Raw genomic sequence first — 288,358 nt, 5'->3', positions numbered from 1 at the left:
AAATTGTCCTAAAGCACCGGGCAGTGCTTATTCCCTCTCTTGAAGCTGGGTAATGGTCAAAATAAGTCAACTTGGATTGGCCTCCATGGTCCCCCAACCTCTCTGGTTATCCCCAATTCTGCCTTCCTTTTCTGTTTGTTCGGGTAGTACGCCAGACACATCAGAATCCCTTCATATAATCCTTTATATCTGACCTCATTCCAGGCCACCACCCTTTTTGTTTGATACACTCCCCTGGATGTCCTGCACCATGATAGAACATAGAACATAGAACATTACAACGCAGTACAGGCCCTTCAGCCCTCGATGTTGCGCCGACCTGTGAAACCACTCTAAAGCCCATCTACACTATTCCCTTATCGTCCATATGTCTATCCAATGACCATTTGAATGCCCTTAGTGTTGGCGAGTCCACTACTGTTGCTGGCAGGGCATTCCACGCCCTTACTACTCTCTGAGTAAAGAACCTACCTCTGACATCTGTCCTGTATCTATCTCCCCTCAATTTAAAGCTATGTCCCCTCGTGCTAGACATCACCATCTGAGGAAAAAGGCTCTTACTGTCCACCCTATCTAATCCTCTGATCATCTTGTTTGCCTCAATTAAGTCACCTCTTAACCTTCTTCTCTCTAACAAAAACAGGCTCAAGTCCCTCAGCCTTTCCTCATAAGATCTTCCCTCCATACCAGGCAACATTCTGGTAAATCTCCTCTGCACCCTTTCCAATGCTTCCACATCCTTCCTATAATGCGGCGACCAGAATTGCACGCAATACTCCAAATGCGGCCGCACCAGAGTTTTGTACAGCTGCAACATGACCTCATGGCTCCCAAACTCAATCCCTCTACCAATAAAAGCTAAGTAAGAAGTCTTAGAACACCAGGTTAAAGTCCAACAGGTTTGTTTCAAACACAAGCTTTCGGAACGCAGGTCTTTCCTCAGGTGAATGGAGAGGTATGTTCCAGAAACATTTATACAGACAAAGTCAGAGATGCTGGACAATGCTTGGAATGCGAGCATTTGCAGGTAATCAAATCATTACAGATCCAGGGAGAGGGATAATCACAGGTTAAAGAGGTGTGAATTGCCTCAAGCCAGAACAGTTGGTAGGATTTTGCAAGTCCAGGCCAGATGGTGGGGGGTGGATGTAATGTGACATGAATCCAAGATCCCTGTTGAGGCCACACTCATGCACACGGAACTTAGCTATAAGTTTTTGCTCGGCAATTCTGTGTTGTCGCGTGTCCTGAAAACCGCCTTGGAGAACGCTTACCCGGAGATCAGAGGCTGAACGCCCTTGACTGCTGAAGTGTTCCCCGACTGGAAGGGAACATTCCTGCCTGGTGATTGTCGCACGATGCCCGTTCATTCGTTGTCGCAGTGTCTGCATGGTCTCGCCAATGTACCACGCCTTGGACCATCCTTTCCTGCAGCGTAAGAGATAGACTACATTGGTCGAGTCGCACGAGTATGTGCCGCGTACTTGGTGGGTGGTGTTTCCACGGATAATGGTGGTATCCAAGTCGATGATCTGGCATGTCTTGCAGAGATTGCCCTGGTAGGGTTGTGTGGTGTTGTGGTCGCTGTTCTGAAGGCTGGGTAATTTGATGCAAACAATGGTTTGTTTGAGGTTGCGCAGTTGTTTGAAGGCCAGTAGTGGGGGTGTGGGGATGGCCTTGGCAAGATGTTCATCTTCATTGATGATGTGTTGAAGGCTGCGAAGAAGATGTCATAGTTTCTCCGCTCCAGGAAAGTACTGGACGACGAAGGGTACTCTGTCAGTGGTGTCCCATGGAAAGGATGTCCCGAAGTGTGGTACATTGGCGAGAGCCCGCAACGGCGCTGTTTCGACTTTCCCCCGGGGGGGAAACACAGCCAGAGTGCCCAGCGGCCGGTGGATGGACTGGACTCGCAGTGGAGCGGTCCAGAAGTCGGCATTACCACATAGAAAGGCAAGAGACAGATGGCAGCAGGCAGGGAAGCAGCAGCAGCGTGGCAGCGGTGGGCGCCGGAGCAGCAGGAGCTGCTTCAGCGCTCCTTCAAGGAGCTCAAAGCCGAGATTTTGGAGCCGTTTAAGGACTCGCTGGAACAGCTGGTGGCGACTCAGACGGCTCAGGCCATAGAGATTCGGAAGCTGCGACACAAGGCTTCGGAGAATGAGGATGAGCTTTTGGGCCTGGCAGTGAAAGTGGAGTCGCACGAGGCACTGCACAAGAGACGGCAGGCGAGGATGGAGGAGATGGAGAATCGCTCCCGCCGTAAGAATCTACGGATTTTGGGCCTCTCGGACGGGCTGGAAGGTTCAGATTTGGCAGCCTATGTGGTCCTAATGTTAAACTCGTTGATGGGTGCGGGGTCGTTTTGTGGTCCCCTGGAGCTGGAAGGCGCCCATTGAGTGCAGCAGCGGAAGCCCAGGCTGAACGAACCGCCCAGGGTGCTGCTGGTCCGTTTCCACCGCTTGGTTGACTGGGAGTGCGTGTTGATGTGGGCGAAGAAGGAGAGGAGCAGCAGGTGGGAGAACACGGACGTTCGGACTTTTCAGGACTGGAGCGCGGAGGTGGCGAGGAGAAGGGCTGGCTTCAATCGAGCGAAGGGAGTGCTCCACAGGAAGGGGGTGAAGTTTGGCCTTCTACAGCCGGCTCGCCTCTGGGTCACGTACAAGGACCGCCAGCTCTATTTTGACTCTCCGGGGGAGGCCTGGGCTTTTGTCCAGGCTGAGAACTTGGATTCGGACTGAGGACTGGGGGGAAATGTACTTTGTTTGGAGGCTTTGCCCTCTTAGGTATCCTTTCGCCTATATTGGCTGTGTTTGCTGATGGTTGTTTCCTGTTTGTTTTCGCTGTTTTCGCTATTTTAGTTATGGTTATTTGGGTTCTTTCGGGGTTTCTTTGGGGCTGTTGGTTATTTATTGTGGTGCTTTATTTGTTTTATCCACTGGCGGGTTGGGGAGTAGTTTGGGATCCCAATGGGTAATGTGTCCGTCTTTGTCCCGCGTGTTGGGTCGAGGGGCGGGGCTCGGGTTGGAAGCGCGGGCTTTCTTCCCGCGCCGGAGGAATTGGGGGCGGGGCCGGCATTGGTAGGGAGGGATTGGTTATTGTGTTGCATCCGGGGGGGGTCGTGTCGTGGTTATGGCGGGAGTAGCCGGGGTCAGCAGAAGTCAGCTGACTCACGCAAGCATAATATTGGGGGTAACGCAGCTAGGGGGGGCCCTAGCTTGGGGAGGGTGGGGTGGGTTTGAGGGGGACGAGGAGGGGGGGTGCCGGGTTGTTGCAACGGGGACTGTGAGGGAATGGATGGTGAAGGGGGTTTTGCCACCGTGGGGAGCGGGCTTGGCGGTTTCCCTGGGCACGTGGTGGGTTGAGGAAGGGCTATGGCTGATCGGCGTAGAGGGAACGGGATGACCCCTCGGGTTCGGTTGGTCACATGGAACGTGAGGGGGCTGAATGGTCTGGTGAAGCGATCCCGGGTCTTGGCTCAGTTGACGGGGTTGGGAGCGGATGTGGCTATGCTCCAGGAGATGCACCTCAGGGTTACGGATCAGGTGAGGCTAAGAAAAAGTTGGGTGGGACAGGTGTTTCACTCGGGGCTTGATGCAAAGAACCGTGGGGTGGCAATTTTGGTGGGTAAGAGCCTGTCGTTCGTCACGTCCAAAGTGGTGGCGGATAGTGCAGGTCGATATGTGATGGTGAGTGGGAGACTTCAGGGGGAGCGGGTGGTCTTGGTTAATGTTTATGCCCCCAACTGGGATGATGCGGGTTTCATGCGGCGTATGCTGGGCCTGATCCCCGGAGATAGGGGGATTGATTCTGGGTGGGGACTTTAACACGGTGCTGGATCCGTCTCTGGACCGCTCGAAGTCTCGGACGGGCAGGAGGCCAGCAGCGGCCTCGGTGCTGAGGGGGTTCATGGATCAGATGGGAGGGGTGGACCCTTGGAGGTTTTTCAAGCCGGGGGGTAGGGTATTCTCCTTTTTCTCCCATGTTCATAAGGCGTACTCCCGGATTGACTTTTTCGTGCTTAGCTGATCCCGAGAGTGGTGGGGGCGGAGTATTCGGCGATAGCCATTTCTGCTCATGCTCCACATTTGGTGGACCTGGAGCTGGGGGAGGGGAAGGATCAGCGCCTGCTGAGGAGGTTGGATATGGGGCTTTTGGCAGAGGAGGAAGTGTGCGGGAGGATCCGTAGGGGTATAGAGGGGTATGTGGAAACCAATGACAACAGGGAGGTGCAGGTTGGGATGGTTTGGGAAGCGCTAAAGGCAGTAGTTAGAGGTGAGGTGATATCTATTCAGGCGCACAGGGAAGGGGGGGAGAGGGTCGAGAGGGAGAGGCTGGTAGAGGAGATGGTCAGGGTGGATAGGAGATATGCAGACACCCCGTAGGGGGGGCTTCTGAGGGAACGGCGCAGTCTCCAGGCGGAGTTTGACATTTTAACCACCCGTAAGGCGGAGGCGCAGTGGAGGAGGGCACAGGGGGCGGTGTATGAGTACGGGGAGAAGGCAAGTCGGATGTTGGCTCACCAGCTCCGGAAGCGGGAGGCAGCTAGAGAAATTGGGGGAGCCACGGATGCAGGTGGGAACTTAGTGCGGGGTGGAAAGGACATCAATGAGGTGTTCAGATCCTTTTATGAGGCGCTGTACCGGGCGGTACCCCCCGGGGAAGCAGGCGGGATGGACCGCTTTTGGATAAGCTGGAGTTCGCAAGAGTAGGGGACGAGCGGGTGGAGGGTTTGGGGGCCCCAATTGAGTTGGAGGAGCTGGTGGAGGCGTTGGGAAGCATGCAGACAGGGAAAGCACCGGGGCCTGACAGGTTCCCGGTGGAATTTTACAAGAAATTTTCAGTTTCATTATCATCCATCGCTTCTCCCATTGCACATATTCCCCTGGACAGCTTCAGCATCTCCCTCAATCTTCACTCCTTTTCCTGACAGAGGCCATGGTTACCATCCTGATACTGACTATGCTGGTTCTCCTTAACCAGGCACTGGTATACAACCTTTCGTTTAGCACACTGTTTCTCTGCCTCTTCCACCCTACAGAATTGAATGTGTTGCTTATGGTACGCTATTTCATCTTCACCAGGTTACAGGCAGTTCGCAAGGTGAATGGATGGATGGGAGGGGGGGGGGGGTGTGGGGGGGTGGGGGGGGGGGTTACTTACACCAACAACTTTCCCCCCCTCAAATGACCACTCACTCCACCCAACACCAAATCTTACTCACTTGCCTGACAGACTGGCCATTTCCCTGAACTCCCAAAGTGGTTGGACCTTGAAAAGTACCTGCTTTATTGCAACTACTGCTTCCTTACCTCCGGCTTCCCTGCCCTTGACACATCAGGATCCTGTTGGCACTACATTGTTCTCACCCAGCCTGAGTCAGAAGGTCAGGTGAGAAAGGAGCAGCTTCATTTCCGCATAAGTAAATAGGAGCAGGGTGGAATCCGACTCGGATTTCTACTCCATGGAGTTTACAGGCCAGTATTTCAGGTTTCAAGTGAATATAAAGGTCGTGAAAGGAGAGGGTAGGGAAGAAAAGATGAAAAGGTCTATGGAAGAGTGGAGTTCGGGGGAGATTAATTAATAAAAACAATTGATAATTTGACAAGAAAAGAAACAAAAACAAAAAAATGGGTCTTAATGAGTTGTAAATGAGCTGAGCAGAATCACCGACAGATACTGTGCACAAAATTCAGAGATGTAATGTTGAAGCAAACGTTTCAGACTGGTAATGCCTCAAACCTTAGAAAGAGGGTTTTAATTTATTGTCCCTATTTAAACTTACCCTTCAGACATACTTCAACTTCTGATGCAAGGGAAGCTGAAGACTTAACCTCAGCTTTTGAGCTGCTATGTGTGGAAGTTAATTGGTCCGCCAATTAAAGCTACAGCTTCAAATCAGAAACCAAATCCCCCTGCACCTCCCTTGCCTCCCGCATGTCAACATTCCTGAGTAGCTAAGCCTTTATTCTCAACAAAAAGAAACAATTCGAAGATTAGACGCACTAATATCATCCGAGGGTGTTGCAATGTGAAAATAAGGTGTTGCAATGTGAAATAACAATCTCGCTTCCCCTGCGTCGCTGGTATGGATAAAAAAATGTTGTGGCTAATTCCGCAGCCCTCCCTCTCTGCATGAGACGCCTTTTTGTTTGGGGAGCTTTTGCCAAACGTCCTCGTCATCATTTGTTCCTGTAGCTGTGGACTGTTTTTTAAAATTCAAATTAACCTGCAGAAGCCTGACTATTCACCATATTTGTTAACAACTTTGATATTGGAACAAGATGCCCAATATCTAAATTTGTCAATGATAAAGATAGGCAGCTTTGTGTATATATATATAGATTCAGTGAATAGGCAATAAATCTCAACGTAGGCAAATATGAGATAATCCACTTTGAACCTACAAGGGATGGAACAGGGTCATTTCTAAATGGTGAGAAGTTTCAAAGAGGCTTGGAGGGAAGGGGGAGGGGGGGAGGTGGTGCCTAGATCATTAAAATATCCAGAAAATTAGAAAAGAAAGGCTAATATCTAGAAGGCTAATGCCCAGAAGACTAGAATACAAGTGGATAGAAATTATGCTTCAGCTACACAAAGCCCTGGTTAGACCACACCGAGAGCACTGTGAAGAGTTTACAGCACCACACCTTAGGAGGGATAAACTGGTCTTGGGGACAGTGCAGCCTAAGTTTCACAGAATGATACTTGGGATCCAAGGGTTAAATTATGATGAAAGATTATACAAAATCAGGGCAAAACCCCCTGGAATTGGGAAGGCTAAGGAGTGATTTGATTGAAGTTTTCAAGATATTATGGCGAACAGATAGGGTAGAGAAAAACTGATTTTAATGGTTGGTTAGTCTGGGGCCATAGTCTAAATAATTAGAGTGAGACCTTATTAGGTGTGAAATTAGGAAACATTTTGACACACACTTTTGAAACTCCCTTCCACAAATGGTAATTGATGCTCATTCAATTGTTCAATTTAAATCTGACATTGTAACCATTTGGATGGCAAAAATCTATCAAATCAGGTGAGGAGGGTAGAATGACACCCCTCTTTTCCCAATTCCACATTTGACTCCAACCAATTTTTAAAAAAGGAATGTTCTTTCCAATTCAGTGAGTATTTAATTGTTTATGAAAAAATCACAAACAGACAGGCTTGCTCGTAGGGTTTAAAAAATAAATTACAGAGGTGTTCTTACCCTGGTCTAAGGAGAAAATAATTAAACCTCTCCAACTTTCACACATAAATGCACTGAAGTTGCTGCATGCACGTACATAGAAATACACACACAAGGTATACAGATCTTGCAGCTTGATGACTTGGATATTTCAGGCTGAGTTTGAGGGTCCCTCTAAATTCAGCGTTGAGACAATTTAAATCTGTTGGCCGACAATTTCACTGTTCATATTAAGTCGGCAGTTGCTGGGTTGAATTTTAAAGTGCGTTCTGCGAAAGATAGATGGTCAAACAGCAGACTGGGCTCAAACATGCCGACTGGATGTCTTTTGTGGCCTACAGAAAAACAATTTGTTCAACGCAAAAGAGTGTGAGTTGGCTTGTCACGTAATCCTCTCGCTCTGACAGACCAGGTACCCAAATATGGGTCTTGTCAAAGAGTCATCCAGACTCAAAATGTTAGCTCCCTTCTCTCGCCACAGATGCTGTCAAACTTGCCAGGATTGTCCAGTATTTTCTGTTTTTGTTGACAAAAATATGGTCATAGTTAGTGGATTTTAGGTGCATACTTTCAACATGATTAGATTATGGCTGAAGAGTTCCTCTCTCAGCCAGGGTCCACCGGCTGAAGTGGTTACATTGAATGGATTTGTCTCCACCAATGTTCTCTCTGGACATTCTGTGGATCAGTCAGGAGATGTGGCTCATTCACATTCCTCTCAGGTCTTTTATGGGTTCCTATGACAGGTGGTATATTACTTGTTTGTAATATGTCCTCACTCTTTGCTTTACTTCCAGAATGGTCTGATGGTTCGATTGCAATGAAACTACCAATCTTCAATTCAAAACAAAATAGGTTTAATGCATAATGAATTAAATACTAATAATGTTTGTTCACTCTTACAGAACAATCACTGATGATAAAGAAAATCACAAGATGTATTAACTATATTTGACGATAAGTATTAACTATACTATAACTCTGTCTCTCTAACTGCTGTCTAGTCACTCCTAGTTCAAAGACGATCAAAATCCTTTGAGATCACATATTTATACATGAACCTAGTGATGCCATCTAGTGATTGTTGTACACAATGATGTCGTTGTTAACTCTTTATATACCAGCATATATACATATCACTACAACAGGTTGACTCCACCTTTATGGCTTTGAACTTTGTACAGTACAGTGATGCAAATATTCAGTCACCTTAGTAATTGCTGTCTCAAGTCACTGTTTCACTATTTTAAAACTGGTCAGTAAATTCATACATACATTTCTAATATTAAGAATGGGTTTTTAATGATATTAATGGGTATGATTCATGTGTAGTTTGCTCACAGATCATCTATCTCTCATTCAGTTGTAGGACAGGTCAAAGGACAAAATGGCTTAGTCATATCATAGCATTTCCAGTGCAGAAGGAGGCCATTCGCCCCATTGAGTCTGCACCGGCTCTTGGAAAGAGCACCCTACCCAAGCCCATACCTCCATCCTATCACCATAACCCGGTAGCCCTACCCAACATTAAGGGCATTTTTGGACACTTATGGGCAATTTAGCATGGCTAATCCACCTAACCTGCACATCTTTGTACTGTGGGAGGAATCCGGAGCACCCGGAGGAGGCCCACGCAGACACGGGGAGAACGTGCAGACTCTGCACAGAGTGACAAAGCCGGGATTTGAACCTGGGACCCTGGAGCTGTGAAGCAATTATGCTAACTGATGCACGATCAATTACACAAAGACGAGAGTTGGATGCAATTGAGGCTTTATTACGAAAAGATGTGTGGCCTCCTCCAGCAGCTGGCAAAGTGGCTGCTGTACTGGGAGCACACATCTTTATACTCCGCCTACTGGGCGGAGCCAGAAGGCAGGGAACTATCCCCATACCTGTGGTACAGGGCCTTACCATCAAGCACCTACACTGACATCCTCTCTATACAATATATACAGCAGTGGTGACTACCATATTCACCCCCTATCGAGTCCGGCAGGGGTGGTGGAGAACTATATACAGGTAGACTTTTCAAAGCACAGAGAGCAAAGAAAATTGAGTCCAGCAGGGTGGAGGGGAAAATTATGTACAGAGGGAGTCCAGGTCACATTACAGATTCAGTCGGTCCAGAGCCTTGATCCGTAGTTGGGAGCGCCGCAGTGCTGGTGGTGATTCCGGTGTCGGTTTGGTCTTCGGTGACTCCGGGAGCATGTCAAAATCCTCTTCATCCTCAGGTGTGGGCAAGGGGAGGACGGATTGTCCCGGAGCGGCGGCTGCGGTGGGGTGCGCCGGGGGAGGGGAGGTTAGCGCCGGGTCGGAGGGGGGGGGGAACCAGCTGGTGCCAGGTCCCTGAGGGAGACAGTATCTTGGTGGCCTTCGGGGTACGCTACGTGTGCATACTGTGGGTTGGTGTGAAGTAGCTGTACCTTCTCAACCAAAGGGTCCGCCTTGTGACGTCGGACATGTTTACGGGAGGAGTACGGGTCCTGGAGCTGCGAGCCAAGTCGGGAGCGACACCCTGGAGGTGGACTTCCTAGGGAAGGCAAGGAGACGTTCATGGAGTGTTTCATTAGTTGCAGTGCATAGGAGTGACCGTATAGAGTGCAGGGCGTCGGGTGGGACCTCCTGCCAGCGGGAGGCCAGGAAATTTCTGGACCGTAGGGCCAGCTGAACGGCCCTCCAGACCGTCCCATTCTCCCTCTCCACCTGTCCGTTTCCCCGGGTGTTATAGCTGGTCGTCCTGCTCGAGGCAATGCCCCTGTTGAGCAGGAACTGACACAGCTCATCGCTCATGAATGAGGATCCCCTGTCATAGATAATCATAGAATTTACAGTGCAGAATGAGGCCATTCGGCCCATCGAGTCTGCACCGGCTATTGGAAAGAGCACCCTACCCAAGGTCAACACCTCCACCCTATCCCCATAACCCAGTAACCCCTAAGGCCAATTTTGAACACTAAGGGCAATTTAGCATGGCCAATCCACCTGCCCTGCACATCTTTGGTCTGTGGGAGGAAACTGGAGCACCCGGAGGAAACCCACGCACACACGGGGAGAATGTGCAGACACGGCACAGACAGTGACCCCAGCTGGGAATCAAACTTAGGACCCTGGAGCTGAGAAGCAATTGTGCTAACCACAATGCTACCATGCTGCCCATACGTCACTGTGGACATAGGAGAGAAGCCGAATAGAGCGAACGTGGTGTTGAGGGCTTTGATGACTATGGCAGACGTCATGTCGGGGCATGGGATGGCGAAGGGCAATCTGGAATACTCATCGACTACATTGAGGAAGTACGTGTTACGGCCGATGGAGGGGAGGGGCCCTTTGAAGTCCACGCTGAGGCATTCAAAGGGGCGGGAGGCCTTCACCAGGCGTGCACAGTCTGGCCGGTAGAAGTGTGGTTTGCACTCCACGCAGACCTGGCAGTCTCTGGTGATAGCCTTGACTTCCTCGATGGAGTAGGGCAGATTGCGAGCCTTGATGAAATGGTAAAAAAGTGTGACCCCCGGGTGACAGAGGTTGACGTGCAGAGTCTGGAGTCGGTCCACTTGTGCGCTGACACATGTACCTCGGGATAGGGCATCGGGGGGCTCATTGAGCTTACCAGGGTGATACAAAATCTCGTAGTTGTAGGTGGAGAGCTCGATCCTCCACCTCAAGATTTTATCGTTTTTGATCTTGCCCCGCTGTGTGTTGTTGAACATGAAGGCTACCGACCATTGGTCAGTGAGGAGAGTGACTCTCCTGCCGGCCAGGTAATGCCTGCAATGCCGCACAGCTTCAACGATGGCTTGGGCCTCTTTTTCGACGGAGGAATGCCGAATTTCGGAGGCGTGTAGGGTTCGTGAGAAAACTGCCACGGGCCTGCCTGCCTGGTTGAGGGTGGCGTCTCTAGCAACGTCTGAAGCGTCACTCTCGACTTGAAATGGTAACGTCCCGTCGACTGCGTGCATCGCGGTCTTGGCAATGTCAGCATTAATACGGTTGAAGGCCTGGTGATCCTCGGCAGTCAGGGGAAACAGAGTGGATTGAATGAGTGGATGGGCCTTGTCCGCATAGTATGGAACCCACTGGGCATAATAAGAGAGAACCCCAGGCATCGTTTGAGGGCCTTGGGGCAGTGGGGAAGGGGGAGTTCCATGAGGGGGCGCATGCGGTCAGAATCGGGCACCACAACTCCGTTTTGGACCACATAGCTGAGGATGGCTAAGCGGTTTGTGCTGAACATGCACTTCTCCTTGTTAAAAGTTAGGTTGACGAGAGTGGCAGTGTGGAGAAATTTGGCAAGGTTGGCGTCATGGTCCTGTTGATCGTGGCCGCAGATGATTGACATTGTCCAGGGACTGCAAGGTGGCCTGCAGTCCGTACCGGTCAACCATTCGGTCAATTTCCCGTTGGAAAACCGAGACCCCGTTGGTGACACCAAAGGCAACCCTGAGAAAGTGGTAAAGGCGGCCATCTGCTTCGAAGGCAGTGTATGGGTGGTACACCATCTCCTCCATCATCATCAGTTTCATTATCATCCATCGCTTCTCCCATTGCACATATTCCCCTGGACAGCTTCAGCATCTCCCTCAATCTTCACACCTTTTCCTGACAGAGGCCATGTTTAACATCCTGATACTGACTATGCTGGTTCTCCTTTACCAGGCACTGGTATACAACCTTTCATTCAGCACACTGTTTCTCTGCCACTTCCACCCTACAGAATTGAATGTGTTGCTTATGGTAAACTATTTAATCTTCACCAGGTTACAGGCAGTTCGCAAGGTGGATGGATGGATGGGAGAGGGGTGTTACTTACACCAACAACCTTCCCCCCCTCAAATGACCACTCTATCCCCCCAACCCCAATCGTACTCACTTACCTGATAGACTGGCCTTTTCCCTGGACTCTCAAAGTGGTTGGACCTTGAAATGTACCTTCTTTATTGCAGCTACTGCTTCCTTACCTCCGGCTTCCCTGCCCTTGACACATCAGCATGAGAGAGGGCAGCACGGTAGCATTGTGGATAGCACAATCACTTCACAGCTCCAGGGTCCCAGGTTCCATTCCGGCTTGGGTCACTGTCTGTGCGGAGTCTGCACATCCTCCGCGTGTGCGCGTGGGTTTCCTCCGGGTGCTCCGGTTTCCTCCCACAGTCCAAAGATGTGCAGGTTAGGTGGATTGGCCATGATAAATTGCCCTTAGTGTCCAAAATTGCCCTTAGTGTTGGGTGGGGTTACTGGGTTATGGGGTTATGGGGATAGGGTGGAGGAGTTGACCTTGGGTAGGGTGCTCTTTCCAAGAGCCGGTGCAGACTCGATGGGCCAAATGGCCTCCTCCTGCACTGTAAATTCTATGATTCTATGATTCTATCAGGATCCTGTTGGCACTACATTGTTCTCACCCAGCCTGAGTCAGAAGGTAAGGTGAGAAAGGAGCAGCTTCATTTCCGCATAAGTAAATAGGAGCAGGGTGGAATCCGACTCGGATTTCTACTCCATTGAGTTTACAGCCCAGAATTTCAGGTTTCAAGTGATTATAAAGATCGTGAAAGGAGAGGGTAGGGAAGAAAAGATGAAAAGGTCTATGGAAGAGTGGAGTTCGGGGGAGATTAATTAATAAAAACAAATGATAATTTGACAAGAAAAGAAACAAAAACAAAAAAATGGGTCTTAATGAGTTGGAAATGAGCTGAGCAGAATCACCGACAGATACTGTGCACAAAATTCAGAGTAATGGTTCTGATGTAATGTTGAAGCAAACGTTTCAGACTGGTAATGCCTCAAACCTTAGAAAGAGGGTTTTAATTTATCGTCCCTATTTAAACTTACCCTTCAGACATACTTCAACTTCTGATGCAATGGAAGCTGCAGACTTAACCTCAGCTTTTGAGCTGCTATGTGTGGAAGTTAATTGGTCCGCCAATTAAAGCTAAAGTTTCAAATCAGAAACCAAATACCCCTGCACCTCCCTTGCCTCCCGCATGTCAACATTCCTGATTAGCTAAGCCTTTATTCTCAACAAAAAGAAACAATTCGAAGATTAGACGCACTAATATCATCCGAGGGTGTTGCAATGTGAAAATAAGGTGTTGCAATGTGAAATAACAATCTCGCTTCCCCTGCGTCGCTGGTATGGATAAAAAAATGTTGTGGCTAATTCCGCAGCCCTCCCTCTCTGCAGGAGACGCCATTTTTTTTGGGGAGCTTTTGCCAAACGTCCTCGTCATCATTTGTTCCTGTAGCAGTGGACTGTTTTTTAAAATTCAAATTAACCTGCAGAAGCCTGACTATTCACCATATTTGTGAACAACTTCGATATTGGAACAAGATGCCCAATATCTAAATTTGTCAATGATAAAGATAGGCAGCATTGTGTATATATATATAGATTCAGTGAATAGGCAATACATTTCAACGTAGGCAAATATGAGATAATCCACTTTGAACCTAGAAGGGATAGAACAGGGTCATTTCTAAATGGTGAAAAGTTTCAAAGAGGCTTGGAGGGAAGGGGGAGAGGGGGAGGTGGTGCGCAGGTATATAGATCATTACAATATCCAGAAAATTAGAAAACAAAAGGCTAATGTCTAGAAGGCTAATGCCCAGAAGACTAGAATACAAGTGGATAGAAATTATGCTTCAGCTACACAAAGCCCTGGTTAGACCACACCGATAGCACTGTGAAGAGTTTACAGCATCACACCTTAGGAGGGATAAACTGGTCTTGGGGACAGTGCAGCCTAAGTTTCACAGAATGATACTTGGGATCCAAGGGTTAAATTATGATGAAAGATTATACAAAATCAGGGCAAAACCCCCTGGAATTGGGAAGGCTAAGGAGTGATTTGATTGAAGTTTTCATGATATTATGGGGAACAGATAGGGTAGAGAATAATTGATTTTAATGGTTGGTAAGTCTGGGGCCATAGTCTAAATAATTAGAGTGAGACCTTATTAGGTGTGAAATTAGGAAACATTTTGACACACACTTTTGAAACTCACTTCCACAAATGGTAATTGATGCTCAATCAATTGTTCAATTTAAATCTGAGATTGTAACCATTTGGATGGCAAAAATCTATCAAATCAGGTGAGGAGGGTAGAATGACACCCCTCTTTTCCCAACTCCACATTTGACTCCAACCAATTTTTAAAAAAGGAATGTACTTTCCAATTCAGTGAGTGTTTAATTGTTTATGCAAAAATCACAAACAGACAGGCTTGCTCGGAGGGTTTAAAAAATAAATTACAGAGGTGTTCTTACCCTGGTCTAAGGAGAAAATAATTAAACTTCTCCAACTTTCACACATAAATGCACTGAAGTTGCTGCATGCACGTACATAGAAATACACACACAAGGTATACAGACCTTGCAGCTTGATGACTTGGATATTTCAGGCTGAGTTTGAGGGTCCCTCTAAATTCAGCGTTGAGACAATTTAAATCTGTTGGCCGACAATTTCACTGTTCATTGTTTGACTTCTTAAAAGAATGCTCGAAGTCGTCTCTAGGTTAACTGATGCTTTATTGTGCCCCACAATAAACTACAGTGGTACTTGAAAATATACTGCTTTACTTGTCTGCAACTAGGCCCAAAAGACTTGCATCTCCACAGTTGAGTTCCACCTCTTGTCTCTTCCACCCTCTAGCTCCAACTGGCCGAAGGCGGAGCTCCGGCATTCCTCCTATTTGTCCCCACGCTGCCCCCTGGTGGTACTTGTACACACACAGGCGAGGATCACCACATCCCCCTTTTTCACTCTTTTTTTTTTCTTTTTTTTTTTCTTAGCTGCAGAGCTGTAACAAAACACAAATGTAACAGTTAGGTTTATATACATATATATACAACAGGGCAGGGCCATGCATGTGTCAGTCCATGTTTACAGGTTCAGACGGTCAGGTGCACGTCTGATCCGAGTGGACCTCCTGAGTGGGCATGGAGATCCAGGGTCGTCTGTGTCCATGTGGACATCTGCTGCTGGAGTGTCAGGATGATGCATGACAGCGTCCTGTAGGTCCAGCGTGTCCTGCCGATCCAGAGTCGGAAAGACCCGTGGTCGAGGTGTGACTTTAAGAAGGTCTCTCCGATTTCGTCGAACCATTGTCCCAGCGTCCAACCGAACGATGTAGGACCGCGGCGATGTTTGGCGAAGGACCACGGCCATTTTGGACCATCCTCCAGCTGGGTTTCGCAACCTCACCGTGTCGTTGCTGGCCAACGGCTGCAGTACCTTGGCCTGCTGGTCATAGTGCTGCTTTTGCACTTGACGTTGGTGACGCATTTTATCCAGGACAGGCGAGTGATCAGGATTGGTGAATTGTAGAGCTGGTAATGTTGTCCGTACGTCCCTGTTGAAAAGCATCTGAGCTGGTGATAGTCCCGAGCTCAAAGGTGACGATCGGTACGACAAGAGGGCCAAGTGTACGTCGGATTTCGAGTCCTCAGCCTTGCTGATGAGTTGTTTAACTATGGGGACACCTTTCTCCACCCTGCCATTTGATTGCGGAAAGTGTGGACTCGACGTTATATGCTGGAAATTGTAGTGCTTGGCGAAGTCCGTCCACTCCCAGCTGGCAAAGCAAGGACCATTGTCGGACATGACCGTCCGTGGGATGCCATGCCTGGAGAAAGTTTCTCTGCAGGCCTTGATGACGGCTGCGGCTGTGAGATCCGGGAGTTGCAGAACTTCCGGAAAGTTGGAGTAATAGTCAATGATCAGAACATAGTTGCGGCCCATGGAGTGGAACAAGTCAATGCCCACTTTGTCCCATGGTGACGTGGCCATCTCATGCTGCTGCAGTGGCTCCTTGCATTGCGCCGGTCGATGTCTTTGGCACGTGTCACAAGTGAGCACCATGTTTGTAATGTCCTCGTTAATCCCTGGCCAATAAACAGATTGTCGCGCTCTCCTTTTGCACTTTTCGGCACCAAGGTGCCCCTCATGAATCCTGTGAAGGATGTCCGCCCGGAGAGCCGTAGGAATGACGATCCTGTCGTTTCGTAGTATGATGCCATCGACCACGGATAGTTCAGTCCTAACATTTTGGAACTGTGGGCACCGCCCCTTTGGCCAGCCATGTTGCAGGTTGTGTAAGACTTGGAGGAGGGTAGCATCCTCCTGTGTTGCCTGACGAATTTGCTGTAGCCTTTCGTCCGTTGCCGGGAGTGTCTCTTTGCACCACTGTGCATGAGCTTCCACATCATTGATGGAAGCCGGTGGCGGGTTGTCAGCGTCCATGGCTCGTGATAATGTGTCAGCTATCACAAGGTCCTTGCCAGGGGTGTAGACCAGCGTGAAGTCGTACCTTCGCAACTTCATCATCATGCGTTGTAGGCGCGGTGTCATATCATTTAGGTCCTTGTCGATGATATTGACCAGCGGCCTATGATCCGTTTCCACGAGAAAAGTGGGGAGACCGTACACATAGTGGTGGAACTTGGTCACCCCTGTGATTAGCCCTAGGCACTCCTTTTCTATCTGTGCATACCTGCACTCTGTGACAGTCATTGCCCGTGAGGCGTAAGCCACTGGGACCCAGTCCGACTGGTCGTTCTGTTGTAGGAGCACAGCACCAATTCCATATTGACTGGCGTCAGTGGAGATCTTGGTAGGTTTTGCCGGGTCAAAAAATGCGAGCGTTGGAGCTGCCATCAACTGGTGTCTCAGATCATCCCATTCATCTTGGTGAGCTTGGGTCCAGGCAAACTCCGTGTCCTTCCTTGTCACGTTCCTCAACGCCGTTGTCCGTGCTGCCAAGTTCGATATGAATTTACCAAGGAAGTTGACGAATCCGAGGAACCTTAAAACCGCTTTCTTGTCCTGTGGTCGTTGCATGCCCTGAATCGCAGCGATCTTCTCAGCGTCCGGCGTCACCCCATGCTCGGATATAGTTTCGCCCAGGAAGGTCAGAGAGGACTGTGCGAAAGTGCACTTGGCTTGGTTGAGCTTCAGTCCATACTGGTGGATCCGCTGGAAGACTTGCTTCACCCTCGCAATATGGTCTTCCTCTGTCGTGGACCAGATTATGATGTCATCCACATAGACACGGACGCCTTCGATGCCTTCTACCATCTGCTCCATAACCCTGTGAAATATTTCGGATGCCGATATGATGCCGAAGGGCATCCGATTATAGCAGTACCTTCCAAACGGCGTGTTGAAGGTGCACAGCAGGCGGCTGGACTCATCGAGCTGCATTTGCCAGAACCCCTGTGATGCATCCAGTTTGGTGAAGATTCGAGCTTGTGCCATTTCGCTCGTGATCTCCTCGCGCTTGGGAATAGGGTAGTGTTCCCTGCGAATGTTCTTATTGAGGTCCTTGGGATCTAGACAGATCCAGAGTGCACCCGACGGCTTCTTGACGCACACCAGCGAGCTGACCCAGTCAGTCGGCTGTGTGACGCTTGAGATGACACCTCGAGTTTGGAGACGCTGAAGTTCGGCTTTTAACTTGTCCCGCAATGGAGCCGGCACCCTCCGTGGGGCATGAATGACCGGTATGGCATTCTGTTTGAGCAGGATCTTGTACGTATAGGGCAGTGTGCCGATGCCCGAGAAGACGTCAGGGTAGTCGCTGAGTAGCAGTTGTATGTCCTCGGCAATTCGTGATGCTGCAGCCGTGTTCATGAAAATCCGCTGAATCAGCCGCAAATCCTTGCAGGCTTGAGCACCGAGCAGTGAGGACTTTTTGTCCTCTACAATTTCAAAGCGGAGTTCTGTCATGACTGTTTGGTTGGCAACTCGTAGGTGGCATGATCCCTTTGAGACGATCTGGTTGCCGTTGTAGTCAGTGAGCTTGCATGCTGCAGGTAACACCTCGTGCGTCCCTGGGACGGATGCGAGATCTTTGCTCGTCAGCAAGTTTGCTGAGGCTCCCGTGTCCAGTTTGAAGGTGATGGGGAAGTTATTTACGTGCACCATGGCAGTCCATTCGCTTGCCGAATTGATGGCATGCACGTGACGAGGTTTTGTCGTCAGATCCTGTGGTTCCGCTGTGGCATTAATAATTCCAATGCTGTACTCGTGCTCCCAGGAGTTGAATTCCTCATGGTCGGAATAATTGTCATCGGGTGCCTGAGTGTTCATGACATCAACTGTGCGGACCTTCATGTTCCCGTGCCGTGGCATTGAGGAGTGAAATTTTGCTGTAGACTGACATTGGGAGGCGAAGTGATTCATTTTTAAACACTTTCTGCACTTTTTTCCTTGAGCTGGACATTGCCCTTTTAAGTGGGAGGAGCCGCAACAATAACACGTCATGACGTCATGCGCATGTTGCGTTCGCGCATGCGCAGTGCGGTTTTCATTCCAGGGCCGGTATTGCGAGTAGTGCGCATGCGCATGCCGATCACTTCCGGGATCGCGTCTTTCAGGACGGTGCGCATGCGCAGACGGGCCGGAGAACGGAAGAGACGGCCTGGAGAACGGAAGAGACGACCTGTGAGGAGAAGCCACCATCTTTATATCTGCCTCGTGGTGAGTGTCTTTCAATGAATGCTTTTCAAACAACTCGTGTACCTGCTGCTTTTTCTGCTCATGTAACAAACATTTATCTATGGTAGTTTTGAGTGTTAAATCGCTTTGTAGTAACAGAGAATCTCTCAGATTTGTATCAGCAAGACCAAAGATTAGCTGATCTCTAATGAGTGAGTTTGCCAAATCACCAAAGTTGCAGCCTTGTGCCAGCAAGCGTAGGTCTGTCACAAAGTGGGAGATAGTCTCCCCGTGGTTTTGGAGTCTGCTACGCAGGGTGTACCTTTCAAGGATCTCACTGGATTGAGACTTCCAGTGTTCATCAAATTTCGCAATTACCACGTCATACTTAGTTTTGTCTGCAGCATCAGCATATGTGAAAGAGTTATATGTATTTAACACCTGCTGGCCACCTATTGTGACCAAATGTGCAATTTTTCTGTCATCAGCGGCCGTATGTAAGTCCAGAGCTAACAAATGCATCTCAAACTGTTGTTTAAACATTTTCCAGTTGGAATGTAGATTACCTGTAGTGCGCATTGGCCCTGTAAGTAGCTTGTGTTCCATCATTGCAGAAGGTCGTCTGTAGTTGAGAGGCTGCAGAGTCTGGTGGCCTGCCTGTTGTTGTTGCTTTTTTTTTTCTGTTTGCTGGTTCCTTTTGTTCAGAGAAGCCACTCCTGTACCATGTTTGACTTCTTAAAAGAATGCTCGAAGTCGTCTCTAGGTTAACTGATGCTTTATTGTGCCCCACAATAAACTACAGTGGTACTTGAAAATATACTGCTTTACTTGTCTGCAACTAGGCCCAAAAGACTTGCATCTCCACAGTTGAGTTCCACCTCTTGTCTCTTCCACCCTCTAGCTCCAACTGGCCGAAGGCGGAGCTCCGGCGTTCCTCCTATTTGTCCCCGCGCTGCCCCCTGGTGGTACTTGTACACACACAGGCGAGGATCACCACATTCATATTAAGTCGGCAGTTGCTGGGTTGAATTTTAAAGTGCGTTCTGCGAAAGATAGATGGTCAAACAGCAGACTGGGCTCAAACATGCCGACTGGATGGCTTTTGTGGCCTGCAGAAAAACAATTTGTTCAACACAAAAGAGTGTGAGTTGGCTTGTCACGTAATCCTCTCGCTCTGACAGACCAGGTACCCAAATATGGGTCTTGTCAAAGAGTCATCCAGACTCAAAATGTTAGCTCCCTTCTCTCGCCACAGATGCTGTCAAACTTGCCACGATTGTCCAGTGCTTTCTGTTTTTGTTGACAACAATATGGTCATAGTTAGTGGATTTTAGGTGCATACTTTCTACATGATTAGATTATGGCTGAAGAGTTCCTCTCTCAGCCAGGGTCCACCGGCTGAAGTGGTTACATTGAATGGATTTGTCTCCACCAATGTTCTCTCTGGACATTCTGTGGATCAGTCAGGAGATGTGGCTCATTCACATTCCTCTCAGGTCTTTTATGGGTTCCTATGACAGGTGGTATATTACTTGTTTGTAATATGTCCTCACTCTTTGCTTTACTTCCAGAATGGTCTGATGGTTCGATTGCAATGAAACTACCAATCTTCAATTCAAAACAAAATGGGTTTAATGCATAATGAATTAAATACTAATAATGTTTGTTCACTCTTACAGAATAATCACTGATGATAAAGAAAATCAGAATATGTACGTATTGACTATATTTGACGATAAGTATTAACTATACTATAACTCTGTCTCTCTAACTGCTGTCTAGTCACTCCTAGTTCGAAGACGATCAAAATCCTTTGAGATCACATATTTATACATGAACCTAGTGATGCCATCTAGTGATTGTTGTACACAATGATGTCGTTGTTAACTCTTTATATACCAGCATATATACATATCACTACAACAGGTTGACTCCACCTTTATGGCTTTGAAATTTGTACAGTACAGTGATGCAAATATTCAGTCACCTTACTAATTGCTGTCTCAAGTCACTGTTTCACTATTTTAAAACTGGCCAATAAATTCATACATACATTTCTAATATTAAGAATGGGTTTTTAATGATATTAATGGGTATGATTCATGTGTAGTTTGCTCACAGATCATCTATCTCTCATTCAGTTGTAGGACAGGTCAAAGGAAAAAATGGCTTCATCATATCATAGAATTTACAGTGCAGAAGGAGGCCATTCGACCCATTGAGTCTGCACCGGCTCTTGGAAAGAGCACCCTACCCAAGCCCATACCTCCACCCTATCCCCATAACCCGGTAACCCTACCCAACATTAAGGGCAATTTTGGACACTAAGTACAATTTAGCATGGCTAATCCACCTAACCTGCACATCTTTGTACTGTGGGAGGAAACCGGAGCACCCGGAGGAAGCCCACGCACATGGGTAGAACGTGCAGACTCTGCACAGAGAGTGACCAAGCTGTGAATGCGTCTCTAATTCACTTGTCTCTCAGTCCGGAAGAAACGGTCTCGATCACGTTCGTACTTTAGAATATTCTTTATTGCGATCGGGGCAGCCCTGTAGGTATTCCAAAGGTCCACCTCTGAGAGTGCCAAAGTTTTGTTCAAAACATCTTGTCTTTATATGTTTTTAGTCCCTTACATTCACTTGAGCTTGCCCTCATTACAAAGCATAGCTTGATTTTGCCATAGTTTCGATCCATGATTTTACAGACTTTAAAGTTATCTATTGGCACATGAGTATGTAGCAATTGTAGCAAAAACAGCAGGTGTTTAGCCACAGTATCAACGGCTCCCACTTTTCATATTCCGTCATCCAGCCATCTTCCTTGTTTCTCAAGGCTATTCGGCTTACAGTCATGAGACGGCTCACGAATTCAATAACAACTCCCTTATTTATAACTTTCCACTAATGTGTCCCATCAATTCTGGCTTGTTCTAGCTATTAACCCTTGCTTTACATTCTCATTCCCCCTTTGATCATTCCATGATCACACAGCCCTCAGGGACTTATCCTTGAGAGTCTGAGGAATTCCTCCGGGAAATCATCCTTTGGTCCAATGTCCTCATACACATTTCCGGCATCTACTAAGTCCTGCTTGTCTAACTGAGAAAGCCGCTGTAGCATCTGTGGCATCACAGATCACAGAGGCGCCTAAATAGGAATGAACTTGCAGTCACATGGTGCGTTGTCCGCTTCCTCCTCGTAGGCGGGTGAGTATGGATAGTCTTACATTCAAGAACTCGTGGCTTGCCTTTCCTCGTACACCGGTAGTCCCACCGGCAAGCGTAGCGATCGCAGGTCAGGGATCCGCGGATAGTCAGGAACCGAGGCTTCTGCTCGTCTTGATGAATGATGGTGGTGCAGGTATCTACCGGGGTTGCCGTCCACAAGGTCTCACCTGTGGTCCTGTTGGCACAGCTAAAGGTGTCCTCACGACAAAGGTGCAGAATTCGTCCGCCAGGTCTACACCTCCGGCCGCTAGTGAATGTAAACTGGTGGCGCTGGCAAGGATCACTAGTAAAAAGAGCAGCTTCATCGTGGGGTCCTGCTCCTAGTCCGAGTAAGGTCGTATGTACCTAAAACTTTAAAACGAGAGTTAATAATCACGAAAACTTCACTAGCTTACAGTGGTGGGTGTGAATCCACGCATTGCGTCCTTCAACTTTGACTGCCGTGAGGGTGGTTAGGAGAACTTGGAATGGTCCTTCCCAACGCGGTTCCAACCTCTTCCCTGTCCAATTGCAGATCATCACATGATCTCCTGATTGTACAATATCGGAGCTAGCTAAGGGTGGCACTTCCTCTTGCGTGGCACGTACTCGCAAGTGGAGACTCTTTAATACTTTAGTCAAGGCTATTATATAATTAGCCATTTCTGTAGTCATGTGGTGGAACTGAATGTCTCGGGATGTATGACAGTCCCAGGGGGTGCGAAGGGGTCTTCCGTACAAGATTTCAGCGGGGCTCAATCAAGTCTTTTCTGCTGGGGTGGCTCTTATTTGAAAGTGCAATAGGTAATAGTTTGAGCTAAGTGGCTCCAGTCTCTGCTTGTAATTTAAAAAGCTTAGTCTTTAAAGTCTGGTAAGCTCTTTCCACTATCCCAGCTGCCTGGGGTCTGTAGGCGCAGTGTAACTGCTGTTTAATTCCTAGTTGAGTGCAGAATTCTTTATTGATCTGTCCCACAAAGTGAGGTCCATTATCAGAGCTTAAACGATAGAGAATTCCAAATCTTGGTACAATTTCACGCATAAGAACTTTTACTACAGTTGAAGCCTTATTATCTACAGTAGGATAGGCCTCTATCCATTTACTAAACACATCAACAATCACTAATACATGCTCATAACACTGGCATCTTTCCAACTCCATGTAGTCCAGTTGCAAGGTCTCAAAAGGACCCTCGGGCAATGGTGTTTTCCCCTGCTCGCAGGGGACAGCCTTCCCAGGGTAATACTGCTGACATATCAAGCAGCGACTGCTATCGTTGGGCTATCTCCTGCAGTCTGGGATGCCACCAGGTTTTTAACAATATATCACCTGTAGCACGAGCACCACAGTGAGTTGCAAAGTGTACACATTCGGCCACCCAGGCTGCCAAAGCATCGGGCATACATGTCTGCCCTGCTGGGGCGACCCACAGCTTACTTTCTTTATCATATGTACATTCCAATTCTTCCCATAACTTTTTATCGCTAGCAGGAGCGTCCTCCTGTAGCTGGATTACGTCAGTAATTGTCGGCATAGGTTTTTCAGAGGGAGACTTGTCTTTTGAGCTTTTAGTCTGGCTCATCATTTTAGGCACTACAATGGCTTTTGACTTTGAGGCTTCTTTTGCTTGGTGGTCGGCCTGCCTATTTCCTTCATCTATTGGAGTTTTTCCTTTCGTATGGGCAGTACACTTTATCACTGCTACCTTTTCTGGGAGCATAAGAGCTTGGAGTAACTGGGTCATCAGCTGCTGATGGGAAATTGGGGTGCCAGCGGATGTTAAGAATCCTCTGTTCTTCCATAATTGTCCAAAATCATGTACGACTCCAAAGGCATATCTGGAGTCTGTATAAATATTTACCTTTTGCCTGCTCCTAGTGCGCATGCGCGTATTAGTGCGAACAATTCTGCTTGCTCGGCCGAGAATGGAGTTTCAAATGCTGCTGATTCTACTGTCTCCCCACCCTGGTTGACTATAGCATATCCTGATAACTGCTCCCCCCTTTCACCGATGGAAGCACTTCCATCTCTGAACATGGTCAGGTCTGGGTCGTTCAGAGGGTGAAAATTCAAAACTTTAAGATTTGTAAGTTCCAATTAAAATGCATCTTCAGCTGTGTGGACTGTTCATTACTTTATCAGAATTAAAAGGGCCAGAGCTCAGGCAAACCAGAATGGGAGTGTCAAGACATCTTCTGGATTACACACAAAAGCTTGTTGAAAGGCTTAATTGTCTTGCAGAGACAAAAAGGGGCGTATAGTGGGTGGATAAATTGGAATGATGCCATTCGCATCTCTAAACTTTTAAAAATATTTTTCACTCAAATGGACTGTGAGTAAAAGTTGGAGTGCTGCCAAACTCCTGTTATCAAGTCTTTCAGCAAACACAATATGTAATTGAAACTCTGAGTGAAGAATTTTGCGCTGTATCAGACGAGCATGATCATGGACATATTTCATTTACCCATCTGTTTATAAGTAATTCTGCAATCTCATAATTAAAACATCTGCATTGTGAGACAGGCTAGTTTCACCCTACTGATGATTATTTGTGTCAGGGAAGTTTTAACCCTGAACTAATGAAACACTGGCTTGATCATATTTGTCATATGTATTTCAACTATCCTAACCTCCACTGAACACCATAAAACTAATATTTTCTTATTCTTACATACGTGATTTTGCACCCTGATTAAAATTCCCTGTGTATCAAAATTACCCTGGAAATGCCAATGATAGCGTTTGAAAAGAAAAAATTGTTAACTGTACTCAAACTATAATCTTTAAAGACAATGCATAGACAATTTGAAGCTTTCAGATAATCACAGCTCGTAACAAATCGTTTAAAAGTCAAGGTCTGAAGTCAAAGTCTGAATACAGAGACAGTGAATAGTTCAGAACAAAGTTTAGATGCCTAAAACTCTCTCTCTCTCTGTCTCTCTCTCTACATAACTCTGTCTGTCTCTGGAACTCGTGTCGCTCTTTCTCTTTATCTAACTACCCCTCCCCTTCTCTGTCTCTCCCTGACTCGCTCTCTTTCGCTGTCTCTATCAGTCCCTCTCTTTGTCTCTGGCTCTCTCTCTCTCTAACCCTCTCACTCTTTCTCTAAAATGGAGCTCAATTAAAATACTGAACAAAATTTTTCATTCTCCTTCGAAAACTTTATCTGTGTCATTCCATTTAAGTCAATGTCCACTGATTAATTTTAAAGGCATTAGCTATTCTTAGAGACGTATATTTCTTTGTGCAGATGACCTGCTTGCTGAAATGGTTACATTTTTGTACAGAATCGAAAGTGGTGGAGAACTTGGCATGATGCCATCTCCATTCGCTATGTGACCGTAGACATTACCCATCCTTTCTTTCAATTTTCAATGTTTGTTATTTAACCGGTTTTTGAAAGAGATAGTACGAGATGTTTATTTTTCTTTTATTTCAAATGAGTTGAATTACTGCTGAATTTATCTGGACGGCTTGAAATGATCTGAAGTTATTCTCGACATGTATCCATTGTTAAATTTCTAACCATAATCTTGTATTGATTTTCCTCCCCATTTTTCTGTTTTGGGAGGGGGGATTAGTCATCCTCAGATATTCCTGAACAAAACTAATTGAGTGTTTTAGCCCCTTTCTGATCTTTTGGACTTCACTTAATTTGATTTTTTTCTCTCTCCTTGACAGTCATTAGCCGTAATTGTTGGCAGTTTTGTGATGTCATTTGCTAGTTTGCCGTTATCTGTACTGCCGTATCTTTACGCACTTTATTGACATGCTTAAAGGAGCTCAATTCCTTTAAACCAGCCTGTCTTCCAAATGGTGTGAAGGTTTAATTTATGTCATTTGTACTTCTAACTTTATTTGTCTTATCTTTACTTCTGTGTATCTCACCATTTTCTCTGTTCCACAGAAATCACACCCATCTTTGATCATTGTTTTTTTTTCAGAGTATTTTGCTCTTCAAAAACCCCAAAAAAATTTTAAACTGACTTTTTTATTCATTTGGCCTTGATACCAGACTTATTGGATGTTACCTCACCGTCTGTCCGCCTTGCCAAGTGATTCTAATTTTTGGCAGTCAAAGGTTTGACTACTCGCCTTGTCCACCGGCTTGAGCTGCGTCCAGCTCAGCAAATCCTTCCAGACTTACACTAAATGTTAGGGGTGAAAATATTCACACGAAGGCCTGAATATCAGTAACAAAGCAGTTTACTATGTCAGAATTCTGGGAGATAAGATTTGGGAACTCCGCTTCCCTGACAGCACCTTATCCTACTTAAGCTTAAACTCACATGGATTAATATACAGATTCAAGGCGGATAGCCTAATGACTTGGTTCTTTTCGCATATGCGCATTCCTTTTTTTTTAAGACCTTGGTTGTTTTAACTATTCCTTTCTCTGTCAATTTTATACCCAATTTTAATGCATTAGTTTTCCCCCCAGTGGCCATTTTTCTTCTCCTAAATTTTTATGCAATTCTCCTGGCAATTGTCCCAGTTGCTTGGAATATTCCGGATATTGTTCACACAAGGTTTGAAGCGCACTTCCACTATCAGAGGTTGTATCTAACGTATTACCCATCTCTAACACTATTGGCAGATAATGATCCTTGCGATTATTGTTTATTCGGCGAAATGGTCCTGGACCACTTTATTCAATCAGGAATTTAAACAAAGTTATCCTGCTCCGTTGCCCAATTCAGGCAGGCTCATCCTTGCCTGCAAGCCTATCTAACTACAAGGTTATAGTGGAATTTTTTGAGGACATTACCAGTGCAGTAGATAATGGGGAGCCGATGGATGTGGTATATCTGGATTTCCAGAAAGCCTTTGACAAGGTGCCACACAAAAGGTTGCTGCATAAGATAAAGATGCATGGCATTAAGGGGAAAGTAGTAGCATGGATAGAGGATTAGTTAATTAATAGAAAGCAAAGAGTGGGGATTAATGGGTGTTTCTCTGGTTGGCAATCAGTAGCTAGTGGTGTCCCTCAGGGATCCGTGTTGGGACCACAATTGTTCACAATTTACATAGATGATTTGGAGTTTGGGACCAAGGGCAATGTGTCCAAGTTTGCAGATGACACTAAGATGAATGGTAAAGCAAAAAGTGCAGAGGATACTGGAAGTCTGCAGAAGGATTTGGATAGGTTAAGTGAATGGGCTAGGGTCTGGCAGATGGAATACAATGTTGCCAAATGTGAGGTTATCCATTTTGGTAGGAATAACAGCAAACGGGATTATTATTTAAACTATAAAATATTAAAGCATGCCGCTGTGCAGAGAGACTTGGGTGTGCTAGTGCATGAGTCACAGAAGGTTGGTTTACAGGTGCAACAGGTGATTAAGAAGGCAAATGGAATTTTCTCCTTCATTGCTAGAGGGATGGAGTTTAAGACTAGGGAGGTTATGTTGCAATTGTATAAGGTGTTAGTAAGGCCACACCTGTAGATTTAGGACTGAGTTTAGGAGGAACTTCTTCACCCAAAGGGTTGTGAATCTATGGAATTCCTTGCCCAGTGAAGCAGTTGAGGCTCCTTCATTACATGTTTTTAAGGTAAAGATAGATAGTTTTTTGAAGAATAAAGGGATTAAGGGTTATGGTGTTCGGGCCAGAAAGTGGAGCTGAGTCCACAAAACATCAGCCATGATCTCATTGAATGGCGGAGCAGGCTCGAGGGGCCAGATGGCCTACTCCTGCTCCTAGTTCTTATGTTCTTATGTTATAATGTCTTTGTTATATTTTACCTTAGGGTTGATCACGCACCCTTCTAAAGCCTCTTATCGCGGGGGCACTTTTAAACAGAAGCAAGGATCATGATGATGCCAAAACCTCTTCTGTAGCTATAACTGTAGGGGCTACACACCCTCCCTTAAAGCACTAGTCCCTGACGGTGCCTAGTGACAATTACTGTAGGGGTCACACTCCCTCCCTTAAAGCACTAGTCCCTGACTATGCCGAGTGACTATTACTGTAGGGGTCCCACTCCCTCCCTTAAACGAGTTCGCCGGACTGACCTGGATTTCGTAGGAGTGTCCCTGGGCGCTGACAGCAGGGCCGAATCGTGGACGGTACAGCGGAGGGGAATACCAAAGTGGCAAAAATTTTACTCACAATGGTGGCCCAATTCCTCCTTCGCTCCTGAATGCGACCAGTCGCTTATGCCGCCAGTCTCAGTGGAGACTCTTTGAAATCCCACCGCTGCCACCAAAATGTGAATGCGTCTCTAATTCACTTGTCTCTCAGTCCAGAAGAAACGGTCTCGAACACGTTCGTACTTTAGAATATTCTTTATTGTGATCGGGGCAGCCCTCTAGGTATTCCAAAGGTCCACCTCTGAGTGTGCCAAAGTTTTGCTCAAAACATCTTGTCTTTATATGTTTTTTAAGGGGCTGTCCCTTACATTCACTTGAGCTTGCCCCCATTACAAAGCATAGATTGTTTTTGCCATAGTTTCGATACATGATTTTACAGACTTTAAAGTTATCTATTGTCACATGAGTATATAGCAATTTTAGCAAAAACAGCAGGTGTTTAGCCACAGTATCAATGGCTCCCACATTTCATATTCCGTCATCCAGCCATCTTCCTTGTTTCTCAAGGCTATTCGACTTACAGTCATGAGTCGGCTCACAAACTCAATAACAACTCCCTTATTTGTAACTTTCCACTAATGTGTCCCATTAATTCTGGCTTGTTCTAGCTATTAATCCTTGCTTCACATTCTCAAAGCTGGGAATCAAACCTGGGATCCTGGAGCTGTGAAGCAATTATGCTAACTGATGGACGATCAATTACACAAAGGTGAGAGTTGTTTGCAACTGAGGCTTTATTACAATAAGATGTGTGGCCTCCTACAGCAGCTGGCAAAGTGGCTGCTGTACTGGGAGCACACATATTTATACTCCGCCTACTGGGCGGAGCCAGCAGGCAGGGAACTATCCCCATACCTGTGGTACAGGGCCTTACCATAAAGCACCCACATTGACATCCTCTCTATACAATATATACAGCAGTGGGTGACTACCACATTCACCCCCTGTTAAGATCGAGTCCGGCGGGGGTGGTGGAGAACTATATACAGGCAGACTTTTCAAAGTACAGAGAGCAAAAAAAATTAAGTCGAGCGGGGTGGAGGGGAAAATTATGTAGAGAGGGATGGATGGTGTTTTAAAAGTCCAGGTCATAGAACATAGAACATAGAACATAGAACATAGAACAGTACAGCACAGAACAGGCCCTTCGGCCCTCAATGTTGTGCCGAGCCATGATCACCCTACTCAAACCCACGTATCCACCCTATACCCAACAACTCCCCCCCTTAACCTTACTATAGGACACTACGGGCAATTTAGCATGGCCAATCCACCTAACCCGCACATCTTTGGACTGTGGGAGGAAACCGGAGCACCCGGAGGAAACCCACGCACACAGGGGGAGGACGTGCAGACTCCACACAGACAGTGACCCAGCCGGGGATCGAACCTGGGACCCTGGAGCTGTGAAGCATTTATGCTAACCACCATGCTACCCTGCTGCCCTATCATGTTACGGATTCAGTTGGCCCAGAGCCTTAATCCGCAGTTGGGAGCGCCGCAGTGCTGGTGATGATTCCAGCGTCAATTTGGTCTTCGGTGACTCCAGGAGCAAGTCGAAATTCTCTTCATCCTCAGGTGTGGGCAAGGGGAGGACGGATTGTCCCGGAGCGGGGGCTGCGGTGGGGTCCGCCAGGGGAGGGGAGGGTGGCCCTGGATCGGAGGGGGGGGGGGGTATGTGGGGAACCAGCTGGTGCCAGGTCCCTGAGGGAGACAGTATCTTGGCGGCCGTCAGGGTACGCTATGTATGCATTCTGTGGATTGGTGTGAAGTAGCTGTACCCTCTCAACCAACGGGTCCGCCTTGTGAAGTCGGACATGTTTACGGAGGAGTACGGGTCCTGGAGCTGCGAGCCAAGTTGGGAGCGACACCCTGGAGGTGGACTTCCTAGGGAAGGCAAGAAGACGTTCATGGGGTGTTTCATTAGTCGCGGTGCATAGGAGCGACCGAATGGAGTGAAGTGCGTCGGGAGGGACCTCCTGCCAGCAGGAGGCCGGGAGATTTCTGGACCGTAGAGCCAGCTGAACGGCCCTACAGACCATCCCATTCTCCCTCTCCACCTGTCCGTTTCCCCGGGGTTTATAGCTGGTCGTCCTGCTCGAGGCAATGCCTCCACCACACCTCCACCCTATCCCCATAACCCAGTAACCCCACCCAACACTAAGGGCAATTTTTAGGTCTTGCGGGAGGAAACCGGAGCACACGGAGGAAACCCACGCAGATACGGGGACAACTTGCATACTCCACACAGACACAAGCCAGGAAGTGAACCCGGGTCCCTGGTGCTGCGAAGCAACAGTGCTAACCAATGGGCTATCGTGCCGCCCTGAAATGAATGGGAGGCGGGTTCGCATGATGGACTGGGATGTATTCCTTGCGATCGTGGGCCGAGCAGTGCCTTACCAGGCTGTGATGTTTTCTACGATGCATCTGTAAAAATTGATAAGCGTCAATGTGGTCAAGAAGAAGTTCAGGTGAGAGAGGAGCAGCTTCATTTCCGCATAAGTAAATAGGAGCAGGGTGGAATCCGACTCGTATTTCTACTCCATTGCGATTACAGGCCAGTATTTCAGGTTTCAAGTGATTATAAAGGTCGTGAAAGGAGAGGGTAGGGAAGAAAGGAAACAAAAAAATGGGTCTTAATGTGTTGTAAATGACCTGAGCAGCATCACCGACAGATACTGTGCAAAAATAAGGGAATTCTGAACACTAAGGGCAATTGAGCATGGCCAATCCACCTGCCCTGCACATCTTTGGACTGTGGGAGGAAACTGGAGCACCCGGAGGAAACCCACGCTCACACGGGAAGAATGTGCAGACACGACACAGACAGTGTCCCGAGCTGGGAATCGAACCTGGGACCCTGGAGCTGTGAACCAATTGTGCTAACCACAATGCTACCGTGCTGCCCCTAGGTCGCTGTGGACATAGGAGGGAAGCCGAATAGAGCGAAGATGGTGTTGAGGGCTTTGATGACTGTGGCAGACGTCATGTCGGGGCATGGGATGGCAAAGAGCAATCTGGAATACTCATCGACCACACTGAGGAAGTGCGTGTTACGGTCGATGGAGGGGAGGGGCCCTTTGAAGTCCACGCTGAGGCGTTCAAAGGGGCGGGAGGCCTTCACCAGGCGCGTACGATCTGGCTGGTAGAAGTGCGGTTTGCACTCCGCGCAGACCTGGCAGTCTCTGGTGATAGCCCTGACTTCCTCGATGGAGTAGGGCAGATTGTGAGCCTTGATGAAATTTTAAAAACGTGTGACCCCTGGGTGACAGAAGTTGTCGAGCAGAGTCTGGAGTCGGTCCACTTGTGCGCTGGCATATGTACCTCAGGATAGGGCATCGGGGGGCTCGTTGAGCTTACCAGGGTGATACAAAATCTCGTAGTTGTAAGTGGAGAGCTCGATCCTCCACCTCAAGATTTTATCATTTTTGATCTTGCCCCGCTGTGTGTTGTTGAACATGAAGGCAACCGACCATTGGTCAGTGAGGAGAGTGAATCTCCTGCCGGCCAGGTAATGCCTCCAATGCCGCACAGCTTCAACGATGGCTTGGGCCTCTTTTTCGACGGAGGAATGCCGAATTCCGGAGGCATGTAGGGTTCGTGAGAAACCTGCCACGGGCCTGCCGTCTGGTTGAGTGTGGCGGCTCGAGCGACGTCTGAAGCACCACTCTCGACTTGAAGTGTTAATGTCTCGTCGACCGCATGCATCGCGGCCTTGGCGATGTCAGCCTTAATACGGTTGAAGGCCTGGTGAGCCTCAGCCCTCTGGGGAAACAGAGTGGATTGAATGAGTGGACGGGCCTTGTCCTCATAGTATGGAACCCACTGGGCATAATAAGAGAGAACCCCAGGCATCGTTTGAGGGCCTTGGGGCAGTAGGGAAGGGGGAGTTCCATGAGGGGGTGCATGCGGTCGGAATCGGGAACCACAACTCAGTTTTGGACCACATAGCTGAGGATGGCTAAGCGGTTTGTGCTGAACACGCACTTCTCCTTGTTAAAAGTTAGGTTGAGGAGAGTGGCGGAGAAATTTCGCAAGGTTGGCGTCATGGTCCTGCTGATCGTGGCCGCAGATGATTGACATTGTCCAGGTACGGCAAGGTGGCCTGTAGTCCATACCGGTCAACCATTCAGTCAATTTCCCGTTTGAAAACCGAGACCCCGTTGGTGACGCCAAAATGAACCCTGAGAAAGTGGTAAAGGTGGCCGTCTGCTTTGAAAGCAGTGTATGGGCTGTCCGCCTTATGGATAGGGAGCTGGTGGTAGGCGGATTTCAGGTCCACAGTTGAGAAGACCCAGTACTGTGCCATCTGATTGGCCACATCAGATATGCATGGGAGGGGGTACGCGTCGCGCTGTGTGCACTGTTGATGGTCTGGCTGTAGTCCACGACCATCCTGTGTTTCTCCCCAGTTTTGACCACTGCCACTTGGGCTCTCCAGGGGCTGTTGCTGGCCTCGATAATGCCTTCCCGAAGCAGCCGCTGGACTTCGGACCTGATGAAGGTCCTGTCCTGGGTGCTGTCCCGTCTTCTCCTGGTGGCGATGGGTTTGCAATCCGGAGTTAAGTTTGCAAATAGGGAAGGTGGGTCGACCTTTAGGGTCACGAAGCTGCACACAGTAAAGGGTGGTAGGGGCCCACCGAATTTCAGTGTTGGGCTCTGGAGGTTGCACCGGAGGTCCAGGCTGAGTAGCAGGGCAGCGCAGAGTTTGGGGAGGTTGTCGAGGCGGAAGCCGCTGAACACACCCTGGACAGTGAGTGTGGCTATGCAGTACCCCGGGATCACTACGGAGTGGGACCTGGAGTCCAGGGAGATTCTCTGGTTGGCGGGGTGTACCGCGAGGGAGCAGCGCCTTACCGTATCGGGATGAATGAAGTTCTCAGTTCTCCCAGAGTCCAGCAGACAGGAGATCTTGTGCCCATCGATCTTTACGTTGGTGGAAGCAGTTGACAGGTTGTGTGGGCGGGACTGGTCAATCGTGACCGAGGCGAGACGCGGCTGGCCGTCGATGGTAGCAGGCGATGAGGTGCCCGGTGGGCATGGGTCCTGGTAAGATGGCGGCGCCCACGGGCCGCACGTGTCGTAGGGAAGACAAGATGGCGGCGCCCGATGATGCTGGGGAGAACAAGATGGCGGCGCTCACGGGTCGCACGTGGTGGGAGTCGAACAAGATGACGGCGCCCATAGGCCGCACGTGGTCCGAGGAGGGGAAGGTGGCGGCGCCCACTGGTCGCACGTGGGGGGGAGTCGGAACAATAGCGGCAACTGCGTGGACCTGGCACACCGCAGCAAAGTGTCCCTTTTTGCCACATACCTTGCAAAGGGTGCTCCGGGCCGGGCAGCGCTGTCGGGGTTGTTTAGGCTGCCCACAGAAGTAACATTTGGGACCCCCGGGGTTGATTGGCTGCCCGCGGCACAGGCGTAGGATTGGCTGAGGGAGTCATTGGTGAGGGCACGATGGGGCAGCCGTCTGCGGAGTCCGGGGGTGTAGGCCTGGATGTTGTGCGAAGCGACCGTAAGCGAGAGCGCTAGCTTTTTTGTCTCCGCGAGGTCGAGCGTGGCCCCTTCTAAGAGGCGCTGTCGGATGTAATCGGACCCTATCCCTGTGACAAAAGCGTCTTTCATGAGCAAGTTCGAGTGTTCCGTGGCCATGACGGCCTGGCAGTCACAGTCTCTAACGAGGGGAATCAGGGCACGCCAAAAATCGTCCACTGACTGACCAGGAGGTTGACGACGAGTGGAGACGATGTGCCTGGCCTAGAGCTTAGAACATAGAACATAGAACAGTACAGCACAGAACAGGCCCTTCGGCCCTCAATGTTGTGCCGAGCCATGATCACCCTAGTCAAACCCACGTATCCACCCTATACCCGTAACCCAACAACCCCCCCTTAACCTTACTTTTATTAGGACACTACGGGCAATTTAGCATGGCCAAACCACCTAACCCGCACATCTTTGGACTGTGGGAGGAAACCGGAGCACCCGGAGGAAACCCACGCACACAGGGGGAGGACGTGCAGACTCCACACAGACAGTGACCCAGCCGGGAATCGAACCTGGGACCCTGGAGCTGTGAAGCATTTATGCTAACCACCATGCTACCCTGCTGCCCCCTTGTTAGTTTGTTAGTCCGCTGAGCGTAGTTTTCCTTCAGTAGCGCCATGGCGTCTGCATAGGTTGGTGTGTCCTGGATAAGCGGAAAGACGTTGGAGCTTAGCCGCGTGTAGAGGATCTGAATCTTCTGAGCTTCAGGAATTGGGTCTGGCGTAGACCCGATGTATGCTTCGAAACAGGCTAGCCAATGTTGAAAGTCCTTTTTGGCCTTGTCTGCTTGCAGAGGCAGCTGCAGGCGATATGGCTTGATGCGGAGGTCCATCTTCTGAAAACTTAGTGTAATAAATTGATGCACGAGACGAGAGTTGGATGCTATCAAGGCTTTATCACACTAAGATGTGTGACCTCCTACATCAGCTGGCAAAGTGGCTGTTGTACTGGGAGCACACATATTTATACTCTGCCTACTGGGCGGAGCCAGCAGGCAGGGAACTACCCCCGTACCTGTAGTACAGGGGCCTTACCACAAAACACCTACATCGACATCCTCTTTATACAATATATACAGCAGTGGTGTCTACCACACTAACCACTATGCTACTGTGCTGCCCAACATTCTTTACATTTCAGTGTTTCGCCATTTAAAAGATAACTTTCCGAAACAGAAATATCAAAAACTTATAATGAGAAAATATTAATGGAAGAGAATATTGGGATATATACTGATTAGCCTTTCCTTTTATTCCCTGGTCTTAAATAACACCAAACCCAGGGATTATTAGATAAAATTGACATTTCTTTGGATTCTTTTCAGTCTCGCATATTTTTCCCGAACCGCATGTTAAATGCTATCTCCAGGCTTGCCCTTGAAAACTCAGATCTGCATGCTCACAGAATCAACAGGAGCCAGCTGCTGTTTCAATAAATTCTTTCAGCTAAGAATACAGAACATTAACTCTCTCTGTATTCCACAATGCAGCAGAATGTTTAAAACATTTTTAGAACCACTTTTCTTAAAATTCTCTCTTTGGATTCTTTTAGTGTGTTTTCCGCAGCAGCGGAACTTGTCAAAGTTGCAAATGTGCGTGAAAATTACAATTGGGTGTAACCGCTCCAGTCCTTTTTGATGTTTCTGCAGCATTTTACCTAGTTGACCCCTGCATCCATATACAATATTTATTCCCTGTAATCTATCAGCTGAGGGAGATCATGAAACCGCAAGATTGATTTTAAGATCCTTTAAAGAACAGCTTTCTGGGAAACAATAGGCCAAATGGCCTTCTTGTGCTGTACGCTCAGTGGCCTAGATGGCTGGTTTCTGTTACAGAGTGAGGCCAGCAGCATGGGTTCAATTCCCGCACTGGCTGAGGTTATTCATGAAGGCCCCGCCTTCTCAACCTTGCCCCTTGCCTGTGGTGTGGTGACCGTCTGGCTAAATCACCGCCAGTCAGCTCTCCCCCTCCAAGAGGAAAGCAGCCTCTGGTCATCTGGGACTATGGCGCTTTTACTTTACCTCTGTTAATTTATGATGTTTTTCTGTTAACAGGCAAGAAATCACATGCTATTAAAGTTTAAACAGCTTCCATATCAAAAATATGTGTTGCTGAGCTCATGTGGCATCTGTCATCAACTGCTGGGTTCCAAAGCTTCCTTTGCCTTTTACACAGTTTAGTGCTCAAATCTCACTTTGGCCATGGCATCTGCAGCCACGAAAATCAGTGGGCATGTCCAACAGTGTCTGATACAAGGGTGCGTGTGGAATGAGCATGGGTGGTGTTACTGCCTCTCATGATGACAATACATTTGGATTTGCCCGCTATCCCATCCAATGACAGCAGGAGCCACTTTAATTTTAGGAGCCTAGATCACACGGGAGTAATCCACGGGAGGCAGGAGTTCCGTCACCACACCAATATTTATTTACAATAACGATATTACAGGAGCAGCTACAAACAGTGCTGCTAGCAGTCCAGTCAACTTAAGACTGGCTCACAAAGACTACACAGGTGCTTATATGGCCCCCCTCAATGAGCTATCATTGAGGGAGCTCATACTCCAATTGGCCAACCAATAAAGCCAATTGGAGTTCATTACAACACCTTAACCCGAAGACCAACTTATGAGAACATGTAGAAGTAGTTGAACCCAGATTTGGACAGGGTCACTAAACAGGACGTCCAGTGGCATACTTTTAGAGCAATAATATTGAGGAGCAACTCAGTGCTTTAGTCCCATGTCTTTTATTCGGGTTTCTAGTTTTTCCTGCCTCACAGTCTTACCAGAGAGGGTCTTTCAGCCCATTGATGCTTCCTTGTGCATCAATGCATGTGAGCAATGTTAGCCTCACTTAGACGTGTAATGTTACGCATGTTTATCATTGTCCTTTCCCTCTTATCTGAAGGCTGCAGCATCCTGTTGATCCTTAAGCTCCCCCCTCCCCTTCAACACCCCCATTAGCTTACAGGTGCAGCTTTCATTTTTAGCTTTCAGCTACAGTAAGCATCTCTATTAAAGCTTGACATTATTCCCCATATCGCTATGTCTTGGCATCTTTTATACTATGCCATGTGTTTCTAAGTTTTACTGCTTTATTATACTACAGGAAAGGGCATATAATAGAATCAAATGTTAGTTTCTAATAAAGTTAAATGCTTATAACCTTACCCGTAACCTCAATTTTACATATTTTCCCCCTTTGAGGGGATGATATCCTTTTTTCTCATTTTTTAAAATTTCCTTTTATTGATTACTTTATCAGAGTTACAAAGCCAGAGCTCAGAGTGTGCCCAGTGGTGACCCCCTAATCTAGCTCCTTGCCTGCTCAAAAAACCAATTCAAATTGAATCCAATTCATGGTCCCCACAAGAGAGACATACCAGATCCAAGCATTACACCTGATCCCACGCTCATCTTAGCCAAAAAGCCAAGAAGCGATGAGAGGATGATATCCTTATCGACCCTGTTCTGGCTTACTTAGCTGTTCCTAACAGGTATACAACTTGGGATTCCCATCTTTAATTCACCTCACCCAACAATATTCCTGATATTCCCTCTAAATTATTAGAACATACATACTGTGTGTACAATTCAGGCAACAGATTATGATACATGTAAGAAAAATCAGAATAAACAGTATAAAAGCTACAATTTCTTACATCATCAATAAATCCTGAACATAGAAGGTTGTCCAGTGCTCCCTTTATCCCTATCCGTTGTGTGGATAGTTCTTATTAATTCCTTCATTGTCTCAATACAAATATCATCCTTTTTACTTTAATTTTACTCACTGACAATGACCAGTCTGTTTAATTCTATCCAAATTGTTTCAAAATCTGTTTCTGTATGGTGTATGTATCAATGCTTTATTGATGTAAAAACACTGTCTCATTCTCCTGGCTATTATAACCATTTCATGTCATGCTGTTTATTAAGCAAATATGCATGACTGGGGCCTGTTGATCAATGAAAATTTCTGCATTTCTGCAAGGTAAATGGCTCACATGTAACAGATTACATTTGAACAATCACATTGGTATCCCAATATCATACCACCCATTCTTGACCTTCAGGGGATCTTATCAAAAGAAGTGTCTCTCAGAACATCTTTGGTCACGGTCAAATTGTCAAATATAGTTCTCTTGAAACATTGATACACAAGGACAAGGGGAAACTATCAATTTATTTGCCTTATCTACACTTTTCTGACTTTCATTAAAATGCACATGGATACATTCTATTAAAATACAGTAACCATGAGTTATTCCAAATCCCTGTCTTTTCTTATAATTTCTAAGTCAAGTATTCTATTAATTTTTTTAATTTTAAAAAATAATTTTAGAGTACCCAATTCATTTTTTCCAATTAAGGGGAAATTTAGTGTGGCCAATCCACCAAACCTGCACATCTTTGGGTTGTGGGGGCGAGACCCACGTAGACACGGGGAGAATGTGCAAACTCCACACGGACAGTGACCCAGAGCCAGGATCGAACCTGGGACCGCGGCACCGTGAGGCAGCAATGCTAACCACTGAGCCACAGTGCTGCCCAAAGTTTTCTATTAATGACCGTTTCAACACATTCATGAACCTTGGAGAAATGTTGCTTCCAAAAAAAATTTCCGTCAAATCTTTAAAACGGAAATGAAATATTCCCATTTGATTTCAGTCATTAACATATTTTGTTCGTTTGTTCTTTTAATTTTAAATTACATTTTATTTTTTCAAAAGTAACTCTGTAAATTGTGACCGACTTTCTTTTCATTTCAAAATTATCCAAATTCACAATAGCAGCTGTTGGGCTGACAGATTTAATTAAAATTGGACTGAAGACTTATGTGATGTTTTACGTGGGAAAAATCAGGGTCGCCCCCTTCACCGATGCTGCGACCGGTAAGGAGCTAGCAGCCGCGTCACGTAAAACACCAGGCCTCCATGAAATAAACACTGGAGAACTGCCGGGCCCATGACCGCGCATGTGCACGGCAACGATCTGCAGCGGTCGCCCCATACAACATGGCACTGGCCGTGCGCGTACCTGACCTGCCAGGTAGTGCTCCCCTGGATACCCCCTCGCCTCTCCCTGGCCACCCCCCACCGCTCCCCCCAGCCCTCGTGGAAGCCCACCCAGCCAGCAGCATGGCTACCACCCGACTGTGGCGGCGCTGGACACAGTTCGCAGCTGCCACACCAGGTTCCCGCACGGCTGGGACCACACGTCCCCCTCGCTGTCGTGAATGCAGAACTACGGGGGCGGGCCTTCAGTTGAAGTCCTGAGGCCGTCCCAATGGCGTGCGGCACATGCCACGATGATGCCGTTTCAGAGGGTGTGGAGCATGCAAAACCTGAGTAAAACAGAAGCAGGCCCTCTGACTCCGTCGTAAAAATGGATTCTCCACCCGATCACCAATTATGAGGTAAATGGAAAATCTCGCTGTTGCCTTTCAGAGACTTGGCCTTAACCATTCGGGCCAATCATTATCATCCAGGGCAAACTGCTTGAGAACTGGAGATCTAGGAGTTATGTTTAAACAGCAATGCTGTTGGGTTGACAAATTTCCATTAATATTCTTTTTTTCCCCTTCCAAAATAAACCTTTGCTTTTTTGATAGCCAAAAACCACTTAGACGCTCTATCATTTAAAAAAAAATTAAAATATGATTATTCCAAGAAAATGTTCAATTTGAGTGCATGGAACAGCATCTCTTATCAACGTACTTCATCAATTCCAATTTCAGAGACAATTATACCTTGGCTTGCCGTTTGTAAATGGTGTTTTTATATCAAACACAGATGTGCTTGCAATCAATTTAGAAGTAAATTTCTGTGTCCGGGATTCTCCGACCCCCTGGTCTGAGAATTCCCAGGGGGACCCGGGAATCGCACCCCGCCGCCTTGATTCCGGCTTACTGATTCTCCGGTGCCGATTCTCAGGCCCCTGCGGGATCGCCACCGTGCCAGTCAGAACCGTTGAAAGCGCCCCCCCCCCCCCACCCCCCGGCAATTTTCCGGGCCCCAACGGGCCAAGTCAACGCCGAGTTCGGCCAAATCCCGCCGGCATGGGTTACTCAGGTCCCACACGGCGGGACCTGGAAGGGGTGTCTACGGGGGGGGGGGGGGGGCGTCCTGTAGGTTGGGTGAGGGGATCCAACCCCAGGGGACTGGTTCCGTGGGGGCCTATGTTCCTCCATGCCAGGCCCCTGTAGGGCTCCGCCATATTGCCCAGGGGCTGCTGCAGAGACGGGAACCCACGCGCATGCGCAGAATCACGCCGGCCATTCCGCGCATGCACGGAATCATGCTGGCCATAGCGCTCATGTGCAAACTCGCGCCGGCTGGAGCTGCGGGGACCACTCCGGCACCGACCCAGCCCCCTTGGAAGGGGAGCATTCCTCATTAATAATTATAAATCTTTATTCAGCATTACAGAAGTTGGGTGTTAAATTAGAAGTAAGTTATCAGCAGAAAGGGTTAACTTCTCGTTTTGTTTTACCAGGGGGCAGAGGATACTGCTCACACGCATGCAATTCTGTCACTTTATGCAACCTTCCATCTGAAAAACCTTCCCGATTGAAAAGTAATCAAAATTGTGCTTTTTTCCACATGATCATTTCAAAGGAAGGACACGCTCATCCTGGAAGATGTGGGGGCGCAATTCTCCGCACTCACAACGGGGCGGAGAATAGCGGGGGTCGTAAAATTTTACGGCCACGCTAGTCCGACGCACTCCCGCTATTCTCCCCCCCCCCCCCCCCCCCCCCCCCCCCCCCACGCCCGACTCCCGATACGAATGTGTGGGAGAATCGCGCCCGTGGTTTTAAATTAAACTCCGATCATTTCCAAATTTTCCAGCATTTTTTGGAGGAAGCTTCCAACCCATGATTTGTTTGGTATAACCAGAATGATCGTTAATCAGAATTAACTCAAAATATTCAAATTCACATAACTGACCATTTAAAATTTAAAATACCAACCTTTTTATATGTATGTAGTTTATTATAGTCCTAACCCCTATTGACGACTATCCCAGATCGCACTCCCTCTAATAATCACACTCACTTGAGTTCGAAACAGCCAATTGAGTTCAAAACAACACATCAAAGCAGGCACTTGCTTTAGGTCTGAGTAAGTGAACCATGTTTCCCCAAAGAAGGTAATCATCAAAGGTAGCCATTAAAACATTTTTTTAAATTCATTTACGGGACGTGGATGTCGCTGGTTAGGTCAGCATGTATTGCTCATACCTAGTTGCCCTTCAGAAGGTGGCAGTGAGTTGCTTTCTTGAATCGCTGCAATCCCTGAGGTGTAAGTACACCCACCGTGCTGTTAGGGAATGAGTTCCAGATTTTGATCCAACTAGGTTATAATTACTCCGATATTATTTCATTTTATTTTTTAAAAATTTCCAATTAGGGGACAATTTAGCGTGGCCAATCCATCTACTCTGCACACCTTTGAGCCCCACGCAGACACGAGGAGAATATGAAAGCTCCACATGGGGCCGGGATCGAACCTGGGTCCTCAGCGCCGTGAGGCAGCAGTGCTAACCACTGCACCACCGTGCCACCCTTTACTCAGATATTATAAGGGTCCGGTGTGGGCGGGGTTCTCCAATGCCGGGGATTTGGCAGGGGCGGGAATCGCGCCACGCCGGTCGGCGGCTGCTGGCACAAGCCGCCCCCGGTGATTCTCCGGCCCGCGATGGGCCGCGTGGCCGCCCGTTTTTGGCCGGTCCCGCTGGCGTAAATTAGAGTAGGTCCTTACCGGCGGGACCTGGCTGCGCGGGCGGCCTCCGGGGTCGTTGGGGGGAGGGGGCGCGGGGGTTCTGGCTGCAGGAGGTGCCCCCACAGTGGCCTGGCCCGCGATCGGGGCCCACCAATCAGTGGGCGGGGTTGTGGGGAACTCTATTCTTCCGTGTCGGCTGCTGTGGTCCTCCGCCATAGCCGATGTGGAGATGAACCCCCCCCCCCCCCCGTGCATGCGCTGGGATGACACCAGCACACGCGGGCGCTCCCGCGCATGCGCCAACTCACGCCGGATGGCGGAGGCCCTTTGGCGCCGGTTGGCGTAGCGCCAAAGCCCTTCCCTGCCGGCCGGCGCAGCGGAATCCACTCCGGCGCCGGCCTAGCCCCTGCAGGTGCGGAGGATTCCGCAACTTTGGGGCGGCCCGATGCCGGAGTGGTTCACGTCACTCCTAGGCGCCGGAGTTGCACACCCCACCGATTCCCGCAGAATCCCGCCCATATCTCCCCACTGCAGAAGAGCACATAGAGGGGATTCTGAGGTTGAAGAAAACTACGTGAGACAAGATATTCAACTAACTTCTTTACAAGTTTATTACAGAACTCCTCAACATTCAATATATTTAAAAGTGGATAAGTACGTATAACATTAGGTTTCAGAAAGATGAAGAACATCATCCTCAGCCAGGAGTATACGGCCGGCCCCTTCAAGGCCTGTTTCCCGCTGGCGGATGTGGCACTAAATCTCCACCCAGTTCAACAGGACCATAATATCCTGTCAGGCACGGGGCTAGGGGAGGGGGGTGGAGATCCTGGTTTCAATATAGAATCCACCATAAGAGACTCTTAGAAAATGTTAGAGGCTAAAATCTCTTAGAATATGTATCAAATACTTAAAGCAAAGTATTGCCTTAAATCCCAGCGTAGTTTTAGCTGTCTAAATAACAGAACTCAAAAAGCTGTTTGAGGTGACCATTTCTTTAACAGCTTGAAAAGCATTGGTTTAAGGTTTCCCCTTAATACTTCTGATTTTCTGTGGCACAAAGCCTGCATCTATATACCCCACTGAACTAAATTACATCATCCCTTGCAGCTATAATAATAATCTTTATTAGTGTCACAAGTAGGCTTACATTAACACTGCAATGAAGTTACTGTGAAAGTCCCTGAGTTGCCATGATACTGTGAGTCCCACTACCGGTAATGCGAAACAAGAAGACATCAGCAAATTGGTCGACACGCGTGTTGCTGAATAAGACATCGACAATGTGGCCGACAGGCCAGGAAGTACACGACGCAGCAAAAAGCATTGCGTTAAAAACAAAAGAAGCTGGTGACACAGGCATGGCCAGCAAGAATATCGGTCTTCAGGGTGCATTCCGTCAAAAGGCTAAGGCAAAAAAAAACTTTCATGTAAACCGATTTTCCAGGAATAAAAGAGATGAAGGGCTGATAAGAAACCTGAAGATCAGCAGGGTGATCCTGTCGGAGATGCACAATGCGATGTGTGCCAGGGGCACGTTCATCAGGCATATCATGTTAATTGAAACACAGTTGAATCTGTATGCACATACATAAAGGATAATATAACTCATGTTTTTTATATATAAATGTTAACACCTGCAAAGTAAGGGCGATGTGGTGATATGCCTGTGAATAGTTTTGTACTAGTTAGTAATGTGACCTCCAACCAGCTGGTGGCGTCAGACATGGGTCATGTGATGTGCAAGACTGGCCAGTTGGTAGTAAGGCATAGAATGGGACAGTCCCACATAGAGTAGCTCCAGGAGAGTTCACTGAACTCATTTAGTTACTTTATCTGTCTAGTGATCTGTTTGTTATCTTTCCAAGTGTTCATCACCAAATCATTGTTCCAGTGAAACAACTTGATGTTATGTGAGCATCATTGCAATGGCAAGACCACAGAACACAACAGTTAACCTTAAAAGTCCCAATTTAATTCAAACCAACCTTCAATATTTTGTAAATTGCAAAAAAAGAATAGCAGTTCTTAAAAACAGTTTCTAGTCAAATCAAAGCAAAATGTTTTGAACAGTTCAGATTGGATTTCTGCCGAACATCCTCAAGGTTTCAAGGCTGAAGCTCATCTTTTATGAACAAACTGTTCAGTGATTTTTCCACAATTGCAAAAATAAATTTTAAACAAAAATAATGCCCAAACCAGCAACTTCAAGTTAAAATGCAAAATATTTTTCTTGCCATAACGTTCTTAAATTGAAATAAACAGACTCAGCAATCACATTCATAATTTCGTAATTCTGAGACGCTGAAGAATATTGGTACCTGCAATGGGTTATGAATTCAAACTGCCAATAAATCTCCATTGCATCCCTATTCCCGAGGGTTTGAGCCCCTATTTGTTCTGGGAATGGACGGGCAAAATGTTCAGTCATGAAGCTACTTTAGTGAGATAAAGTCAGAACACGTTTAAGGTCTCAGATAAACTGTAGCAATAAGCTCGGGCAATGATTTACAGCTTGACGCCAATACTTACTTCTCATATTAAGACTGTGCGGTGAGTGTACAATAACTGCTCTCAATGCAATCGTGGTCTTCGGGGTCTTTCTGTTTCTCTCTCTTCTTGTTTCTTATCGTGTTATTTCTAGTTTTTTCCGCTGCATGACCTTCCATGAGAGGATCGTCAGGCTCCCATCGCATTAAAAGCCCTCACTCTGCCCAATCACAGTTCATGTGAGCAATGCCCACCTTACTTCGTCATGTATGGACTCTGGCCTGAAATTCACCTTCTTCACTTCACTCTCACGCACCTTCAAATTATGGCAGTTGTTCTTTCCATCTTATCTGAAGGCTTCTGCATCCTGCGTTCCTTATCTCAAGGCAAGCACCCATATAATATAGATACAATAAACAATTTGGAAGATTAGTAAAGAACCAAGAAGGCAATTCAGAGTTAGTGAGGCCACATTACGTTATTGAGACAAGATAGAAAACACAATCTAATTTCTAGTAAAGAATACAATATTTAAAACCAAATATTGTTATGGTAAATTTTTTAAAAAGGTATCCAATTATTAAAGCCACCTTTACCTTAAATCCACGAGTTAGTAGGAAATGAATAGTTAGCGAGATACCTTGCACCCAGGGAGATCCATCAGCGTCCAGCTCTAATCGTTATGCTTTTACAAGACTAGCTGATGCAAATGCAGCGATTGTGAATAAACAATGTGAGTTTCCAACATTAATACTGTTTGGTGGCTTATTTCCATGTATCCAAACACAAAGCAAGGTTTTCCCCTTTTAGATTCCAAGTAAAAGTTGCTCTCACTTTATTCTCCAAGTATGCCACGTATCTATATGCTGCAAGTGCTTATGTTGGTCAAATGTTTCATAATCCTTCTGTGATTACAAGATATGTACATGAGTGATGATTCTGTTGGCTGCAGTTGTAGTCAGTTTGTCACAATTCAATTGACTATGCTTTTGATCCATCAACACAAAATAAACTCATCAAGAGTAATCCTTCAGTAAGCACTCATGTTGTTGGAAGGTGGGGTTTTCATACAGTATGCTTGGGAAGGTAGAATAAACATTTACTTAGCAGCCTCATTATTGGAAAGGTGAACAAGAGGGTAAAAGGTAATCGGGGGTGGGTCAGAATGTGCGGTTGAGGTTACAATCAAATCAGCCATGATCTTATTGAATGGCAGAGCTGATTATGTGGGCCAAGAAGCATAGCTATTAGAGCTTATGGATCTCCCCGGCTGAAAGGTATCTCGTTAACTATTCATTTACTACTAAATCGTGGATTTAAGGTAAAGGTTGCTTTAATAATTGGATACCTTTTTAAATGTTTTACTGTAACAAATTTGATTTTAAGTATTGGATTCTTTACGAGAAATTAGATTGTGTTTTCTATCTTTTCCCAATAACTTAATGTAGCCTCACTAACTCTGAATTACCTTCTCAGTTCTTTAATAATCTTCCAAAATGTTTATTGTTTCTATATTTTGCATGTTCATATGTGTTATGTATTTAAGTAGTACGTCACTGTTATGTACTTAAGTTGTACATCCCGGCCGATGGAACGTCACATGATCTGTAGTGATTTCAACAGGGTGTTTGCGCAGGCTTTAGACTTGTTTGAGAAACATCTCTTGAATAAGCCTTGCATCATGTTTTGAAGAAAACCCACGTGTGTGGCATTTCCATGCTTTTCTCATTGCAGTTATTTAAAAATATAACAAAGGAGAAAACTGACGGCGTGGATGGAGGTAAGAAAACTGGCAACGAGAATTGAGATGAGAAAACTGGCAACGGGGATTGAGATAAGAAAACTGGCAACGAGGATTGAGGTGAAAAAATCGTCGACAAGAAAAGTGTAAGTGGGCGATAAGAGTGAGTGAGAAGATTCCCGGGAATGGTTCAACGATCAAGGAAAAAGCCGCAGAACGGTTTGAAAAATAAATGAAGTACAACTGTGAGTGAGTCAGAACAAAGGCTTTTTTGAAACCTTGCTTACCGTTCGAAGTTGATAGCTGCAAGGACTGTGCATGTGGCAAAGTAAAACGGGCCGCTGGAATGGGGATTCAAAAGTCTATCTGATTCTGTGCAAGCTACTACTCAAATAAAATAAATTGTAGTCTAGGCGAAAAAAAAATCTTTTGCATTGTGGATTAGTAGGCTTCTTGCTTCATACATGAGAAAAAGGAACAGAAGGAAGGAAGGTTGAAAAAAGTATAGACCCAGGGAACGGGTATCTGAAATGGCAGACAAAGGTGGTGCCATGGAGCCATTTGATGAAGACTGTGTAAACTTGGAACTTGCATGACGAGAGATTTCAACATTATCTCATAGCTAGTCAAATACTGGAGGACCTAAAGGTTGCAACATTTCTCAGTACAATAGGGTGTGAAATGTTTGTGCTACTGCAAAACTTAGTCCATCCAGAAAAGCCAGAGGATAAAACCGACAATGAATTGATGAAGGTTCTAGTAAAAGGCATTTCTCACCAAGATCACTTATAATTGCAGAAAGGTTTTGGTTCCACTGTCCTAGTCAGGAAGAAGGTGAAAGTGTCTGACCATTCATTGCAACCTTAAGAAGCTTAGCTAAATACTGAGAGTTTGGCGACTAGGTGACATCCTTTGTGATAGGCTGGTATGTGGATTCCCCAACGAAGCTATTCAGAGAACGATGCTTACTGAAAGTGCCTTAACTCTTCAATTAGCAGTAGCAATTGCACATCAATAACTTGCAGCAAAAGAGGCTTCGCAGATAGGAGCTGGAGTGAAGATCCACAAGATGGAGACTGCGAAAAACAAGTCTGCAAGAGTATAACTGTGCTATCGATGAGGCCAGAACTGTGCCATACCCCAATATATTAAAAGTTAAAGAAGAACTAGAAAGACTAGTCCAAACTGGCATCATTGAACCAGTTACTAAAGTGATAGGGCTACTCTAATAGTTCCTGTACTAAAACCAAATGGCTAAGTCAGGATTTGTGGAGATTTTAAGACAACAATAAACCCAGTATCGTGCACAGGTCACTACCCACAGCCCCGATTGAAGACTTATTTGCTGGACTTTCGACAGGTCATAAATTCAGTAGAATAGATCTATCACAGGTGTGTTTACAAATGAATGTGACTGCAAAACCACAACTGCTACTCACCAGCGTGAAGCACAAAGATTTATTCCGATACAACAGACTTCCATTTGGGATAACATCTGCTCCTGCTCTATTTCAGAGTTCCATGGATCAAATTCTAGGTGGGCTAAATGGTGTACAACACTATCTAGATGATATTCTCATCACCAGTTCAAGTGGACAAGAACACTTGAAGAACTTGGAAGTTACACTGGAACGTCTACAAAACCATAATCTCTGGATTAAAAAGGAAATGTGTGACCTTTTCAAGACATTCATAAACTATTTGGGATAACATCATTGATAAAGATGGTTTGCATAAAGAACCGAAAAAGAGGATTGAAATCATAGACGCACCACGCCCTCAGAATGTGATGCAACTGAGGTTGTTTCTGGGATTAATAAACTATTATAATAAATTTGTTCCAAATTTAGCAATGCTATTAAAGGCATTACAGACTTTGTTATGTGCCCAACAGGCATGGCACTGGACAGAAGAATGCAAAGGTGTGTATAAAGAGGTAAAATAAGCCTGAAGAAGTCAGAGGTATTTGTTCACTACAATTCCAAGCCAAAGCCACAACTTGGCTGCGGCACATCATCCTATGGGGTTGACCCAGTTGTCTCGCTCATAATGCCCTCAGGAAAGAAATGACTGATAGCATTCGGTCCACGAATTCTTACTAGCAAAGAAAAAAAAACGCTCAGCTAGAAAAAGAAGCTTTGGGTATTATATTCAGAGTAAGAAGGTTTAATCACTACCTCAATGGATGTCATTTTACACTCTAGACTGATCATTGACCTTTGACGATAATCTTCAAGCCCATTAAGATATTCCTTCTTTAGAAGCTTGTAGGTTACACAGATGGTCTTTGATATTATCGGTGCACACCTACAATATTCAATATTGTAAATCAGAGCAACATATGAATGCTGATGCTTTGTCAAGTTTGCCGCTACAAATCAAGCAAGAACCTGAAAACAATTTTGTCAACATCCTATATTTTTCACAAGTGGATAATGTACCTGTGACTTCATCTCAAGTACAGAGACACACAAGAACTGATCCACTGATGGGGAATGTCATTGAAGTGTTCCTAAAAGGAACAATGACAGGTGTACATCATAAAAACCCAAACCTGGGCAGCATGGTGGTGCAGTGGTTAACTTTGCTGCCTCACGGTGCTTGCCCTCCGATCCTTGCTCTGGATCACTGTCCGTGTGGAGTTTGCACATTCTCCCCGTGTTTGCATTGGTTTCGCCCCCACAACCCAAACGATGTGCAGGGTAAGTGGATTGGCCATGCTTAATTGCCCTTTAATTGGAAAACAAAATGAATTGGGTACTCTAAAATTAAAAATTTTTTTTTTTTTAAAAACCCAGACCTCAAACCCTACATCACAAGAAGACTTGAGTTGACAGTCCAGAGTGGGGTTTTACTATGGGGAATCCGAGTTACTTTTCCACCGTGCTTGCATAAGAAAATCCTTGACCAACTACGTGAGGGACATCCTGGTGATGAGGATGAAGGAACTGGCAAGTAGCTATTTCTGGTGGTCAGGGTTAGGTGCTCAAATCAAAAAGAAAGTGGGGCAATGTCAGTCCTCTACAAAACTAAGAAACACTCCCCGGGGCAACCCTTGCATTCGTGGGAATGGCTGAAACAGCCTTGGCAGAGAATACACATAGGGCGCAATTCTCCGCTCCCCAGGCCGGGTGGGAGAATCGCGGGAGGGCCGCTCTGGCACTCCCCGCAATTCTCCCACCCCCTCCCCCAAAATGGCATGTCGCATTTTGTGACATGCCGCTCGGAAAATCGCGGGTCGCCATTTTTCACGGTGACCCGTGATTCTCCGGCCCGAATGGGCCGAGCGGCCTGCTGTTCCCGACCTGTTCACGCCGGCAGCAACCACACCTGTTTGCTGCCAGCGTGAACATGGCGCAAAAGGTGAGTTTGGGGCCTGTGGGGGGGCGGAGAGGGGATCGAGCACCACGGCCGTGCTCGGGAAGGGACTGGCCCGCGATCGGTGCCCACCGATCGTCGGGCCGGCGTGTCCAAGAGACGCACTCTTTCCCCTCCGCCGCCCCGCAAGATCAAGCTGCCACATCTTGCGGGGCAGCGGAGGGGAAGACGGCAACCGCGCATGCGCGGGTTGGAGCGCGGCTGACATCATTAAGCGCCGCCGGCCGCGTTATTCTCGGCGCGCCGCTTTGACGGCCGTTGTGGAGAATTCCGCCTATAGACTACCTGGTCCAGTTGTAGGACTCATGTTCCTAGTGTTGTCAATGCACAATTTTAATGGCTGGAAGTAGTGATTATAAAATCCACGATGCCAGAACAAATTATTAGGAAGTTGGATGAAATATTTGCAAGATTTGGTAGACCAGAGCAGGTCTTAAGTGACAATGGAACACAGTTCATACTTCTGAGGATATCGAAGACTAGAAGGAAATGTTATGCAGCACATAAAATCAGCTCCGTACCAAACTGAAACAAATGGATTGGTTGAGTGATGCATACAGTCGTCATACAGATTCATACTTAAACACTCAATCAAGGTAGCACGGTAGCTAAGTAGTTAGCACAGTTGCTTCACAGCTCCAAGGTCACAGGGTCACAGGTTTGATTCCTCTTTGGGTCACTATCTGTGCGGAGTCTGCACGTTCTCCCTGTTTCTTGCATGGATTTCCTCTGGGTGCTCCGGTTTCCTCCCACAGTCCATAAAGGTGCAGGTTAGGTGGATTGGCCATGTTAAATTGCCCTTAGTGTCTAAGAAAAAAGGTTAGGTGGGGTTACTGGGGTTAGGGTGGAGCTGTGGGCTTAATATGGGTGCCCTTTCCAAAGGCCGGGGCAGATTCGATGGGCTGAATGGCCTCCTTCAGCACTGTAAATTCTATGATCTATGAAGGCATCACAGGATCAAGGTACATTGTATGGACGAGTGAATAGCTTCTTGATATCAGACTGCAACACTGCACATGCCGCACAGAGTTCATGAGCAATGCTGCTTTTTAAAAGAACACTTAGAATAAAGTTTAAGGTTTTGATACCAGCTGATACTTCAGAGATTGTCAAACAACAACAACAAGCATAGATTGTTGGCAGGAAACAAAACTCTAAAAAGATAGTATTTACTCAGGGAGAGCGAGTGCTGGCAAGAATCTACACTACAAATGAGAAATGGGTGCCTGCAGTTATCCTAGCAAAAACTGCAATTGCCCAATTTCATACACCATACAGATGGATGATGGGAGAATTTGCCGATGTCAAACTGACCAACTACTAGCTTCATGAAGTGAAATAGATTAAATTTCCCAGGAAGTATTTCCATCGGAAAATCTGAACAGAGACCAAACACAGAGTCAAATTGAGATTCTGTTTCTGAAGAACCTCCAGCACCAATGGAGACGGACACGGTAATAACTTCAGAGGAAGTATTACCAACAGAAGTAAAAGAAGACACTTCAAAGTTCTCGAGTAGCCAGATTCTAGAACATTAAGTACAACTCAAAGGAAATAGACGTCTGCCTGAAAGACTGTCTTATTAAATTGTATATATGTAAAATAAAGATGCAAAGTAATGTATCTAATGTTCAATTGGGCCTGTTGTTCAAACATTGAGAAAAGCTGTCATTTGGACTGAAGTAAAGGGGAAGATGTGTTTGTTGGGGAGAAAAATACAGCTATCTGGCTATACTTTCCTTAACTCACTCATTCTTGCAAATGGCGGAGATTCTTGGAGTTTTAAACAAGGCCTTTATAATGAGCTCTAGCAAAGGCTCCAACTAGCTACACACCAGAGAGCACCGATTCAAGGATTACACAGACAGTTAGACCTTTGGGTTTGGTTACAATAAATTAGCATATACCAATCAAAGGTTTACATTAACAATCAAAGGTTTACAGGGAGGCACGGTAGCACAGTGATTAGCACTGTTGCTTCACAGCTCCAAGGTCCCAGGTTTGATTCCCAGCTTGGGTCACTGTCTGTGCGGAGTCTGCACGTCCTCCCCGTGTCTGCGTGGGTTTCCTCCAGGTGCTCCGGTTTCCTCCCTCAGTCCAAAGATATGCAGGTTAGGTGGATTGGCCATGCTAAATTACCCTGAGTGTCCAAAAAGGTTAAGTGGGGTTGCTAGGTTACGGGGATAGGGTGGAGGTGTGGGCTTAAGTTGGGTTCTCTTTCCAGGGGCCGGTGCAGACCCGATGGGGCGAATGGCCTCCTTCTGCACTGTAAATTCTATGATTTTATGATTTGTTATTGGTTATCTATGTCCAATCATGTTTATTGATTAGGGTTAGAATATGCATAAGATCTAATCAGTGCAAAGGCTGTCTGGCATAATTTAGCACTGGCTGCAATTATCGGCCTTATTCATATCAATCAACCTCCCTTGACCAGTGCCCTTATGTTTAATGACTACTCTCAAAGGTATAGATGGTTCAAAAGACAAAGAACTAGATATGATTATCGTCTCCCTTCTGTTATCTCCAGACAATTTGGCACCAGCACAAATGGTAAGAGATCCCACATTGTTATTGCAGTCTGTTCCTGAGATCTAATCACTGGCAGTTTGTGACCTTGGGTGTTTCTTCACAGCTGGTAGCTTTGTGTGTCCATCTACCAAACTGAAGGTTTTAACCCTTTCAGTAACTGGTGAAGATGATCAAAATATATGACTTGATCTTTTAAATAATTGTGATATAATTGCTTTATTGATTAAAGATGACATGAAGGCTACATTAAGAAATTATATTGGCACTAAGGGCCAAAATGTTGAATCGATCTGGGTGAAAATAACTCCTTGGTAGTGCTAATTTACAGGTCCCCAAGCAATACTTCCAAGTGGGGCATAGTATAAACCAAGAAATAATGAGAGCTTGTGAGAAGGTACAACAGTAATCTTGGGTGATTTTCATACGCATGTTGATTGGACTAATCAAACTGGTAGCCTTGAGGGAGATTTCATAGAGTGCATGACAGATTGTTTCCTAGAGCAATATGTTATGGAGCCACCCAGGGAGCAGGCTATATTAGATTTAGTATTATGCAACAAAGAAGGGTTAATAAATATTCTTGCCATTAAGGATCGTCTTGGAAGTAGTGGTCACAGCATGCTACAATATCAAATTCAGATTGAGTGAGAGAAGATAAGGCCGATAATTGCAGCCAGTGCTAAATTATGCTAGACAGCATGTGCATGCCTTTGCACTGATTAGATATTATAATCAAGTAGATGCGTACATGTTGTAATTGGTCAATTTTACTCATTTACTATGCATATTGTAAACCTAATCTAGCCATACTAGAGTTTTAGTGTTGGACAGAGGTAACTATACAGCCCTGAGGAAAGAGTTGCCCTAGTAGACTGGGCATAAATAATTGAGAGTAGGGCAGTTGAGGAATAATAGCCGATATTCAGGGAGATATTAAATACCGCACAGATAATAAAGACCTGAGAGAAATGGGAATTGTAAAAGGGAGAAAAATGTTCTGTGGATAAACAAGGAAGTCAAGGAAGACATAAAGGCAAAAACTAGGGCAAACCATACTGCAAAAGCTAGTGGTAAGCTGGATGATTGGGAGAACTTTAAGGTTCAGCAAATGATTGATAAAAATAAAATTGAAACAGCTAAGATGAACTACGAAAGGAAACTAGCAGAAAACAAACACTGATACCAACATTTTCTCTTGAGTATATAAGGACGAAGAGAATAGCTGGAGTAAATATTGGCCCTTTAGAAGGCAAGACCGGGGAGGTAATAATGGGAAACACACAGATGGCAGAGGCACTGAACCAAGACTTTGCCTCTATCTTCATGGTAGAAGATAATAAAACATTTCCAAAAACTACATTAATGCAGAGGAACTTGGTTCAATAGCCATCACTAGGGAGATAGTATTAAATAAACTAATGGGATTAAAGGCAGATAAAGCTCTGGGAGGTGATGGCCCACACCCCTAAGTATTAAGAGAGGTAGCAGCAGAGATGTTGGATGCATTGGTTGAGATATTTCAGAATTCTGGAAGGGTTCTGGTGAATTGGAAACATGCTAACGTGATGACCCTTTTCAAAAATGGAGAGGCAAAATGTAGGAAACTATAGATTGATTAGCTTGATCTCTGTGGTGGGAAAGTTGCTGAAATTAATCAGTAAGGAGGAGATCACTGAACATTTGGAAAGACAAAGCTTAATCCACCAGTGTCAGCATGGTTTTATGAAGGGTAAGTCATGCTTGCCAAATTTGTTGAGTTCTTTGAGGAAGTAACCAGCAAGGTGGATAAGACATCCAGAAGGAGCTTGACAAGGTGCCGCATAAAAGACTAATCCAGAAGATAAGATCACAGGTGATTGGGGGTAGAGGTACTAGATTAGATTGAGGATTGATAGGTTGAACGACAGGAAGCAGAGGGTTGGGATAAATGGATCCTTCTCTGGCTGGTGTGTAGCCACCTGGGATGGCCACTTCCAGAATACAAAATGGACGCTCGCAAAGAATATAGGGAACTGTGGACAATGCTAGGAAACAAGTAGGCACAGAGCCTGAATGTATATTTGGGAATCAGTTCCCAGACGGAATTGAAACTATAGGTCGATTAGCATATTGATGGCCCATCTCCGGGAACAAAGGAATGACACTCAAGTATTATTGCAGACATCCCGGCGCCAGTTCCCCAACCGAAAAGACACAAACAAAGCAAGGCCAACAGTCCCTAAGACACGCCCAGCCATCAGGGCACCCATCCCCTTATTGGACAAGATCGATAACAGTGATCGAGAAGCAGCCCACTTAATTGGGACCAAGTTTAAGGCTTGCCTAAAAGCACGCTAAGCCCCTCCAAGTATAAGAAGGAACCCCCACGAGAGATTCGCTCTCTTGGACTTGGCTCTCAAAGCGGAGAGACCCATCCACCAGCATCACCAGAAGCAAGTAAGTTCAAGGTCAACGCTCGCTACCAGACGGATTACATTAGCTGTTCTCCTGTACCTCTTCGAACCCAACAGCCTCAGATCCAAACAACGGCCACTGTTCCTCTGACTGAGTGGGCACCCAGTTAAGTATAGGCATTAGCGTTAGAGATAGTTTTATTTGTAGTACTGTTGTGCATGAGTAGATCTTACTGTGTGTGTAAATAAATAGTATTGACTTTGAACTAACTAACTAGTTTATTGGCTCTTTGATCAATATTCGGGTGTGAACATTGTGGCGGTATCGAGAGATACCTGGCGACTCTGAAGGAAACATAATTAGGATTAAGGAAGGCGACCATATTAACCGCCATATTTATAACCAGATAAACAGAGCAACATTACTGGCGACTCTGGTGAGACTCGACCTCGAAGTAGCTTTGTCATTCTGCGAGAACCCAAATTTGAATTAGAATCCAATTGGAAAAAAGAAAAACCACAAGCGTAAGACCAATACTGATCAAACCTCCAAGATTCGGAAGTGTGTCATTTGCATGCGCACTAACGAGGATAGAAGGTAAACCGGAGAGATTTTGTGCGTAAAACTGTCGGGGGTTTTGTAGAACGGAAAGTAGCGTAAGCCGTACCCGTGTTTACATCACCACTTTATTCCCCTGTTCCAAATTAGGTAGAAATGCCAGAGATAGCGATAGAAATGGCAATGAAGGCAAGGGAACACCTTATGAACCCCCAGGAATTCAAGGTAGCAGGGACCGGTAGAGTAGGACAGTGTCCCGTATGGGAAGGTGACTTTAGAAAGTACCTCAAAGGGAAAGGATGGCCCCTTTGGAGTGAATTTTGTGCGAATGATGAAACAGGTCCCGGAAGTATAGGGCATACTTAGTGGGAGAACCTGACAGAGATCCATAAGAAGAGCTTAGGGAAAGCTTGCAAACCGATGGCAATCGTGTCCTGCTTGGCACAGAGGAGGTCGTGAGGACGCTCCGCAGAGAGATTGAAGAGAGAGATAAGAATAGTGAAGGAGACGTGAGTGAATATGAGAAAGAAAACAGGGAACTGAGAGAACAATTAGCGGCGAAGGACAAGGAGATGGAGGATGTCAAACAGGCACACCAATCTTGTCTCGCCCATTTAAGCAGCTTTCAGTTGCAATATGATAAGGCCTACCAAGACACGCAATGCGCGGTGTTGGTACGCGAAGAGACAGAACACCAATTCGAGAAATTAAAGAAACAATGTAATGATTTAAAAGCATCCCTATGAGCACTCCACAGTTCTACAACAGAACAAAGGCAGAGCTCGGTAGACCATGCTAAAAGTAAATTGCGGGGCTGCAATCTCGGCGTTCTGTGCAAAACGGATTCCAGAACACGTTTGGATCCTAATTAGACCAAGAAAATGGCCCCGATTGGCAGGAGTTAAATGAGACTGCCTATTGATATGTACATGGAGCATGTACACAGGATAAACCACAGGTAAGGAAAGCAACCCCACCCCCGACCGCACAGGCAGAGCACAACCCTTTGAACCCTGTCACCACACAGCGCAGGGCCACAACAGACGGAGACCCAGATTGTCTGTACACCACCCCAATAACCGTCACTCAATTAAGGGACGCGTGCGATAAGATTACACCGTTCCTACCCACAGTGGACCCACACCATTATTTTGCAAGAGTAAAACAACAGGCGACCATTACAGTCTGGATGAAAAGGAGCAAGTGAGCTCACAGTTTTGAGCCTCGACCCCACAGTCGTAGCAGCCCTTCCTGACCCACAGAATGTAGAAGGAGACACCCTCCAAGAAATGCATGCAGCGATCCTAGATGCGAGCGGCTACAACAAAGAAGACCCCATAGAAGGCCAAAGCAAATGTAGGCAGAAAAAGACAGAGTACCCCACAGCATTTGCTGGACGCCTGTGGATTCATTTCACAGCGGTATTTGGAGAGTTAGCCCGCGCCCATTTGTCCCAGACAATATGGCCAAATGGACTTGCATCCTAGTCTCTCACGCAACAGAAGCAGGACAGAGAGCTTGCGCAAATTACGACCCCTCAGACGAGGCCCACAGTGAGAAATGGGTACTAAAAAGATTATCCTGAGCTTGGGAACAGTCCATCCAGGGAAAAGCAGCTGACGGTAAAGCAGAAGAAGAGCAGGCAGATGCATCCAGTTAGGACGCATCAGAACCCTGTATGGGTAAATGAGGGAAGAAACAGCTCACAGCAAATTACATCCCAAAAATGTTATTGCGCAGTGCAATGCGCCCAGGAACAGCAGCAAAACCAGCACGCAGGCACCCTGAATAAGAATAGGGCCAAGCCAATCCATAGTATTAGCGCCCGTTCCGATAACACAGATATGAACGGCACCGATTGACAGTGTTCGGACTCCCAACTTGGGTCTGCGACACCCTTTGGGACAAATCCGGTTGACCGGTAGTGGCAGGCACAGTCCGGGGACACTCCGTAGAATTTCTTTGGGACACAGGAGGGTCCCGCACCATGCTAAACTCCTCCACAGTGTTTCAGCAAGACACATGGCCCAACACAGACACCATTACTCTCAGCGGTTCTACAGGGCACTTACAGCAGGGACACATCACAGACCCTGTCGTGATTCAGATAGGGAACATTAAACCAAAACACCCCGTAGTTCTAGTCGGTCTACCCCAGACAGCCAAACACATTTTAGGTATCGATTTTATGAGCCCCCACAATCTATCATTCGACTCAGTAAACAAATGTGTGTGGAGAATGGCAAAGGCAGCACAAGCCCCAACCACACTCACAGTTGGAGACTACGAAAACAGAATTAGCGCAGTAGGACACTTTTGGTTCGACCCCCCAGCCATTAGTCAGCATAGAGAAGTTAGGGAAGTTTTGCAACGACACAAAGCAGCTTTGCCCAGCACAAGCACGACTGTGGCAAGATCGCTGGCTTAGTGAACATTACAGGTTCTGACTCCAAACCCCAAAAAGCAGTATGGTTTTCCCCAAGAAGCAGAGGGAGAAATCTCAAAGGTTATCCAGAGTCTGCTTGACCAAGGCGTATTCCGTTCAGTAGCCTCAACAAACAATGCTCCAATTTGGCCCGTCAGGAAAACTGATGGATCATGTCGACTGACCATCGATAAACAGGAACTAAACAAAGTAACCCCATAGCAGCCCCCACCATAGCCACGAGTCCGAGACAATGCTAAAACAGGGACTCCAGTCAAAAAAAATTTTGGTTTTGGACATTAACAATGGCTTTTGGTCCATTCCATTGGATAAAGCGAGCCAATATAAATTCGCTTTCACCTTCCAGGGACAGCAATATACGTGGACGTGCCTTCCACAAGTCTTCCACAACTCCCCCTCCATTTTCCACCGAACGTTGGCGAATGGTTTAGCCAAATTTTCCCAACCCAATTGTCTGGTCCAATATGAAGATGATCTGCTTCTACAGACGTGCACTAAGGGAGAGCACATTACGCTTCTCGCTGAATTATTAGGACTCCTTCAACAAATTGGCTGTAAAGTGAACCCCAAAAAAGGCCCAGATTCTTCAGGAAAAAATGATTTACTTAGGAACAGTGATCACACATGGCAAACGCGAGTTCATGCAGAAACAAAATGACTCGATCATCAAACTACGCCTGCCCCATAATGTCACAGCCCTCTGGTCATTTCTAGGACTGGTTGGCTACTGTAAGAATCACATCAACGGTTTTGCCACAAAGGCAGCGCGCCTCTCCAAACACCTAAAGAACAAGCCCCATGGGAATGGCTTCCACAGCACACGGATGCCGTGGATGCATTAAAATGAGCCCTCAGCACAGCCCCCGCGTTACAGGTCCCAGATCCACTCTTCCCGCATGCAATCGAAGTTGCAACCACCGACTGAACCCTTTCGGCCATGCTCCTCCAAGAAAGACATGATCGATTAGGCCCCGTTGCATACGCCTCACGAGTACTTGATCCAGTTGCGCAAGGATTTTCTGCCTGTGAAAGGCACCTGCTCGCAGTTTTGTGGGCAGTCCAATACTTCGCCTAAATTACAGGACTCAACCCCATCACCATTTTAACTGAGCACACCCCAACACAACTCCTATTTGATGGTAGATTAAAGGACGGCACAGTCAGCCGAATTCGCTCTGCCCGATGGACCCTTCTCTTACAGGGACAGGACATAACAGTAAAGAGGACAAAAACACACACTTTCCTCACCGATAATTCCCCACAGGCACCCCACATGAGTGTGAAATAATAACCACTAGGCACAATACAGGACCCTTTGTACCAAAGTCAGCTCCCCCGAAACCAGGTACTACACCCCAGAGCCCCCAGCCCACAGACATAGGTGCACCCCTTAGGATTTATGTGAATGGCTCCTCCACAGTTTTGAATGGAAAAAGGATTACCGGTTGTGGTATATATGTAGGGGATGCACAGGGACACGCGTTAGAAGAAATATCTTTGAAATTGCCCAGACATTTAGGCTTACAGGCAGCAGAACTAGCAGCCGTAGAGTACATTGTAGAACACCCCCGACTCGTTTCCGACCCCAGCCGACATATATTCCGACAGTTTATATGTCTGTAATAGTTCAACTGAATTCCTGCCCCTGTGGGAATCTAGAGGTTTTGTTTCCGCAGACGGAAAACCCCTACCCTCAGCCCCATTAATCCAGCATATCCTAAAGACAACAAAAGATCGGAAATATGGCATTATTAAAGTCCGTAGTCACCATCGTTCTTCCCCCCCCGGTAACGTTAAGGCAGATGCCCTAGCAAAGGCAGGTTCCAGACACGGTCACTTTTGGAATCCATCAAGAGTCCCCCAGTACACGCGGTTCAGGTCTCACAGACCAACTTTCAGGTTTTAGCACAGGCCCAAAAAGAAGACCCACAGCTCAGGGAAGTTTTAAAAGGCAACTTCCCAGCCCCCTATGATAAATACAAGAACACATTGACAACACATGACGGTGTAATTTTAAAAGAAGGTATTTATGTAGTCCCTAGTCAGGACAGAAACCAAATTATTTGTCAATTCCATGACAACCATGGACATCAGGACATAGAAGCAACCCTCGCCCAGCTCAGACCTCTTTGCTGGTGGCCCGATTTAAAAGCCAACGTAACGCACTACATTGAAAACTGTTTAATCTGCGCCCAGAACAATCCGGACAGATACACAAGAAAAGGTCAGCTTAGTCACACCTGCCCCGTTAATGACCCCTAGACGAATTTGCAAATTGATTATATGGGACCTCTGCAGGAATGGTTTTAAGTATGTGTTGGTGGTCATCGACACCTTCACAAAATGGGTGGAAGCCTTTCCATCCAGAATGAACATGGCTAAAGCAACAGCCAAGATCCTCACTCAGCACATCTTTAGAAGGTGGGGACTTCCCCGCAGCATAGAGTCCGCACAAGGCTCACATTTTACAGGACGAGTGATGCAAAACGTCCTGACAATTTTCGGAATCATACAAAAATGAAGCGGAATAGTAGAAAGAATGAATTGGACTTTAAAAGCAAACCTCAGGAAAATGGTGCAACAGCACAATAGCACCTAGGACACAGTTCTCCCTTTTGCACTGATGTTCATAAGAAACACAGTATCCACGCTGACAGAATACACCCCCCACACCCTCATGACTGGACGACCCATGAAAGGGACAGAATATTTGTTTGGACTGGATTTGGCCAGCCCCGCAGTCACCGCCCTCACCCATGAGAAAGCAGTGCAGCAGAATGCCGAGAATGTAAAAGCAGCCCAGCTTGCAGCAGCTGTTTGGCTTGGCTCACGAAAGAAGCAAAGCAAAGTTTGTTTTGACAAGACAGGACATGCCACAAAATTTGTAGTAGGGCAGCAGGTCATGCTATCCCTATACAACCCCTGTTCATTCCACTCCCCCAAATTTGTAGGACCCTACTCCATCTCAGATAAAGTCAGCCCCTCCGTATATAAAATCACATATCCCAATGGCAAGTCTGCATGGTTCCACATAAACCAGCTTAAGGCTTATGGCTCGCAGAACAACCATTCACATCACATCTCACGAGCAGGAGCAGACAAACATGCCCCACGCATGAACGATCTTTTCCTACCCTTCCCCAACCAGTCCAGCCCATATTCAGACACTACTGCGACTCCGCCTCTCCCTTCCTCCAACCAGCAGTGACAGCGACACCAACAGCAATAGCGACGGCCCCATATCACCGCGACACGATTACACCCCTGCACCAAGCCCCACTCCCAGCGACTCCAAACAAGATTCCAGCGACCCCTTTGAAACCACATACATTAGAGCTGCTGATCCGGACCCACCACCTGACGATTACGGATTCCCCCCTACCACCTCCAACCTCGACACGAAACACTGGCACCGAGACAATTCGTTCAGACTCATCCGGAATGATGAGATGGACCCCAATTTGCCCCAAGCAGCTTTGGCACAGCTACTCCAGTCACGCGTATGGCAACCGGGAGAAGATGATGACTTAGAGTCTGACTCCCACCAGACGAGCCCCTTTGCGACTCTGTCACTAAAGTGAAATGAGGTGTCCAGATAATGGTGAAAAGGAACCGATGGAGAATTACGGCGTCCTTTCTGATGGAACCTGCATGATTTATGTTATGTTTGCGTGTTACGTTAAATGTTTGTTATTGTACATGTTAAATGTTGATTGTCCACTTAAAGTTTCATGGCCCCACACCACCACTTTAACACCCACTGCCAGTTAAAGGAACAAGTTTGTCCGCAGACAACCGATCATAGCTACTCTTCTGATTCAAACGTAATCACGAGAGGCAACATCCAGCGGCGAACACAAATTCTTATCGTTCTTGTCCGGTCGCTCAGGCAGTGGAGAAACGGCACTGGACCCCGCCCTGCCTGAGGACCCCCATCTGGTCAGCTATGCTCAGGTAGTGCACATACGGCACTGGTCACCGTCCTACCCGGGGATTCCACAGATTCTTACCCGCCGCGGCCCATATGCACCCCATTCGGAAATTTTGGTTCAAAACTCTTTTGTTTGTTTTACGGCGACCCTTAGGTTGCTCTCCATATGCTATTTACATCCTAAAACACTGGGATGGTACACTCACCGCAACGATCGCACAGGCTGTGAGATTGCTCGCGCTGTCAGTATTTCTTCTCGGATATCTTGTCCCAAAATATTTGGTTTTTTAAATAAATGAGGGAGTCACATATGGTGACCAATTATAATGGGTAATTAATAATAAAGGACAGACAGACAGGCATACGGGATCTTAAGCAAGATAATAACAGATATTATGCTTGGGTCCACAGAAATCCAGAACCACAGAAGCCACGGAAGAAAGAAGAGAACATGAAAACATCATGATCTACATTTGGATCTTCGCGGGATCCTTACAGTTGGGCGCGGACGCGACCCCCCCTGACCCCTACCCTACAGGCCGTGAATGTTTCCCATCCCTGCCATACATTACACCCAGAGACAGCAACTGATACACAACCTGGTGTGACAAGTTTATCACCTGGTATTCCCTGTCCTATGTTGTAGAAGCATTGTTAGTCATTGCGATACTCTGCAGTGTCATTCAGTCACTGAGACTTAGGAAATGGCGGAGGAAAGCCTCCTGCACCCCGGTATATACCTTCAGACCCCCTATTTTCAGACTTCAGCAAAACTCCATTCTCTTTAAGTGAATTAAAGTGCATCGACTTTTTTTTAAAAAATAATTTGTATTGAAATGTTTACAAAATACAAAATATAAACTTCTTAACTCTATTAACATACAACCGCGGTAACACCCCATGAACAGTACCCCCCCAGCTTCGAGAGCAACTTCAAACAAAAAGAAAGAACAAAAACAAAGAAAAAGAAAGAAGAGAAAAACACAAGAGAAAAAAAAGAGAGAGAGATAGCACCCTCCGCCACCCCACGTGCACATTTCTCCCTCCCCCAATCCTTACCCCCCCCTCCCCCCGGGTTGCTGCTGCTATCGGCCTATTTCCCTACCGTTCCGCCAGGAAGTCCAGAAAAGGCTGCCACTGCCTGAAAACCCCTTGTACTGATCCCCTCAGGGCAAATTTCACCCTCTCCAATTTAATGAACCCCGCCATATCAGAGATCCAGGCCTCCACGCTTGGGGGCCTTGCATCCTTCCATTGGAGCAAGATCCTCCGCCGGGCTACTAGGGACGCAAAGGCCAGAATACCGGCCTCTATCGCCTCCTGCACTCCCAGCCCCACTGCAACCCCAAAACTTGCGAGTCCCCAGCCTGGCTTGACCCTGGATCCCACCACTCTCGACACCGTCTTTGCTACCCCCTTCCAAAACTCCCCCAACGCTGGGCACGCCCAAAACATATGGGCGTGGTTCGCTGGGCTCACCGAGCACCTAGCACACCTGGCCTCTCCCCCGAAAAACCTGCTCATCCTCGTCCCAGTCATGTGGGCCCTATGTAGCACCTTGAACTGTATGAGGCTAAGCATCGCACAGGAAGAGGAGGAATTCACTCTTTCCAGGGCATCCGCCCACGTCCCCTCCTCGATCTCCTCCCCCAGCTCCTCTTCCCATTTCCCCTTCAGTTCCTCCACCGAGGGCTCGTCTACCTCCTGCATTACCCGGTATATGATCTCCCTCCTCCGACCCATACCCCCGAGAGCACCCTATCCCGCACCCCTCGTGGGGGCAGCAAGGGGAACCCCTCCACCTGCTGCCTGGCAAACGCCCTCACCTGCATGTACCTAAACATGTTCCCCGGGAGGAGCCCAAACTTCCCCTCTAACTCCCCCAAGCTCGCGAACCTCCCCTCCACAAACAGGTCCCTCAACCTCCTAACCCCTGCCCTGTGCCAGCCCAGAAATCCGCCATCAATGCTCCCTGGGACGAACCGATGGTTCCCCCGTATCGGGGCCTCCATCGAGCCCCCCATTTCTCCCCTGTGCCGTCTCCATTGCCCCCAAATTTTGAGGGTAGCCGCCACCACCGGGCTTGTGGTATACCTCGTTGGAGGGAGCGGTAGCGGCGCCGTTACTAGCGCTTCCAGGCTTGTGCCCACACACGACGCCGCCTCCATCCTCTTCCACGCTGCCCCCTCCTCGTCCATTACCCACTTATGCACCATCGCTGCGTTGGCCGCCCAGTAGTACCCACAGAGGTTGGGCAACGCCAGCCCCCCCCTATCCCTGCCTCGTTCCAGGAACACTTCGAACCCTCGGAGTCCCATGCGCCCACATAAATCCCGTGATACTGCTGTTGACCCTCCTGAAAAAGGCCTTCGGGATAAGGATGGGGAGGCACTGGAACAGGAACAAAAACCTCGGGAGCACCGTTATCCTGATGGACTGCACCCTCCCCGCCAGTGACAGCGGTAACATATCCCACCTCTTAAACTCCTCCTCCATCTGCTCCACCAATCTTGTGAGGTTGAGCCTGTGCAGGTCCCCCCCAGCTCCCCGCCACCTGGACCCCTAGGTACCTGAAACTCTTCCCTGCCTGCTTCAATGGGAGCCTACCAATCCCCTCCTCTTGATCCCCCGGATGCACCACAAACACCTCACTCTTGCCCAGGTTCAGCTTGTACCCCGAGAAGCCCCCGAATTCCCTAAGAATCCTCATCACCTCCGGCATCCCCCCCACCGGGTCCGCCACATACAGCAACAGGTCGTCCGCGTACAGCGACACGCGATGCTCCTCCCCCCCCCCCCCCCCCCCCCCCGCACCAGGCCCCTCCAGTTCCCTGACTCCCTCAGTGCCATGGCCAGGGGCTCAATCGCCAATGCGAAGAGCAAGGGGGACAGGGGGCACCCCTGTCTCGTCCCCCAATGCAGCCAAAAGTACTCCGACCTCCTCCTATTCGTGGCTACACTTGCCATCGGGGCCTCGTAGAGCAGCCTCACCCACCGGATAAACCCCTTCCCAAACCCAAACCTCTCCAACACCTCCCACAAGTACTCCCACTCAACCCTATCGAAGGCCTTCTCCGCGTCTAACGCCACCACTATCTCCGCCTCCCCTTCCACAGCCGGCATCATAATGACATTGAGGAGCCTTCGCACGTTTGTGTCCAGCTGCCTTCCCTTCACAAACCCGTCTGGTCCTCATGTATGACCCCAGGCACACAATCCTCTATTCTAGTGGCCAGGATCTTTGCCAGCAGCTTAGCATCGGCGTTCAGCAGCGAAATCGGCCTAAATGATCCACACTGCAGAGGGTCCTTGTCCCGCTTCAGGATCAAGGAAATCAGTGCCCGTGACATAGTTGGGGGCAGAGCCCCCCTCCCTTGCCTCGTTAAAGGTCCGGACCAACAGAGGGCCCAGCAGGTTCAAATACTTTTTATAGAATTCAGCCGGGAACCCGTCCGGCCCCGGCGCCTTCCCCGACTGCACGCTCCCCACCCCTTTGACCACCTCCTCCAACTTGATCGGCGCCCCCTAGTCTCTCCACCTGCCCCTCTTCCACCCTCGGGAATCGCAACTTGTCCAGGAATCGCCCCATTCCACCCTCCTCCACCGGGGGTTCAGAGTGGTACAGTTCCCATAGAAGTCCCTGAAGACCCCATTGACATCTACCCGCCTCCTCACCACCTTCCCAGCTCTATCCATCACTCCCCCAATCTCCCTGGCCGCATCTCGCTTCCGGAGCTGGTGCGCCAGCATCCTGCTCGCCTTCTCCCCGTGTTCATACACCGCCCCCTGTGCTTTCCTCCACTGGGCTTCCGCCTTTCTGGTCGTCAGTAGGTCAAATCTGGCCTGAAGGCTACGCCTCTCCCCCAGCAATCCCTCCTCTGGGGCCTCCGCATATCTCCTATCCACCTGCACCATCTCCCCTATCAATCTTTCCCTTTCCATCTGCTCCCCCCTCTCCCTATGGGTTCGGATGGAGATCAATTCCCCCCTCATCACCGCCTTCAATGCCTCCCAGACCGTCCCCACTCGGACCTCCCCATTATCATTGGCCTCAAGGTATCCCTCAATACACCCCCGGACCCTCCCGGCCACCTCCTCATCTGCCAGCAGCCCCACCTCCATGCGCCAGAGCGGACCTTGGTCCCTCTCTTCCCCCAGCCCGAGGTCCATCCAGTGCGGGGCATGATCCGAAATGGCAACGGCGGAGTATTCCACTTCCTCCACCCTTCGACACCAGCCCCCTGCTCAGGACAAAAAAAAAATCAATCCTCGAGTAGGCCTTATGTACATGGGAGAAAAACAAGTATTCCCTGGCCCTTGGCCTCGCAAACCTCCAAGGGTCCACCCCCCCCATCTGGTCCATGAAGCCCCTCAGCACCTTAGCCGCCGCCGACCTCCTACCCGTCCGGGACTTGGATCAATCCAATGGGGGATCCAGTACTGTGTTAAAGTCTCCCCCCATGATTAGGCCCCCCGTCTCCAGGTCCGGAATGCGGCCCAACATACACCGCATGAACCCCGCATCGTCCCAATTTGGGGCATAGACATTCACCAACACCACCGCTCCCCCTGCAGCTTGCCACTCACCATCACGTACCGCCCGCCACTGTCAGCCACCACCTTCAACGCCTCAAACGTCACCTTCTTCCCCATCAGGATCGCCAACCCCTTGCTCTTCTCATCCAGCCCTGAGTGGAATACTTGGCCCACCCACCCCTTTCTCAGCCGGACCTGGTCCACCACTCTCAGGTGTGTCTCCTGGAGCATGGCCACATCCGCCTTCAGTCCCTTCAGGTGCGCAACTACTCAGGCCCTTTTGACCGGCCCATTCAGCCCCCTCACATTCCAGGTTATCAGCCGGATCCGAGGGCTCCCTGCCCCCTTGCCCTGCCGATTAGCCATACCCCATCCCTTGCCCACCCCCGGCCAGTGTCCCATGCTCTGCCAGTTTCCCACGGCTGCACCTCCCCCCCCTCCAGCACCCCCTGCGTCCTCCAGCTCCTTCCTGACCGTTTTAGTAGCAACCCGGTACCCACCCCCCCCCCCCCCCCCCCCCCCCCCAGGCTAGGACCCCTCCTAGCCGCGCCCCCTCCTCTACAGCACTCCCGTGAGCCAGCTATCTTCTGTTGACCCCGGCGGCTCCCGCCCTACTTTCGGCTCCTCCCAACGTGGGACTGCCCCTCCTCCATTGTTCCCATCAACCAGTCCACCCTCCCCCGCTCCTGCGCGGGAAAAGGAAACCCGCCCCCTCCCTCTCCCAGCGCGGGAACTCCGCAGAAAGCCCACGCTTTCGCCCTGCTGGGCCCCGCCTCCTCCAGGGCCACTCCCCTTGTCAGTCCCCCCCACCAGCTCCCCGAACACCCCGTTTACCCCTCAGTCCGAACCCATCCACCCAACCCCTGCTTGAAAACCCATACAAAAAACACCCGTACGACATCACCCCACCCACCCTAAGGCCACCCCACCTCTTACCATAAACCCCGCCAATACAAATACAGTATAAATAACTACAGTATTATACAGCATCCCCCATCTGGGGGACGCTCAGTTTGAGTCCAGCTTCTCGGCTTGCACGAAGGCCCACGCCTCCTCCGGGGACTCAAAGTTGTGGTGTCGATCCTTGTAGGTGACCCACAGACGCGCCGGCTGCAGCATTCCAAACTTCACCTTCCGTCTGTGGAGCACCGCCTTCGTCCGGTTAAACCCGGCCCTCCGCCTCGCCACTTCCGCACTCCAGTCCTGGAAGATCCGCACCTCTGTGTTCTCCCATTTGCTCCTCCGCTCCTTCTTAGCCCACCGGAGCACACACTCACGATCCACAAACCGGTGGAACCTCACCAACACCGCCCGCGGCGGCTCGTTCGGCTTGGGCCTCCTAGCCAGAATTCTGTGGGCCCCCTCCAACTCCAAGGGCCCCTGGAAGGACCTAGCCCCCATCAGCGAGTTCAGCATCATCACCACATAGGCCGCTAGGTCCAACCCCTCCAGCCCCTCCGTGAGGCCCAGGATCCGTAGGTTCTTTCTCCTCGACCGGTTATCCAGCTCCTCGAACCGCTCCTGCCATCTTTTATGGAGCGCCTCGTGCATCTCCACCTTCCCGACCACGGCCGTGACCTCATCCTCCCTTTCGGTGGCCTGCTGCTGCAGCTCCCGGATCGCAGCCCCCTGGGCTGTCTGGGCCTCCATCAGTTCCCTGTTGGTTACCTTGATGGACTCCAGCAGCTCCACCTTCAGCTCCTGGAAGCAGCGCAGCAGAATCGTCTGCTGCTCCTGGACCCACTTCTTCAGCTCCTCGAAGCTTTCTCCGGCCGCCATTTTGTTTTTCGGGTCCTGACTTTTTTTGGGTGTTTCTTCCGTCGTTTCTCTCCCTGCCCCGCTCCTGGTCCGGACCATGGGACCACTGGGGCTACTCCTGGCCCTCTTCCCCCGTCGGGGTTTGCCTCTTCAGCTCCGTTGGGGGCCTTTAAAAAAGCCCCGAAGTCCGTTTATCTCGGGAGCCGCCGAACGTGCGGCTCAGCTGTGCATTGCCGCCACCGGAAGTCGTACATCGACTTTTTTGTTTGTTTGTTCTAAGCTACAGAGACCTGTATTGCTGCTACTGTATAGTTTATAATGTTGTATATGTTTTTCGTTGATTAAGGATAGTTTAGATAAGAATAATTAGAGGTTCCCGTGTTTTTATTTTGTAATGCATGAATGTCATAGCACCCCGTAGAATTTTATAATAATGTGTGTATATGAAGCAATTTAGGTAAAAGTTCCAATTCATAGGATAGAGTAGAGTAGAGCCTGTCCTTGCTTACAGGTGCTCGACTTAGGAAGAGAACAACAATGCAGTAATACGATCTTTCACGCTTCGCGTTGAGGATCACAAGGAAGGAGTGTAGCCACCTGGGATGGCCACTTCCAGAATACAAAATGGACACGCGCAAAGAATATAGGGAACTGTGGACAATGCTAGAAAACAAGCAGGCACAGAGCCTGAATGTATATTTGGGAATCAGCTCCCAGACGGAATTGAAACTATAGGTCAATTAACATATTGATGGCCCATCTCCGGGAACAAAGGAATGACACTCAAGTATTATTGCAGACACCCCGGCGCCAGTTCCCCAAACCGAAAAGACACAAACAAAGCCAGGCCAACGGCCACCTAAGGCACGCCCAGCCATCAGGGCACCCAGTCCTTTATTGGACAAGATCGATAACAGTGATCGAGAAGCGGCCCAATTAATTGGGACCAAGTTTAAGGCCCGCCTAAAAGCGCGCCTAGCCCCTCCAAGTACAAGAAGGAACCCCCATGAGAGATTCGCTCTCTTGGACTTGGCTCTCAAAGCGGAGAGATCCATCCACCAGCATCACCAGAAGCAAGTAAGTTCAAGGTCAACGCTCGCTACCAGACGGACGACCTTAGCTGTTCTCTTGTATACCTTCAAACCCAACAGCCTCAGAACCGAACAACAGCCACTGTTCCTCTGACTAAGTATAGGCATTAGCATTAGAGATAGTTTAGTTTGTAGTCCAGTTGTGCATGAGTAGATCTTACTGTGTGTATAAATAAATAGTATTGACTTTGAACTAACTAACTGGAGTATTGGCTCTTTGATCAGTATTCGGGTTTGAACCTTGTGGCAGTATCGAGAGATACCTGGCGACTCTGAAGTAAACATAATTAGGATTAATAAAGGCGACCATATTAACCGCCATGTTTATAACCAGATAAACAGAGCAACAGGTGAACGTAACTAGAGAGTTGCCGCAGGGGTCTGTCCTCGGTCCTCAACTGTTCACAATCTATATAAATGATCTGCAAACAGGAACAGAGTGCAACCTAGCAAAATTTGCAGTTATTACTAAATTAGGTGGGAAAGCAGGCAGTGAAGAGGAGATAACGATTTTACAGATGGATAATGATAGCCTAGGAGATTGGGCTAAAGTTTGACAGATGGAGTTCAATGTAGATAAGTGTGAGGTTATCCATTTTGGCTGAAAAAATAAAAAGGCAAATTATTATCTCAATGTAAAGCTATTGAAAATGCAACTGGGCAGAGGGATCTGGGTGTCTTTGTTCATGAATCGTGGGAAGTTGGTATGCAGGTACAGCATGTAATTAAAAAGGCAAATGGAATGTTTATGTTTATTGCAAAAGGACTTGAGTATAAAAGTAGAGAAGTGTTGTCGCAATTGTGGTGTTGACGAGACCACATCCAGTTTTGGTTTCCTTATTTGAGGAAGGATGTCATGGCATTGGAGACAGTTCAGAGGAGGTTCACCAGATTGATTCTGGGGATGAAAGGGTTGACATATGACGAGAGATTAAGCTGTTTAGGCTTATTCTCGTTGGAGTTTAGAAAGATGAGAGGCGATCTGATTGAGATGTGTAAAATACTAAAAGGGATTGATGAAGTAAAGGTAGACCAAATGTTCCGCCTTGTGGGGCAATCTAGAATGAGAGGTCACAGAAATAGGTTGAGAGGCGGTAGATTTAGCTCTGAGATGAGGAAACATTTTGCAGAGTGTGGTGAATTTGTGGAACTCACTGCCCCATAGTGCGGTGAAATCGGAGTCATTGAATGGTTTCAAGAAGGAGACAGATATATTAAAAAATGGGTTGAAGGGATATGGGGAATAGGCAGGGAGGTGGATTTGAGACTAGGAAGAGATCAGCCATGATCTGATTGAATGGCAGGGCAGGCTCGAAGGACTGAATTGCCTACATTTGCTCCTAATTCCTATGTTCCTATAATGTATAAAACTCTCTCCCATCAGCTGTTATGTATTTAAGTAATACATTCCTGCTGGTGGAACATCACGTGATCTGCAGTGACATCAGCAGAGTGTTTGCCTGCACTCTAATTCACCATTTTAGTTTTGTATGAGTAATATCTCCTGAATAATCCTTGCGTGTTTAGAAGAAAATCCAAGTGAGGTACCTCCATACATTTCGCAGCAAATTAAAAATATAATAGGATGTAACTCTTTTAACCTTTTAAGCCCTGATCGGGAAATTCATTCTTGTAATCTCTTTCACCCTAATGACGGGATTTATTGACAAGCTAACTTGTATTTATGTGCCTTTGATTTCATAATCTGTTCCTTGGTTCTTGGAAAGTTATCAGAAGAATTTGGACCCCGATCCATGCAAGGCACTAAAAAACTTAGTCACCTAGATAGGTTTTGGGCAGCATCTTAAAGAATGAAAAAGAGTTAGGGAGACAGAAAGGTAGAAAAATGGAAAGGTTTAGGAACAGCATTCCGGAATTTAGGGCGTTTGCGCTGACGCCGCTTTAGTCATCAGACTATATACCTTCCTTCCCAAATCCAATAATGATTAGTATAATGAATTGCCTCAAGGCATTCATGTGTCAACCTACAGAACAACCTAATCCAAGCTTGGAAAGCCAACATGGTACATTCCGAAACAGCCTCATCTTGTGAAAACAGGTTGTTATATGTTCTGAAGGACGTTGATGGGATTGAATTGGGGTATTTTACCTTCAAAAAGGAAGAATTTGGGTTACTTTTACACGCTTTTAAACTTGGTAACTTTAAGTTTTTTTTAAACAAAAGCAACCAAACCATCACATGGAAAAATCACAGAGTCTTTCTATCCCCTCTTCCTTCAATTAGGTCAAGCATACTTCTAGCCCTCCAAACTTGTTAAAAGTGTCATTCCACTATTCTTCATGTCCCACACTGGTGCTCTTCACTTCTCCAGAGCTCATGAGTCCTTCCTTGTCCTGTTTAATCAGTGCCGGCTTTCACAATTCTCCCTTTATCGCCACTCACATCCCAAGGTGCTCGCTCTTAGTTTCCCCCACTCTCCACATAAAGCAGAACTTGCAGCCTCTCTCCTATACCTCCCCAAAACACTCCCTATAGGATCATCAGGTTTGATTGATAACTAAATAAAATCTTGTTTAGGGTTAACTATACAGTTCGAAGCTAAGCAGCAAAGCACTATGTTACCAAATACTTACGACATTACTCACACTGTAGTGCGGGTAATCATCTGAGAAAATCTAGAAGGGGAAGTGAGATTAGATGGTTGAGTTAAGAGTTTTTTTAACCTGGATTGTATGTGAAACAAAAGGTCAAGTGGTATATTTTTTGGTATTTTGATTCTTTTAACTGAATATGTATATTATGTGTAACGGCAAGGCAAACTGATGAAGATTAGCTGAGTGTTAGGATATACAAACGTAAGAAAATATATCTCTACCTGTTAGTATATGGATTAAGAAGGGATCTTGACCTTTGACTGAGTAAATGCTGGAAAATATGTTTTTCCTTTTGTGTTAAGAATAATAGTGTTAGGATTTCCAGTGACAGGGATGTGCTGAGCAGTCGCATGAAAGGTGAGCCGAAAATCGGTCGGTAGGCGAACAAAAATCCCTCCCCCCTCCCAACCCTGAAACATAAAATACCTGAAAAATGCCCTCAAACAAGCAAAGGGGCTGAAAAGACAACAAAACAGTAAGAACCAGGAGAGTGAGATCGAGGCTAGACACGAGGAGCGAGGCAGAACAGGACATGGCGGAATGAGCGGAGTAACCAATGCAACCACCGACCCTCCCACCAACAGGGCAATGTTTGGAGCTGCTGACACGAGAGCTCCTAAAATGTAGGGACCTCATGGCGATGGTGAAGTCGCGGTAGAGGACGCCCTGGCTGGAAATAATTCTCATGCCCTTCCCATTTGTAGGACTACATGTTCTTCTGTGCCCTCTGACAGGTCAGCAATCCTAAGGTTCTGGCAGCGAGACCTGTCCACCTTCCCCTTGAGCGCTCCCTGGGCTACCACCAACCTTGCCACCTCTGCTTCCAGTGCAGTGATCCGATCACTCTGGCTGCCTTCTCTAACTCCCATATCGTTGTCTCCTGTGTCTCCAGTCCACAGTCTGAGAGAGAAGGACCAAGTGAGGGTAAGAAAGAGTTTGATAGGACAGGCATACCAAGCGTGCTTAAAAAAGCAGGGCGAGAGGGGGTGGCCATACTGTTCATAAGAGGACGACATTTACCAGAATGAATACAGTGGCGGACACGGGGGAGGGTATGCAATGATCAATGATGTCCTGGAAGGGGCACCGGTGCTGCTGATGAATAAATTCTTCCCCCAACTGGGACAATGCAGACTTTATCAAAAGGACCATGACAGGAATACCCGACCGCAACTCCCACCAACTCATCATGGGGAGGGGGGGAGACTTCAACTGCGTGCAGGACCCACGGACCGTCAAATCCAGCCCCAAATCGGAGAAGCAATCAGCCATTTTGAGGGAACTGAGCGCATTGGATCAGATGGGGGTGGGGGGGGGGGGGGGGGACGGTGTGGACCCATGGAGGTTCACACATCTGAGGGGGAGGGAGCTTTGCTTCTTCTCCCAGTTCCACAAAGTCTACGCCCAAAATTATTTTTTTGTAGTGGAGAAAGTGGTGCTTCCAGGGGTGGTAGGGGAGGAATACTCCACAATAGTCATCTTCGCTCACACTCCACAATATGTGGATGTGAGGTTGGATACAGGCCAGGCCTGATGCTCCCCCTCATCGAGGCTGGGCATGGCCCTCATCGCCGACAAGGCGTTCTGTGAACGAATGTCAGAAACCATTGACCGGTATGTGTCCTGCAACCAGAATGGCTCTCTCTCTCCACATTCTGAAGGCAGTTATAAGGAGTGCAAATAATTGCATAGGGCTCTCAGGGCCAGGGAGGCGAGGGCGGCTAGGCAGCAGCTGGTCAACTCCACGGCCGGGCTGTGGAACTGCTGACCGAGGGGAAAAAATTACAAATGGAATTTAACCAGCTCTCCACGGGAAAGCAGCGAACCTCCTCCGCCAGACATGGGAGAACTTTTATGAGCATGAGGACAAGGCCAGCCACCTACTGGCACACCAGCTAAGAAAGCAGGCAGCCATGAGGAAAATAGCACAGGTAAATGATGGGGGAGGCAAGCTAGCCACAGCCACCACACGAGATCCTTGAGACCTTTATGAGTTAGTACTGAGATCTGTACACATCCGAGCCCCTGGTGCATGATGAAACGGTTCCTTGACAAGCTCCCAGTTGTGGGTGAGGAAAGAAGCAGGGACTGGAAGCACCACTAAGACTGGGAAGTCCATGCAACTCCATGCAGTCGGGGAAGACACTGGGGCCAGACCGATTCTCAGTGGACTTCTATAAGAACATTTGCAACAGCACTGGCCCCGCACCTGCGGGAGATGTTCAATGACTTACTATTGGGAGGGACTCTGCCGCCCACGCTGGCACAGGCATCGATACCACTAATCCCTAAAAAGGACAAAGACCTGATGGAGCGTGGGTCATACAAACCCATCTCACTCCTAAATGCGGATGGCAATGTTCTGACGAAGGCTCTGGCGAGGTGACTAGAGAGCTGTGTGCCAGAGGAAGTCGCGGAGAACCAGACAGGCTTTGCCAAGGGCAGACAATTAACAGAACATCAGGAGCTGAATTCTCTGCCATCAGGATGCTCTGTTTTGCCGACAGCCCAGGAGTTTCCTGACGGCGTGGGGCTGCCCCACATTGGGAAACCCCATTGAGCAGCCGGCGAAATGGAGAATCCCGATAGCGTGCTGAACCAGACATCTGGCGTGGCGGGATGGAGAAACCCGCCCCACGTGCCTGCTGAATGTTTTCATGACCCCACCCAGAGTGGGGACAGCAGAAGTGATCATCTCCCTCGATGCAGAGAAGGCCTTCGACAGAGTTGAGTGAAGGTACCTTATGAAGGAGAGACAGGGAGCACAGAGTCTCACTCTATGCGGATGTTCTGCTTCTGTATATCTGGATCCCCGAGCCAGTATGGAAGAAATAATGGAACTCCTCAGAGGGTTCGTAACCTTCATAGATTACAAAATTAACCTGAACAAGAGCAGAATAGAACAGTACAACACAGAACAGGCCCTTCGGCCCTCGATGTTGTGCCGAGCATTGTCCAAAATCAAGCTATCCCACTCGCTGTCATTCTGGTGTGCTCCATGTGCCTATCCAATAACCGCTTGAAAGTTCCTAGTGTCCAACTCCACTATCGCAGCAAGCAGTCCATTCAGTCCTAACCACTCTCTGAGTAAAGAACCTACCTCGGATATCCCTCCTATATCTCCCAGCCTGAATCTTATAGTTATGCCCCCTTGTAACAGCTACATCCACCCATCCATCCATCTGAACGTCCACTCTATCTATCCCCCTCATCATCTTATAAACCTCTATTAAGTTGCCTCTCATCCTCCTCCACTCCAAAGAGAAAAGCCCTAGCTCCCTCAACCTTTCCTCATAAGACCTATCCTGCAAACCAGGCAGCATCCTAGTAAATCTCCTTTGCACCCTTTCCAATGCTTCCACATCCTTCCTATAATGAAGTGAACAGTACTGCACACAATACTCCAAATGTGGTCTCACCAGTGTCATGTACAGTTGCAGCATAACCCCGCGGCTCTTAAACTCAAGCCCCCTGTTAATAAACGCTAACACACCATAAGCCTTCTTCATGGCTCTATCCACTTAAGTGGCAACCTTCAGAGATCTGTGGACACGAACCCCAAGATCTCTCTGTTCACATTCCTCAGAACCCTGCCGTTGACCCTGTAATCCGCATTCAAATTTTTTCTACCAAAATGAATCACCTCGCACTCCATCTGCCATTTTTCGGCCCAGCTCTGCATCCTATCAATGTCTCTTTGCAGCCTACAACAGCCCTTCACCTCATCCACTACTCCACCAATCTTGGTGTCATCAGCAAATTTACTGACCCACCCGTCAGCCCCCTCCTCCAAGTCATTGATAAAAATCACAAATAGCAGGGGACCCAGCACTGATCCCTGTGGTACACCGCTGGTAACTGGTCTCCAGTCTGAAAATTTTCCATCCACCACTGAATCCTCCTCATGAACCCGCAGGTGGGGCAGGGGTGGGTGGTAGAGGATCAGAGCTGGTGAAGTTGCCATTCAAGCTGGCCCAAGCCAATTCCGATACCTGGAGATCCAAATAATAACAACCTTTATTAGTGACGCAAGTGCAATAAAGTTACTGCCACATGAAGGCACCTGTTCAGGTACACATAGGGAGAATTCAGAATGTCCAATTCACCTCACAGCACATCTTCCGGGACTTGTAGGAGGAAACCGGTGCACCCGAGGAAACCAACGCAGACACGGGGAGAACGTGAAGACTCCACACAGACTGTGACCCAAGCTGGGAATCGAACCCGGGTTCCTGGTGCTGTGAAGCCACAATGCTAACCACTGGGCTACCGTGCCGCCCGAATAGCCCATGGCTGGATACGGATCCACAAGTTGCGGAGACATGTCAAAGGGGTACTGATGGTAGATACCTGTACGTAGCTGGCCGAGTAGCGGCTCTGGGGGAACTCACGGATAAGCTCCCGCTCCCGAAAGCGAATAAGCTACATTATATACAAATAAGGAACTTCCTCTGAAAGGAAACAGCAACGTTCCCCCAGCTACCAAGACGCTCCCTGCTAGAGAGACTTCTGATAATGGGCAAACTAGGGGATGGTAACTGCATGGACATCTACGGATGGCTAATAGCGGAGATAGTCACTGCAGGAAGTGTTAGGCATAGAAATAGGTGGGAGGACTCTGGATTGAAGCGGGGCGAACTCCACCTCCTCATGCACAGGGCTGAGCCTAACACAGCTAAAGGTGGTGCACAGAGCGCACTTGACCAGAACATGAATGAGCGGGTTCTTCCCGGAGGTGGAAGACAAATGTGAACGGTGCTAGGGAGGCCCAACCAACCACACCCACATGTCCTTGTCTTGCCTGACTAATGGGGTAATGAACAGTCTTTTTCAAGGCCATTTCCAAGGTTGTGGGGTGGGGGTGGAGCCATGCCCACTAGTGGTGGTCTTCGGTGTTTCACGGCCTTTGCCTCCCTTATCACCTGCCGAACAGTCCTGCTCGGCTGGCAATCAGCAGCACCACCCAAGGCCGCAGACTGGCTTTCTGACTTGGCATATTTTCTCAAATTGGAAAAAATAAAATACGCAATTCGGGAATCAGAGACTATTCACCAGCCTATTCCAAGACCTGTACATGACCAGTAATCAGTAAGTAATGGGGGGGGGGGGGGGGGGGGTAGAGGGGACAAAGGGTGAGGGATCACATGGAGCCAACCATGGCAGCGAAGCTATATGGAGCCGACACTAAACACCCTCCCCCGGTTTGCTCGTACCGGTGGCAGCAGGGAAATAAATAAAACAGTACGGCTGTGGCAACCAACTTCCGGAGGCTCAAAAATAGGGGCCCCCATACCTGTACATAGGTTCCTTTTCTTGAATGTGTAAAGCTTTGTTTGTCCTTCATTATTTCCTTTTGTCTACCCATTTTGTAGATACATAGCAGATGTAACTGAATAATTGTGAAACTAATAAAAAATATTTATATTAAAAAAATAATGGTATGAGTTTTGGATTACCTGCAATAAGGGATTGAAAATAGGAAACGACCTCCATGTTGGTCCAAGCTATGCCTATGGACAACTAATCAGGTAGTCTTTGCCCAATTATGATGACCAGAGGCAACTGTAGCGCAATGAGGCATAGGAAGGGTCTCTCAACAGGATAAAAGACATGCACCAAGAGAAACCAAGAGCATGGCCAACAGAACATAACCCAGGAGGCGACGCCCAGTGACTTTGGAGACCAGGAACCAGTGTTTACTGTTACCAATATTTCTGTTGTTAAGTGTCAATTGTGTATGCTGATTGAACTCGAGAAACTCATTCTATTCATCAAAATATTTGGCATCTGTACCTGTTGGGTCAAGGGTTGATCATTTCTCGAGATTGTGGTGATGAGCTGCCTTCTTGAACTGCTGCAGTCTATGTGGTATAGGTATACCGACAGTGCTATTAGTGCGAGAGTTCCAAGGTTTTGAACCAGCGACAGTAAAGGAACAGCGAAAAATTTCCAAGTTAAGATGCTGAGGCTTGGAGGGGATCTTTCAGGTGATGATGTTCCCATGTGTCTGTTACCCTCGTCCTGCTAAATGACAGTGGTTCTGGGTTTGGAAGATGCAGGTTAAGGTGCTTGATGGTGCACATTTCTGCCACTGTGCATCGGTGGTGGACGGAGTGAATGTTTGTGCATTTTCTCCGACCCTTAAAATTAGAAAATATGATTATCATACACAGCAAATTTGAGGCAAGATAAAGTTACATTGGTTTATCTTTTTATACACACACAGTTTTTGCAACATCCTTCCCTTTTGCACTCGTACAATATAAAGAGGGATAAGGGAAAAGAAGGATCTTCAGGGCAGACCATAATAAAACACACATTGAGGGTTTTACATATGTCCAGAGTCCAGATTCAAACGTTTAATGGAATGTCTCTTCAGAGGGGATGTTCACTGTTGCAGGGTGATCAGTCTTTCCAGAAGTGAGACTTCAACCAGGGGAGAAGGCATGTAGAGTTGAGTTAGTCTTGATGGCATAAGTCCCAATAGTTCACAGTTTTGATGAGGGGCCAGAATTCTTTCTGGTGCCACCTGCTTGATGGCAAGATGATAGACAATGCAGGCTGCTCCTGGAGTTTTGTTATCTTCAAAGGTCAACAGGTAACCGAGTATAACTTCCAAAAGCTTGTTATTTAATGGAATTCAAGGGTGACACAGTGGTTAGTACTGCTGCCTCACAACGTGTGGAGTTTGCACATTTTCCCCGTGCCTGTATGTGTCTCACCCCCCACAACCCAAAGATGTGCAGGGTAGGTGGGTTGGCCACGCTAAATTGCCCCCTAATTGGAGGGGGGGGGGGGGGGGGGGAACAGAGTACTCTAAATTTAAAAAAAAAAATTAGTTGAATTTAGATTTAAGTCGCAGAATTAATAGAGTTGAGGCAGTTCAAGTCTCGGTCATGTGACACTTGGTTCAGGTTGCTAAACAAGGCCCAGAAGCCATTTTATGTTGGAACAGGTGACTATTTAGGCCATTAGCCCCAGTTTAAAGACCAGGCTTTGCAACCTTTGTTCATGGCTGCAGTGGAGACGTTTCGCCAACGAGACCATTGTGTTGGCAGGGCTGGAATGTTTATATAATGCCTGGAGTATTACAGTCTCTTGGAGGTGTGAGCCTTTGTTCACTTTCAACTGTTTTGAAAAAGAGAAAATCATTTTATAAAGTAGTCAGAGGGACATTTAGATGTACTTTGTTCCTCTCCTCCGCCCATCATCATCCTCTTTAAAATGGACAGGCTAAATTCTTAAGTTTGAAAAGGCCACAAAATAAGTGCTGTGAAAAAGGAGAAAACAACTATGTGCATGATGACTTGTTAGTGAATATAATGGGCTGTGAGGATCTTCTGTATTACTGTCAATTCGATTTCTACTTCCATTTGCTTGAAGGTGTTGAAAACACTCTATAGAGGGCCAAGTTTTAAACATTTTGAAACTGGAAGTTTATTTATTGCTGGCCACAATGAAACTAGCAATACTGGTGAAATGTGGGAATTCTAATCTAGATACAAACTCACAAATGTAAGAATGGGAGTCTTTAAGGTTGTTCATGGGTTAAAAGCTCGATCTGGAAGCGAAAACATTTGGTGAATAGTTGGGAGTTTATTTTCTAAACTGTTTTGCTCCAGGGCTTCAAATCATTCCATTTTGAATTTGTTAAGGTATACAATGACTACCATATGGTGGCCCTGACATTAATCATAATAAAGTGCTTCGAGAGGTTGGTCATGAAGCACATCACCTCCATACCTACGAGGGAACAAGCGGTCCTAGATCTTGTCCTGTGTAATGAGACAGGATTGATTCATGATCTCATAGTTAGGGATCTTCCCGGAAGGAGCGATCACAATATGGTGGAATTTAAAATACAGATGGAGGGTGAGAAAGTAAAATCAAATACTAGTGTTTTGTGTTTAAACAAAGGAGATTACAAGGGGATGAGAGAAGAACTAGCTAAGGTAGACTGGGAGCTAAGACTTTATGGTGGAACAGTTGAGGAACAGTGGAGAACCTTCCAAGCGATTTTTCACAGTGCTCAGCAAAGGTTTATACCAACAAAAAGGAAGGACGGAAGAAAGAGGGAAAATCGACCGTGGATATCTAAGGAAATAAGGGAGAGTATCAAATTGAAGGAAAAAGCATATAAAGTGGCAAAGATTGCTGGGAGATTAGAGGACTGGGAAATCTTTAGGGGGCAACAGAAAGCTACTAAAAAAGCTATAAAGAAGAGTAAGATAGAGTATGAGAGTAAACTTGCTCAGAATATAAAAACAGACAGTAAAAGGTTTTACAAATATATAAGACAAAAAAAGAGTGGCTAAGGTAAATATTGGTCCTTTAGAGGATGAGAAGGGAGTTTTAATAATGGGAAATGAGGAAATAGCTGAGGAACTGAACAGGTTTTTTGGGTCGGTCTTCACAGTGGAAGACACAAATAACATGCCAGCGACTGATAGAAATGAGGCTATGACAGGTGAGGACCTTGAGAGGATTGTTATCACTAAGGAGGGAGTGATGGGCAAGCTAATGGGGCTAAAGGTAGACAAGTCTCCTGGCCCTGATGGAATGCATCCCAGAGTGCTAAAAGAGATGGCTAGGGAAATTGCAGATGCACTAGTGATAATTTACCGAAATTCACTAGACTCTGGGGTGGTCCCAGTGGATTGGAAATTAGCAAACGTGACGCCACTGTTTAAAAAAGGAGGTAGGCAGAAAGCAGGAAATTATAGGCCAGTGAGCTTAACTTCGGTAGTAGGGAAGATGCTGGAATCTATCATCAAGGAAGAAATTGCGAGGCATCTGGATAGAAATTGTCCCATTGGGCAGACGCAGCATGGGTTCGTAAAGGTCATGCCTAACTAATTTAGTGGAATTTTTGAGGACATTACCAGTGCAGTAGATAACGGGGAGCCGATGGATGTGGTATATCTGGATTTCCAGAAAGCCTTTGACAAGGTGCCACACAAAAGGTTGCTGCATCAGATAAAGATGCATGGCATTAAGGGTAAAGCATGGATAGAGGATTGGTTAATTAATAGAAAGCAAAGAGTTGGGATAAATGGGTGTTTCTCTGGTTGGCAATCAGTAGCTAGTGGTGTCCCTCAGGGATCCGTGTTGGGCCCACAATTGTTCACAATTTACATAGATGATTTGGAGTTGGGGACCAAGGGCAATGTGTCCAAGTTTGCAGATGACACTAAGATGAGTGGTAAAGCGAAAAGTGCAGAGGATACTGGAAGTCTGCAGAGGGATTTGGATAGGTTAAGTGAATGGGCTAGGGTCTGGCAGATGGAATACAATGTTGACAAATGTGAGGTTATCCATTTTGGTAGGAATAACAGCAAACGGGATTATTTTTTAAACGATAAAATATTAAAGCATGCCGCTGTTCAGAGAGACTTGGGTGTGCTAGTGCATGAGTCACAGAAGGTTGGTTTACAAGTGCAACAGGTGATTAAGAAGGCAAATGGAATTTTGTCCTTCATTGCTAGAGGGATGGCGTTTTAAGACTAGGGAGGTTATGTTGCAATTGTATAAGGTGTTAGTGAGGCCACACCTGGAGTATTGTGTTCAGTTTTGGTCTACTTACTTGAGAAAGGATGTACTGGCGCTGGAGGGTGTGCAGAGGAGATTCACTAGGTTAATCCCAGAGCCGAAGGGGTTGGATTATGAGGAGAGGTTGAGTAGACTGGGACTGTACTCGTTGGAATTTAGAAGGATGAGGGGGGATCTTATAGAAACATTTAAAATTATGAAGGGAATAGATAGGATAGATGCGGGCAGGTTGTTTCCACTGGTGGGTGACAGCAGAACTAGGGGACATAGCCTCAAAATAAGGGGAAGTAGATTTAGGACTGAGTTTAGGAGGAACTTCTTCACCCAAAGGGTTGTGAATCTATGGAATTCCTTGCCCAGTGAAGCAGTTGAGGCTCCTTCATTACATGTTTTTAAGGTAAAGATAGATAGTTTTTTGAAGAATAAAGGGATTAAGGGTTATGGTGTTCGGGCCGGAAAGTGGAGCTGAGTCCACAAAAGATCAGCCATGATCTAATCGAATGGCGGAGCAGGCTCGAGGGCCAGATGGCTTACTCCTGCTCCTAGTTCTTATGTTCTTATATACTCCCAGAACACCTTGATCCACTGCAATTCTCATATCGGCGCAACTTGTCCACAGCAGACGCCATTTCCCTGCCCTATACTCATACCTAGAGCATCTCGACAACAAGGACTCCTACATCAGACTCCTACTTATTGACTACAGCTCCGCCTTCAACACCATAATCCCAGCCAAGCTCCTATTAAAGCTCCAAAACCTATGACTTGGTCCCTCACTCTGCAACTGGATCCTCAACTTTCTGACCCATAGACCACAATCAGTAAGAATAAACAACGACACCTCCTCCACGATAGTCCTCAATACCGGTGCCCCGCAAGGCTGCGTACTTAGCCCCCTACGATACTCCCTATACACATGACTCCATCTTCAAGTATGCTGACGATACGACCATAGTGGGTCGGATCTCGAACAATGACGAGTTAGAATACAGGAGGGAGATAGTGAACCTAGTGGAGTGGTGTAACGACAACAATCTCTCCCTCAATGCCAGGAAAACTAAAGAGCTGGTCATTGACTTCAGGAAGCAAAGTACTGTACACACCCCTGTCAGCATCAACAGCGCCGAGAAGGAGTTGGTTGACAGCTTCAAATTCCTAGGGGTGCACATAACCAAAAATGTCCTGGTCCACCCACGTCAATGCTGCCACCTAGAAAGCACAACAGGGCCTATATTTCCTCAGGAAACTGAGGAAATTTGGCATTTCCACAATGACTCTTACCAACTTTTACAGATGCACCATAGAAAGCATCCTATCTGGCTGTATCACAGCCTGGTATGGCAACTGCTCGGCCCAAGACTGCAAGAAACTTCAGAGTCGTGAACACAGCTCACTCCATCACACAAACTTGGCTCCCATCCATTGACTCTACCTACACCTCCCACTGCCTTTGGAAAGCGGGCAGCATTAATTAAAGGCCCCTCCTACTACGCTTTCTCACTCTTCCAACTTCTTCCATCGGGCATGAGATACAAAAGTCTGAGAACATGCACGAACAGATTCAAAAACAGCTTGTTGTCATTACATTATGCCTTTATCTTCCTCCTGTACTCTGACTCATTGTTGTTCGAGATCTGACCACTATGATTGTCTCATCAGAAAACTTGTAAATAGAGTTGGAGTCACATTTTGCCACACAGTCGTGTGTATAGGGAGTATAGTAGGACCCCGGTATTGAGGATTATTGCGTGCAATTTGTAGAATTACTATAGTGCAGAAGAAGGCCATTCGGTCCGAGTCCATAGTGACCCTCCAAAAGGGCACCCTACAGAGACCCACGCCCCCGCCTCATGCCCATAACCCCACCTAGTCTTTTGGAAACTAAGGGGCATACTGAGCATAGCCAATCTGCCTAATCTGCACATTTTTGGACTGTGGGAGGAAACCAGAGCACCCAGAGGAACCCACGCAGACACAGGGAGAATGTACAAACTCAACACATACAGTCACCCAAGACCGGATAGGAATCTGGGATCTGGGTACCTGGCGCTACGTGGGCGGGGGGGTGGGGGGGGAGGCATGGAAATTGCTATTTTATGCCACAAAGATCCAGGAAGGAAATCTGCTAGGGCTACTTATTCTGATCTATACGTGTCTCCAGGCCTACAATCGAGCCATTACATAGTCAATCAACATGCTGACGGCCCAGAATACTGTGAATATCATTGATGTCAAGAAAAATACAACAAAAAAAGGACCCAAGTTAAGTTCTAGGCCTTTGATTAAAAGATTTTCCAACAAATAAACTATCTTCATAGAAATTATTGTTCCTCAAGCTCAGGTCGAAGTATTTCAATTCGTAAAACATTTGGTGACAACATTTTAGATGTGTTCATTTAAGTAAATATGTGGAAGCCATTCCGTTTAACTGGTTAGCATTCTTCACAGTACAAATAACTTTGGGACAAAATTAAGACGTTATGAATTTTTCACAGCCTAATAAATGTAATTTGTTACCAGGATGAAGGACTGAATCACAGTGCACTGCCACTTATCTTAAGTTAAGAATCATTCCCCACCGTCATTTTTACAATAGAAATGCATGACATCAATTAACGGATTTTCAAAAGAACAAATCAGACAATCAGGAAACAAATCATAGAATCCCTACAATGCAGAAGGCCATTGGGCCCATCAAGTCCGCACCGACCCTCTAAAAGAATACACCAAGGCCCACTGACCCTCTCCCCTCCGCCCTCCCCCCCCCCCCCCCCCCCCACAAATCCCTGTAACTTAAAGAGGACACCACTGGAAACTAAGGGACAATTTTAGCATGACCAATGTACCTAAACTGCACTTTAGACCGTGGGAGGAAACCGGAGCCCTGGAGGAAACCCACACAGACATGGGGAGAACGTACAAACTCCACGCAGTCACAGGCTGGAATTGAAACCGGGTCCCTGGTGCTGTGAGGCAGCAGTGCTAACCACTGTCATTGTGCCGCTCCTAATCAGGAAACAAGTCAGTCAGTTAGATAAATGTGCTCCACCAAATACCATGTTAGAATTGAAAAAGATGTGAAGAAGACATACACCATTTTCCATGTACACAGAACTTAGAAATTAGGTTGTGTTAATTTTAAAAGTGGAATATTTTGAACCCTTGTTGAGAGGGAGGGTTAATAGAGTACTTACTGGCACAGTATGTGTCAATAACTGCTAGTTGCATTAACATCCTAGTGAAGAATGAGTCTGACCACTTCCTACAAAGATGGCACAAGAGGAGGCCCTTCAGTCCATTTAGTCAATACTAACTTCCCACAGAGCAATCCAGCAAGTCCCACCAACCCGTCCAGCTCCTGCAGCCCCACAAGTACCAAATTACTTTTTTAAAAACTCTTTGTTTCTGTATCCAACACCCCTGTGGGCAAAGAATCTCAGCTCGTGACTGCTTGCTGTGTAAAAGAGCTTTTCGTTGCATCCTCCCTTCAGCTCTTGGCCAAAATCTTAAATCTGCACCCCCCCAGTTCTTGTACAATTAGTTAATGGGAAGAGTTACTTAGCCAAGTCTGTCATAATGTTGCACACCCCTCTCAAATTTCCCTTCATTCTCCTTTGCTCCAAGGTGAACAATCCCAGCCCTTTTAACTTAATCTTGCAACTAAACCGCACCCCACAACTCTCAAACCATTCTAGTAGCTCTGCTGTGCGGCATGGCAGGGATTTTCATGCCCCATTACTGCCAATCTATTGGGTCTCAGACCCCCACCCCTCCCCACCACCAAACCCCTGACCTATCTTACCCTCTTTATTCCCCCCACCTCCCACCCCGCCCAGTTACCTTCACCCTGACATATCAAAAAGTGACTGGACCATTAAACTTGCTTGGTTTACAGCAGCTGGTGCAATAAAAAGTGAGCATCTTCCTTACATCTGAATCGCCTGCACACAACAGAAGGCTTCAGGAACCCGGTCCGATCACTTTTCTCTCCCAGCCCGAGTCAGAAGGTCTGGTGAGAAATGCACGGTTTCTCCTTGATGCACGATCAATCACTACTGAAGCGAGATTGTAGTCCAATTGAAGGCTTTAATGAACAAGTAGTTACCCCAGCAGCTCCGGTACAGAATGACCGCTGTGGGTGAAACACAGACTCTTATGCTCCACCTGCTGGGCGGAACCAGCAGGCAGGTTCTACCACTCATACATATACGTATAAGGTACATCCCACCTAGGTACCGCGATACCCCTAATATAGCCGACCACATTCACCCTATGTTTAAAAAAAGAGTCTGGCGGGGGTGGTGGCCTTGCTTTTACAGTGGTGGAGGTTATAGCGGTACCCTTCGGTGCCTTTGCATGCAATACACATATTTACAGACAATTATTTACAAGTTCATTTTATAATGAAACTATCAGCCGGTTGGGGGGCCTGGTTGTCCCCTGCGATCATTGCAGTCCTGACGGTGATGCTGGCATCGGCTAGGGAATCCGTGGCTCTGACAGCGTGTCGTCTTTAGCTTCATCGCATCTGGATGGGGCCAGTGGGAGGACGGATCCTCCTGGGAAGGGGGCTGCGGTGGTGTGAGCCGGTGAAAAAATGGTTGGGGTTGGTGGGGGAGGGGGTGAGGATCTAGCGGGGGACAGATCCCAGAGGGAGACCATGTCTTGTCGGCCACATGGGCGTACTGGGGGTTAGCATGGAGAAGATGTACCCTCTCGACCAGTGGGTCCGACTTGTGGGCCCGTACGTGTTTGCAGAGTAGGACGGGTCCGGGGGCTGCCAGCTATGTTTGGAGCGAGGTCCCCGAGGAGGAATTCCTAGGGAAGGCAAGGAGACGTTCATGAGTGTTTCATTGGTAGTAGTGCACAGTAGTGATCGGATGGAGTGAAGTGCATCGGGGAGGACCTCCTGCCATCAGGACAGTGGGAGATTCTTGGACCGCAGGGCCAGTAGGACGGCCTTCCAGATCGTCCCGTTCTCCCTCTCTACCTGTCCGTTTCCCCGAGGGTTGTAACTGGTCGGCCTGCTGGAGGCAATGCCCTTGCTGAGCAGCAATTGACGCAGCTCGTCAGTCATGAAGGAGGACCCTAACCCAATCGCTATGGATTTAGACCGGGAAACCGAACAGGGTAAAGATGCTGTGGAGGGCTTTAATGACGGTGGCAGCCGTCATGTCAGGACAGGGGATGGTGAAAGGGAACCAGGAGTGCTCATCAATCACGTTTAAGAAATACGTGTTGCGGTCGGTGGAGGGAAAGGGCCCTTTGAAATCCACGCTGAGGCATTCAAAGGGGCAGGACACCTTCACCAGGTGCGCTTTCTCTGGCCTGTAGAAGTGCGGTTTGCACTCCACGCAGATTTGGCAGTTTCTGGTTACGGCCCTGACCTCCTCGATGGAGTAGGGCAGATTGCGGGTTTTAACAAAGTGGAAGAACCGGGTGACCCCCAGGTGGCAGTGGTTGTCATGGATGGTCCGGAGTCGGTCTACTTATACACATAAGTGCCGTGGGACAGGGCATCAGGAGGCCCGTTGAGCTTCCCGGGACGATACAAGGTCTCGTAATTATAGGTGGAGAGCTCGATCCTCCACGGTAAGATCTTATCATTCTTAATTATGCCCCGCTGTGCATTGTCAAACATGAAGGCTACCGACCGTTGGTCAGTGAGGAGAGTGAATTTCCTGCCGGCCAGGTAATGCCTCCAATGCTGCACAGCTTCGACGATGGCTTGGGCCTCCTCGACGGAGGAAGAGTGGATTTCTGAGGCATGGAGGGCGCGTGAAAAGAAGGCCACGGGTCTGCCCGCCTGATTGAGGGTGGCAGCCAGAGCTACGTCTGATGCATCGCTCTTGACCTGGAAGGGAAGGGACTCATCGATTGTGTGCATCGTCGCCCTGGCGATGTCTGCTTTGATGCGACTGAAAGCCTGGCGGGCCTCTGCCGATAGGGGGAAAAACCGTGGATTGGATTAGTAGGCGGGCCTTATCCGCATTATTGGGGACCCACTGGGCATAATAAGAAGCCCAGGCAATGTTTCAAGGCCTTGGGGCAGTGGGGGAGGGGAAACTCCAAGAGGGGGCACATGCGTTCGGGATCTGGGCCTATGACTCTATCATGCACTACGTAGCCAAGGATGGCTAGGCAATCAGTGCGAAACATGCATTTGTCCTTGTTATAGGTTAAGTTAAGGATTTTTGCGGTATGGAGGAATTTGCGGGAGTTGGTGTCATGGTCCTGCTGGTCGTGGCCGCAGATGGTGACATTGTCGAGGTATGGGAATGTGGCCCACAGGCCATACTGGTCAACAATTTGGTCCATCTCCTGTTGGAAGACCGAGACCCCATCTGTGACACCAAAGGAAACCCTTGGAAAGTGGTAGGGCCGCCCATCTGTTTCGAATGCAGTGTACTTGCAGTCGTCCGGGTGAATGGGGAGCTGGTGGTTGGCTGATTTAAGGTTACACTGGAAGTCCAGCCCCAGGAGTGTGGCAGAGATGGGGGAAGACGTAGAGTCAGAAGTTATTGAACTTCACACCCTGGACCGTGAGGTTGGCTATGCAATACCCCCGGATCTCCACAGAGTGGGTCCCAGAGGCCAGGGAGATCTTTTGTTTAATTAGGTGTACAGCAAGGGAGCAGTGTATTAGCGTATTGGGATGGATGAAGCTCTCCGTGCTCCCAGAGTCGATCAAGCAGGATGTCTTGTGCCCGTTGATGAGTACCGACGTCATAGCGGTTGAAAGCGTTCGGGGCCGAGACTGGTCCAGTGTCACTGAGGCAAGTTGTGGCAGAAGCCGAGAGATCTCGTCAGGCGATACACGGCCACCCAAGATGGGGTCCTGAGACGTCATCCAAGATGGCTGCCCCCATGAATCGCACATGGCCGTTTGGGAGATCTCATCAGGCAATACATGGCCAGCCGAGTCGGGGTCCCGAGACGTCATCCACGATGGCTGCCTCCATGTATCCCACATCGCCTGCGAGTAGAGGAATGGCAGCAGGCCCGGTTCGCCTGTGGAGACAGCGGCAGCTGACCGGGCCTGGCATACTGCCATGAGGTGCCCCTTCTTCCCGCAGCCCTTGCAGATTGGGCCAGGCAGCGCTGCCGGGGGTGTTTGGTTTGCCCGTAAAAATAGCATCGGACCCCCGGGGTTTCCTGGTTGCCGCACTGCACAAGCTTGTGGGGAATTCAAGGCTGCTTTGGAATCAGCCACGTGTGGGGTTCACGCTGTCCATGCAAGTACCGCGCGGTCGGGAGCGTAGGCCTGGGCATTGCGGGAGGCTACATCTAGGGAGTGTGCAAGTTTCCGTGCCTCTTTAAGCCCTAGCATGTCATTTTCCAACAGTTGCTGGCGGATTTTAAGAGGACAGCATGCCCGCAACAAAAAGCATCCTGAATTAAGAGTTCGGTGTGGTCATTGGCTGAGACTTGTGGACAGTTACAGTTTCTACCTAACACTAACAATGCACAGTAAAAATCGTCCAGTGATTCCCCTGGGTACTGCCGTCTGGTAGCTAAAAGATGTCGAGCATATACCTGATTCAGTGCGGACGTAATGCTCTTAAAGTCATTGCGTCCTCAAAACCGTCCATGTCTTCAATAAGGGTGTAGATTTCTGGGCTCACCCTCGAGTGGAGGACCTGCATTTTCTGTTCCTCTGTAGGGGTAGTCAGGGCCGTCCTGATGTACCCGTTGAAACATGCCAGCCAATGTTTAAAAGTTGCTGCTGCATTTGCCTCATGGGGGTTGATTTGTAGACACTCTGGCTTGATGCGGAGAGCAGCCATTCTTCAATTCTTGTTCATTAAATTGATGCACAATCAATCACTACTGAAGCAAGATTGTAGTCCAATTGAAGGCTTTAATGAACAAGCACTTACCTCAGCAGCTCTAGTACAGAATGACTGCTGTGGGTGGAACACAGACTCTGATGCTCTGCCTGCTGGGCAGCACCAGCAGGCAGGTTCTACCACTCTATACTACAGTATAAGGTACATCCCACCTAGGTACCACGATACCCCTAATATAGCCGACCACACTCCTGGAAATAGGAGTGGAGCTGTATCTTTCTGGAAGTGCAATGTCCAGAACTGGATTAAATAAGGGCCTAAGCAGACCTGTATATATATTAAATATAATTTTCCTGCTTTTGTACTCAACACCTCTATTTATGAAGTCAATATCCAAAATGCTTGATGTCCTGAAAGCCATCAATATCAATGCACATGCACCCCTGGGTCCCTCCATTCCTTCAAGAAATGAAAACAAAGTAGAAAAGCCTTTCTGCTGTCTAGCAATAATGCTCAAGTGGCAATGACAGAATGACGGGATCAGAGAGGCAGTGGGTGTCAGAGAAACGAGGGAGGGATTTAAATTTTTTTGATAAGAAATACTACATGGCTACTGGGTGACTTAGTTTGGGGAACTCATGTGTTTGCTCTGCAGTTGCAGGATATGAGGCATGCAGCTTTGATCATCTCAGGGAGAATTACGAGTTGGGTGAGAAGCATCAAGTGAATGCTTAAGCATTCACTGGAAGAAACCTGGTTTACATGTCTGCCAGACCCAAAGAACAAAGAAAAGTACAACACAGGAAAAGGCCCTTCAGCACTCCAATCCTGCACCGAACATGCTGCCCGTCTAAACTAAAATATTCCACACTTCCGGGGTCCATGCCCCTCCATTCCTATCCTATTCATGTATTTGTCAAGATGCCCCTTAAACTTCACTATCGTCCCTGCTTCCACCACCTCCTCCGGCAGAGAGTTCCATGCACCTACTACCCTCTGTAAAAAAAACTTGCCTCGTCATCTCCTCTAAACCTTGCCCCTCACCACCTTAAACCTATGCCCCCTAGTAATTGACCCCTCCACCCTGGGAAAAAGTCTCTGACTATCCACTCTGGCTATGCCCCTCATACTTTTGTAGACCTCAAACAGGTCGCCCCTCAACCTCAGTCATTCCAGTGGGAACAAACCGAGTTTCTTCAACCTCCCATCATAGCTAATGCCCATCATACCAGACAGTGGTAAATCTCTTCTGCACCCTCTAAAGCCTCCACATCCTTCCAGTAGTGTGGCAATCAGAATTGAACACTATACTCTAAACGTGGCCTAACTAAGGTTCCATACAGCTGCAACACGATGTGCCAATTTTTATACTCAATGCCCCAGCATGCCATATGCCTTCTTGACCACCTTCTCCACCTGTGATGCCCCTTTCAGTTACCTGTGGACTTGTACACCTAGATCTCTGTCAATACTCGAGGGTTCTATCATTCACTGTATATTTCCTACCTGTATTAGACCTTCCAAAATGCATTACCTCACATTTGTCCAGATTTAACTCCATCTGCCATCTCTCCGCCCAAGTTGCCAAACGATCTAACGCCTGCTGTATCCTCTGACAGTCCTCATCGCTATCCGCAATTTCACCAACCGTTGTGCCGTCCGCAAACTTACTAATCAGACCAGTTACATTTTCCTCTAAATCATTTATATATACTATGAACAGCAAAGGTCCCAGCACTGATCCCTGAGGAACACCAGTAGTTACAGCCCTCCAATCAGAAAAGCACCCTACCATTGCTACTCTCTGCCTTCTATGCCTTCACTTTGGAAAGAATAACAGGAATGCGGAATATTTGGCTAATGGTAAAATTCTTGGTAGTGTGGATGAGCAGAGGGATCTCGGTGTCCATGTACATAGATCCCTGAAAGTTGCCACCCAGGTTGATAGGGTTGTGAAGAAGGCCTATGGTGTGTTGGCCTTTATTGGTAGAGGGATTGAGTTCCGGAGCCATGAGGTCATGTTGCAGTTGTACAAAACTCTAGTACGGCCGCATTTGGAGTATTGCGTACAGTTCTGGTCGCCTCATTATAGGAAGGACGTGGAAGCTTTGGAACGGGTGCAGAGGAGATTTACCAGGATGTTGCCTGGTATGGAGGGAAAATCTTATGAGGAAAGGCTGATGGACTTGAGGTTGTTTTCGTTAGAGAGAAGGTTAAGAGGTGACTTAATAGAGGCATACAAAATGATCAGAGGGTTAGATAGGGTGGACAGCGAGAGCCTTCTCCCGCGGATGGAGGTGGCTAGCACGAGGGGACATAGCCTTAAATTGAGGGGTAATAGATATAGGACAGAGGTCAGAGGTGGGTTTTTTACGCAAAGAGTGGTGAGGCCGTGGAATGCCCTACCTGCAACAGTAGTGAACTCGCCAACATTGAGGGCATTTAAAAGTTTATTGGATAAGCATATGGATGATAAGGGCATAGTGTAGGTTAGATGGCCTTTAGTTTTTTTTTCCATGTCGGTGCAACATCGAGGGCCGAAGGGCCTGTACTGCGCTGTATCGTTCTATGTTCTATGACCTAGCCAGTTCTGTATCTATCTTGCCAGCTCACCCCTGATCCCATGTGACTTCACCTTTTGTACCCGAAGGAGTCATGCTTATGGCCACTGCACTGGCATTTATGTCTGTAAAGATATCGCTGGGTAAAGGACTAGTGGGTCATTACCCTGTGTTTGTACAGATTCTTATAACATGTTTTTTGTCTGGTATAGTATTTTTCTTGTTTCAATAAACATTTTATTCTGTGTTCAAAGTACATCAACAGACTCCGGTTTCCTCCCACAGTCCATTGATGTGCAGGTAAGGTGGATTGGCCATGCTAAATTGCCCGTGTCCAAAAAAATGGTTCGGTGGCATTAAAGGGATAGTGTGGAGGTGAGGGGATAGGCTGGAGGTAAACACTAATACAAAGAATTCATTAAATATTTTAGCCTTGCGCTGAACACTTAAGCATACATCAGCATTTTCCTCAGAAAAAGGGCCCACTCCACCTGTCTGGTCTGCTTACCATTTATATGCTGGTAGATTATTGGGTTTCTTTTTATGTTGACTGCCATTTTATTCTCATACTCTATTTTCCAGTCACATTTTCCTCTTCACCTATTGCATTCACCCGACATTCATCATACACCTTCCCTTTTTTCTTCATCATCATCTCCATCATTCATGGAGCCTCATTCTCATTTTATTTTCCAATTAAGGGGCAATTTAGCATGGCCAATCCACCTACCCTGCACATCTTTGGGTTGTGGAGGTGAGACCCACACAGACATGGGGAGTATGTGCAAACTCCACAAGGAAAGTGACCTGTGGCCGGGATCAGATTCAGATTCTCAGTGCCGTCAGGCAGCCGTGCTAACCACTGCATCACCATGCCACCCCCCCCCCCCCCCAAATTTTGGGCCATTATCAGATTGCTCATTACTCTCTTCCATTACCAATAAAAACCTCATGATACAATGATCATTTACCCAGATAGTTCATCAGAGACGATTGGTCCACCTAATTTCCCAGCACCAAATCCAGCAATGCCTTCTTTCTAGTTGGACCAAGGACACCCTGGTCAAGGAAATTCTCCTGAATGGAGTTCAGAAATTCCTTCCCTTCATTACCTTGTCTAGTGAGAGAGCAGGAAAATAGGAAGACGATGCTGTCAATAATCTGTAAAAGAGCAGGTAGCCGAGGTACTGGGTGGGCTAAAAATTAATCGACTCATCTTTCCTGCAATATCTGGATATTTCCTGGATATCTTCATTCAGGTTTCTCTTTACCACAATGGCATTCAAGAAATGAGCCAGCTGGGAGAATAAAATGAAAGTACCGTATGAATCAAAGCCTTATCCAATCAAATATAAATGCTGATTGGAAGAAAGGTTCCTTGTGGAGGGGTCATCTACCTATTGAAGAATGATAGACCATTTAATCAACTTGACTTCCCAATTTATTCAACTATCACCAACTGCACAAATTATTCAGAGTAGGTCTCCAAGGATTACACCCAGTCAGCTTGGGACACCACAGAAGCTATCTGTTCATAGTCCGGCAATGATACTTGAGAAAAGCGCAAGATTGATATATTTTAGCACAAACCTTTGTCTGCATCCTTACTATTCTAGCTTAGCTCTCTGGAGACCCAAACAACTAAATACCAGCGGAGACTGGAGACCATGTCATATCTGACTGTTCAATTAGTTCCAGAAGTTCCAATTCCAAGGTCACATACAATACAGGTCACATACGATACAGCTGTTTTCCTCCTCATGAATTCTTGCTGTTCTGCTAACTGGAACATGTCAGTTTGTTCATAACCAACACGTTATGGAGGTGCGGGAAGTCCACCTCAAGTCTGACTAGGCTGGTATTGCACTACCCCCCCCCCCCCCCCCCCCCCCCCGAGAGTTTACAACCCTTGTCGCAATTTGTTCCTTGGACAGGCCTTCAGCGAGGAGTGGTTCAAATGGTGCTGGGGGTTTCCTTTCCTACTCAGTAATAACATTGTATGACAGTTGACGGATGTTGGGAGGGACATGCCGGTGACAAAGAAACCCAGACCTGTGCTCAAAATGTTGTTATATAAGGAACTCAGACAGATAACATGAAGCCAGATGATCGACTTAAATTATTTGCTTAGTCAAACCCTTGCCTTAGGTCGAATGGATACATGCTGGTGTAAATTGGCCGTCAGAGGCATTGGCATCAATGTGGTCATTAAGGGACAATTCTCAACATGCATCAAGAGCCCCCAACAGTGATGTAAACAAATTGCTTAGATTCTCTTCAGTATCTTGCCTTGGAATTAGCCAGTATGGAGGCAGAATGTTATGGGTATTTGGCGTGCAGCTCAGATACCAATGGATGTCTTCTGACTCACCGTTAGCATTAGTTAGGCATTGATCCAGAAATGGTTTCACATTTAGTGACTGATGCTAGAATAGCGACACAGCAAGATCTCTGCCTCTTGTCACATGCAGTCCAAAACCTGGCTTTTTTTCTGAAAACCTGAAATTCTTCATTTGAGATACCAAAACAAACTGCTAAACTGGTTGCGGCACAAATTTAAAACTCAGCAAAAATAAATGCTGCAGAGCAAGTGGGTTGCTTCCCACTCTGTGCATTTCAGATATTTACAGTGAATTGAATTGGGGGAGGAGCAAAGAACTGAAGATGTGGCATAATTTAGTCAATGGGGTTAGGGTTGATCGAAAGTGCAAAAATTAACCATCAGCCTCAGATTCTAAAGAACTCTAATATACAATTATCCATAGTCAATGGGGACCTTTGCCAAAAAGAGATCTGAAAGGCTAACAGATGGTTGGAATAATACTGCAAAGCATTTTAACAAAGGACTTGATTCATAAACAATTTCTAATGACCTATTTTTGTAAAACAAAGGCATCTTTGCATCAAACCAGAGCATCTTGCAGGTATGATTTTTAAGCAAAATAAAGACATTAGTACTCACCACGTTGCTTTGAAGGCTTAGTGCTTAAGATACACTGCAATTACAAAGCTTTTAGATGTGCAGGATTTAAAACTTTGACCGCACCTTCAAAATTAAAGTGAAAAATTTGACAGGCCTGACCCAGTCATTTTGTAGCAAGGTTTGAAGTAGACTTGAATTGTCAATATTCTTTAATAACAAATAAATCTGACATCAAAATAAGTGAATAACTTCATAGAATAGCAAAACAATGGTATTGAGTCTCTCATCATTTGCAAACATTATGCAAAATATTGCTGTTACATGGAAGTAGAAAATGTAGTGTCAAAATATTACAACGTTCAATATAAAAAAATTGACTTCATGAACAGTACAGTAAGCCAACTTACCAGTGTTTCAGATCAAAATATACATTCTGAAAATACAATGGATCAAGAAATTCTTGTACAGCCACTCGTTTCTTTATTCATAGTCATCAGTGGCACTCTCTTCAATACTTTGTGTAGAAAATCAGCTTGATCTATATACTGAAATCAAGCACTATGTACAATTCAACTGAGGTACTAGTCAAAGCAAACGAGGCAATAGCCACATGCCTTGATGGAATCTGATATCAGTTCCAAAGGGAATTGCCTGAAACAACTCGTTAGACAACAAAGCATCTGATCGCAGTTAATATGGATTGACAACAAATGAACAATTAAACCTTTTCATTCTGAGCCTTGGTAGGGAATTACCAGGCCATTAGTAAGTAGCAGCTGAAGGAAATGTTACTTAAAATGCTCAAAAGTAGTGACAAAAAAATCACCTTTGTATTCCGTACAAATGAACGGTTCATCTTTCTTTTTTTTTAAAGAAAGGCTCAGTATTAAAGGCTGCTACTCAGAGAAATTTCATCACACAATTATTAGGATTTGGTTCTGGCTTTTGCCCTGGTTTTGCAGTTCTTTCCAGAAACAGGTAGCAGACTGACGAGAACAGCACGCTCTCCTGATGAGGAGTAAGTTTTATCCCGGATCATAATACGACAGTTGTAGCTGGGTAGAAGTTTGGCATCTGTTGCAAACAGGAAAAAAAGGTTTAACACCCAAGGATCAACACTTTTATCCAACAAATCCGTTCATCTTTTTACCCCTTCATTTCCTGAAAATGCTGATTTGATTGGTTCCACAGATGCCAAGTTAACTTTAAGAGCATGCGCACTTGACCATTTTCATGTAAAGACCTGGTACATCCTTGGGATATTCCAAAAGGCCTATTCACCAATTGTTGGCAGGTTATTTGCTCAAAATGAACTAGGAATCATGGTTGATGCTAATCCTGTCCATACCCGCATCCACAAATAATTTTTACCATCAGGGCGGATGACTTTAACTGCATTTTCCCATCTTGGAGAAACAGGGGCCCAATTTTTATTCTGACTGCTGCTTCAACTAATTCAGTATATAACAGAGGGACCAAACTCAACCAACTTGGATCAACACAATTCAGTATCAGAGCTTAATGCTCCAGCATGGGCGGCACGGTAGCATAGTGGTTAGCACTGTTGCTTCGCAGCGCCAGAGACCCGCATTAGATTCCCGGTCTGGATCACTGTCTGTGTGGAGTCTGTGCCTGCATTGGTTTCCTCTGGACACTCGGGTTTCCTCCCACAAGTCCCAAAAGTCCCTGAATTCTCTCTGTGTACCCGAACAGGTGACGAGGGACTTTTCACAGCAATTTCATAGTAGTGTTAATATAAGCCTACTTGCAACACTAATAAAGATTCTTATTTAGTACAGCCTTTTGATCCTACAGTTTTGTCCTGAAGATGATGTTTCGTGCTGGATCAGCTCAATCAGCCCTGATTCTTCACCAAAATGGCTATTCTTCATTTGAGATCAGGGTGAGTGTAATCAAGTGATTTGATAAGAGGTTGTCGCAATAATGACCTGTTCGTGCTGAAATGACTAATTACAGGCATGATGAAAGTGGTCAACTTGAAATGAAACATATTCAGGGTCCTTTAAACCTGGCCTATTTAAGGAAAGTTTATAATGCACAGATGGAACGTTAACTTGAGCTGGTTCCTGTCTGTGGTTAGAAGATGTCATTTGGCAGTTTGGAACAGAGCACGGTTTCACCAGTCTATGACACAGGTCAGCAGAGTATAAGAATCAAACATTGGAGACTTTTTCGCTTCAGAGGTGACCTATAGGAACAACCTCGCACATGCAGAGCCCGAGTGAAGTCTCAGTGAACAGAACAGACCTCAGAGAAGAATTTGATCAATTTACTTCAAATCTACTTATGTCCGAAGCTGAGAGTCTGAGTCACATTGTGATCATTTGTATAGCATAAGATTTGAATACATAGTGTATTTGATGCAAGTTCAGTGAATAAATCGTGTTGAATCATAAGTTCAGTGTAGAGTTAGTTTGATAAGTAACTGTTTGACCTCTTGTAAGAATAGAGACACCAAGAAGCTCAACAGGTTGGAGAGTGAAAAGATACAAAACTCTGACCTTTGTATAATAATCAGGAATGAGAACCAGGTAAGTTTTCTCGCCTGTTTCTTTTGACCTTCATCTCACTTGGTAAAGTTATGCATCCCAATGATACCCTTTTGTATGCAAGTTTTTAAAGATTCTTTTGTTGACAACCAAGATAGAAAACAATTTTCAAAGGTTCATTGGCTTGCTTAACTAAATGACCAGTATACTTACCCAAAATGTCTCCTAATAAGAACAAGGAGCAAGAGTAGGCCATCTGGCCCCTCAAGTCTGCTCCGCCATTCAATGAGATCATGGCTGATCTTTTTTGGACTCAGCTCCACTTTCTGGCCCGAACACCATAACCCTTAATCCCTGCATTCTTCAAAAAACTATCTTTATTTTAAAAATATTTAATGAAGGAGCCTCAACTGCTTCACTGGGCAAGGAATTCCATAGATTCATAACTCTTTGGGTGAAGAAGTTCCTCTTAAGCTCAGTCCTAAATTTACTTCCCCTTATTTTGAGGCTATGCCCCCTAGTTCTGCTTTCACCTGCCAGTGGAAACAACCTGCCTGCATCTATCCCATCTATTCCCTTCATAATTTCATATGTTTCTATAAGATCCCCCCCCCGCATCCTTCTAAATTCCAACGAGTACAGTCCCAGTCTACTCAACCTCTCCTCGTAATGCAACCCCTTCATCTCTAGGGTTAATCTAGTGAATCTCCTCTGCACACCCTCCAGAGCCAGTACGTCCTTTCTCAGGTAAGGAGACCAAAACTGATCACAATACTCCAGGTGTGGCCTCACTAACACCTTATACAATTGCAGCATAACCCCCCCTAGTCTTAAACTAATAGGTGGATAAATGCCTATAAATGCTCAGATATTAGTGGCAGCAGTGGATAAATCCTCCTTGATAAGCTGCTAACAACATCAACAGCTACCTTAATTTGGTGGGAGGAACTGATTAATCATCTGTTCAGATTTGCTGGACTGTAACAGGTACTACTAATATGTTGTATTTCCTTGATCTTTCACGGGATGTGGGTGTCACTGGAAAGGCCAACATTTGTTGCTCATCCCCGAATACTTAAATGAAGTAGTTTGCTGGACCATTTCGGAGGGCATTTGGGAGTCAACCATGTTGCTGTATCTATGGAGTCACATATATGCCAGACCGGGTAACAATGGCAGATTTCCTTTCCTAAAGGACATTGGTGACCCAGATGGGATTTTAGGTATAATCAACCACCATTAACGAGGCTAACTTTATATTCCAGGTGTATGAATTGAATTTTAATTCCACCAGCTGCTATGGTAGGATTTGACCCCATTCATCCCCATCACATTAGTCTGGGTCTCTGGATGACTAGTCTAGTGATGTTACCACTATACAGCCTTCTCCCCATACATCAGACTTTTGCAGCAACTGCACTTGCATATAATTACTTTTAAAATTCAAGTTGAGAGCTTCACAAATGTAGCTTTCCTAACATTATAAAATACATCATCCACCAGAAAAGGGCAACAAAAGGAACCAACTCAGTCAGGCAACTGTTTGCATAATGTAAAAGTGGCAGCGGAGTACAGAATGTGAATCGGGTAAACAACTGAGAATTGTCAAGATGCAACAAGGTTATGTACACACAGAACGTGAGAAAGTTATCCCATAAACATTGTTTGATCCTCCAGCAAATCTGCAAAGGGACTGGGTTCCAGTTTTGCCATCTGAACTGGGTTCTCGGATTAACCAACAACTTTTCATTTAACCTTCAATCCAAACTACATCCGTTGGCATGATTAGAATAGGTATCGGGGGCAAGATTTTAAATCAGCAGTGGTGGACTGAAGTCACAATGCTGGTGGAAATGAAGCAAAGTCTGACAGGAACTCACAGGGTCAAATAAGGAACACAAATTGCATCGGTTAACTATGCCAAGATGGTAGTGAGAATTTTGGTACCTATGTTTTGCCGTTTTGAATCTTGTACGCTGTTATGAATTAGGAATAACTGCCAACCGTCTTTAATCCCGCCCCATGTCCTCCATCCTCAGCTCCAACAATAGGACCGAAGAGCTCATGAACCTTTTTCCCTAATCAACTGCTACATGTCTCCCTCCTCCTAGCCACCCAGGCCAAACTTTATACAAAATTGCCCAAACCATGAACAGAGTTTTTCTCCCATCTCCACGTCATGCTCTCTCCAAACTCTTTTGATCATCTTTTGCTGGACTTTAAACATAGGAATTAGGAGCAGAAGTAGGCAATTCAGCCCTTTTGAGCCTGCTCCGTCATTCAATCAGATCATGGCTGATCTCTTCCTAGTCTCAAATCCACCTCACTACCTGTTGTCCATATCCCTTTAACCAGTTTATAAAATCAGAAATATATCTATATCCTTCTTGATATAGGGGGCACTATGGAGCAACAAGTTCCAAAAATTCACCACCCTCTGCATGAAGTAGTTCCTCCTCATCTCTGTTCTAAATCTACTGCCTTTCAACCTACACCCGTGACCTCTCGTTCTAGAAACTTTCCCAATCCTCTGGCTTTGCTACTAATCTTTGCTACGCAGTATGTTTTTTTTTACATTAAAAGCTCTGCTGCCCCTGTCTTTATTCAAAGAAGTTCTGCTCACCTATTACAGCTGTGATTACTCGCTCACTTTAGCATCTGATCAAGCCATTTTGAAATGCTCAGGATTGTTCACAAATCCTTCGGTGGCCAGCTCCACAAGCCCAAGGAATCTACGCTCATATAATTCTGGTCTAAGTTCCCAGATTTTAACTGTTTTGTTATTGGCAGCTATGTAATAATAATAGTTTGTCACAAGTAGGCTTCAATGAAGTTACTGTGAAAAGCCCATGTAGACCGTAATAACTCCCTCCTAGAACCCCGTTGGCCTGATAAAACCTTATTCCTTCAAGATACTCCTTAAAAAAACGACATTCCTCACGAAGCTTTACCCTCATATTGCCATATGGGACTTGGTATTTAATTTTGCTCCATAACAGCCTGGTGAAGCACCCTGGGATAATTTATTACAGGGATTGCCTTTTATCTACTTCCAAATTATTTACTGAGACAATTCAAGTGCAATATTAGTAGGTCACTGTGAAAAAAGAACCATCTGGTGTTATTGTTATTATATTTTTATCGATTCAGACTGGAAAGAGCACACGGGCAGGTTTTCTTGTACATTTTGTAAAGGAAATAATCTCCATTGTACTTAACACAATGTAAAAATAAAACGCTCAGACTCAAATGCATCTAAGAGAGTCAAACACGCGGACAGAGGTAAGATCCCAGGAGGTTAAAATTGTTTAACTGTCCAGAAAGTGAAACACATGGGGAAATCTTGTTGAAAATGTATCCTGAGGCTTTTAGTCAATGCACAAAATCAGTTTCAATATGTAACTCTAGCAAGAGAAGAGTAGTGCAGGTCTTTGGACCGTTTATCATTTGTAGTGATGAGGCGGGGGACAAGGACAAGACATAATTATTTTCCAACTTCCTAGCATTGAGAAAGAGGGATGGAGAACACTTTTAGTGCTGTGGCGCATACAAGAGAGAGGAGATAGGTTGGAAATCCTTTGGAGGTCATATCGAAGCTGAAGGTGAACAAGGTGCTAGTTTGTAACAATTTATCTTGATTTACATGAAAATGTACAAAGTCTTTCAAACAAGTTATCATATGGGTTTTATGAGTATGTATGCAGGTTAGAGCCGAGCAGCCTGGGTTTGTTCAGAAATTCAAGACTTCAGGTAATAACAAACAAGACAGAGCAGCGGAATCAGAGAAGGCAGCTCAAACTGCAAAGCGAGTTGAACAAGTTATGTAAGCAGAGAAATAGTGGATTGAAATTTAACATGTACGCCAAGGTAAATGGATTAAACTTACGCCATAATGTTTAAATAGCTAGGAATGAAATGTACAGAGGAGTCTGAGGTAGGTAAATGTAGTGCTTGATCAATGAAGAGAAATCATCAAAAGCAACAAAATTGTCATTCAAAACAATAGAACATGGGTTAGAGGAATTGAAGTGAAAATCGCTTTATTGTCTCGAGTAGGCTTCAATGAAGTTACTGTGAAAAGCCCCTAGTCGCCACATTCCGGCGCCTGTCCGGGGAGGCTGGTACGGGAATTCATGATCAAACTGTAGAATGCTCCAGTGTCAGAACACATCTAAACTACTACATCCCATTTTGGTCACCAAGAGACACATTGAAACACACGAGCAATAGGGAACAGATTCTAAACGTCAAAAGTTGAAAGTCATTAGGAACAGTTTATTAGGAACAGTTTATAAATAGTTTTTGTAATAAGACTCACCAGTGCAATGGCTGCCAGAAGCAGTCCCTTCATCATGTCCCCCCTTCTCCAGCTCAACCAAAGGTTTGCAAGTAGTAAATAATTCTAAAGGGAGGGGGAAAAAAAGTGTCAACTATCCATTAATTTCCAAGTACTAGAGGTTCAGCTCTGAAGAGTGCTTTCAATTCTCCTATCTCTCCCATGTTGCTGCTCCAGTTGCTCCCATCATAGGTACGGTCCCTAGAGGGGCAGCAAGAGCGAGAATTTGGGAACGTGATTGGAGGAACTGGAGAAGCCAGCACAGGATAGTAAGAATCTGTGATTAGAGAAACAGCTCTTTGCGGATTTGGTCTCTCCCATGCTCACTGCTCTTCCAATCTAACTCTGCATTGTTTCCCCACTCGCAACAAGATTCCAGGGCCTGCTAGCTGCATAGCCTCCTTTGGACCTCTAGGGAGCCTTAACGTAATATTGTAAAAGGGAAACCTTTAGTCTTCGCTTTTTCATGAGATACTTGCAATGACTAGAGGGTACATGTTTTGAACTCTGTTTCGAAATCACACTTGACCTGCTCTGGGTATTGGATACTGCCAACGGTCTTTTTCCAATGACCTCTTAACCAGTTCAAATCGCCTTCATCACCAGTATAATTCTATCAATGGTTAGAAATTTGAGTCCGGTGTGGATATATTCTTGGATTCAGTAAAGCAAATTATTCCCTCAAGTTATGAGCACCGTAACATTATAGTATTGACTCGTCACCTAGAGAATGTCAACATATCTTTCATTATCTCCAGGAATTCATTATCTCCAGGAAATTAGTCCAGATTTCCTTTATGAATTCTCATCTTTATCTCACAGCCCTGCTACCCTGTGAATTTAGGCCTTCCACAGCCAAGTTATGTTCAATAGTAGCACCGTTAAACATGCATTTCATCAAGGTCCACACATTACAGCATAGTTTGGCGGCACGGTAGCACAATGGATAGCACTGTTGCTTCACAGCGCCAGAGTCCCAGGTTTGATTCCCGGCTTGGGTCACTGTCTGTGTGGAGTCTGCACGTCTCCCAGTGCCTGCGTGGGTTTTCTCCGGGTACACCGGTTTCCTCCCACAAGTCCTGAAAGACGTGCTTGTTACGTGAATTGAACATTCTGAATTCGCCCTCTGTGTACGCCGGAATGTGGTGACTAGGGGATTTTCACAGTAACTTCATTGCAGTATTAATGAATGCCTACTTGTGAAAATAATGATGATTATTAAAACCCCAAAACATGACAGAATCATATACAGATTATGTATAATTATAGTGTCACTGTTTGAGGAAAAGTCCAGGATTTTGTCAAGACAAACAGAAATGCCCTGGTCCAGAATGCCTCAAGCAGCTCCATACTGGCCATTACCTCTAGTAGTTCAGACTGGATCACTAGCCATGGAGAGGGAGTCATGCCATAGGCTAGAATACAGTAAGCTCCAGTTGGTAGAAAATTGAAAGAAAAACCCGACTTACTTATCACATTTCTCTACTCAAATTGCACTTAATGAAACTTAGTTCGACAAAGGTAGGCACTTAACAAAACAGTTTACTTACAAATAATACAGCCGAAAAAATATATCAGCTCACCAATCTATTGTGTGCCAAGCCGTCAATGATTCACCATTGCAGCACATCAACCCAGACTGCTTTTTCCAAAACAGATTCTTATTGGCAGTCGTAGCCCAGTACATCTTAAACTGCAACATATTGCAGTTTTATTTCCAAAACAACTGAATCAGCAATGATCTTATCGAATGGCAATGCAGGCTCGAGAAACCAAATAGCCTATTCCTCCCTCTAACCTGCATGGTTGTTTAAATCACCAAGAAGCAATTTCCTGCTTACTGGATTAACCTTGCGTTTTTCCATTACGGGTTTTCTCCTCCTCTAACCACACTTTGTGACGTTTTGACTGTGACAACTGTCAGCTTCTAAACAAACATCGGTTGGAGAATATTTGCATTGTAATTTGAGTTTCTGTCCAATGCAAGACGCATTAAGTGTTCCCAGTATGGGCCCCTTAATGGCGGTTTAATATTATACATCTCAGGAATAGGCAATTGTTTCATTGATCTACAGCAGCTTTATTTCAGAATTCCTGAAGGATTAAATCGATCATCTAAGCTAATTTTGCATAGTTTTCTATTCATTTTGGCTGTTATGGAAAAGTTTGACCACTACATTTAATGGCCCTTTAATCAGTCTGCTCAGCATAGGTTGTCGATATGAAATTACATTTATTTATTATTTATAAATTGTAAGTTATTTATATAGGATGCATTAATTAGAAGTGGGTTTTAACATAATCCAACACCTTCTACAATCTCAACACAGCCTTCTAGATCATAGAAAGGCCACGGCAAACAGAAATAGTATTGTCCTAAACTGAAGTTTAATGCGTTGTGATCTCTAGGGTTTTCTGCCAAGCTCTCCATGCAGCCAGCCTAGAAAAATAGATACTGCCACAGGTGTCCCATGGAACTGAAACCACAAATGTCCAACTACCTGCTGAGAACTATAACTTATTCTATTTTTTTATCCAAAAATACTAGTTTTCCATACTCTTCTTTCAGGCAAATACAACTGTACAGTCAGCAATATTACAATCACAATATTCAATATCCTACACGATTAAGAGGCGCATTGCTACTTTTGGAATAGAATTGCCGGATTATGTTTCTCTAATTGTTCTACCATTAACCTACAACAGCAATGACATTGCAACAATTAGTTCACTTAATAGCCACACAAAGATTTCCTTCTTGTCTTTCAATATTTCTGTTTTTTAAGTGATGTACAGTATCTGGAACTGGACGAGCAGAGGTTTCCTCCAACCAAATATTCTGAAGACTAGAAATCATTGTCTGCAGTTCCCACCACAAACTCTGTTCCCCAAGAACTGAATTCACCCTGATAAATGAGGCCGATCCAGATCACTTGCAATCTTGCTGCAGTATTTCAGTTTTTGCAATGAGCTTCTGACTACAAATTCGCTCAATCGCCAAAGCAGCCACCTGAACCCCCCCCCCCACCACTCCTCCCACAGCTCATTCGACTTCATAAACCTAAGCTCTGCTGCCCATATCCTAATTTCCACCAAGTCCCATTCAAATATTACCCCAATGCTCACTTGACTTGCATTGGCTCTTGATACAGCAGCATCTCAAACTTCATCGTCCCCTTTTTTAAATTCTCTTCATGGCCTGACACCCTTTCCTTCTCTAATCTCCTCTGGCCCTACAATCCGCCAAGAGCTATGCACTCCAATTCCGGCATCTTGCGCAACTCAATTCTACTCGCTCCACAAGTGGCCATGGTTACTTCAGCTACCAGAGCCCGATAATTCTTACCCCCAAGACTTTCCATCTCTTCCTTCACCTGAAGAAGCCTTTCAAATCCTACCATTTTGCTGCCCTAATATGTCAAATGGCTTGGTGTGAAATTTAGCTTGCCAGACTCTCCAGTAAAGCACCTGGGGTTGTTTCACTACTTCAAAATGTGTTATAAGTCATTGTTGGTTGGTATAAAGCCCCATTATTCCAGAAAATACTGGATTTATCTATCAGTTACATACATTTCATATCTTCGCTACACAACATCATGGCCTTTATCCATTGGAATGTGGAAATTTCATTCTTCAACTATGTTGAATGAAAATGAATTCTATTATAAGCATTCATGGTTGCAAATAAAGACATTCCTAATTTTAGCCCAAGAAACTTAAATAACCCTCAACAGACTCTTTTCCAATTCAGATTCATTCTGTCTCACTTTATGTTTTAACATGCTTATCAACAAATATGCGATCATCCTCCTGCTTCCAGCCAAGAGCAATTTAATGTGACACTCGTGATGCATTCATTTCATAGCTTCCTCCAACCTCAAACACAAAATGTCAGTGCCACAGTAATGCAACACTTTCATGCAGTGAACACAACGGATTACATTTTCATCCGCCCAGTCAGTGTAGGTCAACATAGCTAAATTTATGTTTACTCAAAAAAATAATTTAAGACAAGGCCTCAAAACTCATGCTAGTTTTGCTACCTTATTTCTCCGTTAGTTGTTTTCTCCTATTAGAAAAGAAAGCTGATACTGCCTCAATTAGCTAGTGGTTGAATCAGGTCACTTCTGTGTACAGCCTAAGTGGATTTATCTTTTTGATTCACCCAAGGGGTGTTGAATCTTAGTTCACGGAGTTAACTGAAGCTCACATTCTAAAGACTCGATTAACTAGGTTGAATCATAGAATCCCTATTGTGCAGAAGGCGGCCATTTAGCCCATCGAGTTGGTCCGAGGGCCGCTCTGAAAGAGCACTCCACCCAGCCCACTCTCCTAATAACCTCTTAACCTAACCAACACACTGCGTTGGTGGTGGAAGGAATGTTTGTGGAAAGGGTACCAATCAAGTGGGCTGCTTGGTCCTAGACAATGTCGAGCTTCTTTGAGTGTTGTTGGAACTGCACTCATCCAGGCAAGTGCGGAGTATTCCATCACATGCCTGACGTGTGCCTTGTAGATGGTGGATGGGCATTGGAGAGTCAGGAGGTGAGCTATTCGCCATAGAATTCCTAACCTCAGTTACAGTATTGTAGCCACAGTATTTATATGGCTAGTCCCATTCAGTTTGTGATTAATGGATATTAATAGTAGGGGATTCAGTGATGGTAAATCCATTGAATGTCAACGGACAAATGGTTTAATTCTCTCTCATTGGAAATGGTCATTGCCTGGCACTTCTGTGGCACAAATGTTACTTGCCACTTGGCAGCCCAAGCCTGGATTTGTCCGGATCTTGCTGCATTTGGACATAGGCTGCTTCATTATCTGAGGAGTCACGAATGGTGCTGAACATTGTGCAGTCATCAGCAAACATCCCACATTTTACCTTTTGTTGAAGGGAAGGTATTTGATGGAACAGCTGAAGATAGTGGGCCTAGGACACTACCCTGAGGAACTCCGGCAGTGATGTCCCGAGACGGAGGTAACTGACCTCCAAAAACCACAACCATCTTCCTTTTTGCTAGCTATGACTCCAGCCAGTGGAGAGTTCAACCCCCCCCCCTTTTCCCAATGACTCCAGTTTTGCTAGGGCTCCTTGATGCCATACTTAATCGAGTGCTCACTCTCAACTCACCTCTGGAGTTTTGTCCGTACTTGAACCAAGGCTGCAATGAGGTCAGGAGTTGAGGGACCCTAGCGGAACCCAAACAGAGCGTCCTTGAGCAGCTTATTGCTCAGTAAGTGCTATTTGATAGTGATGCTGATGACCCATTCCATCACTTTACTGATGATAGAGTAGACCGATAGGATAGTAATTGGCTGGATTAGATTTGACTTACTTTCTGTGTACAGGACATACCTGGGAAATTTTCCACATTGCCAGGTAGATGACAGTGTTATAGCTGTATTTGAACAGTTTGGCGAGGGGTGCACAAGTCTTCAGTACTATTGCTGGAATATTGTCAGGCCCCATAGCCTTTGCAGTATCCAGTGCCTTCAACCGTTCTTGTTTTCCCATGGGGTGAATCGAATAGGCTGAAGACTGATATCTGTGACACTAGAGGCCTCTGGAGGAGACCGAGATGGATCATCCACTCGGCACTTCTGGCTGAAGATTATTGCGACTGCTTCAGCCTTATCTTTTACACACATGTGCTGGGCTCCTCCATCATTGAGGATGGGGATAGTTATGAAGCCTCCTCCTCCTCCAGTGAGTTGCTTAATTGTCTACCACCAGCCATGACTGGATGTGACAGGACTGCAGGTAATGGTAGAGTGGGAGATATGACAGGCTATGAGGTTACAATTGTGGCCGAGTACAATTCTGCTGCTGCTGATGGCCCACATCACCTCATGGATGACTAGTCTCGAGTTGCCAGATCTGTTCTGAATTGGATTCAATTTCTAACACCTGCTTTCCGACAGTGCAGGAGGCCAATCAGCCCATCAAGTGTGCACCAACCCTCTGAAAGAGCAGCCTATCTAGGGCCCACTGTCTCGCCCAATCCCTATAATCTCAAAACTCCCCTAACCTACACACAGTCAATCATAGAATCTACAGTGCGAAGGCGGCCATTAGAGTCTGCATCGGCCCTTGGAAAGAGCACACTATGCAAGCCCTCACCTCCACCCGATCCCCATAACCACACCTAACGTTTTTGGACACTAAGGGCAATTTAGCATGGCCAATCTACTGAACCTGCACATCTTTGGACTGTGGGAGGAAATCAGAGAAGAAGGAAGAAACCCACGCAGACACGGAGAGAGTGTGCAAACTCCACACAGTCACTCGAGGCCAGAATTGAACCCAAAGCCCTGGCGCTGCGAGGCATGTGAAATCATGTCGCCCTGTGACAGGATTCAAACCCTGGGGCTCTGGATCACCAGTCCAGTGACAATACCACAAGGCTACTGCCTCCCCATGCCACTGCCAGTTCTGATCGTGATGAGAGTTCCTTAATTAATCAGTAACTTCCTGATCATCCTTGCAGATGTGTGAATCACAGTAATATTAGGCGACTAATTTTCAGTCTTTTCCGATGATTCTTAATATTTCATAATTTTACCTCCACTTGCACATTGGATAACATCAGCACAAACTAGGTACCGTACTTGCCGAGTCTCGTTACCACCAAGTCAGTTCCTGTGGATTAGTTGGTGTAATCTAGGTCAATTTCAAGCACTTTGCAAATCGGGCCATCCTTTATCGAACTGAAATATTATAAGAACAAAAGTAAGTCATATGGCCCTCAAGAGCCTGTTTTGCTGGTCAATAAGATCATGGCTGATCTGACCTTTGCTTCAACAACATATTCCTGCCTGCTCACCACGATTCTCCATTCCTCTATAGTTCAAATATTTGTCTATCCCAGCTTTGAATATATTCAATTCCTCCACAGGTCTCCAGGGTGAGAATCCCAAAGATTCATGACCCAATGAGGGAAGAAATTCCTCCTCGTCTCAATCTTAAACAGACTTCATATTCTGAAACTATGTCCACTGGTTCTACATTCCTCCATTAGGTGGGAAAAAAATCTTCTCTGCATCTACTACTCTATCAAGTCCTTTCAGAATTTGTTTCAAAGATCACCTCCCATTCTTCTAAACTCCAATGAGTGTCGTCCCAACCTGTTCAACCTTTCCTCATACTTCTTTATCTCAGGAACAAGCTAGTGAACCTTCAGAACTGCATCCAATCTAAATATCCTTATTCCCTTAAATAAGGAGGCACAAACTGTATGGAGACCCTAGTAGTGATTTCACCAACACCATAAACAGTTGCAGCAAGAACTTCCCTACTTTTATACTCCATCTCCCTTGCAATAAAAAACAATCAAGTGCCTTCCTTATTACTTGCTGCACATGCATGTTAACCTATGTACAAAGATACCTTGGCATTTTGTAGCCTTCGATTTGAATAATATTTCACATTTCTATTTTCCCTAACAAAATTGATTACACTGCATCTTGCCCACATTATGCACCACCTTGTCAAATTTTTGCCACCACATTTAGGCCATCTATAATTCCGTTGCAGATTCTGTGCACTCCTCAACCTCCATTTCCACTTAGCTTTGTATGGTCAGTAAATACTTTCAACTTTTTCAATCCCCTCAAATAATAAAAAAATTGTAATCCCTGTGGCACTTGACTTTAAGTTTGTCAACCTAAAAATGACACATTTATCTTGACTTGTCGGTTAGCCAATCTTTTATCAATGCTGACATCTTACCCCAGCACCAAGAGCTCTTGTGCAGTGGTTTTAATATAACTTTATTAAAGGTCTTTTTGTAAATCCAAATGTGCCACTCCTAACTGATTCTCCTTTACCACCCTACTTGTTACAGCCTCAGGGAACTTGTCGAAAATATAATTCCCCTTTTACAAAACCATGTTGGCTCCGCTCGATTATATTTTGAATAATCCAATTTCTTATTAATTGGCCGACTAACTGGCTTATGGTATCTGCTTTCTGTCTCCTTGCTTTCCTGAAGAGGAGTTACGCACAAGGTTTTCCAATCCAATGGGACCTTTTCAGAATTTCGGAAGCTTACAGCCAATGCATGTAGGCCATCAGGTTCAGGGGTCTCTTTAGACTTCAGTTTACATAGTAATTTTTCCAGAGCGATAAAAGTTTATACTTCCCTTTTCCCCCCTGATATTTTACTATTATTGAATTTCTATTACTGTCTTCTAAAAGAAGTTAGATACAAGATATTTTCAGAATCTTTGACATTTCAACGTTTCATATTATTAATTCGCCAGTCATATCCTCTAAAGAACCAATGCTTATTTTAGTTACCTACTCCCCTTTTATAAACTTATAGAAGCTGTTTTTATATTTCTTGCTAATTTATTCACAATTTATTTTCTATCTTTAAGCCATCCTTTGCTGATGTTTCCCAAGCTGTTGAGAAATTGGATGCCTTTTCTTTCAATTTGGTATCATCCTTAAATTTCCTAGCTAGTCACAGATCCTTCTCATGGTTTTTTTTCCTCCCCGCGATCGAATGCGCATCTTTGTTGAATTATGAAATATCTCCTCGAATGTCTACAACTGCTGCTCTAGTCTTACATCTTAACCCACTTTTCCAGTCCACTTTAGTCAACTCACTCTTCACACCTTTGAAATTGCCTCCAAGTTTATGACACATGTTTCAGACGCTAGTTTCTCACCCTCAAAATAAATGTGAAATTTTTTCACATTATGGTCATTCTTCCCTTGAAGTACTTTCATCGAGAATCATGTTGTTAAATGTATAATTTCATGGACGTGATCATCACTGGCAAGGCCAGCATTTGTAGCTCATCCCAACTGCCCTTGAACGGAGGGGGCTTCATAGGCTGGTTCAGAGATCAGTTAAACATATTGCAGTAAATCTGGAGTCGCTTGTGAGCAAGACAAGGTGAGGATTGCAGACTTCCCTCCCTAAAAGGACATCAGTGATCTAAAAGCATTTTTATAACAAGCAATGATAGTTTCATGGTCACCATTATTGAGACCAACTTTTAATTCCAGGCTTTAACTGAATTTAACTGAATTTAAATTCTACCAGGTACAGCAGTGGGATTTGAATATGTGCCATCAGAAGATTACCTGGGACTCAGGACTAATAGCACGGTGACATTGCAACTGTGCCACCCTCTCCCGCAAAGTTTCATTCGTCCTGCCTCATCATATATCATCAGATTTAAAACAGCATGGCCTCTGGATTGTTTCACAATAAACTGTCCAAACACACTATGAACTTATCCTCAAGGACACCCTTTGTCAAATCTATGATTAAAGTCACCCACAAATATTGAAGTGCCTTTCTTACAAGTCCCCATTATGCCTCAATTTATACTCTCTTGTATAGTGCAGATGGTTTGGGGCGCTTATAAACTGGTTCCACTTGTATACTCTCCATTTTCTTCAAAATTACATTCAAATAAACTTATTGCTACCTTGAGTTTTTCTACGACTTTTTGACATAATCCATTGATGACGATTACTTGCAAAGTTGAACACTTTTCAGCTACCTCAAGTTCTGGGATACCATTTTCAATCCTCCTGGTTTACAATGACTTCAAAAATTGGTTATTTGATGGCGGATGAGACAATTCACCTGCTGTCCAACGTCTCGCAATTTGATACATTTATCTTGCTGTCAACTTAGTGAACCATTAAATCCGAGTCCTGATTAAATATCCTGTCTCTGATAAATCTTGGAGATTGGCTTCAAGACTGAGTAGTCAGAAGCGTCTCTTTAATATCAAAGTGTTCTGTGCTACAGTTGGAAAAGTCAAAACCCAACATAGTCAACAATTTTCAATCTTTATTTTTTTTTTTCAGAGCTCCAACATTAGCACCACAGAAATGTACAGCTCAGAAAAGGCCCTTTGGCCCACTGCGTCTTCCAAAAAACACCTAATATTCCGATCCCATTTTTCAGCATATGGCCCATATGCCTTGACATCGCCACCAAGTGCACATCTAAATACTTCTCAGCTGATCGTCTTACTCTGATCTTTGCTATTAACGATGCAGTCTTATCCTTAGCTTCAAACAATGCTGCTTTCACTACCATATCTTTGACCTTCTTTATTTTTTCCCTAAAAAAAGCTCTGCAAAAATGAAGATGGAAAATTGTTGACTATATTGGGTTTCCGGAATCTGGATACTTCCAGGAAAAGGGGGAACAGAGTAGCTGTTTTCTGATGATGGTCTTGTAGAATCGAAAAATTAATTAAATATAATTCTAAGTTTAAAGCATCAGAGTAATCAGGAGGGGTATTTGTAGAGATACTTGGCACTTATCCTTGAATTCCAAATCTACACCTTGTCGGAGAATATCAAAAGGATATACATTTGGATTTCTCAACAAGCGATTTAATATTAACAAAGCCATCACCTCAAAGCCTGTAGAATCACTTGAACTTTTCACAAATGATTCACAGGTAAACAGAAGCTGTCCACATACCAGTTTAACCCCTAATGCCTGAGCATCAACTTTCTCATTATAAACACTGCTGAGGATTAAAATACCCCTGGGTTACAAATATTCTTTGGTACTATCGACTCTCAAATGTGAAGATTGTAGAAAATGAGTTTTTTGAGGCATGCTTCAAAAGCCCATTTGCTAGATGAAGGGTGGTCTTGTATTTACATCTAGGCAAACTCGCAATCATTCCTTTTACAGGCACTGACTATACCTCACAAGGGCTAGTTATTTTGTTCTTGAAATTCCACCATCAGGCTTACTTCCCAGGTCAATTACTTTGAAGATCTTACAAGACAATTTTTATGACCCTTGCATCTTGTGACACAAGGATATTGGCTCGCTGCAGGATTACAATAGCTACAATTAAAGGAATCACTCTTCATCACGAGACTTGATAAATCCTGCTTTATCCTATAAATAGGAGTCCAAATCATTCTTCGTGATCCACGCTTCAATTACCTCTGGGATATTTACAGACTAGGCTATTATAACCCTAATTGCCGTGGCTTGGTTTCGGTAGTCTCTGCAACTTGCTGACTTGTTGATCAAGTCAGTCATCCGCCGTGCTCATTCATTAAACCTATTTTTATGGGCTGGGATATTTTATTGATCCTGTGATACCTTTACAGCATCAAGTCCATTATTTCAGTAACAAACCCCTCATTATTTGTTTCTTTACCAGAAACATCTCTGCCCACGTATTGACTAGAGTTAAACCACTTCTATTTATCAGAAAGATCTGATAAAAAGGCACTTTGTTTTCAATATCCACTTCCATAAACTCTAAAATATATCTGAAGAGTGTAGATCTCTCGAAGTTTCTCGCCACACTTGCATAACCCCCCTCCCCGCTTTTCTTCTGGAGATCCAGTTACATCTGGATATCAGTTTGGCTTAACTGTGCCAGATTGAATATCCATCAGGTTGAAAATCCACTTTCAATTCAGCTATTGAGTGTTCCTGACTGGACTGTGCTTGATAAAGCCTTTCTCCCTGCTTCTGTTGTCTCGGATCCAATGATTGATAAGAGCGTTGTTCCTCTGTCCAAGCACCAAGTATTTTACTCTATTGGGCACTGACAGGGGAAAAGTGATTCCCTGATGGTTCTGCTTCTTCCTTTCCATCTAACTCCCCGTACAGTCAGAGAGCACTTCCTTAGCTGATATCCTGCCTGATTCGTGAGTCTGCCTTCCCTGGTGGATGCCATCCTTGCAGCACTTGCGTTTAGGGAGCTCCTTGGCCATCAGAGCCATTGCAATAGTTATTTTCTGATATCTCAGATCCTCCAGGATGCAACATTTTGCCAGTTCCATATAATGTTCCTTTATCTTTCTTAAGAATGGATGGTGTTCTACTGGGCAATCCTTCACAATTTTCTATACTTGTGCATACCTAATTGGGAGGTCTATTTTACAATCTATAATTATTTTCAAGCACAAACTAATTCTAAGCTATGCTGTTAACTATAATGTTTAATTTGTTTTAGTAACACTGAATTTACTGTGCTCCGAACTACCAAGGAACCTTCATTTCCGAAGGATTTTAATTAGTCCACGTAATCCCCTTTGGGTTACTTCTTAGAAGAGTCCTTTGGGAGTGGGGTTGGAGGAGATATAGAACAAGGAAGTCATAGTCTTAGGACTGAGATGAGGGGAAACATCTTCACTCAGAGGGTGGTGAACCAGTGGAATTACACAAAAGGCTGCGGCGGCCAGGCCACTGAATATATTTAAGAAAGAAAAAGGTAGACTTCTAGACTTTAAAGGCGTCAAGGGATACGGGGAGAGAGTGGGAGTATAACATGGAAACAGAGGGTCAGTCATGATCATATTGAGTGGCCGAGCAGGCTCGAAGGACTGAATGGCCTACTCCTACTCCCATTCGCTATGTTTTAATGTCATACTGAAAAACTGTATAGAGCCTTGGTGAGACTGCACATGGAATAGTGTTCAGTTTTAAACTCCTCATCTAAGGAAGGATATACTTGCCAAACAGGAGCTCTTTAGTTCTTTTGGAAAAGTCTTCTAAACCAAGTCATAATTAGTGTACAATGCATAGTTCAAGCTGCAAGTTCCACGGCTTGGATTTCATTCAGATTAATGTCTCAACATTCTCTTGGGGCTTTTTAAACTACATTAAAAGATACTAGACACAGACAAATTTAATAATGCAAATCTAATTAACATGTTCCCAAGTGAAAGATTTCCCTGGTGTCACACCCCACCCATTTGCTAACAATTTCAACTTACATTTTAATGGACATTCTCAGGAAGGATCGTGTTACAAAGAGTGCAAATGGGAAAGAAAGCTGACTGTAGCACCAATCTTACACACATTTTGTTTCACCATACGGAAAATGAAGCCATAGATTCCAGGATGGAAAGAATCTACAAAGTCCTCACCCGCAACATCATATCTTGTTTTCTTCTGTGGACTATGGTTGTTCTTCTGCAGACTAGGCCTCTTGACAGTCTTGACAGATTTTGTTTTCTTTCCTGGAATAGTGAGCAGCAAGTTTATCATATGGGGGGGGGGGTTCATTACACGCCACCTTATCGCTTACCAAGGCTGGCACTGAAATTAGATCAGAGGCCTTTTGATAAAAACCTGTGCAAAAACAATGCGCTCAACTTTTTCAGACCCACAAATGGATAAGGAAGAGTTTCAGACAGTACAGGACTTCGATCCCAACACACACTGCCCTGCTTTTATCCAATGCTGCCCTGCAATCATTTACCAGAGGTTGTGAAAAATGGAAATAGTGGGTGAGGGTGGCCATTCAGTCCATCCATCCATCTAGAAAGGTACCTACAGTGTCAATAGTTGACCCACGGGGTACAGCCTCCACTGATTCCGTAGATCACTGTGTAAAAGATACCTTTAAAATCAACAGTGCATTTTGCAAGTCTGACTGGTGTTCTTTTGCAATTTACAGTACTGTATATCCTTGACCTTGTACGTCAGCTCTCATGAAAAGTCCAAGTCTGTTCCAACTTTCTTTTTAATTCACCACCCCGACATTAGGCAAGAGACATGATACTGGTCCCTGTAGTGAGCCTGCAGCTTCTCAACATAGCCTAGTTTCAGACCTAGTCTGATACACTTATAACATTCTCTGACTGCATCATTCCAGCTAGGGTATTCAACATTTGTTTTTTCAGATTGCCATTCTGAATTGGTTGAACGTGTCAGTTATCGAATCTGCAGTTCGCTTGCTGTTGTCCATTTCAACAGCACATATTTACTTTGCTCGTCACCCTTGCAATACTTGACCTTGTCTGCATCAAATGTCACCTTCGGCTTTTTAACCTTGCGGAGATTTTGTCCAACTGCCTCTGTAACTGCGGAGCTGCCTCTTCGATTCTTCTAGCCACCCAAGTTTAGTACCATGGGTGAAATAGACTTGCAACCGTGTGTAATAGAACTTGCACTTCACACACACACACACAAAACACACCATACAAATTAGCTAAAAACAAGTGGATTTATTCAATCAATTTCAACTACACATAATTTCATAATGCAGCCAATGGCACCCCAGTATGTGTGAAATAAAATGCAAATCATGGCGGTTCCTGCAACACAGGAGGAAATAGCAGGGAGCCATGATCTAGTTCATTTTAAAAAACTGTTGAAGAGGTCTTTGCAATGGCCAATGCATAGACAGAGTAGTGTACATTCAAAACATTCCAGCACGGCTGACTTTAGGGGCGATAAACAATACAGTTGAATCGCTGATCAGTGAGGCAAGTGATGGTCAGGGGTTGGGAGGAAAGAAAGAATTCCAATTTACCTGCCCGTATTACAGAACTGGTAATGGCTTGAGAAAGGGAGCCCAGGGCAGACAGATGCAGCTCAATTCCACCATATTGAGCTTCTGATCTTGGCATGCCATACAGGGTCACCACAGGAGAGCCAGAAAGTCAGGAAAATACTGGTCGATTTTCAGAGCTGACAATGTGAGCAAGTAAATCAATTCATTGCAAAACTGGAATTCTAGCCCGGAACTTGAGAAATGTATGGGCCCTCACAAAGCAGCTCTGTAAAGTATCTTCTGACAAGGACATCCATGTATAAATGTAATTAATTTATTTTAATACTGTCAAATAACCCGTCTCAAATTTCACCCATCACCCAGGAGGTTCCAGGGTGGGAATATGGTAACAGGAATAATTAAGTCATTGATCTGAAAATCCTACAGTTCAAGCATGATGCTTTTGGAATCAAACCAGAAATTTATCTCAGATATCCTTTTCAAGTACTAACAGTTTGCATTATCTTCATTAGAAAAACAAATTGCAGCTCAACAGCCACAAAGAAATCAGCAGGGAAAGAAATAGCAGCTTTATTGAACTTAATTAAGAATGGTCAGACTTTCCACTGGAATATTCTTTCTGCTTTATTTCATACAGCAAACTTCATTTTGAGATTTATATCATTTAAAAATAGGAAAAGAGAGACTACAAGATCCTCACCCTGAGTATCATATTTTCTTTGTTTCTGTGGACTCCAACAATTAGAAGCATCAGGTTTTCTTTTCATTACTAAAAATAAAGTCAATGAATCAGGTTTGAAATATTAAAAATTTCTCTTTTCCATTTTTAACTTCACATAGAAATATTAGCTATAGAAATGCTTCCTCACCCTCCCCCCACCCTCCCCCAAGGAGAATGAATTGGCTGCAGTGATGAACAGACAAGAAGGGTTTAACGCGATGGTGCAGCCTTAGTCAACTCCGGCAAGCTTGATGATCAGCCCATCCTCTTCTATCCATCAATTTTGAATGTACATGTTTCACATCAAAACACTCCTACAGTTTTGTGGCTGGTGTTCATGTACTCTGTAAGCCAGTAGGCATTGTAGCTGCATTAGTTGAATCTTCAACTTAAACCATAACACAAGAAAAGACCAAATAGAAATGCACACAATAAACCTTCCTCCTCTCCGACATCTGATCAGTCCCCAAGACTTCCAGCTTTGCAAATTCGTCCGCCTGTGCCCCAAACCTCCCTCCATTTTTATTTTTACAAAAAAGTATCACCACGTGGCTGGAATTTTCTATTAAAAAATAAAATCACATCCTCTTTGTTCCCGCTTCTACCATTCATAAAGTTAGTTTTTCAGAATGACAGCAATGGCTTCATACCATCACACTTGATCTCGCCAAATTTTGATTGATTCTTGCATCTTAAAAGAAAAATCAAACTTTCAATCTTCAAATCTGTCCATGGTTTGGCCCCATCTCCATAATTGCCTCTAGCGTCCGGCCTACCTATTGTTCTTTGCTCCAGTACTGCATTACGGATACCTGCTCCTTCAGCTATTGTGCTCCCACCCTCCAAAACTTACCACCTCCGTCTTAAAATAAACTGTACAAGTTAAGATTACAGATTTGTAACTACTCCCACATATGTCTTAATAGAACAAAACATGTACTAAAGTTCAGTCAAGCTTTCAGGTGGGGTGTGGGGGAAGAGGAGAAGAAATAGTCAGAAACGGAGGGAAAGTTTGTCAGCGCCTATAGGCTACTAAGAGTATTCAAGTGAGAACGCCAATACATCTTTATCAAGCAATAATCCCAAATTATTATCTCCTAGACCAATTTGGTCTAGAGAACAGTCAACGATCTCATACCCTTAAATCCAAGTTTAACTCCAGGAGGTTGTTTAACCAGATCAGTTTGGTCACTGGCTTCCTCACTTAATACATTCAGAGAAGGATCCACGTGCACATTTTTTACTTTATATTCATTAAGCTCCTTTTCCAGAACAGTCCAAGTTTCTTTATCTGGTTCAATTTCAACCACATCCGGAGAAGCGTCTTTGCCTTTCTCCATTTCCTTCAGAGAGAGATTCCTTTCAAGGGGAACTTTGCACGGCAATTTATCAGATTCCTTAGATATATCAAGGGAGCTTAGATATGCCTCGCCTGGATTGCACAAACGGACTTCGTTTTTTGCTGCTCTAGTACCACTTTCACCAGAATGCTGCTGCATTGCTTCGACAACACATACTTCTTGCTGCACTTCTCCCATTACTTCATCCTGATTATGGGCGGGGATAATACGAGTGCAGCTTGCGGATACAGAATTCCAGCTTTCAGGAACTTCTAATACATGCTTCTCCGAAGTAGCAATTGGCACAGTGTGTGAAGTGGTGCTTATTTCCATCTGCTTTACAATAGAATTTGGATTACTAGTCTCGTTGCCATCATGGGTCTCGTGTACTGCATTTGGCAAATCTACCTGGTTTTCAACTTTATTTCCCTGTGATAGTTTACAGTGACAGTATATGCCAAGCACACCAGATGCAGCTAGCCAGGCATTAATACAACAATATTCTTTCTTTTCCCGTGGTTTTCCCTTTTTTGCAGCACCGTTCTTACTGCCGAGAGACTGTAATAATGCATGATTTTGATCTCCCCACTGTCTACCTGCCAGCTTCATCCCCGGTGCCTTGGAAATGCTGGTCTTCCACCCATCACTGCTGACATTCTGTGAAGCTTTACTTTGAAGTTCCTCACTCAATCTCACATCTGAGCAACTGAATGTCTCAGACCATGCACTTTCTGCTGGTAGCCTCTCATTTGGCTTTGATATTTCAGCAAGCAGATTCAGGATTTCAGTGTGTCCAAGTACCTTGATGTTGTAAGACGGTGAATGACAATCGGCATCCTCGAGCAGGTCAGCTTTACCACCTTCATCTGGCCTATCGGCTTCTTCAACGCTTGGTAATTTACACTTGCAAATTTCTCCTTCTCGTAGATTATGGTGTTTACAAGCTGACTTCTCGGTGTTGCCATGTGCCAATGCGGTAGCATACGGATTCCAGAAATTCAGTAGCGTTTCAATTTCTGTGTCAATCGAACGCAATAAATCATCAAGGTCCTGAGTTTCCTGATCAGAAAACTTGAACGGAGATGGGTTATTAATTTCAACAGGCAAGATATTCTGGTCAGAAACCAACTTGGCATCCTGCTCTTTGGGATCAGATGGTAAAACCGACTCAGACAGCTGAGGTTGGGTAAAATTGTCTCTGTCTCCAGTTAGATCTATCAAAATGTTAGCCGTGACAACATTAGATTCAGGGGTCAGTTGGCTATCGTTTTGTTTCAGTGAACATTCCAATACTGCTTCCGTGTTTTCCATCTGAGCAGATTCTTTTACTGGAGGGCGCTGTCCACTTTCCAAATTTGGTGGAGGCACAGACACTAATTCTAGACTTTCCTTCGCAATGAGAGTGTTGTAGTCTCCGTGACTTTCTTTGTCTTTCAAATTGGATTCTCCAGTTGTTGACTTCAAAGATGAGTCACTCGCCTCCGCTGCTGAGGAGCTAGTTAGGTCAACCAAAGGGCAAGACGAGCTCTGTTGAGCAGACCGCCACAGTCCAGTAGTGTTTCCGAGGGAAAACACGCCAGTAATACAGATCTCAGATTGAACCTCATCATCTCTCATAATAGGTTGATCAGCAATTGTAGCCTCATTTTTCGCTAAGCTTTCTCTGCATATTACCAGCTCTGAAGAGTTTATTTTCTTATTAATAAGTAATGGTGAATTTTTACAACTATTTATGTCCTTTAAAGCATCTTCCACAGCAGAAGCCAGAAACCTCTTTTGAGGCGGACTATCGGTCACGTTTTTCTGACTATCACAAGGTGTCAGATCATTTTGGATACTGGAGTCTTTGGACAATATCCCCGTGTCCAGAATTAGGTTCCTCTTTTTCCCATTTAACTCTGTGGAAGAAGACAACACTCCAATTGGAGTCTTCTGACTGGGTTCCAGTGGTGCCGCCACAGAATCTGTCTGCTGCTCAATAAATCCTCCTGCAGTTGATGAGCTAATACCCAAAAGCTTTTCACACTGCTGCCCAGTCCAACCTGATGGACTAGCAGCCGACGACAATGCTGCTTTGGAGTTCTCTGGCGCCACAACGGAATTAGAAGTTTCGCCTTGGTATTCAGCAGGCCTGACTGGCATATGCTTTTCTTGACTCAATACTGTAGATGGGCTACAAATAGAAGCAGCCTCCATATTCTGGCAATTCTGCACAACCATGGACGGTGGAATCACAAACACAAGGCCTGGAGTATTGTGCTTCCCAAAGTCTCCTCTGGATACAAGTTGAACAGGGGAGGGTAGAGAACTGCCACTGCTGACCGTTGCAGGTAACGAATTAGAACCTGAAGAAACAAGTTGAATTGTTTGTTTGTCCACATCTTTAGATGCCAATTTTACTGTCGAGTACAGCACATTCATTGAATGTGGAGGATTGGAAGGTAATGGACTACTATGATCATGGTTGTTATACAAAGCCCCCACTTCAACTGCAGGCGTTGTTACAGTCTGTTGGATGGCCGTTTTTGAACCATCTATTGGTGAAACTCCGAGGTTGCAATGTCCAACAGACAAAGGGGATAACTGCGGAGCTGCATAAATTGCATTCTGGGAACTTACATTGGCAGTCGAAATGTGATTTCCTGATGACGTCACATTGTGTTGGACATTTACATCTGAAGATACTGGGGAAGTGATTATATTATGTTCATTCACTGTCGAAGGTGTATAAAAGAAGCGAATATTGTGTATGTTTTGTTGCCTGTATAAACTCGGCTTAAAAGTGAGGGATGGTACAGCTGGTACAAGGGGAATGTTTCCCTGTGCATTTTTGTCAGTAGTGGATGATGGAGTAGTTTGGTTTCTCTTTTCAACTGACTTGTCAGGCGCTGAACTGGCATTTTCAGATGCTCTATTCTGCTCACTTGATTTATGATGAAACTGAGCGTCTTCAACATGCAAGTTCTTCACGCTAGATGTGTCCGTACACTGAAAAGTATGTGGGCTTTGCTGCAAATTCTTCCAGTCATGCGACATTGGAGTGACCCGCGCAAGCACCATTCTCTTTTGCCCATTGGAATTTGGTGGCGAAAACCAAGAATTGGGGGCATTGGGCTGTGGACCCAAAGCTGATGGCCCTGTCCAGTCAGAGACCTGCAAACTGCCATGAGAAGAGGGGGCACTTGCTGGTGTTCCACTGGGGAGTGTAGGTAGAGAAACACAACTTGTAAGGGCTGGCCAGTTTCTCTGGCAAAGCTGAACAGATGCAGCACTGGCCAGAGCTGAAGGAGCTTTGTACTGATTTTGATCTGTCCCCACCTTCCCAAAAGTCGTTTGAATTTGCATCGGGTCATTGCATTTCCCCAAATTATTTGCCGTTGCACCAAGCGACGAAGTACAACTTCCCTGGGATTGGGAAAAATTTAGATGCTGCTGGTCCAATGAAATTTGAGGTATAGTTCCATTTGCAGATGATACTGAAATGAGCATTTTGGAGGAATGGGCTACATTTTGACTTTGATATGCTAACACTGGATTAAAGGCTTGCATTACAGTGGCAGAATTGATGCTGTGGACATTATCAGCCTGAACTGTTTGTCCAGAAGATGTGGTGGTCATCCATACAAGTCCATTGAGAGCGAGCTGCTGGACTCTTTTACCAGTTACTGTGTTGTCTTTGGCAATTATTGTGGCTTGCCTCTTCCCTGGAGCAGCAACAGACTGGGACATTGACGGTGAAACAACTTTGTGGATTAGAACGTTCTGTGCTTGCGAATTAGCTTTAACAATGGAGAAAACTTGCTGAGGCTGCGCCATTGGCTGGACTGTCCCAATCATCTGGCTGAGGGTTTGCAAGGCATTCTCAACAGGTTTAGCACTGGTGCTCTGCTGGGCCTGGGGAGGAGTGGGATGCACAAACGTTCTGTTCGCTGCATATGCAGCATTATTCAGAATCGGCTTTGATATTGGATACGGTGGCGGCAGTCCCCTCTTACAATCGTAAATTTTCATTATTGCAGTTCTGGTCAAGAGAATTCATCACTTTTCTCAAAGTCGAGTCATAATCAGCCAGCCGTTTTAAGGTCCTTGGCGCAAAACCTTTAACCTACAGGAGATCCTACGCCACAAAGGTACAGGAATTCTGCAATTGAAAAAAAATGGAAATTATTAGGAGTTTTAAACTAAACCCACATGATCCTGACACTACTCCCAAAATGCTTTTAAAAAGGTGATGGACAAACACAGTTTAACAAAGAACAAAATGTTTCACATGAGAGTAACTAAATTAGTGACTATAAAACGTACATAGTACAACCCCCAACAGGTTTCCAATGTCATCCCAGACGACAATGTCTTCCACTGGAAGCCAGACAGTAAATTACGGCTAATAAACCAGAATTTATACAAGCCACTTATTAAAGTCTAGAGATAGTGATCATAACTGGATTCAAACAGGTCCGAAACTGGGCTTAGTCGTAGAACATCCTGTGAAAGAGTGAAAAAGGATGAATTATTGTGGATGAATCAAGCATCTGGTGAGGAGAACTTAGCAGGCTGCATTGTGTTATGATCTCAAGGGAGACCAATAACTTTTACAAATCAATTTCAACTCCCGGTCACTAATTTAGAGCAAATATGCAGATGATTTCATGTTTTAAACAAAGCTTTCACTGCACAAGAATTAAACAAAGCAAGCACTACTAATTTAGCACTACTTCATAACTCTTATTATTTAGGCCCAGAAATCGCAACAGGAGACTTAGAGTTCCCTCTTACAAGATTGTTAAGGCACCCTTCACTTCTGTCGAGTCCATAAGACATAGGAGCAGAATTAGGCTATTCAGCCCATTGAGCCTGATCTGCCATTCAATCATGGCTGCTATGTTTCTCATCCCCATTCTCAAGTCTTCAACGCATAACTCCTGATCCCCTTATTAATCAAGAACCTATCTATCTCTGTCTTAAGATACTCAGTGATTTGGCCTCCACAACCTTCTGCGGCAAGAGTTCCACAGATTCCCTCTGACTGAAGAAACTCCCCCTTTTACAGTTTTAAAGGATCATCCCTTCAGTCAACGGCTGTGCCTTCGGATTCTAGTTTTTCCTGCTAGTGGAAACATCCTCTCCACATCCACTCTATCCAGGCCTCGCAGTATCCTGTAAGTTACAATAAGATTCCCCCCTCCTCATCCTTCTAAACTCCAACAAGTACAGACCCAGAGTCCTCATGTGACAAGCACTTCATTCCAGAGATCGTTCTTGTGAACCTCCTCTGGACCCTTTCCAAGGCCAACACACCTTTCCTTAGATACGGGGCCCAAAAATGCTCACAATACTCCAAATGGGTTCTGACAAGAGCCTTATACATCCTCCGAAGTACATCCCTCCTCTTGTATTCTTACTTTCTCAACTTGAATACGAACATTGCATTTGCCTTCCTAACTGCTGACTGAACCTGCACATTAACCTTAGGAGTCCTGGTTCAAGATTTCTGCTTTGTGCTTCAGATTGTCTAAGCCTTTTCCCATTTAGAAAATAGTCTAATAGCCATTCTTCCTACCAAAGTGCATAACCTGCCATTTCCACATTGCATTTCATCTACCACTTCTTTGCCCCCTCTCCTAGCTTGTCCAAATCCTTCTGCTGCAGCACTACCTGTCTGCATATCTTTGTGCCATCTGCAAACTTAGCAACAGTGCTCAGTTTCTTCTTCCAGATCGTTAATGTATATTGTGAAAGGTTGTGGTCCCAACACCGACCCCTTAGGCACACCACTAGTCACCGGCTGTCATCGTGAAAAGACCCCTTTGGGCTGCATGCTGGCACACTGCTGCCTCATGGCGCTGAGGACCCGCATTCGATCGTAGCCCCGGGTCAATGTCCATGTGGAGTTTGCACATTCTCCGTGTCTGCGTGGGTCTCACTCCCACAACCCAAAGATGACAGGGTAGGTGGATTAGCCATGCAAAATTGCCCCTTCAATGAATAAAAAAGAAAAAGACCCCTTTATCCCCACTGTGGCTTCTGCCAGTCAGCCAATCCTCTATCCATGCCAGTGCCAGTCAGCCAATCCTCTATCCATGCCAGTGCCAGTCAGCCAATCCCCTATCCATGCCAGTAACTTGCCCTTAACAGCCTCCTGTATGACACCTTGTCAAAGGCCTTCTGACGATCTAAATAGATCACGTCTACTGGTTCTCCTTCGTCTAACTTCCTTGTTATCACTTCAAAAACGTCTTTGTCATCTCCTCAAAGAATTCTAACATTTGTCAGACACGACCTCCCGTTGACAAAGCCGTGCTGACTCGGTCCTATTTTATCATGCTCTTCCAAGTACTCGGCAATCTCATCTTTAATAATGGACTCTAAAATCTTACCATTGACCAAAGTCAAGCTAATCGGTCTTCTGCCCCCTCTCTTCTTACAGGGGTGTTACATTAGACATTTGTCAGTCCTCTGAGACCCTTCCTACCTCCAGTGATTCCTGAAAGAGTCCAAGGGGCTTTTAACAGTAATGTCTCTGAAGCCTACTTGTGACAATAAGCGAGAGATGAAAATGAATGAAATGAAACTAAGGTGTGCCACAGCCCTTAGAAATTTACTTGGAGAGGCGGCACAATGGCACAGTGGTTAGCATTGCTGCCAACGGCACCGAGGACCTGGATTCGAAACCCGGCCCTGGGTCACTGTCCGTGTGGAGTTTGCACATTCTCCCAGTGTCTGCATGGGTTTCACCCCCACGACCTAAAGATGTGCTGGTTAGGCAGATTGGGCACGCTAAATTGCCCTTTAATTGGAAAACAAAATTGGGGACTAAATTTATTTAAAAAAAGGAAATTCACTTGAATTCTCCTCACTTTCCTAGTCTGATAATTCAGAGACATCCAGAGCTCACTAGGATTTCACTGTCCATCTCTTCCACTGGTTTTACTATTCAGATCAGACAATTTTACTTCCTCATGTACTTCGATTTTCCATTCCAAGCAGAGATCTTGTGCTTGTAATGGACTCGAGATCCTTTATTGTCCTGGATGCTTGCAGATACCTAACTGCCTTCTCAAAACCTCCCAATCGGATTTGTTTGAGAGAGAAATACACAGATAAAACCAATAAATAAATAAATTCAAACACCCATCTTGGGCAACGAGGGGGGGGGGGGGGGGGGTTGATGTGGAAAACTGCATGATTAGAACAGATGTGACGAAGGCTAGGAAACTCCGAGAATAGAATGGAGTCCTTACGGGAAGTGCTTACTGCATGAACAAGGGTACTAAGATAGCTGTGGGAGTCTAGGTTTGTAGCGAACAGTGAACTTGTAGTTGATTACTTATCTCCATAAATGAAAACAGAGGTTGGGGATGGGAACCTCAAGCGATGAAGGTGAAAGAAAGATAGAAATTAGAAATAAAATCCATGAAGTTTTGCCATTCATGCCAAGAGCGGGAGGTGACAATGAAACAGTTTTCATTGCACCAGAAAAAGAAATGAAGTAGTAGGGCTGGAATAATCAATGTGACACATCACCCACAAAAAGGCATGTATAACTGGGACAGAAATGGATACCCATACCCGCACCTTTTTATTTGAATTAAGCAGAGTTGGAGGAGGAGTGGTTCAGAGTGGGAACAGGCAGGGGAGGAAGTTGGAGGATGGAGACTGTTTGGGCCTTGGTGGAAGAAGCACAGAGCTCTAAGGCCATCCTGGTTAAATGATTTCACAACTAACAGATCCAGTCAAAACCTTGTAGTCCTGCCATGTACCGTTTCAAATGCTGATGCACAATTAAGCAGCTAACAATTAACTCCCAAGAACATCCCTCTCCTCAGGAGAAAATACTCAAAGTCATACTTCACAGCATGTAGTGGCCAACTTACAGTGGATTAGTCAATGTTCCATAAAGAAACCGTAACAAACAGTTACGCCTCTTGTGATCATCAACAACAAATTCTAACTGGCAGTAGGAGTAAAGTGGGGAAGCATAGAATGACACTTTCCTCTGTACTTGCTAGAAGTATTTGTTGCACCAGCCATTGCATGCAGCAAGATGATTGAGAACCAATGTAGCCACATGTAGGGCCTGCAGTTAAATGGTATTTCCTAGTCCAGAATTACCAAGCATTATTGTAGTGGTCTAAATTTGAATTCAAAACATTAGCTAGAGACTCATAAGGTAGCCCAAGACAAAATGCTGTCTGAAGGGTGGCGTTAAAAGGATAAAAAGATCAGATTTTAATGACTGGCCAAGAATAATGCACTGTTATATCTAACCTGGAAACGTAGAAAATAGGAGCAGAGGAAAGGAGCAGGCGAAGGCCATTCGGCCCCTCAAGCCTGCTCCGCCATTCATTATGATCATGGTTGATCATCCAGCTCAGTAACCTGTTCCAGCTTTCCACCCATACCCCTCGATCCATTTATCTTGAACAGCTATGTCAAACTCCTTTTAAGTATGCAACGTTTTGGCCCCTACTGCTTTCTGTGGTAGTGAATTCCACAGGCTCATCACTCTGCGTGAAGAAATTTCTCCTCAACTCAGTCCTAAATGGTCTACCCAGTATCCCCAGACTGTGATGCCTGCTACTGGACACACCCATCATCAGCAGAATCCCTCCCTGCATCTATCTTATAGGTCTCCATGAGATTTCCACCCCCCCCCCCTCCCCGCCCATTCTTCTAATACTAACCAACTCAATCTCTCCTCATAGATCATAGAAGTAACAGTGCAGGAGGCCATTCGGCCCATCAAGTCTGCACCGGCACTCACAAAGAGCACCCCACACCACCAACCTATCCCCCTAACCCAGTAATCCCACCCAAGCTTTTTGTAGCATGGCCACTCCACCTAACCTGCAGATCTCGGGACTGTGGGAGGAAAAGCGCAGACAAAGCGAAGGAGAGCACCAACTAGGATAAAAATGCAGAATAAATGTCAAAATGACAAAGTTAATGGCACTATCTGAATGCACACAGCAATCGTATCAAAGTATATATTCTGAAGGCACAAACAGACATAAATGGGTATATGATTTAATTGCCATTACATAAACGTGGTTACAAGTTGACCTTTGGAAAGTGAACATTCAAAGATTTTGTCATTTAGAAAGGATAGGCAAGAAGGGGGGCATGGTGGTGCACTGGTTAGCACTGTTGCCTCACGCTGCCAAGGGACCAGGTTCGAGCCCCGGCCCCAGGTCACTGTCCGTTTGGGGTTTGCATTTTCCCCGTACGTGCATGGGTCTCACCCCTACATGCCCAAAAAATGTGTAGGGTAGGTGAATTGGCCACGCTAAATTGCCCCTTAATTGGAAATAAAAATTGGGTACTTACTCTTTTAAAAAAAAAAGGACTGGCAGGCAAAAAAGGAAACGGAGGTGGGATAGGAACGTTAATAAAGAATGAGATCAGTACATTAGTGAGGGAGGATCTTGGATCGAACGATCAAAATGTACTATCAGTTTGGGTGGATCCAAGAAACAGCAAACATTGGTGAGAGTTGTTTATAGGCCACTAAACAGTAGTGGCAATGGGGGGGGGGCATGGTATGAATCACGAAATAAGAGCTGCGTGACCTGGGAAATACGTAAAGTATTTGCATACAGATTAGGTAAACCTCATTAGCACTAATGCTGCAGAGGATGAACTCCCAGAGTGTGCTAGAAGGTGGGTGCCTCGAGCAGTACATTGATGAAATATCCAAGGATCAGGCTACTTTAGTTTTAGTGTTATAATTAATAGCCAGGCTGTAAATGCACTTTTAGGACGTAGCGACAAAGATAGGGTAGAATTTGACACTACATTCTGAAACTTGGATCTTAAATCTGCACAACAGAAACTATGAAATTATATGGGGAGAGTTGGCTAAGTAGGTCAGGAAAAATTTTGGCAGAAGACAGGCAATGACTAGTATTGAAAGCAGCATTACATGGTCTGCAATAAACATTTCCTCTGAGGTACAAAAAACCCAACAGGAAAGGTGGTTAAATGAAAATTTAAAAGATTACTTCAGATCAAAGGGAGTGGTTTTTAAGGTTGCCTGAAAAAATAAGTGGCAACACCAAGGAGTGGGAGCAATTTTGAACCTCTACCAAGAAACTCTGAAAGGAAATGAAAAGAGAATAGGAATACAAGTTACCGCCAGATACTGGCAGACTGTAAAGGCTTCAGGTGCGTGGAAAGGAAACAATTAGCAAAGGCAAATGTGGGTTTGTTACAGGGCAGAAATGGGAGAATCTATACTGGAGAATAAGAAAATGGCAGGGAAACTAAACAATTACTTTGTGTCTTAGTTCAGAAGAGGAAGGTACAGAAAATATCCCAGAAGAACAAAGGGACCAAGTGACTGTTAAAGATGGGGAACTGAAACAAATTAATGAATTAGCAGCACTCAACTTGAAAATTGATAAATTCCCTGGACCAGATGAGGTACATCACAGAGTGCTGAAAGACATGGATGCTTGCTGATTATAGTTTGTAATTATATACATTGCGGAACGGCTCCTGCAGACTGGAAGGTAGCAATCCTAACCATGTTGTTTGAGAAGGGAAAGAGGGAGAGAAAAAACATACAGCTACAGGTCTCTTATTTCTGATTGATTCAGAGGTGATAACTGGACATTTGGGAAAAAAATGATAAAATTGGGAAGGGGCAACGTAGATTTATAGAAGGGAGATGTTTGACACCGAGCATGTTACTTGCTGCATAGATAGAGGACCAGTAGATGTGGGCCAGATGATCATGGCTGCTGAGCTGGATCGTGGTGTGGGCTAGGGCCCATTATGATATGAAGAGTTGTGTCTCCGGTCTCGCACCAGTGAGGGTATTGGATGATTATTTCAACAGAGCAATGCAGTGCGCATGGGTACGGCAAAAAGGCAGGAGAATGGCTGACATTAAGCCATAACGCAGGATTAGAGAACTGTGAGTCCGATTCCGTAAAAAGCAAAATATTGCGGATGCTGGAAATCGGAAATAAAAACAAAATGCTGGGGAAAAGAACTCATAGGTTAGGCAGAGACTGGGGAGAGGGGAACAGCTGGCATTTCAGATGCATAATGTTTCACCAATTAGAAACATAGAAAACAGGTGGAATCGACCACTCGGCCCTTCGAGTCTGCATCACCATTCATTATGATCATGGCTGATCATGCAAATTCAGTATCCCAGTCCTGCTTTCTCACCCCCTTGATTCTTTTACATCAAGGCTCCCTCTTGAATATATCGAACAAACTGGCCACAACAGCTTTCTGTGGTAGAGAATTCCACAAGTTCACAATTCTGAGAGAAAGATTCTGGGGAAAGGCAGAAATGTAATAGGTTTGGTGTAAGGGGTGGGTGATACAAGGACGAAAAGGAAGCCCTGTGATACGGTGAAAGAAAGGAGCAAAGTCTTCCAGGGCCAAAGGGTTGGCATAAGAAAAGAAATAAAGGAACAGAAACACACCTAGAACATTTGAGGTGTCAAGTGAAAAAAGAGAAAAAAAACAAAACAAGGACATTGTTCACAGGCTGAAGTTAGAACAAAGAAAGGTACAGCACAGGAACAGGCCCTTCGGCCCTCCAAGCCTGCACCGGCCATGCTGCCCGTCTAAACTAAAATCTTTCACACTTCCGAGGTCCATATCCCTCTATTCCCATACTATTCCTGTATTTGTCAAGCTGCCCCTTAAACGTCACTATCATCCCTGCTTCCACCACCTCCTCCGGCAGCGTGTTCCAGGCATCCACTACCCTCTGTGTAAAAAAAAAAAACTTACCTCGTACATCTCCTCTGAACTTTGCCCCTCGCCCCTTAAACCTATGCCCCTAGTAATTAACCCCTCTACCCTGGGAAAAAATCTCTAACTATCCACTCTGTCTATGCCCCTCATAATTTTGTAGACCTCTATCAGGTCGCCCCTCAACCTCCGTCGTTTCAGTGGGAACAAGCCACATTTAGTGCGGCGACCAGAATTGAACACTATACTCCAAGTGTGGCCTAACTAAGGTTGTATACAGCTGCAACATGACTTGCCAATTTTTATACTCAATGCCCCGGCCAATGAAGGCAAGCATGCCATATGCCTTCTCGACTAACTTCTCCACCTGTGTTGCCACTTTTAGTGACCCGTGAACCTAGATCTCTGTCAATACTCTTGAGGGTTCTACCATTCACTGTATATTCCCTATCTTTATTCGACCTTCCAAAATGCATTACCTCACATTTGTCCGGATTAAACTCCATATGCCATCTCTCCGCCCACGTCTCCAAACGATCTAAATCCTGCTGTATCCTCTGACAGTCCTCATCGCTATCTGCAATTCCACCAACATTTGTGTCGTCTGCAAACGTACTAATCAGACCAGTTACATTTTCGCCAAATCATTTATATATACTACGAACAGCAAAGGTCCCAGCACTGATCCCTGCGAACACCACTAGTCACAGCCCTCCAATCAGAAAAGCACCCTTCCATTGCTACTCTCGGCCTTCTATGACCCAGCCAGTTCTGTATCCATCTTGCCAGCTCACCCCTGATCCAGTGTGACTTCACCTTTTGTACCAGTCTGCCATGAGGGACCTTGTCAAAGGCCTTACTGAAGTCCATATAGACAACATCCACTGCCCTACCTGCATCAATCATCTTTGTGATCTCTTCGAAAAACTCTATTAAGTTAGTGAGACATGGCTTCCGGTGGCGCCCTCGAGGAGGCAGGTCGCAGGTCGGATCGCTCCCGCCCGAGATGGGCAAACGGACCTTTGTCAACGGACTTTTTATGGACCTGGCAGCCTGAATTGGTGGAGGAGACGACAGGGAAGAGGCTTTCTTCCCGGGGTATGGGCAGCTGGACCAGAAGCGGTCGAGTGGAGCGGCAAGGATCGAAGCGGAAGCAGCGGGGAACCCAGGCCGGGCGGCCAAGCATGGCGGACGACGGGGACCGGGGAGCGGAGGCTCACTGGCCAAGGGAGGAGCAGATGGAGTTTTTCAAGAACTGCTTCGCCGAGCTGAGGAGGGACACGCTGGACCCGATGAGAGCGGCGATGGACCGAATGGTCGAGACACAGGCGGCCCAAGGGAAGGCGCTCAGGGAGGTCGAGGCGAAGCTCTCCAGTCAGGAGGGCACGGTAACGGAGCTGGAGCACGAGGTGGAGGAGCTGAACGCCCGTCAGAGGAGGATGCAGGAGCAGCTTGAAGAGCTGGGGAACAGAGCCAGGAGGCAGAATTTACGAATCGTTGGCCTCCCCGAGGGCTGCGAGGGGTCGGATGTGGGCGCCTACGTGACGGGTATGCTTGAGGCGCTGATGGGACCGGAGGCCTTCCCTCAACCCCTGGAGTTGGATGGGGCACATAGAGCCCCCGCAAGGAAGCCCAGGACGGGCGACCGACCGAGGGCCTTGGTGGTCCGCTTTCACCGGCTTGCTGACAGGGAACGTGTGCTGCGATGGGCCAAGGCGGAGAGGAGCAGCAGATGGGAGAACTGCGAGGTGCGCATTTACCAGGACTTGGGAACGGAGCTGGCCAAGAGGCGTGCAGGATTCATCAAGGTAAAGGCAGCCCTCTACAAAAAGGAGGTGAGGTTTGGAATGCTATATCCTGCAAAGCTTTGGGTTACGTTTGAGGAACTCCACTACTACTTTGAGACACCAGAACAGGTTTGGACCTTTATTAAAGACAAGAAGCTGGACTTGAACTAATGGGCACTTAGTTCTTTCAGTGCTGTACAGTGGCGGCGGCCTGTTAACTTAAAGTTGCTCTGATTAGGACTTTTACTTAAAAAAAAAGAAGCTGGACTGGAACTAAAGGACTCGGGGCTTTCAGACATTTTGTGTGGCGGCGGTTTGTTAAACTATCCTGTACTGCAATGTTTTATCCAAGATTGTTTTCAGCCTGGACAGAGAGTGGGGGCTGGAGGGCGCACTGTTTAGGGTCCTTTGGGGGGATTGCAATGGGGGGGGATTGCAATGGGGGGGGGGGGGGCCTGTGCTTGGTACCTTTTGGTGCGAGATCGGGGCCTCTGATAGGGGGATGGGCTAGGGGCTAGTCATGGGACTTGAAAGGGCTCGGTGGGATACAATTAGGTTAATGGGTCCCTGGCGTGTGGGGGGAGGGCCTGAGCGCTGGGACGGGAGACAGGTAGGCGCCAAGGGCAGGGGTCAGTGTGACTAGCGTAGGTCAGGGGGCACCAGGGAGATCGGAGGGGGGGCGGGGCGGGCTAGGGCCAAGCGCAGGGCTGACCTGGCAGGTCAGGCCTGGGGGAGTAGGGGAGACCAGGCGGAGGGGGGCGGGGAGGGGGAAGAGGGTTAGGGCCACGTTAGTTTAGTTTAGTTGAACACGTGTGGCATGGGCAAACAGAGCTGGCAGGGAAAGTGCCTTATGGAAGGATCTTTGGCTTCAACATTTATTAACATGTTTATTCTTTCCCACTGTTCGTTTTCACTATGTTAAGGCTCTTTGCACAGGGCCATTTTTCGCTTTGTAACTGTTACAAATTTGTGTTAAATAAAAAACTTCAAAAAAAAAGTTAGTGAGACATGACCTCCCCTTCACAAAACCGTGCTGCCTCTCGCTTATATGACCATTTGCTTTCAAATGGGAGTAGATCCTGTCTCAAAGAATAATGTCCAGTAATTTCCCTACCACTAACATAAGGCTCACCGGCCTGTAGTTCCCCGGATTATCCTTAGGAACAACATTGGCTATTCTCCAGTACTATCAGGCCCTGGGGACATATCCACCTTAATATTGTTCAAGGCGTCCAACACCTCATCTTTTTGGATCTCAATGTGACCCAGGCTATCTACACACCCTTCTCCAGACTGAACATCCACCAATTCCTTCTCTTTGGTGAATACTGATGCAAAGTATTCATTTAGTACCTCGCCCATTTCCTCTGGCTCCACACATAGATTCCCTCCCCTGTCCTTCAGTGGGCCAACCCTTTCCCTGGCTACCCTCTTGCTTTTTATGTACGTGTAAAAAACCTTGGGATTTTCCTTAACCCGATTTGTCAAAGACTTTTCGTGACCCCTTTTAGCCCTCCTGACTCCTTGCTTAAGTTCCTACCTACTTTCCTTATATTCCACACAGGCTTTGTCTGTTCCCAGCCTTCTAGCCCTGACAAACGCCTCCTTTTTCTTTTTGACAAGGCCTACAATATCTCTTCCTCACAGGAACATGCCGATCCCGAATTCCTTTCAACTGACATTTGAAAGCCTCCCACATGTCAGATGTTGATTTACCCTCGAAAATCCAGCCCAATCAGTGTTCTTCAGTTCCTGCCTAATATTGTTATAATCAGCTTTCCCCCAATTTAGCACATTCACCCTTGGACCATTCTTATCCTTGTCCACCAGCACTTTAAAACTTACTGAATTGTGGTCACTGTTCCCGAAATACCCCCCTACTGAAACTTCTACCACTTGGCCGGGCTCATTCCCCAATACCAGGTCCAGTATAGCCCCTTCCCTAGTTGGACTATCTACATATTGTTTTAAGAAGCCCTCCTGGATGCTCCTCACAAACTCTGCCCCGTCCAAGCCCCTCACACAAAATGAGTCCCAGTCAATATTGGGGAACATCACAACAACCCTGTTGCTTTTACTCCTTTCCAAAATCTGTCTACCTATCTGCTTCTCTATCCCCCGCTGGCTGTTGGGAGTCTGCACCCTTCTTATTCCTGATCTCTACCCATATAGCCTCGCTGCTCTATGAGGTGTCCTCCCGCAGTACAGCTGTGATATTCTCCCTAACCAGTAGCGCAACTCCTCCACCCCTTTTACATCCCCCTCTATCCCGCCTGAAACATCTAAATCCTGGAACGTTTAGCTGCCAATCCTGTCCTTCCCTCAACTAGGTCTCTATAATTGGCAACAACATAGTTCCAAGTACTAATCCAAGCTCTAAGTTCATCTGCCTTACCCATTATACTTGCATTAAATAGAAATGCTGTAAAATAGAATTTACAGTGCAGGAGGCTATTCGGCCCATCGTGTCTGCACCAGCCCTGGGAAAGGGCACCCCACACTATCCCCATAATGCAGCAAATCCTGCTTTCAGCTAGCTGAACCTGACTTAACTTTAACTTCTCCGGGCAGGAACAGTCATTGGACTCTTGATATTCACGTGAGTCAATATCTGATATTTGCTTCATAGATCATCCGGCCCATCGAATCTGCACCAGCCCTTGGAAAGAGTACGCCTCCGCCCTATCCCCATAACCTAGTAAATCACCCAACCTTTTGTTTTGTTTTTTATAAATTTAGAGTGTCCAATTCATATTTTCCAAATAAGGGGCAATTTAGCATGGCCAATGCACCTATCCTGCATACGGGGAGAATGTGCAAACTCCACACAGACAGTGACCCAGAGCCAGGATCGAACCTGGGACCCCGGCGCCGTGAGGCAGCAGTGCTATCCACTGCGCCACTGTGCTGCCCCCACCCAACGTTTTGGACACTAAAGGGCAATTAAAGTTACCCCTACTGTAAACTTCTTTCCTGTTTCCTTCTTGTGTGCATGTATGTACGAACGTCCTCCCAGATTTGAATGTATGAATAAAGGCTATAATTCTGTTTTAACCATAAAAGGAGTTTGCTGCGTGATACTTTAAAATTGACTTTACAAACTAAAGGTTTGGGGGGAACACACCACAATCCATTTCAAAAAATTAAAACAGAAATAGAGATGTCAAAGAAGGAAAGGAGTTGAAGATGGACAACGTGAAATGGAACAACGGTGGAAACGCTAAGTAAAGCGGATGAAGCTTTTAAATTCAGGGCATAAGCAGGACACTGCATCCATTTGGTTATCAATACATCAAATATGCTGGTAAAACTAATTGAGGGAGGGGGCCAAAGTTGGACTGGAACAGGAAATGCTCGACATAACCTTACAAAATGGTAGGTATTCTTATCTAGGATCCAAGCAGGTATCCTTGGCAAAGGAAACAAGTCAAGTCGAAGGAGAGGTTGTTCAGAGTGAGAACAAGCTCAGCTTGGCGAAAGACGAGGGTGTTGGTGGATGGGGACAGTTTGGGCTCCTCTTTCAGGAGAAGCAGAGAGCTCTCAGATCATCCTGATGGGGGCATGTAGGTGGAAGGCGACATCCACAGTAAAAAGTGGCTCGGGCCAGGAAATAGAAGAGTCACAGACGCAGGTGGGAAAGACTGGACAAAGGGGAAAAAATTATCGAGGTCGGGAGAAAAGTGGGGTAGGAACAGGTTGCAACGATGGGCCTACCTGTTTAGAGCAGCCCTGTTTATGGTCTTGGGTAGGAGGCAAAAGCAAGCGGTACGGGGAATTAGGGGGTGGAAAGTTGTGGAGAAAGATCACCAGAGGAGAGATGAGATCAGTGACTCGAAACAATGACTCGATGGCGGGGTCATGGCCCACTTGGTGGCAAGGAGGAAGTGACCGAGTGTTGGCATTCAGCCTCGGCATGGTAGGGGGGTCAGTCCATCAGACAACAAAGAACATCATCGCATCTTTCAGTTCGGCTTACTGGAAATATCAAGTTCCACAGTTTCAGGCCCTAAACACTGCCCTCACATAGTTTCCTTTTCTTCACTGGTTTCTCTTTTTTTCTTCCAGTCAGCAGCACACCTGGTCTGGCCACAGTTTTTGTTTCTTTGCTTGCTTCCATTTACAATCCCTTTGCCCCCTTGGAGGATTAACTTTTCCGCCATTCAATCTCTTTTTTTGTCATTCACCCTTTCACAGACAGACCTTCCTTTTTTGACCTGGCCCTGCCCACTCCTTGCTCTAACGTTTCCCACATCAGATGAAATGTCACAAACCCCCAAAACGTTAACCATTTTCTCCTCTCTCTCTCTCTCTCTGCGTGTTTGTTGCCCAACCTGCTGAGTTTTCTTTCCCCAGCATTTTCTGTTTTCAAGGTTGAGGAATTTATTTCTTTTTATGCCTTTGATTTCATCTTTAAATCCATTTCAGGCTTCCAAGTCAATATCCTCTTAAAAAGCATCAGCGACGAGGTCGATCTAAACGTGCAAATCTTCAACGTGTCTGTTGAAATTACGGATGGTCAATTTGTACACATAACTTCCTGCCTTTGTTTGCATTTATTTGAAATGCATGACACTTAAAACCACAGGCAAGGGCCATAAAAGCAGCTTTCAAGCGACCTTAATGAACCATATCTGAAGTAGCCTGACTGTTTCACAAAAGGAAATGGCCATCATTTAACATCCTGGCTGATAAGGGAGACAGTTTTATGATACCTATGATGCCACTCCTTTTAGCCATTTAGTGGCCATCTGTGAGAAAACTTTTTTCGCACAGCAATGATTCAGGTTCCTCAAAAATCAGCTTACCAGGGTGCACTGGCATGATTAAATGCCCACTGTGCTACAGCAGCCAAACTCTGACTTGCATTCTACTCTACCAGGTGTCAGGAAAGAGGTGGTTTTAAGTAATCTATAATTGTATCTGTGGGTATTAGAAACAAGGTGCAGATGGGGCAGCACTGTGGTGCAGTGGTTAGCACTGCTGTCTCATGGCGTCGAGGTCCCAGGCTCCATCCCGGCTCTGGGTCACTGTCCGTGTGGAGTTTGCACATTCGCCCTGTGCGCGTGCGTGGTTTTTGCCCCCACAACCCAAAGATGTGCAGGGTAGGTGGGTTGACCACGCTAAATTGCCCCTTAATTGGAAAAATAGAATTGGATACTCTTTTAAAATTTTTTTTAAAGAAACAAGGTGCAGCTTTAGCTAGTTTGATTTTGTGTTTCTGTATAAGGGATAAAGGTGGTTCATGTTAAGCAAAGGTGCCTGCATGTCTGTGGGCTTAGGTTTCATTTCAAACTGTGCCTGCATTGCATTTAAAGGGTTTACATTGTGAAAACAAATAAGAGTTTAAAGAGAGATGAGGCAGCTGCTTAGCAACCAGGGGTCACCCTAAAATTAGGGAGAACTTTTAAGTTTAGTTTTAAGCTGGATCCAGAAACAGCTGGACAGACCAGGGAGCTGCAAAAAACAGACTTTCCAAAAGAAGAGACCAGAAACCATGCAGTTGGGTCAAAAGGGATGTTGCAAGAAGACACTTAAATTGAAAAAGGAAAAAACAAGAATTTGAACACGGGGGAATAAAAAGCAAGGAAAGTGCTCTGAGTCAAAGAGACAGCTGAAGAACCAGAGAAGCCAGACATCGGAGGTAAATCAAAAGTTTGGTGACATCTTGAGACAGCCTATGAAGCAGTAGTGCTTGGTTGGCATGACTGGGCACCTGGGAGGAGGCTTTAATGCACATGGCAACCGAAGGCAGATGGAAAGGAAGCTGGAAATCCTGGAAGTGAACCCTTGGTGAAAGCATCAGAGATAAAGCGTTGTTTTGGAAGAATCTGAGGCATGTTTTTCGAGAGTGGAGTTTGGAAACAATGGTGTGGAAGTCAGAGTTCCAGTGAGACCAGCTGTCTCACAATGTGATAAGCATCTGGGGGATTTGATGAAAAATCTACTCAAGTTGTATTGGGTTGTATCTGCCACTTAGCTTCTGAGTCTGACCACAGTTGGCCTGTTTGTTTGCATAGGCTTACTTACCGAGAACATTATAGTACAAGATATAGTTTGTAACTTGTGTTATCGTCAAAAATCTGATATCTGAGGATATAGGCAGGGTGAAGGAGTATTGTATTATAGTCAATCCTTTCAATGTTTAATAAATGTTTTATTCTTTCGTTAAACGTTAATTGGCAGTCCTATGACTCTGCCCATCCATGTCTCTGAACAAAATAAAAGTTATGGTCTATTGAGCCAGGTTTCCATTTTGGGAATGACTTGTTCTTTCAGCTGAGATAGTAACACAGGACCAGCCTTCAGTGTTAATAAAATGGAGGATCGCAACACAGGTTTGTAATCTGCCCCTTCCCCACTTGCACCCAACACTAGCAAGTAACAAATACACAACTTCAACCGATGCATTTTACATACCACCTTGTTCTGTTTTCTCTATAGATGGGGTTAAGTGAATTTTTATGAGCCACCTCTCACAGCTCCCTGTCACACCACGGGATGGTTTACTATCATTTCCTCCCACAAATAGTGCCAACTGTGTCCCAGTAACTGACATTCCTGTTGCCCACATTTTGAACAAAATGCAAAACAAACAGACATCTCCTCAAAATACTCCAAACAATCCAACTTTCAACACACACCCAAAAAACAGGGTCTTCAGCAATCAACACCCCCCCCCCCCTTTCCCCCAGCCAAGCCTTAACCATCTCGCCCAAAGAGGAAACAAAAACAGTGAAGTGTTTGGAGGAGGGGGAATAGGGGAGGAAAAAAAATCCATTGACACTGTCTGCCAATGAGCACTGCCAATGCCAATAGGTCAGCCAATGACCTGCAAGCTGGACTCTCAACTATGCATTTTATAGTGAATCCTATTCAATCGGCACAAGCCTGTTTAAGCGGCCACATAAAAAGCAGTCTACAAAGTCTATACAAACTACAGCGCGCACACAACTCATGGCTGAAACTGCACCAACGTCTGACCTTTTGCCGGCAAATCTGACAAGAGCGATGGGTGGATAGATACAAATTCTATGCATAATATTAATCAGTACCTTGCAGCAGTGCGGTGCTCAGGGGCCGACAGGGAAACTATCTAATCATCTCTGTTGTCACACTCGAAATCCCCCACGAGTAATGTTTTAGAAATCCTGTGCATGTCATTCACTTCTTTCCCACACTACCCAAACTCCCTTGCGTTATTAGATTAGATGCACAATTCTTATTGCCAATAATTAAGTGGGCAAATCGTCATGTTAATAAGAGGCTGAAAAGAGCCTAAATATAGATCAGACTGCTGTCCATGCTGACATTCGTCCAAAGATGCTAATAGAAATGGAAGCTGTACATTCTCTAACACTATTTCCCTAGAATGGTGGGGGACCCATTTGCTGAACTGTGGAGTTATAAGTTCATTTGTTTGACTTCAGAGATAGGCAGGAGCTAGAAAAAAAATTGGAGATACACAAGGTAGGACAAACAGAAAATTTGTATTAGATCTAATGGCCTCAGTAAATGTTTCCTCTTGTAAAACACATTAAATGAATTCTCCAGAGAAGCGTTAATTTAGGAAGTCTTTTTTTTAAATTTTGTTCATGGAATATGGGCATCACTGGCTGGGCCAGCATTTATTGCCCATCCGAGGGATTGATGTGGGTCTGGAGTCACATGTAGGTCAGACCAGGTAAGGATTTCCTTACCTAAAAGGACATTAGTGAACCAGATGCTTTTTTTTTTAACAACAACAATAGACAATGGTTTCATGGTCATCATTAGACTTATTGAATGCAAATTCAATCATCTGCCCTGGTGGGGGTCGAACTCGGGTCCCCATGGCATTACCGTGGATCTCTGGATTAGTAGTCCAGTGACAATACCACTACACTGCTGCCTCCCAGTAAGCTGTTTGTTGGAAGGAACTGATGCATCAAGATAAGGCAAGATCGTCAGATGATGTGTGAAGTATAAAGAATGAATAGATATGCACTAAGTTAAGGACTTTCCCCATCTAAAGGAAGTCACTGTGTAGGGGCATTGAAGTAACAAATTTAAGGGAAGTCAATTGCACTATGATATAACAGGCTCATCCATTCACCTACGCTACGACCAAAAAAACACAACAACCCCTATACTTCCTCAGGAAACTGAGGAAATTCGACATTTTCACATGGACTCTTACCAATTTTTACAGATGCACCATAGAAAGCATCCTATCTGGCTGCATCACAGCCTGCTATGGGAACTGCTCAGCCAAAGACCGTAAGAAATGATGGAGGGTCATGAACATGGCACAGTCCATCACGTGCAAACATCTCCTATCCATTGACTATCTACACCTTCTGCTGCCTTGGGAAAGCGGTTAGCATCAAAGACCCCTCCCAACCTCTTCCATCGGGCTGGACATAGAAACATCTGAGAACACGCACCAACAGATTCAAAAACAGCTTCTTCCCCACCTCTACCAGACTGCTGAATGATCCTCGTACGGACTGAACTGATCTCTCCACACTACACTCCGATGCTTGAACCGATCTCTGTTTCTATGTATTTACATTGTGTATGTATCGTATGTCCTATGTTTTTTCATGCATGGAACGATATGTCTGGACTGTATGCAGAACAATACTTTTCACTGTACCCCGGTACACGTGACAATAAATCAAATCCAAATATATTCAGGCTTTTAGTATCAACTACTTCCTGCGGTAATGACTTTCACAGGCTCACCACTCTTTGGGTGAAGAAATGTCTCCTCATTACTGTCTGAAATGGTTTACACTGAATCTCCAGAGTGAGACCCCTGGTTCTGACACACCCACCATCGGGAACATCTGCCCTGCATCTACCTTGTCTCATCCCGTTAGAATTTTAAGTCTCAATGAGGTTGAGACCCCCCCCCCCCCCCCCCCCCCGCTGCCCTCCCCCCACTACTCATTCTTTTGAACTCTAGCTAGAACAATCCTCTCTCCTCATATGACAGTTCCGCCATCCCTGGAATCAGTCTGGTAAACCATTGCTGCATTCCCTTGAGAACAAGAACATTCTTCCTCAGAAAAGGAGACCAAAACTGCACGCAATATTCGAGGTGTGGCCTCACCCAAGGCCCTGTATAATTGCAACACATCCCTGCTCCTGTTATCGAAACCTCTCCCAATGAAGGCCAACGTACCATGAGCCTTCTTTACCACCTGCATGCTTACCCTCAGTGACTGGCGCACAAGGACATCCAGGTCCCGCTGCACACTGCCCTCTCCCAATTTACAATTAGGCGAACATTAATCTCTGCCATTTAAATGAAAATTGGATAGTAATTTCCAGTGGCCACATACGAATTTATACACAGAAATCAAGAAATTGCTGGAAGTTGTGCAGATTCAACAAAACATGCCTCTAAAGGTTGGGCTAGCTCAATTCTAGCTCAAGTACATCTTATAAAAGTTAATTTTCAGTGCCAACGATTCAAAATTATTGTTGGTAGTGATTTTTAAACTTTGTTGTTGCATCTTTCAATTGAATAATTTATTTTCCTTTATTTCATTTACTGCACATGATTTGACACCAATTTCAATATTCCCGACTGGCACTTCCTGGTTCATGCTGTTGTTCCTTAAATCACTCCTTTTGGCTCTGCCCATAGATGTTTTGCGGCAAAAGCAAAACCGCCAACTACAAAATCTGGTCCACTGTAAAAGAGCACATAGCTCAGGAGAGATCACCATAGCAACAAGAACAATTCCATATTAGCCATAGGTTGTTTCAACATCTGCCAACTTAACTTGGATTGCATTGCGAATGCAGAGAAAAATGAGTCAATTGTGGATTGCAACATAAGAAACCTATGATGGCTAAGTCACTACCCTAGAGGTTTGACTCTTTTTGAAATGGTGGGGCGGGACACAGCTCAACTACAACTACTCCAATTGCACTTTCGCACTCTCGTATTTTCCTGACCGCCAGGTTCCCCCAATAAAACAGATGATGTGGCTTCTAGAGAAGTTGTACTGGACTGCAACATCATTCATCCAACTTTTTGGAACCTTCCCAGCAAGCTTGAATCAACCATGTGCATACACCCCTTTGTTATGGAAGTTTCCAGAGGGCAAGATTGTCCCCGAGAAAACACATCTGCAGATGGTGTTGTGCCTTAATGATCTGTATAGCCAAGGGAGTTGACTTCATAATGTAGCCATACAGGTTCAGAATCAACATGCAAGTAAATGCTTCCAACACGTGTCAATGGTGGGCGCCAAGAGTGGGATGATCAACATTGAAAACTCTACCATCACCCGGATAGTCCCAGGCTGCAACACTACAGGGTCTGATATCACAGCAACTCAAACTCGGAGTGAACTCTAACACACCACCACCAACCTCAGGATTGTCACCTGAACCACATGCAAATTGGTGTCGGGATTGTTACAATTGCAAGGTTTCATAAGAGGGTTACAATTTGGAATGTTTAAGGTTCAAAAGATCTGTCACAGGCTCTGCCCAACATGCCTGTGGTTTGGTTACCATGGAAACTGGGGGTCATCTGTGGACAGATTTCTTTGTCCACAGAAGTTTGGCCAGCAGTCATTGCCCATCCCTAACTGACCTGGGAGTGGTGGTGGGCTGTCTTCTTGAAATACTGCCGTCCATCTATTGTCGGAATACAGAGTGCTGTTAGGGAGGGAACACCACCATTTTGATTCAGCAACAGTGGAGGAATGGTGATATAGTTCCCAGGTCTGCTGCCCTAGTCCCTTGAGGTCACAGGTTTTGGTCAGTACTATCGAAAGAGCCTTTATGAGTTGCTGCAGTGCATCTTGTAGATGGTACACACTGCAGCTACTGTGCGTTGGTGGCAGGAGTGAATGTTTAAAATGGTGAATGGGTGCCAATCAGGCAGGCTGCTTTACCCTGGATGCAGGGCCGGTTTTAAGCCTATTTGACCAATTTCATCAAATTGGGCCCCGCACCTTAAGGGGGCCCCGTGCCAGCGGCGACAGAGTTACCGTTTGAAGCCTTTTCTGTATTCTAAGAGGAACTATAGGGTAGTTTTTACTTTTGGGGAACGCACCGCATTACTGTCGACAAATCCTTCAGCCCTGCGCCGCCAAATCCTACCGCCCAGGTAAGTAAGTTTCAAAATTTTAGTATATCAAGCATTTAATGTTTTTTTTTGGTTAAAGACGAGCATACTACACGAAATATAAACATACATAAATGTTTACTTTTGTAGAGTAGGGGCCCCGCCATCACTTTTCTAATTGGGCCCGCAATTCCTAGCACCGGCCCTGCCTGGATGACAGAGCTTTCTTGAATGTCGTTGGAGCTGCATTCATCCAAACAGCTAGAATATTCCATCACACTCCTGACTTGTGCCTTGTAGATGATAGACAGGCTTTGTGGCAACAGGTGGCAAGTTGCTCTCTCCAGAATTCTCAGTTGATGACCTGTTCCAATTTGTACATATATTCAAGAGGTTTTAAATTCCAATGTAATTTTAAATAACTAATGGTTTTCTTTTGTCACAAAAATGTCCAATTTCATGACTATGCTTTAGGAGTATAACTTTTAGTTTGTGGATTGAATTCGAAAATAAAAGATGAACGCAGACTCCTGCTGTGAATCTGGTAAACATATCCCAAGTAACTGCTGTCCAGAGGGTGAACAAAAGAACAAAACAAAAAGGGAGCAGGAATCGGCCAGTCGACCCCTCGAGCCTACTCTGCCAGTCAACAAGATCATAGCTCATCTGATGTGGCATTAATTCCATTTTCCTGCCTGTTGCCCCCTAACCTTTGCCCTCTTGGTCAATGAAAAAACTGTCTAAATCAGCCTTAACTGACCTAGCTTTAACTACTCATTCTGGAGGGGGCATCAATTTTTTTAGTACAGGACCAAAGTGCTCAACATTTCCTCAACACATCCATCCCTTCATCCCAAGAATTAACCAAGTGAATTTTCCCTGAACGACATCCAGTTCAAGTATTGGCTTGGCTAAGAGGACCAAAAGTGTCTGTCTTGCCCAGCAGTGACAGGACTTCCCCACTTTTATAATCCATTCCCCTTGCAACAGAGACCAATAATCTATTGCCTTCTTAATTACTTATTGTTCCTACATGCGGACATGCAGATTAGTGTACAACACACCCACCGCCATCCCTCGGTACATTGGCATTTTTGAAAAATAAATTTAGAGTACCCAATTATTTTTTTTCCCCAATTAAGGGGCAATTTATCATGACCAATCCACCTACCCTGCACATCTTTGGGCTATGGGGGTGAACCCCATGCAGACACGGGGAGAATGTGCAAACCCCACACGGACAGTGACCAAGGGCCGGGATTTGAACCCGGTCCTCAGCGCCGTAGTCCCAGTGCTAATCACTGCACCACCTTGCTGCAGCAGTACCGTGGCATTTTGCAGTCTCTCTGTATTTAAATACTCTGCCAAAATCGACAAACCTCACTCTTTCGGACAATATATACCTGCCAATTGTTTTGCCCCCTTGTCAATTTTTGGATATCCTCTTCACAAACTTATTTTCCTACCCATCTTCACATAATTAGCAATAATCCCTGCAGCACTCCACTAGTTTGCCAACCTGAAAATGACCCATTTATCCTGACCGTTTCCTATTAGTTAGCCTAATCCGCTATCCATGCTACTATATTAAATCCCCCCCCCCCCCCCCAAAAGCCATGTAACAGTGCTTCCCAAACTAAGACTGAGGGAGAGTTTCAGCATGGCGGTATACGTTTAAAGTGCAGGATTTAAAAAAAAAAAATAAACACCTACATTTTTCACTGGATTTTTTTTGCAGCAGCATTATGGCCTTAAATCTCTGTGCATGAATTTAAGAGACTCAGCTGTTGGAACTCAGTCAGACCTCCAGGGCAGCCATTCAGTTTAAGAAACCCTGCCATGTGCTCTTACCTTAACTTTGATGTGGCAACAGTGAATGGCTTTTGGAAATCCAAGTACACTGCATCTACTTGATCCCCGTTCTCCACCTGCTTTTCACATCCTCAAAGAATGCTAATAAATTTGTCAAGCGCAATTTACCGGTCATAAAAGCATGGACTCTGTCAGATCGCATTATGATTTACTGAATGTCATGCTACACCCTCTTTAACAATGGATATTGTCCCAATGACAGAACTATTAACTATTAAAACAGCGCATAAGGCAGCCATTTGACCCATGGAATGAGCAGGGTTATTCTCCCCGCAACTCTGCACATTCTTCCTTTTTGTGTTTTCAGTCTAATTCTCCTTGGAACGCATCAGTTGAACCTGCCTCCACCACCCTCAGGCACTGCATTCCACACTTTAACCACTCAGAGTGAAACGGGTTTCTATCATTTCCAATTATCTTAAATTTGTGCTCTCTCTCACACATTCTTGATGGCAACAGTTTCCCTTTATCTACTCCACCACATTGTTTTGAATATCTGTGTCAAATCTCTTCTTCTCAGCTTTGTTTTGAATATCTCTATCGAATCTCCTCTTAGCTTTCTCTTCTCTCAGGAAAACGTTCCCACCTTCTCCAATCTATCTTTCTGGCTGCAATTTGCCATCTTTGGAACATACTTGTGAATCTTTCATGCCCTCTCTCCGATGTTGTCACATCCTAAATCGTAGTGCCCAGAACTGGAAGCAGTTCTCCAGCTGTGACTGAACCAGTTTCATTTACAAGTTCAACATAACCTCTTTGCTCTTGTAATCTAGCCCATATTAAAAAAATCCCTCCAGTGCACAAAAGGGACCATTCAGCCCAACAAGTTTGCTCTGAATGAGCACCCTAACTGGGCCCACTCCCCCACCCTATCCCCATAACTGCATCCAACTGTTGGACACCAAGGGTCAACGTATGGCCAATCCACCTAACCTGCATATCTTTGGATACTGGGAGGAAACCAGAACTTCCAGAGGAATCCCGAGCAGACACAGGATGAACATTCAAACTACATAAAGTTGCCACCCAGGTTGGCAGGGTTGTTAAGAAGGCGTACAGGTGAGGAAGTGAGCAAATGAATATGATGGACAGTAGGACCCTGAGGGTAATGTGTTCACAGACAGAGAACAAAGGGATGAGCACAGCATGGCTAGTAAGGGGGAGGGGAGCGTTGCCTCGTGGAGAGAATAGTGAAAAGGATGCTGGGTAACAAGAGGCCCAGGATAAGTGAGCCAATTAGGATATATGACCAGGTCAGGAGGTGTGTAAAATGACCAATGGGAAGTTTGTATGTGAATCTTGATGTAATTTGAAGTATATCTCCAGTGTTACTTTGTTCTGAGGTTCTCTTTAACCTGGGTTCTCAGAAGACAGTGTGTGTGTGTCCTGAGGTCCTATTGATTGAGTCAGCCTTGCAAGTTAGTTATTATTAAATTATATGATACCTGCAAATCCATCTCAGATTTTATTGAATCCAGACTGACAGCAAAATAATCAGGAATTAACATTTGGTGCCGAAATCCGGATTTCTCTAGATCCTTGCCTTTCATCTGCAAAGTCAGAATTGGACTGCTCTCGGAAGGGGGAAAAGGAAATGGGCCCACGATATGAATAGATAAAACTTGATTTTCCTCTGTCTCGTATTCTGCTAACAGTCTAATCACTCGCATTTGATCAGGTAAGATTGTCTCGACGAAATCAAAGGTCAGTCTGATGGATTAGAAGAATTGATTTCAGTCAATGCAGGTACGGCTGAGGGTTGGAATGAGGTAACAATTCAGTTGGTGTCTGATGGGATGTTGCCTGGTCAGTCAGTTGCATGAGAGTAGAACTTTAAAAATTGGTTCTATTAAATTACACTTTAATTCGGTTAAGGTCTTTAACGGATTGATGTGATGTCGCTAAAACAGTTCAGTAAAAGACCGCTGATGGAATGTTTGCGGACAATTCAATTCCGTACAAATATAATTGGTTACGCTAACATTTATTATGGGAAGATATGGGTTGTTTGAATGAAACAGAATTGGGCTATAAATGACAGGGGGAACCAGAGACAAACTTGTGTGTTGATGAATGAATGTATAATGATTTGAATTGATATGGTTGAATAGAGATCTCCAATGAATGAATGAGTCCGTTTAATAAGAATGTGATATCCTCTGTTCCTAGTTTTGTGAAATGTTGTGTTTTAGGAGGTATTAAAGTGAGATTTAAAACGGGGTAAGTATTTGAAAGTTCTTTAGAAACTTAGTAATAATGATTAACATTGTGGGAGTTAATTAGAACATAATTCTCAGGAAATAAACACAAAGTGAAATCAAAATGTATAAATTGGGATTTGTAAATGATTAGTTGCAACTCGACAGTCTTGGCTGCTAAAAAAATAAATAAATAAAATAGTTTCACATCAATTAGAAGTTATAAATGGCAGGCAAGAAATGTGATCAATATTATGAAGTATAGATTTAATATGCTCAGCACTAAATTGGTCTTCGCATAAACACAAAGAGAGGTTTTACTCCCAAGCAGTCAGAGTTCTGTGCAGGAAATTACTTTGAAACGAACCGGTTGAAATTGACATGGCACAACTCCACCAGGGTCCTAGTGCCCGATCCATCGCTAGAAAGTTACTAGCAGAAGAAATGAAGTTTAGAGTGTTAAATACATTGTAGAAGGAGCTTTAAGGAATAAAGATATTAGACCAGACGTTAGAGATTACATTAGAGAGGGGGTATCAGGCAATAGAAACGTTAGACCTGAAGTTAGATTAGGAGAATTACTTGCAGTATCAGGAAATAAGAATCTGATGACAGGGAAAGAGTTAATAAAATTATGATGCAGGAAAAATTAGGATATTAAAACCAATTGATGACAGAGGGGAAGTGTGGGTGAAACTGCTGAATAAAACCACAGAAGTAATCACAAAAAAATTGGGTGAACATACAATTGTATTGGAGAACCATGGCGTCTAGAGCAAAAAAAATTATGTCAGAATTTAAAAATCTGGTCAAATTGAACAATAACAGAGGAATTATGATACTCCATCGGCAGCCTAAGGGCAATGAGCGTAGGAATGTAATCAGTAAAGATTTAAATGTATGGAATGATAGAACAAGGGCGGTGATAATGGCCCTCAGTTTAAAATGGTTCACAGTGAGCATCAGGAAACCACAAGTCAGGATTGTGGGGCATTCTGTAGCCCGATTGTTTGGACTGGTAGTAGTCATATGAAACCCAGAAGACAAACTGGGTATTCAGGAGAATTGATAATGCATTTGTAAAGACAGCGATGGGATGCTGCAGCCCCCAGGGAGATTTGGGGCATTCAGTTTTGTCATGATTGTTTTGTGAAATATCAGGCAACTTTAATGATTGAGGTTTGTGCGGCAGCACGGTGGCCTAGTGGTTAGCACAACCGCCTCACGGCGCTGAGGTCCCAGGTTCGATCCCGACTCTGGGTCACTGTCCGTGTGGAGTTTGCACATTCTCCCCGTGTCTGGGTTTCGCCCCCACAACCCAAAAATGTGCAGAGTAGGTGGATTGGCCACGCTAAATTGCCCCTTAATTGGAAAAAATAATTGGGTAATCTATATTTATAAAAAAAAATGATTGAGGTTTGTGACCACAGGGGGGATTTTGAATCCAAGAAGTGTCAGTGTAGGTGGGATGGTAGATTAATGACAACGTGCAATTACTGCAAGGATAATTTGGCCAACAACAATGTGACTCTAAAAGGCTGTGCAAGCTTGTGGACTTGTGGTATCGATTTGTGAGGAAGTACGTGGTTTATGCTGTTGGGATGACCTGGGGAAGTAAAATGAGCCTAACAGTGTTAGAGACTTTATCACTGCAATAATGCCGTGCCATAGGATAGATCATATCCCCAATTCGCTCAGAGAAGGGAAAAATGAATGTTTGGGTGTGGGTGTCAGGATGCCAGTGAACTGAAACCTGTTAGCAGCATCAATAGGACAGATGAATCAGTGAAAATATTATGTTCGGAACTTATCCTGTCACAATCAGAATTAAAAACGTTGAAGTAGACGCAGTAGCAATAGCCAAAATGTATCAGGGAAAGTTTCGACCTGATTGATTCACTGAGTTAGAAAAAGAGGAATAGTGGCAATGGAAATCCGGAAGTCCTAGAGATGGTACTTCTGGAATATCCAAGCAAGGATAGGAAGATACAAATCAAGAAATAGGGCCCTCTCCGCCTTTGACCTGTTCATTTTAGTTTCAGATGAAGCAACAATAATACAGATGAAGAACCTGAACAACACTCTGCAGAAGAATGTTTCAGACAGTATGGGAAAAAAACTAATGATACAATTGGCTACATATTTGAGGGAATTAAATGATAGAGCCCGGAAGAAAAACCTTACGGATTAGCAACAAGTCAAAATATCAAATTATTACTGAATACTGAAACCTCCAGTCAGATGTCTCTAACTGGTCTCCAGGAAGGACGTATTACGCGGTGGAGTTATTAAGGGTCTCGGCAGACAGCAGCGACTGACGAGGAACCCCCGTATTTTAAATGACAATAGTCTAGAATTTTGGCAGCTTGGTGCCGCGAGGGGAATTGTAACCAATATAGCATTGGAGAGTATAACAGTTATTACAGATGAAATGTCCTGTGAATTGTTAGGGACTGTTATGTATAAATTCAATTGGGTTGTAACCACAAAAAGTTAACTGTACTAAGTGTGCGAGTGGTGTTTAACAAAAAAACAAATAATGGCAAGTATACACTCCATGCTGTAAGGAAAATGATAACAGACAACAGGGGTTTGAAGAAAACTGAGCTATTGTCTCAAGTAAGCCAGGGCTGGCAGGCTACATGGTTCAGTACAATGTTCGACGTCAGAGTCAGGAAGTCAGGAATAGAAACAGGATTGGTTGAAGCTCCTGCAATTAATAAAGCAAGATAATCAGTGCATGATACAAGATATCATCAGTTACCATTCACAGAAATGGCAACACATTCATAGAAAGCACTTCCTACAAAAAAAAAAAACCCCAGTGAGGGATAAGGACCTTTTGGTTGCTGATGGACTGAGTTGTGTGCTGCTTCTAAGGGACATGAGGAAGCTTTTATGGTGCTACTACCCCGAGGTAGTCAGATGCCTTGGAGGTAGTGGAACAACCGGAATGGCTATTGTGTTACCTTCCTGAGCGGCGCCAGCTATGGTTCACGGTGATTGGACTTGAGGAAAGCACATCACAAAGGGTCCATCGACACTGGTCTGCGAGATGGATGCATTTACCATTGATTTTCCTGCACAGTTTACAAATCATGACATGTAAATACGAATGACAAGGCTGAGGAATAGTTGCTAGTCAGTATAACTATAAGAATCCTAAGGGCAACACGGTAGCATTGAGGATGGCTATCTATCTAGTCGGATTCAGCTTAGGGTTCTCTCTCATAGCTTGGTCATGGGGTTTTACCTGATGCATGGATTGATAATACTTGCAATTATAATTGTATACTGCATAATCATTGGATGCCTTAATATGTGTTGTACGCTGGCTAGGGCTCGGATGCTGCCGATAGGCTTGGCCCATCATTATTCACCAAAGATAACATCTCGTTACTGGTGACCATCACACCAGACGGAAGAGGACGGAGAGCCAGAGGCTGTAAAAATGTGATGAGGCGTTTATGTACAGAATACCAGCTCAGTTAAGTTCTGATAATGGGCCTCATTTTATTGGACAGATTAACAAGGAGTTCTGCTCCCAGTTGGGCATACGCCAGCAGTTACACTGTGCGTACAGACCACAGGCGGCCGGGTTGGTTGAGAGACACAATCAGACCCTCAAAACTAAATTGGCTAAATTAAGAGCGGACACGGGACTGACATGGCTTAAGTTGCTCCCCGTTGCCCTCATTCAGCTGTGGGCCACCCCTGCAGGATCGGCCTGGCTCTCTCCGGCTGAGATCTTTTACGGCAGGCCCATTAGAACACCTTGCAACCTGCCTGTTCCCAGATTGGTTCAGTTTCACCATCTGACTAAAGAAAGGACTAACTATGTTCTAGCCATCACTAACGTCCTCAAGGAGCTCCATGGCCAGGTCAGTGCAGCTATCATATAGCTTGCTCTCAGTGCAGCCTGGTAGTTATGTCATGGTCAAAAATTCGACTCGGAAAGGGTCAGAGCCACGATGGGAAGAGCCCTTCCAAGTTCTCCTTACCACCCCCACTGCAGTTAAAGTGGAGGGGCGGAGTGCTTGGGTCCACCTCCACCACTGTAAAAGGTCGGTCACTAACCTGCCTCCCTTCCCCAGTGCTATTTTACAGGTGTGAAGCATGATGGGGTGGCTACACACCACGTGTGTGATCTTCGGCATCGCCTCGCTTGGAGTGACATCGGCGGCGGAAATGGAACAGGGGGATATCATCTACATCTGTAACCCCAACCAAAGTACCCGGACATTTCACCTCTGCAGAGGTGACGTTCTTCGCTGTCCCCATATACGAGGACGTGGCATGGACTCATGGAAGGTCATCCGGCTAACAGACCGTGCAGGACTTATGAAGCAATTGCACCGGTCCAAACGATGGGAAGGAAAGACAGCATGGACATTGCCTTGCTTTTGGAGTATATGTAAATTTGATTTTGGATGTGTTAACCTTGGTGCCTTACAGGTAAAATCAGACTGTGAGGAGGGGGTAGGAAGAGGTTGTGTGAGAGAGAGAGAGAGAGAGAGAGAGAGAGAGAGAGGGACTAGACAGAGGAAAGGGCTGTGTAAGGAGGGAGGTACAACTAGAACGTAGGTTATTAGGAGATGTACTTAATTCATTTAGGACCCGGAATGAGGGAAACCTGGGCAGCATGAATCTCTTCTACTAGATCTACCACCGCTTGTATGGCCAGGGACAGGTTGTCTGCTACCCAAACCCCGCATCGGTATCTAGGTTATTTTCTGTTTCACCGCTTTGGGACACTCCCCAAACTGTGGTTCATTGTCAAGAGTTCCGAGCCACTGCCCGAGCAAGTTACTCTTCCTTACGATCCGGGGTCAGCCCCACCAGCTATTCACCTTCCCCTTCCTCGGGATAATTCCCACTCACAGTATAAGCTTCGACGGTGGAGGGCGTATGTACCTAGCCCCTTCACTCCCAATAGAGACTCCCGGTCGTGCGAGAATTGTTTCAGCAGCGAGGGGTACGGCTGTTTGCTGATAGAGATGAAAATGAATATAACATGTCTGTTCTCCACTTGTACTGATCCAAAGTGTTGCATAACCCTAACATCAGGTCAATGCGCCTGTAACAATGCCACTTGTGTCCCACTGACGCCAGGCATCCAGCTCCTTTGTGGCTGGGCGAATGTCTCTCATATCACTGTTGGAACTAGGGCTTTCCGCATTGCTAGGAGGCCTGAATGGGCGTTCCGAAGCTGGATGAACTGGGCTACTGGGGAATCCCTACTTCACCAATATATTGATTGTGATGCTAGCCTGTACACGGAGCGAGGACCAATGTTTTGTCAGCCCCATTTCCCCACCAACTTGCTATCGGGACTCTAGTCCCTATTACAGTCCCTTGCCCCTCTGCGTGGATACTGCACCACCAGTTGGCACGCTGGGCAGGTTCAGTTATTTGTGGCCTTACCATCCTGGGCTACGAAACCTTGGGGGCCCTCGGGCAATAACCAAGGAATTATCTCAACTCGGGTTGTTTGTCATGCAGAACCGGTATGCTCTTGACTATCTCGCCTGCATCTTTGTGGGCCTGGCAATCCTCAAATGCGTGATGGGTAAAATGCAGGGTGCGCTGGTACGGATAGCCACCCCTAGAGTCTTGACTGTTAGGGTCCACGAGGGTGCAGCGGCCGATGGGGTGCTGCAATAGGATTTAGAAAGCAGCAACGAGTTTCTTAGCTGAGGGGCCATAACTACAGCTGGGAATGATGGGTTATCATGAAATGATAAAAGGAGGGAATGAGGAAGTGAGCAAACAAATATGATGGACAGTAGGACCCTGAGGGTAATGTGTTCACAGACAGAGAACAAAGGGATGAGCACAGTATGGCTAGGAAGTGGGAGGGGAGCTTTGCCTCGTGGAGAGAATAGTGAAAAGGATGCTGGGTAACAAGAGGCCCAGGATAAGTGAGCCAATTAGGATATACGACCAGGTCAGGAGGTGTGTAAAATGACCAATGGGAAGTTTGTATGTGAATCTTGATGTAATTTGAAGTATATCTCCAGTGTTCCTTTGTTCTGAGGTTCTCTTTAACCTGGGTTCTCAGAAGACAGTGTGTGTGTCCTGAGGTACTATGGATTGAGTCAGCCTTGCAAGTTAGTTATTATTAAATGATATACCTGCAAATCCATCTCAGATTTTATTGAATCCAGACTGACAGCAAAATAATCAGGAATTAACACAGGGGGATTGAGTTTAAAAGCCGAGAAGTTTTGCTGCAGCTTTATAAAACCCTAGTTAGACCCCTAGTTAGACTAGTTAATTCCTGAATAGTGTGTCCAGTTCTGGTCACCTCATTATAGGAAGGATGTGGATGCTTTGGAGAGGGTACAGAGGAGATTTACCAGGATGCTGCCTGGACTGGAGGGCATGTCTTATGAAGAATGACCGAGGGAGATAGGGCTTTTCTCACTGGAGCGAAGAAGGCAGAGAGGTAATTTGATAGAGGTGTACAAGGTGATGAGAGGCATGGAGTGGATAGCCAGAGACTTTTCCCTAGGGTGGAAATGGCTGTCACGAGGGGACGTAATTTTAAGGTGATTGGAGGAAGGTATACGGAAGGTATATGTGAGAGGTTGGTTCTTCACACAGAGTGGTGGGTGCGTAGAAGGCACTGCCAGCAGAGGTGGTGGAGTCAGAGTCATAAGGGACATTTAAGCGGCTCTTAGACAGGCAAATGGACAGCAATAAACTGAAGGGGTGTAGGTTAGGTTGATCCTAGATTAGGATAAATGGTCGGCACAACATCATGGCTGAACGGCCTGTACTGTGCTGTACTGTTCTATGTTCTACACGCACTGTCACCCAAGGCCAGAATTAAACCCAGGTCCCTTGAGGCAGGAGTGCTAATCACTGTGCCACCATGTAGCAGAAGGACACTGTTTTATTAACCGTGCTTTCTCAACCTGTCCTGCCACCTTCAACAACTTATATACATACAAAGCTCTCTCGGTTGCTGCATCCCCTCAAGAATTATATTTATTTTATATTGTTTCTCCATGTTCTTCCTGTGACAAATGCAGGATTTTAGATATATTGGATTATAAACATTTGGCAATTTAAGGGTTAAACACCTGGGTTAGAGCGAGAGGCTGCAGCAATCATGCTTTTAAAATAATCATGTTTGGGAAGACCAGAAAGTTTTAGCAGCCAGAGGTGAAACTGAACAGAGTAAAAAAGCCTGGGCTAATGCATTGTTGATTGACATGGTGGGAGAGTGCCTGGGGTGTTAATGCTTTTTCAACTGGGAGAGTTCATTTATTTTCAGCTTGGCGGGATGATGTCATTGCTGGAAGAAGTTACGGCTTTCAGACATTTTGAGAAATCTTTTAAGTTGAATTCTGATCTGGCTACAAGAAAGATATTTTGTTCTCACAGTAGGATAGTTAAAAATGATTAATATTATTTAAGCAGTGCAGACTTATCAGAGGGCAAAGGGATAGCTGAAACAAACCAGTTGAATCAGCTTTTTGTTTTATAAAGACATCCAGTCGGAGTCTGCAAGGATTCCAACAGGAGTCAAATCTGTTCTGGAAAGCAAATATTCCTCTGTGCCATTCAGATGTAGGATAGATTGATAGCTGTATGATTTTTTTCTTTCTTGTTTAATCGGGAATAGAGATAGTAATTAAGGATATTGTATTTATTGTATTGAACATTATTGTTTATGGGGTAATTGTAAGCTATGTTTGGGTGTAAAGTTGGAGAGATTAATATGTTAATAATAAAGCTTTGTTTTAAAATACAAGATCCCTATTTCTTTGTGCAATCACTCCTGAAGCAAAGTATTCTTTCCGCACAGTCTTCCAAAATAAACCAAAATACTGGGGTCTTGGTCTAGTATCCTAGCCACAGTTGGGGTCTGGTCTGGGATCATAATATTCCTGAAGAAATTAATAATTTCACCATTTCTCAGCATTGATCTTCATCTGCAACCTGTGTCCATTCCACCAAGTTGTCTAGATCCCTTTTCCAAATCATCCTCCTCATGGTTTACAATGCTTCCAAGTTTTGTAACATCCGCAAATGCAGAAATTGTTCCCTGTACATCAAGGTCTGGGTCATTATCAGGAAGAGAAAGGCTCCCAACAAGAGTGTTTACAGGCATGATGGGAAGGTTTTGGTCAACATGAAATGAGACATATTCAAGGACCTTTGAACCTGGCCTATAAAAGGAAAATTTGCAATGCACTATTGAAAGTCTGCAAAATGCAAAACAGGAACTTCTAGCTGACACCTGTAACCACAACGTCTGAATACTGGAGAACCGATGGCTAAGGAATCGACCTGTGGTTAGAAGAGGTCATTTGGCATCTCGGAGCAGAAGAGTTTGACCTGTCTCGACACATTTAGAAAAGCACAAGAATCAGAGATCGGAGACCATTTGTTGAGTGACGACCCATGGGACCAACCTCGCACACAAGGAGCACCCAGGGTAAAGACTCAGTAAACAGAACAGACGTCAAAAGAGGAATTCAATTCAAAAGGGGTCTGAAGCTGGGTGCCTCGAGGCAAATACAGTGTATTCAATGCAAGTTTACTGAATAAAATAGTGTTAAATCATCAGTTGAGTGTTGAGCATTTGTTTGATACCGTTTGACCTCTTGTAAGAATACAGAGGCCAACAGGCAAATTTGGAAATTGTGCCTAAGGTCTAAGTCAGGGGTGGGCAAACTACGGCCCGCCAAAGGTCTTTATGCGGCCCACCAAGTCATATAAAAAAAATTTTTTTTTTTTTTTTCTAAGGTTAATTTGGGGGGGCTGTTGGGTTACTTACTGGTATAGGGTGGATATGTTGACTTGAGTAGGGTGATCATTGCTCGGAACAACATCGACGGCCGAAGGGCCTGTTCTGTGCTGTACTGTTCTATGTTCTATATGAGACGCCCAGAATCATAACCGGGTGAAGTAATTATTTTACTTAATATACTATGCGGCCCTTTAAAATTGTGAATTTCTGAATGTGGCCCTTGCACGGAAAAGTTTGCCCACCCCTGGTCTAAGTCATTGTCAGGAAGAGAGAGTCCCGACACTGACCGCTCCCCACCCCTGGGAGCTCCGATACATACCTCCTTCCAGGCCTAAAACATCAATTAACCACGATTTGTTGTTTCTTGTCACTCAGCTAGGTTCACAATCGTATTGCAACTGTTCATTTTATTCCACGTGCAACAATTTTGCTCAAGTATTTGTGAGGCACTGTATCAAATGCCTTTGCGAAGTCCATGTACAGCATTGTCCTTATCAACCCTGTTACCTCTTCAAAAAACTCCAGCAGGTTAGTTAAATACTATTTCTCCCCCTAATAAATCCAAGCTGCCCTTCCTCAATCAACCCACATTTGTCCATGTGACTATTAATGTTGTCCCAAATTACAGGACTGCATTACGGGACAAAGTGACAGGTCTGTAGTTGCTGGGGTTATCTATAAATGTGTGGAATGAGGGTATTATGTTTGCAATTCTCCAATCCGCAGATGCCAGCCGAATCGAAGGAAGACTCAAAAAGTATGGCCAGTGCCTCTGCAATTTCCACTCTTTCCCTCAATATTCTTGGATGCATCTCACTGACCCTGGTGTCTTATCAACTACAAGTACAGGCAGCGCACGCAATACCTCCATATCAATTTTAAACCCTTTCAGTGTCTGAATTACCTCCTTTTTTACCAAGGCCCGGACAACATCTTCTTCCTTAATAACACCAGCTTCAAACTAATAATTTAGACCAAGGATAAATACTCTTTTTGGTCCCTAATCAGCTCCATCTCCTTTTACCACCCTTTTATTTTTATATATCTATGGAAAACTTGGGATTCCATTTTATGCTGGCTGCAAGTCTCTTTCGTACTCCCTCTCTGCTTCTCTTATTTGCAATTTGACAGATAGAGCAGCTTGGTGTTTGGTGAGAGTTTAATGAAGGGACTGAGATGCTCCTTTCCTTTTTTCAACCTCGAGTTTTTGGTTACTTCAGTACAGAAGAAGAAGCCAATTGGTGAACAACTGGAAAGTTATTCTACTTATAGTAAAGGTATGGTAAGGCAGTGCAGTGGAGTAGAAAGTGCATCCAGTGATATGTGGGAATTCATGAATGCACCATGTGTCCTAGATACCTACATCTGCAGGTGGTGTCAATGGCTGCAGCAGCTTGGGCTCTGGATTTCGGAACTTCAGCGACATGGTGCATCCACGAGACAGAGAACTAGGTGATGGCACATTTAGGGATGTGGTCACGTTGCAGGTTGCATGCAAGTGGATAGGGAAAGGATGACGGTCAAGCAGTCCGAGGGAAACGGTAAGTAGTGAAAGAATCCCCGAGTTGATCTCACACACTAACCAGTTTTGCATTTTAGATACTGATACGGGTGATGCTTCTACAGGAGTGCAGCAACGGCCACATCTGCGACACTACGGGTGACTTAGCTCACACAAGGTGAGAAAGAAGAGTGCAACAGCAATCGCAATACGGATGTTAGCTGGGGAACAGACAGGTTTTGCTGCAGCTGTAGACACAACTCCAGCATGGTATATTGCCTCCCTGGTGCCAGGGATATCACAAGAGTGGCTGTAAAACATTCTTCTGAAGGATGGTGAACATCCAGAGATCATGATTCACACTGGTGCCAACAGGAAGAGGGATGAAGTCCTCAAAGCAGATTTGAGAGTTAGCAACAAAATTAAAAAGCAGAACCTCAAAAGCAGTAATCTCAGGATTACTCCCAGTGTCACATGTGAGTGAGGATACAAGGATTGAGCATATAGCTGGGGATTGATGTAGGAGGGAGGGCATCAGATTTGACAATTGAGACTGGTTCCACAGCAGGTGGGACTTCTGCAAATGGACGGATTGCACTTTAGCAGGACTGGGACTAACATCACTGCAGGGAGATTTGCTAGTGTTGAGGAGCATTTAAACCAGTTTGGCAAGAATGGCAGCCTGAGAGAGATCAGATTGGAGGGAAGAAAGGCTGCTAACAAATAGAAAAGTAGTAAGTGAAATTTGAAGGCTGACAAAGCAACGGCCAGCATTAGAATATGGAAAAATATTAAAAAGACAAAGTTGAGGGCACTTTATTTAAATGACCATAAGACCATAAAGGACATAGGAGCAGAATTAGGCCACTCGGCCCATCGAGTCTGCTCCGCCATTCAATCATGGCTGATATTTTTCTCATCCCCATTCTCCTGCCTTCTCCCCATAACCTCTGATCCCCTTATTAATCAAGAATCTATCTATCTGTCTTAAAGATACTCAGTAATTTGGCCTCCACAGCCTTCTGCGGCAAAGAGCTCCGCAGATTCACCACCTTCTGGCTGAAGAAATTCCTCGTCTCTGTTTTAAAGGATCCTCCCCATGTCTGAGATTGTGTCCTCTGGTTCTAGCTTTCCGGACAAGTGGAAACATCCTCTCCACGTCCACTCTACCCAGGCCTCGCAGTATCCTGTAAGTTTCAATAAGTTCCACCCTCATCCTTCTAAACTCCAATGAGTACAGACCCAGAGTCCTCAACCTTTTCTCATACGCTCTTCATTCCACGGATCATTCTGGTGAACCTCCTCTGGACCCTTTCCAAGGCCAGCACATCCTTCCTTAGACACAGGGCCTAAAACTGCTGCACGCAGCATTTGCAACAGTAGGTGCTTTGAAGGCACAGAGGTAAAGAAGTATGATTGAACTGCCATTATGGAGATCTGGTTAAAGGGTGACCAAGCTTGGCAACTAAATATTCAAGGATTTTCATCATTTAGAAAGATTTGGCAAAACGGAAAAGGAACACTTAATAAGGGACAATGCAATCAGTGCAGTACATTAGTGAGAGTGTCTTTGGTTGAAGGATCATGACATAGAATTAGCTTGGATGGAGCCAAGAAACAGAAAATAACAGCAAATATTGGTGGGAGCTGTTTAGCGGGCACCAAACTGTATGAGAAAACTGGAGACACATGTAAAATGGGTAATACTGTACGGCAATAACTGGCGACTTCAATTTGCATATAGACTGGGTAAACCTAATTAGCACTAATGGGTGGAGGATGAATTGGACTGAACATGATGTGTTTCTGGAGCAGTACGTTGACGAATCTTCTAGGATGTGGGCTATTTTAGATTTTGTATTATGCAATGAGAAAGGACTAATAATAGCCATGCTGTAAAGGACCTCTTGGAAATAGTGACGTGGCAGATAGAATATAATGTGTGAATAAGTATGAAGTTATCCACTTGGTAAAAAAAAAACAGAAAGACAGTGTTTATTAAATGGTGAGAGATGGTTGAGTGCTGATGTCAAAAGGGACCTGGTCAGGTGGGGGGGAAATGGTTCGCTGGCCTTCATTGCAAGGCGATTAGAGTAAAAATGTTGCTGAAATTGTACAGAGCTTTGGAGAGGCCTTATCTCAGGTATCGTGTACTGCTTTTTTCTCATTCTTCAAGGAAGGATAATACTTGCCACAGAGCGAGATTCACCAGACTGGGATTGTCTTCCGAGGAGAGAGTGCACAAAATGTGCCTGCATTCACTACAGTTTCGAAGAATGAGGGTGATTTCATTGAAAATTTCGCCAGGGTGTGACAGGGTTAGTGTGGATAGGAGGTTTCCCAGGTTGGTCTAGAATCATAGGCCGCAGTCTCAGAATAAGAGGTACGCCATTTAAAACTGAGCCGAGGAGGAATTATCAGTTAGAGGGTGATGAATGTTTGGAATTCTCTATCTCAAAAGGGCCGTGGAACATCAAATCATTGAGCATGTTAAAGGCAGAAATCAATAGATTTCTGATTACTAATTGTATCAAGGGACATGGAGATAGCGTGGCAAAGTAGTGTTACGAGAAATGCTCAGCCAACTGTGGAGCAAATTCAAAGGGCTGATCGCCTACTTCTGCTTTTAATACCTATGTACCTATGTAATGAACAAATAATTCTTGAAATAATAGAAACACTTCAATTACTAACTTATACCTTCTCTATCTGCAATTAAGCAAAACCCATTACAGGTCAAAAGCCACTGGTAAATAAAGTCAGCAAATGTAAGACTACTTGCGTAGTACTCTTGTGTAGAGATTTCCTGGAAAGACTGCTTAGAGAGCGGGAGAGGAGTGGGAGGGGGGAGAAAGAGAGGGGGGGAAAAAGAGGGAAAGAGGGGGGAAAAAGAGCGGGGGGAGGGGGAGAGAGCGGGGGGAGGGGGAGAGAGCGGGGGGGAGGGGGAGAGAGCGGGGGGAGGGGGGAGAGAGCGGGGGGAGGGGGAGAGAGCGGGGGGAGGGGGAGAGAGCGGGGGAGGGGGAGAGAGCGGGGGGAGGGGGAGAGAGCGGGGGGAGGGGGGAGAGCGCGGGGGGAGGGGGAGGAGAGCGGGGGGAGGGGGAGAGAGCGGGGGGAGGGGGAGAGAGCGGGGGAGGGGGAGAGAGCGGGGGGAGGGCGGGAGAGAGCGGGGGGAGGGGGAGAGAGCGGGGGGGGGGAGGGGGGGAGAGGAGCGGGGGAGGGGGAGGGGAGAGAGCGGGGGGAGGGGGAGAGAGCGGGGGGAGGGGGAGAGAGCGGGGGGAGGGGGGAGAGAGCGGGGGGAGGGGGAGAGAGCGGGGGGAGGGGGAGAGAGCGGGGGGAGGGGGAGGAGAGCGGGGGGAGGGGGAGAGAGCGGGGGGAGGGGGAGAGAGCGGGGGGAGGGGGAGAGAGCGGGGGGAGGGGGGGGAGCGGGGGGGAGGGGGGAGGAGAGCGAGGGGGGGAGGGGGGAGCGGCGGGGGGAGGGGAGAGAGAGGGGGGGGGGGGGAGAGAGCGGGGGGAGGGGGAGGAGAGCGGGGGGAGGGGGAGAGAGCGGGGGGGAGGGGGAGAGAGCGGGGGGAGGGGAGAGAGAGCGGGGGGGGGGGAGAGAGCGGGGGGAGGGGGGGAGAGGGGGAGGGGGAGAGAGCGGGGGGAGGGGGAGAGAGGGGGGGGAGGGGGAGGGGAGAGGGGGGGGGAGGGGGGAGAGGGGGGAGGGGGGGTAGAGAGGGGGGGAGGGGGAGGATGAGCGGGGGGGAGGGGGGAGAGCGGGGGGAGGGGGAGAGAGCGGGGGAGGGGGAGAGAGCGGGGGAGGGGAGAGAGCGGGGGGAGGGGGGAGAGAGCGGGGGGAGGGGAGAGAGGGGGGGAGGGGGAGGAGAGGGGGGGGGGGGGGGAGGGGAGGGAGAGCGGGGGGAGGGGGAGAGAGGGGGGGAGGGGGAGAGAGCGGGGGGGGGGGAGGAGGGGGGGAGGGGGGAGAGCGGGGGAGGGGGAGAGAGCGGGGGGAGGGGGAGAGGAGCGGGGGAGAGGGGGAGAGCGGGGGGGAGGGGAGGGAGCGGGGGGAGGGGGGAGAGAGGGGGGGGGGGGGAGGAGAGCGGGGGGAGGGGGAGAGAGCGGGGGGAGGGGGGGAGAGAGCGGGGGGAGGGGGAGAGAGAGCGGGGGGAGGGGGAGGAGAGGGGGGGAGGGGGAGAGAGCGGGGGAGGGGGAGAGAGGGGGGGGAGGGGGAGAGAGGGGGGAGGGGGGAGAGAGGGGGGGAGGGGGAGAGAGGCGGGGGGAGGGGGGAGAGCGGGGGGAGGGGGGGGAGAGAGCGGGGGGAGGGGGCGAGAGCGGGGGGAGGGGGAGAGCGGGGGGAGGGGGAGAGAGGGGGGAGGGGAGAGGCGGAGGGGGGGGGAGGGAGGGAGCGGGGGGAGGGGGAGAGAGAGGGGGGGGGAGGGGGAGAGAGCGGGGGGGAGGGGGAGAGGCGGGGGGAGGGGGAGAGAGCGAGGGGGGAGGGGAGAGAGCGGGGGGGGAGGGGGAGAGAGCGGGGGGGAGGGGGAGAGAGCGGGGGGGAGGGGGAGAGAGGGGGGGGAGGGGGAGAGAGCGGGGGGGAGGGGGAGAGAGCGGGGGGGGAGGGGGAGCGAGAGCGGGGGGGAGGGGGAGAGAGCGGGGGGGGAGGGGAGAGAGGGGGGGGAGGGGGAGAGCGCGGGGGGGAGGGGGAGGAGAGAGCGGGGGGAGGGGGATGAGAGCGGGGGGGGGAGGGGGAGAGAGCGGGGGGGGAGGGGGAGAGAGCGGGGGGGGAGGGGGAGAGAGGCGGGGGGGAGGGGGAGAGAGCGGGGGGGGAGGGGGGGAGAGAGCGGGGGGGGGAGGGGGGAGGAGAGCGGGGGGGGGGAGGGGGAGAGAGCGGGGGGGGAGGGGGGAGAGAGCGGGGGGGGAGGGGAAGAGAGGGGGGGGAGGGGGAGGAGAGCGGGGGGAGGGGGAAAGAGCGGGGGGAGGGGGAAGAGGGGGGGAGGGGAAAGAGCGGGGGGAGGGGGAAAGAGCGGGGGGAGGGGGAAAGAGGGGGGAGGGGGAAAGAGCGGGGGGAGGGAGGAAAGAGCGGGGGGAGGGGAAAGAGCGGGGGGAGGGGGAAAGAGCGGGGGGAGGGGGAAAGAGCGGGGGGAGGGGGAAAGAGCGGGGGGAGGGGGAAAGAGCGGGGGGAGGGGGAAAGAGCGGGGGGAGGGGGAAAAGAGCGGGGGAGGGGGGAAAGAGCGGGGGGAGGGGGGGAAAGAGGGGGGGGGGGGAAAGAGCGGGGGGAGGGGGAAAGAGCGGGGGGAGGGGGAAAGAGCGGGGGGAGGGGGAAAGAGGGGGGGAGGGGGAAAGAGCGGGGGGAGGGGGAAAGAGCGGGGGGAGGGGGAAAGAGCGGGGGGAGGGGGAAAGAGCGGGGGGGGGGGGGGAAAGAGCGGGGGGAGGGGGAAAGAGCGGGGGGGGAGGGGGAAAGAGCGGGGGGAGGGGGAAAGAGCGGGGGAGGGGGAAAGAGCGGGGGGAGGGGGAAAGAGCGGGGGAGGGGGAAAGAGCGGGGGGAGGGGGAAAGAGCGGGGGGAGGGGGAAAGAGCGGGGGGAGGGGGAAAGAGCGGGGGGAGGGGGAAAGAGCGGGGGGAGGGGGGAAAGAGCGGGGGGAGGGGGAAAGAGCGGGGGGGGGGAAAGAGCGGGGGGAGGGGAAGAGCGGGGGGAGGGGGAAAGAGCGGGGGGAGAGGGAAAGAGCGGGGGGAGAGGGAAAGAGCGGGGGGGAGAGGAAAGAGCGGGGGGAGAGGGAAAGAGCGGGGGCGAGGGAAAGAGCGGGGGAGAGGGAGAGAGCGGGGGGAGAGGGAAAGAGCGGGGGGAGAGGGAAAGAGCGGGGGGAGGGGAGAGGGAAAGAGCGTGGGGAGGGAAAGAGGGGGGAAGAGGGAACGAGAGAGGGAGAGAGAAAGAGGGGGGAGAGGGAACGAGAGAGGGAGAGAGAGAGAGCACGAGAAAGAGCGAGCGAGAGACATCCTTTTAGGGACAGTCTGCAAATAATTTTTTGTCAGACTCCAGCTCAACCGGACAGCATTTTGCTGTTCCACTTTAAAACTCTTAAACTGCCAAACCTATAATCAAGCTTCAAAACGACACAGACCTGGCTTTTCCTATTAATTACATCTTTATCTCACTCCGGTTCCATGACCTGCTTACCCAAGTCTAAACACGGTCACAATTTTCCACTCCCCAGGGAATCTCGAGCAATCTAAACAGTTAAGGGCAGCACGATAGCACAGTGGTTTGCACAATTGCTTCACAGCTCCAGGGTCCCCGGCGCGATTCCCGGCTTGGGTCACTGTCTGTGCTGAGTCTGCATGTTCTCCCAGTGTGCGCGTGGGTTTCCTCCGGGTGCTCCGGTATCCTCCGACAGTCCAAAGATGTGCAGGTTGCACATGTGCAGATGGATTGGCCATGATAAATTGCCCTTCGTGTCCAGAATTGCCCTTAGTGTTGGGTGGGGTTGCTGGGTTTTGGGGATGGGGTGGGGTGTGGGCTTGTGTAGGGTGCTCTTTCAAAGAGCCGGTGCGGACTTGATGGGCCGAGTGGCCTCCTTCTGCACTGTAAATTCTATGATTTAATTAGACATTTCTTTGTAAAGAGGTACATGCCTGGGATTAATGATTATTTCATTTTTATGACACCTTAATTGCATATTTTGCAGACAGACCATCGTGCCTGCATGTTAAACCAGGGTTTTTTTTTTTTAAAATGTCATTGCAACAGGCATATACAAAACAATCTATATTTAAAATATATTTTAAAAAGTTGCTAAGTCCCCTGGAATGGATGGCTGGCATCTTAAGTGTCAAGTAGCTGCAGTGATAGTGGGTGGATAACTTGGTTGTAATCTCCCAAAATCTCAGATTTGAGAAAGAACTCAGCAGACCAGGAAACTGAAAATGTAATATTTTTGTTCAAGAAAGGAGGGAAACAGAAAGCAGTAAGCTACCGATGCGTGAAACCTCAAGAATATACCAAAGTAACCCTAGCTGCTCAAGCTCCAGGAAGCACACTGAAGTTCCCACAGAGCACAGAGCCCTGCCATTTCTTTCTTCATTGGGTTATCTTGCTACTGCCAAAAAACCTTACCAATGCTAAACAATATTACTACTGTTAATAAACCGTACATTAAAATTAAACACAAGATTCACACCTTCTCATATAAGTAGCTACTCATGGTTGCTTTATCACTTATATAAAACTGGTGTAGATTCAGTCCCAAAACAGCAATATACTCAGCAGTCAATCAGTTTACTAGTTCCCTGTGATTTCACATCTCTATTTTTGTTTCTCATCGCAACTCTGAACCCACAGACTCTAATAGCCCCAAACCTCTGCTCTCCCTCACCATTTGCATGGTCCTCAACAAGCTCTCTCACCGTCTTTATGACCCAGTTAGGCTAAGAGACAATGGGCTAATTGGTCTATAGTTTTCTGCTTTCTGCCTCTGCCCCCCAATAAAGGTAAATAACAATTGCTGCCGATTTCGATTTGAAATCTCAGTTCTGTTTCTCTCCAGGCATGCTGCCAGAGCTGAACATTTTCCCAGCACTTGTTTTTATTTAATTTTTATTGCCAACATAGCAAAACAAAATGAAAACACTACAACTCATGAACAACAACAGGTAAATGTAGCGCAAACAGTGTCATTTGTTTGGTTTAACAGTGTGAATGATGCCTTCCCCTCCCCCGACCCTTTCCTCTGGGATGCGTACAGTCCTCGGAAGAAGGCTCCAAAGGCACCATTAATCTCTTCTGGAGCTGTGGCCAACCATTCCCCTTGTCTCTGGTGGCAAACCTGGCCAAAAGTGAATTTGGAAAAGCCCAAGTCACTTTCCTTGAGGAGTTTTCGATACCCTCGAGACGAAGGGAAATAATGTGATTTCTGAGCACGAATGGATTTGATCGAACATTTGTGCAAAATGATTGTAGCGTGATTGCTCCACTGATGGACTTGAAGAAATATCAAAAATTTCAATGGACAGCGGAGTTTCAACAGGCATTTGACTGCCTGAAAGCTGTGATACCCAATGATCATGTGTTGGAGAATTACAAGGGACTCTTGTGATCAGACTGAACTAAAGTATCTGACTTTAAAGAGAAATGTCAAGACGTAGAGAAATGGACAGATTGTGCAGAGACCTTCTTGTTCAAAGAGACTGTCAATCAAGAAGGATTTCAGTTGGAGGAAGAACAACGAAAAAAATGGACTATATTATTATACCTGTTTGCGTGTGTTTTTTTTATGAAACAAAAAAGTATATTTACTGTGTGCATTTCTTAAAGGATAGTGAAAAGGTGAAAAATGAAACCATCTTGAAGTTGATGGTTTATTTTTTTCTGGGGGGGGGGGGAAAAAGAGAGGGGAGGTGTCATGCGAGTGTACCTTTAAGCAATGGGTGTTTATAAATGGGTGTGTATATAAATATTTGTAGTGAGAGTACCTTTAAGAATTGGGTTTTTACTATTGCATTGATGTCAGAGAGTCGGTGGAGCTGGGCTGTCTGTCAGCTTTTTACTTTTCTTTTAGGCTGTTTGCTGCAGGGTGCATTTTTAGTTTCGTTTTCAGAGCTGGATTGCTGCAGTTACAGCCAGATGGTGTATGAATCTCTTTCCGTAATCTAAGGACTGTAAATCAATCCTGGTGATTTAAAACTAATAACAGTAGTGACTTTAACCTGATGTGCTTCTGGTAAAAGGTGTTTTAAGTCGTATGGATGTTAAAAGGAAAGCTTAAAGGATTACTTAGTGTTGTATTCTTTGGGGGTTGTATTTGAATTGATGGTTTCGAAGGTGATCACTATGTTTTAAAAAGGTTAACTTAAGTTCATCGAATAAACATTGTTTCGCTTTAATAAAAATACTTTTCCATTTCTGCTGTCCCACACCTGTAGAGTGGGCCGTGTGCTCCCCAATACCACAATCTATTAAAAGTTGTGGGTCAGGTAAACTCCATGATACACTTTGGGTTTCTCTAAAACTCGGCCCATAACAACTTTGCATTTAAAAATTAATGTCCCAAATTTAAAATTATAATGCGAAAACAGAGGAGACAATTCTGCCCCTCAAGCCTGCTCCGCCATTAATTATCGTGGTTGGTCAATATCTTGATCCTGTCTTCTCCTCCCCCCCCCCCCCCCCCCAATATCCTTTGACCCTTTTGCCTCAAGTGCTATATCTAACTGCTTCTTGAAAACATAGAAAGTAGTTGAGGCCAAAACATTGTGTGGCAGCGAATTCCAGAGACTCAGTCCTGAATGGTCCACCTCATTTCTTCAGACTGTGGCCCCCAGATCTGGACACCCCATTCAGGAACATCCTTCTTGCATCTACCCTGTCTACTCCTGTCAGAATTTAATAGGTTTCTACGAGATCACCACCCCTCATTCTTCTGAACTCCAGCAAATACAGTCCAAACAGATTCAATCGCTCTTCATTCGTCAGTCCTGCCATTCCAGGAATCAGTCTGGCCAACCCTCTCTACACTCCTTCAATATAAAGAACATTCATCCTCAGTTAAAGGGACCTAAACTGCACACAATACTCCAAGTGTGGCTTCGCCAAGGCCCTATATAATTGCAGCAAGATATCCCTGCTCCTGTACTAGAATCCTCTCGCAAAGGTGGCACCGTGGGCTGGTTTAGCTCAGTGGGCTAGACAGCTGGTTTGTAATGCAGAACAAGGCCAGCAGCACGGGTTCAATTCCCATACCAGCTTATCCAAACAGATGCCGGAATGTGGCGACTGGAAGCTTTTCACAGTAACTTCATACCTGTGACAATAAAATAATTACTACAATTACATATAACTTGCCTTCTATACTGCCCGCTACACCTGCATGCTTACCTTCTGCTTTGACAAAGAGTCATCCAGACTCGAAACATTAACTCATTTCTCACTTCACAGATGCTGTCAGACCTGCTGTGATTGTCCAGTATTTTGTTAGTTTCAGATTCCAGCAATTTGCTTTTATATTTGTTTACCTCCAGCAACTGATGTACAAAAGGACACCCAAGTCTCATTGCACATGCCCCGCCCCTAATTTATGGCCAATCAGATAATAATCTGCTTTCCCATTATTGCTACAAAAGTGGATAACCTCACATTTATACAAATTGTACTGCATCTGCCATTCATTTGCCCATTGTCAGCATTAGAAATACTAGCCATAGTTGCAACATACGCCACCAGGTTCTGGTTTAGTATTGCTGGAATTATTCACTAATAAATTAGTTCGGTGAACTAAAGCAGTGGCAAATGTAGTGTGATGAATATCACGTTCGCCACAGAATTCGGTTTAAAATAATACAAACAGCATTTTAATTCAATGTGGAATAAAACCACTTTAGCTAAAGGTCAGGTTGAGGTTATCACCTGATGGGAGAAACCCGAAGCTGGTTTCAAAGGCTCGTTAATACAAACAAATACAACATAATAAAGGCTTTTCCTTGACAGACCATAAATTCTTTATGGATCACTCCCCTGAACCTACAAGTATTCAAAACATAAGGACAGGGAATTCTCCAGATAAATAGAATCACAAATCTTTCCCCAACTATACCTCTTGACACTGAGAATAACACCCTCACAAAAAGTCTCTCGTTTTGGTATCTAAAGAACATGACAACACTGAAAAAAGACAGGCCTCTATACGAGTCCCCTTGGCCAATATATCTTAAGACACCTGACAGTTACACAGACACTTTGATCATTAAAAGATGTATTAATGATAATACATCCAATTAGCCATTTGGCGATAGGTAATTAACCAACAATAAGTGACAAGATAACAAATGCCGTCCTTGACCGATAAGATAATTTTATGTACATAAAAAGAGGGGCATTTTAGCAAGAGGTACCCTTCTCACTCCCCTGCAGGAGTTTGGGTCAAAGCTCTGCTCTTCAAACTCGCCTTGTCAGACTAAACCTCAAGTTTTTTAAGTATGTTTTTGTTTAACTTGAAATTGATAGGAGATACTTTAGGATTTTCCATGTTTCAAATAGCTCAATCTATTGAGAGAAGTTAGTGTTCGCAGATAACATGGGACTGTTAAATTAACATAACTAAAGACTGTTAATCAATTTATATTTTTAACTGCAATTCTGTATGTATCTATTGGGAGTATTTTTACAAAAAAAATACTTTGATTAGAATTATACTGTGTAAGAATTACTCTGAGTTTAAACTCCCAGACACTCATTTAGGAAGCCTTAAATGGCTAGGACCCACGACGATAGAGGTAAAGATTTAGTTATGAGTGACGTATCTGAACTTTCCCCATTAAAAGTAACTGAAATCCTGTTCAACTGTCTGAGACCCGGAAAAGCATTCTCCCTTCGTGAGACCTATTCTGAGTCTTGGCAGAGAAACAGGTTTCCCTCTTTTGGTGGGTTAACCTAGAGCATAGGTTATTAATAAAGTATTATCAGGTCCGGAATAACCTAAATCTATCACAGTAGTAGTCACAGGTTTGCGATGTCCATAAGATAGAAAAGGGGTAATAAATTGCTTAAATCAAACTTTATTTTCTGTTCATTCAAATATGGTCTTTGCAGGACCAAAAACATAGCTACCAAAGGTTACTTGACTTGCAGGTGGGCTACAGTTCCAACAGTAACTAGAGGACAATGCTTAGCGCTCATCCTTGTGGAATCTCACTTTCATGGCCCCATCACAAATCAACAAAAACAAGTGAGACAGTCTGTCTCCCCAGCTTGGATTGTAACAAAAAAATATCGAAACTCATCTGTGGAGATGCTCGTAACCACTATGTACCTCCTACAGACAGCGAACAGTGGATTTGGACCAGTGAAATGAAATGAAATGAAAATCGCTTATTGTCACGAGTAGGCTGCAATGAAGTTACTGTGAAAAGCCCCTAGTCGCCACTGGCGATAGGTAATTAACCAACAATAAGTGACAAGATAACAAATGCCGTCCTTGACCGATAAGATAATTTTATGTACATAAAAAGAGGGGCATTTTAGCAAGAGGTACCCTTCTCACTCCCCTGCAGGAGTTTGGGTCAAAGCTCTGCTCTTCAAACTTGCCTTGTCAGACTAAACCTCAAGTTTTTTAAGTATGTTTTTGTTTAACTTGAAATTGATAGGAGATACTTTAGGATTTTCCATGTTTCAAATAGCTCAATCTATTGAGAGAAGTTAGTGTTCGCAGATAACATGGGACTGTTAAATTAACATAACTAAAGACTGTTAATCAATTTATATTTTTAACTGCAATTCTGTATGTATCTATTGAGAGTATTCTTACAATAAAAAGGATTCTCATTCCGCTAAACAATTGTCAATTTAGGAAAAGTGATATATAATCACCAAATAATTGACGGCCAAATTTTCCTAATCAAGGAATTAGAGGAAACAATGAAGTTTCTAAAATAATCTTCTCCAGAAATATCCTATGATATGATAGATCCATCTCTCCCAGATCCCCAAAAACACCTTTTGGATCAGTATAGACATTGCTATTTCATAGAATGGACAGGAATCAAAAAGATAGAGCCATCTCTCGGCTCTAATTTTAAATTCTCTCATTGTACACCTGTACTAGGTGACTATAAAGGCTATGTCATAGGACATGATTACCCCATCAATCTCTATTACCACAACATTGTACATGATTGGTCAATCCCAGCCTGGAATCAGATAATGTTTGGAGTAACACCATCAGAATTTAAATTTAAACAACCAAATGTACTCGAAAATCCTGGCAATGTCACTATAGTTTGTTCATCTTTACTATATGACAGCTGGTACTATCAATCAGGAGACCCAGAGAAAAAAAATGGAAAAAAAAAATTTCCCAATGCCTAGAACAAAGTGGTCAAGAAACAAATGACACTAATTTTACGGGAAAACTTAAAAGAGAATGTTATTCCTCCAGGCTCACAGATTCAGTTGAAACGTGTCAAAAGAATAGTAATCACAGCAACCAGAAGGATGAAGCCGACCTCATGTCTCTGTTCCGTATCTTGGGACCGAAACAGACATGTGCCCGATATGATATAGTATTTGGAGTAAACAAAACCATTTCTGAGAGTCATTGTTACACTAATGGTTCTAACCCGACTCGACCCTGTAATCGGTATTCTATATCATGTAAACTACACTATCCAAGCACACTCCAGAAATGTCACTGTGACAAACCTGGATGGCTGACTAGCGAAGGTGCTCGACGCATGGCATGGGTATCAAGTAATTTTCCCATTTATGATTGGAAACCTGCTAATCATTCTAGTCATGCCATTCAAGCCATCTACTTCATAGGATGGCATTTTACACAGAATCCCTCAGTCAAAAGGACAGATTGTATTACCCCCTGAGCTACTCCATCAAAATCTTTACTTAAATTATACTGATAGACTGCGAGGATGCTTACGCAGCTATCCTAACTGTGGAAATAGTACCTCACCAATCAATAGTAAGCAGGAATCTTCTGATTTCTCTACTCGAGGCTCCACCACCTTTTCGGGTCATAATGAGAAATGACACTTGACAGAATTTTGTCACCCCTAAATCAAAGACCACCAAAAACACCGTATTTGGTACCACACTGTCCATCAAAGACGGAGACTGATGTGTACAGTTAAAAAACACTAAACTTCTAACCTCAGCTACCTCTTCAGTTGTACAAGCCTTAGGAATTTTCTCGCCGTGGTTAAGTGAGACCACTTCAAATCTAAAAAACATATCTTCATATGTCACTATAATGGCGAGTCTGACTGAAGACTCACTGGTAGTACATCGAGATCAAACACTGGCAAATAATGATTTTGTTAAAGTTAACTATATGACCGAAGCAATCAAAAATACCCTACATCAAAGAGTTAGAGGAGAGCTTCCAGATCCTCTTCTTTCCATCATATTTAAATATCTCTCAACTATTTGGCAGTTGAAGGCATTGCAGAAATCCACTTCTAGAGTCATGTTACTCAGTGAGCAAAATTGAACAGTGTAAACCTGACAAGAGTTGATACTGGTGGTTTAAATATAGAGTATGGAGAATTTCTTTAATAGTGTCCGTACCAAGTGTCATTTTCAGATTTATAACCGGGTCCACCTCGGACAAATTGCTTCTACAGGAAATTTAAATGCACATGTACGAGTTCACACTCCGTACACTATAATTTGCCAGGCTGGATTTAATAGAACTTCCTTACAGCCATTAAAATATTTTTCCGCTGACACGTGTATCGGGACAACCCTCCGCTTATGCTTTGATTGGCAAAAACACCATGATTGTAGGAATGCATCTTGTGGTTAGATCTGTGGTTGCAACTCCTATCTTTGAAAAACTATCTAGCATTCACTTTTGGCAATGGATCAGTAGTGATACTCACCTCTTGAGTATTGTGACAACGATCATCTTGCTCCAGGAACATGGATGTTGATGCCGTATGAAAATGTAACTTGCTGTGGCTATGACCTTAAAAAAGACCAGACACACAGCAGCGGTCTCCATATCCCCAGAAAACCACTTCCCATCCACTATTAGGATTTCTAAATTGACCGCTCTCCTTGCACATATGTATCATGCTCACCTTAGTCACTTTCACTAATTATGACGTAACTGAGCATATCAGGCATGCCAAACGCTTATTATCACAAGTTCAGATTTTCAATCCTGTATCCCCGAACTGGATAAGCGCCCTTGGTATAGCTGCTGAAGATGTTTTTCCCAAAATGGGTTCCATCTTTCAAGGAATTACTCACACTGCTAGTGATATTATTTCTGATTTTTCAGGATTCTTTGGATCCTTTAGAAATGTCCTACATTACGCACAGCCTATCGGTGGCACAATTTGTTTGATTTTACTCATTTCCTGTCTCCGCAGATAGGTCCTTACCATATCCTCAGTATTTCCACTCCACCTTCAGGATTTGGCCGAGCACATGCAATTCCTCATTAACACAGGAAGGGGCACTGATCATCAATGAGAATCATTTCTTTTTTGCGTAATTGGCTAGACAGCTGGTTTGTAATACAGAACAAGGACAGCAGCTCGGGTTCAATTACCGTACCAGCTTACCCGAACGGGTGCCAGAATGTGGCGACTAGGGACTTTTCACAGTAACTTCATACTTGTGACAAAGGAAGATTATTTTTATTATTATTATTGTTATTAATGTCTTTAGGACAGGAGGATATGTTTACGAAATGTCAATCAACCGACTCTCCAAACCCGGAAATCCTTCTGTGCTTTCGTTTGCGTATAGCCCCTATACCTTATGACGTTTTCCAAATGATACCTCATCAACGTATTGATGGAAATCCCAATAGGATTATTAACCTTCATGAAGGAGGATCCCTTTGCGCCTCTATGGCGATTGTAGTGTCCTCTTCGTACTCGACGAGGTCTCTTATGTCCTACTGTTACTATACCCAGGAGATATGGCACTCCTTTTAACATATTTGGACCATGAACATTCTGTCATCAGCAGTATGCTGCCATGATACAATCCCCAACGGGACACAAATATTGTCACGGTTATCTTCTACCAGACCCAAGTCCGTGCAGCTACGCTTCCTGGCGACCACATCAGTTTGCAGCTACTGTCTTTTCTGATCAATTCATGCATCATCATCTTTGTGGTCCTTTCCCGCCACGAACACCTATTGTTATCCCTCCTTCCGGCCGTAATGATAAAAATGGCCTCATACTAGGACCATCTCTGACATCATCATTAAATTCCTCACTCCCTTACCTGGAGATGAGGTCGGATGTGGAAAGTGAGCCCACTGTCGCCGGTTCATCTTCACCACCCATATCTGTATTGAATCACAGCCAGGCAGATGATCTCACAACAGACGAACGGCATATCGAGGATTGGCGAGATCTTAACGAGGTATCTTCCGTACAAAGATGCCATAGCGATCATCAATGCTATTGAAATTCCTGACCTTTATAGAGGGGGATCTGACACCAATGCCGTAACAACCCTCACTTCATTTGCCACGCATCTTACAGATTCTGAAACTGCAACTCTCACTTCACTTATTGAGCACCTCGCTGAATCTGAAACTGATATAAACCCCGAGAATTTCACAATCGATTCCATCATCAAACGTCTCCTGAAAATTGACAACTAATTATAATGATCCTATCACTTATTCATAGACATATCTTGAATTAAGTATTGATACCTGAATCGATGCTAGAACCTGTACAACGTTATCTTCATGTGATAAGACTCAATGGGCTCAATGGCCTCCTTCTGCAGTGTAAAGTCTATAAAACTGTTTATCCCAACCTCATTGGAAAGATGGAAAATGCTTTGTTCCTGTAACGACCAAGCTCATCGACAAATGGGGTGTTTAGAAGCAATCAGAACTCTTTTTATTCTAACATCATCCAGCTATCGAGAAGCCCAACATTATTGGAACCAACAGTACTTAATCGACAATCTGTTCCCATTAACAATGAGGAACCAGGAACAGTTACTATTGTAGCCATCGAAGTTGGCCATTCCCTCAATACAAAATGGAGGAACGCAAAGTTTGCAGGTTAAAATGGACAAAGTTTGCAGCACAAGCAGGCTGCACCAAGCCAATGTGCATTCTGTCTGCTAAGAGAGCAGACAGCACCGAAACAAACATTCTGCATACTAATGAGGCAATCTCCGGGATAGTTAACATAGTAATGAAACGATCCCAGGGACAATGGACACAAATAGGGAAGTGATTACAACAGTGTATGGGAAACCAGACACCCCAGCACCAGCGCGCCCAGTAGCCGAGGGACAGCCTCAGTATTGGGGGGGATTCAAACAAATCAATTGGGAAGAGACCCAATCGATTCCCAGCAGGTAAAGGGTCCGCCCAAAAGGGCGCGAAGCCCTAGGACCTATAAAAGACAGGTCCCAAACTTAGTTTGTTCTTCTTGACCAGCCCTCCTCTCTTGACCAGCCCTCTCGACCAGCCTTTTACCGAAGAAGAGCTTGACCGAGAGAGAGGAGAGGTTTGGGACAGCAACCGCCAGCAAGTAAGTGTCTCACAACGATCGCTACCAGAGATAGACACTCCTGACCCCTTTTTAACCTGTACCAACCTGAAGTCTGCGGACCAGTGCAGAGCAAGAGGCCTTGTCCCCTGATCCGGCAGTTCCCTTTAAGATAAGTATTGGTTTATTTAGTGGTAGGAATAGTTTAATCATCTTAGCGTGTGCATGGGTAGTATTATAATTGTATTATAATAAACTCATTTGTTTGAACTTACTAATTGGTGTATGGTTTCATTGCTTTGAACTTAACCTTGAAACTTGTGGCGGTATCTTAACGATACTTGGTGACTCCAGAGCTAAGTAACGAAACAGAGCCAAATTGAGTGTTAAGCACACTCACCCAGAACGAGCAACACTATCCCTTCTGTTCGTTTAATTAAAGGAAACCCAGAAATCTCAACCCTTTCTCCAGGTATTGAGACAATTTATTACCAGTATCTCTAATATGGGTTTTTTTGAACAAAAACTTTGAATTATATTTTGGGAAAATAATAAAGAAAGATTTGTCTTCGCGTATGGAGGAAGGACTGCATTACAAAGATACAATGCCTGAAAAACTGAACTAAGAACAGGTTACTTTGAGGCACTACCATTCAAGCCTGAGGGTACAAGCATGAAAATAACACGTTCAGTGATGATCAAGGCACTCTTGACTTTCTTGCTGTTATTTGTGATAATACCGTACATCCTCTTGGGAAGACCAAATGTTTAATTTGTCACCAAGAGAATGGACAGGGAGAAATAAAGCCATGCCTGCGTTGCATGCTGAAATTTAGAAATGATAAGCAAGATATAGAATTCTCTTGTAGAGGTTTCTACTTTCCTGCCATTGCGCGTGGAAAGGATAGAGTAAATCCTTGGATTCCCCTGAGAACCACATGGAACTTGGACAATCTGGGAATTGGTTGTGGGTAATCAAGTACAACCAGAAAACACTGGAACTTGGTTAAAGGTCGAATATCGAACAGAGCAAGAGAAATCTCTCCAACAACCTGAACAAGCATATGTTCAAGAATATTCCACCTCAGAATCAACACAATGTACTCAGGATGAGACTTCTGACACTAGTTTTCCAGTAAAGAAAATAATTTTATTCTATCCCCCCTTTCCAAAAAAGATACCCTATGCATCTCAAAGACGATTACAGTACATCTCAAAGGGGAGTATTATCCCAATTATTCGACCTGAGATTTGGAGACTTAACACTTTCCAACTCTCACATCAGAGAATAAGGAAAGTATAGAAGCAACTAGAAAGCTAGACTGTGGATGTGAATACATGAGAATGAATCCAATCTCATCAACATCTCCCACAGACAATCCAAAAGGGGAACATATTGATGATGAAATAAAATACAAAATTGATTCCACTTCTCTACCTCAACAAAAAGATAAAGAACCTCTGAGAGCGTGTGGCTATACCCCTGTGACTTACAGGAACAAGACTCCTGAGCTTCCTCCACATAAGAAACAAGAAAAGGAACTAAAATCAAGTAGAGTAAACTCTAATAATCCAGAGAAGTTTGAAATAATTTGTAATTATCTTGAACGTTAAACACAGCTCTTCAACGAGGCTTAGGCCTCATGCAAAATGCTATCACCGCCGCTATTGCAGCAAGAGACAGAACAAAAAATACATTGATAGAAGTAACATTTCTGCAATGGGCAGGGGAGCAAATGTTACCATCATTCCTACAGAAAATGGAAACATTACCCCTTGTAGACCAACAACGTTTGAAGGATCGAATCCATGGAATCCTCAATGAATGTGGGGATGTCCTTGGAAGCAATTATCTTCCATTATAGAATGGAACTGAGAATGAATTACAAGATATCTGCCAAACAAATGCACATTATACTGTTCCTTCCGACAAAAGGTTTTTCTTTGGTAGGGAAGGAAGAAGTCAATAAATGTGCAAATGAAAGGATAGACTTGAGTAAGAGCAACTCAGTCATTAATACGAATTTAGGTCTATCAAGAGGGAGATGTGATGAATATCACGTTCGCCACAGAATTTGGTTTAAAATAAGGCATTAATACAAACAGCATTTTAATTCAATGTGGAATAAAACCACTTCAGGTCAAGTAGAGGTTACCACCTGATGGGAGAAACTCGAAGCTGATTTCAAAGGCTCGTTAATACAAACAAATACAAGATAATAAAGGCTTTTCCTTGACAGACCATAAATTCTTTATGGATCACTCCCCTGAACCTACAAGTATTCAAAACATAAGGACAGGGAATTCTCCAGATAAATAGAATCACAAATCTTTCCCTAACTATACCTCTTGACACTGAGAATAACACCCTCACAAAAAGTGCCTCGTTTTGGTATCTAAAGAACATGACAACACTGAAAAAAGACAGGCCTCTATACGAGTCCCCTTGGCCAATATATCTTAAGACACCTGACAGTTACACAGACACTTTGATCATAAAAAGATGTATTAATGATAATACATCCAATTAGCCATTTGGTGATAGATAATTAACCAACAATAAGTGACAAGATAACAAATGCCGTCCTTGACCGATAAGATAATTTTATGTACATAAAAAGAGGGGCATTTTAGCAAGAGGTACCCTTCTCACTCCCCTGCAGGAGTTTGGGTCAAAGCTTTGTTCTTCAAGCTTGCCTTGTCAGACTAAACCTCAAGTTTTTTAAGTATGTTTTTGTTTACCTTGAAATTTAGAATTTAGAACAGTACAGCACAGAACAGGCCCTTCAGCCCTCGATGTTGTGCCGAGCAATGATCACCCTACTTAAACCCACGTAACCCGTATACCCGTAACCCAACAATCCCCCCCATTAACCTTGCACTACGGGCAATTTAGCATGGCCAATCCACCTAACCCGCACATCTTTGGACTGTGGGAGGAAACCGGAGCACCCGGAGGAAACCCACGCACACACAGGGAGGACGTGCAGACTCCACACAGACAGTGACCCAGCCGGGAATCGAACCTGGGACCCTGGAGCTGTGAAGCATTGATGCTAACCACCATGCTACCATGAGAAAATTGATACTTTAGGATTTTCCATGTTTTAGATATCTCATTCTATTGAGAGAAGTTAGTGTGTTAGCAGATAACATAGGACTGTTAACGATTTTATATTATTAACAGATAACTAAAGACTGTTAATCAATTTATATTTTTAACTGCAATTCTGTATGTATCTATTGGGAGTATTTTTACAAAAAAAATACTTTGATTAGAATTATACTGTGTAAGAATTACTCTGAGTTTAAACTCCCAGACACTCATTTAGGAAGCCTTAAATGGCTAGGACCCACGACGATAGAGGTAAAGATTTAGTTATGAGTGACGCATCTGAACTTTCCCCATTAAAAGTAACTGAAATCCTGTTCAACTGTCTGAGACCCGGAAAAGCATTCTCCCTTCGTGAGACCTATTCTGAGTCTTGGCAGAGAAACAGGTTTCCCTCTTTTGGTGGGTTAACCTAGAGCATAGGTTATTAATAAAGTATTATCAGGTCCGGAATAACCTAAATCTATCACAGTAGTAGTCACAGGTTTGCGATGTCCATAAGATAGAAAGGGGATAATAAATTGCTTAAATCAAACTTTACTTTCTGTTCATTCAAATATGTTCTTTGCAGGACCAAAAACATAGCTACCAAAGGTTACTTGACTTGCAGGTGGGCTACAGTTCCAACAGTAACTAGAGGACAATGCTTAGCGCTCATCCTTGTGGAATCTCACTTTCATGGCCCCATCACAAATCAACAAAAACAAGTGAGACAGTCTGTCTCCCCAGCTTGGACTTGTAACAAAAAAATATCGAAACTCATCTGTGGAGATGCTCGTAACCACTATGTACCTCCTACAGACAGTGAACAGTGGATTTGGACCAGTGAAATGAAATGAAATGAAAATCGCTTATTGTCACGAGTAGGCTGCAATGAAGTTACTGTGAAAAGCCCCTAGTCGCCACATTCCGGCGCCTGTCCGGGGAGGCCGGTACGGGAATCGAACCGTGCTGCTGGCCTGTTTTAAAAGCCAGCGATTTGGCTCAGTGAGCTAAAGCAGCCCCGGCATAGAAACTGACTTGTACCGAGATTGACTCCTCAGTGGGCAACAACCTAAGATCCTTTGGCTTTTGGAAAGTTATAATGTTGCATTCCTGGACTCATAGCCAGTCTCTGTTAAACATCGGAATCTGTCAACACCAAAGCTGGACTCCAGGCTGACAACAAAGCCTGCCTCAAGCTTAACCTCCTGAAAGCTTGGTTCCTGCCATTGCAAGTAGAGCAAGCAAAGTCTCTGTATACTAACCTTAATTGGCTGGATCATTACCAACTCTAATGGAATTCTGCAAATCATAGATCATAGAATTTACAGTGCAGGATGCAGCCATTCAGCCCATCGATTCTGCACCAGCCGTTGGATAGAGCATCCCACGCCTCCACCCTATCCCTGTAACCAAGTAAATTCTGCTTTCAGCTCGCTGAACCTGTCTTAACTTTAACTCCTCTCGGCAGGACGGTTAATTGGACTCTTGACATTCATGTGACACAATATTCAGATATTTGGTTCACAGATCAGAGAGTTAACAGTGCAGGAGGCTATTTAGCCCAGCGAGTCTGCACCAGCCCATAGAAAGGGCACCCCACATCTCCACCCTATCCCCAGTAAATTGTATAAGGTGTTAGTAAGGCCACAACTGGAGTATTGTGTTCAGTTTTGGTCTCCTTACTTGAGAAAGGACGTACTGGCACTGGAGAGTGTGCAGAGGAGATTCAGTAGATTAATCCCAGAGCTGATGGGGTTGGATTACGAGGAGAGGTTGAGTTGACTGGGACTGTACTCGTTGGAATTTAGAAGGATGAGGGAGTATCTTATGGAAACATTTAAAATTATGAAGGGAATAGATAGGATAGATGCAGGCAGGTTGTTTCCACTGGTGGGTGAAAGCAGAACTAGGGGACATAGCCTCAAAATAAGGGGAAGTAGATTTAGGACTGAGTTTAGGAGGAACTTCTTCACCCAAAGGGTTGTGAACCTATGGAATTCCTTGCCCAGTGGAGCAGTTGAGGCTCCTTCAATAAATGTTTTTAAGATAAAGATAGATAGTTTTTTGAAGAATAAAGGGATTAAGGGTTATGGTGTTCGGGCCGGAAAGTGGAGCTGAGTCCACAAAAGATCAGCCATGATCTCATTGAATGGCGGAGCAGGCTCGAGGGGCCAGATGGCCTACTCCTGCTCCTAGTTCTTGTGTTCTTGTGTTAAATCACCCAAACATTTGGAGATTAAGGGGCAATTTAAGTTACTCCCCATGAAGCTCTTTCCTGTTTCCTTCTTGTGTGCATGTAGGCAGTTGTGACGGCCGTCCTCCCAGATTTGAATGTATGAATAAACACTAATTCTGATTCAACTATAAAAGGAGTTTGCTGCGTGACAATTTAAAATTGACTTTACAAACTAAAGGTTTGAGGCAACACACCACAACACATTTCAAAAAATTAAAACACCTTTGCTTACTGATAAGACAGCGAGATAATTAAAAGGAGTTCAGTTTTGCCTCTCCCTCATCTGGAACAGGTATACCCATCAGTTTGGAAGACAAGGTGACAAACATAATAACTATGGTACACATCGATGCAAAGCTGACTTAGCAAGATCCTCCAAATTAACCTTATCTGGCGGTTTGTTTGCCAGCTTGAACATGGCTTATGGGGAAGAATTGAATGAGAAGTCAAACTGAAATCTACTCTCGGTAACTCAACCAGGGCAAAAAGTTCAAATGTATGTTGGTGTAAACTTTCTGCTTTGGTAACATACTTGGCTATATGAATTAATGCCTGCTTTTAAGTTGCCGCAACTGCTGAGACAGTTAACTTTGGACTAAGAGTTACTCTAACAGATGATCCTCCAAAGACAATGGGCCAGTGATGACCAGTGCTCCACGGATTGCAGGAGCTGTTATTCTAAGCTATCAAAAGAACTGCGAGAGGTCCCGGGTTCAAATCCAGGACTGGCAACTCATGACCTTATGACTGGCAACTCATGAACTTATATAATCATGTACATAACATACTGAATGGACGAATGTAACATATTGTGTAAAGAATTGATAACTATATATGGAATGAACTGCAATACTAAGAGAATTGATTGGCTGTATGTAAATGAGAATGCAAACTAATTCTGCTTTTCAAAGTGTATATCAAGCCAGTTTAAGCCACAGCTCAGCGCAAAAGTGCCAGCAAGATCGAGGTGTCTGGGACCTTTCTCCAGAGCTCTGCAACAATAAATTGCTTCTTTTGCTCACATTAAGATCTACTTGTGAATATTTTCACGCAACATGTGCATCTGAACCTCAAATTGAACTGCCAGTCACACACAGCCCACAGGAGAGGGTGCGCTGTCTGTGGCACAGTGGTTAATACTGTTGTCAGGGGCAGCACGGTGGTGCAGTGGGTTAGCCGTGTTGCCTCACAGCGCCGAGGTCCCAGGTTCCATCCCGGCTCTGGGTCACTGTCCGTGTGGAGTTTGCAAATTCTTCCCGTGTTTGCGTGGGTTTTGCCCCCACAGCCCAAAGATGTGCAAGTGGATTACATTTATTGTCTTGTTTTAACCTTGCTGTCTGTACGTAATATTAAGGTTCTGAAATATATCTGTGATCATCAAGTAAAAGGATGTTAAAGGGTTGAGGGAATGGAATGAGAACAGATCTCTGTATCTGTTAATGCAGAGACAGCAAAGATGAGTGTGTAAAACCTTGTCAACTGAGACAATGGGCATTGGAATGTGAAAGAGCTGACTCAGGAGCATGAGAGGGAAGGAGATAAGGAAGTTGGACCTGATGGCCGGATAGGATAAGAAAACCGTTAGCAGCAGTATTAGTGAACCGTGCTAATGATTATGTCATAGTAACCACCCTACCTCTATCTAAGAATATCTAGGAATTTAAGGGGACCACCTCTAAGCTGTGATTGTATAAAGGGACAGTCCGTACTCTGGGACTTTGGCACTTCTCGAAGGTGGTTCCCCGACTGCTTAGAGATTTGTCCCGGCCGTGAATAAACAAATATTCGTTACCAACGTGTTCGAGTGTTTTACTTCTGGACTGACGAACGGCTATGTGAAAGCGCAATTCACATTTGGTGGCAGCGGTGGGATCTCCAGAGGTGTCTGCGCTACCCAACCGGCGTAATCGACTGTGCTCATTCAAAGTAGAGGACGAATTTGGCTCCCAACGCGAGTAAAATTTTCTTTTCCACCTTGGTATTCGCCTACTACTAGTTTGATAGTTGCTCAGCCTTGCCGTTGGTTTGTCGAGAAGCCTCTGCGAGATCCCGGTCAGTCCAGCGAACCCGTTTTAAGGAGGGTAAGTGACCCCTGCAGTTATCGTCACTAGGGGCGGTCTGGGACTGCCGCCATAATTCCGGGCTGTGTTCTCTAGAATTTACAGGCGGGGTTCTCGGGACTGCTAGGAGACGATTCCGGGCTGTGTGCTCCAGACTATTAGGTAATTCTCGGGCAGTGTTCTCTAGACTACTAGGAAACGAGAGTGGAATTAGAATTCCACCATGGGTAATACCGCAGATACTTGTGATGACCCAGGCAGTGCTCTCCGGAATCTCTGTGAACAATACCCCAAACACTCAAAGCAACTCCGACAATTGTCGGGGGCGCTCCATAAACACCTAGGCAAGGATAAATGGCCTCTGGGGGGACCTAAAGACTTGGGTCCTGTCCTAGAGGCCCAACAGGTGATCTGGAAAAACAATCGCGGTTCCACCGCAAAGAAATTAATTGCTTTATGGAGGGAATACTGTCAGTCATTGAAAGATGCATCTACACTGGCTAGCTGGCAGGCTAATGCCTCGAAATTGGGCATTGGCCTCACCGAAGGGGGAATTGTTAAAACAGTAGAGGCCTTAAAAAAGGAACGTAAAGAACGAAAGAATGCTACTCCTACCCCGGCGCCGGTCAGCAATGCGAAGCAAGGTTGGGAGGACGGGGACGATGGGGATGAGGAACATCTGTTCAATTGCGGGGGACGTCGGAAGCCTCCACAGCCACCGCCTCTACTACCCCTCCCCAATGCACCGATCCAATTTATTATACCCCTCGCAAGTCAGAATCCACCACCTTATGCACCACCGCCGTCTCAACTAGCATATCAACCCCCGGCCATGAGTACAAGGTCAAGAACAAGGGGAGGAGGGAGACCATTCACGCAATTGGTCCAGTTAAAGGAACAATTGGGAGAACAATTAGACAGTCTTTTCCAAAATCTGGATGAGGATGAGGATTTCCCTCCTCCTCCTCCACCAGCCCTCGACCATCCCTTACCCCCACCACGACAGATGCCAATGCGCCAGGTGCCAAATCCTTCCTATGACCCTAATGCAAACGCGGGCCCTAATGCTGAACGTACCATGAATATTTATGTCCCGTGGAAACCCAATGAGATTATATCCATATTAGCTGGAATACCAAATCGAAAAGAGTCCCCTGCTGCCTTTGTTGACCAACTCCAATGTACAATTCGTGTATATGAGGCCGAAGCACGCGACTTATGGGCCTTGGTCCAGCAGGTCTTGCGCCCAGAAGAACACGTTCGCTTCTGCAATGTCTTACAACAGCAGAATCCTACTATTACCCTCCCTGTGTCTTTGGCGACCCTTAACGTGCTCCACCAGGCGGACCGGCAACGCCAAGATGCAATTTCTGCTGCATTAAACACTACCCTTCAAAAGCCTGTGGATATTACCAAAATACTTGAGACCAAACCCCGCAAGGATGAGGAAGCCGACACCTTTTTAGAGCGTTTCAATGAGTCCTACCGTAACCAGGCCGGAGACACTAACTACCGTGCTGGCAATAACAGCCCACAGTATTGTGCCATGCTCTTGAGCTGCTTGCCCACCTCCTTATCAGATGCGATCAAGACTAACAATATGGATTGGTCCGATAATAGTCCCACCCAAATGGCACGAGCTGTGAGGTACTACTGGAAAAACGGCTCACCTGAGGGTCCGTCTAAAGCAACCCCTAAAATTAAGACTGAGTATGTCCTTAGAAAAGACGTCCAGGAGGTACCAATACCCTCTCGGGCGCCTGATAACACAGGCTACCAGATGGAACCCCAATTCTGCGCCCCTGGTTGGGTGACCCCACAAGGTGAAGGATACACCTCCCATCCAAACGGGCCCCAAGCACCGCTCTATGGCCCTCCGTATGCCCCTTCGGGAGCAGCGTCGGCCTATGCACCACCCCCACCATATTCTTATGCCTCACCCTACCAACACCCCTCCCATCCCCCACCACCCTATTGTCCACCGATGCCGCCCCAAGCAGCACCTACCCCCACACAACCACCACAACATGCAAGGCTCTGTTAATATTGTGGTAAGCCAGGACATTACGCTCGTAACTGTTACTCAAACCCTAATCGCGGCAGAGGGGGTCGTGGAGGTGGAGGACGGGGCAGAGGAGCGCCCACAGTGGCTGCTCCAGTCACTACTCCGTTCGCTCAAAATAACCCCTTCCAACAATACTGATTGTCGATGTTGCCTTCTCGTTTAACCTCCCCTGACTCTGAGCCTGTTCTCTCTTTAACCATTTATGGTCACTCCTATCCGTTTCTCATAGACACGGGGGCTACCATGTCTTCCGTACAGTCTCACCTCATCCTTCCCCTCTCATCAGAAACCCAACAACTATCTGGTTTCCAGGGACAGGTAGCTAGTTACCCCATTTCTTTCCCTGTGCCCGTTTCCTTCCACGGCTACACCCTCCAGCACCCATTTATTGTTACAACCGGACTTTGGATTCCCGCCTCCTTACCCCCTACACCAATGAACCCGATACTTTTTCCCTTTCCCCGAAAGCCGCACTGGCCTTTAACCGTCTCAAGACGGCCCTCCTCCAGGCCCCTGCCCTTGGTCGACCCTTATACGATCACCCTTTTCAGCTCTATTACACAGTCCTTGCCGACTGCGCCACAGCTGTCCTGACCCAACGCCACGGCGACCGCTGTCGCCCGGTCGCATACTACTCCTCTAAACTCGATCCGGTAGCCCTTGGCTATCCTATCTGTGCCCAAATTCTTGCAGCTATCTACAACAGCCTGCAATCGGCTGCTAATATTACCTTCCAACAAGATATCACTGTCTATAGTTCCCATTCTGTTACAGCTCTTTTGGGACAGCTACAAACTCAACATCTCACGATGGCTCGTCAGAATAAATATGAGATTGCTCTCCTTAACGACCCGAAAGTCCAGTTTGCCCACTGCACCACTATCAACCCTGCTAACTTTTTGACGTATCCTCCCACGGACATGCTCGACCCAACTCATGACTGCCTACAACTGTTGCGAGAGGTCTCCTCGGTCCGAGACGACCTCTCCGACATACCCATCCCGGGTTCAGATTGTTCCTTTTTCACCAATGGTAGTTCTTCCATTGGTGAAAGGGGGGATAGACAATCTGGCTATGCAATCATCGATCAAAACGGTGACGTAGTGGAAGCAGCAGCATTTGAAGTTCCCTTTTCTGCCCAACAAGCAGAATTGTTTGCATTAATACGAGCATGCATATTGGCGAAGGGAAGGAAGGTTAATATTTATACAGATTCCCGATACGCCTTCGGGGTAGTACATGATTTCGGGCAATTATGGAAAAACAGAGGATTTCTAACCTCTGCTGGTACACCTATCTCACATCAGCAGTTAGTAACCCAGTTAATGCAGGCCCTTATGCTCCCAGACAAGATAGCGGTGATAAAATGCGCAGCCCATACAAAAGGCACGGGACTGGTGGAAATGGGCAACAGGCGAGCGGACAAGAAGGCAAAAGAAATTTCTAAATCTGGCAAAACAATGGTGCCTAGAATGATGAGGCAGACTAAAACCCCCTCGGAAAAGTCCCCCTCTGAAAAACCAATGCCAACCATTGCTGACATAATCCAAATGCAGGAGGACGCTCCTGCAACTGCTGTAAATATGTGGAAGACCTTAGGATGTATATATAACGAAAATAAGCTGTGGGTCACCCCAGTAGGACAAACATGTATGCCCGATGCATTGGCAGCCTGGGTGACCGAATGTGTACACTTTGCAACTCACTGTGGAGCTCGTGCCACAGGGGACATATTGTTAAAAAGCTGGTGGCACCCACGACTGCAAGACATGGCCCAACAAATTAGCAGTCGGTGCCTAATCTGTCAATAGCACAACCCCAGTAAGGCCGTCCCCTGTGATCCTGGCACAACCCCCTTACCTGAGGGTCCATTTGAGACCCTACAAATGGATTACATTGAGTTGGAAAGATGTCAATGTTATAAATATGTGTTAGTCATTGTGGATACTTTTAGCAAATGGATCGAGGCCTACCCGACTACGGATAACAAGGCCTCGACAGTAGTTAAGGTGTTGATGCGAGAAATTATTCCGCGATTTGGAATCCCAGCCCGGCTGAGCTCTGACAATGGTCCCCACTTCATAGGTCAAATCAATAAGGAATTCTGTGCTCTGCTAGGAATAAAGCAACAGTTTCATTGTGCCTACAGACCACAAGCCGCTGGAGTGGTGGAAAGGGCTAATCAGACTCTAAAGACTAAACTCGCTAAACTACAAGCAGACACTGGGGCCACTTGGCTCAAACTCCTGCCTTTAGCACTCTTCCAACTACGTGCCACTCCCGCAGGAAAAACTCGCCTAAGCCCAGCAGAAATACTATATGGAAGACCCTTTCGAACGCCCTGGGACAGCAGTGTTCCACGGAATGTTCAATTTCATTACATGACTACCGAGATGGCTAATTATATATTAGCACTAACTAGAATTTTGAAACGACTACATTCCCGGGTCCGTACCACCCAGGAAGAGATCCCGTCCATTACCCATGACATCTCTATCAACACTGGGGATTATTCCTAATCCGAAATTGGACACGTAAAGGTTTGGAACCTCGATGGGATGGTCCCCTACAGGTTCTACTCACTACCCCCACTGCAGTAAAAATGGAGGGGCGAAACACATGGGTACATATGCACCATTGTAAGTTAATTAAGTATCCATGATGTTTTAAACTTTTCCTTTAAATCTTAGGGACACGGACACCAGGATGAAGTTCCTCCTCGTCGCCACAGTACTCACTACCCTACTCTCTTTCACTGCATCCAGAGGAGGGAGATATCTACCTGGGGGCCGACGTCTACCTCTATGCCGAGAAGAGACCTCACGATATGGAACGACGCCAGATCTCCGATGGATCACCACCCCTGGCCGCACCTGCACGACCACCGACGACCAGCAGCCTCGATTCCTGACTATGCAAATGTCTCTGATCCACGATCGCCACGCTTGCCGGTGGAACTACCGGTGCACCAAGAAAATCAGGCTGCAAGGTCCTGACCGAAGGACTATTCTCACCCACCCGCCTTCCAGGAGGAAGCGGGCAGCGCACCATATAACTGCAAATTCATTTTTGTTTATGTCTTATGTTTATGCTAAGTGAATGTCTCCTCTTGTTGGGTATGTACACATGTCCCCACCCATGCCCATGGAGGCGTTCCCTTGGTGCCTGTTCCTTTTTCATTAGAGCAGACGGCTGAATGGGTTATATACCAGAACAGGACAGTATCTAATCACTTTGCCTTACCAACCAGGTTCTCCAAGTCCTCCTCTGCTAACCACAGGAAAGCAGCCCAGGACTGGCAAAGCGACGGTTACCAGTTACGTGCTTTTACTGGTTGGCGACAGCCACCCTACTCATCAGATCACACACCCCCGTTCTTTCATATTCACAACCCACAGACCGGATCAGTCTGCTTACTCCGGGAAGTAAAAACCCCCGGAACCCACGTGTTAGGATCTAGTTCATGTAACTACACTCTTGGTTTTTCCAATTGGAAAGGCTTCGCCCTCATTAATAACATTGCTAACCACACAGGGGGTCGTGACTGGACTCAAATATGGACCTCCTCGATGGTAACTAGCCTCACACCCTATAATGGCACCTACTTTATTTGTAGCCATAGGGCCTACCCCTGGCTCCCCACTAATTGGGCAGGGTCTTGCTACCTGGGTTTCGTTGTTCCGGGCATTACGCACTATCCGCAACTCGGACATCATCCCCTCCATCGGGCCCAGAGGTCAATACCACCATGGGAGGTGGTGACTTCCCTGTTCTGGCCCCAGATAGGCGCCATCTGGTCCCTCAAGCAGTACGAGCTCCTCCGCGACATATTGGAACAGGTTGCAAACGACACCGCGGAGGGACTTAGTGAACTCAGTGCAGACTTAGTAGCCATACGAACCGTAGCCCTACAGAATCGCATGGCCTTGGATTACTTACTGGCCAAGGAAGGGGGAACCTGTGCTGTCATAGGGACCGAATGCTGCACTTACATTCCTGACAGTTCAGAGAATATCACGCAGTTGGTGACCCATATCAGAGATGGAGTGCAGCGCCTGCGACCCACCAGTAATGATGACTGGTGGAACTGGATGTGGTCCAGTTCTTGGGCCACTTACCTGTTCCACGGGCTTATTATCTTCGTTGCCCTCTGTTTGTTGCTCTGTATCATAGCTACCGGTGTGAAATGCCTGTGCAACCACTTAGGTGCTGTTGCATTACCACAAATGCTTCAGAAATCCGCCCCAGACGAAAAGGAAAAATTGGTTCAACCTGCCCCCGACCTACATGAGATGGCGGCGTCCCGCCAGAACCCAGTAGAGAAGCAATTCCTCCGCCTCACTCACATTTCCACCTAACATAGCTTGAGTGTTATATGATCATGGAATGATCAAAGGGGGGGAATGTGGAAGTGGATTACATTTATTGTCTTGTTTTAACCTTGCTGTCTGTACCCAATATTAAGGTTCTGAAATATATCTGTGATCATCAAGTAAAAGGATGTTAAAGGGTTGAGGGAATGGAATGAGAACAGATCTCTGTATCTGTTAATGCAGAGACAGCAAAGATGAGTGTGTAAAACCTTGTCACCTGAGACAATGGGCATTGGAATGTGAAAGAGCTGACTCAGGAGCATGAGAGGGAAGGAGATAAGGAAGTTGGACCTGATGGCCGGATAGGATAAGAAAACCGTTAGCAGCAGCAGTATTAGTGAACCGTGCTAATGATTATGTCATAGTAACCACCCTACCTCTATCTAGGAATATCTAGGAATTTAAGGGGACCACCTCTAAGCTGTGATTGTATAAAAGGGACAGTCCGTACTCTGGGACTTTGGCACTTCTCGAAGGTGGTTCCCCGACTGCTTAGAGATTTGTCCCGGCCGTGAATAAACGAATATTCGTTACCAACGTGTTCGAGTGTTTTACTTCTGGACTGACGAACGGCTATGTGAAAGCGCAATTCACACAAGGTAGGCACACTAAAGTGGCCACACTAAATTGCCCTGTAATTGCATACAATGAATTGGGGACTCAAAATGTAAAGGAAAAAAACACTGCTGTCACAAAGTGGCAGAGTCACAGGTTCAATTCCAGCCTTGAGTGACTGTCGGTGTGGAGTTTACACAATCGCTCCCTGGCTCCATGGCATTCCTCCAGGTGCCTCCCACAGTCCAAAAATGTGGTTAGGTGGATTGACCATGATCAATACGTGGGGTTATGGGGATAGGTCAGGGGAATGGGCCTAGGTAGAGTGCTCTCTGGGAGGGTCGGTGCAGACATGATGGACCGAATGGCCGGCCTCCTTTTGGACTGTAGACTCTACGGACATGTGTACTGGAAATAAATGATTGTGAACACTTAGTTCATGATTGTGTTTTAGAACATAGCTTGTAGTTATAGAATAATTCTTAAAACATGCTATAATGGACCAAATGCAATTAAAGTAAGTTTGAAATCATAGAACATAGATCGATTACATTTTAATGATTACATGGGGCCATGATGCCTGAAGAGGTCAACAGCTAGAAAAGCAAGGTCACTAAAATGCTGGACTTCTGGTACTGCTGTAACACAAAGGAACAGCAGTTCAAAAGATGACTCATGTTTGTTTAATAAAGTCAGAATAGAAAGGAGAGCTATAAAACAGAAAGTGGGCTTTTTTAGCTGAAGATCTGGAGACGTCTGCTAGGCTTGCAAGAACAATGGGAGACGAGAGAAATGTTTCTGTTTAGGTAGGTAGACCTAAATTAGTTTTAAGTATTGAGTAAACCGTGAAAGGCTATAAATCCCATTTCCTTCAATAGATCAAACAAGGCATTATAAATGAGGGACAATTAACTTAAGGTTAGTTTAATAATAACCCAGAGCAAGCTAAATCATGAGACTCAGGAAAGTACATCTGGATGTTAGCTGGGAGAGTTTCAGTTGCAGTTTGGATCTTGTATGGTTTGCAGCTCACAGAAAACAAAGTCAAAATAAATAACATTTAGCCAGACCCATAGCAGAAGGAAAGTAAAAACGTAACCATCATCACTGACCATGTGGAAGGCAGGTGAGGTTTAACTCAGTTTGAATTTTGAGAGGGAACAGAAGCTGGAATATTGTCTAGTTTGAAACTGGTGGAACAATCCAATGCGGCTCAGAGTCTTACTGCAAAAACAGTAATTAGATTAGCTTATAAGTATCGGAAAGGTAATCAGAACAAATGTCTGAGGCCCTCACATTTGAAGACTAAATGAAAGTTATATCTCATGCTAAGAGTCCAAATTGTTCCCATTTCTTTTACTTTATTATTTTGGTCCATGGGCCCATAATCAGTATGCGCCTTTAGGCAAAAGACCCAAAGCAGAAACAGCCTGCTTGAGGATACTGTTCCCAGACTGTGTTTAGGAGTGGAGAGGCCAGACACTTCGTCACTAAGCAGATCTTAGGGATCAGGCTTGCAGAAAATTGGATGGATTGGTTAACTGGCAACCAGTCGGTTGGACAGGAATAATGCTCTGCCTGACAACGCTCAGTGATTGGTTGCTGCGTGATGCTTTGAGAGAACTTGGCAGAAGTGTTTGGACTATAAGTGAAAGGAATGTTCTCACTCTTTCTTCTGCTTGCTGAAGTGAAAGAACTACTTTATTGTAATGAAAGCAGATACTGCCTGGCACCTGCTTTGCCATGAACCTGAAATGATGCAGAGTCTGCAGAGAAAGTACACAGCACTTTGTCTCTGTCTGAGGAGGAAGTCCGGAGACAATACTCTCTGTCTGAGGAGGAAGTACGGAAAGACATTGACTGGGGATGGGTGGACGGATGGATAGATTAATGGGAGGAAAATCCTCCAGCCGGCTATACCGTGCTCAAGTACAAAATAGTGAAACCATAGGTGCATAATTCTTATAGGTATTGTGTTTTTTTCAAATGTTAACCATCTCTAGCTGGATCATGACAATCTCATGTCCTTTGTATATATTTGGTTGTATCAACAAGCCACACCATTTTCTCTGTCTTGGTATTGAGAGTTAAAAGAATCACTAACAGGACACTGTGAAAATTGCTTAATTTGTCATATTAATTGTCACGGTAACCGACTTCGGAAATGTTGTCACCAAACCCTGGGCTAGGGCACGGTCAATTCTAGCCCCACGTGATCCAGAGTTGCAACATAAGTAAAATTAGATTCCATTTAAAAATACCAGAGGTCCTTGGTTGAGCCCAATAAACTACCGTCACCAGGTTTGGAACTTTAACACAAGTAACCTATTATTCCAGCACTTATAATTAAACCGACAGAAAATGTAACTGACTACCCAAGAACACACACACAAACTACCCACCCACACAGCGGAGAAAGGATGGTTGAGGGGAAAATAAGGTATTAATAAAATAAATGGGTAAAGGATCTTTAATGCACTGGGATGACTTACAGTTCAATGTCTTTCTGAAGTTTAGACTTTCGATTTGGTACTTTTTCCTTCTAGACTTGAGATGGTTTTCTTTGGCATGGTTGTCTACTTCCTCGGCAGACTCGGGATCATTTCAGGTTTACAGCAAAGACGTGCCAGACACTCAGTGGTTTTAGAACAACAAAGTAGTTCTTTCAATTCAGCAAGCAAGAGAGAGAGAGACTGTTTCCGTCACTTCCAAGGTCTAATCACTTCTGCAAAGTTTCCTCAAAGCATCATGCAGGAACCAATCACTGATCGTCATCAGGCAGAATACTGTCCCAGGCCAACACACCGGTTGCCAGTTAACCAATCGAAACAACTTCCACCAAAATTGGTTCCTAAGATTCACCCAGTGCCGAAGAGTCTGGCCTCTCTCTCCAAACATAAAACCTAATGGCATGGCAAGCAGGGTGCTTCAGTTTGATTCTTCTGCTTAAAGGCACATTCCGATTACGGGTCCATGGACCAAAAATAAAAGGGAACAAAGAAAATAAACAGGAAGGACTCTTCCACCATATTAAACATACTGTTACAAGGTTCTGTCCTTGTAAAAATATCAATCTTCCAAACTGCCACAAGTTTTGTGGAAAAAAAACTGATCTCAACAAATAACAGAAATAAATGGTTGAAACAAAATAGCATAAATACTGTTATGCAACCAGACAAGGGCACCAATTTCAGTTTTTTTTAAATGGCATACAAGCGAGACAGTGACTACTGGCCAGTGTAACCTGTACAGTTTTGGCTCTTATTTTGGATTTTCATCTCTTGCAGTCCCCACCCACCCCCATCATCACCTCCCATTGACATAAAAAAATGTGCACCTGGGGCACTCCTCGATCATATTTAATCCAAGTCCATAAATTCCCACCATCAGACACTTGAAATAATTAAAAGTTTGCATATCGATTTGGTTAAACATTAGTATGGTGTAAACATGCAGAGTTTTTTTGGGGGGGGGGGGTTAAATGAGTATTTTTTCCCCCAATGCTGGAGTCTTTAGGTGCTCAAGCTTAAAATGGACCCATGCAAACAAACATTTGGAACTGTTTCAGCATTTGAGAAGAGACCATGGATGTAACTGGAATCAGATCGAATGGCCTGCTTCGATGGGCGCAATTAATTTACATAGCTCTCAAAAGATGAGTACCAACCAACGAGGTGACATTTAAAATGAACTTCCAACGTAATTAAGATAGACCACGAGAGAGGGCAGTTGAAAGTGAAATAGTGGGATAAAGAAAACAACGAGTGCAGCCAAAATGCTTGGAGACTAAAAAAAAAATGGATGTGTCATAAAGGAGACCGTGTGTGATACAAGACTGGCAAAAAAAATACAAAACCATGGTAACGGCTGTGGCAGCTGATGGCCGCAGACAGGCGGAGAAGAAGTGAATTCGCCACTTTGTTCCCCCACACAAGGGAGTACCTGGACATCTTTCTGCTCCAGTCTTCCCATTCGGAAGGATTTTAAAGGGACGTGATTAAAGTTCAACTCATTTCAACGATTGAGGGTTTTTCATTTTAAATGGTGGCGGTATCCTGAACGTTACCGACAATTCCGTTCCATCCATCTGAACATTTTCATCGCACGTTTGGAGGTCGGTTTAAAGGAATGTGTGTGTTTTTTAAAAAACAGGAAAGCTGGCACTATTTTTTCTCTCTCCTCCCCCTAATCTCCTGCTGTTAGTGAGAGGTAGTTGAAGAATTAAATAAAGCCCGTGCCTGTTTGTTTTCATAAATTTGAATGCTCATCTTTCACACAGCACACTGTGGGAATTCAAAAAGTAGCGAAGCATGCACTATCGGACTGACGGCTGTACTTCCACATAGCCCCTGTCTGGATTTCTATATTTTAAATTTGGCTGTCATTTGTAAACAAAAAACATTATCAGAAGGTGGGATGCCGATTTTTAAAAGAAAACGCCACTAACGAGAGTTTAAAAGGAACCACGAAGCCGAGCCCGCCAAAGCGTGGAGGGGAATGGGACAATCTCGGCCCTCCTCCTCCTCCTGTGTGTTTACCAATCGTTGGAAAATCTCACCGAAAGAAAAAGATTAGGAGCAGGGGAGGGGGATTTATAAAAGAGGGAAAAAAAAGAAAGGGCACAAAGGATTGTTACGGTTGAGCCAGCGGCTCTCCAGCAAAACAAAAAGCAGGGAATTTGAAAGCGTGCAACAACAATAAAAAAAGTACTCACGTTAAACGCTGCAAAGCAGAGAGGGGAGACAGACAAGGCAGGGATAGGGGAGGGAAGGCAGCAGGAACCCCGAGGGAGCTGGAACTCCGCGACTCCCTCAACACAAAGTAACACTGCAGCTGGCCGCCCGTGCGCCTGCGCGCCCGCCGCGGGAACGCCCGGTCATTGTGACGTCACAATCACTGTCCCTTCCCCCCGTGGCAACAGCAGATACAGCCTGGCGCATGCGCTCGCCCCTTACACAGCCAGCCAGGGCGCCCTCCAAACCCCAATCAGCAAACGCTGCAAAGACGACAGCTGGAGGTCTGGCAGCAGCCACGGCTCAGAAAGAAAGATGTGGAGATGCCAGCGTTCGACTGGGGTGAGCACAGTAAGAAGTCTTACAACACCAGGTTAAAGTCCAACAGGTTTGTTTCAAACACTAGCTTTCAGAGCACTGCTCCTTTCTCAGGTGAATGAATAGGTAGGTTCCAGAAACATATATATAGATAAAGTCAAAGATACCAGACAATGCTTTGAATGCGAGCATTTGCAGGTAATTAAATCTTTACAGATTCAGAGATGGGGTAACCCCAGGCTAAAGAGGTGTGAATTGTCTCAAACCAGGACAGTTGGTAGGATTTCACAACCCTAGGCAAGATGATGGGGGATGAATGTAATGCGAATTGAATCCCAGGTCCCGGTTGAGGCCGTACTTCATGTGTGTGGAACTTGGCTATAACTTTCTGTTCGCCGTTTCTGCGTTGCCATGCATCCTAAACGAGAGAGAGAGAGTTAATGTTTGGACTCCTGTTCTGACTCCTCTTGAAGTTTGCCATTGTTGCAATGGGGGGCATCTTATGCCTGACCCGCTGAGTTTGTTCCCAGCAGTTTCTGTTTTTTAACTTTCAAATTTCCAGCATCCGCGGTATTTTGCTTTTATTTTACCAATTCCCTCCGTAAAGAGACTCTCTCTGTCAACCATCCCACACATGCTTGAATCTCACTATGTGGTTCAACAAAGAACAAAGAAAAGTACAGCACAGGAATAGGACCTTCGGCCCTCCAAGTCTGTGACGACCATGCTGCCTGTCTAAACTAAAATCTTCTGCACTTCCGGGGTCTGTATCTCTCTATTCCCATCCTATTCATGTATTTGTCAAGATGTCCCTGAAATGTCATTATTGTGTCTGCTTCCACCACCTCCTCCGGCAGCCCATTCCAGGCGCCCACTACCCTCTGTCTAAAAAACAACTTGCCTCGTACATCTCCTCCAAACATTGCCCCTTAAACCTATGCCCCCTAGTAATTGGCCCCTCTGCCCTGGGAAAAGGCCTCTGACTATCCAATCTTTCTATGCCCCTCATAATTTTGTAGACCTCTATTAGGTCACCCCTCAGCCTGGTAAATCTCTTCTGCACCATCTCTAAAGCTTTACATCCTTCTGGTAGTGTGGCGACCAGAATTGAACACCATACTCCAAGTGTAGCCTATCTAAGGTTCTATATAGCTGCAACATGACTTGCCAATTTTTATACTCAATGCCCCGGCCAATGAAGGCAAGCATGGCGTATGCCTTCTTGACTACCTTCTCCACCTGTGTTGCCCCTTTCAGTGACCTGTGGAACTGTACACCTAGATCTCTCTGACTGTCAATACTCTTGGGTTCTACCATTCACTGTTGTAAGTTGTAGCAAACTCATCAAAGGACCAAAATAAACTGGACATGTTGGAACAGCACATTCCATTTTAAATGAGCAGATCAGGCAGACAACGGAATCAAGACAAACATGAAACAACCCAATCTCATCAAGAGACCAGTTGAAATGCAAATCACTTATTGTCCTGGCCAGATGGAAGCACAATACCTTAATGAGATAACGAAGTTGGCTCCAGCAACCATTGTCAAGAGACCAGCAGAAACCAGACACATTGCAAGTTTTTGTAGGGGCACTGATTACATTATGTGATTGGGGAACTTGATCACTTCCATTCTGTCAACAATCAGAAAGGCTTCCTTTGTCCTGGAACTCACCGGTGGGAGGGTCAGTGTTTGACCCATTCAGGTGAAGTTAAAACTCACCACTATTCTTAGAATTCCCCCTATACCAAAAAAAAGGTCGATATTCTAAATGGTGAACAGGGATTCTCACTCCCTTACTCCGATGCAGGCTTTGGTGGGTGCTATTTAGGTCAAACTATATTTTCAAGTTATCCCCCAGTATAACCCATACCTTCACCGAAGAATTTTACCTACTTACCCCTTAGTAGCATCGATGTCCTGGGTCCTGCGTTGTTAAGGAAGTAAAGTAGGCTAATAACCACTTTTTCAGGTTAAGTTAAGTTATTTTATTATTATATTTTTTCTTTTAAAAGCTGCAAACACTTTCTTTGCAGAAAGGAAAAAAGATCTTGCTTCGGGATCTTTCTTGTTGGTTGTAGGGACCTTCAGGCCCTGGCCTTGACAATCGATCTTCTTAAAATCTGGTCTTCTTGAGTTGTATTCGCTGGTGAACTCGGTTGCTGTGTCCTGTCCTTCCCATGCACCGAGCTGTGAGAGCTGGCTCTGGCTCTCCTGGCTGTCCCCTTTCTTCCGGTTTATATTCTCTTTCGAAGAGTTATTACGTTTTAATGACTTGATTGTAAATAAGCTTGTTTCACTTTGATAGTTAAAAAGTATCTTTGATGTAAACATTTTAATACCACTAATTATTCATTTTGGGCATAACGTCTCCTCTCAGATCTGATTTTAAAATGCTTTGGTTTCAATAGTTAATTTTTATTTCTGTGATTTCGAATCGTTTAATTTTCCAATTGTCCCCAGCTCATAACTTTGCCTTTGATTTTGACTTAAATTATGTTTCTCGTAGACAGGTCGTCTCCAATTTTCTTTTAATTGACTTGATGGTCATAGAATTTTACACTTTAGAATTGACACCAAATTCGACTGAGCATCATCCATCCTTTCCAGCTGTTTACTAAGAGAGTTTATTTCAATTAAGGTGTGAAACTTTGCTTTTAGCTGTATGCTAAAATTTAACTTGGTTATGACTTGAAAGACTTGCCTGTTTTAAACATTTGTCACTTAATGCAATTGAAACTCTCATCCATGCTTTTCCAGATGCTTCCTGTGGTAGTTACATTCCATGAAGGTGTGAGCCATTGTTTTAGCTTACCACATGAAATCTGTGTGTTTGCTAAACCTGCTTGTGAGCAAGAATCTGCATTTTATAACCCTGCTCTTTGAAGCTGCTATTAAACTTTTGTGGGATCTTTCCCTGTATCCTCTCAAACCAGATATTGCCAGACTTCCATGTTTCAAATGACACATTTTTCTGTATTTTCAAGAACACAGGGTTTTGCCCTTAAAAAAGTCAAGTGCGAGGAACTGTGAGTAGGAAAAATAAGGGAACTCTACTCGCCCCTGCAAGAACTCTACTCTCTTGCCTGACACACGCTTCGCCTAGCTGAAAACCGACCACGGGAACTGAAGGAGCAACAGCCGCAAGGACCAGATAGCTTGGAAGAAGATCTAAAGAAATCTGTATCAACGTTTTTTTAACTATCCTGTCCCTGGAGCGGTGAGTATATTCCTCCAGCTCACAGAAAACTCCCAATTAGTATAGCTTGTTGAGGTTTGGGGTGGGTGAGTGAATATATCTGTGTTTGCGTCGCTAAAGTAAATCTGTGTAAACTGTAAGAATTTTCAATATGCTGTTTAGTCTCTTGTTTTACACATAGTATTTCATAAATCGGTGTGTGTGTAGGTTAATCTGAGTTGCAGAAGACTTAATTTCTCTTGAATAAGTCAATTATTTTATAACTACCAATATTGTGTTCTCACCTTCCTTTCACTGTCCGCTCTGGTCAAGTCACAATAATTGCCAGGACATAATCCCGTAGCCAAGGACTAGAAAAGGCAACCTGAGCACTTTGAACACTCTCACTCAAGAGAGGCTACTGGTCAGGATAAACAGTAGTCCCTCTTTCTCTCTCTCTTGTGAAGTTGCAGTAGTGGGGCACTTCCGGTGACATTTCCCGCACACAGGCGTCAAGGCAGACAAGGTAACTGGTGTGGCATAAGGACAACTTCACTGGTTAGGTATAAACAGTGAGACTTGCCCCCTCTCTCTTGCAAAGCTGTCCCAGTGCGACACTTCCGGGTCGTGGTTTTAACACCTGCAGGAGAGAGACACCCACAGTTGTCTGTGACACCCGATACCAACCTGTTGTGGAGTAAAGGAAACCCTTTTCTTTACAATGGCGAACGCGGCGGGTCTACGGTGGACTGGAATTTGTGATTTAATTTTTTTCAGGACACCCAACACCTCGTCTTTTTGTATCTCAATGTGACCCAGGCTATCTGCACGCCCTTCTCCAGACTCAACATCCACCAATTGCTTCTCTTTGGTGAATACGGGTGCAAAGTATTCATTTAGTACCTTTAGTACCTTGACCATTTCCTCTGGCTCCACATATAGATTCCCTCACCTGTCCTTCAGTGGGCCCACCCTTTCCCTGGCTACCCTCTTGCTTTTTATGTACCTGTAAAAAGCCTTAGGATTTTCCTTAACCCTATTTGCCAATGGCTTTTCGTGACTCCTTTTAGCCCTCCTGACTCCTTGCTTAAGTTCCTTCCTACTTTCCTTATATTCCACACAGGCTTTGTCTGTTCTCAGCCTTCTAGCCCTGACAAATGCCTCCTTTTTCTTTTTGAAGAGGCCTACAATATCTCTCGTTATCCAAGGTCCCCGAAATTTGCCAGATTTATCCTTCTTCCGCACAGGAACATGCCGGTCCTGAATTCCTTTCAACTGACATTTGAAAGCCTCCCACGTGTCAGATGTTGATTTACTCTCAAACATCCGCCCCCAATCTAGGTTCTTCAGTTCCCGCCTAATATTGTTATATTTAGCCTTACCCCAATTTAGCACATTCACTCTAGGACCACTCTTATCCTTGTCCACCAGCACTTTAAAACTTACTGAATTGTGGTCACTGTTCCCAAAATGCTCTCCTACTGAAACTTTTACCACCTGGCCGGGCTCATTCCCCAATACCAGGTCCAGTATAGCCTCTTCCCTCGTTGGACTATCTACATATTGTTTTAAGAAGACCTCCTGCATGCTACTTACAAACTCTGCCCCGTCCAAGCACCTAGCACTAAGTGAGTCCCAGTCAATATTGGGGAAGTTAAAATCTCCCATCACAACAACCCTGTTGCTTTTACTCCTTTCCAAATTCTATCTACCTATCTGCTCCTCCATCTCCCGCTGTCTGTTGGGTGGCCCGTAGTAAACCCCCAACATTGTGACTGCACCCTTCTTATTCCTGATCTCTATCCATATAGCCTCGCTGCCCTCTGAGGTGTCCTCCTGCAGTACAACTGTGATATTCTCCCTAATCAGTAGCGCAACTCCTCCACCCCTTTTACATCCCCCTCCAACCTGCCTGAAACATCTAAATCATGGAACGTTTAGCTGTCAATCCTGTCCTTCCCTCAACCAGGTCTCTGTAATGGCAACAACATCATAGTTCCAAATACTAATCCTAGCTCTAAGTTCATCTGCCTTACCTGTTGTACTTCTTGCATTAAAACATATGCACTTCAGGCCACCAGTCCCGCTGTTTTCAGCAACATCTCCCCGTCTACACTTCCTCAGAGCCATACTGGCCCTATTCCCTAGTTCTCGCTCAATATTTTCACCTTCTGGCCTATTGCTCCAGTACCCACCCCCCTGCCATACTAGTTTACACCCTCCCATGTGACATTAGCAAACCTCGCGGCCAGGATAGTTATGGCTCTCCAGTTTAGATGCAACCCGTCCTTCTTATACAGGTCACACCTGCCCCGGAAGAGGTCCCGGTGGTCCAGATAACAGAAACTCTCCCTCCCACACCATCTGTTTAGCCATGTGCTTAGCTGCTTTATCTTCTCATTTCTAGCCTCACTGGCTCGTGGCACAGAGAGTCTGCAGACTCTGAACATATGGGGCAGGTGGTGCTTGCAGGGTTTTGAGCGATTGGTGCCTCAATGTTGCACCAAATGTGCCAGCAAAGCCCACATCTCACGTATGAATTTGATAAAACATTGTCTTGGCTTCATGTTTCCGACAGTACAACAGACAAACTTCAAATCGAGTCAGAGGATGCTGGAAAAAGTCAGCAGGTCTGGCAACATCTGTAAGGAGAGTAAGCAGAGTTAATGTTTCAAGGGGGCTCACGGTAGCATGGTGGTTAGCATCAATGCTTCACAGCTCCAGGGTCCCAGGTTCGATTCCCGGCTGGGTCACTGTCTGTGTGGAGTCTGCACGTCCTCCCCGTGTGTGCGTGGGTTTCCTCCGGGTGCTCCGGTTTCCTCCCACAGTCCAAAGATGTGCGGGTTAGGTGGATTGGCCATGCTAAATTGCCCGTAGTGTAAGGTTAATGGGGGGATTGTTGGGTTACGGGTATACGGGTTACGTGGGTTTAAGTAGGGTGATCATTGCTCGGCACAACATCGAGGGCCGAAGGGCCTGTTCTGTGCTGTACTGTTCTATGTTCTAAGTCATTTGGCTCTTCACCAGTTCTGACGAAGAGCCAATGGACTCAAAATGTTAACTCTGCTTTCTCTTCTTACAGATGCTGCCAGACCTGCTTATTTTTGCAGCATCCTCTAGTTTCAGATTCCAGCATCCACAATATTTAGCTTACTCGTGTTGAGTCATATTTACAAAACATTAACTCTGTTTCACTCTCTACAGATGCTGCAAGATCAGCTAAGTTTCCTATTTTTATTTCAGATTTCCAGTTTCCTCAGTATTCTGCTTTTATTCTAAACTACTTAATTGACTGTAAAGCACTTTGATGTCTGGTGACCATGAAAAATGCCGTATAAATGCAAGTCACTCTTTTATTTCAACTTGTTGTCAATGTTGCAGCTCTGGACATCCATTGTTTTCATGTTGCAGGCAATGGTCTCTCTGTTGTGGAAGATAGAAAATTCAAAGTGTCACTTCCCATCACTGGGTATTGCTGTATCTGTCCAATTTAGATACTTCGACCATTATATTATTCAAAAGTTTTATCCAGGTGCCCTTATTTGTGAGATGAACAAAGGACAAAATCAGGTACATGGTTTAATGCAATTTTATTCATAATTCTCTCACTCACCAAAGTATGACTTAGACTCACAGCTGAGCTCTAGGTTTTACCCGCACTTAATGAAGGAGGCTTGTTAGGCTACGATCACTCGAAGTGGAAGTCTTCTCTGGGCTTCAAACCCAGGGTCCTTCTTCTTGTGATGGTTGTGCCTTGGGGGGCTCCCAGGTTATCGGTAAAGAACTGTTCTGATGTTCTTTTCTTTATACTGTTCTGCTAGCATTGAGTCATAGGTATATGCCCACATCTGGCCATTGTCCCATCCAGACCCCAACTCCTTAATGGGAAAAACAGGATAATCCTGTTTATCCAGGACGATTCAATCAAGACCCATTGTCCTCTGAAACACCCTCGTCTGACCAACTATCAGCTCATTATGGGGTCTGATGGCTTCTTTTGTCTGTCCTTCATCCTGCTGCATAGTTGATCACCTGTATCTAGAAGTGCATTACATATTCATAGCATGGTCTTGTGCTTTTGTGTAAACATGAGTGGGTAATCACAAGGCCCATGAGTGCTCTTGCAGATGGCTAGTATCGATTACAGCCAGGATGTCATGTGGCTCTTTCTGTTCCTGGCCAATGTGTCTGTTTTCAGCCTGACCATAGTACATTACAGGTAAATAAATAAATAACATTTATTGTCACAAGTAGGCTTACATTAACACGGCAATGAAGTTACTGTGAAAAACCTCTAGTCACCACATTCCGGAGCCTGTTCGGGTATACAGAGGGAGAATTCAGAATTCCCAGCTGGTATGGGAATTTAATCCGCTGATAGAAACCTACTTTATTATAGGTAATAACGGTTTAAGGGAAGAAATGATGTAGTGACATTATACTACTAAAAATCATATAGTAAGCCATGACAGCAGGAAATGCTGAGAGCATGGGAAAAGATTGGATAAGGAAGTCACTTTCAAACTGACTATCCACGCTGCAGAATAGACTCATTATTATCATTGGCGAAAAGCAAATTACTGCGGATGCTGGAATCCAGCAGAAGGTGTAACACCTGCCCCTTTACCTTTTTCATGCTTAACATCCCAGGCCCAAAATACTCATTCCAGGTTAAGCAGCGTTTCACTTGCATCTCTTCCAATTTGATCTACTGCATTCGCTGCTCCCAATGAGGTCTCCTCGATATTGGAGAGACCAAACACAGACTGGGTGATCGCTTTGCTGAGCATCTTCAGTCTGTGCGCATTCAGGATCCTGACCTTCCTGTTGCTTGCCATTTTAACAAAAGACCCTGCTCCCATGCCCACATGTCTGTTCTTGGCCTGCTGCAATGTTCCAGTGAAGCGCAACGCAAACTGGAGGAACAACATCTCATCTTCCGGCTAGGCACACTACAGCCTTCCGGCCTGAACATTGAATTCAACAACTTCAGATGATCAGCCCCACCTCGACCCTTTTGTTTTCATTTAATTTCAACTGTCTTTTACCATTTCTTTCTTTCTTAGTATACATTTAATTTCCCACCCCCCAATCTTATCCACTTTTCCTGCACCTTTCTCCTCTTTGCTTCCACCTTCCCCTACCCCCACACCTACAGTTCATCCTCTGATGTTAAGTCTCCCTGCTGTTGACCTTTCACATCCTTTGGCCCCTCTGGGGACTGCCATTAACACTCTTTCACCTTGGTATCTGTGGTCATTAGCACCCGGTTTCCAAGGGTTTCTGTGGCTATGACTCATCTTTCATTCTCACTCCACAGTATAAATATTTCCCACTTTCTCTGTCTGTTAGCTTTGACAAAGAGTCATCGGACTCGAAACGTTAGCTCGTTTCTCTCCCTACAGATGCTGCCAGACTTGCTGAGATTTTCCCGCATTTTCCCTTTCGTCATTGTTATCATTACTGGGCAAACATCCCAGTTTTGGAGAACATGGTGGGAAACAAGGGCGGGATTCTCTAATCTCGCAGCAGAGTATCCATGCTGTCGTAAACGCCGTCGCGTTTTACGACAGCGTGAACAGGTCGACCCCACAACTAATTCTGGCCAGCACAGCACTGGAGCGGTTCACGCCACTCCAGCTGCTGATCCCAATGCGAACTGGCCGCAGCGGGATCCGCGCATGTGCAGTGGCACTGAGGAAATGAACAAAAGGGAATTTACTGAAGCATTGTGGGTAGTCAGACTAAGTCAGGAGTATCATGGTGAGGGGGATGGGTGATCACAGGGGCCTCAGGCAAAAGGAATGTGAGGGCAGCCTATTGGGACCAGTAATTGCCAAGATTACCTTATATGGCTAGGTTAAGGAATGTAAGCGAACCTATAGAAACCCTACAATTGCCAAGTTACCTTATTTCGTAGTGTGTGTAACCTCATTTTTTTATACCAATGTATATGAGACAACGTCTTTTGTTCTGTGCCTCACTCACTCTGGGGACTCGACAAGACCCTGGCAGAGTGAGTCAGCTTGCAAGACGTGCAAATAAACTAAAGTGTTTACCTACAATCTGACTTGGTATATTTACTGAGACCAGACTGAGGGCAAAAAGAACTCGAATTCGCATTTGGTGTCAGAAGTGGGATCTCAACAGACAATTACAGGTCATCTGCGAAATCAGAATTAAACTAGTCTCGGACGGAGAGAGAGGAAATGGGTCCACAACGTGAGTAGCTGGAAAATGACCATATGGGTTTTTCTCTGTCTCGTAGTCTGATAAAAGTTTGATCACTCGTACATGGTCAGGTAAGATTGTCTTGACGAGAGCAAAGGTCAGTCTGGCGGATTAGAAAATCTTTTAATTCAGTCGATGTAGTTACGACTGAGGGTTAATGAGAACTGAGGGAATATCCTTGCGATAATTCAGTTAGAAACTGAGGGAACATCCTAGTGATAGTTCAGTTAAGAGCTGATTAGAGAATGGACGGAATATCAAGGATAATTCAGCTCCGCCTGTGTGTTGAAAACTACAGTTGATTAAGTTAAATTGTATTCTTGGACTGTAGTGGTGAACAACGCAGTCTGAGGAATAGTTCGAGATTATGGGAATTGTTTAGATAACACGAGTGACCCAGATAGTTTGTTACAAGCATTATGTGATAGATACCCGGACAAAGCAAGAGATTTTAGGCAAATATCCGCCACTAGGGGGAACCAAAGATTTGGAAATTAAAGAACAAAGAAAAGTACAGCACAGGAACAGGCCCTTCGGCCCTCCAAGCCCATGCCGACCGTGCTCCCCGACTAAACTACAATCTTCTACACTTCCGGGGTCCAGATCCCTCTATTCCCATCTTATTCATGTATTTGTCAAGATGCCCCTTAAATGTCACTATCGTCCCTGCTTCCACCACCTCCTCCGGCACCGAGTTCTAGGCACCCACTACCTTCTGTGTAAAAAACTCGCCTCGTATATCTACTCTAATCCTTGCCCCTCGCACCTTAAACCTATGCCCCCTAGTAATTGACCCCTCTACCCTGGGGAAAAGCTCTGACGATCCACTCTGTCTATGCACCTCCTAATTTTGTAGACCTCTATCAGGTCGCCCCTCAACCTCCGTCATTCCAGTGAGAACAAACGGAGTTTATTCAACCGCTCCTCATAGCTAATACCCTCCATACCAGGCAACATCCTGGTAAATCTCTTCTGCACCCTCCCTAAAGTCTCCACATCCTTCTGGTAGTGTGGCGACCAGAATTGAACACTATACTCCAAGTGTGGCCTAACTAAGGTTCTGTACAGCTGCAACATGACTTGCCAATTCTTATACTCAATGCCCTGGCCAATGAAGGCAAGCATGCCGTATGCCTTCTTGACTACCTTCTCTACCTGTATTGCCCCTTTCAGTGACCTGTGGACGTGTACACCTAGATCTCTCTGACTTTCAATACTCTTGAGGGTTTTACCATTCACTGTATATTCCCTACCTGCATTAGACCTTCCAAAATGCATTATCACACATTTGTCCGGATTAAACTCCATCTGCCATCTCTCTGCCCAAGTCTCCAAACGATCTAAATCCTGCTGCATCCTCTGACAGTCCTCATCGCTTTCTGCAATTCCATCAACCTTTGTGTCATCTGCAAACTTACTAATCAGACCAGTTAATCATTGAGAAAATTCAGGAAAAAATCTGGAAAAAGAATAAAGGAATGAAAGCGAACAAGTTAATTGGATTATGGAGGCAATATTGCCAAGAGGAGAAAGGTAAAACCCTGTTATCAAGTTGGCAAGAAAACACCCTTAAAATGGGAATATCAATTAGTGAAGGGGGGCCAGAAAACTCTTGGAAATTCTGAAAAAGGAGTGTGCGTTCAAAAAACATGCACAGAAAGAAAGGGAGACACCTAAAAGGGCAGACTCGAGTGAGAAAAGTGGACTACGTAGTTCAATGGCTGGCCTTGCATTGACAGAGGGAGACAACGACCTAGAGAATTGGACCATGTCCGGTATGGTCCCGACGGCACCAGCGGCATTGCCTGCACCACCTCCGGCGCCCCCAGGGTATCATAATTTATATCCAGTCGCTGTTCCCCAGATTCAAATCATGCCGGCCACTCCAGTCCCTTTAGCCTCAGTCTTAAAGGCCCAGACGATTATCCCTCCCCCTCTGGCCAATCGCATAATAGCTCCGCAGGCACTGATGCCAGCTCCTTCAATTGATAGCGCGGGTACTACTTCCTCACCACCGACACCCGTTAGAAAAGGGAAGCCCCGTTATACAAGCCCGGTCAGCTGGAGGACCCGATCTAGGACTATGAAAAGGGATCCGAGACCATCTGGAAACAATTACATCTACAACCTAGATCCCTTAAGGCCAAGATGACAGGACAGAAAATTCCGTTACCAGGGGATGAGGACAGGGACGGTTCTGAAGAACCGGAGACCCCCATATCGGAAGGGGAGGACTCCGGTGCCTCTGAAGAGGAATCCGCTGAATCTTCCCCCCCCCCCCCCCCCCCCCCCCCCCCCCCCCCCAACCCCCCCCCCACCACCCTTTGACGCCCCCAAGCGAGACTCTGAGACAGTTGCCGATTAGGAAAATGCCCAACCCTGATTTCGCTACAGCAGCAGCTCAGCCCACGATAGATGTTTATTTTCCGTGGAGACCCAGTGAGATGATGTCAATTCTAGCTGCAATCCCAGACGGGAAGAAATCGGCAGCTGCTTTTGTGGACTATCGGAGAACCACCTTCTCAGTTTATCAAGCTGACTCTAGGGACCTCTGGGCCCCAGTCCAACAGGTTTTAACCCCAGCCGAATACCGCAGTCACCTCAACCACTTAAATTATGCCGACCACGCTGCACTTCAGCAGGCCCCTGCTCTGGACGATGATAGACCGGCACAAATCCTGAATGCACTAAGTGCCACATTTCAAAAGCCCATAAACATCTCTGCCACCCTAAATATCAAGTCCAAAAAGGCTGAGGAGCCAGAGGAATTTCTGGAAAGCTTTAATGAAATCTACTGTGGTCAGTCAGGCAACTTGCCGTAGCAAAATGGTCAGAATTCCCCTCAATATTGCGCTATGTTAATGCATTGCATACCACCTACAGGAGGGATGTCTGAGGTAGGTTCTTTACTCAGAGAATGGTTAGGGTGTGGAATGGACTGCCTGCTGTGGAGTCGGACACTTTAGGAACTTTCAAGCGGTTATTGGATGGGCACATGGAGCACACCCGAATGACAGGGAGTGGGATAGCTTGATCTTGGTTTCGGAAAAGGCTCAGCACAACATCGAGGGTAGGAGGGCCTGTTCTGTGCTGTACTGTTCTATGTTCAATGTTCTGTGGCCACCGCTGTGAAATGTAATAACATGAATTGGACAGAGAACGACCCTTCCCAGATGGCCCGGGCAGTTAGATTTTATTGGAAGGAGGGCAGAGGCCAAAAAGGAGGCACAGTTACAAAACTTAAGACCAAGTATGTAATGAAAAGGGACAATCCGAGACCCCAACTGACCACAGGTACGGTGGCTTACCAGCTGGAACCCAATATTGTGACCTCGGGTGGGTGGATCAGCATGGGGGAGGATATCAAACCCACCCAAACTCACCCCCTCTCTACGGCTCACCGTATGAACCAGCAACCTTGCAACTGCCACCCCCTCTGTGGGGCCATTGGTCCACCGGGAGAAGGGGACGGGGAAGAGGGCCGCGATATAGAGGGAACAATGCATGTTTCAATTGTGGCCACGCAGATCACTGGCATCAGGAATGCCCATTTCGAAGACAGGTGACAGGAGGAGGATAGCCGACACCAAGGAGGGAGTACCCACCGAGGGGAGGACAGACAAGGTACACCGACTTTTCCCGAGCAAACCCCTTCCCACCACAAGACTGACTAGCCAATTTCATCATACGGACTCTCCATTCGGACAGAGGACCCATAGTTTCTCTGTAGATAGGAGATCAACATTATCCATTTATGATCGACACCGGAGCAGCCATATCTTCGGTGCAATCGGAACTCCAACTACCACTATCCAACCACACCCAGCATTTGTCAGGATTCCAAGCCAGGTGTGTCAGTATTCCATTTCTGAACCGGTGAAGGTAACTTATGAGAATGAGTCGACAGATCATCAATATGTGGTCACCACCAGATTGGACTGCAATTTGCTGGCCTCAGATCTACTGTGTATCTTCCAGCTTTGGCTAGAATTCAGAGACGAGGGGGTAACGGTTCAATCATGGAGGCCGAGACAACAGTGTTATGTCTCTACTGCACCCCAGTGGTGGACGTTGGACATTGAACATTCGCTGCACCACGTTACCCTGGCTTATCACATGACCAGACAGAGCCGGGAGTTAGAGGACAAATATCAGTCGTTAGTTGGGACCGAATAGCCAATCACGATTACAGCCACAGGACAAGAAGGTACATCCAACTTTGTTACAATGCAACCACATTTATGGCAACAATCAGCCTCCGTGGCCCCCATATTACACGCCAAGTCCACAACCAATACCATGCCAAGTATCTGGGGCCTATGGTAAGGAGGGCACTTCCATACGGTACTCCGAGGCCCCTGAGACAGTTAACACCCGACTCCAGCATCATCTGGGGCGCGACGTTTTGGAATATGTCAACCCTCAGGTTTGGGCGGACCACCCGTCACAGGTTGGACAAGCGAAGGTTACACCCATTAAGGTAGCAATTAAGGACCATATGACGCTGCCCTCCATTCGACAATACCCCCTGAAACCCCAAGTCATCCGTCTATAGCCAAATTAATCCAAGAACTGTTGCATCAGGGGATCCTGGTCCCGTGCCAATTAGAATGTAACACACCCATACTTGCGTTGCCTAAACCAGGCATACCGGACCAGTACTGGCTAGCACAGGACTTGCGTTCAATTAATGCCATCGCGCAGCCATTACACGCCCTCGTACCTAATTCTGCCCACATACTGGCTCAAATCCCAGCCCGGGCCCGGGTCTTCGCCTCCAACACTCTTTCTTTGCTCTCCCACTCGTGCCTGAAAGCCAGTATTTGTTTGCCTTCACCTACAATGGCACTGGACCCGACTTCCACAGGGATTTGTTAACTCGCCCACACTCTTCTTCAGATGTCTGCAGACTCAACTCCAGACTCTGAATTTGAAACATGGTTCCACTCTCGTACAGTACGTAGATGACTTATTAATAGCCAGACTCGATGAGACCAGTAACAGGGAAGATGTGATACAATTATTAAACCACCTGTCCTCACTGGGCTTTGTTGTTTCGCAATCCAAGGCACTGGTGGCCCAGATGAAGGTTAAGTGCCTGGCAGTCCTACTCACAGCCACAGAAAGAAGTCTCAAACCAGTCGAACTGAACCTATATGCCAATTTCCCGCTCCTACCACAGCCAAGGAGGTCCGTCACTGGCTGGGCATGGTAAATTATTGTAGGCAGTGGATACCAAACATCGCTGTCTATACTAAGCTGCTGACGCCTTACACCAGCAAGGAAGGGACTTTCACTCTCACCACCGAGGCCCTCGAAGCCTTCCGTCTCTTAAAGTAGGCCTTATTACAAGCCCCAGCCCTTGGCAGGCCCTTATTAGACCGACCGTCCCAGTTGTACTGTACTATTTTGGAGGGGTGCTCAACGGCGGTACTAATCCAGCACCATGGAGATAAGCACCGACCGGTGGCATACTACTCTTCCAAACTTGATCCGGTGGCGCTGGTTTGCACCCAGATTCTGACAGCCATATATAATAGTTTACAGGCCACTGCCAATATAATATTCCAACAAGACAGTACCGTATACAGCTCCCACTCGGTCACTGCACTGTTGGGGCAGCTGCAGACTCCGCATCTCACTACGGCTCGTCAGAATAGGTACGAAATATATCTCTTAAATAATCCTCGGCTGAGATTTAAATATTGTACCACTATCAAACCAGCTTGCTGTCTTAGTAGCCCCTCTGATCATGAAGAGGCGCCTGGCCACGACTGTCTGACCCTGATTCAGGAAGATACTACAATATCTTGTATTTGACCGATACCGCATTAGATCAACCTGACATGACCATGTATGTTGATGACAGCGTGTTGGTAAGCCCAGTCAGCCAAAAACTGTCAGGGTATGCGATAGTGGATCAGGATGGCCTGATCATGGAATCTGCAGCTTTCCAAACCCCCTACTCGGCCCAGCAAGCTGAACTCTTCACCCTCATCCGCGCTTGCATACTCGGGATGGACTGCCAAGTGAATATTTATACCAATTCGAGGTATGCCTTCGGTGTAGTCTATGACAACTCTGGAAAAATATGGGATTCCTCACCTCGGTCGGGACTGAGATATCCCACCGATGGTTAGTTAATGACCTACTGCAGGCCCTCCTTTTGCCCGCGCAGATTTCTGTTATTAAATGCGCTGCTCATACGAACGGTAAGACCCCGGTTGATGTTGCGGTAACGGACGCGCAGATCATGAGGCACGGACAGCCGCGCAGACTCAGCAGGTGGTGGTGCCTAAGATGATGAGTCAGACCAAAATCTCTGAAAGAAACAAGTCTGACTCTGACAAGCCAATGCCAACCATCCAAGCCCTCATAATGTTACAGGAGGACGCTCCTGAGGGTGATAAGCAAATGTGGAAACAGTTAGGTTGTACATATGATCCTGTATCTTGTTTATGGACCACTCCAGCATATCAGACTTGCATGTCCGATACGCTAGCATTGTGGGTCACCGAATGTGTACACCTTGCAACTCAATGTGGGGTTCAGGACTAGCGACTTGCTCCTGGACACTTGGTGGCATCCCAAAATACAGGTGCTTGCCCAGCGCATAAGTAACCGGTGTTTGATTTGCCAGCAGTATAACACCGGCAAGTTCCCCTTGTGAGATGGGGAAAACCCCGTTGCCCACTGGTCCCTTTGAAACGCTCCAGATGGATTACATTGAGTTGGAAAGATGTCAACATTATAAATATGTTTTGGTTATTGTGGATGTATTCAGCAAATGGATTGAGGCATATCCGACTACTGATAACAAAGCTGCTACTGTGGCTAAGGTTCTAATGAGAGAAATAATTCTCCAGTACGAATATCCGCTCAGTTAAGTTCCGACAACGGGCCCCACTTTATTGGTCAGATTAACAAGTTCCGCTCCTAACTGGGCATACGCCAACAGTTACACTGTGCACATAGGCCACAGGCCACCGGGCTCGTTGAAAGACACAATCAGACTTTCAAAACCAAGTTGCTACACTCAGAGCGGAAACGGGGTTAACATGATTTAAGTTGCTCCCTCTCACCATTTTCCAGCTGCGGGTTACACCTGCAGGACCGGCCCGACTCTCTCCTGCAGAGATCTTTTATGGCAGGTCCCTCAGAACCCCCTGGAACCAAAGAGTCCACAAACTGGTCCAGTTTCACCATATGACTGAAGAAATGAGGACTTATGTCTTATCCCTCACCAAAGCTCTCAAGGAACTTTTTTTTCCGTTTTGCACTGAGTGCTGAGCTTGTGGCATTTGAGTGCTACAGTGAGAGTTTGGTGACTGAGGGAGTATAAGGGTTATTTAAAGTCTAGTATTTCTTTTATTTAGTTAATTAACTTAAAAGTTGCTGTTTGGTCTATAAGAAGGTGAATTTTGAATCAGCTTTAAACAAGGTTCTACTTGGACTTACTTGCAGCTGGAGCTTGTTAATTAGTTAATTGCATTAGGCCAGTTTTTAGAAGCTAGAGTCACAGTATAAATAGGGGCTAGATACAGTGCAGACTTTGTTTGCACTGAGTGCTGAGCTTGTGGCATTTGAGTGCTACAGTGAGAGTTTGGTGACTGAGGGAGTATAAGGGTTATTTAAAGTCTAGTATTTCTTTTATTTAGTTAATTAACTTAAAAGTTGCTGTTTGGTCTATAAGAAGGTGAATTTTGAATCAGCTTTAAACAAGGTTCTACTTGGACTTACTTGCAGCTGGAGCTTGTTAATTAGTTAATTGCATTAGGCCAGTTTTTAGAAGCTAGAGTCACAGTATAAATAGGGGCTAGATACAGTGCAGACTTTGTTTGCACTGAGTGCTGAGCTTGTGGCATTTGAGTGCTACAGTGAGAGTTTGGTGACTGAGGGAGTATAAGGGTTATTTAAAGTCTAGTATTTCTTTTATTTAGTTAATTAACTTAAAAGTTGCTGCTTGGTCTATAAGAAGGTGAATTTTGAATCAGCTTTAAACAAGGTTCTACTTGGACTTACTTGCAGCTGGAGCTTGTTAATTAGTTAATTGCATTAGGCCAGTTTTTAGAAGCTAGAGTCACAGTATAAATAGGGGCTAGATACAGTGCAGACTTTGTTTGCACTGAGTGCTGAGCTTGTGGCATTTGAGTGCTACAGTGAGAGTTTGGTGACTGAGGGAGTGCTGAGCTTGTGGCATTTGAGTGCTACAGTGAGAGTTTGGTGACTGAGGGAGTGCTGAGCTTGTGGCATTTGAGTGCTACAGTGAGAGTTTGGTGACTGAGGGAGTTAGGTGAGGAGGGAGTAAGGTACTCCTTTCATTTAATTTCCTATATTTATCAAAGAGCGTGAAGGGAACCAGGAGTTTAGAGTACAGCTGACTGGGAGCAGAGTCGGAGGGCGGAGGTCCAGTTGGTCCACAGGGCAGCTAATTCTGTAAAGTAAGAGGGGATGGAGGCTAGGGCAGTTGCATGCTCCTCCTGTAGGATGTGGGTGGTGAGGGATACCACTGGTGTCCCCGCTGACTATACCTGCGGGAAGTGCACCCAACTCCAGCTCCTCAGAGACCGTGTTAAGGTACTGGAGCTGGAGCTGGATGAACTTCGGATCATCCGGGAGGCAGAGGGGGTCATAGAGAAGAGTTACAGGGAGGTAGCCACACCAAAGGTACTGGACAAGAGTAGCTGGGTTACAGTCAGGGGAAAGAAAACTAACAGGCAGACAGTGCAGGGATCCCTCGTGGCCATTCCCCTTCAAAACAAGTATACCGTTTTGGATGCTGTTGGGGGGGATGACCTACCGGGGGAAGGCCCCAGCGGCCAGGTCTCTGGCACTGAGTCTGGCTCTGGGGCTCAGAAGGGAAGGGGGGAGCATAGAAAAGCAATAGTAATAGGAGATTCAATGGTTAGGGGAATAGATAGGAGATTCTGTGGTCGCGAGCGAGACTCCCGAAAGGTATGTTGCCTCCCGGGTGCCAGGGCCAGGGATGTCTCTGATCGTGTCTTCAGGATCCTGAAGGGGGAGGGTGAGCAGCCAGAAGTCGTGGTGCACATTGGTACCAACGATGTAGGTAGAAAAAAGGGTGTGGAGGTAATAAACAAGTTTAGGGAGTTAGGCTGGAAGTTAAGGGCCAGGACAGACAGAGTTGTCATCTCTGGTTTGTTGCCGGTGCCACGTGATAGCGAGGCTAGGAATAGGGAGAGAGTGCAGTTGAACACGTGGCTGCAGGAATGGTGTAGGAGGGAGGGCTTCAGGTATTTGGATAATTGGAGCGCATTCTGGGGAAGGTGGGACCTGTACAAGCAGGACGGGTTGCATCTGAACCAGAGGGGCACCAATATCCTGGGGGGGAGGTTTTCTAGTACTCTTCGGGAGGGTTTAAACTAATTTGGCAGGGGAATGGGAACCGGATCTGTAGTCCAGCAACTAAGGTAGACGATAGTCAGGACGCCAAAGCACGTAGTGATGCAGTGGGGAAGGTAACAATGACAAAGGAGAGTACTTGCAGGCAAGGAGATGGGTTGAAGTGTGTATACTTTAATGCAAGAAGCATCAGGAATAAGGTGGGTGAACTTAATGCATGGATCGGTACTTGGGACTACGATGTGGTGGCCATCACGGAAACTTGGATAGAAGAGGGGCAGAAATGGTTGTTGGAGGTCCCTGGTTATAGATGTTTCAACAAGATTAGGGAGGATGGTAAAAGAGGTGGGGGGGTGGCATTGTTAATTAGAGATAGTATAACAGCTGCAGAAAGGCAGTTCGAGGGGGATCTGCCTACTGAGGTAATATGGGTTGAAGTTAGAAATAGGAAAGGAGCAGTCACCTTGTTGGGAGTGTTCTATAGGCCCCCCAATAGCAGCAGAGATGTGGAGGAACAGATTGGGAAACAGATTCTGGAAAGGTGCAGAAGTCACAGGGTAGTAGTCATGGGCGACTTCAACTTCCCAAACATTGAGTGGAAACTCTTTAGATCAAATAGTTTGGATGGGGTAGTGTTTGTACAGTGTGTCCAGGAAGCTTTTCTAACACAGTATGTAGATTGTCCGACCAGAGGGGAGGCCATATTGGATTTAGTACTTGGTAATGAACCAGGGCAGGTGATAGATTTGTTAGTGGGGGAGCATTTTGGAGGTAGTGACCACAATTCTGTGACTTTCACTTTAGTAATGGAGAGGGATAGGTGCGAGCAACAGGGCAAGGTTTATAATTGGGGGAAGGGTAAATACAATGCTGTCAGACAAGAATTGAAGTGCAGAAGTTGGGAACATAGGCTGTCAGGGAAGGACACAAGTGAAATGTGGAACTTGTTCAAGGATCAGGTACTGCGTGTCTTTGATATGTATGTCCCTGTCAGGCAGGGAAGAGATGGTCGAGTGAGGGAACCATGGTTGACAAGAGAGGTTGAATGTCTTGTTAAGAGGAAGAAGGAGACTTATGTAAGGCTGAAGAAACAAGGTTCAGACAGTGCGCTGGAGGGATACAAGATAGCCAGGAGGGAACTGAAGAAAGGGATTAGGAGAGCTAAGAGAGGGCATGAAAAATCTTTGGCGGGTAGGATCAAGGAAAACCCCAAGGCCTTTTACACATACGTGAGAAATATGAGAATGACTAGAGTGAGAGTAGGTCCGATTAAGGACAGTAGCGGGAGATTGTGTATTGAGTCTGAAGAGATAGGAGAGGTCTTGAACAAGTATTTTTCTTCAGTATTTACAAATGAGAGGGGCCATATTGTTGGAGAGGACAGCGTGAAGCAGACTGATAAGCTTGAGGAGATATTTGTCAGGAAGGAAGATGTGTTGCGCGTTTTGAAAAACTTGAGGATAGACAAGTCCCCCGGGCCTGACGGGATATATCCAAGGATTCTCTGGGAAGCAAGAAATGAAATTGCAGAGCCGCTGGCAATGATCTTTTCGTCCTCGCTGTCAACAGGGGTGGTACCAGAGGATTGGAGAGTGGCGAATGTCGTGCCCCTGTTCAAAAAAGGGAATAGGGATAACCCTGGGAATTACAGGCCAGTTAGTCTTACTTCGGTGGTAGGCAAAGTAATGGAAAGGGTACTGAGGGATAGGATTTCTGAGCATCTGGAAAGGCATTGCTTGATTAGGGATAGTCAGCACGGATTTGTGAGGGGTAGGTCTTGCCTTACAAGTCTTATTGAATTCTTTGAGGAGGTGACCAAGCATGTGGATGAAGGTAAAGCAGTGGATGTAGTGTACATGGATTTTAGTAAGGCATTTGATAAGGTTCCCCATGGTAGGCTTATGCAGAAAGTAAGGAGGCATGGGATAGTGGGAAATTTGGCCAGTTGGATAACAAACTGGCTAACCGATAGAAGAGAGAGTTGTGGTGGATGGCAAATATTCAGCCTGGAGCCCAGTTATCAGTGGCGTACCGCAGGGATCAGTTCTGGGTCCTCTGCTGTTTGTGATTTTCATTAACGACTTGGATGAGGGAGTTGAAGGGTGGGTCAGTAAATTTGCAGATGATACGAAGATTGGTGGAGTTGTGGATAGTGAGGAGGGCTGTTGTCGGCTTCAAAGAGACATAGATAGAATGCAGAGCTGGGCTGAGAAGTGGCAGATGGAGTTTAACCCTGACAAGTGTGAGGTTGTCCATTTTGGAAGGACAAATCTGAATGCGGAATACAGGGTTAATGGTAGGGTTCTTGGCAATGTGGAGGAGCAGAGAGATCTTGGGGTCTATGTTCATTGTTCTTTGAAAGTTGCCACTCAAGTGGATAGAGCTGTGAAGAAGGCCTATGGTGTGTTAGCGTTCATTAGCAGAGGGATTGAATTTAAGAGCCGTGAGGTGATGATGCAGCTGTACAAAACCTTGGTCAGGCCACATTTGGAGTACTGTGTGCAGTTCTGGTCACCTCATTTTAGGAAGGATGTGGAAGCTTTGGAAAAGGTGCAAAGGAGATTTACCAGGATGTTGCCTGGAATGGAGAGTAGGTCATACGAGGAAAGATTGAGGGTGCTAGGCCTTTTCTCATTAGAACGGAGAAGGATGAGGGGCGACTTGATAGAGGTTTATAAGATGATCAGGGGAATAGATAGAGTAGACAGTCAGAGACTTTTTCCCCGGGTGGAACACACCATTACAAGGGGACATAAATTTAAGATAAATGGTGGAAGATATAGAGGGGATGTCAGAGGTAGGTTCTTTACCCAGAGAGTAGTGGGGGCATGGAATGCACTGCCTGTGGTAGTAGTTGAGTCGGAAAATTTATGGACCTTCAAGCGGCTATTGGATAGGTACTTGGATTAGGGTAGAATAAGGGAGTGTAGGTTAACTTCTTAAGGGCAGCACGGTAGCATTGTGGATAGCACAATTGCTTCACAGCTCCAGGGTCCCAAGTTCGATTTCGACTTGGGTCACTGTCTGTGTGGAGTCTGCACATCCTCCCCGTGACTGCGTGGGTTTCCTCCGGGTACTCCGGTTTCCTCCCACAGTCCAAAGATGTGCAGGTTGGGTGGATTGGCCATGACAAATTGTCCAAAATTCTATGATTAACCTAGGACAAAAGTTCGGCGCAACATCGTGGGCCGAAGGGCCTGTTCTGTGCTGTATTTCTCTATCTATCTATCTATCTATCTAACTCCATGACCAGATTAAAGTGGCTCATTTGACACCGACCCTGTTGTCTAGCTCGCCTCAAGTGCAGCCTGGTAGTTCTGTCATGGTAAAAAATTGGGTTCAGAAACAGTTGGAAACTGGGTGGGAGGGGCCCTTCCAAGATCTCCTTCCTACCCCCGCTGCAGCTAAAGTAGAAGGGACCACTGCAAGAAGGTCGATCACTAACCTGCCTCCTTTCCCCAGCACTGTCTTACAGGTTTGGAGCATGTCGGTTTGGATGCGGGCCGCCTTCTACCTTGTCACGGTCGACGTACTCCCACAGGAGGGAATGGGGAGGGACAGCGTTATTTCATCCTGTCATCGGGACCAACCTTCAAGGACATTTCTCCACTGCCCTCCTGCACGGGGCATGATACCGGCTCATGGAAGGTCACCAGGTTAACGAACAATGAGGGACTAATGAAACAACTCCATCGGTTCAGACGATTGGAAGGAAAAGCTGCATGGACATTACCCTGTTTTTAGACTAAATGTAAATTTGATTTTGGATGTAACAAGACTGGTACCATTAAGGTAAAATCATGCCAAGAGGAGGGGATAGGTGGAGATTGCACGAGCGGAAGGGAAAATCGTAATAAAACGGAAAGGGTAAAGCGTGAGGCACGACGGGAACGTGGGTTATCGGAAAGCCTACTCACTTCACTTAGGACCCAAAAGGAAGGGGACCTGGGGACCATGAATCTCTTCCTCCAGACCTATCACAGCATGTGTGACCACGGATGGGTTGTCTGTTACCCGGTCCCCACCTCGGTGGCCAAATTATTTTCGGTTTCACCGCTCTGGGGAACTCCCCAAGTGGTGGTTCACTGCCAGCGTTCCCAGCCACCACCCGAGCAGGTTACTCTCCCTTACGACACTGATTCAGTCCCACCGGCAATTTGCCTTCCCCTTCCCCGGGATAATTCCCATTCACACTATGACAAGCTCCAAAGGTGGAAGGCATACATACCCAACCACTTCTCTCCCAATAGAGACCCCTCAGTCGTACGAAAGGGGTACGGATGTATGGTGGTAGAGGTGTCTGTTCTCCACCTGTACTGAACGGAAGTGTCACGTAACCCAGACGTTAGGCCAATGCATCTGTCACAACACCAACTGTGTTCCGTTGAGGGCAGGCCTCCAGCTCCTTTGTGGTTGGGCGAATGTCTCTTACATAACTGCTGGAAATAGGGCCTTCCGCATTGCCTGGGAGGCCGAATGGGCAGCTAGAAGCTTGATGAACTGGGCGTCTGGGAGATCCCTGATCAACGGATACACTGGCTATGATGCCAGCCTGTACACAGACAACAAATACTACTTCTTTAATGGCACAGCGACCAATGTTTTGTCACCCCCATTTCCCTGACAAATCACTATCAGAACTCTAGTCCCCACCACAGTCACCTGCCCCTCTGAGTCGGCCCATCACCATCGATTGACACATCGGGCAGTCTCAGCAGAATTCTGCGACAACTGGAAAAAAAACCCAGGACCTAGCGCGCAACCGGGGCCACTCAGCAGAATGGGAAATCCCAAGTATCCTGACTCTGGGGAGCGTGGGGGATCTGTGGCGGTCACCAATTGGAACTACTTCATCTGTGGCCTCACTATTTTGGGAAATGAAACACTGGGAGCTCTTGGGTCAATAACAAAAGAATTGTCCCAACTATGATTGTTTACCATGCAGAACCGATACACCCTTGACTATCTCCTGGGCCGTGAAGGTGTGGTATGCGCCATAGTAAAGGGAAAATGTATCATGGGAGTTCAGGACCTAACCGCCAACATCACTGAATTCATGGACCGCATACGGGACCACTTAGATGGCATGAACGACCCAGGTTCCTGGGGAAGTTGGGGATTCAGAGGGTGGACGGACTGGATGATAAATATGGCCATGTACTTAGCCATCGCTCTCGGTTGCATCCTTGTAGGCCTAGCCATCGTTAAATGCGTGATAGGCAGAGTGCAGGTTGCACTGGAGCAAATAAGCACCCCTAGAATCTTGATGGTTAGGACCCATGAACACCCAACAGACGACGAGGCGTTACAAAATTTTCCTGGACGAGGATTAAGGGGGGGACGCCGGATACGGGACACAGCGAGAAGAAATATTAGGGGGTGGATCAGTAGTTATCATAGAATGATAAAAGGAGGGGATGAGGAATGAACAAAAGGGGATGGCACTGAAGCATTGTGGGTAGTCAGGCTAAGTCAGGAGTATCATGGTGAGGGGGATGGGTGATCACAGGGGCCTCAGGCAAAAGGAATGTGAGGGCAGCCTATTGGGACCAGTAATTGCTAAGATTACCTTATATAGCTAGGTTAAGGAACGTAAGTGAACCTATAGAAACTCTACAATTGTCAAGTTACTTTATTTCGTCGTGTGTGTAACCTCATTTTTTTTGTACCAATGTATATGAGATGAAGTCTTTTGTTCTGTGCCTCACTCACTCTGGGGACTCGACAAGACCCTGGCAGAGTGAGTCAGCTTGCAAGATGCGCAAATAAACTAAAGTGTTTACCTACAATCCGACTTGGTATATTTACTGAGACCAGACGGAGTACATAAAGAACTCGAATTCTCAGCATCGGCGCCAATGCGTGCATGCACTGTGCCTTCCTTCAATGCGCCGGCCGTGATGCAACATCGCGCAGGAGTACAGGGGCCAGCACGGACGAAACAAGGCCCCCAGCCAGAGAGGCCAGCCCGCCGATTGGTGGGCCCCGATCATGGGCCAGGCCACATTGGAGTCCCCCCGGGGGTCGGACCCCCCTTCCCCTCCTCCCCACACAGGCCACCCCCCCCCAACCCTTCCATGCGATTTGCGCCGGTCGCGGGGATTCTCCAGCCCGGCCCCGGGCTGAGAGAATCCCGCCCAGGTGGTCCGATCTCACCATATTGTAGAAACATAGAGAAGTTTTCCCATGCCCTATTATCTCGTAAAACATGATAGACAGACACTTCATCAAATTAAATGAATTATAATTATTTTAACCGAATCACAGTCAGAAAGGAGTCATGACGTTAAAAAAAAATTATGATTTCTTTATGAGACCAAGAGAGAAACACATTTTTTCTCTCTCCAAAATCATCTCTCTCTCGCTTTCTGAATTCATCTTTAACCTAACATTTGAAACCTATTTCTACCTTGCTTTGCAACGAGCAATTTACTTTTGTTTCGTGTTTATGTATTGTGCATTTTGATCTGCAGAAATTACTCCAAACTCAACTCAACCATCTGTATTTGCGCAGGACAACAACTTCTAGATTCTGTATTCGTATGAATTTTGACTTGATCAATAGACTTTGAAACTGACATAAATAAAGCTATACTTAACTTCACCCAAGAAGTTCAGTCTCGAGTTCTGTAAGATTGATATATCGTGCGGCGACACATAAATATATTAACAAAATACAGATCCATCACCCGCGCTGCTGGTCTTGTTCTGCATCACAAACCAGCTATCCAACCCACTGAGCTAAACCAACCCCAACGCCCAACTCCACCTTTCTACCACCTCCCTCACCCCGTCAATGGTTTCTGTTTTGTCATGCAATTTCCTCCCATTTAAACATTGGGAAGACCAGAAACATAACATTTGGTCTCCACCGCAACCTCTGCAAGATTGGCACCGATTACATCCTGTTGAGAAATAAGCCACAAGCTTTATCAAATCTTTAAACACATGAGGTTACTTTGTTTCAAGAGAAGCATTAATAAAGTTTATATAGAAGTGATATGGAGCGGTGCCAAATAATGGTAGATAAAAGATCAAATATTATTGATTTCTTCAGCTCTAATCCCTTTATAGAATGTCATGTCAGATAAGCCTAATCACAGCAAACAAACATCACGTATTGTCCATCAGCAGATCATATAATGAGCTTAATAATAGTATAGTCAGTATTTTGGAAACTCAACCACCACAGGCACAGCTGAGGTTTCTCAGGTCATAAGTCATACGATACTTGTAATGGAATAGGAATAACAGTATTATGATCAACCTATAGCAATGAGAAGTATGTTATCATTTTCCTAGCTCATCAACGGTACCTGAAAACCATGATTCCAACTGCAGATACTAAGACCCCAGATAAACATGTTATTTGAGACCAGATGTAATGCAATGCCTGAGACCTAGATGGACCAATTCCCATTATTATAAAAGGATTTTGCAACAAGACGTATTTCAAAAAGACTTTGAAACCAGACAAGACAATCAATTGACACCTGCCTGGAATATAAAGGTATAAGAAGGCCCTTAACCAAACTCTCAAAACTGCGGTGGATCAGTAGGTAGAATACCTTTCTCTTAAAATGTCCAAGAAAGAAGATCTCATAGACAATCATTCCACGACTTTAATGTGGAAATTTCAACACTTATTTGCAATGTTTGTTTATTTTACCTATCTGATGTATTATTTGGCTCTCTATCACTTGAGTCTAATTCTTCACGGAATTGTATTCCGACAGACTGTAATACTCCACTCTGCTAAACTTTCATATATTTTGCACTAATCAGTCGATGATTATTCTATTCCTATGTAAGCACTGCCTGAATGAGAGCAGTGTTTCCAATTCCCAGCTAAATGATCCTTGGTAATCCTATGTTGGCGAGTAGCTTTGGTTTACCTACTATGTTCCTCTTTGGGCTACTCCACAAGCAATGTAGTCTTTGGAGGTTTGGGGCTGGCCAAGACACCAAAGTTTCTACAACCATCCCAATGCTTTGACACACGATGGTCTTAAAAAGCAAGAAATGGAGCAGAAGACCAGGCATGTCAAGTTCTACTTCATGACATTGCAACACCAATTTTACAGTGACTATAGACACACACATGATTATGTAAAATGCAGAAGTCCCAGGAAATCCTGGGGTGGCAAGGGTGGGAATGGATGGTTACTTTGAGATATGGCATATCAGGTCTACACAACACTTCCTTCTTCCCTGTGACTGAGGAGCACAGATTTCCCCAGATTCAGAGAAGAGGAAATTCGCAACTCAGATAATTAAAAAGTGGCAGAGTTGATCACAGAATCAACAGCTGTGCATTTTTATGTCAGGGAAAACAAGTCTGGTTACAGGGCATATTATGACTGCAGCCTTGGGAGAAATCTCACAATTCCAGCACCAGTTTAAGGTGAATATGATTCTGATAAAGGACTTGTGAGGCACAGTGTTTTCCTTTACTTCAGTAAAGTTGTCCCAAATGGTTGCTTGGGAGGGGGTTTGGATGGGGTAAGGAACTTATCAAGGAACTAAAGGAGAAAGGACTGCAACTGTGCAGCTTGGTTTTATTTGGTTAGGAAATTGTATTCACCACAGAATCTCTGAATCAATTTTTTAAAAAATAAATTTAGAGTACCCAATTCATTTTTTTCCAATTAAGGGGCAATTTTAGCATGTTCAATCCACCTACCTTGCACATCTTTGGGTTGTGGGGGCGAAAACCACGCAAACACAGGGACAGTGACCCAGAGCCGGGATCGAACCTGGAACCTCGGCGCCGTGAGACTGCAGTGCTGCCACTGCGCCACCATGCTGCCCTTCTCTGAATCAAATTAAGGATTGAACAAGTGTATCTGTTTAAAAATGCCTTTAACAATAGTGACCCAATGTGGGAGCGGGGAATGATCACAGAATCTCTATATTGCCGAAGGAGGCCATTCGGCCCATCGAGTCTGCAGTGACCCTTCAAACGGGCACCCCTCCCAGGCCCACTCCCCTGCCCTATTCCTGTAACCCCAACTAACCTATAAATCCTTGGACCCTAAGGGCAATTTTATCATGTCCAATCCACCTAACTTGCACATCTTTGGATTGTGGGAGGACCCGGAGGAAACTCCGTAAACATGGAGAGAAAGTGAAAACTCCACACAGACAGTCATCCAAGGCCATAATTGAACCAGGGTCCCTGGCGCTGTGAAGCAGCAGTGCTAACCACTTGTGCAACCGTGCCGCCTGTGATGATCATAGAATTTACCGTGCAGAAGGAGGCCACTCGGCCCATCGAGTCTGCACCGGCTGCTGGAAAGAGCACCCTACCCAAGGTTAACACCTCCACCCTATCCCCATAACCCAGTAACCCCACCCAATACTAAGGGCAATTTTGGACACTAAGGGCAATTTATCATGGCCGATCCACGTAACCTGCACATCTTTGGACTGTGGGAGGAAACCGGAGCACCCGGAGGAAACCCACACACACACGGGGAGGATGTGCAGACTCCGCACAGACAGTGACCCAAGCCGGAATCGAACCTGGGACCCTGGAGCTGTGAAGCGATTGTGCTATCCACAATGCTACCGTGCTGCCCTAATGATGGTCTGGGAAAGATAAATGAGAATAGACAGAGACTACTTGAGCTTTTCTGCTACCATGAGATTCATGTAACTATCACCTTTTTTTTGCAACAAAAATCAAGGGTCAGGGCAATGGCACCAATTGGGTGCAATCATCACTATATGTGGATCGCAAAACCACATTCTCAATACATGCAGCTCTCGCAGGACTATCTGTAATACAGATCACTCCCTGGTGTACACGAGGTGAGGCTGGAACCCCTGAAGTTTTTAATTCAAAGCAGAAATGTTATCCTCGTATCAATATCAGCCGTACTGTCCACCTGAAAATGAAATGAAAATCGCTTATTGTCACGAGTAGGCTTCAATGAAGTTACTGTGAAAAGCCCCTAGTCGCCACATTCCGGCGCCTGTCCGGGGAGGCTGGTACGGGAATCGAACCATGCTGCTGTCCTGCTTGGTCTGCTTTATAAGCCAGCGATTTAGCCTTGTGAGCTAAACCAGCCCACCTAGATAAGACACAACAATTCCATGACTCAGTTCAACAGGCGCTTGCCAGCAAAGTTCAAAATTGAAATGGAACCTACTTTGAGACACCATCGACAATACCATACTCATAAGATATGGGAAGCAAAAGCTCAAAAGTGGTGGCTGGTTCTGAAGTGGTTTATAAACTTAATCCCTTATGAAACAATTCCAGATCGAGAGCACTTCTCTCATAACTCCTCTCACTCAAGTTTAAGCTAGGCCACAGATGATTGGTTGGGTCTGAAGAACTGATCTATTTTTCCCTTAAGGACAGGAACCAGTGAAGAATACTACGCTCTTCTAAACAGCCACCTTTAATAAGCTTCTCGGTTATAAATGAGCCAGATGTTATATGGATTCGGAGGTCCCTCTTATGTAATACACTACCCCACTTTGGAGTATACAGAAGTGCTATCTTGGAGTTGTATACAGAATACTACATGAAATTATATGGGCGCAATGTAATTAAATTGGAACAAAGTCCTATAGCGAGTGCATTTAGCCACATGCTTCCCACTGCTAACAGAGCCAAGAAACACAAGGCTATAAAACACGACTCATGTTTGTTAAGGGCTCTCAGAGGCAATAACCCCGTTTTGTAGACTAAGAAGTACAACTTGCCAGATCTCCTCAGTACAGTGAGAGATCAGGACACCATTTTTAAATGGTGTCACAATCTCTGAGGCCCCCAAAGTGACCCTTGCTCCCAAACTCCCACACGGGAATCCCTCACCCAATCACATACACACAAAAAATGCCAGGTTGGCACCTTAGCAGTGCCCCTGCCAGTGCCACCTGCGCACCTTTTCAGTGCCAGGCTGGCAGCCAGGTGGCACTGCCAGGGTGCCAGGCTTGCACTGCCAGGATGGCTGGGTGGTACCAGCAGTACCAGAGTACCAACCTGCCCAAAGGGCTTGCGCCTGGGGCTTCTGATTACATGGGAGAGCCCCACGAGTGGCGTTTTGCCTGGTCCCCGTTTGTGGAGACCAGTACTGAATGGCACTCGCCTGAGGTCTCCAAGATGAGTGAGATTGAACCCATGCCTCAGGTAACTTGGGAATCTGCTCATTAAAGTGAGACTAGCTGTCTTACACTACTATGCAGATTTTGTTAAAATGTGATCCTGGCCACAATGGGCGGAATTTACATCGCAACATCTCGCAATGTATTCCGGGCCAGGTAGATCCCGGGAGCAGGGTTTCCTGGCTCTTATTGGCCACGCTGCACCGCGGAAAGCTGCTGTTTAGGCGCAGCTAGACCATTTTCTTGCACCCTACATTTACTAAATGGTTCCAAAATTATTGAAGAACTGAACATGCATTACAGTTTAAGTAGCTAAGCACACCACAACGTTAAAAATTATTAAAATATGAAAAAATAATCTTATTTCTGATTTAGAATCCAAAAGTCCAACCTCTACAATGTTACAGCAAAAGATCTCAGAATTTCCATCAAAACGGCATCAAGGATCTGTGTTCGAATCCCGGCCCTGGGTCACTGCCAGTGTGGAGTTTGCACATTCTCCCCGTGTCTCCGTGGGTCTCACCCACTCAACCCAAAGATGTGCAGGGTAGGTGGATTGGCCACGCTAAATTGCCCCTTAATTGGAAAAATAAAAACAAAGAATATCCATCAAAATCTAAAGTAAACTGTTACCTTGAATTCCCCAAGTAGCACGCCACCTACTTAGCAAGATACCTCTCCTCAATTAAGAACAGCAGGATCTGACTATGCATTTGGCAACATAACTACTTCTGAGTTTTCAATGAAGTCCTGTTTTTATATTGTTTCTTTCCTTATTAACTCAAATGTTGCAAATATGTTGCCTCTCTGTGCAGGTCCATCCCATTTTCATTTTTATTATCCTTATAAGGCTATATCTTTCACAATTATTAGTAAATTATTTAATTTATGAGAATTCTCTTATCATGAAGGTTTGAGCCTTTGACTGATCAAAAACATTTGAAAAGTCTTACAATAATAATTACTATAATTTCAGAGTTTATATACAGTTCTCTCTGTTTCAACTGGGGACTACATACCTGTAGCATCTGTTCCCTTGTAAAGGTGATGTAGAATCATAGGATCATAGAATCCCTACAGTGCAGAAGGAGGCCATTCGGCCCATCAAGTCTGCACTGACTCTCCGAAAGAGCACTCCACCCAAGCCCACCCCGCCCTGTCCCCATAACCTACACCTGCACATCCCTGGACACAAAGCGGGAATTTATCATGCCAACTTACCTAACCTGCACATCTTTGGACTGCTGCTTACACATTGTAACTGCTGCATACACTTTGTACCTTCCACTTACTTCCGCCCCAACCTCAGTTCCATTTTCTTGCATAATAAAATTGCTGCACCCAATTGTAAGGTTTCCTATTCTTAAACTGATCACTGATAGCCCATCCAACGGAAATTAGATGATACACATGGCACTAGTGCACTGCAAAGGATTACATTAATATCAGATGCAATCTATTTGGAAATATGCATGTTGAGCACTTAAAAGCCCATAAAATTATATTTATTCTTAAACACTGATCAAGTACACTGTTGTTCATTGGCTGCACTGCAGCTGGTCACGCCAACAACGAGTATTGCATTCCACAACTGCAGATGTTCAATAATTGTTTGACAGATGAAACTACGGAAGGCTTGACAAGCCTGGGGTCACACGCTGAATTAGTCTAAGCAGCCAGCCAGATTAATTGATATAATCACTTTAGTTTCAGCTGGTTAAGGACCGCAGATATCCCCATGCACCGTCAACCTCAGTTCATGTTAACCTGGGCTCAGAAAACGGTCTGTACACACTCTCTATAAATCGTATAAACAAAGCCCGTGTCTGTCGTGATATGCATTACTGTAAATACACAAGGGGTTAATGTAAATACACTTCAACTAAGTAAACACAAGAGGGAGCACCAGAAACATCATGACATGCAGACACCCAGCTAATGAACATGTAGAATAGGACACGGCCAATGGGCAGTCAAGACATCCAGAGATGACACTACCACAAGGGGGCATTTACACAACCCATATTAAAGGACAGGGCACACATGCTCTTTCTCTTTCACAGGCGACACTTAGAGAGAAGGACAGGGGCAGATCAGAAGCATCACACCCACTAGGTGGCTTGGAGCAGACTGGTTAGTTAGACTGAGTTACTATAGCAATATTAACAGTAGAGTCGAACCCAAGTAGGAGAATTGTTAACTGCTCAATAAATGTGTTAAACCTATCTCCAAGTCTGAACCTTCCTTTGTCAGAGCATACGTCAAGGAAGCAGCTTATGCTACATGAAGAAGCATAACACAACAGTGTCTATGTGGATTGTTCGATGTATAAAGTTACATTTTCTATGATCGATAACTTTTACGTGAATTGAAAATGGTTCACAAGATATTGATACTAACGTTCAACAAAATCATTTTTCAAACTTACTCCATTAAGATTGCAATGTTAGGCAAAACTGGGCATGCTTCACATCACAAAATAATGTTAAAACTATTTTAACATTCCTTTTACTGAAAGCAATGTTATCAGAATTATAAAATGTACAGAATGGGTAATCTGTAAAGTGTGTATCATGTACCTTTTGTGTTCAAGGAGCTTTTAAAAGCATTCCAATGCTATAGGTAGATTTTAGGGAATGGAAACGGGTTTTCAATCTGTATTGTGTGTACCAGAGATATCGTGATGAAAACTTTAATCCTTTTTCTGCTTTTAAAAAGAGGAACCATTTATTTATATTAGTGACTACTCATTGTTTTTTAAAGGAATCTTTATTCCTCAGGGACATGTATGAAGGGCTCAAAAAGGCAACAGGTCTATCAGCGAAGAAAATGGCTTCACGAAAGCAAAGCTAGAAGAGATTATTACACAATATTAATAAACAGTTGGAGAGGTGGGTGGAACACTAGCTTGAGTTGTACTTTATGGAGAACACTGTCTCTGAGGAAACTCTAGATGTAACAGAAAGCCTTCCTGACATAGAAGAGCTGGGTATTGAATCCTCAGTGGAGGAAATTAGCAAAACTATTACTTCGCTTGGACAAAACTCCGGGTCCTGATATATACTGTCTGAACTCATTAAGCATGGGGAAACGGCATTTCTGCTGCAGGGGATATGGGGAGAAGGCAGGAGAATGGGGATGAGAAAATATCAGCCATGATTGAATGGTGGAGCAGACTCGATGGGCCGAGTGGCCTAATTCTGCTCCTATGTCTTGTGGTTTTACGGTCTAAATACACTTCTGCTGGAGGGAGGGGGCACTGACTCACGATATCCATGATGCAAAGATTATGAACCTGTATAAGAACAAGGGCGACTACAGTGATTGTAACAACTTTTCAGGCAGCTCCCACTATGTATTGTGGGGAAAGTATTTACGTAAGTTGCCCTTGTTTGACTGCAGATCCTGGCTGAACGCATCTACCCTGATTCCCAGTGTGGTTTCAGAACCTGAAGATCTATGATTGACCTGATCTTCGCAGTCTGGCAGCTGCAAGACAAAATCCATAAACAAAGGAGAGTGAGGCAGTTTATTTAAGTTACTGGAAAGAATTGGCTACCTGCCAAAACTGCTCAATGTGATCTCATTCCATGACAACATGATGGGTAATGACAACTATGATAGGACAACATTCAAACTCTTTGAGGTCCACAGTGGCGTCAAACAGGACTGTGTTCTGACACCAATACTCTTTGGCATATTCTTTTCTTTGCTGTTGTCATATGTCTCATGTCATCTCCAGAGGTTGTCTCTTTACTTATCAGAGCTAACAAAAAACTGGTCAACTCTGGTTGCCTAAGATCCAAGGCAAAGGTGCGCCAAGTCCTCATCAGTAAATAGCTGTATGCTGACGATGCTGCACTCTCATTCCATGCCAAGGAACATCTGCAGCAACAAATGGACAGAGACTCTGTGACACCTGTCAAGAGTTTTGTTTCATTATCAGCATCAGGAAGACAAATGTCCTGGTCCAGGATGTTATTATGCCGCAATCTATCAGCATTGACAATGTGATGCTGGAGGCTGTTGATAGCTTCACACATCGAGCCTCCACAATCACCAACAAACTGTCACTTGATGCTGAAATCAACACAAGCAGTGTAAAAGTTACAGCTGTTATGTGCAAGCTGAGTAAGAGAGTGTGGACAAGACACTCGGCATCATCTGGATGGATGACCCTGGGGGGTGCACCAGCTGATCCTCCTCCCTATGAGTGCCAGAAGGCTCCGGACATCCTCCTTGGGTTTGAAGGGCAGCTGGAGTGAGCTCAAGAAACCCTTGCATCCACTGGCACTGGCACTCTTGAATCCCAGCAAGTGTCTAAACAATGGAGTGCATGTCCTGCAGCAGTTGTGGTGCAGTGGTATTGTCACTGGACAAGTAAACCAGAAACCCAGGGTAATGCTCTGGGGACCTGGGTTTGAATCCCACCATAGCAGATGGTGAAACTTGAATTCGATAAAAATCTGGAATTAAAAAAAAGTCTAAGGATAACCATGTAACCATTGCCAATTGTTGTAAACACCCATCTGGTTCACTAATGTCCTCAAGGGAAGAAAATCTGCCATCCTTACCAGATCTGGTCGAAATGTGACTCCAGACCCACAGCAATGTGGTTGACTCTTAACTGCCCCTTCAAGGGCAATTAGGGATCGGTAATAACTGCTGGCCCAGCCAGCGATGCTTACGTCCCGTGAACGAATAAAAAGAAGTTCAGTACGAAGGTCTTGCACCAAGGTCTCACAGCAGCCACCACCCTTGCCGTGTTGACTTCATTGGTTTGGAGGGTCAGCACATCACCTCAGATAGAAGGTGGCAGGACTCCTCCATTCTGTCTCTCAATCTGAGGAGTGCAGATGACATCCCTTCCTGATGTTGCCGACTTTGCTGTTGCAGCTTCAGCAACGGAGGCATGGCTGGGTTCCGAGGCATGTCATCTGACCGGGACGCAGCAAATTCCTGGCCTTGAGCAATCCTCTGAGTGCCAGTAATCTGAGACATCCCTGCCTCTGCCTGCTGTGGATCTGAGAGTGTGATGAGCTCACCGGAGTGTGACCCCGAGGCTGCTGTGGAACTCGGTCCCATCGAGGTGTGTGCCTCTGCACTGCTGAAGGGTATGGGTGAAAGCTATGATGACTCTTCATTCTCAACATCCGAAAAATCATTTATGCTGGTTAACGAGTTGGATTGTTGGACTTGGTTGGAGGACACCCTGCTATTCCCAGATGTCTTCAGAAGAAAGGAGGGTTGATTAGACCATGGCAGTGGCCTTTAAAAACAGGAGACAAGACTCACAGGGGAGAGTGAGTGGTGGTGCCCCTTGAGCTGGCAGTGAGCGAGACCCATGTGGAGGTGTGTGTAATGATATGTATAATCTAAGGAGAGCAAAGGGTTAACAAAATGATGTTCTTGTATATCAACACTAGATGGCATCACTGAGTAGTAGGCTGAATCTCTAAGCATTCTGGGAGAGGATGATGGAGGAAGACAGAGTGAGGTTGAGTTAGAGTGTTGGTTGTATTAGAGAGAGATAATTAATTACTGTAACATAGATTCAACACTATTATTGTGTTAGCTGTTACTCAGTAGAGTGTGCAAACCATTTCAAGTAGTATAAAATAAACCAGATTTGATTTAAATATACTGATTGATTTGATTTATTATTGTTACATATATTAGTATACAGTGAAAAGTATTGTTTCTTGCATGCTGTACAAACAATGCATACTGTGCATAGGGAAGGAAGGAGAGACTGCAGAATATAATGTTACAGTTATAGCAAGGTGTAGAGAAAAGATCAACTTAATACGAGTTAGGTCCATTCAAAAGTCTGGTGGCAGTAGGGAAGAAGCCGTTCTTGAGTCGGTTGGTACGTGACCTCAAACGTTGGTATATTTTTCCTGACAGAAGAAGGTGGAAGAGAGTATGTCCAGGGTGCATGGGGTACTTAATTATGCTGACTGCCTTTCCGAGGCAGCGGAAATTGTAGGCAGAGTCGATGGATGGGAGGCTGGTTTGCGTGATGGATTGGGCTACATTCACGACCTTTTATAATTTCCTGCAGTCTTGGGCAGAGCAGGATCCATACCAAGCTGAGATACAGCCAGAAAGAATGTTTCCTGTGGTGCATCTGTAGACGTTGGTGAGAGTCGTAGGTGACATTCCAAATTTCATTAGTCTTCTGAGAAAGTAGAGTCGTTGGTGGGCTTTCTTAACTATAGTGTCGACATGGGGGGACCAGGACAGATTTTTGGTGATCTGTACACCCAACAACTTGAAGCTCTCAACCCTTTCTACTTCGTTCCCATTGATATAGACAGGGGCATGTTCTCCACTACGCTTCCTGAAGTCGATGACAATCTCTTTCATTTTGTTGACACTGAGGGAGAGATTATTGTCGTCGCACCAGTTCATCAGATTCTCTATCTCATTCCTGTACTCTGTCGTATTATTGTTTGAAATCCGACCCACTACTGTGGTGTCATCAGCAAATTTGAAAATCGAGTTGGAGGGGAATTTGACCACACAGTCATTAGGTGTACAAGGAGTATATTAGGGGGCTGGGGACACAGCCTTGTGGGGCACCGGTGTTGAGGATGATCATGGAGGATGTGTTGTTGCCTATCCTTACTGATTGAGGCCTGTGGGTTAGAAAGTTCAGGATCCAGTCACAGAGGGATCATTGACTATTTTTCAAACTACCCGGAAGTACTGATATTGTCTGATTCTACTTCGATATCTGTGAACAATGCGACAAAAGAAATATTTGCTCGTCATGGGATACCTTGCAGAGTTATGACAGACCTTGCTTTGATAGTAATGATTGGACAGTATTTGCTCATAACTATAATTTCACACATATCACATCTAGTCCTCTTTTTACACAATCTAATAAGACCATAAGGTATAGAAGCAGAATTAGGCCAGTCGGCCCATCGAGTCTGCTCAGCCATTCAATCATGGCTGATGTTTTTCTCATCCCCATTCTCCTGCCTTCTCCCATAACCCCTGATCCCCTTATTAATCAAAAAACTGTCTTAAAGCCACTCAATGATTTGGCCCCCACAACTTTCTGCGGCAAAGTGGTCCACAGATTCACCACCCTTTGGCTGAAGAAATTCCTCCTCATCTTTGTTTAAAAGGATCGTCCCTTTAGTCTGAGATTGTGTCCTCTGGCTCTGTTTTTCCTACAAGTGGAAACATCCTCTCCACGTCCACTCTGTCCAGGCCTTACAGTATCCTGTAAGTTTCAATAAGATCCTCACTCATCCTTCTAAACTCCAACGAGTACAGACACATAGTCCTCAACCATTCCTCATACGACAAACTCTTAATTCCAGGGATCATTCTTGGGAACCTCCTCTGGCCTTTCCAAGGCCAGCACATCCTTCCTTTGATACGGGGCCCAAAACTGCTCACAATACTCCAAATGGAGTCTGACTAGCGCCTTATATAGCCTCAGAAATACATCCCTGGTCTTAATGGCAAGGCTGAAAAAGGCGGTCACATTAAGAAAGCATTTGACTCTTGCTCAGATATGTTCTTAGCTTTATTAAATTATTAAATTATGCTCTCTCAACTGGTTTATCTCCTGCTCAGTTTTTAAAATTTTAAAAAAAAATTTTTTAAAATTTAGATTACCCAATTACTTTTTCCATTAAGGGGCAATTTAGCATGGCCAATCCACCTACTCTGCAAATTTTTGGGTTGTGGGGGCGAAACCCACGCAGACACGGGGAGAATGTGCAAACTCCACACAGACAGTGACCCAGAGCCAGGATTGAACCTGGGACCTCAGCGCCGTGAGGCGGTTGTGCTAACCACTAGGCCACCGTGCTGCCCCTGCTCAGTTTTTAATGAACAGATCATTGCGTACAACACTTCCATGTTTACAACTAGTTGATCCTAATCTTCAGCAAGTCACAGAGAAAATGCAGCATCAAAAGCATCTCAGGAGAAATACTACAATGAACATGCAAAATCGATGTAACCACTTGATCCAGTGATCTAGTGAGAATTGAGATTCCCACCGGAGGATGGTCTGACTTAGCTAAGGTCACACGACAAGCAGCACCACACTCATATTTTGTAAAAGCCACTGATGGTTCTGTTCTTCGAAGAAATCGACGTGCTCTTCTGAAAGTCAAATCTTCTCAGAGGTTATTTCCATCTCTTCAGTTTGATGCTAATTTATTACATATGTCATGTGAGAGTGCCTTTAAGAATTGGATGTTTAAGAAATGTACCTTTAAGAAATGAAGGCTAATCATATTACTGAAGTGATGGGGGGGGGGGGGGGGGGGGAGCTGAGCTTTTTGGGAGTTTTAGTTTCAGTTTGAAAAAAGCTTGGGTGTGGCTGTGAGCTGCATTGCTGGTGATCTCTGCCATGAAGGACTATCTCTTAATGCTTTGGTGAAACCGAAATTGTAAAAAGGTCTCAGTATTGAATATAAATCTAAATGTGCTTCTGTTTGAAGGATTTGTTAAGTCTTTAGGATGTGTAAAGGAACAGTTTGCAGGATTGGGTAGTGTTGTATTATTTTCGGGGTTATCTTTGAAGTAAGGGGTGTTAAGAGATCCAATGTTTATTTAAAAGGTTAATTTGAGTTCATGGAATAAACATTGCTTTGTTTTAAAAACCACATGTCCATAATTGTAATACTACACCTGGGGAACAAGCCATGTGCTTCAAAAGCAACAATCCATTAAAGGTGGGGGTTGGTTAAACTCCATGATACATTTTGGGGTTCTGAAAACACCTCTCCCATAACAATTGGGGCTCAAGTGGGATAAAAGTCTATCTATTGGATTGGCTTTTGTGAACATAAAGACAGTGAAAGATTGTTGCTTTTCCGGTGTGGTATTTTAGTTTAAGTGTGTTGTGGACAATGGCTCTTTCAGAGGCTGAGAAGTTTTTGGGGGTGGAGACTGTCACACGCAGTACCTTACGGACAGAGACTAAAAGCAGACTGTTAGATTTGGGGAAAAACATTACAGTTAACATTACCTGACAAAATGCGAAAATATTAGGTAATTATGGCGGTGGCTAACCATTTAAAGTTGCCTGAGATACAGTTTGACTCATTGGAAATGGCATAAAATCAGTTGCAAATTAAACAAATGGAACATGAGAAAGAATTAAAGTGGCTTGAATACGAAAGAGAGAGTGGAAAAAGAAAAAGAGAGAGAGAGAGAGAGAGAGAGAGGAAAAATAAAAGGAGAAAGGAGAATAGAAAGAATAGCCCTAGCAGAACAAAAAGAAAGAGAAAGGGAGATACAGATCAGGGAAAAAGATAAAGAGAGAGAGTTTGAACTTCAAAAAATGGCCATGAAACAAGACAGTCAGTTAAAATTTGCAGATATAAAGGGAAATGTACAGTTGGATGATAGTGATGAGGATAGTGAGAAAGGGCGTCAAAGGCGAAGGCATGGTGGGTATCTATTTAAATATGTCCAAGCATTGCCAAGGTTTGACGAGAAGGAAGTGGAAGCCTTTTTCATTTCATTTGAGAAGGTAGCTAAACAAATGAAATGGCCACAGGACATGTGGGTGTTACTAATTCAAACAAAACTGGTACGTAGAACTTGTGAAGTATTTGCATCACTACTGGAGGTGGTATCTGGAACATATGAGGAGGTGAAGACATCCATCTTAAGTGCATATGAGCTAGTGCCTGAAGCTTACAGACAAAGGTTTAGAAATTTAAGGAAAGAATTTGGTCAAGCGTACATGGAGTTTGAAAGGTTCAAACAGAGTAGTTTTGATAGGTGGATAAGGGCTTTGAAAATAAACCAAACGTATGAAGCTCTCAGAGAAATTATACTTTTGGAGGAGTTTAAAAATTCAATTCCTGATGTAGTGAGAACTCATGTGGAAGAGCAGAGGGTTAAAACTGTGAGATTAGCATCAGAAATGGCAGATGATTATGAATTAGTTCATAAATCAAAGATTGGTTTCCGATATCAGTTTCAGCCGGTGAGGGATAGAAACTGGGGACATGAGAAATACTCAAGTAGTAAAGGTAAAGGTGATCTGATGGGAGACAATAAAAAGAGTGTACCTCAGATTAAAAAAGAAATCCAGGAGTGTGGAAAGAAAATGAAAAGTTTCAAATGTTTTCACTGTCATAAACTAGGTCATGTAAAGTCACAGTGTTGGTGGTTGAAGAAAAGCACTGAAAAGCCTGAAGTGGTAAAATAGGATAAGACAGTGCGATTTGTTAGAGTGGAAGTGAAGGAGGTGCAAACGATTGTACAGCCTGTTCAAGAAGTAATTGTTAAGAAGGTGCCAGATGTCTTTAAATAATTTACTTGCGTGGGTAAAGTTTACTGATGTGTATCAGGAGGAGCAGGTAACAAAGTCACAATTTTAAGAGATACAGGGGTTAGTCAATCTTTAATGGTAAGAGATGAGGAGTTATGTAGTTTGGGAAGAATATTGCCAGAAAAGGTGGTAATATGTGGAATTCAGGGTGAGAGGAGTAGCGTTCCATTATATAAGGTGTTGGAAAGTCCAGTGAAGTGGTAGTAGGAGTAATAGATAAACTATCTTGTCCAGGAATACAGTTTATCTTGGGTTATGATAAAGCTGGATCGAAGGTGGGAGTGATACCTACTGTGGTTGATGAGCCAGTGGACAATCAGCCAACTGAAGTGTTGAAGGACGAATATCCAGGGATTTTACCGGATTGTGTAGTAACAAGGTTGCAAAGTCACAGGTTAAGACAAGAGGAGAAATCAAAGAGTGAAGATGAAGTTGAAGTGCAAATATCAGAAACAATTTTTGATCAGATGGTTGAAAAAGAACAAGAACAAGGTGGAGGATGAGGCGGATATTTTTAGTGCAGGAAAATTTGCGGAGTTACAACAGAAAGATGTAGAAATAAAACGGATGTATCAGAAAGCATATACGGAAGAGGAATCGGAGAGTATACCAGAGTGTTATTACCATAAAAGTGATGTCTTGATGTGAAAATGGAGACCTGTACATATGCAGGCGGATGAAAAGTGGGCAGATGTTCATCAAGTAGTATTGCCGGTAGGGTATAGAAAGGAGGTGTTGCGAGTTGCACATGAGGTACCAATGGGAGGTCATTTGGGAATAAGGAAAACTCAAGCTAAATTCCAGAAACATTTTTATTGGCCTGGACTACATAAAGATGTAGTTAAATTTTGTCAATCATGTCACACATGTCAAGTGATAGGGAAACCTCAAGCAGTGATAAATCCAGCACCCTTAATACCCATTCCAGCATTTGAGGAATCTTTTATGAGGGTCCTAATTGATTGTGTCGGACCGCTTCCTAAAACCAAAAGTGGGAATCAATGGGCGGAATTCTCCACTCCCCACGTGCCGTGGGAGAATCGTGGGAGGGCCTCCCAACATTTTCTACGCCCCCCTGAAGCCCCCAGCGGGAGGGGACTGGCCCGCGATCGGTGCCCACCGATCGTCAGGCCAGCGTCCAAAACGGACGCACTCTTTCCCCTCCGCTGCCCGGCAAGATCAAGCCGCCACATCTTGCCGGGCGGCTGAGGAGAAAGACGACCACCACGCATGTGTAAGTTAATTGTGGTGGTTGGGAGTGGGGGGGGTGGGGGGGGGGGGGGGGGGGCGGCAGGAGGTGGCGGGGTGATGGTGTTTGTTTGAGATAGATGGTAATAGAATGTTGCAGTCTTGAGATAAGAGGGCACAGGGCAACAATGAATATGCAGAACATCATTTGATTAAGTGGTTAGCATTGCTCACATCAACAGGGAGCGATTAATCAGATAAGAGCCGGGATAAAAGAGAACCGCCCAAGAAAGACCATGCAACAGAGAAAACTAGAAATCAGAAGACAAGAGATAAGAGAGAGAGAGAGAGGGGGGAGAGAAAGAGGGGGAAAGAAGTCTGAAGACCAAAAGGTCGAAGCCACAAGAAGAGGAATCATTGTGCACTCCCCCACATAATGTGGGAGGCATAGCCTGTGTTACACTTTAAATACAACAAAGTTTGTTCTGAGTTTATCTCACTAAAGAAGTCTCATGGCTGAATTTTATTGGCAGGCAGACACATAATAATATAGCGTCTCAGCTGGTAAAATCAACACTGCACTACAATGGTACCCTTCAAAATATTTTCAATCTTCAAAGTAAACTTTGAATAAATAACTTTTGTTACGGGATTAGTCCAAGATAGACATTTGATTTCAAGAATGTTATGCATTTAAGAAATGCAAATGGTTTTGTTATATTTTTGTTAATTTATGCATACACCTGAGATGTTATTCAATTCAAATTTTTTTTGGTAATCACCAATTATAGTTTCCTTTATAAAACCTATGATTTGTGCTTGTAGTTTCTTTAGGGAAAAGAGTGCATTGAGGTGAACATAAAGTTAAACCTCGTGCAGATTTTTGTAAAAGACTTCCCATTTTGACAGGAAAAATAAAAAAGAAGCTTAATATCTAAATGGTGAGAGATTGCAAAGCCTTGAGATGCAGTGGGATCAAGGTTTCTAGCAAAAGGCTAGTATGCAGGTACAGTTAATAATAAGGAGAGCTAATTGTTTTATATTTTGGGTTGTTGTTGTGTTGTTGCGTGGTCACTTTTAGAGACCAAGCACTTGTCTCGTTTGTGACATCATTATTGTTCTTTGTTCTTTAGGGTTTTGGCCAAGGATAGTATCATGACCGGTGCAGACTTGTAGGGCCGAAGGACCTGTTCCTGTGCTGTAGTGTTCTTTGTTCTTTGTCAGTGACTGCTTCAATCGAGATCAAGCCTTTGTAGAGTGAAGAGCTTTTAAATAAACCTGTGTTGTTACATGCTACAACCCCACGTGCTACAAATTCTTTTGTCCTGAGAGTGCAAAACATAACAGGATAAAAAGAATACTTTCTAAAAAATTTAGAGTACCCAATTATTAGATTTTTCCAATTAAGGGGCAATTTAGCATGGCCAATCCACCTAACCTGCACATCTTTGGGTTGTGGGGGTGAAATGCACCCAGGCATGGGGAGAATGTGCAAACTCCACTTGGACAATGACCCAGGGCCGGGATTCAATCCCGGGTCCTCAGCACCACAGTCCCAGTGCTAACTACTGCGCTACGTGCCTGCTCAACGGGTTAAAAAAAAATTCAAGCAAGAGAAGAAAATCAAAGCTTTTGCCGTTGAGGCAGGGAGGCAGGATTAAAAGCAGGTCAGTGATTGCACCTGGACCAGACCAGTAAGGTTGAGCAGCAAAACGGCAAAGAAAAATGCCCATACCTAAAATTAAAACTGGCCTTCCGAGGATTTCAGGCTGCAGAGCTTGCCACTTACGCAGTTAGTTTAAGACACAAAGGTAGAGTGAGACAGAGAGATTGCTTGCATCACTTTAAATCCAAGACAATCTGCTACAATTGGTTCATATTACAATGTAAACTAGATAATTCATATTAAGCGAAGCTTCTGAGGGAAGGTTGCGAGCAGGTCCCGGTATCATTGTAGACAACATTGAACCCTTCAAGGAAGAGTCTGAAAATTGGAAGTCCTATGCAGAGAGATTTCATTACTATATCCTAGCTAACAAGATTTCCCAGAGTATCATAGTCCCCGATTTCCTTGGCACTATTGGCAGTAAAACGTTTAATCTATTCCGAAGTCTGGTCCAGCCCGGGAGTACCGGTGGCAAAACAATTCCAGAATTAACTAAAATACTGGATGTTGGGTGAAAATATTCACGAATAGGCATTTCTGGTAAGCAAGAGAAGCAATTTATTGTTACAGAGCTCTGGGAGAAGAGTCCTGCACCTCGCAGTCTGTGGAAATACTTTGTTCTAGCTTACACTGGCTTAACATATAGTTTCAAAAAGTGGAATTCGTTTGTGTGCTCATTTACATGCAGCAAATAAATTCCCTTATTATTCAATCAATTCCTTCCACATTAGGTTACATTGTTCCAATTAGCACTTTACACACGTGATTACATATTCATCATGATGTCTCTGATAGTGACGCACAGGGGTCGAGGGCCTCTTCCTCTTTTGGTTGCTATTTTGACAGTTTGGTCACTCGCTCCTGTGTTTGTGGAGCAAGGGTCAGTTGCATACACAGGATGCACCTGGTCAGGGGCCACTTGTTTTCCCCAAAGATTGTGTTCAGCAGAATTCAGTGTTCGTACAATAGACAAGTATCCTGGCGTGTACCGCCAAATCCAAAAATTCACTCCAACACTGGAGGACAATTATTCACCCAGACCGTTAATAATTGTGGTGCGGTTTAGCTTTCACAAAAAAATCAACTACAAGGAGGAAATATAGCAAAATGTGTTGCGACCCTAAGGCGTTTCATGGAGTGTGAATTAGGTGGCTCTCTGAATGATATGTTCAGAGATCACCTGGTTTGTGGGCCATACAGCAGAGATTGCTAACTGAATAAAATTTAACTCTTAAAGCAGCCTTAGTGGTAGCAGTTTCAATGGAACCTGGGTCCTTGGTGCCGTGAGGCAGCAGTGCTAACCACTGTGCCACAATGCCCCCTCCCTCCCCCCACCCCCCAAGTACTTTCTTTTGAATACCCACATAATTAATGAAAAAAATATCCTGCAATATTAAAATGCCCAGAAATAGCAGAGGAAAGAAGGTAGTCACCAGAAGTTCATTGCCAGAGTTGGAGGCCTTTCAGAGCTCATCGGCAGATAAAATGGCATCTGGGCACTCTGCTAACAGCTGAGGTGCTTTTTAGTATCTTGGTGGATTGTGTCGGAGGGCCTCAGGAAATCAATGGAAGAGGCCTGAGCGGCTCAGAAAACCAATGAAACCTTGAAAACTCATGGAGCTACGACAAAAGACATGGAAGTGGCACCTTCAAGCCAGTGATCAGATTGCCTCACTGGAAGCGGAGATGTCTTTGGTAGCTGAAGCGAACAAGTCGTTGAAGGCCAAGATGAATGATCGAGAGAATTTGTCCAGGAGGAAAAACATTTGAATTGTGGGGCTGCCAGTGGGGATGGAAAGTCCAAAACCCACTTCGTACTTTGCAGATATGTTTGGTAAGATGGTGGGGGGGGGGGGGGGGGGGGGGGGGGGAGATTCATGTCCACTTCCTAGATGGGCCAAGCCCGCCGTACACTCCGGCAGAGGCCTAGTCCTGAGGATTCACCGTGTATGGTAATATTGTGGATCTATAGCTTCAAAGAGAAAGAGTGGATTCTGAGATGGGCGATTATCAAGACTTTAAATGGTCGCACCATCGGGGTATACAAAGACGGGAGTGGAGTTGGCGAAGAACAGGGCTGGATTCAACAGAGCCAAGGCCACCCTGTATAAAAGTGGTTCGGTTTGGTTTACCCAGCTCGGCTCAGAATGACTTTCAAGGGAAAGGGCTATTTATTTGAAGCACCGGGAGACGCTAACTCAGTTGTTAAGAAGCACAGACTGGGTGCAGTGGTAGTGAGTGTTTGGGTGTTGGGGGCGGGCTGGTTGAATTCTTATATTGTTGGGGCTCCATGTTTATTCTGGCATCTTCTTGTTCTTGTTTGGGTTGAAATTTTACAGTTTGGGTTTAGATCTGGGCTTTAGTTCTATGTGGGTTTCCGGTTTGTTTGTTACGATAATACATAGCTCCCATTTTCAAGTGCAATGGCTTATTGGATTTTAGTATTTCGTTGTTTGTAGCCATTTTTCTTAACTCAAGCTGGGAGCCTTCCTTCTAACCTAATAATGAGGTTTTGAAGGGTTAGCTGCAGCTATTATCGTAGTTTTTTTTTTAGATAATTATAATTATCTTTAAGGGTCAATACTTGTCAACCAAAAGACATCGTCTGATAAACGTTGTCCTTTTCCCCTCCTTAGTGTCCAAACCAGAGGTGATTGATTCCCTGGATGTCGTAAAACCATTTGATAGAGTTGGAGTGGGAGTATCTGTTTGAGATTCTTGGGAGTTTCGGATTTGGCCATAAGTTTATTTCCTGGATTTGAATAACGTATCAGGCCCCCACTGCTACTGCCTATAAGAATGCTGTGAACTTTGGTTATTTTCTGTTGAATAGGACCACGAGACCGGGGTGTCAACTGTCTCCGCTCCTGTTTGCTTTGGCAATGGAACCGCTCGCTATAGCACTGAGGTTTTCTATTAAGTGGAGTGGGACAAGCCTTGTAGTGGTGGAGCATCTGGTGTCCCTTTACATGAATAGCCTACTTTCTATTCTATGATTCTATTCTATGTTACGAACCCAGTACCCTACATTAATGAGATAATGAAGCTGCTTAGTATTTTTGGTTCTTTCTCTGGTTACAAGTTGAAATTGGAAAGAATGAATGTTTCCCGATCAACACCCTGCCCCCCCCCCCCCCCCCCCCCTCCTTCCTCACCCCCCTCCCTCCCCACTCCCAGGACGGAGAGCCCAACTGGGGACATTACCATTTCACCTTGCCAAGACTAGTTTTTTTTATTTCTGGGGTCTGGATGGCCCACAATTGGACCTCGCTTTATAAATTCAATTAGACTAGTTTGGTTGACAATCTCCAGGTCAGATTTTCAGAGGTGGGATAACCTCCCCCTATCCTTGGCGGGCAGGGTTCAGATTATTAAAATGAAAGTGCTCCCGAGATTTTTATTTCTTTTTCAATGTTTCCTCATTTTTTGACCCAAGTTCTTTTTTGTTAATGTCAACAAATTAGTATTCTTTTTTATTTGGTAAGGTAAAACTCCAAGTGTCCATGGTGCTTTGCACCAAAGGGACAGACACTCAGGGGGCTATAGTAATGAGGTTTTCTATTAAGTGGAGTGAGATAAATTTGATAGGGGGAACATTCCTGACATATACGGCCATATCCTCTCAGCGGAGTCAGGTCTGTTGAATGAGGTGAGGGTGAAATGGCTCCCATTCTGGATGATAAGATATTGAGTGTCAACTCCACTTCTTCAAGTGATCAGCTAAGTCTGATCCAATTCAAGGTGGTACACAAGGCGCATCTGACTAAGGCAAGGATGAGCGGATTCTTTTCTGGGGTGGAGGGTAAGTGTGAGCGCTGCTCTCAGAGGCCGGCTAACCATGCACACTGGTCTTGTCCCAAGTTGGTAAGGTACTTAACCTCTTTAACATCATGTCAGGATACTCAGTGTGCGTGGGTTTCCTCCGGGTGCTCCGGTTTCCTCCCACAGTCCAAAGATGTGCGGGTTAGGTGGATTGGCCACACTAAATTGCCCGTAGTGTCCTAAAAAGTAAGGTTAAGGGGGGGTTGTTGGCTTACGGGTATAGGGTAGATACGTGGGTTTGAGTAGGGTGATCATTGCTCAGCACAACATCGAGGGCCGAAGGGCCTGTTCTGTGCTGTACTGTTCTATCTTCTATCTATCTAATGTAGTTTTGGATCCATGTCCACTGGTGGCCATATATGGGATGTCAGACTCGCGTTTGCCTCGCGGATTTCCCGGACACATGTTCTGCTTGGGTGGAGGTCTCCTACTCCGCCTAGTGTCTCAGTTTGTTGATGGACCTCATGCCTTTTCTATATTTGGAGCAGGTCAAGTGTACCATTATAGGCTAAAGAGATAACAGCATCCGCAGTAATTTGCTTTTATCCGTTTTTTTTTTAGAGGTTTGGTGGAAGAGGTTTGAGTCACCATCAGCTGTTGGAGGCGTTTAGATATGTTTTCTTGAGGGTTAAAGTTAATACCAGTGTTTGTTTGTTTTGATCTTTCTTCTATTGTGTACTTTTGGCTAATTGTTTTGGATGGATTTGTTTAAAATTTTCAACAAACATGTTTTTAAAAACCCATCACCACTAATGACTGGAAACCCCTATTGTGCCTGTAATGAAGCAGGAAGCGGCTATACGCATTTGCAAAGATTTCAAAACGGCCATCAATCTGGTTTTATGTGAGGATCAATAGCTGCTATCATTGGTTGTAGATTTGGTCATTGGCATAGCAGAAGGTCAGAAGTTCAGCAAGATCGATCTCTCGCAAGCCTACCTGCAAATGTTGCTGCTAAATCTCAACACCTGTTAACCATTATAACACATAAAGGCCAATTTTCTATATCTTTTGGTCTAACATTGGCATTCGCTTTGTTTCAACAGTCCATGAACTAGATCTTAAGCGGTCAGAAGGATGTACAATGTTACCTTGACAATGTACTAATCACTGGTACCAACGTACAGGAACACCACGTAACCTGGAAGCCACATTGAAACACCTTCAGATGCATGGTCTTCGTATCTGGAAAGATAAGTGTGACTTCTTTTAAATGTCAATACAATATTTAGGCCATGTGATCGATAGTAAGTGTTTACACAAGGCACCTTATAAGATGAAGACTATCGTGCCGCTGAGGACCCGGGTTCGATCCTGGCCCCGGATCACTGTCCATGTGGAGTTCTCCCATTCTCCCTGTGTCTGCGTGGGTCTCACCCCCACAATCCAGAGATGTGCATAGTATGTTGATTGGCCATGTTAAATTGCCCCTTGGAAAAAAAAACGAAGATTGAGACCATCATGGAGGCCCCACGACCAACGAATATAACACATGAAAGATCATTCCTAGGGTTAATTAACTATTATGGAAACTTGTTTCCAATCTAATGACCCTACTTTAACGATTATATAATTTCTGTGCAGGAAACAAGCATGGCAATGGACACCAGAATGCGAAAAGGCATAGCAGTCATTTAAAGTGAAGAAATTTTGGTATATTTCAACCTGAAATTATCATTACAACCTGCCTGTGATGCCTCGCCATACGGAGTTGTGTCAGTGATGTCACACATACTACCTTCGGGGAAGAAAGGCCAGTGATTGTTGCACTACGTACCTTAATAAATGCAGTTGGAGAAGGAGGCAATGAGTATTATTTTTGGTGTGAGAAAATTTTACCAATATCTCTGTGGTTGTCACGGACCTCAGTCCCTTAACAACTATTTTTGGGCCACGTAAGGGTATTCCTTCATTGGCAGCAAGCAGACTTCAACAATGGCATTTAATACTATTACAAAATTCTGGGCTAGTGCATGGTCAATTACAGCCCCACTTGACCCGGAGTACCAAACACAAGTGAATTAACTAATAATTCTTAGAAAAATACCCAAAGTTGTTGGCCCTTGGCTGCCCAATGATTAGTCACCAGATTTGTAAATGTAAACAAAATTATTGTTTTTCAGTAACAAGGACTATGCAGCAAATATAACTATTATCTAATTCCTAATTCCCCACTTTAACTTGCCCTCACTCACCACACACACTGAAGACAGACAAAACACAGGGGAGGAAAATTATAAGTAAAAGGAAAAAAGATTCTTTCTTTCAGATGGTTGTTTCCAGCACCTTATTCCTCTTCAAATTTGCTTTATGTGTGAGGTTTCACTGTTGATTCCTTCAGTTCTTTGTAGTTTCAGGAATGAAGCACTCACAGCCTTCCTGGACAGAGCGCAGCATGTAATGGTTTTCCTGTAGATTCATTCATTTTTGTTCTCTGCAGCTTCAGAAATGCAGCACCCTCAGCCTTTCTGGAGAAAACACAGAGGAGAGAGAAGGTACTTGTTCGTATGCTTCTCGGAATAAAATTGAGCTCCTTGTTACTCTGAAATCATTCCACTGGGATAAGATCCAATCGCCACCTGTTACCGGGCAGAGTATGGCCTTTAGGCCAATTCATTGGCCACCAGACAATCAATAAAACCTAGTCCCATCCCATCTCGCTCTCTGGTGCCGAACAGTCTGAGGCCTCCTGTTCAAACTAGCAGAGACTAGCAGGGTGTTCTCTCCTGTAACTTCTGAATTCCTCCCTCATCTTTGCTGCTTGCCTTAAGATCTATGTCCATGAATCATTCATGGACAGAAAATGACTACAGCAAAATAAAAGAAAGGAGAAATAAGGAAATAATCAGGAAGGACCCTTACAATATTCTTATGAGATCAAATACCATTAGTCAGAGAGTCATAGGAATTCTGATGCATTGTCATGTTTACCTTTTGCCTGCTGGTCAGATACTACTCAGTTGTGAAAATGTCTTCTATTGTGTTTTCAGATAGAAAACATTTCAGTGACTGCAACTCGGGTGCAGCAACGTTGCAGACATGATTCAGTGATGGGGAAGGTACTGGAAATGGTGTTAAAGGGAAGGATAGTGGGAACGCATCCCAAATTAAAGCTATATGTTTCCAGAACATGTGAGTTAACAGTAGAGGGCAGGTGTATATTGTGGGAGATGAGGGTAATAATCACTCCAAACCTGCGACAAAGTTTATTGGAACAATTACATGAAGGACACCCAGATGTAGTACCTCACGAGGAGCTACTGCTGGTGACCAGGAATTGATGCTCAGATCGAGGAAAAGGCAGGACTGTGTCAGTCATGTGCACCTGTAAGGAACGCATTGCCATTTGTTATGGGCCAGGGTTTAAAGAACCCCAAAGTGTATCATGGAGTTCACCTGACCCACAACCTTTAATAGATTGTGGTTATGGGGAGCACACAGGCCTACTTTACAGGTGTGATGCAACAGAGAACTAAAGTACTTTCAAATTAAAACAATGTTTATTTATCAAACCAATTAACACTTTATAAACCCACAGTAAACATCTTAACAACTATCAACACCAATTATCCACACAGATACAATATTCTATAAGTAATCCTTCACCTTTCCTTGCAACACCCATAAGACACAGAGATCAGGTTTAAATTCTCTACTGAGAGCAGTTATCACTTTGAAGACACCCAAATGATCTGGAGACAGTCTTTAGATTGCAGAGAGATCTTTATACAGCTGCTTGCTTTTCCTGCAGCTATCCAGCTCTCAAAACGAAACTAAAAACATCCTGTAGCTGCCTGCTCAAAAACGAAAATGAAAGACAAACAGCCCAGCTCCACCCACACCCTGACATCACTGCAGCTATTCGATAAACACCCATTTCTTAAAGATACTCTCACATGACACATTGTCCCCATTGCTTCTATTGGAATGGCCTAAAATGCCTTAGCAATGCCTACACATTGATTTCGCTGGCCCATACGTGGGGCACGTGTTCATGGTTGCCATAAATACTCCAAATGACCTGAGGTGGTTCCAATGAAATCAACAACTGAATGATGAAACCATCAAAAAGCTTGGTGGGATTTTCTCCAGATTTGGGAAGCCAGAACAAATCATGAGTTATAAATGTCCACAGTTCACAGCTCAGGGGTTTGAGGACTGTCTAAAGGTGACTAGTATCAAACACATAAAATGAGCACCTTACCACCCATGCATGAATGGTTTAACTGAAAGGTTTGTCCAGTCCCTGAAGCATGCACTGAAAGCCTCCAAGGACCAAGGTTTATTAAATCGCCATCTAAACAGTTTCTTAGCAACGTATCGCTACAACACACGTGACTACTCAGAGTTCTTCAGATTTACTGGGGATGAAGCTGAGAACTATATTTGATGAATTTTTTACCACAGGAGACATCCAAGGTAGTAGAAAGCAATCAGCAGTCGCAAATCTTAAGAAGAGAAGGTAATTCCAAAAGACCCTGGTTTCGACAATGAGAGCAAATATTGATATGCAGCTATGCCACCAGTGAGAAGTGGTTCCTGCCACTGTACTGGCTCAAGCTGGCCCTGTCTCCCACACAGTACAAACTGAAGATGAGCCATTGTGGTGGTGACATGCAGATCAATTATTAGCTACAAGCATCAATGTGCCAGCAGCGCATATGCCAGAAATGCCTCAGGATGGACCGTAGGAATGTGGAATTTAAACTTCAATCAGATCAGTCATGATCTTATTGGATAGCGGAACAGGCTCGGAGGGTTGAGTGGCCTACTCATGCTCCTACTTCATATATCCTCCGTATGTTGCATTTATATAGCCCCTTTCATTGGCAACAATGTGCAGACATTTTTGCAATGTAGGAAACTTTGCAGCCTGTTTATACTATTAAGAGGATAAAATACAATTCTGAAGAAAAAAAAAGTACAATTTCTAATTCTTCCTTTCCTGGCTGGATTTAAAAAAACGATAAACTGTAATCCTATCAAATCAATAGAGGACAACGTGCATTCCACCCGTGAAACAAAATGGAATGAACACCCAAACCACCTGGGGAACATGGAAGACCCCATCTCCATTTATTTTAAAACTATCCTGAAACTCTTCAAACATTTCTGAGATGGGATATCAAAATGCAATGCCTGGTTTAAAGAAAGCAATGACCACAGCAGATACAAATTCATCAAATTCTTCAGGGATGTACAGCCAGCAGGATTGTTTACAAAGCCAGAGAGATAAGAGATCAGAATGCTGCACTGAAAGGCTCCAAGGAAACTGTCTTTCGCTTCCTCTTTCTCTTGAACATATTGCACCTGGATTTGTACCTGAAACATATTGCACCTGGGGTGGCACGGTAGCACAGTGGTTAGCACCGTTGCTTCACAGTGCCAAGGATCCAGGTTCAATTCCCGCTTGTGTCACTGTCTGTGTGGAGTCGCACATTCTCCCAGTTTCTGCGTGGGTTTCCTCCGGGTGCTCCGGTTTCCTCCCACGGTCCAAAGTTATGCAGATTACGTGGATTGGCCATGCTAAAGTTCACCGTAGTGTCCAAACGTTAGGTGGGTTGCTGGGTTGTGGTAATAAGGTGGACGTGTGGGCTTAGATAGGGTGATCTTTCAGGGGCCAGTGTGGACTCGATGGGCCAGATGGCCTCCTTCTACATTGTAAATTCTATGATTTGCAAACCGAGATATTTGGAGATCAAATCATCGAGGTTTGGTCCATAAAACTACTCTGAGGAAGACAATTGAACAAAACGGCCACAATGAGGAAGCACCACATAGAATGCAATCAAAGAACAGTTAGCCATATAATCATTTGTTTTATGTTCCTCATAAACTTTAAAAATCCCTCAAGCTATCCTACCAGCTGTACGAGTATGTGTGGGTCCAAGAAATATGTATGACATATGAATGCTGGTTGCAATTTACCAATTTTCTTTTTCATTTCAAAAGTAGTTTACACTCAGAAAACAGGCTAATTCTTCAAAAGTTGCAAGTGTACTAAGTGAGACCCCTGCAGCATTAGCAAAGCGCATCCTCTCTAAATTGAAAAAAAAAGAACTTGGGCGGGATTCTCCATTGCCTGACACCGTTATCGTAATCGGCGATCGGGCGGAGAATCGACTCTGACGGCCAAATCGGGGCCAGATCTGGTTTGACGCCGGTCAGCCATGCTCCGTCACCTCTGAACTGGCATCATCGTGTCACGCACTGGTCGCCATTGCAATGGCATTGGCACGTCATCGGCAGGCCCTCCCGCGATGCTCCATCCCGAAGGGCCGCCACACCCCGGCCGGGATCCGTACAACTAGCCAAGGGGGTTCCGCGAGGAGTTGAGAGACTGGTGGGGGATGGCCAGCGGTTGGCCTGTGGGGTCATGGATGGCGGGTCGGATCTGTGCACGGCCATGTTATACAGCGTGACCGCTGCAGGTCATCGCCGTGCTCATGTGCGGCCAAGGACCTGGCCATTCTCCGGCCGTTTTTGGTGAAAGAACCGGAGGTTTCACCCAATGCCAGTGCTACCCCCTCACCGGTCGTAGAATCGGTGAAGGATTGGCGACAATTATTAGGTAGTAAAACGCCCGCAAATTCTCGGTTTGAGCCGGCACTCAGCCACTGAAACAGAGAATCCAGCCCCCTGTTACATTCAGACCTGGAGTGGTAGGACAGGAGCGTCATTCTTTAGCCACTTCTCATATGGTTGTAACAGAAAATTTGGGGGCTAACATCTGGGGTAGAGTCCACAGAAAATGAAGGAATTAGAGTTGGGAAAGTAAGTTGTTCCCTCAAAGTCGTTCAATAAAAACTGCTGCTATTTTCTTGGTTTTACAATATTAAAGTGCAAAAAGTCCATTTTTGAAGCCAGTGCCTTTCAAGAACAGACTTCGATCTGTTTCTTGAGGAGTTAAAAACGTGTAGCTTTTGGAGGTGGAGTTCGAGTTTTGCCCAAAAGCTAGGAAAGCTGAACTTTTAAAACTTGTAGCCAGACATTTGGTTTGCAAACCTGAACTAAATACAAAATTACAGCTGGGACAAAAATGACTAGAGCTGGAATTTAACACAAGAGGAAACGAGGGAGTAAAAAGAGAGAGAGAAAAGAAAACGAGTAAAGGAAAAAGAGTGAGAGAGTGTGAGAGAGAGAGGGAGAAGAGAAAAAGGGTTGAAATTTTTATTGGGAGGTCGAGACAACTAAGACAGGCTAGAGTGTCATAGCATCAAAAAAGGTCTGTGACAGCTCAGAGGAGCTGATGAAGCTGTAAAACATCTGCAGGGATCTGCAGAGGTGCAGTGAATTGAAAGAGGTCCAGAAGCCCGACAAGGAGTGATAGAACCTGTGAGCAAGATTTACCAGCCAACCTGTCGCCTGTTGGGGTGCTCTTCTTTTCTGAGGCTTCTCATGCAGACATGCTCCATGTACATACCTATGGGCTGTTTCATTTAATTCTTGCCAATCGGGGCCGTTTTCCTGGTCTAATTGGGATCCGAATGTGCTTTGAAATCCGTTCTGAACTGAAAGCAGAGATTGCAACTCTGCAATCTGCACTTTGCATGGTCGACCGAGCTCTGTCTTTGTTCCGTTGTGGAAGCATGGAGTGCTCGTAGGGCTGCCTTTAAATCGCTGCACTGCTTCTGCAATGCCTCTACCTGCTGTTCTGTTTCTTGTCTTACCAGGACTGCACGTTGTGTGTCCTGGTAGGCCTTGTCGTATTGGGTCTGGAAGCTGCTTAAGTGCGCCAGACAAGACTGGTGTGCCCTCTTGGCATCATCCACCTCTCTGTCGTTTGCTGTCAACCTCCCTTTTAACTATGTTCTCCTTCTCTATTTCACTCACATCGACTTTACTCATCCTATTTCTCTCATCTATCTCTTTATGGAGTGTCCTAACGACCTCCTCTGTGCCTCGCAATTGTGCCAGACAGGACACGATTGCCATCGGCTTGCGAGTTTTTTCCCAAGCTCTTCCTGTGATTCTCTGTCAGGTTCTCCCACCAAGTATGTCCTATACTCCCGGGATCTGTTTCTTCATTTGCACAAAATTCACTCCAAAGGGGCCATCCCTTCCCTTTGAGGTACTTTCTAATCTCATCTTCCCAAACGGGACACTGTCCGACTCTGCTGGTCGCTGCAACCACGAATTCTTGTGGGTTCATAAGGCGTTCCATTGCCTTCATTGCCATTTCTCCTATCTGAGTTCTCTTTCAATTTGGAACAAGGGGTAATAAAGCGGCGCTGCAAACACGGGTACGGCTTTCGTTAATTTCCGGAATACAAACTCCCGATAGTTTTAGAATTTAGAATTTAGAATTGTACAGCACAGAACAGGCCCTTCGGCCCTCGATGTTGTGCCGAGCAATGATCACCCTACTCAAGCCCACGTAGCCACCCTATACCAGTAACCCAACAACCCTATTTTTTTTGGACACTAAGGGCAATTTAGCCTGGCCAATCCACCTAACCCGCACATCTTTGGACTGTGGGAGGAAACCGGAGCACCCGGAGGAAACCCACGCGCACACGGGGAGGACGTGCAGACTCCGCACAGACAGTGACCCAGCTGGGAATCGAACCTGGGACCCTGGAACTGTGAAGCATTTATGCTAACCACCATGCTACCGTGCTGCCCAACAAAATCTATCAGGTTTACCTTATGAAATGAAAAATGAAATGAAAATCGCTTATTGTCACGAGTTGGCTTCAATGAAGTTACTGTGAAAAGCCCCTAGTCGCCACATTCTGGCGCCTGTCCGGGGAGGCTGGTACAGGAATCGAACCGTGCTGCTGGCCTGCTTGGTCTACTTTAAAAGCCAGCAATTTAGTCCAGTGAGCTGAACCAGCCCCGTTAGTATCTTATATCCCTGTTAGTACACATGCATTAACACACTTCCGAATTCTGGAGGATTGATCAGAACTGCTTGAACACTTGTGGTTATTTCTGTTCCCAATTGGATGCTAATTCAAATTTTGGGTTCTCTCGGAGTGGGGGGGGCCACTTCTAAGTCGAGTCCCATCTGGGTCACCAATAAATGTTGCTCGTTATGCTTTTTCTTTAATTGCTTTGTTTTAATAACCTTTGCTCTAGAGTCGCCAGGTATCTTTCTGATACCACCACGAGGTTCAAAGCCAAGTGCTGATCAATAACTCAATACACCAGTTAGTAAGTTTCAAATCAATACACATTTATTATACACACAGTCAATCACTACTCATGCATAAACTCTACTTACTAAACTATCACTGCTACTAAAAGCCTATACTTAGCTTCAAATGGCTTGAAACTGGTACGGAATAGTAGCTAGGAGCATCTATCTCGTAGCGTGCGTTGACTTGAGACTTACTTGGTCGATGCAGCTGCTAGGCAGGTCTCTCCTCGCTGAGAGCCACGGTCAAGAGTTCTTTGAGAGCTGCCAAGAGAGCGAACTGAACTTGGGGACGCTATCTTATAGGTCCCAGGGGTTTCGCGCCCTTTTGGGCGGACCCTGGACTTGGTCCCAATTAATTGGACCATGTCCCAATCATTCTAATCGATTTCTCCAAAACCGGAGGTGTTCCTTGATCGTTGGGCGGGCCCTATGTGTCCGTTGGCCTGCCTTTGTCCTAGCTCCCGCTGGCGCCGGGGAGTCTGCTTTGGTCCCGATTGATTCAATGTTTCTGATTGTTTCTGGGGATCGCTCATTAGTATGTAGATGGCTATTGGTTTCAGTTCTGTCTGGGTTCTGCAAATCTTAATACACAGGAAACCTTGCACCTGCTTGTTTTCCTTGTAGCTGGCCAATTTTCCCTGTACTCTTTGCGGGCATCCATTTTGGAATCGGGACGTGGCCACCCCAGGTGGCTACAGTTAGAATTTCAAAGTTGACAAAACTACAAAGACTAAAAAACCCATAAAATGATAAAACAGGCGTTGGCCAATTCTTGGATTGATTAGATTATGCAAGCAGGTAGTTAAAAATGAATGTGGTCCGTGAATGTGGTCGTAAGGGAGATCATAACAGGCAAGACTAAACCAATGAGCAAGCAAACCCCAGTTTACTTGGAGAAGATGGTACAAATGTTGTGTTGTTGGAAATGTTAGGACATAGTTGCAAATTAGAATGCGATATGAACCGAATGCCTGAAGCAGTCGAGTCCAATGACATTTCATCAGTGATGACCCTTAGGATTCCGAGTTAATTAATTATTTACTGCTCAGGGATCAGTAGGCTTATTGCTGATGAGTTGATAGATTCTTAGCTGTTATAAGTAAACCATTCTGCTGATATTGTATCTTTTGGACTGAGTCACATGAAATGAAATTTGCCTGTCTCGAGATATTTGGTAAAATGTTTTCTTTTTTTTTAAATTTGGATACCCATTTCATTTTTTCCAATTAATGGGGCAATTTAGCGTGGCCAATCACCCAGCCTGCATATCTTTGAGCTGTGGGGGCGAAACCCACGCAGACACGGGGAGAATGTGCAAACTCCACATGGACAGTAACCAAGAGCCGGGATCGAACCTGGGACCTCGGCGCCGTGAGGCAGCAGGGCTAACCCACTGCGCCACCGTGCTGCCCTTGAAATTTTTAAAAACTAAAGTGAATTCTTTAAACAAATCTACTTATTGTTGTGATTAAATCTCTCCCCTCTCTCTCCCCTTAGCTGTGAATTGCAAGATTCTCTGATTCCAGCGCTATCTGTGATGACACCAATCTGGGTTTACAACCACAGCATAATCTGTGCATTTATTACCGTGAGCTTCATTATATGAGATTAGAGAACCTAAGACTGCAAACATTGGAATTAACAAAACGAACAACAAGGTAAATGGTACGTTGTAGTTAATTGTTGCCGGCAACGGTTTGGCGTTGAAGATTTAGGGAATAGGGAAATTTTGAATTTAGTGCATTTGCATCAAGTCAAGAGATTGGTGCTTCAAGATGCTGCAATCATCTTACATGTTATCAGAAGGCGAAGAGTCGAATCATATTGAAACATACAAGATACTGCGAGGCCTGGATAGAGTGGACGTGGAGAGGATGTTTCAACTTGCAGGAAAAACTGGAACCAGAGGACACCATCTCAGACTAAAGGGACGATCCTTTAAAACAGAGATGAGGAGGAATTTCTTCAGCCAGAGGGTGGAGAATCTCTTTGCCGCAGAAGGCTGTGAGGCCAATTCACTGAGTGTCATTAAGACAAAGATCGATAGGTTCTTGATTAATATGGGGCTCAGGGGTTATGGGGAGAAGGCAGGAGAATGGGGATGAGAAAATATCAGCCATGATTGAATGGCGGAACAGACTCGATGGGCCAAGTGGCCTAATTCTGCTCCTATGTCTTATGCTCTTATGAAGCAGAGATCAAATTAAATTGCAAGAACCATTGTTTCTTTACTCCAAGTTTGAATGTTAGCCGCAACTATGTTGATGAAAACAATGAACTCCAAACTGCACGAGCAGTTGGAATATTTAACCAAGAGGATGGTTTTGTAAAACAAAAAGTAAATGAAAATGAATTACCTTAACTTCTTGGCATCTCAAGTGTGACAGAAGAATGCTGCTACATATATTCAGAGAAACAATTTATGGAATAATTTCTTCCATTGCCTAAGCCTTTCCTTTCAATGTAACTCTGCATCTGGATTTTCATTGATCCTGTGAAATTAATTTTTAATTCTTTAAATATATTTTGTTTGTATACTTTGGTTAAAGAGGTTTCCTTATTGCATTTTATGACCTTCAGGCTGGAGATAGTGTCACGTTTTCCTTGATTTCAATTCATCTCCAACACAATTTGGTAAAAGATGAATTACGGCCATGGCCAGGTGAGAGGCGAGTGGTCACAGCACCTCTCCCAGAGAGTACTATCACTGTTTAACAAGTCATTGCCAACATCTTGGGAAGTTGAGGACTTGACTCCTGTTTGGTTGCATCTCTCTTCACTGCAGCTTGGTAGCAATGTATGCAGCACGATGTTGCACCACAGATCACCAGTGGCACTCGCAGCAGCAAAAACAACAAATTATATACGAATGGTGTTTAATTGTATGTAGGAGGTGGGCATTTACGGTGATTCACCTTGTGCCCCAATAACATTTATATCGACAAAGTCAAAGATGCAAGACAATACTTTGAATGCGGTTCACCTGAGGAAGGAGCAGTGCTCCGAAAGCTAGTGAACATAGACATAGAACATACAGTGCAGAAGGAGGCCATTCAGCCCATCGAGTCTGCACCGACCCACTTAAGCCCTCACTTTCACCCTATCCGCGTAATCCAATAACCCCGCCTAACCTTTTTGGACACTAAGGGCAATTTAGCATGGTCAATCCACTTAACCTACACGTATTTGTGGGAGGAAACCAGAGCACCTGGAGGAAACTCACGCAGACACGGGGGGAACGGCAGACTCCGCACAGACAGTGACCCAGCGGGGAATCGAACCTGGGACCCTCGTACTGTGAAGCCACAGTGCTATCCACGTGCTTCCGTGCTGCCCTGCCCTGCATAGTGTTTGAAACAAACCTATTGGACTTTAACCTGGTGTTGTAAGGCTTCATACTGTGTTCACCCCAGTCCATCGCCGGCATCTCCACATCATGGCTACCAGCGACGCCGCAAACTGCCGGCTCAAAGTGGCGAGGATTTCCAAGAAGATCGCGCACGTAGACACTGACATTAAGGCCGGATTCTTTGACCCTGCACCGGATCGGAGAACCCCCAGGCGGAGGCGCGAATCCTGTCCCGCCACCCCGACACCGGCTGCCCTATTCTCCGGCGCCGTTTTCCAGGGGCCAGCGGGATCCCACCACGCTGGTCAGGAGCTGTTGATAGCAGCTCCCCGGGCAATGCTCCAGGCCCCGATGGGCCGAGTGGCCGTAAAGTTTTGGCCAGTCCCGCCGGCGTGAATTACTCACCTCACGCATGGCGGGACCTGGCAGGTAAGTCTGGGGGGGGCCGTCCTGGGGTGGGGCGTGGGGGGGATCCAACCCCGGGGAGGGGGGGTCACACCACAATGTCCTGGCCCGCGATCAGGGCCTACCGATCTTCCGGTGGGCTGGTTCTGTGGGGGCCTACCGATCTTCCGATGGGCTGGTTCCGTGGGGGGCCTTCTTTCATCCGCCCCTGCAGAGCTCCGCCATATTGCCTGGGGGCCGGCGCGGAAATACGGCGACTGGTCTGCGCATGCACAGAAATACGCCGGCTGGTCTGCACTTGCGCAAAAATACGCCGGCCTTTCCGCACATGCGCAAACCCATACTGGCCCTTCGGCGCCGGCTGGAGCTGTGGGAACCACACCGGCATCAATCTAGCCCCCAAGAAATTGGAGAATTCCTCATTTTTGGGGGCTGTTGACGCCGGAGTGATTGGCGTCGGTTTTCCCTCCGGCGTGGGGACATAGGGTGGGATTCTCTGAAAATAGGGCTAAGTTTCTACAAAGATGCAAGAAAGCCAACAAGAACCCAAAAGGGCTACAGATCACAAACCCAATCACGTTGACCTGCAAAACAGACTACGCCGAGAGGCTCTGCCGTCGCACCTCTCTCATACTCCTCAACCACCTCGTACACCAGCTCTACAGCAGACGCCGCAACCTGCGAACCAAGATAGAGTCCGTATTCTCAACTTGCACTCAGGAACACCAAAAAAACAAATGAGACAACGATACTACACCACCTATATACACATCAAGAACAGGAAGCTTGAGAAACTTGGCATCAGCACCAGCAGCAACCAAGCCTCCCTGGTACCACAGTAGAAAACAATATGGAGAAATAGATTGTCAACTACACCCTTCAACCAGACAAAATCGAAGTCCTCAGCAGAGGGCTCAGTTTCTGCACCACCACCAAAATGGACCCCATCATTGTCGTGGCAGACATGGAGGAATTCATCAGGCGAATGAGGCTCCGGGGGTTCTTCCACAGAACCCAAGAGGCCGACAGCGAACCCAATGAGACAACCAATGAACTGGAACAGCAGACCGAGAGATGTGTGGTGAGGCAACCGAAGAGGAAAAAGTCGAATTGGACCCCTCCGGAAGGCCACTGCCCTAGACGCGACATGTATGCTCAAGCCGTCAGGAGTCGTGTCAATGCCGGATTCATCAGTCGCATTCACAAGACAGCCCCAAACGTCACCCAAGCACAACGCAACATCATCTGCGCTCTCAAGACCAACCGCAACATTGTCATCAGACCAGCAAAGGAGGGGCCACCGTCATACTGAACAGAGCGGACTACTGCAAAGAAGTGTACTGACAACTCAACAACCAGGTACACTATAGACAGTTACCCGCAGATCCTACTAAGGAATACACCCACCAACTCAACAGACTGATCAAGACCTTGGATCCAGATCTTCAGAGCACCCTACTAGCTCTCATCCCACGTACTCCCCGCGTTGGAAATTTCTACTGCCTCCCAAAAATACACGAGGCCAACACACCAGGCCGTCCTATCGTATCAGGCAATGGGTTACTGTGTGAGAACCTCTCTGGCTACATCGAGGGCATCTTGAAACCCATCGTACAAGGAACACCCAGCTTCTGTCGCGATACGACAGACTTTTTATAGAAACTCAGCACCCGTGGACCAGTTGAACAAGGAACATTCCTCGTCACAATGGACGTCTCGTCCTCTACACCAGCATCCCCCATGACGACGGTATTGCTGCAAGAGCATCAGTACTCAACACCGCAAACTGCCAATCTCCAGCCGCAATTCTAAAACTCATCCGCTTCATTCTGGATCACAACGGCTTCACCTTCGACAACAAGTTCTTCGTCCAGACACACGGAACAGCCATGGGGACCAAATATGCACTTCATTATGGCAACATCTTCATGCACCAGTTTGTACAAGACCTCCTCACCGCATAGGACCTTCAACCGACGTTATACATCAATTACATTTTTTTCCTTTGGACCCACGGCGAAGAATCACTGAAACGACTACACAATGACATCAATAAGTTCCATCCCACCATCAGGCTCACCGTGGACTACTCTCTAGAATCGGTTGCATTCTTGGACACACTCATCTCCATCAAGGTCAGTCACCTCAGGCTTTGCTTAACCACAAGCCCACAGATAATCTCACGATGCTCCACTTCTCCAGCTTCCACCCTAAACACATTAAAGAAGCCATCCCCTATGGACAAGCCCTACATGTACACAGGAACTGCTCAGACGAGGAGGAGCATAACAAACATCTACAGACGCTGAAAGATGCCCTCGTACGAATGGGATGTGGCGCTTGACTCATCAATAGACAGTTCCAACGCGCCACAGCAAAAATCCGCACCAACCTCCTCAGAAGACAAACATGGGACACAACCAACAGAGTACCCTTCGTCGTCCAGTACTTCCCCGGAGCAGAGAAACTACAACATCTTCTTCACAGCCTTCAACACGTCATCGATCAAGCCGAACATCTTGCCAAGGTCACCTCCACGACTTGCCTTCAAACAACCGTGCAACCTCAAACAAACAATTGTTTGCAGCAAACTACCCAGCCTTCAGAACAGCGAGCACGACACCACACAACTCTGCCATGGCAATCTCTGCAAGACGTGCCAGATCATCGACATGGGTACCATCATTACACGTGAGAACACCACCAACCTGGTACGTGGTACATACTCGTGCAACTCGGCCAATGTTGTCTACCTCATACACTGCAGGAAAGGATGTCCTGAAGCATGGCACATTGGCGAGGCCCATGCAGACAACGGATGAACGGACATGGTGTGACAATTGCCAGGTGGGAATGTCCCCTTCCAATCGAGGAACACTTCAGAAGTCAAGGGCATTCAGCCTCTGATCTTCGATAAGCGTTCTCCAAGGCGGCCTTCAGGACACGCGGCAACGCAGAATTGCCGAATAGAAACTTATAGCCAAGTTTTGCACATATTAATACGGCCTGAACTGGGACTTTGGATTCATGTTGCATTACAATCACTCCCTACCATCTGGCCTGGGTTTACGAAATCCGAGCAACTGTCCTGACTTAATTACCTGCAAAGACTCGCGTTTAAAGTATCGTCCAGCATCTTTGACTTTGTCTGTATAAATGTTTCTGGAACCTACCTCTTCATTCACCTGAGGAAGGGGCAGTGCTCCGAAAGCTAGTGATTTGAAACAAACCTGTTGGACTTTAACCTGGTGTTGTAAGGCTTCTTACTGTGCTCACCCTAGTCCAACGCCGGCATCTCCACATCATGGTTATTGGATTAGGAAGCGCATGCTCGTAATATATCACTCTGTAAATGAATGCTTATAAAAGGATGTGAAAGTGTACGGTAGCACAGTAGTTAGCATGTTGTCTCACAACGCCAGGGTCTCAAGTTTGATTCCCTGCTTGGGTCACTATTTGTGTGGAGTCTGCACATTCTCCCTGTGTGGGTTTCTTCCGGGTACTCCAGTTTCCTTCCACAAGTCCCGAAAGACGTGCAGTTAGGTTATTTGGACGTTCTGAATTCTCCCTCAGTGTACCCGAACAGGCACCGGAGTGTGGTGACTAGAGGATTTTCACAGTAACTTCATTGCAGTGTTAATGTAAGCCTAAAAGGATGTAAAGATTGGTTCTAGCACTATTGTTCATCAACTGGCTTTCTCAAGTAACAGGCTAGCAGAGGTGCCTAAAGGGTAATTTGGAAACTAAGGAAGCCATTTTTCAGACAGAAAATTTAAATCTTAGTGGGCATAATGGAAAATGGCAGGTAGCACGTGTAAACATTTGGGATACAATCACCCTCTAATTTTATTTAAACCATATGATCAAAGGATGTATAAAGTGGATTTGTGGACACAAGTTATACCCCTACAAAAGAATAAAACAAGGAATGGCCTTGGTTCCCTGCAAGATGTAAAATCAGAAGTAAAGTATTTTTACAGATGATGGATATCAGTTGAAAAGTGATGAAGGTATGGAGGTTTATTAGACTTCTTTAATTAAATCTACAGAAAAGTTATCTGCTAAATGCTTATAATTAATGTATGGCCAGACTTTAGATACGATTTCAAAAATTAAACGGAAATTCTGTGGAAGAATATATTATTAACTTATAGATTGTACAAAAGATGAAATTAAATTAAACTTAGAGATTGTATAAAAGATTAAATTAAATTTGGGAATCTTTGGATTAGTTTGAGTGTTGAAATTATTGGATTTTGCTGAAGCTTCTTATATGGACAAACTACTGGTTCTAATTGGGGAGTGGTTCTTGGAGAGGGCATTCTTATTAGATCAGATGTCTGCTGCCTTGAAAAAGGTTCCTGGGGAAACAGCCATTTCCTTCAGCTTTCATGGAACAAATGAAACATTCTGCGTGGACGCAAAGAATAGAGGACTCAATTATTCCCAGATTTGAAACTTTCAGGCACATACATTGTAAGGATTAAAGATAGGCAGAGTGAGGATGAAAGCATCTTCAGCCGAAGGCAAGATTGGAATAACAATAATAATTGAAAGAATCCCAGGAGTATGCAAGGAATTGTAGCACGCAAGGAATGGTTAATAAGTGCGCATCAGATGTGTAAATTGAAGTACCATTATATACAATGAACTGCCCAAAGTGGAAAGTGAGGGTGCTCGAAATGAAGCATGGTGAGGAATATTTGATGGAAGATGATGAAGCTAATGATGAATATGAACAAATTATACCGGTGCTAGCGTGTTTTGCTCATGTGATTAATGTTTTGCCATGGTCTACTTTAACTGTTGTCATGGGTCTGCCCAGCAACATGTAGAAATCTGCCCTAATGACAGCAGTAACTCGAATGTAACAAGGCATGATGAGATTCGACTTGCCCAACAACAGGTGGCATGGGTCTGCCCGGGAACAGGTAGAAATCTACCTAGAAACAGCATTAATCAGGATGTAACAAGGCAGGATGGGATGTGATATGCCCGGTAAACACGATCGCCAGCATTCAAAAGATATAATCAGTAATGAGATTCAAGTCTCTAGAGTCTAGTCAAATTGTATATAGTTGTCAGCATCCTGAGAAACAGAGGCAGTTTACACATAACAGCCAGAGAGGTGAGCTTGAAATCTACCAGTCAGGAGCCTAGGTTAGCATTTAAGTCTTAGAGCCAATGTCTTGCAGAGACCTTCATGAAGGCAATTTAAATATCTTTGGTGGATCAGTAAAAGTTGTTTCCCAGACTTGACTATCCACACTGTACTGTGTGGTAATCATAAGATGGATTTGAATTGTAGATTTACTTACATTTGAATGATGTTTGGGAAAGGGGAAGTCTTTTTTTCCAATTTGTTTTCAAATTTTTGCATTTAATACCAAAACTTTGCAGAACAATATGAAAATAACAATAATAACCAAAACCATAACAACACCACCTAAGTATTACAAGATGTCACCGCGTACTAGGATGTTGCCTGGTATGGAGGGCATTAGCTACAAGGAGAGGTTAGAAAAACTCGGTCTGTTCTCACTGGAATGACGGAGGTTGATAGAGGTCTACAAGATTATGAGTGGCAAGAACAGAATGGATAGTCAGATGCTCTTTCCTAGGGTAGGAGAGCCAAGTACGAGGGAATGTAGGTTTAAAGAGCTTGGGGATAAGTTTAGAACAGATGTGCGAGGTAATTGTTTTTGCATAGAGGGTGGTAAATATATGGAATGCACTGCCTGGGGAAATGGTGGGAGCAGGTACGATAGCAGCATTTATGGACATGTGGACAAATAAATGAATAGGGTGGAAATGGAAGGATACAGCCTCTGTAAGTGCAGGCGGTTTTAGTTTAGGCAGGTACCATGGTTGGCGCAAGTTTGGAGGGCCGAAAGGCCTGTCCCTGTGCTGCATTGTTTTTGAATCTTTGTCTGTGACAGTAGTCCCAGTACTATTATTTCCTACATCATTTACATTAGTGTATATCATACAGTTTTTTTTAAGCGTTCTTATTTGGAGTTTCAATGTTTAATAATAAGAATTATACATAACTTTGCAGACATATTTACAATTACTGCCAGAACTCTTTACGTTTTTATTGACTATTTTCATTTTGCTGTGGGGGGAGAGGGGGGGGGGGGGGGGGGGCGGGGGGGTGTATTATTCCCCCCAAGTTCTTGAGGGAGGTGAGGATGGTCCGCCTTCCCGGTTTGATATGTGTGGGAGGAATTCCGGTCTGCTCCTGAAAATGGTCTTCCTCCCGGTTTCCTCTCTGCTATACGCGAGTTCCCTTTCATCCAGGCAGCGCTCCCTGCCCCGCATTCCTACCCCCTCTTCCAATCCCTCCCATCCCCCGTGGAATCTCACCTCAGACCCCCTTATGGAGAATTTTATATTTCCAGTTTCAGGAACTCAGCCAGGTGTGAGGAACACTCCGAGGCCCTGGGTGATGCTTCTGACTTCCAGCCTAGCAGAAGTTGCAACCTGGCAAACAGTGAGGAGAAGGCCAGGAGTCCACCTCATTTCCTGTCCAGAAGACACCCCGAAGACTGCCACAGATGGGCATGGCTCTATCTTGACTCCCACAACCCTGGACATAGCCTCAAAAAAGGCCATCCAGAACCCAGAGGGCTGCCCTGGGCCTACCTGACACTGCTCACACATATCCTCCACCTCCGGAAAGAATCCGCTCATACATGACTTGGGGGCGGCGATGGCATTGTGGTATTGTCACTGGACTATAAAGCAGAGACTCAGGTTAATACTCAGAGTAATGGGGACCCATGTTCAAATCCCACCACTACAGGTGGTTAAATTTAAATTCAATAAAAATCTGGAATTAGAAGTCTAAAGATAAGCATGAAACCATTGTCGATTGTCAGAAAAACCCATCTGGGTCATTAATATACTTCAGGAAAGGAAATCTGTCATCCTTACCCGGTCTGGCCTACATGTGGCTCCAGAACCTTAAGGGCAATTAAGGATGGGCAATAAATGCTGGCCCAGCCTGCGACACCCATGTCCCATCAATGCATATTTAAATAAGGTGTACGCTTGTGCACCACCTCGAGCTGCATCAGGCTTAGCCTTGTGCAAGAGGAGGTGGAGTTGATCCCGTGCAATGCCTCGATCCTGAGTCCCCTCCCTATCTCGATGCCCAGCTCCTCCTCCCAATTCTGTCTGGTCTCATCCAGTGGGGTCATGACCTTTTCTATGAGTTGCCAGCAGATGTCTCCACATTTGTCGTCCCCAAACCAGTACACCCGACCATTGTGTCCAGAAATATATGTCCGGGTCTCTGGGAGAATGTTTTTGTCTCTTTGCAGAGGAAGTCGCGTAGCTGTAGGTACCTGAGCTCATTCCCTTTCGGGAGTTGGAGCCTCTGTGCCCCCAGGGTCACAACTCTATTGTCCACATACATGTCCTCTATTCTGGGTCCCTCTGTCCTCCTTCAATGTTTCAAATCTGGCATCTATCCTCACTGGTATGAACCTATGGTTGTTGCAGATGAGGGCCTCAATAGACTTCTCGCCAAGCTTGAAATGGTACCTGAACTAGTTCCATGACCTTAGTGTGGCCACAACCACCGGGCTCTTGGATTGTGGGAGGACGGAAGTGGGCGGCATGGTAGCACAGTGGGTAGCACTGTTGCTTCACAGTTCCAGGGTCCCAAGTTCGATTCCGGGCTTGGTCACTGTCTGTACTGAGTCTGCACGTTCTCCCCTGCATGGGTTTCCTCACAGTGCTCCTTCCACAGTCCAAAGATGTGCAGGTTAGGTGGATTGGCCATGCTAAATTGCCCTGAGTGTCCAAAAATGTTGGGTGGGGTTAATGGGTTACGGGGACAGAAAGGAGATGAGGGCTTAAGTAGGGTGCTCTTTCCAAGGGCCGGTGCAGACTCGATGGGCCGAATGGCCTCCTTCTGCACTGTAAATTCTATGAAACCTATCGTGGCCAGCTCGGAGAGACGTCCGCATGCAGGAGGCTCTGCCATTCAGGTCAACTCCGCCTCCGGTTCGCTTAGCCACCCCCTCACCCTTTACACGTTTGTCGCTCAGTGGTAGAATAGAAAGTTCCGTAAGGCCGGGCCTCTCATGTGTCCCCCTTGCTGTACGATGGTCTTGCGCATCCCAGGGACTCTTCCCCCCCACTCAGATGAAGGTAATGCTTAACCATGGTGAAGAAGGATTTGGGAATGAAGATTGGGAGTAATCTGAATACAAAGAGGAACCTAGGGAGCGCATTCATTTTGACCCTCTGTACCATTCCTGCTCATGAGTCACACCTTTACAGGTCCCTCTTCACCTTCTCCACCAGGCTGGAGAGGTTCCAATTATGGAGCCTGTCCAGGTGAGGGCCACTTGGATCTCCGGTACCTGAACTTGGTTCGGGTCATTTTAAATGTCAGTTCCTCCAGCTCCGCTCCTCCCCCTCAGGGGTTCACCGGGAAGATTTTGTTCTTTCCCAGGTTGAGTTTGTAACCTGAGAAGGTATAAAACTTCCTAAGGGGTCCAGTTATCTCTCCCATGTTGACGAGGGGGTTCAACAAAGAATCCCCAGAGGGGCGGCGTGAATCCCGCACCGCCGCCAAACCCTCCGCCGCCGGCAGTGCGGAGGATTCCGCAACTTCCGGTTGGCTCGACGCCAGAGTGGTTTGTGCATCGGGCCAGCGTCGGGCCATCGGGGGATTCTGGAGAATCCCGCTCCTGATGTTCGCCCTTGACCAACTTGGTCTGGTCTTCCGTGGTCACTTCTGGTAAGCAGCTCTCCAGGCGCCTCGCCAGTGCTTTTGCTTGGACTTTTTCATCAGTGTTTAAGAGAGAGAGATGTGCCTGTATCATCCACACTCTGTCAGGTCTTTGTCCTTTTTGGGGATCAACGAGATGCATGGGACGCAGAGCCCCCTTTGACAGTAAGTCATTGAACATCTCCTGCAACTACTGGGCCTGCGCTGCTGCAAATTGTTTGTAAGTCTACTGGGAACTCATCTGTTCCTGATGCTTCCTTGACTGCATGGAATTAGTGCATTCCATAATTTCGCCCAGCTCTGGCAGTGCTTCCAGCCCTTGTTTCCTGTCCTCCCCCACCATTGGTGTATCCAGTCTGTCGAGGAACTGTTCCATCACCGAGTTGCAAAGGCCTCGCTAACCTTATTTAGGTCTGCTACCATCCATTTCTGTCCCCAACTTACTTTTTTGCCCTCACTTTTTTGGCTGCTTGCTTTCTTAGCTGGTGTGCCAGTATACGGTCGGCCTTGTCTCCATTCATAGAAGGCCCACTGTCCCCCCCCCCCCCCCCCCTCCCCCCCCACCCTTTTAGAGAGAGGATAAATTCCATCAGCAGCTTTTTCCACTCTGCCAGCAGTTCCACGGTTGGGACCGTATGGAGTCGATCAGCCACTGCTTGGCTGCCTTCTCTTTCTTGTCCCAAAGGGCCCTAAAGGCTATGATTTTGCCCCTGGTCGCCACCTTCAGTGCCTCTGAGAATGTGGAGGGTGAGACCTCCCTGTTCTGGTTGCAGGTTACTTAACCGTCGATGGTTTGTCATATCTTTGTACGGAATTCCTTATCACTGAGTAGAGCAGCATTCAGCCTCCATGGGGGGTGGTGGTGGTGAGGGTTGGGGGTGGCGTGGGGGGGGGCACTAGACCTGGCCCTTCTCCAAACTCACGTCCATGTAATGTGGCACGTGGTCAGAGATTACAATCGCGGAGTATTCCACTTTTTGTTACCCCTGGAAGCACCCTTTTTCCTACAATAAAAAAGTTCATGCGCGAGGAGGCCTCGTGCACGTGGGAGAAGAAGTAGAATTACTTTTCCCTCAGTTGGTTAAATCGCCATAGGTCTCCCCTCCCCACCTGCTCCATAAAGGCGTTTGATTCTCATGCCATGTCTGTCCCGTCCTGTTTTGTCCGGGCCTGCCCTTGCCGGAAAAGGGAAAGTCGTAAAGAGTTCAAGGATCGTTTGATATAGTTTGGAACAAGGGGCATGTTCTACATAAACTGTCTGTGTGTTTAGTGATTCATATACTTAATTATCCTAGAGTATGGAATGTCTTGTTCGTGTGTATTTGTCTTTTCTTTAATTTAATAAGTAGTCATTAATAATTATTGCACGACAGATTTGTTATTCTCATTGGGGCTTCACTTGACTCCTCACATCATTCTCAAAAAAAGACCCCGACAAACTAGTGTTCCAGCTGGGATACCCTCGCAAATACCATCAGCGTGGTTCATGGCACTGTTGAGTACTCGCTAGTGCTTGCATTTCAACAGTATGTGGAACAGGGCAGCACGGCGGCACAGTGGGTTACCCCTGTTGCCTCACGGTGCCGAGGTCCCAGGTTCGATTCCGACTCTGGGTCACTGTCCATGTGGAGTTTGCACATTCTCCCTGTGTTTGTGTGGGTCTCGCCCCCACAACCCAAAGATGTGCAGGCTAGGTGGATTGGCCACGCTAAGTTGCCCCTTAATTGGAAAAAATGAATTGGGTACTCTAAATTTTAAAAAATAAAATAAAAAAAAACAGTATGTGGAACAGATTAGCTAAAATGATATCTTGATTTTACTCCTGAGTTTTAAGTGAGAATTGATGTAATTTTAAAAGGGACATAAAAGTATATTTTGCTTTAAACTTGATGATGACAATAAAAAGAGAGTTGCAATTCCACATAAAATAGTTGGCATAAGCTATTTCATAAATCTCATGTAATCTCTCGTGGGATACCTATGCTATGGAGTTAAAGTTCAATGAAAATGGCATAAATGAAACTTGACATGGTACGTGATAAGGCGATTATTTTTTGGAAAGTCAGTGGACCTGCAGTTTATCTAGCCAGGGCATAACTGTATCTGCCCAACAAAGCCTGATATTTCACATGAGGGTGTTGGACAGTATAAATGGCATCGGATATGATAAGAATGAATTGAAAAAAAATTATTGCCTGAACTAATGTAGATAATTTGCTCTCGATATCTGTAAAAGTGTGAAAACGCTGCTAAAAGGTGCAGGCATGGTTGAGAAGGAGTATCTCCAAGGCTAACAGATATTAGTCAGAAGTGTGAAATCTGGAAAAGGCATCCGAAGACAGCAGTATGTGCTATTGTCTACTTGTCAAGAAAGCGGATATCTCAAAGAAAATTTGGAGAGCACTGAGGCATCGGGCTGCATTGGTGTGAATCCTGCCATGCTGGGAAATCTCACGGAATATTGAAACAAAATTTTTTTCTTCACATGAAGCACGCCATGCTTGTGATGATTGCCCGCTGATTCGCTCGCCCCGGGGTAATTTAATCCGAGAAAAAAATGGAGAGCTCCAATTAAACGCCTCCCCAGCACTTGTTCCAGATCCAATCGAGGGTTTGGCAGCCAGGAATCCTGTTGCAGGTTTCAGTGCAGCAGAGACAGGATCTCCTATACCCGCATTCTAAACAGCATCCATCCAGCAATGTGACTACCCTCATGTGGGAGGCAGTGGCAGACCTAGTCAGTGCCAGCTCTTTGCAGAAGAGGATGGGGCAGCAGTGCTACAAATAAATAAATGACCTTCTTCGTATGGCCAGGGTAAGTTTGCCACCTCCAGTCTCTCGCTGCATTACCTCACCCACTCTCCTCGCACCTCCAAGGCGGTCTCTCACTCAGCCATCTCTCAGGTTGCCAACATCTGTCCAAGGTCTTTCTTTCCCTTCAAAATCCCATAGTGCCCCCAGTATGCTCCTCACATCCCTGCTCCCAGTCAATTCCCATGAATGCAATAGGAGCGTTTCCAAAGGCTGAGTATTGAGCTGGCTTTTACATGGGGTTCCTCCCTCTTAGTTGCAGCTCAGCTGAACACAAAGACCTGCAGACGCATTAACTCTGGTTAAGATGGCTTTATTTTTCCAAGCTTGGTCAACGTGCGAGGATAATTTGGATAAATGCTAAAACCACTATTTTACACTAATGCATGTGCCACCATTATACAATTTCCCCAAAATCAATAACTCACCCCAGTTGGACTCGATCCAATCCTTGGAGCTGTCAATTGTATCTTGACCAATGAAGTTTACTTTAAGCAGCATGGTGACTGTGATCAGCTCATGATTTAACCCCATCCTGCCACCTGTTGTTTACCAGGACTCTTTATCCTTTATGTCTTGTTTTGCTCCCATTCCCATGTTGTTTATCTCAGCCAGTTCCTATCCACCTCATTGTCTGTCTGAGTACAGGATGTTGAAGTTGGTTCCTCTTTACACCAAGGATTGTCTGAGACAGGATTTTGGGGCTACTGATAACAACTGCTTATGGAGCAGACTTGTTATTGCTGACCACACTATCTGTCTAATCCTGTTTCACTCAAAAACATGGACAAGTTAACTAGCTTAACCCCATCATGCACTGTGGCCACTGCTTTTAGCAAGAGTTTAAATGCTTGTTCCTGCTATGTTCTAAAAACAATACATGTTTAATGGTTAATAATGATTACTGGGTATACTTTCCATGATAGTTTCAATCCTTAATAAACTAACTTATGTAGAACTATTCTAGTTTTATCCCAGCTATTTGGTTTTAAGGGGTCTCATCTCTGGACACCCCACTACACATGCCACTCCTCAACCATCTGAACTGGCAGGACTTGCGTCTGCACTCTCCCCATCTGTGTGTCCGCAGGACAAATTCGAGTACAACAGCAGTGAACGGGCACAGCCACCTGGAGTGATGCACAAGCTCCATCCAATACCTCACCCCAGTTGAGAAAAGGGCCAGTGAACTGCTCAGGGAAGTGCAAGACTGCACTTGTGCAGAGGGTAAAGTGGGGGCTGCGAACAAAAGTCACACATTTATTCTTCAAACCTCACATGAGTAAATATCCCACATCCTTTATCTCCTGTGGTGCACGAATGCCATCTTGCTTGCATTGATAATCAGACGAGCAGGCTGGACCATCCTCGTGCTCCTGGGAAATCGCTGACCTGAGCAGCTCCGAGGAAGAATTCTCAGACATTAGCATTGAAAAGGTATCACAACTGTCACCTGTTGCTCGTTCTGGGTGAGTGTGCTTCACACTCAATTTGGCTCTGTTTTATTCCTTAGCTCTAGAGTCGCCAGGTATCCTTATGATACCGCCACAAGATTCAAGTTCAAGTTCAGACCAATAACTCAATACACCAGTTAGTAAGTTCAAACAAGACATGTTTATTATAATACAGTTATCTACTACTTATGCATATAAACTAAAAGACTAGGTTATTCCTACCACTAACGGGCCAATACTTATCTGGAATAAGGGAACTGCCGGATCAGGGAACAATGGCCTCTTGCTTTGTCCTGGATACGCAGGCTTCCAGTTGGTGTGGACTAAAGGGGTCAGGAGTGTCTACTCTCGTACCGTGCGTTGTATGACACTTACTTGATGGCGGCTGCTGACCAGGCCTCTCCTTCTCAAGGTTCTTCTACTGCAAAGGTGTTCTGCTGGGAGGGCCGGCTGGTCAAGAAGAACAAATCAGTCCTGGGACCTGACTTTTATAGGTCCCAGGGGCTTCGCTTCCTTCAGGGCGGACCCTCTCTAAACCTGCAATCGATTAGGTCTCTTCCCAATCGATTGATTTGAATTTCTCCAATAACGGGGCTGTTCCTTGATCATCGGGTGGTTCCTTACACCTTATTGGTGTCCTTTGTCTTAGACTCCACTGGCGCCGGAATGTCTGACCTTCCATAGAATGTTTCAATTGCAGTTAACTGTTGTGCCCATTGTGCCTGGGAATCACCGTGAATCGCTCACTTAATATGCGCAGCTCGTTAGTTACAATTCTGTCTGGTTTCTGTAGCAGCTAGAATACAGGGAATTCTGCAGACTGCTTGTTTCTTTGCCAATGTCCATTTTACCCTGTAATCTTTGCGTTCTTCCATTTTGTGTGAGGAAGTGGCCAACCCAGGTGGCTACACACCCACACCCTCCATCAATGCAGATACTCACACCTTGGTGGGATTAACTCGTAGGCAGGCTTCTGGGTCACTCACTGGTGAGAATCTCACAGATGATGAGCCTCTGGTGGATGGTGCCCCTGGGTCTGGTTGCCTTCGATGCTAGATGGACCTGTCGGTCCCAAGTTGGGGGACGTCATCGCTCAACTCCTCATGTGATCAGCATGCTTTCTGACGCTCTTCCAGTTTACATTGACCACATAAGACACCGGCCCGGACTGGGCCAAAACCCACCCATCTAACCAAGATGAACCTGAGGGGTAATTATGGACCAAAGCCGGCTCACACACTGTGGTGATCCACTGTGTTAACTGTGTGCACCTGTATTAGGGGATGCACGGTAGTACCTATACTACAGGTTCACCAGTAGCCCCTGCCGGATAGCTCTTCCCACAAGGTACCGTATAAATATGCATGACTCCGCCTGATCATCCATTCTGCCAGCTGCTGTAGGAGGCCACGCATCTGACTGTAATAAAGCCTCTGATGTACCAATCCGAGTCTTTAGTACAATTGACAGTGCACCAATTTATTACAGTCAGATTTTCTGCATTATGGACATCAGGATCAAACCAGATCGCCTGCAGCTGGATCCACACTCGCCAGAAAGGACTTTAATCACTGGCTGGCTTGCTTTGAGGCCTACATCAACTCAGCGACCCCCGCGCTGACGGAAGCTCAGAAGATTCAATTTTTATACTCCAGATTGAGCTCCAGCATGTTCCCGCTGATACAGGATGCCCCGAATTACGTGGACGCCATGGCACTTCTTAAAGAAAACTACGTTCAGAAGATGAACACTCTTCGCAAGGCACGTACTCGCCACTCGTGTACAACTAGCTGGTGAGTCGATTGAAGACTTCTGGCGGGCTCTTATCCCACTTGTACGGGACGGTGACTGTCAGGCCGTCACGGCCATGGAACATTCCAATCTCCTCATGCGTGACGTATTCGTGACGGGGATTGCGTCGGACCCCATCCAACAACGACTGCTGGAAGGGGCCATGCTCGGCCTAGCGGAGTCAAAAGATTTAGCGCTCTCCATGACGGTCGCATCACGCAATGTTCAGTCCCACCCCGCTCGCCGCACGGCCCACCCCACCTACTCCTCCTGGACCCCGCAAACGACCCCCCGATTTGGGCCACTCCTGCTCAGTATGCCTGCGCTGCCCGCCACACCGCGCACTCTGGGGGTCCACTGCTGCTACTTCTGTCCCCTCCACCGACTGCAACACATCCTCAGTGTGGGCTGATGAGTACTCCAGATTCCCCTTCGCCATCCCATGCCCGGATATGACGTCTGCCACCGTCATCAAGGCCCTCAACTCCATTTTCGCTCTGTTCGGTTTCCCCGACTACATCCACAGTGACAGGGGATCCTCATTCATGAGCGATGAGCTGCGTCAGTTCCTGCTCAGCAGTGTTATCGCCTCCAGCAGGATGACCAGCTACAACCCCCGGGGAAACAGACAGGTAGAGAGGGAGAACGGGACGGTATGGAGGGCCGTCCAGCTGGCCCTACGGTCCAGGAACCTCCCAGCTTCTCGCTGGCAGGAGGTCCTCCCTGATGCACTACACTCCAAATAGCACACCTCATGAACGAGTTTTTACCTTCTCTAGGAAGTCCACATCCGGGGTGTCGCCCCCGACTTGGCTCGCAGCTTCAGGGCCGGTTCTACTGCGTAGGCATGCCCGACCCCACAAGGCGGACCCCTTGGTGGACAGGGTACTCCTGCTCCACGCCAACGTCTAGTATGCCTATGTAGAGTTCCCTGACGGCCACCAGGATACGGCCTCACTAAGGGACCTGGCTCCCGCAGGTTCCACTCCCACGCACTTCCCCACCCACGCGCCACCTTCCCTCCCTCGGCGCTCCCAGCATCAGCTCCACCAGGTCCATCCCTCCTTCCCCTGCCCACGCTAGAGGACGAGGACGATTTCGGCATGCTCCCAGAGTCATCCAATTACTGGCCAGCACCAACACCGCCAGCACCAACACCGCCAGCACCGACGTTGTCGAAGCCGCTACGTCGCTCCCAGCGAACCGTCAAACCACCGGACAGGCTTAACCTCTGACGGGCACCAGACTACACGATGGACATATTTGTTTCCCCTCCCCTCTGTAAATAATTCACAATTCTGTATATAGTTCCACACTACCCCCGCCGGACTCATTTTTAACAGCGGGTGAATGTGGTGATCCACTGTGTTAACTGTGTGCACCTGTATTAGGGGATGTACGGTAGTACCGATACTACAGGTTCGCCGGTAGCCCCTGCCGGATAGCTCCGCCCACAAGGAGCTGTATAAATATGCAAGACTTCTCCTGATCAGCCATTCTGCCAGCTGCTGTAGGAGGCCACGCATCTGACTGTAATAAAGCCTCTGTTGTACCAATCCGAGTCTTTAGTACAATTGATAGTGCATCACACACCCGGAATAACATGTCACTCCTCTGCTCTGACTGCTGGCTCTTATTGGAGGCCTGCATGCCTCCTTCCTCCCTGCCAAATTTAGAAACACAAGATCCAATCGGGTTCTCAACCAACTGCCCGAGCAGCTCAGCTGGTGTTACCCCTGTGGTTGAATGAGGGCCTGAGTAGTACAACAGCAAGAAATTAGCCAATCTCTGGCAAAGTGGTTTATCAGATTGCTTTATCATGGCATTCTTTAAAGTTTGGATGGCCCTCTCAGCCAGGCCATTCGACGTTAGGTTACAATGGGCTAGCTTTGTGTCGTACATATGAGGACCCTTCCTGTTGGTTCCCTCATTTTCCACTTCTATTACTTTGTCCTTGTCATTTTTAATCCATGGATATTAAATGGACATATACCGTTAAGTTGAGGAAGTGAGGGACTCAAAAAGTAGCAAAATAGTACACTGTGCTATGAAGAGTTAGATTTTGAACAGAGGAACTCAGACTATATGGCACCTGAGAAATCAGAGGGATTTGGTTCAATTGGTTGGATGGTGGCCAATGGATTGGACAAAGACCATGGGCAGGATTCTCTGATCCTGAGGCTAAGTGTTGACGCTGTTGTAACATGGCCTCAGGATCAGCCATTCTGGCCCCTACAGGGGGCCAGCACAGCACTGGAGTGACCCATGCCGCCCCAGCTGCCGATTCCGGCGTCAGATGGGCACCGCAGGTCCACGCATGTGCGGTGGGACAGCGCGATTTCCGCGCATGCATGGTGCCTCCCTTCTCCGCGCTGGCCCCGACGCAACATAGTGTAGGGCTACAGGAGCTGGCATGGAACAAAGGAGGCCCACAGCCCGAGAGGATGGCCCGCCGGATCGCTGGGCCCCGAACGCGGGCCAGGCCACAGCGGAGACACCCCCCTGGGGTTGAACCCCCCCCCCCCCCCAGGCCGCCCTGGATCCTTCCACGTCGAGGTCCCACCGGGTAAGACCAGGTTAGAACGGAGCTCGCGGGGCTCTGGTTTTTTGGTATAGTCGCTCGGCCCATCCCGGGCGGAGAATCACTGGGGGGTTCCCGTAGAGCGGCCCCCGGCCGGCGCCGTGCCGACCGCGCCAGCACCAATGGTGACGTTTCTCTGTTCTGCTGCGTCGGGGCAGCGTGGCGCGATTTGGTCAGAGAATCCAGCCCCATATTCTGCTTGGCAACAGACAGTAATTGACTTCAGTCAGGTGGGGGGTTTTCAGAGGACCCAGGAAGAAAACAGAATTCTCCTGGGAGAAGAAGCTGTGAGTTGCTCTCTCTCTCTTTCTCCAAAATGGTTTCTTGCCCGCTGTTTCTGAAACTGCAGTTAAGTCTTGATTTCCTGATAAATCTACAGTGAAAACCATTGCAGACTGAAAGCAAAGACCTCCTCCAAATAAAAGTTTAGACACAAATAATCAAACTGGAACACGTCCATCTGAAAAAAAGACTTTTAGTCTTCATATAATTTTTCTATTACACCCCTTTTTCCTCTGTATTTTTCGGGTGTGTGTGTCTGTGTGTGTAGAAGTTGGGGTGAGTTAAAGAGGGAGATTAGGAATTAGATAATAGTTAACCAGTTGTATTTGCTGCATATTTAATTATGGTTATTAATAAAAATTAATTGTGTTTAAATTTACAAACTGGTAACTGCATTTATTGGGCAGCCAAAGACTGGGTATTTTCTAAGAATTAATAGTTAATTTCAATTGTGATGCAACTCCGGGTCAATTGTTGAGTGGAGTTGACTACATTAGCTCAGGGTGTGGGAACATATTCCACTGGTTCACATATTCCACTGGTTCACATATTCCACTGGTTCACATATTCCACTGGTCCACATCGAAATCTAGAAATCATCACTGCTGAAGGGGATGCCATTGTCTGAAATAATTAATTCAGTAAGCCCAGGAATAGCAAACACTCGGCGCAAGGCAGTACCATGGGAACCAAGGTTGTTGTCCCCATCTCTACAACCAGAGTGGACATTCACCAGCACGAAAAACATCTTGCCCATAAATGGGCCCGCATAATCAATCTGGACCCTGGTCCACAAAGGACCTGGCCATTCCCAAAGGTGAAGGATGACAGAAGGCAGCAAAGATTGCGGTATTTGGCAAGGGTTGTACTGTTGTATTAGTTCTTCAATGGCTTTATTTATGTCTGCACACCAGATGTAAACTCCACATCAACATCTTTCATCTTTGTCTGCCTTGGGTGGGTGCTATGTAGCTCTTGAAGGAAGGGCACCCTGCCCAGAGGTGGGACGACCACCCATTATCCTGACAGAATCCTCATGTCAATTCGTCTTGACGAATGATGTAGAGCCTGAGCGGTTCAAACTTCTCGTATCGCCAGCCAGACTGTGTGCGGGATTCTCCGATGTCGCGCCGCGTCGAGGAAGCCGTCGTAAACTCGGTCAAGTTCAACGACGGCGTGAAACGGCCCTGATCATGATCGATTCTGGCCCCGGGAATGAGCTAGCATCGGGGCCGCGAGGAACAAGGGGGGGCATGATGTTGAATGCGTGTCATCAGCGCGCGACGCCTGAATGCGTCTTAAAAGGGCGCGATCCACGCACGGAAAGGAGGGAGGGAAATGTCGGAGCCATGGAGGGCCGCCCCAAGGTTCCGTGATACGGACCTGGAGACCCTCCTCGATGAGGTGGAGCAGCGCAGGGGCATCCTCTGAGCAAGACGAGGGCATCGCCACCTTTCCAGCACAGTGCGATGGGCCTGGTGTGAGGTGGGCACGGCAGTCAGTGCTGTGGGGCAGACCCCTCTGTCTGGGGAGCAGTGCCGCAAGAAGCTCCACGACCTCACCAGGGCTGCCAGGGTGAGTGCCACGAGGGTGCCCCCGGGTCACAACCATCCCCCCCATGTCCCTCATCACCACCCCCCCGCGGGCACGAGGGGGGGGGGGCAAGAGTGAGTGGAGGGTAGTTAACAAAGTTGTCACAGACCCACATGAGCGCTGCATGCCCCTGGAGAGATACCATGGTGTGGCTGCAACTTTCCCCCCACCCTGTGCCAATATCTGAATGCCCTGATGATACCTGTCTAATTGTGATGCTCTATCTATGCCCCCGCCAACAGGACAAGACTGCTCACAACAGCCGGGAGCGCCACAGAACCGGAGGGGGTTCACCCATTATGCACCCCCTGACAGTGTTCGAGCAGAGAGCACAGGACCTTGCTGGGGGATCTGCCACCCGGGAGGTCGCGCAATGTGAGGTTGGAGGTGCAGAACCAAGTGAGACAACCCTGCATGACAACCCCCCCCCCCCCCCCCCCCCACCCCCTCCTCTGTCCCCTCACTGTCTACCCACTGGACCCCTCATCCTATCTCCCCTCACACTCTGCCCACTGGACCATCCTACGCCCGGCCGAGCGTGTCTAACTAATCCCGTATCATTCTGTTCCCCAGGGCCAGCTGACGAACGTTGGCACCACTGCCAGTGGCTTCTCCCTCCGACTCCTCCACCAGGGCATCTCCCCTCTGTATTGCAATGTTGTGCAGCGCACAGCATACTACAACAATGCGAGCGACCCTGTCGGGCTGGTACTGCCGGGCCCCTCCGGAGCGGTCCAGGCACCTGAATCTCATTTTCAGCAGACCAAAGCAGCGCTCCTGGTTGCTGCATGGGCCTCATTGTAAAGGGTCTCCGCGTTGGTCTGAGGCCTCCGTATAGGCGTCATCAGCCAAGACCTCAGTGGATAACCCCGGTCGCCCAGCAACCAGCCCCTCAGCCGGGGGGGACGTCCCTCAAACATAGCGGGGATGAACGACTGCGCAAGAATGTACGCATCATGCACATTCCCTGGGAACCTTGCACACACGTGCATGATCCTCATGTGGGGGTCGCATACCACCTGGATGTTCATGGAGTATGTCTCCTTCCTGTTAGTGAACACTTCCCTGTTGCCTGCAGGCGGGCGCATGGGGACGTGAACACCATCAATTACTCCCTGGACCATCGGTATCCCGGCCACCTTGGCAAATCCACGGGCTCGTGCTTCTTGATTTGCTCGGTCCTCGGGAAAGGTGATGTAGCGGTCTGCGATGGCGAACAGGCGTCGGTCACACCCCGAATGCACCTGTGGACCGATGCCTGCAATATCCCGGAGAGGTCGCCACTCGGAGACTGGAAGGAACCGGTAGCATAAAAGTTAAGTGCCACCGTCACCTTGATGGCAACCGGTATAGTGTGTCCTCCTCCCATTCCAAGTGGGTGTCCTCCACGAGGTGGCAGATATGTGCGACCGCCTCCCTGCTGAGTCTCCTCCTGCAGGTGATGTCTGGCAGTGCCTCGAAAGAGATCCGGGCACGGTACACCCTAGGCCTCGATTGTCGCCTCTGGCATCCTGGCTCCACCATCAGCGTCTCCACCTCCTCCTCCCCCCCCCCCCCCATGCTACTCTACATTAGTGCCCGCATCCTGTGCCTTCCTCAGCGTTTGGGGATCAATGTTCCCCTCGGCATCCCCCTGGACATACCGGCCATGAGTGCTTGCGGCCTGTATGGCAACGACGGGCCACTCCGCGGCCATTCCCTCTGCTGCTGCAGCTGCCGCTGCATTCTCGGGGAAGCCTTCCCCAGTCTGCGGAGACTCCGGGATGGTCCGCTCACCTCCTCACATCAGCCAGCACGACTGGCTGGCGACTTTAAAAAGCAGGTGTGGACGGCGACGGCGTGAACTGGGGTCACGCCATCGGGACTTCGGCCCATCTTGGCCGGAGAATAGAGGGGATTGCGGAGAATCGCCATTTTGGGTGCCTCGGGCAATTCTCCGGGTTTTGGCACACGGAACACGACGGAACCGATTTCGCCGTTTGGGAGAATCGCGGGAGCGGGTCGGACCGGCATCAAGTGAAAAACTGGCGCGGCCCGCTATTCTCCCAACTGGCATGGCCTCGGAGAATCGCGCCCACTATCTTTCATGGAACATTTGAAAAAATAGGATCTCTGAGTCCAGCTGCAGATGTGTCCCACAGACACTGGCAGATGTCTAGAAATTATGCTCGAATAATCGCCTGAGGTACAGTCAGTGGCGGAATGCTCTTGGGGAGGGAGAGGCGACTTACTGCATCCGCGTTAGCAATTTGCATCCCAAGCAGATGCTGAAAAATGCAGCTGTAAGCCACCAGCAGCAGGGCTCAACACTGCGCCCTCACTGAGGCGATGAGCAGCATGGGCTTATCTTCCCTTAAAAGACTCAGTAATGGCATTCTGCTCAGTCACTATGTCGAACCGTCGACCGCACATATACGGGTAGAATTTCTTCACACTGAATATAAACGCTAAGCCCTCCTTCTAAATCTGAGCATATATGTTTGTTCTGCTTCAGGAAGGGTCCTTGAGGAAAAGGCAATAGTGCGCCCCGAACCATCTCCCATTTTGTCAGATAAAACTGCACCTACACCAGAAAGGGAAGCATCACATGTCAGCATGATCGGTTTTGCCGGGTCAAAATGCACCAAGAGGTTTGGAGATTGTAATTCTTGCTTCAAACTCCGAAGGCTTCCTCTTGGCGTTCTCTCCACTGCCTCCGCTGATTCTTCCTGGATAGCTGGTGTAATGGTGTCAATGTTGTGGCTAACTTCGAAATGAACCCTAATAATTGGCCCTACCGAGGAAGGATTCAAGCTCGCTAATATTTTTTGAGTGCAGGGATGTCTCGTATGGCCTTGACCTTTTCTTCCAACCCTGTTGCATCTACACAAAATCATTGGTAAGTCACTTCTGAGGCCTGAAAAGTACATTTTTCCTGTTTTAGGTGGCTTTCGCATCAAGTATAATAATCTTTATTAGTGTCACAAGTAGGCTTACATTAAGCAATGACGTTACTGTGAAAAGGCCCTAATCGCCACACTCCGGCGCATGTTCGGGTACACTGAGAGGAAATTCAGAATGTCCAAATCACCCAACAGACTAGTCTTTCGGGACTTGTGGGAGGAAACCGGCGCACCCGGAGGAAACCCACGCAAACACGGGGAAAACGTGCAGACTCTGCACAGACTGACTCAAGCCGGGAATCGAACCTGGGACCTTGGCACAGTGAAGCGATAGTGCTAACTACTGTGCTATTGTGCCGCACGAAACCTCTTTAATAATTCCTGAAGGCTGGCCATGTGTTCTTCTGCCAGTGACAAGCACATCATCAAAGTAAACTGCCACTTCCCTGGAGAAAAATTTCCATTCTACGCTGGAAACTAGCGCAGCAGTCTGGTATACTGGAAGAGACCTTTATGGGTATTGGTTGTTGCAAACTTTACGAGACACCTTCTCCAACTCTCATTGCAGGTAAACATGACTGATGTCCAGTTTTGAATTGATGAGGCCACTCGCCAACTTAGCGTAGAGGTCCTCAACTCAGGGAATTGAATACCAATTGACTTGGACAGCCTGATTAATGGTCAGATTTTGGTCCCAAGAAATCCTTATTGAATGATCAGGTTTAAGGACAGGGACTATTGGTGCTGCCCATTCTGAAAACTGGACTGATTTGATTACATCCAGCTCTTCCAATCTCTTTAGCTCTGCCTCAAACTTTCTGATGCAATGCTTTTGGCACTGGTCTGTCTCTGAAGAACTGAGGTCCTTGTTCCCACCCTCTTAAAGGACCTGCGTACCAAATCCTCTATCCCTTGGGGGAGCACAGGCCCCAAGGCACCTGAAGTTAAGAGGATCGGCAGGAGTACAGCTGAGTGCCCCCACCCAGAGCACTCTGGGGGTGTCCAGCATATCTGAGGGAGATAGAAAATGGGTGACCAAAAAACAGAGCAAGAGTAGGAAGGCAGTGCAGGTGTCCCCTCGGTCATCTCCCTGCAAAACAGATATACATCTTTGGATACTGTTGAGGGAGATGGCTCATCAGGGGAAGACGGCAGCAGCCAGGTTCATGGCACCGTGGCTGGCTATGCTGCGCATCAGGGCAGGAAGAAGAATGGAAGGGCTATAGTGATAGGGGACTCAATCATAATGGGAATAGACAGGCGGTTCTGCGGACGCAATCGAGACTCCAGGGTGGTATGTTGCCTCCCTGGTGCAAGGGTCAAGGATGTCTTGGAGCAGCTGCAGGACATTTCGGGGGGGGGGGGTGATGTAGGGTGAACAGCCAGCTGTTGTGGTGCACATAGGCACCAACGATATAGGTAAAAAATGGGACGAAGTCCTACAAGTTGAATTCAGGGAGTTAGGAGTTAAACTAAAAAGTAGGACCTCAAAGGTAGTAATCTCAGGATTGCTACCTTTGCCACGAGCTAGTCAGAGTAGGAATGTCAGGATAGATAGGATGAATACGTGGCTCGAGGGATGGTGCAAGAGGGAGGGATTCAAATTCCTGGGGCATTGGAATCGGTTCTGGGGGAGGTGGGACCAGTACAAAACGGAAGCTCTGCACCTGGCAGGACTGGAACTGATGTCCTAGGGGCGGGGGGGGTGGGGGGGTTGCTAGAACTGTTATAGAATCATAGAACTGTACAGCACAGAACAGGCCCTTCGGCCCTCAATGTTGTGCCGAGCAATGATCACCCTACTCAAACCCACGTATCCACCCTATATCCGTAACCCAACAATCCCCCCTTAACCTTACTTTTTAGGACACTACGGGCAATTTAGCATGGCCAATCCACCTAACCCGCACATCTTTGGACTGTGGGAGGAAACCGGAGCACCCGGAGGAAACCCACGCACACACGGGGAGGACGTGCAGACTCCGCACAGACAGTGACCCAGCCAGGAATCGAACCTGGGACCTTGGAGCTGTGAAGCATTTATGCTAACCACCATGCTACCGTGCTGCCCAGTGTTGCAGAGGGTTTAAACTAATGTGGCAGGGGGATGGGAACTGATGCAGGAAATTGGAAGGTAGTAAAACAGGGACAGAAACAAAAGGCAGTAAGGGGGAAAGTGTAAGGCAGAGAAGCCATAGTCGAAAATTAAAAAGGGCGACACCACACGATACAGTGACTGAGGGGAGCTCAGTGAATAGGCCCAGTAATACTAAAAGGAATAAAACGGGAAGTAAGAACATAAATGAAAGCGACACAGCAGGTTGTTACCTGAAGATATGGGTTAAACGACAAGGAAAATTAGGAGAAAAGTTAAGAAGAAATATAACTTAGGAGAGGTTACTGATCGAGGTGTTAAGATTCAAAACAGAGGTATAAAAGCCAACATAAAAGTGTACTTTACCTGAATGCTCGTAGTATTCGGAATAAGGTAAATGAGTTGATGATGCAAATCATCGTGAATGACTATGATTTAGTGGCCCTTGCTGAAACATGGTTAAGGGATGGTCACGACTGGGAGTTAAATATCAGAGGGTATCAAACTATTCGGAAGGACAGAGTGGATGGTAAGAGAGGTGGTGTAGCTCTGTTATTTAAGGATGACATCCGGGCAATAGTAAGGAATGACATCGGTGCATAAGGTTCAATCCATTTGGGTGGAAATCAGGAATAGTAAGGCGAAAAAGTCACTGATAGGAGTAGTCTTTAGGCCACCAAGTAGTAACATTATTGTGGGGCAGGCAATAAAGAAAGAAATAACTGATGCATATAGAAATGGTACAGCAGTTATCATGGGGGATTTTAATCTATGCGTCAATTGGTTTAACCAGGTCGGTCAAGGCAGCCTTGAGGAGGAGTTTATAGAATGTATCCGTGATAGTTTCCTAGAACAGTATGTAATGGAACCTACGAGGGAACAAGCGGTCCTAGATCTGGTCCTGTGTAATGAGACAGGATTGATTAATGATTTCATAGTTAGGGATCCTCTCGGATGGAGCGATCACAATATGGTGGAATTTAAAATACAGATGGAGGGTGAAAAGGTAAAATCAAACACTAGTGTTTTGTGCTTAAACATAGGAGATTGCAATGGTATGAGAGAAGAGCTAGCTAAGGTAGACTGGGAGCAAAGACTTTATGCTGAAACAGTTGAGGAACAGTGGAGAACCTTCCAAGCAATTTTTCACAGTACTCAGTAAAGGTTTATAACAACAAAAAGGAAGGACAGTAGCAAGAGGGAAAATCGACCGTGGATATCTAAGGAAATAAGGGAGAGTATCAAATTGAAGGAAAAAGCATGCAAAGTGGCAAAGATTAGTGGGAGACTAGAGGACTGGGAAATCTTTAGGGGGCAACAGAAAGCTACTAAAAAAGCTATAAAGAAGAGTAAAATAGATTATGAGAGTAAACTTTCTCAGAATATAAAAAGAGAGAGTAAAAGTTTCTACAAATATATAAAACAAAAAAGACACAAATAACATGCCAGTGACTGATAGAAATGAGGCTATGACAGGTGAGGACCTTGAGAGGATTGTTGTCACTAAGCAGGTAGTGATGGGCAAGCTGATGGGGCTAAAGGTAGACAAGTCTCCTGGCCCTGATGGAATGCATCCCAGAGTGCTAAAAGAGATGGCTAGGGAAATTGCAAATGCACGAGTGATAATTTACCAACATTCATTAGACTCTGGGGTGGTCCCAGCGGATTGGAAATTAGCTAATATGACACCATTTTTAAAAAGAGGTAGGCAGAAAGCGGGCAATTATAGGCCAGTTAGCTTAACTTCGGTAGTAGGGAAGACAATGGAATCTATCATCAAGGATGAAATAGCGAGGCATCTGGATGGAAATTGTCCCATTGGGCAGACGCAGCATGGGCTCATAAAGGTCAGGTCGTGCCCAACTAATTTAGTGGAATTTTTTGAGGACATTACCAGAGCGGTAGATAACGGGGAGTCAATGGATGTAGTATATCTGGATTTCCAGAAAGCCTTTGACAAGGTGCCACACAAAAGGTTGCTGCATAAGATAAAGATGCATGGTATTAAGGGTAAAGTAGTAGCATGGATAGAGAATTGGTTAATTAATAGAAAGCAAAGAGTGGGGATAAATAGGTGTTTCTCTGGTTGGCAATCAGTAGCTAGTGGTGTCCCTCACGGATCAGTGTTGGGCCCACAATTGTTCACAATTTACATAGATGATTTGGAGTTGGGGACCAAGGGCAATGTGTCCAAGTTTGCAGACGACACTAAGAGGAGTGGTAAAGCAAAAAGTGCAGATGATACCGGAAGTTTGCAGAGGGATTTAGATAGGTTAAGTGAATGAGCTTGGGTCTGGAAGATGGAATACAATGTTGACAAATGTGAGGTTATCCATTTTGGTGGGAATAACAGCAAAAGGGATTATTATTTAAATGATAAAATATTAAAACATGCTGCTGTGCAGAGAGACCTGGGTGTGCTACTGCATGAGTCGCAAAAAGTTGGTTCACAGGTGCAACAGGTGATTAAGAAGGCAAATGGAATTTTGTCCTTCATTGCTGGAATTTAAGACTAGGGAGTTGTCCTGCAATTGTATAAGGTGTTAGTGAGTATTGTGTTCAGTTTTGGTCTCCTTACCTGAGAAAGGATGTCCTGGCGCTGGAGGGTGTGCAGAGGAGATTCACTAGGTTAATCCTAGAGTTGAAGGGGTTGGATTACAAGGAGCGGTTGAGTAGACTGGGACTGTACTCGTTGGAATTTAGAAGGATGAGGGGGGGGATCTTATAGAAACATGTAAAATTAAGAAGGGAATAGATAGGATAGATGCGGGAAGGTTGTTTCCATTGGCAGGTGAAAGCAGAACTAGGGGCATAGCCTCAAAATAAGGGGAAGTAGATTTAGAACTGAGTTTAGGAGGAACGTCTTCACCCAAAGGGCTGTGAATCTATGGAATTCCTTGCCCAGTGAAGCAGTTGAGGCTCCTTCATTAAATGTTTTTAAGATAAAGATAGATAGATTTTGAAGAATAAAGGATTAAGGGTTATGGTGTTCAGGCCGGAAAGTGGAGCTGAGTCCACAAAAGATCAGCCATGATCTCATTGAATGGCGGAGCAGGCTTGAGGGGCCAGATGGAATACTCCTGCTCCTAGTTCTTATGTTCTTATGTTCTTGCCCCCCTCCTTGTGAGCAACACACTTCCAGCCCAGCATACCAAGGAGGGCAGCATTGCAGCACCCGTGCAGCCGAAAGTAGGCCCCTACCCTCAAGGCTAAGCCCCCCCCCCAGGGGACGCCCACCAGGGACTTCTCAAGCAACAGGACACGGAAGGCAACAGGCCACCTCAACCTCAATTGGGGATCCTGCACATAGATCGAGACATAGCAGGAGGGTGAGGAAGAGCAAGAAACTGAAGGTACCAAGTCGGCACAGGTGATCACAGGCACTATTTTAGGTAGGCCGCCACTTTAATGTAGCCTTTGTAATAAACATCACTTTGTTCACTAACAGATCCTCCTGTCATTTCAGGACACCATGCTCTGCAAACGCCTGCACACATTCTTCCCTGCGGAGTCTTCCCTCGGTCTCTCCCACCTCCCACACGCTGCTGCAAGTGGGCACGCTGGAACCGATTAGTACTCCTTTTGATAACCATGAAACTGGCTTCTGTGGGGAGTGGAGGAGGTGAGTAGCCATCTTTTCTCACAAGCAAAGAGCCTGGGGGGGTGCTGGGCTTGCTGCCCCAGTGTTCTGCAGGGGTAGAGTGACCCTTGGCTTGGTAAGGGGACACCACGGGAATGCGTATGGTAAAGGGGAGGCAACCGCTCATGGCATTAGCTTGCTAATCCCTGGATTGTGTGCAGCCATTTCAGGGGCAACCCCAGCCCCTTCCAGTCTGCCCCACCAGAATTGGTTAAGTGGGCACTTCACACAACCACTATCTGTGTGGAGTTTGCACATTCTCCCCATGTCTGCGTGGGTCTCACAACCCAAAGATGTGCTGGATAGGTGGATTGGCCATGCTTGGTATGCTGGGCAGGAAGTGTGTTGCTCACAAGAACTAGGAGCAGGAGTAGGCCCCTTAGTTGGAAAAAGAATTAGTTACTTTAAATTTTTTAAAAGGTGAGCACTTCATACAACGCAAGTGGATTCCCGTGGGTGGGCAGGACATGTAACATGTGGCAGTCATTGCCTAGTATCCCAATCACACATTGATGCATGGACACGGTGGGAGGCAATACACATGCAGCAGCCAACAACCGAACACCTAGTGGATGGGACACAGCACTGGGGACATGTCCAACAGCCAGAGGGTGGGTAATTGCTGCAGGAAGGGGGAGATCCTGGAGAGATGGGCCAAGGAGTCGGTCTGCGTTGCCATGGAAAGTGACAGAAGCGTCATACTGGTTGTTCCAGGGTTTTAAATGTGTAATCCAATTCCCCATTCTCCCAACACGCCCTCAGACCCCCGCCCCCATATCCCCGACCTACTCCTCCGCCCACTTTCCCCCTTCCCCCGCCCACTTTTCCCCTCCCCCAGTGATTCTCTATGTGCTTGGCCCTCCTAGCTCTACCGCTACATCTAGGTGTGTTGCCAGGATGCACATCAGAGGCAGAGCAGCCAGCTGCATACCATGTCCTGTGGTCTTCGATACCCTGAGCGGGCATCCTCTGGGGGCCCTGGGGCCAGAGGGCCCCGGCGCACTTTTCGACAGCACATGTACAGCTGTGCAGCCCTATCCCATGTGCTGGCTGCGAGACGCGGCCTTATTAGAGGGATGGAACTTGAGAAAGCTGGTGGCCACTATTGTCACTCCATAGGATGGGTCCAGGTTGGCGCCCAGCACCCCCTTCTCATGCACGGTGTCCATAAGGCCCTGGGGTTCGCCTTGGGACAGAAAGGCAGCTGGTTCAAGCCCCGGTTGCACCTGCATCATCTGGTTCTGCCAACCCTAGCGGCTCCCCAATGTTTGCACCATCGTGTCGACACCCTTGGCAATGCTCCTCAGTGATTGGACCATGCTGTGCAGCGCCTCGGCAATGCCCACCTGTGACTGGGACAAGTTCTACATCACCTCCGCCATTCCCATCTGAGAGCAGGACATGTCCCGCAGCACCTCATTAAGGTCAGCCTTGGGTTACATCCTCCCAGCGAGGCGGACAATCTGCTGAGGCCCTCAGCCATGGCTGTCACCAACTGCGTGCTGCCTTGGACACCTTCACGTTGACGCCGTGCACCACGCTCTCCACTGTGGGCGCCACCCTCGCAGTGTTGGCCTCGGTGCCATGCATTGTTGGTGACATCTCCTACACCCATAGCCTCTGGGATTCCTCCAATCGAGGGGGGTTGAGGACGTGTTGGGGAGAGTGGGGCGGTACCATCAGTAGAGTAGGGAATTGTATTACACATTAAAAAATGCTGGAGTGTCACTGACATCTCCCTCTCAATATCCTGACCGCTCCCTATCGTCTCCCATCAGCTCTGCGTAACCCTGGTCCAGAGGCTCAGCATCTGTCTGGGACCCAGCTGGGTCCTGAGATCCAGCAGTGCTCCGACTGCTGTCTCACTGGCGGGGCGTTAGTGTCTACTCACTCGTGCTGCCCGGTGGCATTGACTTTTTTACAGCACTGGGGGCCAGTCACATTCCCAGAGCTTACAGCCGCCGCCACCTCGTCCCAGGCGGCACTGGCTGCCCTATGGCCCTCCTTGACCCTCAGGTGAACAGACATCCCTCCTGGCCTTCAGCGCATCTAGAAGCCTGGCCGAGTCCACATCGCCGAATCTTGGGGTCTTCTTGAAAGGATGGTTGCGAGCGGATTGGGGTTGGCTGTGGAGGTGCTGCTCGACTTAGTGGGAGAGGAAGCTGACGAGTGCAGTACCGGCGAATCAGCTGGCGAGCCTTCATTTGCGGCAAGAAGCCTGTGGGATCTCATGCAGTGGACCAATTAACATTCAATAGCATTGCCGACCATTCCCACTCGCTACCACACTTCAATATCTTTCTGGAGGGGGCATCACGGTGGTGCAGTGGTTAGCACTGCTGCCTCAGCCCACCAAGGACCCGAGTTCGATCACGGCCCTGGGTCACTGTCCGTGTGGAGTCTGCACACTCTACCCGTGTCTGCTTGGGTCTCACCCCCAAAAGAGGGTAGGTGAATTGGCAACGCTAAATTGGAAAGAAAGAATTGGGTACTCTAAATTTATTTTTAAAAGTAAATCTTTCCGGAGAATCGCGCCCAAGGTCTTAATCATAGAATTTACAGTGCAGAAGGAGGCCATTCGACCCATCGAGTCTGCACCGGCTCCTGGAAAGAGCACCCTACCCAAGGTTAACACCTCCACCCTATCACCATAACCCAGTAACCCCACCCAACACTAAGGGCAATTTTGGACACTAAGGGCAATTTATCATGTCCAATCCATCTAACCTGCACATCTTTGGACTGTGGGAGGAAACTGGAGCACCCGGAGGAAACCCACGCACACGCGGGGAGGATGTGCAGACTCCGCACAGACAGTGACCCAAGCCGGAATCGAACCTGGGACCCTGGAGCTGTGAAGCGATTGTGCTACCCACAATGCTACCGTGCTGCCCTTTTTTGTCAGAATTTGGTCGATGAAAGGCTGGATAATGTTACAGTGGGTTTCAAATTTTTTGATGATTATTTCCAGCTTGCCCTTGTCCTCCCCTTCCAGGTAGGTAAAGGTATTATATATTTCTAATGCCTGCGGCCCAGCCAGGGATAAGAGCAAGGCTATCTTCCTGGCCTCAGATGCTGAGTTCAGATCCTTAGCTTCTAGATATAAATTGAACTGTTGTATAAAAAGTTTCCAATTGAAATGCATATTACCAGTGGTCTCGAGCAGGCGTGGAGCTTGGATTGGGTCCATTATGCCGATTGGTATCCGAAGGGTCCGAATGCTGCGAGGCCTTCCTTGGTCGAATGTTTGGTTAAGTTCTCTTCTCTTGCTGGTGTCTAGCTAGCTTGCTGAAATCACTCTTGGCACCATATGTTATTCTCGAAGTCTGAATAAAGATTGTAGACTTCCAGTTAACACAAATGCTTTATTCAGAGGGTTTGTTCTGTTTCCAGAGCTCAACTAGATGCAAAACAGTCAAGAGTTATGACCAGTGAAGCTAAGATAGACTGCCTATGCTGAGCTGTCTCTGTCTGCTGCTGCTCACTAGCCCTGTGCTTCTGAAAGAGGCCGATCCTCCCTTGGGTCAGACCCTTTATACACGTCTCTGATGCTGCCCTCTAGTGATGCTGTGGCTGTTACATCTGTGCTGTAGTCCCTGGTGTATGTGCAGATGTACAGGTCACTACAATTACAGGACACGTGACAGAGCTTCCCTTCCAAAGGTCAAAGTGTGACATATATTCCAGAGGGTTCTAGAGAGTGCAAAGCGACATAGCACTTGTGGGACATGCAGGATGGACTACAAGTTTAAATGTTAAATTGTAACTGTCACATCTACCTTTAATGAGTGTATGGTGTATAAAAGGTAAAAACTTTAATAAAAATATATTTTTTTAAAGTTTAAATATTGATTGAATGGCCAAGAGGCAAAGTTCATAGACTGGCAAAAATGGGGTGAAAACATGCAAAATAAGAAAGTGCAGCACAAGTACATACACTGTGTACAAAACTGTCCTTTGTGCCAGGAAATGAAAAAGAGAAAAAGAGGCCCCCAAGAGGGAAGAGGCCCCGCAGTAGTAATCCCTACAGTTATAAAAGTGCAAGTAGAGGTCACAGCTTGAATAGACTAGATAAGGGAATGAAGGCCACTGACAGTCTTTGAACAGAACTAGAAGCAGAAGTCGTCACACACTTTTACTGACTGTCCAGAAGCTTGAGGATAAACAAAGGGAATTTGATAGTTGGAGAGAGATACTCATTAAATCCGATGATGTGGAGATGCCAGCGTTGGAGTGGGGTGAGCACAGTAAGAAGTTTTACAACACCAGGTTAAAGTCCAAAATGTTTGTTTCAAACACTAGCTTTCAGAGCACTGCTCCTTCCTCAGGTGAATGAAGAGGTATGTTCCAGAATCATATATATATATATATAGACAAATTCAAAGATGCCAGACAATTCCGAGGTAGCAAATATGATCAAGCAGCTTTTCCTTACATGGGTGCATTTGTCACTGGCAATCGAACTTATAAAGCTAAAATTAGGCTAGTTGGTGGGAATTTTGAAGAGCGGCTGGGCAATAAAGATGCTAGAATGGACTTTACCACAGCTGGAAAAATAATATTGTAATTCTTTGTATTCACGTTGCCACGTATTCACAAGTGCAACCAATAATCTGTACTTCTGCAGGAACAGACATCTTAAAGAGAAATGTTTTTGAAACCATCCAAAGAGCATGCCGATGCAGAAGGAAAAAAAAACTTAACAAATATCCAGGGCAGAATTCTCCGCTCCCGCGTGGCATCGGGAAAGCCGTCGTGAACTCGGCCGAGTTTCACGACGGCCTCGGAGGCTGCTCCTCGCACCCTATTCACCCCCCCCCCCCTTCAAGGGGGCTAGGAGCGGCGCTCTGTAAATCTCGGCTGCCGGGCCTTGACGCTTGTGTCAAAGCGCGCGCCGAGAATGATTGGACGGCAGGGCCTAATTGACGTCAGTCGCGCATGCGCAGGTTGGCCGGCTCCAACCCACGCATGCGCGGTTGCCGTCTTCCCCTCCGCTGCCCTGCAAGATATGGCGGCTTGACCTTGCGTGGCAGCGGAGGGGAAAGAGCACGTCCCTTGGAGATGCCGGCCCGACGGTCGGTGGGCACCGATCATGGGCCAGTCTCCTCCCGAGCACGGCCGAGGTGCTCACTCCCCTCTCCGCCCCCCACAAGCCACAAGCGAACCTTTGGCGCCATGTTCACGATGGCAGCGACCAGGTGTGGTTGCCACCAGCGTGAACCGGTCGTGAACGTCAGGCCGCTCAGCCCGGAGAATCACCGGTCGCCGTGAAAAACGGCGAGCGGCGATTCTCCGAGCGGGGGGTGGGAGAATCGCAGGGGGTGCCATGGCGGCGTGTCGTGAGTCGCCCGGCCCTCCCACGATTTTCCCACCCAGCGTGGGGAGTGGGGAATCGCGCACTGCTCTGAATGATGCTTCCAGTGTATGATAGTTTTCGGTGAGATCTGTTTTGCTGGAAATAAGTTGTGTTCAACAAAAAGCAAAAGCAACCAACCACACTCCTTTCTTCGTATCTTAAAGGAAACCATAAGGACCTGTGAATTTGAGGTATTATTTGAACTTGAATCCTATTTTCTTCATTTGAGACTTTAACCACAAAATGCAACAGGAGACAGTCCAGTGATGTAACTCAGGAAACTTTACTCGATATGAATTAATACTTAACAAAGCAGTGCAGCAAATTGCCAGGCGTACTATGGCTCTTGCTTTCTGGTTCGATTTAGGTTTGCAAGGCAACACTTAGTTCCCGTTTGTTCCCCGTAAGCTCTGTGGGTCTTCTCCTTCCCTGTGGACAGCAGGCTCTACAAAACTTGCTGCATGCCTTGCTCACTGAAATCTGCTGTTTACCAGCCCTTCCCAGGCCACAACCCATAACATGATCAAAGATGTTATTGTTTCCTGATTGGCCTGAATGAGGTTAGGCTAATTCTTAATTGGCTTAAAGGATGCATGATCAATCTGTGATTGGTCTAGGTGGGCATGATCAGTTTCTAATTGGTTTCCTGAGGGTGATGGTCATCTATTGATATCATTTCCCATCGTCCCCTGACTGACCCTTTTGTGGGACCGTCCCACTCACTGAAGTTTGTTTCCGTCACCTCCTGCTAAGATGAAAGGATGTTTTGTGGTGTCTTCCTTGTCCATTGTTTAGGATGGAGGAAGTATGCTGTGTTATCCTTTATGAATGGTGCCTTGAGCGCATTGTTTTGGGACTTGCTTAATTGGTGCTGGCTCCTTATTAAATCAAATCTGTATCAGTGACTGCTTTAGGGGCCCGGTTCTTTATCTGTAGGTGTTGTGGCTTAGACTGAGTCACATCAATGTTAGAATAAAGTAGGGAAGTTGATTACAACTTAAAACTATGTATATCTAATACAGAATACTACAAGGTAAGCCAAAATACAATAACAGGGCTTATTTTATGTAAGTTACAATACAAGTTGTACTTAAACTTATACTGAGTAAGTATACAATATAAGTGCACAGCAATAGTCACTTTTTAAAATGTGACATTCTAAACCAGTCTCCTTATACATTTAGTTCATACATATAATGTTGAATAATAAATATCTGAAGAATTGTACTTACAAATAATCACATGCTGTCAAAATGTTTAACTCTAATACCAAGTAAAAAGTAAATGCTTCTCAACAACCTCTGAGCTAAACTAATGTAAAGAACATCTGTTGTTATACTTCCCTCCTTTGCACCCATGAAATCCTGCTAGCCTTCCTTTTACTGATAACAAATCTGGGCTGCCCATTCAACCTTCAAGGTGTTATCTATGATTCGCTCGTCCATAGTTAGATTTATTCTGTCTAAAATTCTAAAATGCAACTTCCTGTCACATGAAGCTAAAAATAGACACATGACGCTAAAACTAAAATTCACTCCATGTTTAAATCAGAAGCATATAATTGTATGTTGATTGATTATTATACTAAACTAAAACAATTCACGTGACATCAATTTACCAACAGACCTCGGGGGAAATTCTCTGCCTCGCACCACCAGCAGTAGAGTTCCCGGTGAGGGGGAGAATCTAGTAGAAGTGAAAAAAATGGGATCAGTTCCAATACTCCAGCCTCCGATGATGCGAAGCGTGAAACTGTGGGTGAGAATCACTACAGGTCTTGACTGTAATGTTCTTGTTGGATGGCCTGATTTATATTACAAGAACACTTGTAGCTAAAGCTATAAATGATTTATTAACATTAACTGTGGGCAAACTATATACAAACAACAGATGAATAACAGTAAGATCAAGGTAAGAAGTCTTACAACACCAGGTTAAAGTCCCTGAGGAAGGAGCAGTGCTCCGAAAGCTAGTGTTTGAAACAAACATGTTGGACTTTAACCGGGTGTTGTAAGATTTCTTACTGTGCTCACCCAGTCCAATGCCGGCATCGCCACATCATGACTACCATCGACACCAGTAAGAGCAAGCACAAACAACCTCTCTCCAGCTTCCTCCAGCCAGTCTGAGGGGTCACTTGATTCTAACATTCACTTATATACTAATGAGACTCCTAGTGGTCAGTTGATGAATTACATTGACAAGCGAAGCCCTGATGCAGAGGACTTCACGGTGGGCCAAGAGAGTAACTCTTTAAGGGAGATGCCACCAATGTCCATCTGAGAGCCACTCTTCCCCCCCCCCCCCGTCCACATTGCAAGACATGACTACCCCACTCCTACCAGAATCCCCCACTGCCCCCAACCAGAGACTCCCTAAATAAGCAATCCCCTGAGATCCCTTTAATAAAGAGACCTCCACAGAGACCCCCAAAATAAAGAGAACCCCCACAGAGACCCCCTAAATAAGGAGACCCCCAAAGAGACCCCTAAGTAAAGAGACCCCCACAGAGACGCCCTAAATAAGACCACCACCCCCCCACAGAACAACAAAAGAGAGACCCTGTCAGGAAGCCCCCCCCTCCCCCTGCAAAACTACCCCTGTCAGGAAGCTACCCAGAAAAGTGACCCCTGGCAGGGAGCCTCTGGAAGATAGACTTCTGTCTGGAAACTAGAGAGCAGTCTAGACAGAGGCAGTGACATCAATTGCTACTTTAACACTCAACTGGACCATACACCTGCTGGCTCAGACACAGGAAGCACCTGCTGTTAATTCCCCTGGAAAGCTTTCTAACAGGGATCATTTTGTCATCGCTGGGTGGGCCTGAAAGAACATAGAACATAGAACAGTACAGCACAGAACAGGCCCTTTGGCCCTCGATGTTGTGCCGAGCAATGATCACCCTACTCAAACCCACGTATCCACCCTATACCCGTAACCCAACAACCCCCCCCCCCTAACCTTACTTTTAAGGACACTACGGGCAATTTAGCATGGCCAATCCACCTAACCCGCACATCTTTGGAATGTGGGAGGAAACCGGAGCACCCGGAGGAAACACACGCACACACGGGGAGGACGTGCATTCTCCGCACAGATAGTGACCCAGCCGGGAACCGAACCTGGTACCCTGGAGCTGTGAAGCATTTATGCTAACCACCATGCTACCGTGCTGGCCCCTAAGTAGTAAAATATTTTATTCCGGAGCCCGAACCAACCTTTATCTTGTGAACTCAGCCTGAGCTGCAAGTTGAGTGGAGATGCCCCACGCCAAAGCCAGGGTATAAATTGAGTGCACGACTAACGGGTGTCTAAATTTGTTCAAATTGAGCAAATAAGTGAGTCATACTTGTCTTGTTTTAAGTTCTAAACGTTGGGCAAGT

At 46.0% G+C, this 288,358-nt stretch overlaps 1 protein-coding gene and 2 long non-coding RNA genes across 13 annotated transcripts; 1 reads left to right on the top strand and 2 right to left on the bottom strand.

Annotated features, from left to right (window-relative positions):
- Positions 1 to 93,675: 93,675 nt before the first annotated feature.
- On the bottom strand, positions 93,676 to 222,257 carry LOC119955082. 9 transcript variants are annotated; one of them, XM_038780942.1, is made up of 7 exons: positions 191,619 to 191,751; positions 189,397 to 189,846; positions 116,454 to 120,796; positions 115,295 to 115,363; positions 113,222 to 113,314; positions 100,318 to 100,401; positions 93,676 to 94,563 (listed from the first exon to the last, which is right to left on the bottom strand). In XM_038780942.1, exons 3-7 carry the CDS (start codon positions 120,664 to 120,666, stop codon positions 94,415 to 94,417), a joined length of 4,608 nt encoding a protein of 1,535 aa, XP_038636870.1. In that variant the 5' UTR covers positions 120,667 to 120,796; positions 189,397 to 189,846; positions 191,619 to 191,751; the 3' UTR covers positions 93,676 to 94,414. The 9 variants fall into 9 exon arrangements, with proteins under 9 accessions (XP_038636870.1, XP_038636874.1, XP_038636875.1 ...); XM_038780946.1 differs by lacking the exons at positions 189,397 to 189,846; positions 191,619 to 191,751 and adding an exon at positions 222,240 to 222,257; XM_038780947.1 differs by lacking the exon at positions 100,318 to 100,401.
- On the top strand, positions 191,771 to 216,519 carry LOC119955083. 2 transcript variants are annotated; one of them, XR_005458381.1, is made up of 4 exons: positions 191,771 to 191,979; positions 194,946 to 195,178; positions 198,380 to 198,706; positions 214,193 to 216,519. It is a non-coding gene; the product is annotated as an uncharacterized LOC119955083 (long non-coding RNA). The 2 variants fall into 2 exon arrangements; XR_005458382.1 differs by lacking the exon at positions 214,193 to 216,519 and having other exon boundaries at positions 191,771 to 192,025; positions 198,380 to 198,498.
- Positions 222,258 to 239,519: 17,262 nt separating the features above from the next.
- Positions 239,520 to 283,211, bottom strand: LOC119955240. 2 transcript variants are annotated; one of them, XR_005458415.1, is made up of 2 exons: positions 282,770 to 283,211; positions 239,520 to 240,033 (listed from the first exon to the last, which is right to left on the bottom strand). It is a non-coding gene; the product is annotated as an uncharacterized LOC119955240 (long non-coding RNA). The 2 variants fall into 2 exon arrangements; XR_005458416.1 differs by lacking the exon at positions 282,770 to 283,211 and adding an exon at positions 240,117 to 240,543.
- Positions 283,212 to 288,358: the final 5,147 nt, after the last annotated feature.

The sequence above is a fragment of the Scyliorhinus canicula genome, chromosome 20 (genome assembly GCF_902713615.1).
Source record: "Scyliorhinus canicula chromosome 20, sScyCan1.1, whole genome shotgun sequence".
NCBI lineage: Eukaryota > Metazoa > Chordata > Chondrichthyes > Carcharhiniformes > Scyliorhinidae > Scyliorhinus > Scyliorhinus canicula.
Note: the sequence above shows the minus strand (reverse complement) of the source record. Positions and strands in the feature narration are given on the sequence as shown.

Bases quoted from the DNA above. Each gene is read 5' to 3' on its own strand.
- LOC119955082 (XM_038780946.1), bottom strand. From the start codon at position 120,666: ATGAAAATTTACGATTGTAAGAGGGGACTGCCGCCACCGTATCCAATA. The intron at 100,402-113,221 runs GTGAGGACTTTG...CCCTCCCTTTAG, and splicing joins AACAAGATATGATGTTGCGG to AATTATTTACTACTTGCAAA. The intron at 94,564-100,317 runs GTGAGTCTTATT...TGTTTGCAACAG, and splicing joins TTCTGGCAGCCATTGCACTG to ATGCCAAACTTCTACCCAGC.